This window comes from Sander vitreus, chromosome 23, assembly GCF_031162955.1.
Source record: "Sander vitreus isolate 19-12246 chromosome 23, sanVit1, whole genome shotgun sequence".
In the NCBI taxonomy this organism is placed as follows: Eukaryota; Metazoa; Chordata; class Actinopteri; order Perciformes; family Percidae; genus Sander; species Sander vitreus.
The window spans coordinates 5,175,712-5,464,069 of NC_135877.1; the positions used below are offsets into that span (position 1 = coordinate 5,175,712).

Below are 288,358 nucleotides of genomic sequence, written 5' to 3' on the forward strand. Positions count from 1 at the left end.
TGTTTAGCACCGCGTCATATTCATATTTACACACATTTTTATTATATAAGTACAGTATGTCTTTAATTTATTATGCATCTTTTGCTAAATTGCCTTGGAGAGTTATTTCTGCTGCTGTGTTTATAATTTGGTAGTTAATAACTTTAATGGCAATACACAACCAACAACCATTAATACACTGTTTAATTCACCTGTTAGGGACAAGCCACCTACTGGGTTTTTGCCTACATGGATTATCTAATCTGTCTGATTGTCCACATACATTAATTCGTTTTCTTTATGTTAAATATATATAATCATTGCATTCTGCATATTATCAGTTGGTGCTATTACTGAGAAGTACTTTTGTAAAGCTAAAATGTATTCTTACCGAGCGTATACAGGTTGTTACTTAAAGCTCTTATTGTGAAAGTGTAGTGCACGTGTTTCCGGTATGTAAGGAGCTAACAAATGGCTTGCAAGCTTGTGTTAGGTTGTTGAGACTTTTGAAAGTGATTCTACATTTTCTTAATCATGGAAACGACAGGCAGTTCCTATCAAGTGGAAAACACAGGTCCGTTTTATTGTGTTGTATTTCATGATGTTGGCGTAGCTAACATCCAACTAACGTTAGCTGTATGCATAGTGTCGTTATGTCGTAACCCCGGCTAATAGCAGTGATTGTAGCTAACAAACGTAATGTAAACACAGCAAATTATGAAATGATTTACTTTATGTACGAACTTGAGCATTGCTGTTGAGTAAACGAAGGTGTGGAGTTTACTTTGTGATTTCGACAAGCTGTAAACCAGTATCTTCTAAGCCAAATGTCCCACTGTTTTGGCTATGTGGCTAACTTAGCTAAATCCACTCAATGTTTCTAGGTTCAGTACATTATATATGACCTGGGCAGTTTTAAAGGCAACAGGAATAGGACAAAGTATTAAGTAAAGTAGGCTAAAATATAATGCACGGAGCTAGAAAACATGAGGCTAAAACATTGCTGTTGTATATCCTCACTCCAGTTTTCAACACACCAAAGCTACTGTGGCAGTATTCTAGTTTAATAGGCGTTTCTTTTATCTTGTCAGTTGTTTTAGATATTCAATACAACAACAGCTTTCGATACTATTTGTTGTGTAATTTGCATGTTTTTGCTGTAATACAGTTCCCTAATTTGCCAATACTCCAAATACATGCACTGTGGAGGTGTGTTGGGTTTACAGGAGGTTCCCCAATGACCAATTAATTAACTACGCATACTTTAAGCCCTTCGTCTTTTCAATATTTAAGCCATATTTAAACTAAGTGTTCAACCTAAATAGTCACACACCAGACCCTGTGTATAAGTATATATGTTTTATAAGCAAAGATGCACACATTACAGTCAGGTTCTACCACTTCCATGTCTAACAAGAAGACCCTTCATAAAGGTACAGTGGGGCAAAAAAGTATTTAGTCAGCCACCAACTGTGCAAGTTCTCCCACTTAAAAAGATGGGAGAGGCCTGTAATTTTCATCATATGAACTATCAACTATGAGAGACAAAATGAGAAAAAAAATCCAGAAAATCACATTGTAGGATTTTTAATGAATTTATTTGCAAATTCCTCGGGAAAATAAGTATTTGGTCACCTACAAACAAGCAAGATTTCTGGCTCTCACAGACCTGTAACTTCTTCTTTAAGAGGCTCCTCTGTCCTCCACTCGTTACCTGTATTAATGGCACCTGTTTGAACTTGTTATCAGTATAAAAGACACCTGTCCACAACCTCAAACAGTCACACTCCAAACTCCACTATGGCCAAGACCAAAGAGCTGTCAAAGGACACCAAAAACAAAATTGTGGGCTGGGAAGACTGAATCTGCAATAGGTAAGCAGCTTGGTGTGAAGAAATCAACTGTGGGAGAAATTATAAGAAAATGGAAGACATACAAGACCACTAATAATCTCCCTCGATACGGGGCTCCACGCAAGATCTCACCCCGTGGGGTCAAAATGATCACAAGAACGGTGAGCAAAAATCCCAGAACCACACGAGGGGACCTAGTGAATGACCTGCAGAGAGCTGGGACCATAGTAACAAAGGCTACCATCAGTAACACACTGCGCCGCCAGGGACTCAAATCCTGCAGTGCCAGACGTGTACCCCTGCTTAAGCCAGTACATGTCCAGGCCCGTCTGGAGTTTGCTAGAGAGCATTTGGATGATCCAGAAGAGGATTGGGAGAATGTCATATGGTCAGATGAAACCAAAATAGAACTTTTTGGTAAAAACTCAACTCGTCGTGTTTGGAAGGGAAAGAATGCTGAGTTGCATCCAAAGAACACCATACCTACTGTGAAGCATGGGGGGTGGAAACATCATGCTTTGGGGGCTGTTTTTTCTGCAAAGGGACCAGGGACGACTGATCCGTGTAAAGGAAAGAATGAATGGGGGCCATGTATCGTGAGATTTTGAGTGAAAACCTCCTTCCATCAGCAAGGGCATTGAAGATGAAACGTGGCTGGGTCTTTCAGCATGACAATGATCCCAAACACACCGCCCGGGCAACGAAGGAGTGGCTTCATAAGAAGCATTTCAAGGTCCTGGAGTGGCCTAGCCAGTCTCCAGATCTCAACCCCATAGAAAATCTTTGGAGGGAGCTGAAAGTCCGTGTTGCTCAGCGACAGCCCCAAAACATCACTGCTCTAGAGGAGATCTGCATGGAGGAATGGGCCAAAATACCAGCAACAGTGTGTGAAAACCTTGTGAAGACTTACAGAAAACGTTTGACCTCTGTCATTGCCAACAAAGGGTATATAACAAAGTATTAAGATGAACTTTTCTTATTGACCAAATACTTATTTTCCCGAGGAATTTGCAAATAAATTCATTAAAAATCCTACAGTGTGATTTTCTGGATTTTTTTTTCTCATTTTGTCTCTCATAGTTGAAGTGTACCTATGATGAAAATTACAGGCCTCTCTCATCTTTTTAAGTGGGAGAACTTGCACAATTGGTGGCTGACTAAATACTTTTTTGCCCCACTGTATATCATGACCAGTGGTGGAATGTAACTAAGTACGTTTACTTAAGTACTGTACTTAAGTACCAATTAGAGGTGCTTGTACTTTACTTGAGTCTTTTCGTGCCACTTTCTACTTCTACTCTGCTACATTTCAGAGAGAAATATTGTACTCTTTACTCCACTACATTAATCTGACAGGTTTAGTTACTAGTTACTTTACAAATTACGATTTTTGCACATAAACACACGTAGTTTATAAAATACGATGTTTTATTATAAATTAAACTACCCAACAACAAGTCCAGATGAAATGATTAGACGATTAAACACTTAGCTGATTAACAGGACTGTTGTTATCGTTTCCAGTTTCTAAAATGTGAGGATTTTTCTGCATTGAGTATTGTAACTTTTAATACTGTAAGTACATTTTCCTGATGATACTTGCATAATTTGACTTAAGTAACATTTTCAATTCAGGACTTTTTTTTGTAACAGTGTTTTTACAGTGTGGTATTAGTACTTTTACTTAAGTAAAGGATCTGAATACTTCTTCCACCACTGATCATGACCCTGTCCACCCCATGTTTATGTTTGCACAGATGTATTCCTGCCGTTGTCATCATTGAGGCTGCTGATACCTCCTCTGCGGCTGCTTTCTGCAGCGATGTGGGAAGTGGCTCAGCGGAGAGACGTTCTCGATTATGAAAATCTCGATGAGTTTGTGATGCTGGTCACCGCTACAGTGCCAGAGCTGCTCAACCCAAAGCAAAGAGGCACACTGCTTCTGCGACTGAGAGCCAAAGTGAGTCAGCGGGTTTCACATGTGATCAAGTTACAGAAATGTTGACACTCATACAATAATGTCATACTTCATGGATGCGGTTAACTCAATGTCTTGCTGAGGGGACACCTTTCAACATCTTTCTCCTCAGATTATTCTTGAGTTGTGCAGAAATGAGGAAACGGCCAACATTTTGTGCGTACAGCCTCACCTAGAACGAATCCGCCCTCCGGGATACACAGGAGTAAGTGAGAGTGTGACGGTGTTTTCACAGCTGCCTTATTACAATTCCAAAAAGTCTTTTCTAGGGCTGCAACCATCGATTATTTTCATTGTCGATTAAACTGTTGGTTATTTTCTCGATTAGTTGTTTGCTCTATAAAATGTCAGAAAATGGTGAAAAATGTCCATCAGTTTGGGCTGGGCAATATATTGATATTATATCGACATCGATATATGAGACTAGATATCGTCTGAAATTTTGGATATCGTCATATGACACAAGTGTTATCTTTTCCTGGTTTTAAAGGCTGCATTCCAGTAAAGTTGTGTAACTTTCTGAACTCTTTGCATTTACCCACTTAGTCATTGTGTCGACATTATTGGTGATTATTTATCAAAACTCATTGAGTAAATATTTTGTGAAAGCACCAATAGTCAACCCTACAACATCTCCGCACTATTTACATCTATGTATTTTGTCAAACATATCGTGATATTTGATTTTTTTCTCTCCATATCACCCAGCTCTAGGATCAGTGTTTCCCAAAGCCCAAGATGACGTCCTCAAATGTCTTGTTTTGTGAACTCAAAGATATTCAGTTTACTGTCACAGAGGACTTGAGCTTGTACTGGTCAGATGGAGCATTGATATGCTTATATTGTTTTGATAAATAACGGTGATTAATGTCTTTCAGAGTGGGGATGCAGAGGTGGATGCAGAGGAGGCCATTTTTGTGGAGCTCATCCAAACACTACTGAAAGACCCAGCAGAGAGGGAGCATTTCTACCAGGCAAGGCAGCTTCACATGTAGCCTCACATTGCCAGACCTTCCTCCACAGCGCTGCGGAGGAGGGTCTGGCTAGTCCACACACCATTCCGGGATGGAAGAATGCTCTGGTTTATTGGCATTTCTTTAAACCGATCACAATCGTCATGGGCGGTGCTAAGCACAGGACGAAACCCCGTTGCCTCTGCAAAATAGCCTCAGGAAGGAACTTGTTTTGGTGGAACGTGTGTACGTTCAAAAGTAGTTTTAGTCGTGCAACAGGAAACTCAGATTGGACAGATAGTCTAGCTAGCTGTCTGGATTTACCCTGCAGAGATCTGAGGAGCAGTTAACCATAGTCCTCACAAATCCACCGCAGTTTAGAACGCCAACACAAAGAAAGAGGAAGGTGACGGACATCCGGCTGAATTTCCGGTGGCACAGGAACAATCCCAGAAGTGGAACGTCGTGGATTTAGACTAACATGTAACCCAGCTGGCACCTGAAAGAGAATCTTTTTCTGCACCTGTTTGTTTTTTTTTTTACTTAATTTTGACTGAGCAACTGCTACCTTTGTACTCCCCAGGAGGTTTTTCCAACAGAGTATGGTCCCAGCTACGACACAGACATGCAGCTCCTCGTGTGGGAGTTTCTGTCTAAACTGGAGAAACTCCTGCCAGTACCAGACCTCAGTCAGGTAGAAAACCACATTACATTACCACATTCTCCACAATTTTAGGCGCCATTTTTATCCTGTATTTCCCTGTATTTGTAGTTTTGTTCTGTCTGTGAATATTGAATTGGTCACTCCGTACTTTAAATATACTTAGTATAATTCTATGTGTGTACAATAACTAATAATAATAACTAATAAGACTATCCAATATTATCGATACAAAGTGAAAATATCAATACATATCGTCATCTTTAGGATGTGCCTTTATTTTGAAATTCCCCCTTCATATTTATTCTTTTTATTAAAAAAGTTGTTTTTAATTTAAATGTCTGGAAGAGCTTAGTAATCAAATTGTCAAATCTTATTTTAGTTGCTTTTTGTAAATGCATATAAATGTAATTGATTGTGTTAAATGGGCTTATGGTAGCGTCTCGTATTGGTCGCAGGACGATACCCCACACACACACACACACACACACACACACACACACACACACATATATACTTATTGCAGTAGCTGCTACTTGAAACATACACTTGTCTTGCCCTAGAATGTCCCAACTTTTCTATTTCTGATTTTAAGTCTGGAATAAACGTTATAACATAAACATGACGATATAAGAACATTTCATTTTCACTTTGAGTGTTTAGCAAACAGGCTTTAATATATTTGATATAAAGTTAATTTCTTCTGTCATTATGAAAAATACTATTGATAACATAGTATATTTAGTTTGTCGTGTGTACATTAAAAAAAATAATAATTTTGGCCAATACTGTATATGGTTGTCAGTTTTGTCACATTTCACTCTGAACTGACTGTATGATCACCTTCTTGCTGACACGTTGGCTCTTGTCCATAAACAGACGGTGTCATGGCTGACCTCTGCCCCCTCTATACTGAAGGACTGCCTGCAAGCGCTCGCCAATCCCGACGACCTGAGGTCTCTCCTGCAGCACCACAAATGCCTCAAGCACCTTGGAACACAAGGTAAACCAGACACATCCGTTTATATACTGTATATACTTTATTTAATCAGGAAATCACATTGAGATCAAGATCTCATTTACAAGTGAGACGTGAGTACAAAGTGAAATATCAAACAGAAATACAACCAAATGAAAATAAGAAAGTAGAGCTATGATTGGGCTCAAAAACTCCGGCCCGACCCTACATGAACCCCCATAGTTTCTGTTTAAGGCCGAGCCGAGCCTGAACCACGGCAGCAGTTTTAGGCCTGAGCCCGATTAAAACCCTGAATGTCTTTTGCTTTTTTATCGATGCGTGTAAGTTAGATATATCTAGAACATTGTGGTTACACACAGCCCATACATTTATTATGACATTACACAGACTATGAGGTCTGCATTGAAAGAAAAAAATAACAGGGAAATGTGCGCGTACCCGACCCGATTCAAATACAGGGGAATTTTAAAAATGAGTGCCCGACCCCCCCCTCACTCGCTTTGTATAAAGCGGTGGTTGGCGTATTTTCTGGACATAGTTATGCTTGAGCTCTCTACAAAAAGGATTAACGAAGCCAAATCATCTACTATAGACCTATGGAAAAACACAGCAGCACAATGATCAGCCCTAATGACCTCAGCATCACAAGAATTAGAGGAGAGTGACTAGGCAAGGTGTGATTTCTGTTTGTTTGTTTGTTTGTTTATTTTCCTCGAGACCGCAGAGGTTGGGGGTGGGAGTTGGTTTTTGTTCTTGTTCAATTTGTGTTGATCTGTTCTGTGCACCATCTGATGCTACCTGTCACACATTGTGGAATTTCTTTTGTATGTCTGAAGGTGCTAATAAAAAGTTGATGACTGCCCGGCTCGTTCCAAACCTGGCGCGTCAGGTTTGGGTCCAATTGGGTTCGGGCAGATCAAAGCTGTAGTACTAAGTTTTATCTTCTGCTGCTTTTTATTCAGTAAGTAACTGCTATCAAATATAACTGTTGCATGTAAATAACATCCTGTACAAATAATAACAAGGCTTCAGACAAGGTGTCTACACTAAGCCAGCTCAGTTAAAAAACATAGCTTTCTTTCTGTTGTGGCCCTCTGTCACAAACTGTACCCTTTTTCAAAAACTTTCCCCAGAGCGGATGAATCTCAAAGCGTACCTCATGTTTTCGTGTGGACGGGGAAAACTGAGCTTTAGGAAAACGATGATGTAAGCTGACCAGACCGCCATTATCATTATCCTGTATTTATGTGTATTTGCGATCATAAAATAGTGATTAATTAACAGTGCATCGCAGCGTAGGAAAGAAACACTGCTAGTATTTTGCAATCAAGTCATTATTTTATACTCATTCAGTTGTCTGACAACTGAAAGATAAAAATATGTAAATAAAAACAACTAAATTGGTAGATGACTGAGCAGGACACTGAGCAGAGATTTAATAACCAGTAACCAGAGTAACCACACTGCTACAGGGTTCCCAACATGATCACAAAGCACAGAGGAGACACTCGCTCCGAAGCTAATCACGTCACTCTCTTACTCGCTCCACCACACACGCCGGCCCTGCTATTCCCTTAAAGAGATCAACGCACAAGTATAAAATTCAGGCCACTTACGTAGGCTACGGCGAAAACCAAAAATCACGCTTGAGTTGTTCTCCTGTTGTTGTTCAGGTATTTTTGTGTGGATGGAGATTAAATATGACGGTTGTGGACACATGTTTTAGCCAGCTCATTGTTGTCTATGGGAGAAGACGTCACATAGACGGCACATAACCGGGTATCTGAACCGGGCAATGTTGCAGCTGAAAGGGACTCAAAATATTTGTGCAACAACACAAAGAAAAAGTTTTATCGAAACATAAAACAACTACGTATATTTTCTGTGTTTTGCACAGGTACCACTTTGGAGATATCCACCCAGGTCTTTGCCTGCTCAGAGTGTCCGTTCTTCCACATGCAGGAGTCCTACCTGCTGCAGCACATTGAGCACAGTCACCCTGAGCAGTACAGCAAACTCCAGAGGTCTGCAGAGACTGCGGCTATCCCCAAGAAGAAGGCCCAGCGTCCTGAGTTCCCCAAGCCTTTCCCCATCCACGACAGGCCTGACCCTCACATGTGCCAGGAGTGTGGCAAAACGTTCACACGCGCCTCAGACGTGACGCGTCACCAACGGACACACACAGGCGAGCGCCCGTACACTTGCGAGGAGTGTAAGAAGGGCTTCAAGAACTCTTGGGATCTGACTAGACATCAGCGCATTCACACAGGGGAACGGCCCTTCCTCTGCTCCCAGTGCGGCAAACGCTTCACACAGATGGGCTTGCTCAAGCTGCATTTCGAACGAACGTCCTGCGGACAGACGTGCAACCCTCCCCTCGAGCTCACGACAGAGGTCATCGTAGCAGAGGAGGCATCAGAAAATGTGGACGGTCAGTACAAATGCCAGAAATGTGGCGAGAGCTTCGGTAGCATCCTGGAGCGGCTGAAGCACAGGCAGAGGCACGTAGTCAGGCGTCAGTACAAATGCTCCCTCTGCGAGAAGATATACAGCCGAGCATCGGACCTCAAGAGACACCAGATGAAGCACACCGGCGAGCGGCCGTTTGCCTGCGAGTGTGGGAAAAGCTTCACGCATGTGTGGCTGCTGAATAAGCACCAGCAGATCCACACCAGGGAGCGTCCGTACCCCTGCACAGAGTGCGGAAAGAGCTTCACACAGGTGCAGATCCTCAACAGGCACCTGCTGACTCACAACGGCCAGAGGCCTTTCCAGTGCTCCTACTGCGAGAAGAGCTTCGCCCAGCTGGCCAGCCTCACGCGCCATGAAAGAATCCACACGGGCGAGAGGCCGTACCTCTGCACCACCTGCCAGAAGACGTTCCTCACACACGGAGAGCTGGTGAGGCATCAGCGCAGCCACAGTAACTTCAGGCCGTTCAGTTGCCCACATTGCCTCAAGAGCTTCAAAACCAAGCGAGCTCAGAGCGAACACCTCAATACGCACACAGGAGAGCGGCCGTTTGCGTGCACCCGTTGCGGGAAGAGGTTCGCCAAGTCGACCTCGCTTGTCCGACACAACCTGACTCACACGGGGGAGCGGCCCCACCAGTGCTCCCAGTGCGGCAAGACCTTCCTCACCTCAGGCGAGCTCCTGCTCCACAAGCGGATCCACACAGGAGAGAGGCCCTACCCCTGCTCCTACTGCGAGAGGAGGTTCAGGTGCTCCTCGGACCTCAACATGCACATCCGGACACACACCGGAGAGAAGCCACACAGCTGTCTGCTCTGTAAGAAGAGTTTCTCTACTTCTACGAGGCTGAAGAGACACGTACGCACACACACGGAGAAGGGTGTAGTTGTGGAATCATTGAGTCTTTGAGCTGTTAGGAGCTAATGATGTATTTATTGGAAGAGGAAGATTGTTGCTTTGTCACAACAATAATAAACTGTCTTTAATCTCTAGGTTTTTTAATGTGATCTGTTACATAAGAACCTTCTTAGATGTATAGTACTTCACATGAAAAATGAAAACTTTGACAAATCTCAAATATTGTCTATTTTTGTGTGCTTTTCTTTCTGGAAAATTGTCTCGGGACACCTCAGACTTAATTTTCCGGCCCCAGGGAGAGGGCTCACTTTAAAATGAGCCAACTAAACAAGGACTGTAAAAAGGTACATGACAGACAGGGCAGACAACCCGTATAGCCTGTTGCCAACCAGTTGGTTTGGATAATTATTTTACACACTCTCTTTAAGTTTCTATGACTTACATGTGATCTGTCCAGGGGACTGGACAGATGGTAGATAACATGTAGGGTCAATGTAAGGACATTTCAAAAAGTCAATGATCAAAGAGAGGAGGTGGAGAATCTGGAGGGTAGAGTGTGGGAAAAGATATAAAGCCAAGCAAAGTCAAAGAGCAGGGAAGAAAGGACAATGGGAGCTCCGGAGAGAAACGGGACCAGAATGACGGCCAAACTGTCCAAAGAGGAAACAAAGAAAATGAAGATTCATGGAAGTGAAGCGAAGGCAGAGAAGGAAGTCTCTGGGCTAGGGGAGGATGAAGAAAGTCAAAATATGAACAAGGGAAGCAAAATACAAATGATTAGAAACAAAGCTCTGAAAAGGTGGAGCAGTGGTGAGGGGACACAACGATCTGTGAAAAAGGGAGAGAATGCCAAAGATTTTAAAGATGGTACCACAGATCAACAGGAGGAGGACTGCTCACATATCCAAGGTTAGTTTTGTTTATTGTGATTGTTAATAGCTCATTTATTGGTTTCTACATTCATCTTCATCTAGTGGTGGAAATAACGTATGTTGATATTAAAACAATAATGCAATTAGATGACCAGGTTTTGCATGCTTCTCCACTGTGTGACTGAATACAGGTTTCTATGTAAACAGATCAAAGTTTATCTCATGGGACATTTAAGAAAACAGGAATAAGGTACAAGAGCAGGATGTCTGAAATCCACTCAAGACTAATAGAACATGAAAGAACTGGCTCTACATCCATGGTGAATGCTCTGATCTTTTGTATAATCAAGTTAGGTTTTCTAATGATTGCTGATGGGCCAGTCATATACTGTAAACACCGGTTGTTACAGTAACAACATCTTGCTAATAAAAATCTCAAAAGCATTTAGACCCTTTTGAGCTGTGGACCAAGGAACTAGTATGTAGTACAAACAGGGACATATTTATATTTTAGAGGTAAGACATTGGTCAAAACAGACCATATTTGTATAAGCTACGTTTTATTCTTTTTATACACACATTGCATACGTCAATAAGTTGGGAGCAGTTCCACCAGTTTCCTTTATGAAATTAGTAGAAGCCTGAAGAAAATATGTCTTATATCTCAAGAAAAGAACAACAGTTGTGGTCATGAAAAGTCAGAAATTAAACTTGTTTTACTTTCCTGTTCTATTAATCATCTTGCGACTGCCGTGCATCACCCACTCAAAGGAGTGTCTATGATAAAGCGCTATATAAATGTAATTAATTATTATTAATATTGCTGTCTCATCTGTGTGACAGATCAGGATCGATATTCTGCATAAGGGATATCTATGGTCTAATTTCTCTCCATTTTGCCTTTCCCATTGTTTTTGAATGTCTTGGTTGATGATGGTTGTTAAAGTGTTTTACACTACAGTCTATGGTTTTACATAAAGTGTAACACAATAAAACGTGGCTCCATTCAAAGTTAAAATGTCCTGCCTCTTTAAAATAAATCTGCCTTTTTAAAGAAAAAAAACATCTCTAGATCACAGTAAACTGTTCAGTGATCATCACTGTTATCATAGGAAGGTTTGAATCATATTTGAATGTTAAAATTCCCTCAAGTTTCCCGCCGGACCGCTTATCTGCAGGAACTTCCGGTCCCACCCACATTCTCGTGTCGCTTCCGGGTGGCCACTCAAGATTCATCCAACGAGCCGTCGTTATCTTAACGCTGTAAACAAAAGTTACTAAACGGTTTAGCTTCCGCAACACGTTTAACGAGACATGCATATCAAAACAGGTAAGTTTGTACAACTTTCTGACATAGCTGACCGAAATTCCTCACTTCCAGAGGCTATTTTGTCGTCTTGCCGAAGGTGTTAGCAACTGTGCTAACGCTATCGATAGCCGCCTGCTCGTCGCTTTGAATGGGGGGTTATGAAACTTTGACTTCGGCTAACATGCTAGTTAGCTGTTCATTTCTTGAGGTGGTACAACACAAAGACAACGGATGGATGTTGAGACATCGTTGAACTTGATTGACCATGTTACAACGGCAGACGAATAAAACCGTCGAGTTTAAGTCGCCGCACCATGACGCTGCTAATTAAAGTTGGCTAACATTGGTGCTGGTTCCTAGCTCTTGCTGTCTTGTTAGCTGCCAGCACCGCACGCACGAATCCTAGCATGTTGATACGTATGTCTGAAGAGACGCTAATAAAGTAGCCATGTGCCTGTTTCAGTCAGAGACCGGAGAGTATGTATAGTTGGCTGGTTTCTAGAAATTTCTGTCGCGGTGCAGAGACTGTCTCCTTGGAATAGTAAACTAACGATACCTCTCTAACGTAAACGTTGGTTGATTTGAAATGTGGCGCTTTGAAGCGGGCACGCTATTCAGGCCGCCGGGTGTACCAATTTCTTAATCGTTGTGAGTGTTGTGACCCTACAAGTTATGTAGCTAACCATACACAGCACCTGTTGGGAGTTTAGCTCTTATTGTCACCGAGGACGTGTTTTCAGTTGGCATGCCTAAACAACGAGCTCTAATGTCTGTCGTGTGCCATGCGGACAGAAAATGGGTCGGCTTAAACTCATTAGTTAATCTACTCGGCAATGCTTAGTAAACCAATCATTCCTTTTTATCACGAAGAGCCATCACGTGTGGCTGAATGACACAGGTTGTTGTGTAACATCGGTACAGTAACGGTGAGATGTATGGCGACAGGTATTGGAAGCTGTAGGCTGCAGTCCTCACAGAGGTATTACAGCAATTCTATTTTCTTTAAATAAACTAAATGTATACTTGCCACTAACATAGTATTTTAGTTATTGATAAATCTGCCTTTTTTCATTCCTTTAATTAGTATATAAAATATCAAACAGTGAGTTAGGGGAGTGTTTCTCAAAGGACCACTTGACTACTAAAACTGACCACCTACCTCCCAAAATAATAGGCCTTTCACTTAACAGTAGAATCGAAATTACAGCCAAATGAAATAATAGTTTTTACAAATGGCTTACTCACTCATTGTCTCTATTGTCATCTTAATGACGAAGAAGCAATGTCTGTCTTCAACAACAGTGGTGAAAGAAGTATTCATATCCTTTACTTAAGTAAAAGTACTAACACCACGCTATAAAAATACTGTTACAAGTAAAAGTCCTGTATTGAAAAATGTTACTTAGGTAAAAGTATGTATCATCAGGAAAATGTACTTAAAGTATTAAAAGTACTCAATGCTGACAAATCCTCACATTTTAGAAACTGGAAACGATCCAAACAGTTGTGTTTAATGATCTGAACGTTTCAGCTGGACTTGTAGGCCCTTATATTGTTGGGTTAGTTTCATTTATAGTAAAACATTGGGTTTTATAAACTACATGTGTTTTGTATGCAAAACTCTTAGTAAAAAGTACAATATTTCTCTCTGAAATGTAGCTGAGTAGAAAGTGGCATGAAAAGAAGACTCAAGTAAAGTACAAGTACCTCAAATTTGTACACTTATTTATGTACATAGTTACACTGCACCACTGGTTGAGAGTAAGGTAAACTTTATTCCTCAATTTTTCCTTCAAATGTCACACTAAATATGTGACTTAAATTGGAGGCATTGTTGTGAAATGGTAAGCTTTGTTACTGAAATCCGACAACACACAAAAACAGCCAATTCAAATTATATTTGAATTGACATATGAGTTGATTTTATTTCAGACAAAAGTATCTATTTTAATCACTGTTAGGCTTTGTAGTTTCTGGCAGACAGTTTGAGAAACGCTGTTTTGAATTTTAAATGAAACATGATATTTTACCAAATCTACTCGCAGAACACTCTGAGAAATACTGAGTTAGAGAAGTTGGGAGATTCGATGCAAAGTTTACATGATGCTTATTTTGTCAACTTTTCAAAAAACTTTCATTTACAGAAATGTTAACAAGGGTTAAGATGCAAATCCTCATAGTTTTTGCTTTATACACGATTTGTATTTTTTTCTACTGTACGCAGGAGAAACTCCATATGAGCGGATTCTCCCCAGCTGTTCCGTCCTCTTAATTCGGTATCAGAAGGCTATTTAACAAAACCTAGATAGTGGATTAGCCTAAGCTGGGATTTCCCAGTTATCCTGGCTCAGTTTAGCCTTGACTCGGTTTCACGAAAGCAGAGCACCTACATTTCTGTTCACTCAGCAACTTATTGTTATTAGCTGGCATTAAAATACAGCACTGTTCAGTTACGCTCTGTATTTTAACATTGTGACCATTTCAAAAAAATAATTGTTCATGTGACATTGTTCATTGTTACCGTTCATATTGTTGTTAGAAGTTTGATGAATATATTACGGCAGTTTTTGAGATAATTAGAAAAGACTGATACAGTTTTAAATGAAGTCGGTGATGAAGGGCGGTATATAAAGTGCTATACTACATGTGTGTTTCTATAGTGGTTCTAACAATGGCAGATTGCTCAGAGAACAATACACCTTTTAATTATTTTAGTTGATTTGTTGGTTGTGATTTGGGAGTATTGTACAATTATAAAAACTTATCTTAATTGTACAATCCTCCCAAATTATAGTCTAGTTGACCGGACCAGTAACTATAGTGTAGGCTACTGTACATTCAGGAAACGGGGAGAGGACACCCCAATGCTTTTTGACCTTTTTGCTGGGGTGGAAATAACTGATAAATACACGCTGTTACAGTCATCGTGAAACGCACCAAGCCAGGATGAACAGATTAGACTAGGTCAAGCCTCGCTTTATCGGTTAGTCTGGATCTATAAATTCTGCTTTTGTGAAACAGCCCCCAGCTCCTCTTGTTCTTTTCTCCAGAACTTGGCAAATAGGCAGCAATACAGGCAACTGTTGTTGTGCCAAAACTCTGGCTCGTAGTCACGTGAAAATGTGTCATCCAGCCCTTTTGTTTGTTTATATCAAACAGCCAAGTGCAAAGATCCTTTTTATGGAGCAGAACCACTGCCAAGGGAACAATAGTTGGGTTCTTGCCTAACCAACATGGTGATGAGCAACTAACTCAAGACTGTTGTTAAATAAGAGCAGGACAATGTTTTTGTTTTTTTTACAGTGGAGTCGATATAAATGTGTAAAGATTACAACCGGTTGAGATAAAAAAATAAAAAAATAAAAATAATAAATGGCGTGGCAATTTTTTAAAGGCGTAGGGCGGATCTACTCTTGATTTTACTTCAACTTCCGACATCACTGCGTGTTTTTAGTTCATTTATTTCCAAGAGATTTGTTTTTCTTCAATTTAGTCATTTTGATGTTTTAACAAATCAAAAGTTTTTATTTCAGTTGCACTTTTGATAAGAGGACATTATATAAATAAATATTTTTCAGTCTGCAGCTCATTCTGTTAAGAAGAGAACGTGAAAAAAAATCATCATATTGAGAACTTCAAATTGTGAGTTGTGTTTTGGGGCTTGGTAAAAATAATACATTCTCAAATTAAAATCCATCTTTGTTTGAGTGATCAGATATCGATTAATAAACTCCCCAAATTGATCTTTCAATATATGCTTTTTCAATGACTGTCATGTTTATAAAAAAAAAAAAAAAACTTGAGTTAAAAGGACTTTAAACAAACTTTTTGGGAGCTAGTGTTATTGTAAACATTAACCTGGTGCATTATACAAATATATGTGGGGGGGCTGCTTCTTTCTTGTACAATTTAAAGCATAAGTTCTCTGAGAATCTGTTTTTATATCCAAGCTAAACTGGTATTGTTCAATTAAATTTCCCTTACCCAACTGATATCGAATCGGGACCTTGTCAATCGAATCGATTGAGTGCATCGTTACATCCCTAATTGAGTTTTTAAGGCTTTTTCCAAATGTTGATGTTCTCTAATTGTGATTGTTTCACATGGTAGCCTAAGCACCAATAACTGTAACTTGTTTGTGGTATGTGTGATATGAAGGTATTAGTATTTTTGACCACCATGTCAACATTTCTTTCAGGTACATGGGAAGCCAGCAACACAGTGTGTGAGTCCGATACCCTGTGCGATCCAGCCGTCCTCGTTGCAGCCACCAACTCAGAGCCACACATTCGCAACCGTCGCCTGTCTCCTGGCTCGGGCAACTGCGGAGGTGGTGGGGGTGGAGGCTGCATCTCTGGCAGTGACCAACAGCCCCGGCAGCTTTCACCTGAAGGCGACCTGATCGTCCCCGGCCACACGCACACCTTCAGCTACCGCAGGGACAGAGACCGCAAGGGCCACCAGCACAAAGGCCGCAGCCTTCGCAGGGAAAGTCAGAAGGCGGTCAGCCGAGCGAGCGAGCGGCCACAAAAGGTTCACCAAAAGGAGAGGTGGGTGGAGGACAGTCTGTCGCTGCTCAAGCCCCCGCCTGCCTTCCCAGTGCAGGACAGCCCCGCCAAGCTGCAGCCGGCCGTCAGCTACGCCTCCAAGGTGAAGGCGGGAGCAGCAAGCGGAGGGCTGGAGGAGGAGCGCCCTGCCATCGGCGTGCTGCTACAGAACCAGTGGGGTCTCAGCTTCATCAGCGAGGCGAGGCCCGCCACAGAGGGTCCTGGCCCTCGCCCCGCTGCCAACGCCCTCCCTCCTCAGCCTACAAATGCTCAACAGGCAGCAGAGCTACAGTTTGAGTCAGTTTTCACAGTTCAGCCTCCGGGGGAAACGCCTGTCCCAGTTGCTGCCTCCATTACCCCTGCCGCACGCCCAGAGGGGGACGAGAGCAACGGGAAGCTGCTGCTTAGTTGTCGCCATCTAGTGGAGGCTTTTAACTATCACAATAGAGGTGAGAGCTATGAGAAGCTTTGAAGACATTCTGTCAGATTTTTTGTTTTATTTGGAACATTGTCCTTTCACTGCCTTAATTCTAACAGTAAGTCTCCTTTTGTTTCCTCAGAGTGGAATGCCATCTGTAACAAACAGAAAAAAGGTACGTTGCCTCAAAGCGTAAAACCTGGTCAGTGCTGTGCTGCCCCATTCTCAAGAAAAAAAAACCACAGGCAAGATGTAAAAAAATTTATTTGTAAGAGACAAGTACAGAGAAACATTGACAGTTGCAGAAGTGGTGTCCAATGTACTGTACACTGAACACCAGTCCCTTGATGGACATTGATCTTTCGAGTAATCAATATTACATGGTAGTTTGAAATCCTAAGTCAGTAAATATAATAATCCTAAACAGGAACAACAAACATTCAAACAGACAACAATGAAGCAAACAAAACATTTAGAACTCGAGTTAGTGTCATGATTACAGTTCTGGTCAAGTTTGAACCAGGACATGCCTTTTGTACAAAATGTTTTTCTGAATCTGCTTTACATTTGGTTTTGAATAATAGGCTTCAGCTTCTTAGATATTTATGTCATGACAATACATAATGTAGATCTGTGAACAAGGAGGTGTACAATGTGGCACTATGTTATTGGTTTTTCCTCTCTTTTCCAAACATCTCCCTTTGACATTGTTTTGTTCTATTTTGCAGTTCCAAAAAAGGTTGTCTGGTACAAGGAGGCCCAGGAGCACCCAGCCTAGCAGTGTGAGAAACCCAAAGCATATATAAAACATACATACAACACACACACCTACATGCACATTAAAACACATAAAGATGGACAAATTTATGAGTCCCGCTCTCACACACTGCACTCAGGATGATGTCTTCACACAAAGCCACACTGAGACACTTTGGACTAACTCCTTTGAGATCTTACTGCAATGGACTTTTTTAACGCCTTACAGGAAGCCTGCCTTAATTAATCAGACCTGTTTTCATCGCCTCTCATTACCATTTTTATCTTGTATGTGTAGAGCTGGTCTTTTTAAAAACAATCAGGAGCTGTAATTTAATTTCCCCCCTTTTTTGAAAGCTACCGTTATCACCTTTTGTCCTCTGTAAAGCGAGTGGTCAAACAAGCACTTTGTTTAAAAATCTGTCGCGACCAATCCCTGTGTGCAAGAAACCCTCACCAGAGTGATTTATTTTCTCCTCCCCTCCCCCAGATTAAAAACAGAATGTCTTGTACCTGCTTGAGTTTTATGGTTCATGTATGCAGAGGACTTGTGTATCTGTCTTCAGTTTACAGAGGGGTGTAGGCAAAGGCACCCTTTACCCGTCAGATCTTAATGCTGTGTCCTTTTTGTTTTTATTTGGTTCCCTAATCGGGTGAATGTTACTCATGAATCCATAAGGAATCTCACCATGTTCAGTATGTTGATTTTTGAAAGAAAATGTATTGAATAAATAAAATTTACACTGGAGAAAGAGGAGAAATGTAAGTGAACAGTATTGCTTAATAAAATGAATAAACTTGACATGTTCCATCTTAATCTTTTTTTAATTTGAAGTTTTACTGCTGTACAGTTAAATCACATTTCCCTTCCTGACAGTTACAAAGTACAACAGTTAAACACCAAATTAAAGTGCCAGACATTTTTGTAGGGAAAATCTGCACTGGGTGTACATGTTAATGAAGTGTCAAAGTTGCATTGTAAACCTGACCTCCACTCAGCTTTGTTTCAGGTGAACAGTTACTATCAGGGAACTATGGTAGTCCACCACTTCAACAAAAAAAAACTCTAGAAAATTTGTCCCATCGTCATAACAGACCTGCTGCAACAACATGTAGCACCAAGATGTTGCTCCATCAGTCTCTCCACGTCACCTCCACTTCATCTGTTCTGTACCTACAACAGGAGAAATGTTAATGGTCAACATGGACTGTTAGCACAGCAGGTTAGCAATATCTAAGTTTCTCCCACATTTGGGAGTGCTTAGAATTTTTCTTTTTGTATTGGGACCAAATACATGTTTGTTGAATTTACTAAATATTTACCCTGGATGCTAAATGAGGTGAGAGTAAACAGAAAATCTACACTGCTGGTGTTTTAGCTGGGGGACCTTGGGATCCAAGCAACCAGTTTGTGTTTTTTTTTTTTTAACATTTTCCACAAAGGAGACAGATGCAGAGTGTAAAGACCTTTGTGTAATCCATGAGTCTTCCAGCTCCGTCACCTGACCGGACCTAAACATCTCCCAGCCGGCTTGAGCAATCATTGCTCCGTTGTCTATGCAGAACCTGTGGCACAAAGTGAACACTGTTATCTGGACTGAACCTGGAACACAATGTTCTGATAAAGGGCATGTGATGGAGAGAAAATACGACAACTTATTTCAAATAAGGGCTAGATACGGTCATTTTTGTATTGAAGCTGTGTTAAAATTTCTTTAAGGGCCATTCCAGTGTTTTTGCATGCCAATTTACTACCACTCTACGTTACTGCTGATTTACCAAGCATGTCATTATATTCACTCTACGTCTATGTTGAGTAGCAGTACATAGTATTTTGTTGTGAATGACATTAAAAAAGCATTTAGCATGATAATCTCATGAACTCATGATTGCGTTTTTTTCAAGCAGAATTTTACACCTGTACTGGACTGAGTGGAAGTAGACTGTAAAACGTTCTAACAGCATTTAAACCATGTTGGGTGTACTGTGTTTCTGTGTGAGACCTGACAGTTAGTGTATGTATACAAAGATGAGAACCATTCAAAGTTCAGTCTACGGGGAGTGTGGAGCGGCTGGTTTACCGTTCGTCTGTGGCAAACAGCTTGGCTCCTCTCTCCTTACACATCACCCCCATCATCTCCTGCAGACGCAGGTTACCTAGAGAGGAAACGAGGTCACATCGTGGTAGTGGTAAATAAATAATTTTCTGGCTTTTGTGATTCCTAATTGTGACTAAAGTCAAAAGTATAGTAATCTTTTTTTTTTTTTTATTACTTTTTGACATGCTGTACGATGTCTTTGCTAATATAGCATCGGTGCCAAAACAACCGTTATCTAAACACGGTTAAAATGCTGTCAGCTAATGTGTATTTCACTGTAGGGGATTCCAACAACGTAACAGTCTGCAGCTGCCGTATTTTTTCTGACATACCGACTTTTTTTTATCACATTTATCAACATACTATACTAGGACTTATTTCGACATACTATAACTTTTTTCTAGGGCTGTCAAAATAACGCGTTAATTTCGATTAATTAATCTGAGAAAATGTCACCAACTGTTGTTTAGTACCCTTTTTTTTTGCTTTTCTTTTTTTTTGGTTCAGGCACCGTTAATTATGTATGCAATTCATTTCGATTAATTAATCACAGAGTATGTAATTAATTAGATTACATTTTTTCGCATAAAGTAATAAAAAAAAAGTCATTGTATAGTATGTCAAAAAACATATAAAAAATGCCACAGTATAGTAAGAAATAGTAGGAAAAAAGTCATAGTCATATCTAAAGCCTCCTTCTTTCTGCCAAAATCAGACCCTCTCTCACACCCCCTCTGCTGAAAGACTCATTCACGCCTTCATCTCCTCCCGACTGGACTACTGCAACTCACTTCTCCTTGGCATCAACTCTACCCACATCAACCGACTCAAACTGGTCCAGAATGCAGCCGCCCGACTCATCATCTGCTCCAAATCCTGACACCACATCACTCCAGTCCTAAAACAACTCCACTGGCTTCCCACCTTCCACCGGATCACCTACAAAATCCTGGTCCTCACCTACAAAGCCCTCCACCATTTGACCTCTCCCCCTATCAGATCCACCTCAGCCGGTCTCCTCTGCATCCACAAGTCCAACCTCCGCAGCTTTGGGGACAGAGCCTTCTCCAGGGCAGCTCCCAGACTCCCAACTCCCTCACCCAAGAGATCTGCACCTCTGAGTCCCTCACCATCTTCCAGTCCCGCCTCAAGACCCATCTCTTCACCTCTGCCTATCCTTAGCCCCACGCCCCCCTCCCTTTTCATCTGTGCCTGAATCTTGTTTTGTCTTGTTCTGTTTTGCATTGATTTTGTTTTCTACCTGCCCTTTAAAGCGACTTTGAGTCTGTGAAAAGCGCTATATAAATTCAATTTATTATTATGTCGAAAAAAGTGATAAGAAAAGCCATAGTATAGTATGTTTAAAAAAGCCATGGTATAGTATGTCAAAATAAGTGATAAAAAAGCAATAGTATGTAGTATGTCGAAAACACTGATAAAAAAAAATCATAGTATAGTATGTCGAAAAAAGTGATAAAAGTCATAGTATAGTACCGGTATGTCAAAAAAAATCATAGTATAGTATGTCTAGTATATATTTTAAATATTTGTTCTTGTATTCTATCCTATTATTATTTCATGTAAATTGTATGTATGTATACTGTATCCTATTATTTCATGTATATTGTATCCTAGTATTTTATGTATATTCTGTGCTGTGTGACTGATGTTTTGCTGCTCTAACACTGTAATTTTTTTTTGTTCAACAAAAACTGATAAAAAAAATGTCGAAAAAAGTCATTGTATAGTATGTCAAAAAAAGGCTATAGTATAGTATGTCGAAAAAAAGTAATAAAAAGTCATAGTATAGTATGTCGAAAAAAGTCATAGTATAATATGTCGAAAAAAGAGGAAAAAAAAGCCATAGTATAGTCGAAAAAAACTGATTAAAAAAAAGCCATAGTATAGTATGTCTAGTATATATTTTAAATATTTGTTCTTGTATTCTATCCTATTATTATTTCATGTATATTGTATCCTAGTATTTTATGTATATTCTGTGCTGTGTGACTGATGTTTTGCTGCTCTAACACTGTAATTTCCCATTTTTGGGATCAATAAATATCTATCTATCTACTGTATCTATCTATCTATCTATCAATGTCGAAAAAAGCCATAGTATGTTGAAAAAAAGTCATAGTATAGTATGCCAAAAAAGTGATAAAAAAAAGCCATAGTATAGTATGTCGAAAAAAGCAATAGTACAGTATGTCGAAAAAAGAGAAAAAAAAGCAATAGTATAGTATGTCGAAAAAAGTGATAAAAGTCATAGTATAGTACCGGTATGTCAAAAAAGGTCATAGTATAGTATGTCGAAAAAAGTCATAGTATAATATGTCTAAAAAAAGAGAAAAAAAAGCCATAGTATAGTATGTCGAAAAAAGCAATAGTACAGTATGTCGAAAAAAGCCATAGTATACTATGTTGAAAAAAGTGATAGAAAAAAAAAGCAATAGTATAGTATGTCGAAAAAAGCCATAGTATAGTATGTCGAAAAAAGTGATAAAAAAAAGCCATAGTATAGTATGTCAAAAAAGTGATAAAAAAAAAAGCAATAGTATAGTATGTCGAAAAAAGCAATAGTACAGTATGTCGAAAAAAGCTATAGTATAGTATGTCGAAAAAAGTGATAAAAAAAAGTCATAGTATAGCATGTCAAAATAAGTGATAAAAAAGCCATGTATGTAGTATGTCGAAAAAAGTGATAAAAAAGCAATAGTATGTATGTCGAAAACAGTCATAGTATAGTATGTAAAAAAAAAGCAATAGTATAGTATGTCGAAAAAAGTGATAAAAGTCATAGTATAGTACCGGTATGTCAAAAAAGGTCATAGTATAGTATGTCGAAAAAAGTAATAAAAAGTCATAGTATAGTATGTCGAAAAAAGTGATTTAAAAAAAAATCATAGTATAGTATGTCTAGTATATATTTTAAATATTTGTTCTTGTATTCTATCCTATTATTATTTCATGTAAATTGTATCCTAGTATTTTATGTATATTCTGTGCTGTGTGACTGATGTTTTGCTGCTCTAACACTGTAATTTCCCATTTTTGGGATCAATAAATATCTATCTACTCTATCTATCTATCTATCTATAAATGTCGAAAAAACTGATAAAGAAGTCATAGTATAGTATGTGTGACTGATGTTTTGCTGCTCTAACACTGTAATTTCCCATTTTTGGGATCAATAAATATCTATCTATCTATCTATCTATCTATCTATCTATCTATAAATGTCGAAAAAAGCCATAGTATGTTGAAAAAAAGTCATAGTATAGTATGTCAAAAAAGTGATTAAAAAAAGCCATAGTATAGTATGTCAAAAAAGTGATAAAAAAAAAGCCATAGTATAGTATGTCGAAAAAAGCCATAGTATACTATGTTGAAAAAAGAGAAAAAAAAGCAATAGTATAGTATGTTGAAAAAAGCAATAGTACAGTATGTCGAAAAAAGCTATAGTATAGTATGTCGAAAAAGTCATTGTATAGTATGTCGAAAAAGGGCCATAGTATAGCATGTCGAAAAAAAGTGATAAAAAAATCATAGTATAGTATGTCTAGTATATTTTTGGGATCAATAAATATCTATCTATCTATCTACTGTTATGCGAAAAAAGCAATAAAAAAGTCATAGTATAGCATGTCTAAAAAAATTATAAAAAGTCATAGTATAGTATATCGAAAAAGTTATAGTATAGCATGTCGAAAAAAGCCATAGTATAGCATGTCGAAAAGAGTCATAGTATAGTATGTCGAAAGAAGTGATAAAAAAGTCATAGTATAGTATGTCGAAAAAAGTCATAGTATAGTATGCCGAAAAAGTTATTAAAAAAAAGTCATAGTACAGTATGTCGAAAGAAGTGATAAAAAAGCCATAGTATAGTATGTCGAAAAAAGCTATAGTATAGTATGTCGAAAAAAAGGCCATAGTATAGTATGTCGAAAAAAATGATAGAGTCATAGTATAGTATGTCGAAAAAACTGCTAAAAAAAAAAATCATAGTATAGTATGTCTAGTATATATTTTAAATATTTGTTCTTGTATTCTATCCTATTATTATTTCATGTAAATTGTATGTGTGTATATTGCATCCTATTATTTCATGTATATTGTATCCTAGTATTTTATGTATATTCTGTGCTGTGTGACTGATGTTTCGCTGCTCTAACACTGTAATTTCCCATATTTGGGATCAATAAATATCTATATATCTATCTATCTATAAATGTCGAAAAAAGCCATAGTATGTCGAAAAAAAGGTCATAGTATAGTATGTCAAAAAAGTCATAGTATCAAAGCGACTTTGAGTTCGTGAAAAGCGCTATATAAATTCAATTTATTATTATTATTATTATTATTATTATATAGTATGTCGAAAAAAGTGATAAAAAAGTTATAGTATGTCGAAAAAAGTGATAAAAAGCCATAGTATGTATGTTTCAAAAAGCCATGGTATAGAATGTTGAAAAAAGTGATAAAAAAGTCATAGTATAGTATGTCGAAAAAAGTGATAAAAAAAGCCATAGTGTAGTATGTCGAAAAAACTGATAAAGAAGCCATAGTATAGTATGTCGAAAAAAGTCATAGTATAGTATGTAAAAAAAAGTGATAAAAAAAAAAATCATAGTATAGTATGTCTAGTATATTTTTGGGATCAATAAATATCTATCTATCTATCTACTGTATCTATCTATCGATCTATCTATAAATGTCGAAAAAAGCCATAGTATGTTGAAAAAAGTCATAGTATAGTATGTCGAAAAAACTGATAAAATAGCCATAGTATAGTATGTCGAAAAAAGTCATAGTATAGTATGTCGAAAAAACTGATAAAAAAAAGCCATAGTATAGTATGTCTAGTATATATTTTAAATATTTGTTCTTGTATTCTATCCTATTATTATTTCATGTAAATTGTATGTGTGTATATTGTATCCTATTATTTCATGTATATTGTATCCTAGTATTTCATGTATATTCTGTGCTGTGTGACTGATGTTTTGCTGCTCTAACACTGTAATTTCCCATTTTTAGTATGTTGAAAAAAGTCATAGTATAGTATGTCAGAAAAGTGACAAAAAAGCCATAGTATAGTATGTTGAAAAAAAGCCATAGTATAGTATGTCGAAAAAACTGATAAAAAAAAGTCATAGTATAGTATGTTGAAAAAAGTCATAGTATAGTATGTCGAAAAAACTGATAAAAAAAAGCCATAGTATAGTATGTCGAAAAAAGTCATAGTATAGTATGTCGAAAAAACTGATAAAGAAGCCATAGTATAGTATGTGTGACTGATGTTTTGCTGCTCTAACACTGTAATTTCCCATTTTTCTATCTACTGTATCTATCTATCTATAAATGTCGAAAAAAGCCATAGTATAGTATGTCAAAAACGTTCTAAAAAAAAGCCATAGTATAGTATGTTGAAAAAAGTCATAGTATGTCGAAAGAATAAAAAAAAAGCCATAGCATATTATGTCGAAAAAAGTGATAAAAAAACCATAGTATAGTATGTTTAAAAAGCCATAGTATATTATGTCAAAAAAGGTCATAGTATAGTATGTTGAAAAAAGTGATAAAAAACCATAGTATAGTATGTTTAAAAAGTCATAGTATAGTATGTCGAAAAAGGTCATAGTATATTATGTCGAAAAAAGCCATATTAAAGCATGTCGAAAAAAGTTTTGTATGTTTAAAGAAGCCATGGTATAGTATGTCGAAAAAAGTGATAAAAAGTCATAGTATAGTATGTCGAAAACAGTCCTATGACTGTTTTCGACCTACTATACTATGACTGTTTTCGAAAAATAATAATAAAAAAATCCATAGTATAGTATGTCAAAAACTGATAAAAAAAAAGCCATAGTATAGTATGTCGAAAACGTCATTGTATAGTATGTCGAAAAAAGGCCTTAGTATAGTATGTCCAAAAAAGTGATAAAGAGTCATAGTATAGTATGTCGAAAGAAGTGCGAAAAAAGCCATAGCATGTTGAAAAAAGTCATAGAATAGTATGTCGAAAAAATTATAAAAAAAGCCATAGTTAGTATGTCGAAAAAGGTCATAGTATAGTATGTCAAAAAAGTCATAGTATCAAAGCGACTTTGAGTTCGTGAAAAGCGCTATATAAATTCAATTTATCCATCCATCCATCCATCTTCATCCGCTTATCCGGGTCGGGTCGCGGGGGTAGCAGCTCCAGCAGGGGACCCCAAACTTCCCTTTCCCGGGCCACATTAACCAGCTCCGACTGGGGGGATCCCGAGGCGTTCCCAGGCCAGGTTAGAGATATAATCCCTCCACCTAGTCCTGGGTCTCCCCGAGGCCTCCTCCCAGCTGGGACGTGCCTGGAACACCTCCCTAGGGAGGCGCCCAGGGGGCATCCTTACCAGATGCCCGAACCACCTCAACTGGCTCCTTTCGACGCAAAGGAGCAGCGGCTCTACTCCGAGCTCCTCACGGATAACTGAGCTTCTCACCCTATCTCTAAGGGAGACGCCAGCTACCCTCCTGAGGAAACCCATTTCGGCCGCTTGTACCCTGGATCTTGTTCTTTCGGTCATGACCCAGCCTTCATGACCATAGGTGAGGGTAGGAACAAAAACTGACCGGTAGATTGAGAGCTTTGCCTTCTGGCTCAGCTCTCTTTTCGATCTAACGGTGCGATAAATTGAATGTAATACCGCACCTGCTGTGCCGATTCTCCGACCAATCTCCCGCTCCATTGTCCCCTCACTCGCGAACAAGACCCCCAAGGTACTTGAACTCCTTCACTTGGGGGTAAGGACTCATTCCCTACCTGGAGAAGGCACTCCATCGGTTTCCTGCTGAGAACCATGGCCTCCGATTTAGAGGTGCTGATCCTCATCCCAGCCGCTTCACACTCGGCTGCGAACTGATCCAGTGAGTGCTGAAGGTCACAGGCCGATGATTCCATCAGGACCACATCATCTGCAAAAAGCAGCGATGAGATCCCCAGCCCACCGAACTGCAACCCCTCTCCACCCCGACTACGCCTCGATATCCTGTCCATAAATACTACAAACAGGATTGGTGACAAAGCGCAGCCCTGGCGGAGGCCAACTCTCACCTGAAACGAGTCCGACTTACTGCCGAGAACCCGGACACAGCTCTCGCTTTGGTCGTACAGAGATTGGATAGCCCTGAGAAGGGACACCCTCACCCCCGTATCTCGCAGCACCTCCCACAGTATCTCCCGGGGCACCCGGTCATACGCCTTCTCCAGATCCACAAAACACATGTAGACTGGTTGGGCATACTCCCAGGCTCCCTCCAGGATCCTTGCGAGAGTAAAGATCTGGTCCGTTGTTCCACGACCAGGACGGAATCCGCATTGTTCCTCTTCAACCTGAGATTCGACTATCGACCGAACCCTCCTTTCCAGCACCTTCGAGTAGACTTTACCGGGAGGCTGAGAAGTGTGATACCCCTGTTATTGGCACACACCCTCTGGTCCCCCTTTTTAAAAAGGGGAACCACCACCCCGGTCTGCCACTCCTTAGGCACCGTCCCCAGACTTCCACGCAATGTTGAAGAGGCGTGTCAACCAAGACAACCCCTCCACACCCAGAGCTTTAAGCATTTCTGGACGGATCTCATCAATTCCTGGGGCTTTGCCACTGTGGAGTTGTTTAACTACCTCAGCAACCTCCACCAGGGAAATTGATGCCAATCCCCCCTCATCCTCCAGCTCTGCCTCTACCATAGAGGGCGTATTAGTCGGATTTAGGAGTTCCTCAAAGTGCTCCTTCCACCGCCCTATTACCTCCTCAGTTGAGGTCAACAGCGTCCCCATCCTTACTGTACACAGCTTGGATGGTTCCCCGCTTCCCCTCCTGAGGTGGTGAACGGTTTTCCAGAAGCACCTTGGTGCCGACCGAAAGTCCTTCTCCATGTCTTCTCCGAACTTCTCCCCACACACGCTGCTTTGCCTCTTTCACGGCAGAGGCTGCAGCCCTTCGGGCCCTTCGGTACCTTGCAACTGCCTCCGAGTCGTCTGGGGATAACATATCCCGGAAAGACTCCTTCTTCAGTCGGACGGCTTCCCTGACCACCGGTGTCCACCACGGTGTTCGTGGGTTACCGCCCCTTGAGGCACCTAAGACCCTAAGACCACAGCTCCTCACCGCAGCTTCAGCAATGGAAACTTTGAACATTGTCCACTCGGGTTCAATGCCCCCAGCCTCCACAGGGATGCACGAAAGTTCCCAATTTACCCCGCACTACCCTGTTTGGGCTTACCAGGTCTGTCCAGAGTCTTCCCCACCCCTGACCCAACTCACCACCAGATGGTGATCGGTTGACAGCTCCACCCCTCTCTTCACCCGAGTGTCCAAAAACATATGGCCTCAGATCAGATGAAACGATTATAAAATCGATCATTGACCTTTGGCCTAGGGTGCTCTGGTACCAAGTACACTTATGAGCATCCCTATGTTCGAACATGGTGTTCGTTATAGACAATCCATGACTAGCACAGAAGTCCAACAACAAACAACCACTCTGGTTTAGATCAGGAGGCCGTTCCTCCCAATCACACCTCTCCATGTGTCTCCATCATTACCCACGTGCGCGTTGAAGTCCCCCCCCCCAGCAGAACTATGGAGTCCCCAACTGGAGCCCCATGCAGGACTCCACTCAAGGTCTCCAAGAAGGCCGAATACTCTGAACTCTTGTTTGGTGCATATGCACAAACAACAGTCAGAGTTTTTTCCCCCCACAACCCGCAGGCGTGGGGAGGCGACCCTCTCGTCCACCGGGTTAAACTCCAACGTAGCGGCGCTCAGCTGGGGGCTTGTGAGTATCCCCACACCCGCCCGGCGCCTCACACCCTGGGCAACTCCGGAGAAGAAAAGAGTCCAACCCCTATCCAGGAGTATGGTTCAAGAACCAAGACTGTGCGTAGAGGTAAGCCCCACCAGATTTCAGAATTCAATTTATTATTATTATTATTATATAGCATGTCGAAAAAAGTGATAAAAAAGTTATAGTATGTCGAAAAAAGTGATAAAAAAAGCCATAGTATGTATGTTTCAAAAAGCCATGTTATAGAATGTTGAAAAAAGTGATAAAAAATCATAGTATAGTATGTTTAAAAAGCCATAGTATATTATGTCAAAAAAGGTCATAGTATGTAAAAAAAAGTGATATAAAAAAAAATCATAGTATAGTATGTCTAGTATATTTTTGGGATCAATAAATATCTATCTACTGTATCTATCTAGTATGTCGAAAAAAGGTCATAGTATGTCGAAAAAAGCCATATTAAAGCATGTCGAAAAAAGTTTTGTATGTTTAAAGAAGCCATGGTATAGTATGTCGAAAAAAGTGATAAAAAAGTCATAGTATAGTAGGTCGAAAACAGTCCTATGACTGTTTTTTACCTACTATACTATGACTGTTTTCGAAAAAATAATAATATAATAATAATAATAATAAAAAAAGCCATAGTATAGTATGTCGAAAAAACTGATAAAAAAAAGCCATAGTATAGTATGTCGAAAAAGTCATTGTATAGTATGTCGAAAAAAGGCCTTAGTATAGTATGTCCAAAAAAGTGATAAAAGAGTCATAGTATAGTATGTCGAAAGAAGTGATAAAAAAGCCATTGTATAGTATGTTAAAAAAAGTCATAGTATAGTATGTCGAAAACCTGATTAAAAGCCATAGTATAGTATGTTAAAAAAAAGTCATAGTATAGTATGTCGAAAAAGTGAAAGAAAAGTCATAGTATAGTGTCGAAAAATTGATAAAAAAAAACCCATAGTATGTCGAAAAAAGTCATAGTATAGCATGTCGAAAAAAGCCATAGTATAGTATGTCGAAAAAGGTAAATAAATGAAAACTTGTAGAAGGCTACTGGTACTAGCGGTGGAATAGTTTGTCCCTGTATAACTGATAAACCTGACCGAAGAACTTGCAAATTGGCAGCTCTACAATGAAAACCTCACTGTTTCACATTTCATACTGATATTTAAGGTCACAGTGACATTGTAACTGTAGTATTGTAGCTACTGTAAATATCTGGCCATTGGGCACTGGTGAGATGAAAAATAGACTATACACAACATGACCCAGAAGCACAAAGAATAACATAAAGTGTTTTAAACCAGGTTCAAATATTTTAGAGTGGATTTTCTAATTTAAGCATACATATCTGAACTGTACTTACAGCCAACACCCCCAACGATAAGGACCTCTTTGGAGCCACAGTGAGCCATGGCCCTCTCTGTGATCTCCACCAGCATGGAGAACACAGTCTCCTGCAGGGAGAGAGGCATTATTGTTGGGCAATACTCAAATAGCTTCTACAAATGGTTCTATAGAGTTTTTTTTAACTAACTGAACTACACAGATCCACCACGTGGGGCAGAAGCATATTAACAGACTGATAGTGATAGTTCTTAGTACCTGCAGGGAGAAACATAGGTCCTCTGCTGCACACTGACCTGAGCTTAGCATCTTATGAGACGCTTCCTTCGGGAGAAAAAAAAGAACAAATGTTACAGGGTTTCTGTAGGTTTTACAGTCAAAGTCAAATTTAAGACTTGTTAAGACCATTATGAATTAAATTTAAGAGCTATATCATTACATTAAAAACAAAACAAAAAACGGCAGGTGTCAGAATCGGGAAACATCAGAAACAATTCTCTGATTTCCTCATTCACATTACAGGACACAGCCTCTCATTAATGACCTCATGCATGAACATCAACTAAAGCATTAGGTAAGGTGGGTACATCATGATGCTCAAGTTGTGTTCAAATCAGAATACATCAATTAATTCATGCATGAATTCATGATAATTCATGTACCCTTACCGTAAAGTGTTACCAGTGTTATTCTAACCAACAACACACACACACAAATGTAATCTCATTTGATAGAGCAGATAGCTTCCCTATTGGAAACATTCATTCTGTATACAGTATTTGTTAGAGTGAATTTGCTCAAGAATCAATGTGTTGGCTGAAAGCCTACTGTGAAATTGCGCACAGGTGTCAGCAAAATTGGCCCGTGTGACGAGTAGCGTCTTTAAGGTGGGAATGGTCATACGGTTCCTCTCGTCAGTCCATGTGTTGTTCATGAGTGAAAAGATCCGCTCAACGGGAGCATTTGTGCCTGGTAGACACATGGCGAACTGACAAAGGAGCCCTACATTTTTGAACGGAATCTCCCTGCTTTTGAAATGTACGAACATTTCCACCCAGTGCTCGTCCGCTGACTTCCCAGCGAACCTGGAGGGACGAGGTTAAAACGAGACAGATGAGAAGAGGCATTGCGACAATGTTTACAAATATACATTGTAACGCTGGCTGCACAGATTATGCAGACGCAGAGCGCTATGACTGACTGACACACACACATTGTTAAAATCATACTTTATTAGTCTTTCTACATGGGTTTAGTTAATGACCGGCTATAATAAGACCACGTCGGCTATGTAATCGCTGACAACCGGGACAATTTCATAGTGGTTGGTGTAAACCGGGACATTTTAGCGTCCCAACTGGCTTTTGTCAGGACTCGGGACACGCAACGCAGAATCGGGACTGTCTGGTCACTCTGCCCTTGGAGGACCCAGAGTAGGGTTGGACGTTGTTTGGGTTTTTTCTGATACCGGTCTATACCTAAACCAAATAAAATTATAAAATGGTGTTGGTGCCTTAACGGTGCCTGAATCGATACTTTAAAAATAAAGAAGAGCATGGCTTGTGTATTAATAAGGCAATATGGTCAAATCATTTATTTTTTTTTATAAAGAATGTAATTCGGTTCCTTGGCATAAACACTGTCTGTGGGAATAAGCCACTACCGTAGCGAGGCTAACAATAGCCACGTTAGCTCATGTTAGATCTAATACTTTGGGAACATCTGCAAGGATATTTTAAATTACTTAAAAGTTTGTCACTGAGCGTTGCCTAACGTTACCACGTTCACATGCCGTTAAACAGTGTGCCGGTGGAACACAACTGGCACAGGTCGGTGTAGTGAGCGGCCAGTGCCGCCAGGGGATCGGTTTATGCCGCTGTCAAAGTGGCTTATGCCATCAGCCACTGGCAAATGCCGCTGTAGTGAGCAGGATGTGCCGCCAGGGGACCACAGTGGCTGACCATCAACCACTTTTCAATCTCGGCGCTACTGCGAAAAAAACTACAAGGAATAAAAAAAATAATAATAAAAACATTCTTAAGCGCTGCGAGAGCATTTCAATGAGCATTAGAGGTAGCGTAACATGGACTTTTTAAGGCCTTAAATTTTGATTTTAAAATGTAATACTTTTTAAGGCCCTGCGGAAACCCTGTGTTAGGATCATGAACCAAAAGAATGATGTAGTTGGCATCAACCTGTAGCCTTGAGTATCACTTTCGGGATTTGCCTTATTAACATCTTCACCATGTCAAAAGACAACATAAAACCATTATGATAGCCCTTATTAGTTAGAAGTAGTTCAATGGACAAGCGAAACACTCACCTCAATATAGGATAAGATCCCAGAGAATGAGACATCCATTCCTTTTACTGTATATGGCAGCTCCACATACTGACTCCCTCTAACAGCATGGACAAAAAAGCAAAGTTAAGTAGTGTAAAAACAAACCACGAGCCAAGTGAAGCGACAGTGTCTCTCACTCACTTTTTGGCCATCTGCTCTATGTTGTAGCCTGGACTGGGGTCATTGGAAATCTGAGTGGAGAAACAGCCACACTAAGTATGAACACACATCTATCACATACAGTAAAAGGTAAATAGATTATGAAGACCATAATGGCGCAGACCTTTATAACTCTAGCGAACCTGTCCAGACAGTTGCCAACTGCAATGTCGATGGTCTCCCCAAATATTCTGTACCGCCGCTCTGAGTATGCAATAACCTGCACAGGAAGAAATTACATTTGTACCTAATTAACTTATGCCTAAGTGTATGTTATTGCTCAGAAAGTGCAAGTACAGTGCATTCTCTTTGTACCAAAGAGAAACAAAGAACAACCAAAACCCAAATACTTAGAATCATGCAGACTAGTAGTTTTTCCTTGGGAGAGAGGCTGGCACACAGAAACCAACCTGCGTGTTCCCTCCACTGACATAAAGCACGGTAGGGTTGTCAGCTTGTGTGATGAGTCGGCCCATCTCAATGTGTCCAATGCAGTGGTTGACGCCGAGGAGCGGCTTCCCCCAAAGCTGTGCGACTGTACGAGCCACGAGAGCCACCGTTACCAAAGGAGCACCCATACCAGGACCTGAGGAGAGAAAAGGGAGAAAAAGAGAGAATGAGAGAGAGGTGTTTGTCACGTTGGAGTGATATTACATCCTTGTTTAAGAGAAAACTAGGCCTGTAACAACTATTATATAATTGTCTAATCGCAATTATTTTACATAATTGCGGTTTCTATGTTTAACCGCAATTCATTTCTGATATTAAAGCTTTAGTGCATAACTTTTTTACAATAATGGACGTCCGTTACATTCAAGCCATTGCCAAATGAGTTGCTACAAAGCTAATTGAGATTATCAGCTTCACACAACTCTCTCTGTATTTCTCAGTATGGCTGTGTTCAGAAACTAGTGTCGTCCGGTGACTTTCGCACGTAGAAACTTGAGTGAAGATTCTGAAGAGTCCATCATGTTTTTTTAATCCTCTGTGTCCTCCTTGGCTACTAGCAACTGTATGGAGGAGGGGTGGGGGTGGTACTCGATCACGTAATGCTTGTATCATGTGGACGCGCCGACAGTGTTGTTGTCATTACTTTGAATTCCTCATGGGGGCGACAAAAACTACACACTATAGCTTTAACTAAGGTGCTAAGAGGTTTAATAATCATAATAATACATTATATATATATATAGCTGAAATTAGTGAGCAGAGCTATTTAAGAATTAAAGATTGATGACTGTGTTGGCTGGTTAATGACATGATAGCTTAGTATCTTAGTATACCTCCTCTCTCTAAATATACTTCAGATATAGTAATTGTATATGTATATGTATATATATTATATATATATATATGTGAATATTTAGGGTGAAGTGTTTAAGAATTACATGGGTTATATGATCCCCATTTAATCAAAACAGGTCTAGAGCCTCAAACTTTTAGCACGAATCCTAGTTAAAGTACAATGTACAGCAATCCTTGTTCTGACAAACATCTGGCAAGTACAAATCTTTTCCGACCGCAAGGGTGTCACGTTACCTTTTGTGTATGCCACACAGTCGATGTCTGCAGGCTTCAGCCCTGCTTGCTCCAGCGCCTCCTTCAGGACAGTCAGTATGACAGCACGGTGGTGCCTGGCGGTGTCACTCGGCATGAAGCCTGATGGGTAAAAGAACATGTTGTCAACTTCACATGCGAGAGACTGTTAGACTTTGACATATCACCGGTGAAGTTAAGGTGACATAATCTGACTTGCCTTGACCAGGGGGGGTAATGTAGGTCCGTCTCGGGTTGGAAAGCACTTCGCCATCCCTGATGATTCCGATGCTGATCTTATTGGCACTGCCCTCAAATCCAATTACTACAGTCATGGCACCTAAAAAAACATTTAAAGGAAAGAGAAAAAGCAATGTACAGTGAAGGCTAACAAATTAATAAACCAATCAACTCTATTTGTCATGTGAAATCATACAAGGTACAATTCCAGCGGGCAAAGCAAATGGTGCGATGGAAAAACACAAAAGTAGCTTAATTTGCGTATTTGCACTTCAAAAATATATATATATATATATATATATATATATATATATATATATGTGTATATATATATATATATATATATATGTGTATATCACAGTGGTGCTCATACATTTATGAACCCATGCTAAAGTTGACTAAAAAGAGGAATAAAAAAATCATCTTTTGGAAATTGATCTTAATGCCTTAATTAAAAAATGAGGAAAAATCCAACCTTCAAGGACACCAATTTTCTTTGTGAATGAATAATGTATCGTAAATAAATAAATGTAATAAGTAAGTACACCCCTATGTTAAATTCCCATAGAGGCAGGCAGATTTTTATTTTTAAAGGCCAGTTATTTCATGGATCCAGGATACTATGCATCCTGATAAAGTTCCCTTGGCCTTTGGAATTAAAATAGCCTCACATCATCACATACCCTTCACCATACCTAGAGATTGGCATGGGGTACTTTCCATAAAATCATCTCTCAATGCAAATCAAACCAGCTATTAGGCTAACTGAAATAAAACCATGCCAATCTCTAGGTATGGTGAAGGGTATGTGATGATGTTGGGCTATTTTAATTCCAAAGGCCAAGGGATCTTTTTTTATTTTTCCTGTCAGAAATAGGCTTGCACAGCAGAGCCAAGTGAAGCTTAAAATTAGATTTTTAATAAGTTAGTGCTTTAAGTTTAATTATGTATGTCGAGTGTATTCTAACTGGGCCCTGGTTAAGGTTTTGTGAAATGGTACTTTTAAATGTAAAACAATGCGACGTGTGAAGAGATACTAAATTAGCCAATACAGTTACCCAACCTACAAATTGCCACATTATACTGTACGTAACATACATAACGTTAGCCTATAGCATACTGTCACCCTGTGTGGCTGTGTAACGTTAGCTGCTATGATAGCAGTGACAGCATACTATCTTCGTAAAACTAGCTTAACGTTTTATTAACGCTGCATTGAATATCAAAATTGGTATACCTAACTTTTCGCTTTCCTTTGGTGGTTCACATTAATTCAAATTCGTGCCAGTTCGACTTTTAAACTTATAATTGTACAAACGTCAAGTAGCAATGTTGTGTACGCTAACATGCAGCAAACTTCTGCAGCTCATACTCTATTTGAGGCTCGGGGTCCCAAACACTGACAGCTGTAGAGATGGCCTCACCACAAAACTTTTATAAATAATGTTTAACTTCAGAATCAGCGAAATGTCAGTGTAATGCAATATGATTCATAGCAGCTAACGTCAGGGTATGTGTAGTGTGTATTTTCGTCCACTTAAAAAAAAAAGTTTTTTGTTGTCATTTTTATCAGGCATACATTTAGGCAGTTACTAAGCACAGCCACAGCAAGCACGTTGTAGCTGTGCTTTTGTGAAAGTGTTTTGGGTGCAGTGACTGACTGACTGTAAAGATCTGGTCTTTGCATCCTGTTGTGTGCAAGTGCAAGTAAGATTATTTGCATTTCCTTTTCCTAGAACGTGTAGCTGGTTGAAATGGAATAATTTAACTACATTTGCATTTGTGGATGAATCAAATAAGCGGTGTATGAAGCTAATAGTAACTGGCTGGCTATTCCCCATTCAATTCCAGTGCAGGAGGCCGTCCGCGCTGTGCTCTTTGTCACAGAGGAGAAGCTAGCGTTAGCATAGCTTGCGATATATAGCGTGAAAAACGGCTAAAAAGCTTCTTCGGTTGTTGGGTTTTATGTCTTCTGCATGCATGCTGGTAATTTTGCATCCAGCGGGTCGCAAATGTATTACTATTTTGTATTTAGTGTGGCTTAATTGCTCATCCACAGCAAACAGCAACGACTTGCATCAAAATAAACGTTCAGCGTGCTTCCCCTTTGTCTGAGAATGTACTTAAGCCTTTAAAACGCATTTAATCTTTGACAGGCAGGCACCATTTGTAAAACAAATGCATACATGTAAAACGGAGGCGTTTTGTAACATAAGAGTATTCAGAACTGAACTATTTCTTACAAGTAGGGAGGCATCGTTCTACCACGATACTGTTAGTACACATGGAAGTTTTCAGACTTGTCTATTGGCGATACCCAAGAGGGTCTTCATGAACTCGACACACAACTGGAGAAAAATTCCACCAGTACCACAATCAGCCACGTTAAAAATAAAAACAAACCGATATATCGGCCTATAATGGCTTTTTTTCCCCCAGAGAAGTATCGGTATTATTGTATATGTTGGTTGATAAATAACAACAAAGTACAGTACATAATGCCAAATAAATGTCTTATGTAATTTGTAATTTAGTATCTCCAGTAGGCTGCCTAGTTTGTCCAACAGAGAGCACTGACAAGTTTATCTCAAATATTCTGATCAATGCAGCAGTTTTCTCATTCTTGGATTGTTCTAAAATCTCAAAATGTTTTACTTTCCAATACAAAAGAATCCAGTTTTGGTCTGCCTTAATTAAGCAACATCAGTTATCGGTTCCAGTGCAAACCAACAAATATGTTGTATTGGAATTAATGCAACTACAAACTATTTTCATTATCAATGTGGCTATTTCTTTCTCAAACAATTGGTGAGATTGTAAAATGCAAACAAAATTGTAAAATAAAAAGCCCATCACAAATTCCCAGAACACAAGGTGACCGCTTCAAATTGCTCATTTTGTCTAGATAGATTTCTATCTATATCTATATTCATCCCCGCAGGGAAATTCGACTGTCTGACCAGCAGTTCTAACAGTATTAACTGACCATTGCTGGCCTTCATGGCACATTTAAAAACACCGTAAAAGTGTTGCATATTGTTGTAGTATTTGACACATCACGTCAATTCCTCTTCTGTTTTTCCAGCGGCGCGTGTGCTGTTGTGTGTGCGTGTTGTGTGTCTGCGAGGTGTGTTTGCAGTCAGAGCGAGTTCAAGTATGAAGAGAGGCAAGAAGGAAGAGGATGCAGCGGCAGACGGGGACACTGACACAGGCTCTGGTACTACAGCGTGCACTAATGCACAGTCACATACTGTTCTCTACATATTAAACAACTTTTCAATACATTTTCCTAACTAAAACATATGTGGCCTATCACTTTCATAACCCCAGATCTCTTTTTCATCTCACAGCTTCTGCAAAGAAAACAAAGAAGGCTAAGGAACCAGAGGCCCCGATAATGTACGATGATCCTCCCGACAAAATGACCAGCAAAGATGGACGTGAAGCCAACATGAAGATCACCTCCTGGAACGTCGACGGCCTGAGGGCCTGGGTGAAAAAGAAGGGCCTGGATGTGAGTTAGCAGTGAACAAAAGCAACAAGTGATCTGCCGAGTGAAGTTTTGAGACTGGTTTTAACGCTTGTGTTCTTCCTCCCAGTGGGTGCGTGAGGAGGCTCCAGATGTTTTGTGCCTGCAGGAGACAAAGTGTGCAGAGAAATCCCTCCCTGCTGACATCACCTCAATGCCAGAGTACCCTCACAAGTACTGGTCCGCGTCGGATGAAAAGGAGGGTTACAGTGGCGTGGCAATGCTCTGCAAGACTGAACCCCTAAAGGTCACCTATGGCATTGGTGAGTGGTGTCTTCTCATGTTATCATTTGAAACAAATTAACACTGGGCCTGTACAGCAGACCTCAAGCTGTAGAGGCACAGGTAGGCAGATTGTTACCTTTTAAGCGTCATTTATGCTTCTGCGTTAAATCTATGCCGCGGCACGTCGCTCGGCTGTGGCTCGGTAGCGTTGCATTTCCCCCCCAACTAATTTCCTGGTTCTCTTTCTCCATAAACATTAAATAAAGGAGAGGGTTGAATTGAACTGTTCCTGCTACACATTTACACCGTGGTCGGAAAGCACAGGACAGACACTTTGTTTCCCTCACTATGACTAGAGTTCTCGCTCCGAAGCTAATTCGCTGTCACTCTCTCAACCACACACTACCCACGCACACGCACACATGCCGGCTCTGCTGTTCTCTTAAAGAAATCGACGCAGTCTTTATGCTAAGCTAAGCGGCTGCTGGCCGTAGCTTCACATTTACTGTACAGATTACTCTGCGAGAAAACGAATGATCATATTTCCCAGACTGTCAGTTACATATTGTTGTACACTGCAAAGAAGAATGTGAAGCTGAAGTGCTGAGTCTTTATTACCCTTGATTTTCATTGTGAACACAAACCTACACAATACATTATTGTGTCTTAAATTCTGGTGAAGTAATTGCATTCAATTGTTAACCGAACCTCCTCCACAACCGCTCCAGGTAACGAAGAGCATGACAAGGAGGGCCGCGTCATCACCGCCGAGTTCCCCAACTTCTTCCTGGTGACCGCCTACGTGCCAAACTCCGGCAGAGGCCTCGTGCGCCTCGACTACCGCAAAACCTGGGACGTGGACTTCCGGGCGTATCTGAGCGAGCTGGACATGCAGAAGCCCCTGGTGCTGTGCGGGGACCTTAACGTCGCGCACCAGGAGATCGACCTGAAGAACCCAAAGGGGAACAAGAAGAACGCCGGCTTCACCCCCGAGGAGCGCGAGGGCTTCGGCCAGCTGCTGGAGTCCGGTTTCATCGACAGCTTCCGTGAGCTTTACCCCGAGCAGGCCAACGCCTACACCTTCTGGACCTACATGATGAACTCCCGCGGAAAGAACGTGGGCTGGAGGCTTGACTACTTTGTACTGTCGTCCAGTCTGCTGCCAGGCCTGTGCGATAGCAAGATCCGCAACAAGGCCCTGGGAAGCGACCACTGCCCCATCACTCTGCACATAGCTGTATAGGTCAGTGTCTGAGCACGGCTACTGATTTACATAGCCTTCGCTGTTTTCTTAGTACTTCCGTTCCTACTCGGCTGAAACTATCATGTATGCTAGTGTGCGTTAGAGCGAGGCCTATTTGTGCAGGGAAGTCTTACATTTGTTGGGAGTTTCTCACACTTTCCAAACTCACTCCTTCAGTCGGCTCAACGGTAGCTTAGGTTGTGTAATACTTTTTCAGTTTTCACATGAAACTTTAATAAAAATGACTCCACGGCACAATTCATAATGCCCATTTATCATATTTTTCATACAATTGAAGCTTGTCAGTAAACCCAGTGATGTACACCTCATTTTGGCTATTCTCTAAAAATGCAACACTGCCATTACTCGTAGATGTTTGAAGATGATTTTTAACAACCTGTGCCACAGGCTGTACTGCCGACCTGAGACCTCCATGCAACGTAGCCTGTAGTACGTTTTTGTGTTACCGTCTGAAATTGAGAACATTGCTGTTAAAAAAAACTAACTGTAAAAAGCCTCTTTTCCAAAGCTGTGTTTTTTTCTGTTGTAAAACATGCCCAAAATAAAGACTGGATTTATGTTTCTTCTTCTGTTCATTATTTGAAGACTTGAGTCCAGATGATTAGAAAGAAACAAGTCCCATCAGAATGCATATGAAAACATTCCTCTACTTTAATCACAACACAACCCAGAAATCAAATACATTCAGTAGAATGGAGAACATTCAACATGAACAAGTTCCCATACTAGATGCAGTTCACTGCAATTGCATAGGAGATAGGGTCACAATAATACATATACTGTTGCTTTTGTCCTCCCATTCTAAACTTAACTACAATACCATTAAAGGGTAATTTTGGTATTTTTCAACCTGTCCCCTAATTTCCGTGACTAATGGGAACAAAAATCAAGATCGTTGTAACTGGGAACCGGGCGGCAATGTGTCCTTTGGGGCAAATGTGCACCGTACATCTTACTAAAAAAACACTGACAGGCCCATATTGTTATTCCAAGTGTATGACAACATTATGTAAAAAAAAATATGAGAAGTAGCCGTTAACCTGCCATGCTTTCCTGTGTAACTTACTGTGCCAGATCAACACAGTAACTTTAGCTAATAGAATTAGCTTACCTCCGCTCTGTCTCTAGCCCTCCACTCTTGGAACGGCATTTTTCTTTAGGGAAAATGTTCTTTGGTATAGGAATTTAGTGGACGTACATTGACGGTGCACATTTGCCCTATATGATTACATTGCAGCCCTGTGTGTGGCTGCCGGTTACAGCATCCATGGTCAATACTGGACCACTTTCAAAGACTTTTGTTCACATTAGTCACTTAGACACAAATACATGGGATAGGATCCAGGTTAAAATACTGAAATTAAAATTAAATTTCTTGACTATTTTAGCTTCATGATATGTGTCCGTTGATGCATTTTGAGATTATATGACTGCCTGAATCCCTTCCCACATTCTACACAAAGGTGTGGTTTTTCCCCTGAATGCGTTTGCTGGTGTCTCTTCAGGCGGTTGGCACTGAGGAAGCTCTTGTCACACTCCGTGCAGGAGTACGGCCGGACTCCGGTGTGGTAGCGCAGGTGGATGGTCAGGTAGCAAGACTGGGTGAATTGCTTGCCGCAGTGGGGGCACTGGAAGGGCTTGTGGCCCGTGTGGAAACGCTCGTGCTTCAGAAGCTCGGCGTGGGAAAAGAAACCCTTCCCGCAGTCGGAGCAGAGGTACGGCCTCTCGCCGGAATGAGTCAGCTCGTGTCTGATCAGAGTCGCCTTGTAGACGAAACTCTTGTCGCACTGCGAGCAGCTGAAAACGTTCTCCCTGGTGTGGCAGCGCTCATGCTTCTTCATGTTGCGTTCCCTCTTGAAGCTCTTGCCGCAGAAGGAACACATGAAGGGCTTTTCCTCCGAGTGGATCTTCATGTGGCTCAGCAAGCCCCCCTTGTAGAGGAACCCCTTGCCACACTGTGTGCATATGTGCGGCCGCTCCTTTTGATGGATGCGCTTGTGCGCGCTGAGGGCTGCCCGGTAGGCGAAGCTCTTTCCGCAGTTGCACGAGTACACTCTTTCTTCCTGGTGGGTCTGCAGGTGCTTGTTGAGGTAGCTGGCACAGCTGAAGCCCAGGTCGCAGCGAGGGCATGTGTAAGAGCGCTCCACCTCGTCGTGGGTCTTCAGGTGCCTCACCAGTGCAGACTTCCAGGCAAACGCCCGGCCACACTCTGAACACACATATTCGCCATTCTTCATGTGGGTGCTCTTGTGCTCCCTCTGAGCCACCAGTGACTTGAAGAACTCCCCGCAGATCAGGCACTCGTACCTGCGCCCGGACTTGTGCGTCTGCTTGTGCCTCTCCAGAGACTGTTTGAAGGAGAACCGCCGTCCGCACTGAGAGCACAGGAAGGGCTGCTCGCCCGTGTGGATGCGCTGGTGGGCTTTTAGGAGGGATTGGAACTTGAAGCTCTTCTTGCAGTCTGGACAACTGAAACGTCCCTCCTTTTCACCTGCAAGGGGCTGCTCGTCGTCCTCAATCTTAACAGAGTGGACCCCGTCAATGTGCCGCTGCACCTGGGCTTCTTCGGAGTGCTGGAAGGAGCACTTAGGACAGGAGAAAGCTACAGAACCTAAGGGAAAAACATTATAAGAGCAACAAATTAACATTCTGCTAAGACATGGAAAAATGATGTGCTTTCATTTTGGACTTTTTTTGTTTGTAAGTGCCATCAAAGCATTTATTACCCCGTCATTTGTCCATAACTCAAATAACATTGCAAACAAATCAGTTAAAAAGAAGTTGGAAATGTTCCTTGGATTTTCCTTAAATAACTGCATATGCTGACCTGTATCCAATATAAAACAATAAAGCTGCCTTCCAGTTTCATAAAAAATATTGAGTGAATTCTTGTGATTACAGGTTATTTCAGCAAACATGACTATACTGTACATGATAGCAGTTACTTGTTTTGTGTCTGGAATCTTTGGTTTCATTTGTTTACATTAGGGCTGGGCGATATGACGTTAAATATCGTCAAAACGATAGAAGAAGAAATGTCTATTGTGTAAATTTTTCTATATCGTTCCAAATTAAGATGAGGCTTGACTTTCTGATCCTAACCCATTTTGATCATTTTCCACTAAAGTTCTTAATTAAAATCAGAAAGCACTCTACTTTTCATTCATGCAGTATTTAATTCAAACAGGAGTATACAAACATAGGTTTTACCATGTGGTTATTACATATAGACTATTGATTTACCAGAAAACATGCTATATTGTGATTTATTACACAACCTTTGTTGAATACTTGATTCTGATTGGTCAATCGCGGCATTCTACGGTCTGTTATTTCTTTAGAACACAGCGTTGCCATGGATTCTGATCATAGACTCTAAAAAAGGACCATTTTTAAATAAATAAAATTGTTTTTAAAATCACTATATGTGCTCATACGGAGCTCCTACCACTGATCAGCAGATCACAAAGGGAGAGAGAGGGTGGAGGAAATGGGGATCGCTTGAAATAAGTGAGATAGTGTAGAGCGAGACGGTCATTATTGGGAATTGAAGAAGTTAGGGTTGTAATTTGTTACATATATCCTTACTGAGAGATGAAAGGACCTGTATCAGGATAGAAGATTTTGGCCATATTGCCCACCCCTAGTTTATATTAGTTCACTTATATTTTTAGGAAAATGTCCATATTTTTTCAAGCAAATGTTTTATTATGGACAAATTACCGGGCGATCAGTTACTTTCTGGCCTGCCATTTTCAGCTGCTTTCATTTTTTTTAGCGCAATGTATTGTCCAAGTTCTGTTGTTATCTCTCCGGTTATGCAATTGTAGTGAAAAAGACCACAAAATTGTATTTCTAAAAGTGAACTCACTCTCAGCGCCGTCCTTTGATGAGACCACGGGCGACCCGTAAGAGTGCTCTGCACTGTTGAAGAGAAAGGAGAAATAAGCAAGAGGGGCTTTATCTGCCTCATGTCCCCCCACAGCTGCCATATATTCAACTGAACATGGCAGATCACATTCTATGTTTCTATGTACTAAACTATGTTATAATACCAGGATGACAAAAGCAAATGGAGGAAAACCATGTTTACCAATTGAAAGACACAGGCTTCAGCTCTGGAGGGTTGGCCTTGGTGATCTCCTTCCTTCTTTTAGTGCCCATGTGCTTCTGTAAATTTATCACCTGGATCTTCATGGTCGGTTTGCGTTTACGCCCACTTGTTCGGACCTTCGCCAGGGAAATGACTTCATTGTCGAGTTCGGGGAGCGTGCTTTCAGCCTCAGAGGTGGGACTCTCACTGCTCTGAACCTCTGCATTCTCCGGATCACAACCCCCATTATCGCCCGCCTGCAGCTGGCGGTCGGGGTCAGCGAGTACGACCGCGGCCTCGCTGACATTTCCGTCACCTATAACCACCTCTTGCTCATCCTTCTGTCTCTCTGTGGACCTGTTTGCATTGTGATCAGCAGTGTGAGTTTTTAGGTGTCGCGCGAGTGCCAGCTCCCAGTTAAATTGCCTGCTGCACTGATGACACGTGTAAACGCCGTCTTCCATGTGGGTTTGCTTGTGCTCCGTGCGGGCTGACAGGGAGTGGAAGGTCTCCCGGCAGATCACGCAGTTGTACTTGCGGCCGGTTTTGTGCGTGTGTCTGTGCCTGTCGAGGGACTGCCTGAAAGAGAAGCAGCGGCCGCAGTCGCTGCACCGGTGGGGGCGCTCTCCGGTGTGGATGACCCTGTGGGCGATTAGCGCAGAGGCAAACTTGAATTTCTTCTCGCAGTCTGGGCAGTCATGCGGTCCCATAGAGATCTTTTGTTGGGAGGACGCCGAGTCATCCTTCTTAACCTCTGGATGGATGACGTCTGCCAAACCACTTACAGCGTTTTCTTGCGTTGCTTCACCCACTTCTTCCTCCACGGTTGTCTCATCAGGAAGCACTACAGGCGACTCTTCAGCCACTGTGCCAGTGTCTGTTCCTTCTAAGCAGTTTTCTCCCATCACCGCCTCAATGTCGGTGCTTGTGTCCAATTCAACCTCTGCGTAATCGGTCACTGTGATTATTTCAACCGCTACGTCATCCACTATTGATACAGCGTGTGTGTCATCACTGAGGCCTTGCAGGGGATCGGATTGGTTGGGTTGTTCCGTAGGTTTTGCCACTTTGCTACGGGCAGCTGCAGAGAGGGAGGACAGGATGCTTTCGCCCATGCTAGAAGGTGGAACTGCACAGAGAAAAGGCCAAGAATCACACTTACGGTTATTGTCTTTAACAAGAAAAGTGATATACAGTAGAAGTGGTTATGGGAAGCGACTTACCATGTTGCTCTAAATGCCCAAGGTGTCTGTGGTGCTGGAGCAGATTCTTCAGGTCTGTAGGCTCGGAGACTGAATGCACACAATCCTCCAATACAGAGCATTCGGCTCCAAGCCAGGAAACGGTCTGTGAAATGCATGAAAACATCACACCAAATCCAATATAATAGAACGATTTCAACTTCATGAACAGCATACTAACATTAAACACCCGTAAAGCCTCTTTCACACATAGTTCCCAGTGAATTATCCCAATGAATTACTGGGATAACCTTTCAGGCACCGCTAGGGATTGTTACTATTCACACATGCAGTTAGGCTATTAGTTAGGCTAGTGCAGTTAGTATCTGCACTACTACGATTTCATTTCTAAGAGGTTTGATTTTTAACCTCAAACATGGTAGTGTAGATGTAGCCTCAGGAACATTTCCGCCATGCACCTTTTCACACTTGCCATGGCAGTGTGTCAGAATAGATGGGGGAAGGGACAGCCCAACAGTGCTTAACCCTGCAATGTTCCGGCTTTCATTCACACCACAGCCATACTAGCATTTTCTCTGGAATGTTCCTAGGTCCTGAGGTGGGAAACTGGCGGGACAGATTTCCCAGCATATCGATCCTTGCTCCCATTTACACATGACCCCATGCAGGAAATGTCCCTGCACATTTCAGGGAAAGACTGTATGTGTGAAAGGGGACACATTACTAGCCAATAATGTTCAATGACATTATGTCAGTTTCATTTTTTTATTATAGCGTAGATTAGATATTAGTGTAGCACTGCACCTCATTTAGATGGAACTCTAGCCTAAGCAATCTGAGCCTAATGGTTAAACGGTGTTTACTATGTAGCATATAGCCATTATTGCTTTATGGTATATATATATATATATATATATATATACACTGTCATCTAAACATCATTAACTGTGACACTAAGCACAGCTGGCGACTTATATTTTATTTACTTGAAGATAAGATCATTATCATTCAAGAACCCGCAAACTGAAATACATTTGTCACGTCTTGTCTTGGCCTGTGCACATTTAGTCCCTCCCTGTCTGAGCCAAAGAGACCTGTGCAGACTTCAGTTTGTACACAGAACACTGCAGCCAGATTTATCCACACCAATTTTAGCATTTTGGAATTTATTTCTAGGATGGTTGTTACAGTTTTGCTGCGCCTGGTCCCCTCTGACCTTTACTGACTGACAACTGAGGCTTTACACAGTAAACAACGCTTACTTACAGTAAGCTAATTTCATGCGTCACCGAACTGATGGCATATGTTGATTCTGTGTGGTACGTCACTGTCCGTTCCACTAGCTTACGACACATATAAATATAAATGGTACGTCACGGATTTTCCACTATCATTTCTTTTGACATATGCGAGAGAAAATTCAAACTTACTGTGAAAATTACTGTGTTACAGCAGCAGGTATAAGACACACAACATCCACACAGGATAACAGGAAATAATAAATTAAGTAAAAATACAAGAACGAAAAAATGGAAAAAAATGTGCAACACACACACACATATATAGGCTAAGTAAACATGAGTGTGCAATTTGAGGTCAGTGTAATAAATGAAGTAATGATGAGTAATTATCTCACACTCAGCGGTGAAATGTTGAAGAGTTTTTTGGCTTTTTCTGTAGCGGTCTGTGCGACACAGAAGCTGTTATGATATGCCGATGCTGTGTGCAACTCAAATATGGCTTATCACTCATTTCAGTGGCAAATACCAACGTCCACCGGCATACAGTTGGGTGTGCCACTTCTTCACGGCATGACACTTTAAATAGTGCTATGTTGCTGCTGCTCAACCAGCATACGGCACATGAAAACGGTAACCACAAGAACAAGAGTGGCAGACCGTCAGTCAACATTCAAATTAGCGCTTTTGTCTACCTTAAATGCGACGATTTGTTATTAAATTCCGCAGTATTAGTATAGAAGCATTATGGTAGTTTTAAGGTTATTTTTGAATGGTGAGATACTGTTAACTTTTTTTATATATATTTTTTTTATTATTAAAAGTGATAACAAACTGACACCTCTCACCTGCTCGAGGTCAGGAACTGGCAACAGCTGAGCCAGCCGACAGAGGAACTCTGAAAACAGCATCTGCAAATCACTGTCATACTGAGGGCCATACTCAGCAGGGAAGACCTCCTTTTAAAGACAAAAATCAACTAGTTTAATGCATGGCAAATACAAAACTAAAGTCAGGTGTTGAGACAATTAAGTGTACAGCAAACTTTGGAATTGTTACAGCTCTAAGCAGCACAACAACAACAACAACAATTGATTCAGAGCAACAACAAAGTGATGGACAGACGACTTTTGTTTAGCATTTAAGGTTCCCATAAAATGAAATCAAACAAAAAGTTAAAATGGACTCAATATAAGGTCTGTAGAATAAAACTAATTAAAAGAGGTTTAGTCTGCGCAGGAAATACAATCTCTGCAGGCCCTTTTTGCTGATTTTGGATACATTGAGGTCACTCTCGCTTTGCCAGACCTTCCTCCACAGCGCTGCGGAGGAGGGTCTGGCTGGTCCACGCAGCATCCTGGGATGGGAGAAAAACGTGCTCTGGTTTATTGGCATTTCTTTAAACCAATCACAATCGTCTTGGGCGGCACTAAGTGCCGAACGGAGCAACAACGCTTCTGCAAAATAGCCTCTGGAAGGAACTTGTTTTGGTGGACGTGTACGTTCAAAAGTTGTGTTAGTCGTGCAACAGAAAACTCAGATTGGACAGATAGTCTAGCTAGCTGTCTGGATTTACCCTGCAGAGATCTGAGGAGCAGTTAACCATAGTCCTTATAAATCCACCCCAGTTTAGAACGCCAACACAAAGAAAGAGGAAGGTGACGGACATCCGGCCGAAAGAATGACATCACTGGAACAATCGCGGAAGTGGAACGTCGTGGATATAGACTATCCAAATTATAACTTATAACAGCAAGTAACATTTACAGTTGGATATGGCTCAAAAGAAGTGAAAGTAATACCGCCTCACCAAGAAATAGTCTCGCCTCTCTTCGGGATCTTTGAGCAGAGTCTGGACCAACTCAAGAAAGTTAACCACTAGTTCCTCCTGTTCGGACTTCTTCATCTGCAACATGGGCATAACAATTCCACATATTACAAGTTTACAAATGGATAAATTCCTAAGTGGTGTTGATAAGTGTGTGGCCAAGCCTATAACATGTTTACAAAAAAAACACATTTTGATCCAAGAGGCAGAAATGTTACAAAAAATGGTTGGAATTTTAAAAGTGATGTGCGAAAGAAAATCCACTAATCTAGACTGTACTGTAGACACTTACATCTAGCAGGGTGGGGTGTCGCGGTCTGATGTGGTCTAGATGAGACAAGATGAAGTCCGGTTCCACAAGCTGTTCACTTCGGCACAGCTCAAGAATATACTGATGAGCAGAAGAAAAGAAAAAAAACATTGCACCAAAATGTTTGTGTTCACAATACAGTTCACACATAATTAGTTGTCTATAACTATCTATAATAGGTCTGCACAATACTTTGTTTTTTATCATCATCCCATTATCAACTGGCGCAATGAACACATCGCGAAAGGCTGCGACGTATGCCAAAGACACTCAGGGATTTTTTGTGTTGGTTGCTTCAACAAGCAGTTTGTTGCATTTAAGCAGAATACTGAAAGTAGCAGAAAGAACTGAGTACACTTTAATATCCGTTTATTTATCGCAAGTAATATCGTTATCGCCATATTCAACAACGTTATCGCATATTTTCCCTCATATAGTGCAGCATTAATCAATAATCTTAAAATGTATTACATTGGCAATGAATGCCTCGTGTCCTCCACTGGTACCTTACCCTGGCTCTTAATCCCAGGTTAAGTTGCATCCTGTGCTTGAACATTAGCAGCTCTGGGACCATGTCCATCACCAAAGAGACAAACTCTGCCACTTTCCAGTAGTTCAGGACATCTTGTTTCTTCAGAACCTGCCACATGGAGACGGCCATAAGCTGGAAAGGTGGGACCAGGAGGCGCAGCGACGCCAGAGGTAAGGGGTCACCTGAAAAAAAACAGAAAAGGACTCTGAAAGTATATCACCTTTATTTATTCAGGGAGGGCCAATAGAGAGCAAGCTCTCATTTCCAATGACGTCCTGATTACATGTCATATAGTCTAGCATTTCCAGACCTTCATCCACAGCATCGCGGAGGAGGGTCTGGCTAGTCCACACAGCATTCCAGAATGGGAGAAAAACGTGCTCTGGTTTATTGGCATTTCTTTAAACCAATCACAATCGTTTTGGGCAGCGCTAAGCGCAGGACGGAGAAACAGTGCCGCTGCAATATAGCCTCGGGAAGGAACTTGTTTTGGTGGAACATGTACGTTCAAAAGTTGTTTTAGTCGTGCAACAGAAAACTCAGATTGGACAGATAGTCTAGCTAGCTGTCTGGATTTACCCTGCAGAGATCTGAGGAGCAGTTAACCATAGTCCTCAGAAATCCACCGGAGGTTAGAACGCCAACACAAAGAAAGAGGAAGGTAACGGATATCCGGCCAAAAGAGTGACATCCGGCGGGATTTCCGGCGCCATCAAACAATCCCGGATAAGTGATACATAGTAATCTATAATATACAGTTGCAATACACAGTACACACATCAAACAATTACAGAATGTTGAACAACTCAAAGTGCACATGTACATTCAGAATACATGGATTTATAAAGAAGACATTGAAAGTGATTAAATGGAATCGGGCTGTTCAAATTCATTAGAATTTGCAGGTTAAAGTGAACGCAGATGGCCTATCTGTTCCATGTATCATAATTAAACACGCCTGATATGTAATCTGTCAATGTGTCATTATGTGAACACATTGGACTGTATGATGATGGGGAAGACTGGGGCTGTTAAGTCATTCTGGGAATCATTTGGTGAAATAGATGGTTTTAAATACACAATAAAGTGATGTTTAATGATTCACAAGGGATATGAGGGCATCAAATGTTAAGATAATAGCTATGTTGCTCGTTCAAGTTGAGAATCGTGCTTCTGTAACGTTATATTAGCTAGCTGTTATGAGAACAGCGATATTTTTTTAATGCAACCTTCCTAGAAACATTAAGTGCACGTTCAATAACAAGTGTTGCTCAAACCCGGTTAGCTTTACTTACATACGCCAAGTTTGTACAAGTCGGTACATACAGCAGCACTCATATCCATATGACAACAAGCACGCAAAAACAAAACCACCACGTGAACGTAACTTTATTATCTGAAGTCAATGTGCTAACCTGGTTTACGAAGTTAGCATGGATAGAGTAAAAGGACTGATAAAAGTCAACGTTAGCTGAACTACCACCCCTTTCCCACTTATTTGCTTTTAATTGTTCTTGGGTTCCCAGAAAACAAACCTTTAGACACGGCCGTGAAGACACTTGAGTCCATCTTCTCACACCGGTGTTGAAAATGTGACTAGGTGTGGTTAGCTGCTGTTTGCCAACAAAGCTAGCTAGGTACCCAGCCACAGTTGGCTAGCATTTGCGTTAGTAGTAACGTTAACGAGGTAGCTATCCCACTGAACCTACAAAAGTTATCCTCTAAATAAGAGTGTCACTCCAATTAAACGTATGCATATTCAAAACAAGTAGCTAGTTACAGCTTGTGATTTGTTTTCAGAAGCCTCTTCTTCTCCATTTTTATTTTACGGCAGGTGACATTTCTGTTGTTGTTGTTGTTGTTGTTGTTGTTACCGCCACCTGCTGGGGGTATTTTCCTGTAATCTCATGGATGTATACGTATGTAATTTCAAAAAACCTGGAAAAAAATGTGAAATCCAAACAAGCCTGGACTGTTTAAGAACTTGCACCTTTTGTTTCCTGACTAGACCGCTCGTATAATTTATCGTATTTTTATATTTGTTTTACTTTATGGTGTAGGCTATAAAATATTTAATTTAATTATTTGAAGTTATTTTGTATTTCTTTGTGCTTGTTTGTCAAATGTTCTATTTTTGTATATTCGCTCAGTCTTTTTGTACCACAGATAAGTGAATAGATTATATAAGCATGTATTGGTTGGTAGCCTACACAATAAAGTTGTAAAAAAAAAAAGAAAAAAGTTCTTCTTCTGTTGTCAGACTAGGCACTGATACGCCATTGCTGCCTCCCACTGGTGATAAGGTTATAAGGGCAATCTAGCCTATTCATTAGTGATGGGTAGTAATAAGTATTAATATGATAAGTATTGCTCTTTAAAGAGATCCGGAGAGATCTGTCCCATTGCTGTTTGTAGGGGGCGAGGGTTACTAGGTTTATCTATGGTATAAGTGTAGGATAGTGATAGGGTGAGATTTGGATCGGAGGCATCCCACCAATATAATTTCATTTCGCATATATGGACTAATTACTCATATTGCCAGACCTAATGCCAATGATCTGCATTGTAAACATTACACAAGGTGACGCATATCCATCTGCTTTGTCAGTGAATTTACCCTTTGTATAAAATGTGTAATATAAATAAATGTGCCTTGATTGCAATTCATGCAACCCTCATTTGAAAACGTATTGATCATTAAAACAAAACAAACAACAAAGCTGTTGAAAACAACGTAGCAGCACTACGAAATATCAAACATGACCTTTCAACAGATGTTTGAATATTAGTAATATTCTCCCAAAAGTAAATGGTTAAAGTTCCACTTGATTAAGTCAAGTTTTATTTTCCAAGACCGGAAAAACCAACAGCTACAGTGAGTTGTTCAAACCCTCTTTTTAGTAAACTCTGTGTACACAAACAATGTTCTCAATGCTGGAGTTCATGTGTAGAGCCCCTGGTGATACTTCGAGCAAAGTTTCATGCTGTGTCGAGCCTTCTTAGCGTTTTAAAAATAGTGATTTTCATGCTATCATAGAAGTGCTCCTAGCACTCCCATTCAGAAGGCCATTTGACCGAAAAACGAAAATACGGTAAATCTTAAAAGTGGCAATTCTGACTCGGGTACATTCACAAAAAGACCCTAGGTTGCATTTTGGCGAGAGTTACGCCGTTTGTAATACCCAACCCAGCTTGGAGCTGCTTTCCATCCAGTCGTGTTTCTTTTGTGCTCACTCAACATTCCCTGAATGAAAATAAAAATAGAAACATTGTAGTTAGTCTAGTCAGTGCATGGACTGCTGAAGTAAAAATCCAACACTTGGTGAAAACAGATTGCATTTTAATCCCCACTCCTCTCCCCCAACACACACACACACCTAGCCGCCCTTTTGAGGGCACACGTAGGACAAGATAACGTTAATCATATTTTTAATAATGGGAGATGGTGGGTGGAGGTCGTGTGGCAGTTGGTGGGCAAGAACCATCTCCCAGGCATCGATCAGATGAACGTTCAGTCCTTTGAACACGGCTCTGAGCACCTTGTTACACTGCAGCGAGTGCCAGTCGCTGTTGGTTAGCGACACACTGAGTGACAAAACTTTGGCGTTTCCTGTCCGGATGATGACCACTGTGCCTGGAGCCCTGTCCAGCAGCCGCACCACCGCCCTGCGGATGTTCTGCAGCCGCCGGATGTAGATCTCCATGGGGAAAGTTCCAAAGTGAGCCCAAATACCAAAAATTACGACAGTGTTCGTGCCTCCGACTAAGCCATCAATTTCATTGGCAATGTAACGAAGCTCGCTGGTTGAGACAGGGACAATACGGATAGGAGGACCATGGAAGCGTGACGTCAACAAGATGTTGTTTGCATAGTCCAAGGAGATGTACGGTCCAGCTTTCTTCGGGCTGTGCAGGTTAAACTCCTTAAGGTCTGAAAGTATTACAGAGGGAAAAGATTAAGCTGCAGTGTGAACAATTCTTGTCTTCATTTTTAAACCTTTAAGACTCGCGGGAATTAGTTGAGGGAGACCCTCATTTTTAATGCTGCAGAGCATGAACAAAGACATCAAACAATCAATAACAAACCAGTTGAAATAGAAATACAATCATACAAACAACAATATCAGTTCAAACTGTTACAAAAGGATAGTGGATGGTTATTAAGTAGAGTCCTAATGTGGCTTTAAGTATTCAATTTTAGGTCATGGAGAACCACCCAGCACCTGGAGCGAGTTAAAATTGGACCAGAAAAATCACCATCATATAATGGAACATTCAACATAGATGTAAGATATAAGGGTAATTTTCGGAGCAGGGCTTTAAAGATATACAGATAATAGTGATTACGTCTCTCTCGTATTAGAGAGGACCAACTAACCTTACCATAGAGGATTTGGTGTGTATTGTAGCTGTCACTGGTAATAAATCCCAGGGCTGAGTGGTATGTTCTTTAAACTAAAAAAAACCCTCATGAATTTTGTTTTGTTTGCCAGTTTAAATAAGTTTAATAAGAGCTTCTTGAAGAGCATTAAAAGAAAGTTGCAGGTTCTCTATGGCCAGTTGCACAGAATCAGCAACACAATATATAATAGTATCATCAGCATAAAAATGAGCTCAAAAATCAAACTGTTCAGTTACCTGGTAGTACTGTGTTGAGGTACTCAAAAAACTGCCTGACGGTAGAGTCTCCATACATGTAGACCCCCTTGCCTTTCAGACACTGAATGATGGCAGAGTTGCTAAATTGGTGAACTGTGGTGCCACCTAGTGCTCGCCACACACCCTGGTAGTAATAACCAGAGGGTCCAGACTTCACACTGCTGCTCTTCACCTCTGATTGACCTGAGAGGAAGTTAAAGGATAAGGGCAGGGTTATTTAAAAAAAAATCTTTTTCCCTTATTATGGACTATCCTTACTATCGATACTAAAATATATACAACTTCCTGTGGTGGCAGAAAATTAACACCCTGCTTTACCTTTCATTTTCGGCAACATGGTGACAATATTAGGTCCTGAAGCCCGAATGAAGACTTTCAAGTTGACACCCCTGAAGAAGAGCACGCAAAAAAGAAGGGCAAGCATTTGAAATAATTTCATTAAGTTTAAGCTACAAATTCAAGCACTAAAATGGAAGAAAACTCCCTGAAAGTTCATACATAATTACACAAAACATAGCCTCTAAAAATCCATTTTGTGGGCGCCCGGATAGCTCAGTTGGTAGAGTGGGTGCCCATATATAGAAGTTTACTACTTGACGCAGCGGGCCGGGGTTCGACTCCGTCCTGCGGCCCTTTGCTGCATGTCATTCCCCCCTCTCTCTCCCCTTTCATTTCTTCAGCTGTCCTGTCAATAAAGGCCCAAAAAATAATCTTTAAAAATCCATTTCATGACATAAAGCTGCACCAGTTAATATATTCATATAAGCAATGGGTCCAATGACAATGTGTCGCTCGCAGTGATGATGACAATGATCACCTGACCTCGCAGTTCCTCTCAGATCTACAGTGTTGGAGCATCCTAATCTAATGGTTTTGGTTAAAGTTCTCATGGCTCTCATCAACATTTTTTTGATAAGAAGCAGCAGGCAGCTGTTTTCATCGTTTCAAGCTCTGATTAAACTTTACAAATTAAAAGGTGATCATAGCTTGTTGTGCTGCCCCCAAAATCAATCACAGCAAACACTATTCAATGGTCTAATCAACTAGTATGTTTCTAATTGATTATTTTGATTTGTATTATCTAAACTTTTAACCTATTTAGAGTGAATCTTAACTGCCTTTTGTTACACACTTGTGAAACTTCCACCAAGGAAGTTAACACTAGATGTATGTGTTCATTAGAAGTCACACAAAATGTCAGTGCTGTCTCTCTGCTCCGTCACCTTTGAAAGAGCTTATCCTCGTTGGCCCTGAAGGTTTGTTTGTTTTTTCCCATTGCGTGGTTGATCCTGGCATCACAGCTCAGCTTCTTTGGCTTGTAGCAGAACCAAGGCTCGCCAGTACGGAGGTCAGTGTAGTTGCACAGCGGCTGGGTTGGACGTAGGCAGACGTTACAGATGCTAGTTTCAGATATTGAGCCAGAGCGGAAGAGGCTCTCAAAGTAAAGCCTGTCAGGCTGTTCGCTGTTTAGCCGGTTCAGCACTGGGATAGCCTCACTAGGGTGAACCAGCGTCACCTGATTGAGGAGAGAACCAAAGTTTTCACCAAGTCTAATAATTTTTAGTCATGTCAATAAAGACAAATAAATACTTCTTTGACACATGAAAAATTGTCCATTCACTAAACCCCTCCCCGAACATGGATTTTCTAATCATGGCTTAGCTAGTCTGGATCAACGGAAATACATTTTTAAGATAAAGCCTGACATCAGATGCAAGACTGTAGCTTAGCAGACGTACATTAAGTTAAGTAAGGAAGCAGGGGCGGACTGGGACAAAAATTCCGCTCTGTTGCCACACCAGCCCACATCACCACGCCCATGCAGCCCCACCCACGGACACGTGCATTCACTAATTACATGTGTGTACAGATGGTGAAATAATATAAGCAGTACCTTATGTAACAGATTTTTAAACATTTAATGTAAGTAACAAACAATGCTTACTACTTTTTAAAGAGCACACGTTTATAACAAATGTACACATACTGCCTGATTATGCCGTTTGTATGCTGTTACAGTCATTCTCTACAGTATGTTGTTCTTTGTTGTCACTGTCTGTTCGATTGTCCGTGTTTCTCTCTGTTGACACTGTACATATTGTCTGTCTGGTTCTCCATCTTTTCATCTGTTTTAACTCTCTAATTCTGCAATTTAAATATGTTTTTATAGCTGTGATTATACTTCAGGGTTTTTCCTTGCTCAGAATTGGCCTTTGAGGGAACACAAAGTTCTGAGGGTAAAGACTTCAATTCCTGCATTCCGATACATTTTTAGGCACCAATTTATGGTAAAAACGTCTATATTTATGGCAAGGAAATCACAAAATTCTGGTGGCAGGTAACAATTCAAAATATAATGGAATATTATTATATTCAGTAGTCCAGTAAGGGGGCTTTCACATCTGGGACATGGGCCGGATACGACAACACTTGACCCCAAGGTCCAGTTGTTTAAAATAGCATGAACAGGGCTTTATGGTAAATTTTTCCCCCAAGGAGCACGCTTTACTCCCAAGTTGAAAAATGTAGGATTGACTTACATAGGATACTGCTTTTACTGCTAAATTGTACAATAACACAATAATGTTATGGATACAAAACATTGTGAAGTGTAATGTTTTCTACATTCTATTGATCAAAAATGATCAGTAATGTTGAATATAGCCTACAGTGTAACGGATCACCACAGTTCATGCATACATGTGAACCGCGGATTAATTGCAGAGTTTAACCTGTAGTGTAAAACTAAACACTACGTGAATGGGGCACAGCAGAAAGACGGAGCAGAGCGACGCTGCTTGTTCAAGGTTTTCATGTGTACTCCCTATAGGCCTACACTTCGCATCAGGCGTTAAAACCAACTGTACCGAATTAGACTACTATTTAACGCGACAACGAGACGTTTTTAACCGGTAATGAAACTGTCTCAATTTAATACTGATGCCGTCAGACGGCCGCGCGGACAGACAGCAGTCAGAGCTCCGGCAGAGCTCTGCGCCCGTCAGCAGTGGCTTCTCACTGCGCAGCTGATCCCCCAGAGCAGCATGATCACCGGGAGGGTCCGGTACAGCCTGAACTCTGCAAACGGAGATCCCGTTTGAAGGTGACGTGCTTGATTTTGACTGAACCTCCCAATTTGAGTAACCTCTGGATGGTTCGGTCGGCCCATCTCGGGACCAGGCCGGCCATTGCCGACTGGCCAAATGCTTAATATTTATTATTATTATTATTATTATTATTATTGTTATTATTACCATAGTGAAATCGTGCAAGCGATAAAAACCTGTCCTATGCGCTGTCGGCCTGTAAAGACAATTTATTTGTAGGCTATATTTAAAAAAAAAAAATCTGACCGGCCCACATTTAAAAAAAATGGCCCGGCCCCTCTGGCATTTGCCAGAATTGCCAGATGGCCAATCCGCCCTTGTAGGAAAGGCAGCAGGTCTGTCAAGCTTTGGATCTCCACGTTGAAGTTTGGAGGGACTACAGTAATTGAGATACTCTGATTTAAAGTGTTTAAAGAGGGTTGTCTTCTTAGCCTTTCCGAAACCAAAAAACACAAGCACTAGCTACAGTAGTAACAGAGCAAAAAAAATGATCACGCTCACGACTAGCACATATTACCATGTGTAGGAGCCTCCTTGGTGCTACAGTACTATTATAGTACGTGCCCACTGTCAGCGTCATTTCCACGCTTCCCATTCATTTCTATGGAAGCAGCCGTGCAATGCATCACGGTAGCGTTGGGGGAACTTTGGAAGAGCAGGGCCGAGCCGAGCTGCTGCAAATGAGGAGAGTATGACTCGGCTAGAGGCCTCTCAAAAGCTCAAGAAAATCTTTTGAAATGTCTGAAATGAAATGATCTGAAATGAAGACAGATTCGGCAACTGCAGAGCCTAACACAAAAAACGAATCAAATGTTTTCAGAAACACGTTTCGCTGAACTATTTTCGTATTCCAAACGAGCACCATTATGGTCCATTTTGAAATCTGGGAGCAGACAGCCCCACGTGAATCAGGTGCAGCCATCGGGCTTGTATGAGGGTGTAGTTTATGAGTTTTCTCATGGAAAGGAGGGCGGGGCTTAGTTTGATTCTAACTGTTAGAAGAAAGATTAAACAACACCTACAATACATCCACATTTAACATGATAGTTTTTAGCATTACCTCAACCTGCGCGTCTCCTTCCCAGAGTAAAGAGAATACAGCAGAGTAGCTGCCATTCAGATGATCCACCACTTGCCCAACCACACCTGCACCAAGCTTTGGGTTGTGCAGTCGGGCGAGTAAGAAGTCCCCTCCAGACTTCTTGGGACGGCCCTTGAAATCAGACATATTGATCCTAACCTCCAACTGATCCCCTACGTGCCACTGTCCTCCCCCCCTCCCTGGAAGAATGGTGAAGGAGCTGTGAGCTGGATCACTGGTCTTCTCCAGGGAAAGAGGAGCTGGCAAAAGTGGAGTTCCAGGCCAAGCAATGGAGTCCAGTAGGAGGCGTTCCTCCAGAGCGTCGTTAGGGGACAGTGGCTGGAAGGTGCAGAAGCCGCGATGCACGTCAGGGACAGTGGAAACTCTCGGGATGATGATGGTGGCGAAGTTCATTTTATGCTTAATCTGGCAGGGGGTCGAGAGAGATGGTGACAACGATGCATCCATCAAATGCATTGAAAGCAAATTAACTAAATGAAGCAAAAGGGCCAAGAAGGATGATTTTTTTCGTCCCAAAGCACAAAATGATTATGGGGGGGGGTGGGGTAATAAGAACTGTTGATCTGCTAGTTGCAATAATTTCTGCATTTCCCAAACTTTCCCTGTGGCACTTCCCCTCTGTTAACATTGATGGACAAAATGCTAGGACAAAAACACAAATCTTGAATTCAAATTCAAAGGTTTGTATGTGTGCATTCTATATGAAGATTCATATATATATATATATATATATATATATATATATATATATATATATATATATATATATATATATATATATGAATCTTCACTGGTCTCACGATTCGATTACGATTAGCCTGTCAACGATTCAAATCCATATCACGATGCATCACGATGCGTCACCTCCTAAATATTATTATTTATTGCTAAACATGGTTTCATCAACAATTTCAGATATATATACCCCCCCCCCCCCTTTTTTATTGTATATACTTTTAAAAAGGACACATTCCTGAATTTAGCAAAGTCTGAACACAGCAGACAAAAGGCAAAAAAGGCAAAAACAGAAAGAAGCAGCGACCGGAAAATCAACAAGTAACATGAGTAGGCAATAATCGATTCAATAATTCAATAATCGATTATGGTCAGTCACTGCATCGACGCAGAATCGTCTAGGTCAGCATTCTGGGATTCATGTTTTGGGATATGTTACGTGGCCCAGAAGCACTATAGAGGCTGGTTCACACCTGATGGTTTGACATGACAGAGGAAGATTTTTTAATGGCTGAAAGACGCATTGTATTTTGTCACATACAAATTAGATTAAACCACACAGAGGCACAAAACATCAGTGACTCTCATAGTAAATGGACTGCATTTATATAGTGCTTATCTACCTTAGCGCTTTACAATTTACCTCTAATTCCCCCAGTTACACACACATTAACATGGAGCTGCCACGCGAGGCCTGCCCATCTCGAGCATAGTCATCCCTTCAGCGCCTAGCTGTTTTGGGGCATCTGTTGGTTATACATATGTGATTTGTTGAGATTTACTGTATGTCTTCAGTAAAAACGAACATTAACACATTTTGATGGTTTTGGTCAAAAGTATAGAATATACTGCCAGCCTTATTCTTTGACTAGAGGAGCTGCTGCTGTCAGCAAGTCAAGTTGCAGGATTGTAGGGGAAAATACTATTTAACTGCATTTATTTGCAATGAAACTGCTGCTGAGCCACATTGCATTTGAAAACAATATCCTGAAACCGGACTAATATTGAACATTTCAAATAGGGTCAACCCTTCGAACTAGGGATAGACCTGACTATCAGCTTGGCCGAATATCGGGCGTTTTTTTTTTTTTGGCAGTTTGCAGATTTTCTGAATCAGCGTTTTATTTGCCTGATAACTGATAACCGATTTGGCTCCGCTACAGCTCTGTGTCTGTCCCTCTGCTTCGGTTTCACTCACCACTGAGTCTGACTTAATGTAGGAGTATGTAACATTCTTTAAAGATTTTCATTTCCACTGTAAATGCATATCGGTTCCAATATCAGTCGGTTTTATTAACTCCTAATAATTGGTATCAGTCCTAAAAAAACAAAACAACACCGGTCGATCCCTACTTCAAACAGTCCCACTAAAACAAAGTTCTTACCCCCAGAATGTCCACTTCATGTAAGACAAAGATGGAGATAGCCACAGCCAGAAAGAAGAAGATGGCAATGTACTCCCTTCTGATACAAGCTCTGGTATTCATGGTGGTCTTCATCTATGGCTGCAGCATAGCACTGTGACTACTTCCTCTGGTACTGGATTAAAAAAATAAAAATAAAACACAAAAGGGTTAACTGATTTAAAAATATGACATGCTGAAACTCAATTGTGAAATCCAAAAAACAATAGTCTGACATGTCTGGCTTTTAAATATTAGGACTAAACTAAATCCAGTCACCCAGGAAATTCCCTTGACTGATCAACCATTAATCAAGGCCACAACCAAAGATAGCAGCCTCTCTCGCTCTAGCTTAACATGATTCTTTCCCAAGTGATCCCATAATGTACACTTTGCAACATCATGCAAATATTTACATACATTTGGATCCTGCAGTATTTTGCAACCCACACCAGACATAAGTTACACTCACAACAAGATGCAACTTCATTACAGAAGAGTAGCAAAATCCAGTACTTCACCTACGTCCACCTTGGGCATGGAGAAAATGAAAAAGTCTGAAAGGTACAGGTAAAGGTACACTGTGTAGTGTTTTAAGAATTGTATTAGCTAAAATCAATGTCTTCATTCATAAATGTCCTCATTGGTGTAAAATGACCTCTGCCAATGATCTGACTTAACCTCGTAAGCGAAGAATTTCTCATTTGTATTGACATTGGACGGGCATTTTGAAAAACTCTAATCGCTGAGAGGGTTTATCTGATAGTAAGTATGTAATGGGGACAAAATACAATATATCCCTCTGAAATGTAGTGGAGCAGAAGTAGGAAGTAGCATAAAATGGAAGCAGTAAAATGTAAAATACAAGTACCTCAAAGGTATACACACTACTCGTATTGTACAGATTAGAATGGTCATAGACAACATCTAGTTTACATGATAATATAAATATATCTTATTTAAGCGAATCATGTGTCTTACCTCAGATTAATTTGAAGAGAACACGGTGATCAAAATGATGAACCTGCACTTTATCTTGCTGGTTTGCAGGAAGTTTTGCTTGGCTTATAGATAATGACCCATCTGAGAGTTGTTCCCCCCCCCTCCTAGAAATATAATTTAAACCACGCTGTGTATTGTATATAATATATACTTCAAATAATTATGTAAGTGGTAAAACAATAAGGAAGCAAACGGTGCAAAAAATGCGTTTTAAGTTTAGAAACAGTTTAAGTCACCCCTCTGTTGCCTCACAGTGGTTTGGTCCAATGCTTGGCTTTCTCCCTTTATGTTAGCAGTACACAGACCCCTTCAATAATTGTTGAAATGTTATGTTTATTGTCCCTCCCATCTGTTTGATGACATTTACGCCCATGCTTTTTGAGTCTGTCACTCGCAAGTGTAAGTATAGAAGAAACGGAGTTCGTGTCCTGGGGAAAACACAAGACTTTCACCCAGGAAATACGTGTTGTATCCTGGGAGTACTACTTAAGGGGACCATTGTTTTAATCCAAACTACAATCATATTTTTTTATATTTAACTAGTCGTTTTGGTGCCTAAACTTACAATCACCTTTTGTCGGCTAATGTCAACTGCAGTGGCAGTACATGGCTCACAGTAACCTTTTCTTGGCTAAATTTAACTGTAAAGACCGCTAAACTTAACTCATCTGACCTGCCGGCCGTTGCCGTAATTTTGTAGGATATCGTACGAACCCGCTCATTAGAATGCATTGATTAGATATACTTGTACAATCTAATTCCAATTAAAGCCTCGCAATGAATTTTTTTACACTCTGGGTCAGGAACCCTTGGCGTCATTTTTCAACATGCAGGGTAAAACCACTGTTAGGGTTAGGGCAAGATCGTGGGTGGGGTTACAGAATATACTTTTAAGTGACAGCGGGACAAGAATGGGACACAAACCGTGGCCTCCTGGGTGAAAGTCCTGTGTTGTTTGACCCATGCAGCACCTCAACCTCCCTGTTTACACGGATTTTTGGTCTTTCATACTACTCGCTATCGTTGTCTCTCTTCATACTAGTCATCTTACAGCTCCGTGGTCGAGCTGCTGCTATGCCCGGTGCGTCCCATGCAGATGCTAAAGGGTGCCTTGTGCGTCGGTATCTGACGCTTATGACCACTAACCAGGCATCAGTTTTTGGCTTCCAGCTAATTAGGGTGTTCACTAGTCTAGGATTGCCAGACCTTCCTCCACAGCGTTGCAGAGGAGGTTCTGGATAGTCCACACAACATTCCAGGATGGGAGATAAATCTGCTCTGGTTTATTGGCATTTCTTTAAACCAATCACAATCGTCTTGGGCGGTGCTAAGCACCGGACGGAGCCACGGTGCCGCTGCAAAATAGCCTCTGGAAGGAACTTGTTTTGGTGGAAACTGTTTACGCTCAAAAGTAGTTTTAGTGGTCTGGATTTACCCTGCAGAGATCTGAGGAGCAGTTAACCATAGTCCTCAGAAATCCACCGGAGTTTAGAATGCCAACACAAAGAAAGTGGAAGGTGACGGACATCCGGCCAAAGTGAGGGACATCCGGTGGAATTTCCGGCGGCACCTGAACAATCCTGGAAATGAAACGTCATTGATAAAGACCAGGTATTCACTAAAACTCTCCCTCACACACTCCCCCTACAAAAACACCCAAATCACTGCATAGCATAGGACTTTTTTCAGCTGAGTCTGGTCTACATCCTGCTTGTAAATGTGGAACGGTATGAAAAGAACTCTGCAGTAGCTGAGTTATTACTCGACAGATCTGGGCTATTTCCCTTGAGCCAAAGGGCCTTCTTCAAATGAAGGCTCTCGGAGTACTGAGTAGTGTACTGCCAAGGCTGGAAAGCAGAGATACACTGTTTTTGGAGTCATAATATTAGCTTTTACTTGCATTTGGTTCCAATTCTGCACTTTACAATGTCGCCTTTTGTGGTAGACATCTCAGTAAGGAATCAGTAGGAAAATTAATTGGTGCAGCAGCTTCATTAGTTTGTATTTGGTAAAGAACTGATTTTTCCAAGCTTTGATCAAAGTCAAGTTTGATTTCGTACTTTTTATTGACTTTAAATTATGCCTTTATATTAAAAGAAGATTCTTTTTAATTTTGTGAATTTGTAGAAAGAGAGTTGTTTTTTTTCCGAAGCACCTTATGGTTTCTTGTGTCTTTGTGTCATTTAAAAAAATATGTACAATTTTTCATCTTTTTTTTCAGAGCTATGTTTTTTTCCACAGCTGGAATATTTATCATTGGGTCTGTTTTTTTCATCTTTTCATCAAGTGATTTTGCAGTCACTCATCTCAACATTTACTCTACACTATTGTCTCAAAGGCCTTAAGGAAGTCAAACAAAACAGGTATCACATCATGTAAAACAGGCCTGTAGCACCTGGATGCCAACAAAGTTTTCTTTTATTATACATAAACAATAATACAAAAATATAAACAAACATATATACACATACATCAACATACATGTTAAGTGTATATAATTTAAACACAATAAAAAAAAAGCTTTCTACCTCATTTCAGGTATCAAAAAATAAATACGATAATAATTCTTACTAATTCTTTTGTGTATTTCAATATATACATTTTGCCAAGAATTAAAATAATATGCAATAACATTCTCGGTCTTCTTGAAAACCCCAAATAATATTGCAAGGGGTTAAAGGTAACAGGATTGCCTGTTCAGCCAGCAAATCTGCCACCTGCTGCCAGAATGATAAAACAACAGGAGAATACCAAAATAAATGCATTATGTCCTTCCTGTAAACCAGCCGTCAGGACTTCCGTACAGTTGTGATGTCACAACTATACTATAAATAGGTACAAAGTGCTGCTACAGTGCAGTTACAGTCATTCCCCGGCTACAATGACGGTGCAGAGACTCCGAGAGCACAGATGGGGAAGACCCGGAAGCACTGACCAATCAGAGCAGACTGGGCTTTTTCAAGAGAGGCGCTAAAACGGAGCATTTCAGACAGAGGTTGAATACAGGTATATTCAGACAGTATGAGGAAAAAAAAGAATATGTTTTTTGAACATTAAAGCATGTAAACATGTTCTAGTAGAAACCCAATATACAAGTATGAGCCAAAAAATGAGCATAATATGGGAGACCTTTAAAAGCTTTTTTTCCCCCCTTGTGACTTTTTTCTTATGACTATACCACCATTTTTGCGGTAGCTTGTTTAAAGCTAGAGACACATTCGATTAGCATGCAAACATGTCCCAGAGAACAATCGACTCCGTACACATATGTTATTAACCCCTAGGTTCATTTTGCGCCGGAATTGTCCTTGTTGCAGAAAAATTCACCAGAATGCAGGAAATTAAGTGTTTGAGATCTCAACCCCAGCAATGTTGAACCCAAAGTTACGCCCTTGTCTGTCTCTACTGTCTTCTAGCGAACTTCCAGCTACTCATAACTACTTGGTGGCGTTTTCATTAAATTGATATTACAGTAATAATCCTTTTGGGACTTAAAAAGTCCCAATGGTACTTAACCTTATTTAATGACTTCTTTATCTTGGTACCACTTTGCCTATATTCCCACAGGAACTTAACACTGCGACCCTATGCAACCACGTGAAACGGCCACGCCTGCATTCGTGCGTAAAGACCGCAACATCAAAGCCGACACGAGCCGAGAGAGAGACGTGATGGAGCGGAGGAGGTGAGCTAGTGCGGGCAGCAGCATTTAAAAAAAAAACAACCAAAAAAAACAACAGCGCTTGAATTCAAGTGCAGTGGGTGGAGTTTAAGGATGCTTTAGGGGTGCAGGAGAAGTTGTTGCCTTCAGACGCCGAAGCCATGCGTAATGCGTGTGACTGAATGACCGCCGGCCGGTGAGGACGGAGGATGCTGGAGCATGAGGCAGGAGCAGACATACGACTGGTTCGTCAGATCAGCGCCGGGATGAAGATCCAGGCCGGGGGAGAGCACACAGGCTGCAGCAAGGTCGCGGACAATCCGGAGAACCAGGTCATCTGTTTGCAGTGTCAAGAGGAGCTGGTGCGGGTTTGTCCGGGGAGTCCGCGCAGTCCTCGCCGCGCCATCGCGCCGCGCTTCTCCTCCGGATCCGCAGGTAACGGCGGCCCCCTATGTAGCGTACAGTAACATTACTTCTTATATTATGTATCATCACTTGTGTGGTTGATATTGCATCATCAGTTTTTTCCAATTTCGCTGTTGAGTATGGGCTGACATGAGGGTGTGGTGCTCCAATATGCTCCAAATAACTGCTTGGGACAACCCAAGACTTATGTATTCTCATATAAAGAATTAATGGAGCACCTACCTTAATGAGTTATATGTATATGTGTATACAACATAAATAAACTAATAGTATGGCGGATGTTATCTAATTGGTTTATGGGGACCACAGGGTCCCTAAGCAAAATAGTTTAATTTAGTAATATTTAACTTATAGGCCGGAGTTAAAGCCCCTTGGACGGTCATGTTAGTTTTCATGAGCTATTTCAAATGGGTGCACTGGGAATTTGAGTTGTCCTTAATTTCCCATGACAACTTCTAATGCCACTATACGATAGAAGAGTCTGAAAAGACTTTGAAAAGTCTCACACCATCTCACATCTGAAGACAATCTGTCATAATGTCACTGAGTTTTTACTCACAGACTATATGATTTTACCACCAAGACTTACAACTTAAAAGGATAATATCAAACACGTTTGATTTTGTCGGAACGTCAAGACTGGAAAAGACTGACTTAAGACAGCTTGGACTGAGTTTTATGACCACCTTAGGCCGGCGACAGACTGGCTGCGTGGCGTGAGTGTGGCGTTTCTGTTGCGTGTCAGCTGCATGGCGGCTGCGTGGCGTTTTCTATGTCTTTGCACACCAGAAACGTGTCTGACGCGGCTGCTGCTGCTAGCCTTGTCTGTACACATGTATGTTTCCCATTGATAAACTGTATAGTATAGCACTGCAGTAGTATACTTCATGTTAAACATAAATATAGACTGATTTGATTACAGCAAAGACAACGTCGGCAGTATTGGCGGCAAAATAGGCTACAGTATTGACAGGTGCGACATTTGAAAATCAATAATAATTTTTTATTTTTATTTTACATTTATATCTGCATTTATGTCAAAATCTAGAGACTTTCAAACATCAAAATGCCATTTATTAATATGTATTTGTGTCAAAATGACATATAAACATAGTTTCCTATTCTATTCTCAAGATTTTCGGTTTGCAAGCTCTAACCTGTTAACATGGGAGCCAAAATAAAAACGGACACGCCACGCAGCTGACACGCGATGCATCCAGTCTGTGGCCGGCCTTACACCAAACGATTGAGATGATGGGAGCGCGCCCCAACAAAAGATGTTTGGGTGTAAGGTCGGCATAACTTGAAGGTTCTTTGGTCTGTGTTTGGGACACGCACAAACACACACACATATGCACAAGTGCTCTTTATTCTCAAATTACAACTGCCTATAGGTGAAAAGATGGAGAGGAACTGCTGCTGCATCATAGTATATTGCTTCTTACCTGCTGCTCACGATGAAACAGCAGTCTATCTATCAACCAGCGAAGTTGCTGCAGTCATTTAAGATTCTGAATGAACCTCATTGTGAATGAAATGACTTTGTACCGTCTATGCTTTGTACACAAAGCTTGAATGTTAACATTTTTTAAAGCGCCATCTGATTATAACACCACTGGAAGCTGCTCAGAGGCTGATATAGTTTGTAGAGTCTGTGTGCTGACTTCCCATAACTTTGGTTATTAATGATACAGATGCAGGTAAATCTCTAAACATGGAAGCAAATGTGCGAGCTTTCGCTGAAAAGCCTCCCAGTGAGTGATGAATGTCTACGCTCGGCTGCAGTTGCTCTTCTTTGACACGGCAGTAGGTGTTAGATTAGCGAATAAGGAAATGAGAGTTTTCTACAAAAGTTCTCTAAATTGTTAAGTGAGCAGAGGCATTTATATTAATTTCTGAGTCCAATGCAAAAGTGTTAGGCAGTACCTTGAAGAAGTGACTGCAGTGCCATAGAAAGTAATTTCCTCTGCTGAGGCTGATTAATCATTTAACCTCTATCTCCCTTGATAACCTGGCGTTCCAAATTAGGTCTTTAGTCTCTTGCAATCACTGGAACCTGATGGCAAGCAGAGTTTCTCATTAAGTCATTCAAATAATTCAACGCTGTTTATTTACTGTACATTGCTGTCGAGTAACTAAGTTTCCACGATGGCAATGAACATGGCACGCAAGTCTGTTTATATGCAGCTTGGTCTGACCTTATTTCAGATCTTAAAGCTGCACTTTTGAAAATGTCTATCTTAAAAATGGATATGTTTGTAATGTGAAAGGTGTCGCTTGTAACGTCAAACCCACAGAAAATGATCACCCAAATGTGCTTTTCCCCTCCGTTGGACTAATCATTTTAGTGTCTTTCAGCTCATTGTTTTGGTTTGACGGACTACAACATTAATGCTTTGGTTTGGTTTCACCGCTCTTTTCAACCCAGTCTCCGGTTGCAACAGCGAACATCTTCTAAAACACCCAAATGTACGCTACGCTACCTGCCCAACACCAAACAGCAAAGTAAACAACTAGCTGGTGAACATAGTGGAACATTTAGCAGCTAAAGAGCCACATATGCCTCCTAAAGCATGATTTATGCTTCTGCGTTAAATCTACGCCGTGGCTACGTACGTAGGTACGTGAAGACACGGACCCTACGCCGTAGCCTGACGTGCACCTCTCGAGAAATGTAACTACACGTCGCGGCGATGCACGTCCCTCAGTTGTGGCTTGGTAGCACTGCATTTCCCCCGACTCATTTCCTGGTTCTCCTTCTCCATAAACAACATGAAATCAAGGAGAGGGTTAACTTTTCCGGCTACAGATTTCTCATCGTGGTCAGAAAGAACAGGGGAGACACTTTGTTTCTCCCACTATGACTCTAGAGTCGCTACTCGCTCCGAAGCTAATCACTGTCACTGTCTCACTAGCTCTACCACGCACGCCACACGCACACACATATGTCGGCCCTGCTATTCCCTTAAAGAGATCGACGCACACACCAACGCACAAGTATAAACTTCAGGCCACTTACGTAGGCTACGGCGAAAGCTCTGCGTGGAGCCTCCGCAGAACCGTAAATCAAGCTTAAGGAGTTGATGGAGACCAACAAAAACCTACAAGGAAAGTGAATATTGGACTTTGATTCACCAGGCGGTCAGAAACACGACTCCAAATGAATCCAAATGTTGTTCCACGTCTGTTATCTAACAGGTATCAACGTTCAAAATCAATGAATGCAGCTTTAAAGTTAACTTAGCAGTGGCTATTAGTAAAAATGCAACGATTCATTGATTAGATGATCGTCAGAAAATCAATCGGCAACTATTGTGATAATCGATTAATCGTTTAAGCCATTTAAAAAAAAAGAAGCAAAACTGGCTAAAATTCTTTGGTAGCAGCTTCTTTAAATTGGAACCAGATCAGTAAGCGACAAACTAACTCTTGCAGGGTTTGAGGCATCATTCCGTTAAGACTGTCAGGGTTAGTGAAGGGTTTTCTTTCTGTAAGTCTTCCAGGGTTCCAGGCTCATTCTCATAACATTGCTAGTGTCATGAATTTTATTCAGTGGATGATTTCATTCCCATCATAAATTGGTAGATAATAGGTACTAAAGCTGCCAGACTTATGGATTTTATTCCCTTACCTCTACCAAGGTCAAGAGTTTTTTCCCCCTTGTGTAGCTTGATGTGTGGAGCAGGGCACTAACATTGCAGGATTAGAGGTTTCATTCCTGTAACACTGCAGGGTCATGGTTTTTCTTAAGCCCCCAGGAACAGCACTAGGCTTCGTGGACACATTTGGAACTGAAGAATACTCTGGGACCCAGAGGCAATGGCTGTAAAGGTTCATTTGTGTTGATGTCTATTTCAAATGATGTAACCGTTACACGATACATCGATCTGGATCGATATATCGGTTCAAACCTCAACAATCCAATATTATTGACAAAGTGAAAATATCAATACATATCGTGATTTTTAAGATGCGCCTTTAATTTCGAAGAAGAATCAATGTAATATTGTATCGTAATAAAATGTGTGATTTACACCCCTAGTACCCGTCTTCTGTGTGTCCTTTAGTTTGGCATGGATGTTAAGCAATACTCTACTCCACTAGAGGGCTCTAACAAATGGGTCTCACACGGACCTCCACTTTTCCTATGCTACTGTCCAACTTACATTTAATTCCTGTCCAATCTCCAGCTAGCTGTTCTGCTGTTTGTCCCTGTGCCCGGGCGAAGTAAGTATAGATGTTTAAAATTTCTGACCAACTCTCTATCTCCGCCATTTTTGTTTTATTTCTTTGCCGTGTGCTACGGTTGTGTCTCGCTTGAACTATTGGCTACACTGCCCCCACAATTTCTGGTGGTACTGCTCCGTTTCATTTGTATCCGTAAGCTTTCATAAAACGTGCACAAATATGGTCAGAATGAATGCAGAATACGAACTGAAGATTTCTTCTGTATGTTGAGCATAAATGAGCCTTAAAAGTTCTCAAACTATAGCGGCCACCTAAAAATCCATGTCTTTGTTGTAAGTTCTTTGGATAAAAGAGTCTACCTGATGCCATACTATACCTTACGTATTATCTCTCCACCTGTCATAGACCGTGAGCCCAGCAGTAGCAGCTACAATGCCTCTTCAGGAACCTTCTACAGCTGTGTCAGTCAGATCACCATTGGTAAGTGCACTTTGTTCAAGACTGACGGAGCGTTTTCTGTTCAAGAAGAAAATGCTTTGCATGTTTCGCTATTGTCTTATATGTGGACAGTATAAGTTTGTACCTAATACTTCAAAATGAAAGCCCTATATGATGACAACTTTCTTAATATGGTGTATTTATGTTAGTTTCATAATAATTGTAGCCAGTCATTTACTATTTTTACCATTGTAATTCAATGTGGGTTGCACATTATGTTTTCCTAGCAGAATACCTGGAAAGGTTAGGCAAGGATTTGGTCATTTCTTTCAGGGGCAGCAATTTAACTTTCCAAACCAAAAGTGGCCACACAACAGTGGGCATAGCTTCTCATTAAAATGACATATCACTTTCAAACAGATTTACATAACATCAGTGAACTTTGTTTGCCTGTCAGAGTACAGAAAAAGAGGCAAACATACCATTATCAGCTCAGTCAAACAGGAGTTTATTTCCAGTTCAGACAGTTTAGGCTGGTGCAGTGATAGAAGAGCCATTGACTAAAACATATACTGTTTGCAACACCATTGAAAGATTTGTTTAAAATGATAACTGCTGCTAGAATTTTAACAGGAAAATCTTATATTCTGGAGGTTTGGAGCAGGGGTGGAGCCAGACGTTGTAAACATTTGGGGCTCAGCCCATACCAAGGAGGGTCATGACCCCTAGGGGAGATTTTTTTCAACCATTCATTGCAGCTATTAGCATTTCTTTTCAAGCCATTTGATAATAAAATGCCTAAAAAACCTGTACAACACGATAGTTGCATAAAGATGGCGCGTCTGTAAAGGGAAGACTCGTGGATACCCACAGAAACCATTTTCATTCAGATATCTGGAGGTCAGAGGTCAACGGACCCCTTTGAAAATTGGACATGAAAGTTTTTTTCCCCCTCAACAAAAACTTGGCATACTTTGGAGCATTATTTAGCCCTCTTCCTAACAAGCTAGCATGACACGGTTGGAACCAAATGGATTGCTTATTTTCATATGATACCACTATCTTCTTTCTAGCTTTCAAAACGCAGGCCGCTACAGCCTCTGACTGATTTTGCAGGGGTTGTGACGCTCAACAAAATGTGTCCACTGATTTAGAGACGTCTCTTAAGTCTATGGGGAAAAGTATTTTTGGGCCAGAGGGCTTTGGAAAATGACGAGGTACATAAAACCCCCCAAAAAAACAACAACTGGCAGTTGATTGGATGACCCATCTTTCTCGTCATGGCCGCCATTGTTGTTTTGAACAGTTGCGGCTGTCACACCCACCTAAACCACGCTCGTAACTGCCAGTAGCTCCTCACAAGATGCTAATTGGTCCAGTTAGCTAGTAGTTCAGACACAAACGCATTACTTAAAGCTTGACAAGACGGATTTTCAGTTTCAGGGTCCTCGTATTGTTCATGTTGGCTCACTGTCATGACTTACTGGGACACTTAAACAGAACAGAGCCATCGTTGATATCATTAGTCACACCTGTGCTTTCCCTACGAGTCAAAATGTCCGCTGTGTGATATTATTTTACAGAACTTGCTGCAGTACAGTATGCTGCTGTATCAATTTCCGAGCTTACTGACAGCATACCAGGGGGACTTAAATGTTGAATGGGCTAAGCAGTAGGAAAATTAAAAATTTCCCCTGACATGTAACTTTGTTTGTACGTCAGGGGCTGTTGACAGGAAATAGTGCGTTGTTGAAGAAGCTGTCGCAAACATTTGACATTTCCCCGTCTGTCACAAAACTGCAACCTCCTGCTATTTGCAATGTTCAGACCTTGCCTTTTGACATTCTTTCGATGAATATTACAGCCTGGTTAGTGTGAGAGGCTGTAAGCTGAATGCTGTGACAGACTTTGGGTTCAGCTGAGGCTGTTGCTGCTGCATGCAGGTGTTCCTCTCTTCTCTCTGTGCTAAATAGAAAAAAGTTAGTGTGCTGCCTGTGATTTAACAGCCCTGGCCTTTGTTTGAAAGGGAAAATACCAGTCAGCATCATGGACTGTAGGTTCTTCAAAATCCCACCCTGTTTCATTGTTGCAGGAATTTACTGCAGTTGTGCAGCTGATAGACAGAGCTGATCTTCACCCCGAGGCAGAGTCAGTGAAGGATGACATGAAAAACAATCAAATGCACCATGTTGAAACTTTTACAATACGACCGATCGATGGAACTGTTTCTGTGTGTCAGTAGTCATGTTTCCATCAACGTATTTTCATGCGCATGTTGAAGTATCGCATTAGAAATGTTGATGGAAACGGCAAAATTGGAAAACACGTCCTCAAATTCGCAAAAAAAGTTTTTACGCTCGCTTGAGGTGGTTTTTGCCTTTTTCGAAAAAGAGTTAATGCGCAAAATGGGAGATGGAAACAGAAACAGCTTTGCCGAATAAGTTGTGATGTAGCGAACATGTAACTCACATGACTATAGTCCCGGTATCCATCGGATGGGGGAAGGATCGGGATACGGTGTCCCATCCAGTGCGGCGTACACTTGCGGCACAAGGTGTGTAGTGGAGTTGCGGTGTGCTATAACCTGTGCCTCAGTCATGTCGGGTAAATCAACATGGCGTCATGACTTTGCGTAAACATACATGACACTTTCCTAAAGCCAAATGGCGTGTTATCTGTATGCATTTTGAGCTATCCACGTGTATGTCTACGCTGTATACAGAGGATGTAAACATACATACCACGTGGCGTCGCCACATGGCGTGTTATCGCGAGAAAAAAAAAAAAGGTTGGGGTTAGGGAAATAACATTGGGGAAGGCTTTATTAAAAAAAACAACAAAAAAAAAACAGTTGATAAACGCCACACGCAGGACACAATCCCAGCTCTCCCGGGTGAAAGCGCTGTGTTTTACCCATCCGCCACCCGTCCTTTCGTACTACTTGCTACGGCGATAATTCACATGTAATGTAGATCAGTGGAGGCCCAACGGCGTTGCTAAACATGCTAAAAAACGATTATACGTCTTGATAATACGCAAAAATGGCATACGAATTGGCGTGTCATACATACACCACTTAGTGAGATCAGTCTGGGTAAATTGACGTATTGGTTCAACAGTTTGAATCGTATGGCCCTGCACACAGGTATACACAGTGGTGTACGGTTGTCTTACTGACACCAAATGTCTCATACCTGTATTCTGCACAGGTGGTCAACTTGTACAATGCTACCTCTCTCCATTTAGCCAAAGAACTTAGTTTTTAAACTCTTTGATTTAACAAGCCGGTTTGCAATCTACAACCATGCGTAACGTCAACTTGAAACGAAACTACGCTTTGCGTAGTCTAGTTTATTTGCTCTAAACCAGTTGATGGAAACGCTTCCAATTCCAATTCAGTTTTCTTTTTTATTCTTTTTTGCAACATTTTAAAAGTTCGCTTAAAATTCACTTGACAATTAGATTGAAACATGACTATCCGAAATGATGTCATGTCTCAGCCAGTAATTGTATTGTAGGAGTAGGTTTCTTAGGGGTTGTGCTGACTCTGCTTTTTGGTGATCAGGTTTATTCTGTTCAAAAGGATACCGGAGCTTCAGGTTGCATATGAAACAGAAGTTTATTGACGTATGTTAGATTTATTGTCAGCTAAAGCGTCTTGGTTTCTATATTCCAAAAACCACACACTTTAAATGATGGTTCCTGCACCGTTCTGTTTTTAAAATATGACTTTAAATTTACTACACACCTGCAGCTCACACTTGCAGTATTCCCTGACGCTTGCCTCGCCGCTGTCATGCTTTGGGTTTGACTTTGTCGTCAGGAGGGACTCGCATGGGAAGCTTGGAACCCGTCATAGTCTCGCATTGCCAGACCTTCCTCCACAGCGCTGTGGAAGAAGGTCTGGCTAGTCCACACAACATTCCTGGATGGGAGAAAAATGTGCTCTGGTTTATTGGCATTTCTTTAAACCAATCACAATCGTCTTGGGCCGGACGGAGCCTCGGCGCCTCTGTAAAATAGCCTCAGGAAGGAACTTGTTTTGGTGGAACGTGTACGTTCAAAACTCAGATTGGACAGATAGTCTAGCTAGCTGTCTGGATTTAACCTGCAGAGATCTGAGGAGCAGTTAACCATAGTCTTTACACACTTTATCAATACATATTGATTATCATTGATCTAAAATCTTCTGGTGAAAATATTTTGTGAAAGCACCAATTGTCAACCCTACAATATTGTGGCAATATCGACATCGAGGTATTTGGTCAAGAATATCGTGATGTTTGATTTTCTTTACATCGCCCAGGCCTAACTGCAACTCCTGCATCAGCTGACAGAAGCACATTTAGTGTTGAAACACACTCAGACACAATGGAAACTATAAAATACTCTAGATTTCTTTTTTCCCCATCACAACAGCCCTGCATCCACCTAAAGGTCTTCCACGACAAGTCTCTCTCTGATTATTGTAGACACTCAGCTGAAAACTTGCAGCGTGTGGCCCAGATACCTGCACCTGCATTTGTTGTCTTACCTCTAAAAGGTGTCAGGAAGTGGAAGTGCTACATATCTGGGCCTCGCTCTCCTCTGAGAGCAACGCAGGCACTTTTTTTCTGATGACTGCGACATACATATTGCTTAGAACACACTATGTCCGAAAAGGCTGCGTGCACCGTGAGTTTTGGAGGTTGTTCGGATACATGCCAGGTGTGGATTACCACCTCCGCCCCCCCACCCCCGCCATTTCAGGTGACTTTCATGGAATGTTAAGGACTGTTGGCTTAATGCAGTATTTAATGTTTTCTTTTGAATTGGGTTACACTATACGTACCTGGAACACGTTTCTGTACAGCCCATACATTTTAGTGTTCCAAAATCACTCCGTCAACAGTCTGTCAGCCATTTCTGAAAGTCTGAAATCCACGATCTTGTGTCTATGGTAGGTCTGAGATTAAATACCAATACAGCAATATATCGTTGTCCTTCTTCGTGCGATACGGGAATCGCCAAAAATCTATATTTTAATTAAAAAAATAAGGCACTCCCAGCGTCGGTACTTCACGGCTCCTTGAGGTGGCACTCAACACATGAATGAGGGAAACTTGAACAGAAGTTAACTAGCCGTAGAGGAAGAGGTTTTCAACGGGATGGCAGACAGCAGTTTGAGGAAAATAACAGATGCCCCAGCCACGTTTAAGTCCCAAGTCTGGACCTATAGTTGCTCTATAGTTGTGTAATTTTTACTAAATTTTTTTTAATTTACAGACTGAAAAACTTTTCTCAAACCAATCTGATATTAACACACAGAGTACTGAATGGTCCCTGCCAGACAAATTATCCACTGCGAAGGGCCCGGCAGACACCAAAAAAGAGTCCCTCTGATATGGCCTAGATTAAATGAAGGACGTACCACATGAAACCACCTTGAAATGAAAAAGCACATCCAGCAGAGGCAGGGATATGTAGAACAGAAAGGGGGAAATCCCATGCATTCCCCCCCGGCAAATCGCATCCTGATTATAGGATTGTATGCTGTATGCTGTATCGTGATATTATCGGTATCGTGAGCCATGTATTGTATCGGGAGGAACCCTGTGATTCCCACCCCTAGTCTCTATGGTGCTGGAGGGTGTGGACGAGGGGCCCAAAATGTTGTCCCCCTGTCCTAACAACGGGCCTGTTTGTATTTAAAGGCCCTGAAAACCTTTTTGTTTTTGTTTTTTTAAATCAGCTTCCAACTGTGAGTCATGGGCTCCTACCATAACACAACGTTTTCTACCATGCTGTTTCGAGTATTTCACGTGAGAGATTTCTGCGTTTCAGTTTTTGTCTGTGCCTTTCTCACTAGGTTTAAGTGGGGAAGGCTCATTTGGGAAATTGTGATGTCACGTATTTCCGTGCACCAATCAGGATTTGGCAACATTTGAATACAAACATAATGGCAGTTGTAGGGTTGTTTCTGTCAATGAAATCTGATCAATCCCACACAGCCCTCGGAGAGCAAATTAGCTCCATCAGGACTGCATCAGAGATTTTCATTGTTAAACTCTTTTTTCCCCCAACCTTTGACTTTGATCGCTCATTATGTCGTCATGAGAATTTAGGAATATAGAGAAATGCATGCATTTTAAAAGTTTTCAGGGGCTTTAAGGCTGGTATATCAACTTACAACAATAAAGCGAAAGACTTAAAATTACCCTGATTTGACTATTATCTGCGATGTTGTGTCCTTTGTTGACTTGCATCTTACGTTAAGTTGTACTACCATGATTTTTAGCCTTGTAACATGAACCAAAACAGCATTCTGAAGCCGGAGTTATGCTTCTCCGGGATGCACGTAGGCGAAGCCGCGAAGGTACAGTACACATTCTTTTATACTTTTAAGGATTAGGGGTATAATGTACATGTCCATTTGGAAGCAGTGTCGCAATTAGCAAATCACAATGTAAAGAAAATATAGAGGAAATTACAAGATGGAAATGAATATTACCTGGTGACAGTGTAAACAAACCAGAACTTTTGAATCACCCAATCAGCTTGCTTGATACTTGGGTCTGAACTACGTGTTGTTGAGATTTGGGAGGCCACCTACGGTTACCCATAACACTCTTCTATGCATAGGTTTGCAAATATATTTATGTGTATTTCCGCAAAAGCATAATTTCATCTACTGTAACATGTAATCCTAAAACAAGAACAAACTGGTACAACATTTTAAAAGGGGGAAAAAAAAAATCTCAAGCATATACTACATTGACAAAGTCTCACTTTGTCCAGGCTTTTTTCAGATGTTTATGTACACTGGTGTGCATCCTTAGCCTGGACAGTGAGGAGTATTGCATTTGCAATTTAAAGTAAGCTAAATATTACTGCATCATTTCCTGTACTCCTGTTCACTTTCACACACACCAAAAAATATCCTCTTTCCTATAATTTCCAAGCAGCAGTCAGATTCTCCTTGCCAAAAGTTGTTGTACTAGATAAATCCCCCTCAGGGACTGTGCTCTAGTTGTTGCAAGTGCTGACTTCAGCACAAACATTGTTTTTCGGGGACACCCGGCCTAATGTGGTCGACTCCATCGTGTGAAAAGCCCTTTATTCTTGTAGGGAAATTGAGACTGTAAAATAGCTGAGATGAGATGTATAGCCTACATTTGCTTCAGAATGTATCCTCCAGCTAAATGTGCCGTGTGTGCGGAGCCAACTGGGAGGCTCAGAGACTGCCAGGCCGTCCACTACTCTGCTATTGATCAGGCTGTGTTTGTTCGTTGCTGATGTTCCTTCCAAATGTGCTGGGCTTTGTGTTTTACAGGAAACCGGGGGGGGGGGGAGTGAGTGTGTTCCATAGTCCTACCTGACTCCGGTGTGTTACATAACGGCAGTGTGCAGAAAATCAGCAGAAGAAAAAAAATCACAGCATACTGTACTGTATGTGCAGATAATGGAAATGCAGGGAATAGTGATGGAGCTCTCCAGCCCTGGACCCGGACTTGGACTCGCGCACTGATGCTTGGACTCAAGGATTTATAAAATCGGACATGAGCATTTATGAAATAGGACTCGGGAGATGGATGAAGTTTCTTCTCACACTTCTATGTGTTATAGGTCATAAAGATGTTATATAAAATATTGATGTACAGTATATTTAGTCTGTAACTGTTTCATGCAGGGGGCCAGTGACGGAGTACTCAAGTCCTGGACTCAGACTCAGGTAATGGCGACTCGATTCGGACTTGACTAGAAGTCTTCTTTGGTGACTCGGACTTCGATTCAAACACGAACACTGGGGACTCAAGACTCGACTCAGACTCGAACTTAGGCAATGGTGGACTTGGGCTCTTCTTTGGTGACTCGGACTCAAACACTGGGGACTCGAGAGTTGTTGACTCGACTACAAAACTGCCAGGAAATCTAAGAGAGATCAGTGAGGAGAGAGCGTTAAGCAAATGAACCTCAAAACTTAATTGAAACTTTTAAGACAAGAGCCTGAAGTTTCCAAAGATGTATTCAGAAATACATCTACCAGCACCTTTGAAGTTCACTTATTAACACTCAAACTACATTTCCTTTGTTTAATCTATACACAAACACAAATGGACAGTAAAATGACAAGCTAGGCTAACTGCCAATCTTCTCATCTAACATCTAAATAAGCGGATTTCCCCAAAATCATTTCCCAAAAACTTAAAAACAATTTAAGGGAAAGATGAGAGTTCAAAGGGTTAAAAATGTAGGAGTGTACCCTGAAGTGAATGTACAGTTCCACTTTTCCCCTGATGCGTTTGGAAGAAGAAAAACTAAATGTACGGCCTTGTTTGACCATGTCAACCTGCCAGAGACTCTGACCTCAGACACCTGCCAGCCTGGAGCTAAACTAGGTCGCCAGTCTCGGAGGCCTCGTGAAACAGAGAGCCTTCTGAGGATCGAAGGTCGGAGGCAAGCCAAGCTGTATCAGCAGTCTGCAGGGTCCTCGTGAAGCAGAGACGGAAAGCTGCTCTTTGCTCTTCTTCTGTCAGAGGGATCCTGAGGACCTTTACGGCCTGTCATCTAATATCTGCTTTCCCAAGAGCAATTTTTGAAGGGGACACAAATAATGCGGCCAAAATTGTACCTGTATATGATATGTGTACGCAGAGGAAAGCCTCACTACTCTTATTAGTGTAGCATTTACTTGTTAAAGCTTTAGTGCGTAACGTTTTTTATAATAATGAACGTCCGTTACATTCAAGCCATTGCCAAATGAGTTGATACAAAGTAATAAAGACTATGGGCTCCACACAACTCTCTCTGTATTTCTCAGTATGACTATGTTCAGAAGATTATGTCGTTCAGCGATTTTTGTGCTCAGAAACTTGAAGAAACTGAAGATAATTACCTCTTCTGAAAAGTCCATCATGTTTTTTTTAATCCTGTTGCTACTAGCAACTGCGTGGAGGAGGGGAGGGGGTGGTGCGAGATCACGGAAGGCTTGTATCATGTGGACGTGCCAAGAGTTTTGTTGTCATTACTTAGAAATCCTCATGGGGGCGAAAGAGACTACGCACTATAGCTTTAAGGGGACTGTTGTTTTAATCCAAACCACAATCTTTTTACTAATCTTAACCCTCGTGTTGATCTCAGGTCAAATTTAGTACCTAAAGTATTTTATATTAGAAATATGGGGTTCTTTCAACCAAATTGCCCCAAAAAGAATGATTACTTCCACTGAATTTTGGGTGTTTTATTCAATTTTTATAGCATTTGAAAAAAAATTAAATGATGGTTTCAAAACAGCATCCTACTAAACGTTGACATAAATCATTCTGTGATTCACTCAACATCATCTGATCTTAACCATTAGTCAAAATATTTTTTTTAAACTAAAAAAAATTGGTATGTCATTTAAGTTAGGTTTATCGACCATGAATAAAAAAAAAAAATAGAAAACTTTGACAAAAGTGACAAAACGTTGGAAAAGGCGCCCAAAAAGTTCATTTTCAATTTTAACCCGGAAGGACAACAAGTTCGTGAGAAGACAACACAAGGATTAACTAGTCGTTTTGGTGCCTAAACTTAACTGTTGCATGACAGTCACCTTTTGTCAACTAAAACTGCAACGGCCGCTGAAGGTGACGTGAAAGGGGGAAAAGCAGCCAGTGGACCAAACGACTGAGGCCAAGGTGTTTTTAAACTTCAAATTAGAGCTTGGTCGATATGGAGAAAATCAAATATCACAATTTATTTTATTTTTTTATTATTAATATTTTTGACAGACAGTACAACCTATGTCACCATCACAACTAACAAGACATCTATATCATCCACTGTCCCTATATCACAATGTTTTTGACATAATACCTCGATATTGATATTACGGCAATATTGTAGGGTTGACTACTTCCAAAATGTTTACACAATGAGATTTTTGATAAATGATCATCAGTAACGTGGATACAATGACTAAGTGGGTAAAGGCAAATAATAGAACAGCTAGAACAGTCTGGTAAGTTCAGAAAATTACATCACGTTACTGTAATACAGCCTTTAAAACCAGGAAAAGACAACACGTGTCATATTACCATATCCAAAATTTAAGACGATATCTAGCCTCAAATAGATATTGTTATAATATTGATATATTGCCCAGCCGTACTTAAAATGTTGTTTTTTTTTTGTCCTGTTTGCATTGTGAATTATTTTACTACTTACAACTATTTTAAGTGTATATCATTATAGTATTTGCAATACACAGCGTGGTATTTAATGATATTTTTATGGGGGATCAACCCACAGATGGGGTAGGTCCTGACCCCTCCGACCCCCCCTGCGAGTCCTGCCTATGCAACCACATTCACCATCAAACCTCTGCCTAAAGAACTGACAATTGAAAAGCATAACTTGTTGTTGAAGGAGCATCTTTCAGACAACGTATTTGTTCCCTTTCTTGTCCTTTGGAATGTGTCTTGATCGACGAGCTTAAACATGACTCAGAATCCACTGATCTCTTAGACTGGGTAAACCCAGCCCGATCTGCCCGATCTTCTATCCTGCTTCTGTTACAAATTTGCGGGGACCAATCACAAACTGGCGTATCCACCTGGCGCGCTATTGGCGGGTTTAACACGATGACGATAGAGAAGCGACCAAGCAGCTTTTTGTTTATATTCAACATGGCTGCCACCGAAGCGCAGCAACCCGTTGATGTTGATGCCGCTGTCGCTGCCATGTCACCCGGATCGTTGGTCTGATTGGTTGAAGGACAATCAAATTGATCACGCCTCTTGTGCAGAGAAAGTACAGAGCAGACTTCCCAGACTAATGTTCAATCTTAAAAGATTGAGCTTGGTCTGGTGATAGCCAGACTACTGATTTCTTTCTTTTGGCACATTTTTCTCCCTTCTTTTATTATCATTCAGACTTCATATTGATACGTTTTCTTCTTTTCCATAAGCAAATAATGAACTGTCCTTACCAGATGGCGTACAAGGATTGACAGCATAGCAAAAAATAAGTCACTTAACTGTTCCAAGCGGGACTCGGCGGTCACAAAAACCGTATGGCTACAAACCAAAGGAAGCCAAACTGAATGACAGCTCAGCTCTTATACACCAGCTGATGCAATTACTGCCTCAATCAGCTGATTGTCAAAAGGCTGTGACGATACGCCACGTACCAAGATCAATTAACACAACTTTACAAGTTTATAATGAGTCTAGTTTACTCTCATTATCGATGCTTTTATGCACAATTAAAACACTTATTTTTGGGGCTTTTTCTGCCTTTATTTTGAAAGGACAGCTAGGTGAGAGAGAGGGGAAAGACATACAGGAAATTGTCACAGGTCGGATTTGAACCCTGGACCTCTGCGTCGAGGCATAAACCTCTCAGTACATGTGCGTCTGCGCTACCGCTGAACCAACCCGGCTGCACCTTTTAAGCACAGTTCATCAAAATAAAAGTTACTATCAAAATCAAAATGTTGGCTCCAACAGTTGTCCTTTAAGCCATTCTTGTGTTTTTCTGTGTTACTGGCTGCTTGTAGACTGGTTACAGTATGTTCGGTTACAAGGTAACTTTAGTTCTCTGAGTGAAGAGACTATCTCTCCACAGAGTTACATATTCCATATGTACGGGGGGACGGGACTGCCCCAGTGGGTCACTATATACAGTATATACATATGGAATATTTAACTCTGTGGAGAGTCTCGATGCAATAAAAAACACTGTTTTTGAACTGTGACCTGTGGCAGAGGAAAACATGATTTTAGTTAAGAATATCCTTTTTCTGTGTCAGTCTGTATATTTGGTCATTTTAACATTGAAATATGATCGTTATTACTTTGTAGAAGTTGTAAATATGAGTGACAGGACAGGTGCTGAGTTGTTGTCTGTAAACACATTTGCTTGCAGCTGAAACTCTCAGTAAAATACTGGGTAATGCCTGATGACAGTTGGATGTTTCAATGATGGTGTCAGCTTCTAACCACTAGAGGGCAACATAACTGAGGAGATTAACGGGATGCTTTGGACTGTTGTGGATCTACCAGCATTACAAAGAGCCATAGAAGAGGTCAGAGGTCCCTGATAGTCAGTGGTGGAAGAAGTATTCAGATCCTTTACTTAAGTAAAAAGAAGTAATACCACACTGTAAAAAATACTCTGTTACAAGTAAAAGTCCTGCAATGAAAATGTTACTTCAGTAAAAGTATTTAAGACGAGAAAATGGAAACGATCCAAACAGTTCTGTGTTTAATCATTTATATTATTATTATATTCACAGTTGGAGATTGGTGAAAGTGTATGTTGTGCATGATAACGACAGAATAAAACAAAGTTGAAACAAAGTAAAAGTTTAAAATCATTTTTTCCTAATCTGTCTTCTGATCGTTATCCTTTGCACAGGGTTTGATCTCGGGGGTCAAGTGGCCATCGGCTTCTCCCACTGGAAGAGCCCTTTCCCAGCGAACGGCCAGAATCTCCCCAGTCCGGACTGCGTTCACTCTGAGGCCTCCACCGTCCCGCCCATCAGCGAGTATCTGGAGCCGGTGTCCTGCCCGGCTTCGCTGTCCATCACCCCGCTGCCCACCTGCAGCGCCAGCCAGGAGACGCTCTGCGACAGCAGCACGAGTACGTAGACTGCAGTGCAGTACATGCTTTAAACTACCAGCCCTCAGTTTACTGGAGCAGCAAATAGACATTTAAATGACTAAAATACTTTTCAGATCAGCTCTGACCTGGTCGATATGATTGATGTTGTCAGGGGAGCTCTTGGCAGAGACAGTATAGACATAAGTGTTTAAACAGTTTGGGAGCTGCACCAAGCAATAGAAAGAAAATATGACAGGTTGCAGCATTTAAAAAAAAAATAATAATGATATTAATAAACTGTATTTATATATCACAATTCATGCATGAAATCATTCCTGCAAACTAGTTGCTTTTCGGCGAAAATCGTCGTGTTGAATGGCAAAATGTCATCCACGTGAATCGTGTAGATCCGAAGAGTCTTTCCCGTCAATTTCCCATAAACGGGAGTTTCAAAAACCTACTGCGTCTTTTCACAATAAAACATCTTTGGTGAGACGTCACTCGAGTCATTTGGCCAATCACAATCACTGTCACAATCAGCTGTATAAAATGTGTCACCTTTTTCAGCCCTTCTGAGTTTGCAGGTATGATAAAATGTAACACAAAGTGCTAAACAAAGAAAAAGATAATTACAGCATTTATGATAAGACAATAAAAACATCAAATTAAAACAGCAGAAGAATACAAGATAAAACAACCAGGTGAAGAAAATGGTAAAAAAAAGATGTGTCTTAAGACTTTGTTTGAAAGTTTCAACATATTTAAAGCTCCTAAGACTTTTAGGCAGACTGTTTAAGCGCGTACTAAATTATAGCTGCCTCTCCATGCCTTATTAGTTCTGACCTCAGGTACAATCAAGAGGTTGGAGTTAGAGAATCTCTGTGACCTAGCAGGCACATACTGTATGTCTCAACCATCTCAGACAAATAGGATGGGGGGAAAAGCCATTCCATGATTTAAAAACCAATAAAATAATTTTAAAATGAATTCTGTGACAGACACATTACCAATGTAAAGATTTTAAGATTGGAGAAATGTGGGCTCTCTGACACACACAGAGTGAAGAGAATTGGGCCTAAAATAGAGCCCTGCGGGACATCACAACAGGTCTGTTTTATCAGAGGAGTGGTCATGCATGGCCACATAGAATTTTTGACCTGAACCATTCAAGGACTCAGATAAACCAACCCAGTGTTCGAGTCTGTCCAGCAGAATATTATGATCTACGTATCGAACGCCGCACTGACGAGCACAGAGAGCTTTCTCATTCTGAGGTCATTTACAACTTTGACTAGAGCTGTTCCCGTACTGTGCTGGGCCCTGAAACCAGACTGGAATTCATATCTATGTTATTGTGTAAATTAAAGTCACCAATAATGATTATGTTGTCATAATTTAGGCTGATTGATAGATACAGTAAGAGCTCAGAGAAGTCAGACAAGATGCTTTGGTGGTCTATAGACAATAACTGCAAGAATAAGTACCTGACATATCAGTATGACAGCATGATACTCAAATGAACTAAAAACTACAGGAAGACTATACTTTTGCATGCTTAGGCCTTCTTTATTTCTCACGCATCTGCATTCAATCCTCACACACATGCTCACTCATTATTTCTTGCTGTCCCGTCCATGGTCGTCAATTATCTTATCAGCTGCTCTCATCAGCTGATCTCATCTATCCAATAGCTCACCTATTGGATACACCTACAGTACATCGCAGTCGATCATCCAGCTGCTTCTGTTTAAATATAATTCTCTCTCTGCCTAGTCTCACATTGCCAAACCTATCTCCACAGCGCTGTGGAGTAAGTTCTGGATACTCCACACATACATTCTGACATAGGAGAAAAAAACTGAGTTGTTTGAATTTCTTTAAACCAATCACAATCGTCTTGGGGCGGCGCTAATCTCTGGACGCAGCGACGGTGGCTCTGCAAAATGTCTCAGGAAGGAACTTGTTTTGGTGGAACATTTTGCACCCCGCAAAAGAAAACGCCACATACAATATTAAATGAACTGTTGACACAACACAATAGCGTCTCCATCTCCATCTTCCATCTTCTTCATCCGCTTATCCGAGGGTCGGGTCGCGGGGGTAGCAGCTCAGCAGGGGACCCCAAACTTCCCTTTCCCGGGCCACATTAACCAGCTCCGACTGGGGGGATCCGAGCGTTCCCAGGCCAGGTTAGAGATATAATCCCTCCACCTAGTCCTGGGTCTCCCCGAGGCCTCCTCCCAGCTGGGCGTGCCTGGAACACCTCCCTAGGGAGCGCCCAGGGGCATCCTTACCAGATGCCCGAACCACCTCAACTGGCTCCTTTCGGCGCAAAGGAGCAGCGGCTCTACTCCGAGCTCCTCACGGATAACTGAGCTTCTCACCCTATCTCTAAGGGAGACGCCAGCTACCCTCCTGAGGAAACCCATTTCGGCCGCTTGTACCCTGGATCTTGTTCTTTCGGTCATGACCCAGCCTTCATGACCATAGGTGAGGTAGGAACAAAAAACTGACCGGTAGATTGAGAGCTTTGCCTTCTGGCTCAGCTCTCTTTTACGTCTAACGGTGCGATAAATTGAATGTAATACCGCACCTGCTGTGCCGATTCTCCGACCAATCTCCCGCTCCATTGTCCCCTCACTCGCGAACAAGACCCCAAGGTACTTGAACTCCTTCACTTGGGGGTAAGGACTCATTCCCTACCTGGAGAAGGCACTCCATCGGTTTCCTGCTGAGAACCATGGCCTCCGATTTAGAGGTGCTGATCCTCATCCCAGCCGCTTCACACTCGGCTGCGAACCGATCCAGTGAGTGCTGAAGGTCACAGGCCGATGATGCCATCAGGACCACATCATCTGCAAAAAAGCAGCGATGAGATCCCCAGCCCACCGAACTGCAACCCCTCTCCACCCCGACTACGCCTCGATATCCTGTCCATAAATACTACAAACAGGATTGGTGACAAGCGCAGCCCTGGCGGAGGCCAACTCTCACCTGAAAGCTGAGTCCGACTTACTGCCGAGAACCCGGACACAGCTCTCGCTTTGGTCGTACAGAGATTGGATGGCCCTGAGAAGGGACCCCCTCACCCTGTACTCCCGCAGCACCTCCCACAGTATCTCCCGGGGCACCCGGTCATACGCCTTCTCCAGATCCACAAAACACATGTAGACTGGTTGGGCATACTCCCAGGCTCCCTCCAGGATCCTTGCGAGTAAAGATCTGGTCCGTTGTTCCACGACCAGGGACGGAATCCGCATTGTTCCTCTTCAACCTGAGATTCGACTATCGACCGAACCCTCCTTTCCAGCACCTTGGAGTAGACTTTACCGGGAGGCTGAGAAGTGTGATACCCCTGTAATTGGCACACACCCTCTGGTCCCCCCTTTTTTAAAAGGGAACCACCACCCAGTCTGCCACTCCTTAGGCACCGTCCCAGACTTCCACGCAATGTTGAAGAGGCGTGTCAACCAAGACAACCCCTCCACACCCAGAGCTTTAAGCATTTCTGGACGGATCTCATCAATTCCTGGGGCTTTGCCACTGTGGAGTTGTTTAACTACCTCAGCAACCTCCACCAGGGAAATTGATGCCAATCCCCCCCTCATCCTCCAGCTCTGCCTCTACCATAGAGGGCGTATTAGTCGGGTTAGGAGTTCCTCAAAGTGCTCCTTCCACCGCCCTATTACCTCCTCAGTTGAGGTCAACAGCGTCCCATCCTTACTGTACACAGCTTGGATGGTTCCCCTTCCCCCCCTCCTGAGGTGGCGACGGTTTTCAGAAGCACCTTGGTGCCGACCCGAAAGTCCTTCTCCATGTCTTCTCCGAACTTCTCCCACACACGCTGCTTTGCCTCTTTCACGGCAGAGGCTGCAGCCCTTCGAGGCCCTTCGGTACCTTGCAACTGCCTCCGGAGTCGTCTGGGATAACATATCCCGGAAAGACTCCTTCTTCAATCGGACGGCTTCCCTGACCACCGGTGTCCACCACGGTGTTCGTGGGTTACCGCCCCTTGAGGCACCTAAGACCCTAAGACCACAGCTCCTCACCGCAGCTTCAGCAATGGAAACTTTGAACATTGTCCACTCAGGTTCAATGCCCCCCAGCCTCCACAGGGATGCACGAAAAGCTCCGCCCGGAGGTGTGAGTTGAAAGTCTGTCGGACAGGGGGCCTCCTCAGACGTTCCCAATTTACCCGCACTACCCGTTTGGGCTTACCAGGTCTGTCAGAGTCTTCCCCCACCCCTGACCCAACTCACCACCAGATGGTGATCGGTTGACAGCTCCGCCCCTCTCTTCACCCGAGTGTCCAAAACATATGGCCTCAGATCAGATGAAACGATTATAAAATCGATCATTGACCTTTGGCCTAGGGTGCTCTGGTACCAAGTACACTTATGAGCATCCCTATGTTCGAACATGGTGTTCGTTATAGACAATCCATGACTAGCACAGAAGTCCAACAACAAACAACCACTCTGGTTTAGATCAGGGAGGCCGTTCCTCCCAATCACGCCTCTCCATGTGTCTCCATCATTACCCACGTGCGCGTTGAAGTCCCCCCAGCAGAACTATGGAGTCCCCGACTGGAGCCCCATGCAGGACTCCACTCAAGGTCTCCAAGAAGGCCGAATACTCTGAACTCTTGTTTGGTGCATATGCACAAACAACAGTCAAGTTTTTCCCCCCCCCCACAACCCGCAGGCGTAGGGGAGGCGACCCTCTCGTCCACCGGGTTAAAGCTCCAACGTAGCGGCGCTCAGCCGGGGGGCTTGTAGTATCCCCACACCCGCCCGGCGCCTCACACCCTGGGCAACTCCGGAGAAGAAAAGAGTCAACCCCTATCCAGGAGTATGGTTCCAGAACCAAGACTGTGCGTAGAGGTAAGCCCCACCAGATCTAACCGGTGGCGCTCCACCTCCCGCACAAGTTCCGGCTCCTTCCCCCACAGAGAGGTGACATTCCCACGTCCCCAGAGCCAGCCTCTGCTGCCCGGGTCTGGTCCGTCGAGGCCCCTGACCTTCACTGCCACCCATGTGGCAGCGCACCCGACCCCAGCGGTTCCTCCCACAGGTGGTGGGCCCATGGGATGGAGGGATGTCCGCCACGTAGCTTTTTCGGGCTGTGCCCGACCGGGCTCCGTGGCAAACCCCGGCCACCAGGCGGCTCGCTGGCCAGGCCCTCCATCTGGGCCTGGCTCCAGGCAGGGCCCCGGGCTTCCTCCGGGCAGGGTCACTTCATCCCTTCCTCGATTTTTTCATAGGATTTTTGAACCCAATAGCGTGAGCTATTTAAATTGGCTGGATACATGGTTAAACCTAATTTGCTCTTACCAGTGTATCACCGTGTGTATTTTGTCCATAGCAATCTCACTGACGCGTGCGGACGCATGCACGGGATGCGTGCGTGTGTGTGTGTGTGTGTGTGTGTCCTACCAAAGCAGAGAATTAGCTCCACACATAGTTCATTATAGGCTAAGTCTTAAATATATTTGGAATATCCATTGAAATATTCACATTTTACCTGAAAAAAGTTACTCTCAGATGTGTCCAGTTTGGGACATCGCTTAGCATTACTGTATGTGCTGGGGTACATTTTCACATAATGTATATAGAAGTGGACACCTGAGTATTACCCCCATATTGAAATACACCCAAAACATGCTTTTAGGGATATTGTAGTCAAATATAGTGATTGTAATATCATAATGCAGCAACAAAGTAATCTGTATTTTCTGTCTTTAAAAAAACTACTACTCGATTAAAGGTTAAGGCTGGTGACAGTCTGTATTTTTTAATCAATAAATCCCATTAAAGACCCAAACCACAGCCTGATGAATCTTCTTGAATGTTGTTAGGAAGTGATTAGCTAGTAGTACACAGGTCATACTGTACATACTACAGGTAGCTACAGTGCATGTAAATACGTAAGTCAAGGTGCATTCATTTACTACAAACTGTTTTAAGACTGACTTGAAAAATGTCAAATTGATTCGTTAACCCCCAGGCCGCCAACACACATCCTATACGCATGTTAAAGATTGACGTTTTCAGTAGAAATAAATGGGCTTAGGAATGTTGGAAAGTATTAAGAGACAGCTTTGGTCTTTTCATGTCATTTGTTGTCAACAAATGACAACAAATGTTATAATAAAATCTAACTGTTTGTGCAGAAATGTGTATGTGTGTGTGTGTGGGGGGGAAGTGCTCGAAGGGGGTCTCGGGTGTAATTCAAAATGTAGAACCGCCACTGATGGTGGCTGTCCCGCCGCCCCTCTTCCCTTGTCTAATGGTCTAGTAGAAGTAATCATTTCAATAAGAGCAGCAGATGAGTCTGTGTTTAGCCAGGTTTCAGTTAAAAATAGGCAGTCAAACTGGTGCTTTAAAATAAGATAATTAATCAAAAAAAGTTTTATTGACGAGGGACCGCTACAAAAGTTCCCCTTTTGTGTTTTGAGAGATTTGTGTAACATAGACGGCTGAAGCCTCGTATTAGCTTTGGCTGAACTAAGGAATGCAGTTTTCATTTTTCACAGGTCAGGTGGATTTAGTCCCCATCACTTATAATAAAATGAATTTACAAAATGGATCTCTTCAGGGCCAGCACAGACAGGAGGAATGATTACAGTGACCAATAAATAGTTCAACGTAGGGCTGCTTGATTATGTAAAAAAAATGACAATTATTTTGGTCAATATTGAAATCACAATTATTTAACACTCATTGGCTTTTGGAAAAGATGTTGCATTTATTGAACTTGTGAAATTTCCCCAAATACTTTTCCTGTTTGAACTTTTTGAATTCCCCCTCAGTACACAAGACAAAAAACGGGGTTTACTTGCAAAATGCAATGCGCAAAATAATCGTTTTTCTCAATCACATTAAAATTCAATTAATTGCACAGCCCTATTTTAACTTACACATGGCCATTTTTGTATTATTTTAGAGAAGACTTGAAAAAAGATGAAACTATCCTTTAATACCAACTTGTTAATAAGTGTGTGGTGCGGTGTGTGCCCTTGAGTCTCCATCAAAAGGTACAAACTGCGACTGTCATCGGTGCCAACTGTCAGTGTTTTGGGCTACAGCAACACTGACACAGCCAGCCCTTTTTTCTGATTGGCCGCTGACATAGCAGCTTAACCTCTGATTGGCTGCCAGGGAAGACAGATTAAGAATGCAGATGAACGGCACACGCACCTCCTCTCTCTCTCTCTCTCTCTCTCTCTCTCTCTCACTGTAAACATCCTGCTCATGCTTGTGTGTTTTTTCCTCCGGCTCTGGCCGTAGCATCTACACTATGACAGATCCGTCTGTGTGGGAGAATGTGTGTGTGTGTTTGCGTGAATAGTGATGTCAGATCGACCTATGCGGTGATGAGAAGGAAGGAGTAAAATAAAAGTGGGGATGCTGGTTTCCCTCGTGGGACGTCGTGTTTGTTTGCTTTCCTCAGCGAGGTCATTTGCATGCTGGGGCTGGCGAAGGGGAGGAGGGGTGACCGCTGTGTGTGTGTGTGTGCGTGTGCATGTGTGTGTATGTATGGGGGGGGAAAAAATCTTCTGGCTGCTTTGGCGTCTGCTGCGGCTCTGCTGGGAAGCCCCCCCTCTCTCCCTCTCTTCCCATCTGAGGGGTGAAGCTGCCTCTCTACCTCTCTCCACCTTCACACGGTGAGTGTTGTCAAGTTGTCTTGAAGCAAAGGCAGCTTCTTCACCAGAGTGGATGCTGCTCTTTTTTTGTTGCTGCAGTGCTCTCTCTCATGTGTTGCTGTGCACTACTCACACTCCTCTTCACGCTGCTTCATCTCTTTCCTGTGACCATGCAAGCATTTGACCTTCACACACACACACACACACTCATTTTCTCTCTGAGCTGTCCCCCGTTCTCTTTGGATCGTAAATGTAAATTTTTTCATACACCGTACTTTCTCATCTTCTGTGCTGCATCAGTTGTAAGACACAGAAATGGGTCATGCCTCTGTGAGGAGTGTGTGTCTGTGTGTGTGTGTGTGTGTGTGTGTGTGTGTGTGTGTGTGTGTGTGTGTGTGTGGGGCAGGTTGTCAGCCTGTGCAAATCTCCACTGCTTTCCGTCAGGGAGAACATACCCCCCCCACACACACACACACACACACACACACACACTCTCCCTGTCCACCGTAGGGCATGATGGGAGCATCCAGGTGGAATGAACCATTCCTCCTCACAAATGACTGACACCCGATCCCCTCTGCAACACATCACACATCCCCGCCACCTCCCATTCTTCTTCCCTTTTCCTCCTGCAATCTTTTATTCTCTTCACAGTGTGAGTCATTTCCCAGCTGGGTTGTATTATGCAAGTAACTATGTTGTGTGTATGTGTGTGTGTGTGTGTGTGTGTGTGTGTGTGTGTGTGTGTGTTTTTTGTCTAAAAGGGCAAAGATAACAATTAATGGGACTTAAAGGTCCCATATAATGCTAATTTTCAGCGTGATATATGTATTTTGGGTTTCTACTAGAACATGTTTTCATGCTTTAATGTCCAAAAAAACACTTTATTTTTCTCATACTGTCTGTCTGAATATCCTTGTATTCACCCTCGGTCTGAAACGCTCCGTTTATGCACCTGTCTCTTTAAGCCCCCCTCCTGAAAAAGCAAAGTCTGCTCTGATTGGTCAGTGTTTCCGGGTCTTCTACAGCAGTGCTCATTGAGTCTGCTCGATCATTGCAGCCGGGGAATGACTGTAACTGCACTGTTGCAGCACTTTCTACTTATACATAGTATAGTGATGACATCACAACTGTACGGAAGACCTGATTTAAAGGAACAGTTTCCGAATCATGCTCTGTGCATTTCTCTGTGGATTGACCGTTTTGATACTTTCATAGTATTTATAAAGTACCCCGACCTGCTTTACAATAAAAAAGACATGGAAATCTCATTTTTAACAACGTGGGACCTTTAAATAAGCAAATTAAGTAGTTGTTCATACAAGCCACTTTGGTGTGGCTATGGTCCCATATCTACTATAGATTTAAGACATAATGTCTAGACGCGCTTGGTCGGGACTATTTGCGTCACTTATTGGCGCTCTGGATTGGGACTATTGGCGTCATTTTGGTGCTCTGGATCGGGACTATTAACTGACATGCGGCACAAAACGGGACAGTTAGGTTTAGGAAAGGATCGTGGGTGGGGTAACTAAATGTACATTTCAGTGACGCGCGAGATGAGATGAGACGAGACGCGCGAGAAGCATGGGACACGAACCCCGGGTCTCCTGGGTGAAAGTCCTGTGTTGTTTGACCCATCCCAACCAACTTCCTTACGCTGACATTACTGTATCATTAACTATTTGTTAGCTGCCACTTCTAATTACACTTTGAAGCACTGTTCATATACAGCTTTTAAGTTGTGTATATTTCCTGAAATCGTAGAGACTAGCCATGGTTTTAATTTAGGAGAGTGAATGGGGAAAAAAAGGCAATGTCATATCAAAAAGCTAATGAAACACCTTAAGTGGTATTTACTATACCTGAGTTCTGAAGAGAAGTAAAACTGCTCTATGTGCTGTTAAAGCCTCAGTACCATGTGAGCTGAGTTGTGGCTCGGGTTACAGACGTACCATTGTTTGACCGGCCGCTGTCTTGGCACAGCAGCATGGCGTAGTTTGAGATGTGGTGTGTCAGTCCTTTGAGAGCCAATATTTATATTAAGCAATTCTCTCTCTTTTTAATGAGACCGCCGTTGGAGTGCTGTGTGTGCTGAGGAAACGTGTCGGTGAGCGTCCTGAATACAGGGAGATGAAGCTAACAAGTCAGGGCTGTTGATTCCCATAGTCATTAAATGTGTCATTCCATGAAACTGGTACAATTTGGACTTTGACATTTTTTGATTTTTTTCCCCAAAATGTATTAGTTTTCTGAACACCGTAAAACATTAGGGCATATTTATGGATATCATGAAACATGTTTCTTTTGTCAAGGTTGCTGATGTGTTTTCATCTTTTGTACTATATGTAAGTCTAACTTTTCTCTTTTTTTCCTTTTTGTTTTGAGCGGCGCTGCTCGGGAACACAAAATGAATTTCAGTGTTTTATCTGATAAAAAAGTTGTATGGTATCACATTGTGTCGTATATATAACTTCCAGAAAAACACATTTTCCCACCCCAGACATTAAATCCACATTATTATTTGTCATTATCTTATGATATGGGCACTATTTGTCTTCAACCCCATTATGGACACTAATGAAGCTCTCTGAATATGATTATAACATGTATTTGTAATGAAATCAACATTTTCCTATTAATCAGACGGCCCTCACACTAATTCAATAATTACAAATATAAAAATGACACACTTTTGCTTTATTCTAAAACTGAAATGGGCCCTGTATTTGTAACAGCGTCAAAGATGTGGTTTGACTGCAAGATTTTAACCAATATCCATATTCTTATATTTGCTCTGAACATTTCAGACAGATTCCAACAAAGATTAAATAACTTTTTTCTAAACTTAATTTTTTTAAATTTATTTATAAAAATGTAGGTGTAACAGGGTTGAGACTAGGGTAACGGGGTTGAAGATGGTAACGTATACAGGGTTTCCCCCAGAAAAGTTGTTTAGCCCGGTGGTAAGTGTCTTTTTTTTGACAAGGGCCCGGTTTGGGCCAGTCACAGAGCATTAATGTACAGCCCTATAGTTTCTGTGATAACAGAATCATGGAAGGAATCACGAAATTGAGAATTAAAAAAAAGCTGTAAGACAGATTTCATAGGTCCCTACATTAAAGGTGCAGTAAGTGATTCTGTGCAGAGATTGTTGATATTTGAACTCAACTGCAGAACAACTACAACCTCCCCCTTCAGAAGCTCCGCCCCCCCAGATTCAGGGACAGAAAACTACTGGCCAGTCGGCACAATTACATGCTGCCTCCCCTCCCTACCAGCAGCTGTCGCTGCCTGTTGCCGATTGGCTGGAATAGTGTATTGTGGCTCGTGCACTCCTTTGTGATTGTTTTCCATTTACACAGCCAGCTGTGTATTAACAATGGATTTTTTTCCAATGCACACAGAAAATAGAGGGCTAGGTGACCATGAGGAGATATTCACTGAATTTGACAAAAAAGTGGATTGTATTAACATCAATTACTATACCTTTAAGTCAGTGCTAAAAGCTAACTGGAAATTTGAAAATATGACTACGTCTAAGTTTCCCACTGCCCCACTGTAACTGTAGTTTTAAAAAATGTCTTAAAATACATAAAAAAATAATTCTCAGTGGCTTAGGCCTGGTGGGGGGCAATTTAGGCCTTAGGCCTTAGGGCCACCGGGCTTGCAATACACTGGGGTAAACCCTGGTATATGTATACTGTACATGTATGTGTAAGAAGTGTTCTATTAATACGTCTTTTAATTGCCAGGCTTTGTCTCATTAACATAGTACATTGCACCTTGAGGCTCTATTCAACTTCTGGCAACAAAAGAATTGCACTGGATGTGTTATCAACTTAATCTCTGGACTCATTCACCCTGTCTGACCACTGCAGCTCCTGTTTAGAGAGCTGAACCCCCAGTGCAGTGAAATGTTTACTACCACTATGAGAGAAGAAACAGGACGCTGAGCACTGATTTTTCACTGGTTATGAAATTGATCACATTTCTATTAGCCGCATCCACAGGCTCCAATGTTCTCTAAAGCATCAACGGCTGATTAAGAGCCGAGACGCTTCCCCAACCTTCTATCTCTGGGCCCGGTACTACGGCTCAGCAGAAAAATTAAGCTGAGTCACCTTTCATGTCACCCAACGAAAATTCAGCACGCAGTAGACCACTAAGACAGCCACCCACCTCTACTGAAGTCTTCCCGCTCCCCAGAGAACTGAGAAGTAAGAGATACAGACATATTTAGATAGATGATTTAGGCTGTTTTGCTAAGCTTTGAATAATTTCTCCCCCCCCCCCCCAAAGGAGACAGTATGGTTGACAGATAGACCCAATTAGCTTGTGTGTTCCTGTGGAGGGTGTCGTTTTTAAGTTCTTTCAAGGTTAGTCCTTATTAAGGAGATAAAAGTTACTGAGCTATCTTTTTTTTGTGGGTCTCCGATTTTTGACTTTCACACAGCTTTCCCTCTCACAATATCTGTCTTACAGGCTCTATTCCTTCTTCTTCATTTTTTCATTCCACCTTTTCTACTTTTGCTTTTACACTGCAGCAACAACCCAGGGAAACCTTTGGGGTAGTGTGAATGGTAGTCTCGCATTGCCAGACCTTCCTCCATGGCGCTGCGGAGGAGGGTCTGGCTAGTCCACACAACATCCCGGGACGGAAGAAAAACATGCTCTGGTTTATTGCCATTTCTTTAAACCAGTCACAATCGTCTTGAAAGAAATGGCGCCTCTGCAAAATAGCCTCTGGAAGGAACTTGTTTTGGTGGAATGTGTACGTTCAAAAGTTGTTTTAGTCGTGCAACAGAAAACTCAGATTGGACAGATAGTCTAGCTAGCTGTCTGGATTTACCCTGCAGAGATCTGAGGAGCAGTTAACCATAGTCCTCAGAAATCCACCGGAGGTTAGAACGCCAACACAAAGAAAGAGGAAGGTAACGGACATCCGGCCGAAATGAAAGACATCCTGGAGAATTACCGGCGGCATTGAAGCAATCCCAGAAGTGGAACGTCATGGATATAGAGTATGTGAATAGTTATTGGCTTTTATTGCTAAAATGGACTTTGACCCTAGCTAACAAAGAGTCAGACTTCTCCTGTCTGAGTTAATTTGTTGCACAAAGCTTTCTAGTTGTGTCCAGTGTTCAATGAAATTATTTTAGTAGGTGCTCTGGGCTAGCTGAACGAGACTGTAAATACAGAAAAAATTAGTTGCTTTCAGAGCTCACTGTGAGCTCTTTTTAAAAAAAAACTTTGTTCTCTTTCTATTCTGTACTTTTTTTGTGTCGTTACTATAAGAGCAAGAAATAGATCACAAAAGACAAGTAGTACCAGAGGGTTACTTGATTTAGAAAGGCTTCGAAACATGAAGAAACAAAGTGCCATGGAAAAGTTCTCTGTGTCCTCTAGGAGTGAGTTTGTCTCTACATGGGTCTGAGCCCCAGCGGCGGAGCCCCCACCGACGCAGAGTCCCGCTGCAGCCCTCAGCCTCAGGCTACCAGGCAGCGGACAGACCTCTCGCCTTCCCCTCCACTGGGAAGGCAGACATCATGGAGGAATCCTCGTCTCAAGCCGTGGACTCCAGCACTCAAGACGATGTGCCTCCTCTCGGTGAGACCCAGCACCGCTCTATAGGGCTTTCGCTTTCTGTACACGTACTATACCTTCATTTGTTTACATTTAACAATAGTGTATGAGTGAGAGAAGTACGAGTGACGAGTGGTACTGAAGCTTCTAGTTATACACGTGTGTGTGTGTGTGTGTGTGTGTGACAGGGCAGTGTGTGATGTGAGTGCACCGTTTTTAACAGCGGTGTTGTGCTGGATGTGGTTGCAGGCTACGCCGACAGCCATGATTACAATACATAAACTTGTTGAATATTTAGGTTAACATTACAAGTCTTTTTCCAATACAACTGGTATTATCATGCTAAATGTCTCTCTTTCCCTCCCTCTCTCACACGCACACGCACGCACACACGCATACACACACACACACACACACACACACACACACACACAGGCACTCTTCTCAGAAGTTTATCAAAGGAAAGGAAAATACTGTGTTCCACAGTCACATTGGATTAATCCTGATTCCTATATACCCTGCATAATGAAAAGACTTTTAACCCACATTGTCAAATGTCGTGCCACCAATGTGAATTTACGACATCACCGCTAATGTTACAGCTCCCAGGTACGTTAGCTGGTCATCTTCTTCTTAAAGGAAGTGATGCTTCCCTTGCTAATGATGAACACAAAGCAAAGCTACTAATAGCTCTCACTTGTTAAGAATCTATTCATCCTTATAAATGTGAAACACATTGTGTGTGACTCTCAAAACAATTCCATGATGTGCTTTGCATAGATACCTAGCATGAATGCTAGAACAACAGGCAACAATTAAGTGAGGCGGGGTCTTGGAGAACCACTCTGTCTACTATTTAATAGCTCTCTCCACCTTTTGTGAAGTGCTTTGTGTTTTTCTGTCCAAATGGTGCCTAAGGCTAGTCCACACATACATGGGTATGTTTTAAAATCTAGCTTTTTCTCTGTGTTTAAGCCTTTTCGTCCACACAAACTGCGTTTTAGGTCACTAAAAAGACTTTCAGACACTTTGTTTTCAGTGTTGTTGAGTTATGGGCTTGAAACATCAGAGTGTGTGACGTGAGCGTTTGTAAGGCGTCACATATGAGGCAACATTTCGTGCAATGGCGGACGTGGCCAAAATAGTGCTGGTTCTAAGCTTGATTGCCAACAGGACTTTTTACATGTTTACACATAAATGTACAGCTACTCTTTCACTACATTGTGGAACAGAGGCAACTGAATGACTGAGCCTGCCAGTAATAATACAAAAAAAAAAAGATTGCAGGCTTCTGATTGGCCAACATCTCCTTTTTTGCATGATTGGCCAACATGGCTTCAGGGTAAGGGTTTTTAGGGTAAGGGAGATATTTTTTTAAGTACTGCTTTTATGGACAGGGTTTTTCTTTAGACCGGAGAAGGGAAAACCCCAGTTTACAAGAATACCCGTGTACGTGTGGACTAGGCCTTAGTTTAATGAAGTAACCGTATCCACTGCCTTGAAGTAGCATGCTCAGAAACCAAGTTTTACTTTTATATCATAACATAACAACTACAATCCACATAAAACAGACACCAACAAAATGATGAAGCCTCCTTAAAATTTAAATTTAAAACGTTTATTAATATTTTTGGCTGGACCGTGGTCTGGCAGGGCCTGGGGCCAGCCCTACAACATCAAAAATTTGTCGCTCTGTTGCTGAGTCACTCTGTCACTGAGTGATGAAGTTCCACCATTGGTCAGAATGAGTGTGTTGGTTTTTCCCCATTGGCCATTGCCCTTTAAAATAGGACATAGCAGGCAGGACATAGGATTTTACCCCCTCATTAACTCAGGGGAAAGGCTGCAGCGTGATGATAAATATAACCCTGGAGCCTATTTAATACCTAGTTTCAGATCCCATCCCTTAATGAAATGAGATCCCTCTTTCATCAGGCAGTCTTTTGTGATGTGTTCATCACGGTCATATCGCGATGGCGATGAAAATATGATTCATCGGTCAGCACTACTACAGATTGTTTGTTTGTTTGTTTGTTCATTGGTTTGCACCCAGATGAACAGTACAGATGAACATTTAATATCTTTATTTACATTATCGACACCATCGCTGACTATCCCTGTAACAATTTGGCCACAATTAAGCATATTGACCATATACAGTCCTGCCATATACTAGGTTTTGACCTAGTCTTGTTATATGACCAATGGGTGAAATTACTATGTTTAATGTAAAAGGTATTACCCACAGAGACTCTTCAACCGACTGCTGTTCCCATTAGCTTGTACAAATTGTAAAAGATTGTATTAGTGACTTTTAGCTCATTTCTTTGGTCTTACCACCTGCACCTAAACTATTTTGTTTCTTTAGCCAGTTGACTAGCTGGTGAACAAAGTGGAGCATTAAGCAGCCAAAAAGACAGGTTTTTGTTCTAAGAAGTTGGTTGAGACCAAAACAGAGCTAAATGGAGAGTGAGTATTGGACTACTGGCCAGAAACATGACTTCAAATAGTTGCTAATGTTGCTCCGTGTCTGCTAGGTATGCAAATATTCATTCAGCAGACTGGTAACCGTACAGCATCATAACTTACACTCTGCTAATCTTTTCTCCAGCTGTGAAGGATGTCAATGTGCTGCTTGAGAGAGAAATGTCTGAGGGCATCAGCAGCCCATCGAGAGACAATGACTCCACCCTGCTGAACCTGGGAAACAACAGCAGCATCCTCGACGACAACACAAAGTCTGATTCTGGCCTCCCAGAGGTCAGTGGTGAAACTAAATCTCTGGGCTCCCTGAGGTCATTGCTGCTTTCATCCCAACTGAAGATATAAGCCAGTGTTGGACAGGAGTAGTTTATAGAGTGATGTGTGTAAAGGTAACACCCATTTATTCATCCATCCATGATAAACGATGGATGAGAAATGAGAAGTAATGTTAAAAAAAAGGTAGTAGACTCTAACCTCTCAATGGCCAGTTACTATTCATTCCTGATTCTCTCTCCGTTATCTGTCTGTCTGTTATCTGTCTGTCTGTCTGTCTGTCAGGGGAGGGGTAAGTCCAGCGGCCTGTGCTTCAGCGATGGAAAGAGTCGCATTGATTACATCCTGGTTTACAGAAAGTCCAGCTCGCAGTCCGAGAAGAGGGAGATATTTGAGCGGAACATACGTGCAGAGGGCTTACAGATGGAAAAGGAGGTAAAGAACATTTACATTCACCACCCCGTGCCCCCCTTCTAGCCTCGCCCCTGATGTGATGGAGATTAGTTCTGCTACTGGAGTTAAAACTCTTGTGTGGACAGAGATCGTTTTTGTCACAAAACACGGCTTAAAGATGAAAAAAGGGTCTTGCTCAAGGGCACCTCAGCGAGGCAGAAGTTATAATCAAGTGGGCTCTACCCGAAGATTTGTCTTTCTGATTAGGACAGGCCTCTATCACTGTGTTGAGCTACATTTATTTAGCTTTCACTGCTCATTAAAGGGTTTTTTTCATTTTCTGGCCAAATTGCTGAGCAAAAATAGCTACTGCTTTAAAAAAACAAACAAAAAAAAACTGATGACTGCAAATAAACACAAAGCTTGGTAGGTTCCTGTAGTGACAGCTTATAAGCTTTGCTGTGGTTACAGCTGCATTCATAGTGTGCAACATGAGCAACATCAATACCAATTTCTGTGAAGAAGCAATTTCATGCTCCTTCCTATAATGCATGTAATCTCAATGGCCAGATTGCTGAATTTTTAAATGCCTGGAGCCTTTGTGCCCAGTCGGACAGCAGAGGGCTCTTGTGGCGTTCAGCGGTGAGCCACCACTTACAGAGCCGAAACAAATGTGCTGATGACAATTTTCTCCTTCTTATTTAGCAGTTCTTATTTCAAGTGTCAAAATCTGGATGTTGTATTGTGTGTTTGTGTGTGTCTGTGTGTGTGTGTGTGTGTGTTAACTTGATGCAGTAGCATCAAGGTCACATCATTATCTAGAACATGCAGTTGGGGGGAAAATGGTTCTTGTCTCCTTCAACAGACCATGTGTGTGTGTTTTTTTTTTGCGTGAGTCATTTTGTTATTTTTAGGTCTCTTTCCAGTTAGCTCCTGATTTATTGTTTTTTTATTATATTTAGACTGACTCATACTCTATCAGGAAGTACAAACAGGTGAGGAAGAGCAGAACCTAGCAAACATATTGACGTTCAATAGATGTTGATGGAGCTGCCCGCACCGAGATGATATTTTGTAGTCCTCCCCTATTTTAGCGATCTTATCTTGCTTATCTTGCTTGAATTGCATGTCTGGTTTCTTCACAGGCCTCCATAACAAACAGCGACGTGCTTTTTCTGAAGATCCATGCGCCGTGGGATGTTCTCTGTCGCTACGCTGAGCTCATGAACATTCGCATGCCTTTTAGGTGAGACAACAAACCTAAAAGTGTCTTACAATGGGGGGAAAGAACTCAAAGGTAGTAAGAGTTTTCTTGGAAAGAAACAGTTATACAAAGTTACAGAAAGTTATTTTAAATTTACTGTGCCTCACAAAAGGTCTAAAAAAGCACAGCCTGATCTCAAAGAAATATGTGAAATGACCACAACCTCTTAATACCGTATTGCTTGTCTGTTCGTCTTTGTGGAAACAATGCCAATGTCAATTAGGATCCTTTGTTGTGGTGGACACGTGCAGGATTTGTGAAGAAAGCGGAAGGGGTGGGGTGAGGGGGGGGGGATGTTTTAATAAATCCCCCTTCCAATATTATAGATGGAGCCACTCAACCAGGCATGCCAAAACACTTTGTTTTGGGGTGTCAACATAAAATACAGCACTTTCAAGCCAGGGAGCAGAGTTCACTTCGCGGCGAAAACAAAATAATTTCACCCAGGAAACGCTCATTTGTTCCTCAGTGATGTTTTAATCCAAACCACGATCTCTTTCCCAAACTATAGTCGTTTTGGTGCCTAAACTTAACTGTCAGCGCTGCATGACGCTCACTTTTTCTGGCTTAACTCCACAACCACGGTCCCTGAAAGGGCCGTCATCTGGCGGTGCCTGTAGCCGGCTCACAGTCACCTGTTGGCGGCTAAACGACTGCCGCTGGTAGCCGGCGTCCCGGAGCTCTGCAGCGGCTAAATACAACCAGCAACTGCCGCTCGGATTTTATCGTTCTATCGCTCTATAGACTGTTCACGTTACAGCGCTTTACTTAGTTTAAAATACTTCTATTTTAGGTATACAATTAATATATGCTCTAGGCTATTGGTGAAGTAGATGATCACTTTGACGGGGGGGATGCATTTTGTCCCCACCCCAGATAAAAAATAATTCAGCAAAGGCAGGGATATGTATAGTAGAACAGAAAGGGGGGGAAATCCCACGTATCCCCCCTGGCAAATCGCACCCTGGACACGTGTGTTCCCTGGTTCAACACAACCCTGTCTCAAAGTCCGCGTAGGGAGGGAGGAGGTTGGGATGGGTGAGTCAAACAAACACAAGCTTTCACCCAGGAGACCGCCGTTTGTGTCCCGCGTGAAGTCAAAGTTGACTTTCTTTCACTTACGTACATACGTTAAATACGTAACTCAACTTACGCCACGTATCGTACTTAACTTGCGTAGGTAACATCATTTCTTTTTTTTAAACCCCAAACCATGATCTTTTCTTTAACCTAACCAAGTAGTTTTGTTGCCTCAACCTAAATCGTTTCCATGGTGCCGGCACGTAACTTTAACATATTACACGCCGCCAGTTCGCCACCACCACGGAAGGTTGTGGTCGTTTCACGTATTTCTGTGAGATCAGGTTGAAAAAACATGTTAAATACATTTCCATCCTCATAAAATACTTTGTGAATATTTAAAATCCTGCATTGTTTAGATGCAAGTTTGCTAGCTTGTGGTTTTCGTCTTCGTGGCCTTTGTCGGTGCATTGCTGCGCTTCTTTGCATGTTACAGTTTTCGCCATTGCACCGCAGCACTACTAGTAGTTGAAGAACTCCAGCGGCTACCTTAATGTTTGTATTATAAGAAGTATTAACATACTCATTATTAGCAGACAACAATAGTTATGGTAAAAAAAAATAAAACGTAGACGTAGAACTGATACTTATATTATCCTCTGAAGTGTACTAAGTACTAAGGTAATTGTTCCTACATATTCCAGGAGGAAAATCTTTTACATGCACCGACGGCACAAGTTCATGAGCAGGTGAGTGTTCAGTCAAAGAGGCAGCATGAGATCAGCTGACGAGGCAAAACTCGGCTCTGGCAGCTTTAACAGAAACTTCACTTGCAGGATGGAAAAGCGGATCAACAAGTTTCGTGGCTGGCTTCCCCGCAAGCCCATGAAGTTTGACAACGAAACTCTGCCTGACCTGGAGGAGAAAGAGAGCTTCACCGCCCCCTTCAGTCGATCAAGGATACATCAGTGAGTTTTGTACAGAAGAGCCCTTTAAAAACGAATTCCTGGGAATTAGCCTTGAACTTCATCTAACACACACACACACACACACACACACACACACACACAGAATACAACATCCACATTTTCAAAAAAGAATCCTTCACAGCGTACGGATTTGTAATAACTGGTTCGTTTCACTTTAGTTTCATCATCCACAACAAAGACTCTTTTTTCAACAACGCCACCAGAAGTCGCATCGTCCACCACATCCTTCAGCGGGTCAAATATGAGGAGGGGAAAAATAAGATGGGTGAGTTTTCCAACAGGCATTATGACTAGAAATACTGTATTTGAAATATGAGGGAAATGGTGGCAGGAGAGAGAGTGTATTCAGTGTGTGCAGACTATGAACACGGTGAGCTGTCGTCGTAAAAAGTACTATTTTTTATTTCAAAAAGGATATTTAAATGAGCAAATATTAAGAAGCTCTGTTTAAATCAGGTTATCTATATTGTATTTTCTTTGCCTTTCTGTGTCCCACTAAACAACTTCTTGCTGCTTTAGCTTTAAACGTTTCCCTAAAGAACTAATCTTTATTTCTAATCTTTTGGTTCAATAAAGGGCTTGCTAATAGTCGTTGCCTGTTGGATCTGTCACTTTGTAAAAAAAGTTTCAATTTGAAGATGTCATTTGTTCGAATTCATTCAAGCGCAACCCATGTAGCCTTATCTTAAACTACTTTGTAGAATTAACATTGTTCTGTTCATTCACATCCAATATCTCACTTTAGTGACAAGCTAACGTTACCGGGGACAGTTGCATTTTATAGCATTCACAAAGCAAACAGCTTTATAGTACTTTTATCCATGATGTTAACATCTAGAGTATTGATTTCAAAATGGTTCCTCACAATCATGATTATCTGTTCAGCACGGGTCGGTTGTTTTCTCCAATTTCCGTTAGCAAAGACAGCAAAAGCGTAGCTAACTGCTCAGGCAGAAGAACATACAGTACAATGGCTTTTTACAGACATTTACAAAGCAAACAGCTTTATAGTAGGCTACTTTTATAAATAATTTTAACATCTAGAGTGTTAAATTCCAAATGGTTCCTCCATTTTCTTGATTATCCGTTCAGCACGGTTCGGTCATTTTCTCCAATTTCCATTAGCAAATACAACAAAAGCATAGCTAACTGCTAAGGCAAAATAACATACAATGGGTCTGATGGATAATGCCTTTTACAGACATTTACAAAGCAAATAGCTTTATAGTACTGTTATAAATGATTTTAACATCTAGAGTGTTAAATTCGAAATGGTTTCTCACATTTTCATGATTATCTGTTCAGCACTGTTTGGTCGTTTTCTCCAGTTTCCGTTAGCGAAGAGAACAATAATATGGCTAACTGCTAAAGCAAAAGAACATACAATGGGTCAGATTTACAAAGCAAACAGCTTTATAAGTAGGCTACTTTTATGAATGATTTATGAGTGTTATATTTAAAATGGTTCCTCCCATTTTCTTGATTATCCGTTCAGCAAGGTTCGGTCATTTTCTCCAATTTCCGTTTGCAAATACAACTATAGCATAGCTAACTGCTAAGGCAAAACAACATACAATTTGTTCAGATGGACAGTGCTTTTTACAACCATCCAGTGCAGGAGTACAGGGCATGCTGTTGTGCTAATACACTGAGGATTTTAATTCAAAAAAGTTTGAACAGTAGTTTGAATTTTGAATAAAAAGTAATAGAAACTACTATCTACACTGCTTGACTGACGGCATCAGGCTCCTGTTTCTCTTCTTGTCTGTGTTTGATTCCAGGGCTCAATCGTCTTTTGAGCAATAGTTCATATGAGGCAGCCTTCCCTCTTCATGAGGTAATTAAAGGCTGATCTCCATAAAGCCATTCATTCATTCATTCATTCATTCAATTCTGTCACGTTTTTAAGTCAGAACTTCTTTCTGTGTCATGTATGGATGTCATGGATTACATGAACTGATATTACAGCAATGCCTACGTAGATTATGTTTCTCCATGTCTGTGTTTGTGTGTGTGTGTCTGGACTTTAACAGGGGAGCTACCACAGCAAAAACTCCATCAGAACACATGGAGCAGAGAACCATCGGCACCTGCTGTACGAATGTTGGGCCTGGTGGGGGGTTTGGTACAAGTACCAACCGCTGGACCTCATCAGGTAACTACATTCAGACACTTAGGGCCTGACCAAGGTTTAGGTTTTTGTTACATTGTATAAATTAGATCCGGTCAGTTTTGGTTTCACACTGCAGTTATGCAAGCGCACTAAAGAGCTATACATGACATAATTACGTCCTGTCGTCATCATATATGTGAGCAGTGTCGCCCAGTACTTGTAGTTGATTGGTTTGTAGAAGGGCTCCTCCGTCCTCTCGTATCCTCTCTCTGGTGTTAGAATTTTTGGTATTTTTTTCCAACTGACTGCTACCGCAGCTCTTTTTGTTTTGTTGTTGAGAGGCAAGAAACGGGAACTTTACTTGGGTTTTGAGTAGCATTTATTCAGCAACAACCTGTACATTTACTACCACTTAACAAGTAAACTGCTGATTTATTCTCTGCTCTGAAAGTCCGACAGCTGTCTGCTCTTTTCAATGGACCAAATTGTGTCTGTTTGATCCGGACCGTGGTCCGGGGGGGGAGGTTTCACACCTGTAATTTTATGTTCGGATCAAACTGAAAAGTCGGAAAGTCCGGACCAAACGAGGTAGTGTGAAAGCCCCATTAAAGAGGTTTGAATGACACATTTATAATGGAAACATCATGACAGGTAGTCGCACTAATACATTTTCTCTGAACTGTCTGAAGACATCAGGATATAAATCTGCTGTTTTACCGGATACAGTATATTTTTATATGAAATTTTCACGACACTCAAACCAAAGTTTTTTTATTGTTGTTTTAGGAGGTATTTTGGGGAGAAGATCGGTCTGTACTTTGCCTGGCTCGGCTGGTACACGGGGATGCTGTTTCCTGCAGCTCTGGTCGGTCTCTTGGTATTCCTGTATGGCCTCTTCACTCTGGAGCACTGCCAGGTCAGGTAAACACACCTCCTCTCTTTTCTGATAAATATAAGTGTCCCCAGAGCTCCTAGATGTATTGTATTTGAAGCATTTGAAGCAAGACTTTCTAGGGAAGAACAAGCCTCGGTTTATGCTGCAGAAGTACTCAATAAGTACAGATCAGATAGACAATGTATTTAGTGAAGAAGTCAGGTAACTTTTTTCTTAATGCAAAACTAATTTGGTATTACAGATAAGGCTACGGAGTGTGAAATTGTCCCTGGCAACTTGAAGTATTGGGTGCCTGTTAAATGAAATAAAGGAAATTAAACTTATTCAGGATTCTCTGGTTAAAGTAAATGCTTAAGATGTAAAGATGTAAATGCAAATGTGCTCTGTATCACTTTATAAGACTGAAGTCTGAAACACTGTGCAGTGCCGCAGAATGAGAATGCGTGGACACATTTTTTTTTCAGAAAAACATAACTTTAACAACTCAGATGAAACAGAACAGTTGCATCCGTTTGGGTTTTTTCTATGTTGCCCAAATGTTGCTGGACATTGTAATACCAACTTCAACAGAGTTTGATAGGCTACATGTTGTTCTCCAGTAAAGAAATCTGCCAGGCCACTGATGTCATCATGTGCCCCATCTGTGACCAGTACTGCCCCTACCTGAGACTGTCAGACAGCTGCATCTACGCCAAGGTACTGTCACCAGACACCTGCATTTTGTCATTGTACTCGTGGGAAATGTGCCAACTCATCAATATGTAACTTCTACTCCAGATGATTCAGCACACTTTCAGTTAAGGCCAACTCTGATCACAGGGAGAAAACAAGAATCCTGCTCGTCTGTTTGGTACTCTCGTATTTTGTGTGTGTGTCACAACTATTTGGGAATATCCCCAATCTGACTCGATATTTCAAAGCTGACAAGCCCCGAGGTCGAGACGACTGAAAACCCTCCAGCAGCACAGTGGCAGAGCCGGCAGGTTAAAAGACACCGACGTAATTACCACCTGCTTCCACAGAATATATAGCAGGCTCGTAGTAGCTAGTTTCGCATAGCCAGACCTATCTCCACACTGCGCTTTTAGCGCTACGCCAGCTCTGGAAAAGTAGTAGTACATGTAGTTGTCATAGTAGTTAACTAACTAACGGTATTATTTGGATATGAATCAATCTAATCAAGGACTTTGCCACACGTTATACCAGGAGAAAGATGTTTTAGAGGTAGGAACGGACTTTAATACCTGCAGTTGTTATTGATTGATTCATGCAATATTCTTATATTTGCACCACTTGTGAGTGGAAAGAAGGATGCATACACAAGCTTCACTTGTCAGTGTTGTATGAGTTTTGTTTTTGAAGATAATTTTCGGGGGCTTTTTTTCCCTTTATTTGATAGTGACAGTGGATAGACAGGAAATGTGGGAGGGAGATGGGGGATAACATGCAGCAAAGGGCCGCAAGTCGTATTCGAACCTGGGCCGCTGCAAAGGACTCAGCCCACACGGGGCGCACGCTCTTACTGGGTGAGCTAGAGGTCGCTCCAGGTTTTGATTTTATTGCGTACAGCCGGCCTGTACGCAATTTCACTGCCATTGTTTGGTATAGCCTATGTACAGTATGCTGCACTATGGGCTTATGATGATTATATGCCTTGTATTTGGTGCCATGCAGTCACACAATGCAACTGCAGTCATGAGTGATTGTCGATGCATTATTGTATGTAAATAAAGCTTGGCTGACGTCTGTGTAGGTTGGACGGGGGCGGTAGTTGAGACGTGATGGTGTCTGGGGGGAGGGCTTTGAAAAAGTGGTAGCCCCGGGTCCCATGGTTCTTTAATGCAGCATTGTTCATTCCGCATTCATATTAATTGTGATCTTCCTATCTTCTTCTCAGGTCACCCATCTCTTTGACAATGGTGCAACTGTTTTCTTTGCTGTATTCATGGCTGTTTGGGGTAAGTTGAAACACTTCACATTTCTGCACTACCTTTCAGGTGTTTCTCTTCCCAGAAATACACTTTAGATGTACTAATACTGTATTTTTGCCACTTGAGGACAGCACAACAAGCACAAAATGTAAAAAAAAATTGGCTAATCACACACCTAGCAAATACAAAGCAACTATAGCATTAATTTGCAGTTGTGATTTTGTGCACCTGTGACCTGGAAGTTCAGTATTCACTCTGCTTGTAGCTCTGTTTTGTTCTTTGCCAGCTGCCGAGGAAAAAGTTGCTCTCACCATGCAGTGTTTCGCTCAGGTTGAGGATGGGTCGCCCACTACTCCCGTTATTTGGGGAGTCAGGCGCAGTGCTCACTCCACATAAAACGCTACATCACATCATTTCCAGCAAACTTATCGGAGAACAACGAGGGCAAAACAGCATCACCGATCTGTTTTAAACATACAGTTTATGGGTTTAACCGAATATTCTTTAGCCCAGCTTTGCTAAAACACCCAATCCGTCAGCACGTTAGCATGTAGTTCACCATCGAGCCTGCCTGTACTCGACTCTCCTGCTTGGGGAAACACAATGGATGTTTGGCAAATTATTTTTGGCATTAAAAAAAATATATAGTGGGAAACACTGCTACGTTCACTAGCTAGTGGCTAACTTTGTCTGCTGTTTGGTGGTGGGTAGTGTAGCGCTCAGTGGGTTTATCAGAGTTACTGAAAATAGGTGTCCTATCTGCAACTGGAAGTGACACTGATGAGAGCAGTGAGACTGATCCAAAACATTAAAGTTGTAGGCTGTAAAACCAAAACAATGAGCTGAAAGACACTAAAAACGCGTAAAACTGAGGGGATTTTGCTGAATTAGGAAGTCATTATCTGTGGGTTCGTTACTATGATCAACATCTTCCACATTACACAGTCATTTGACCCATTTTCCATATAAAAAAATATTGATGTGTGCAGCTTTAACTTCAATTTTTTCTTTCATTTTTTTTATTGAAATGATGTAAACATTTCTAACATTTCTCCAAAAACTTGTATCGCTACTTTTAAAAAGTGACATATTATTGCATTGCATGTAGAGTGTACATTATTTTAAAGGGATGCATTCACTATACAGTACAGTATTCATCATGAATATTAAATGGCCACATTTTCATTTATTTTTGGTAAAAGCCAGGAGGATCAGGAGTCTGTCAGCGCTGAACAAGGTCCCAGGGTATGGAAGGTTGCAACAAAGAGTTTGTGTAGGGTTCATATTCCTCAACAGCTGCAGACACAGCAGGTGTCGAAGCAGCAGCACCATTATCGTCACATAGCTTATAGCTGGCCTGTTTGTAAATGTCTCGGTGGAAGGATGAGGGGGCTGAGGAATAGAAAAGAAAGGGGAAAAAATCACTCTGCTGAAGAAAACAGAAAATTCATTTCAACTTACCAAATAGACTGACAAAGGCACTTTCAATTGAACCATTGCAGGTGAGAAAGTTCTCCCCCAGGGAGAGACATCATTCACATTTCATGCTGTTTCTCTCACTTTATTCCATGCCATTTAAACAGTATTTAACCTGAATAATATGGGTACAGAATGTGCTACAAAATAGAGGCATGAAACATGTGATATGTATTTGTTCAAATTGGTTGAAGTTGCAGTTAACTTCTGCAGGAGAGTTTTAAGAATATAACAGAAATAAATTCTTAAGTCAGTTAGTGAGTTGTTTCTCAAAAACAACACCATATGTAAAGTGCCATTATTTGCATTTCTTTTTAAATATTGATGTTGAAACTTTGTTGATTTATAAAATGTGCATACCAACCTAAAACAAGAACAAGCAGCAGCCTGCAATAAATGCTCACCAATGAGTTTGTTAGCAGCCTCTGGGTGTTTGAGAGCCTCTCTTACTCTGTTGTCAAATCGCCAACATCTCAGCATGAAGAACAGAGCTAAACACAGCTGGAGGGCAAAGGTCAACACCGCCAGCACGATTATGGTGTTAACTGTTGAGGGTAAAGAGGACACAAGGGGTACAAGGATTTTAATGTGGTTTTGTACTTTAATGCAGAGACGTGACACAAACACCAATGCCAGGACATTTCCATTTCACTTTTTAAAGGAGACCTGTTATGCTTTTCTGGATTTCTGAATTTGGTTTTCATGTTAAACGTGGCCAAAGCTTCAACTAATGAGGTAAACGTATTTAAAAGAGCCAAAACCTCCGATTTCCAACTGTTCTGAACGCTCTGGTTTCAACATTTTTTTTTTTCTAGTCCCGGTATGATGTCATACCGAGCCAGGTTTCTATATATGGTCATCTTCTCCAGGCAGACACTTATGCAGTGTTAATGTTACATACACTGCTACATGTAGCCACATGCGTTAGCATGCCAGGGAAAGCTGTAATCTTGGTTGCAAATGTTAATTTCTCAAAAATTTCGGGTCACATTCCTGCTGGAACATGTCCTGTCGGATAGGATTTGGTTTAGAAGCCTTAATCTGCGTTTTTTGATGGTAGAAAGTGCTGCTATACTCCATTACAATCGACTGCTAACTACATGTAGATACATGCTAACTCCAGGGAAAGCTGTAAACTTGGCTGCGAATGTTAACTTCTCCCATATTTCGGGTCACATTCCTTCTGGAACATGTCCGGTTGTGTAGTATTTGATTTAAAAGCCTTTATTGGTGATTTTTGACAGTAGAAAGTGCTATATATATGTTAATGTGGCCCTGTATATATATATAGGCCCTGTACAGGGCCACATTTAGCCCCGACAAAAGGTAGCAGCACGTTTTTTTTTTAAACTGAAACGGGGGTGCGTTGAACACACTGTTGTGTGCGCAAGCAATCTGCTTTTTTATTACCACGAGTTTACAGACACGTCTCTGCTGATTGGTTATCACCTATGACACAGCCAATAAACGAGAGACACACCCACCAAACGAGAGAAAACACATCTCAGAGCCGTGGCACACCGTTCCACACCGTTCCGAGGAAACATATCATTCAACCAGGAAACCATAGCAAAACGGTGCACACCGTGTTGAGATTAAAACATGCCCCAGATGTGGAGAATCCGGAAATCAAGGAAGGGTAACCAATCAGAGCAGACTGTGCTTTTTCAGGGTGAATACAGGTGCAGCTGTATTGAAAAATAGCGTTGTTGTTTTTTAAACATTAAAACATGTATACATGTTATACTAGAAACACAAAATAAAAGTATGAACCTGAAAAAAGTATATAATAGGTCTCCTTTAAACTTGAATCCCAGCTGCCATCAGACACCACAAACCATATACGGGAGTTTAAATGTAATGTATCTATGAGATTAAACACATAATTCAAAAGTGAGGACACAAAGGTTAGTTGTTTAATTCATAGACAGGAAGTGCTGTGGCTCTCCCACTACAGTATACCTGCTAATGAAAGCAGCGCAGGCCCTGTTGCATAAATGTGTGTTAATAATTTAGACACTCAGACATATTTAGACAATGTCCTTATCACTGTGGAAACCCGGTTTCACAAGTATAAATGTTTAATGGCAAATGACAGATATAATGAGACTAGTCAAGCCAAGGTAGAGGAAGAAAACGTTGACACTTTGACAGAGTAGATCTCCTGTATTTTAAAGCTTTTACTAGTTCATTTCATTAGGAAATATTACAGTACCAGCTGAAGATAGGTGTGCTGTTGACTCCCAGTGGGTGATCTCTGGCTGAGTCAGGTTTTGGTTCTGGAGAAATTCCATTAGTCAGACCCCTCACTGCTCCAGGAGCGTCCCTGTGCAGCCGGCAGGGTGGGGAGCGGTTACTTACAAAAATGTACTCCGATACAATATCTAATGACCAAACAACCTTCTTACAGTGAGCAAATGAAAATGAATGTTTCATATTGTGTATATCAAATCAACCTACCTGGTCGATTGGATCATTTTTCTTGCATTTTATTACATCTGCTTCTGCTCATTCAAGTGCTCACGAATACGCTCACGGGTGAAAACGTAAAAATATTTTATCAGATGTGCCTTTCGTTTAGACGGCGACAGCGTTTTTGGGGCTTAAAAACACAAAAAAGTGAAACCACCCTCCAGAGTGGAAATCTTAAAAACGCTCCACAGTCGCGTTCCCATCTAAAGGGTAAAAACGCACTGTGAGTGTGTGTGTTTGTGCTGTGTGCCGCGTGTGTGTATGTGTGTGTGTGCACCGCATGTGTGTATGTGTGTGTGTGTGTGTGTGTGTGTGTGCGTGCCGCGTGTGTGTCTGTGTGTCTGTGTGTGCATTGTTTGGAGCAATAACTCCACCTCCTCGTCTGTCCAGACAAAATTGTCAGCTTTTGTTACAAGGGAGAGGAGAGGGAGAGAGGAGGAGGAGAGGGAGACAAGTAGAAGGAACGTTCTACGCAGACGCGCAGACTTAGTGGATCACATTTCACACACTTTTGAGTCACCTTAGGCACGCAGATTTCCCCCCCATAACGCTCGTCTAAACGCGGAATAAAAAGTGAGAACGCAACGCCACTTTTGCGTTTTCTCTTCAGATCGTTTCTGTCTAAACATAGTCTTAATTAAGATGTCTAGTTTAGACAGAGCCCTGCTTCACTTGTTTTAAACTTGTTGTGTTGAAATGTTTCCGCTCTGATATTGTGTGAAGGCTGGGACATCCATTTAACTGACAGACGTGAAAGAAATGATGCATTTGATATGTATGGCAAAATAAAAATATTCAGGTCAAATAAAAGATTTTAGTAAGATGTTATCTTAAAGACAATTTAATCACGTCCATGTGATACAAAATGCTTTTCTTACTGGAGTGGAAAGGCCAAATGCTAACTTTCCAATAATTATCTGAGTCTGCCTCTTATCTCGTCTACAAACTAACTTTAACAACCTTTAATAAGTTACAAACCTCTGCACACTCATATAAAGCCATGCAGCCTATGGAAATGTAAGAAAAAAAGGATCTATATTTGAATAAGTGTTGAATAGCATCATATTAAGTTTAAGTTGTCATTTGTCAGTCACTGTAAAAGACTATAGCAAACATCTGAAGGGAAAGTTAATCACAGACAAGGGTATAAAAAGGATCACACAGACAAAACAAAAACTGTATAACATTATAATAAAATGTAAACGACATAATACACACAGAGATCGTCACACAAACTAACAATGTGACTAAAAACATTATAAACATTTGTACAGGGAAGCAGGAAACCTATAAAGAAAGAAACTATAAAAAACTATGAAGAGCATAATGGACGATGAAGCTGTTTTCACAGCTGCACAGACATGCCACAGCCCAGTCTGCAAATACCTAAAGTATAGTTTAACTGTTTTTATCCAGTTTAAAAATAAAAAAAAAAGTCTAAAAGAAAGTGCACTAATGTACTGACCTTCCAGTAACTGTTTCTTGAAAGTTGCTGTTGCTGCTGTCCAAATGAATATGTTTTGGGGATCAACTGCAGCAGAGAAATCAGCTCAAATCCCTTCATTAATGTTCCTCAGAAGCGTGCTCCCCTGCTGGCTCCACATGGGAAGCGGTGCCCTTCTCACACAGCTGAGCCTTCACATTTAAAACATGTTTGCTCTGTGTTCAATGGAAACAAGCATTTGTTTCGAAAGGCTGAAATTAAAAAGCTTCAGTGTTCAGTGGAGAGGCAGGTATATGTGTGTGTGTGTGTGTGTGTGTGTGTGTGTGTGTGTGCAATAAGTAAGCTATCCAAAGGACTTTGTTCAGAAATATTACGGTATGTACCCTCCGTGCCTAAACACTGTGTCTCAGAGTGATCTCTCTGTGTGGCCTGTGACAGTTTAAACACTGTCTAATTGTCTTGGCATCAATCCAGCTGGTTATCACTAGTCAGTCAGCATTGTGTCTGTGTTGTTGACAAAAATACCCGATGAGGCAGAGATGGTCCAATATAAAGTCAAAATAAATATTTATTTCAAGAACAAAGACCTGAGTGAGCCTGCAGAGCAACTGAACTACACGCGCAAATTGTCTCGGGGCCAAGGCCAGTTATTGCAACACAATATTGGTCAGTTGTTATGGTAATCTACTGGACTAGACCTTTCAGTTGCTGTGTCCCAATCAAAGACTCTGTTTACTACATTCCAGCAGATACAGCCGATCATGTGGAAAACTATTAGGCTCATTCATAGACTGTAAAAATAATGGACGAAGCTTCAGGGTCTGTAAAGTGAAGCAAATGCGGAAGTGCTCTTTTCCAGCAGGGGGCGACTCCACTTGTTGCAAAAAAAAGTCTATGAGAAAATGTCCCTACTTCTCACTTGATTTATTACCTCAGTAAACATTTTCATAATGAGTTTATGGTCTCAATTGCTAGTTTCAAGTCTTCTTCAATACAGCATGATGTTCATTTTATAAATTATGGTCCCATTTCTTTTAAAATTGATGATAAAACAGGGGATGCTTTAGGGGCGTGGCTACAGGCCAACTTGTCAATCATAACAGAGGCTTAGCAATGACTAACCATGGCATTGTGTACATTAAAATAGACCTGAACTTGTTTTTGGGTGTTTTGGGTTTTTGGTCTCCTAGAACATGTCTTGTTCAGTGTTCGGTTTCAACCAAGCTAGCTAGCTACCACATGTGTGTGCCTGTAACTTTGTTGAAAGTTTGCTGATTTTCTGTACTGGCATACGTGCAGATGAATGGCGGCAAGTCCCCGCAGGAGAATTTACTTGCCGGGACTGTAAATCTCCACTGGATGACTCGCTTCCAAAGAGTTGAAAATCGGCAGCTTTCCCCCTTTAGCGTTTAGCTTGCACCATTGCAAGCATAAACACCACTGGCTTGGTCGCGTCATTCTCCTCAGCTCCACCCTCTCGTCCAAAAATCGCCACGTCCTGTTTAAAAAAAAAAACAAGATGGCGACGGCCATATTGCCAAACTCGAGGCTTCAAAAAGGCAGTCAACAAACCAATGGGTGATGTCACTGCTGCTACCTCCATTATTTTTACAGTCTATGGGCTCATTGCACAATGCTCAGAGTACAACAGTTTATGCAGAGGTTGTGTTTTAACTAGAACATATACACTAGGGATTTCTACCACAATTTAGCCAATCACATGCAATGAGAACATTTGTCCATGACTTCAGCTTTTTCTTCACATGATACAAGTTTACCAGTATTGGCAGCTTGCTCCAGTAGCATCTAACAAAGTATTTACCCTAACTTAAAATGCTAAACAATGTTGTTAACATTCTGCACGTTTCTCAACGATCCACAGTGCGACTTCAGTTACATATTCTCATCTTTTGTCCAGGGTGCAGCTATTGTGCCAGGTTAAAGCTGCACTAATCAATATTTTTGTATTAACAATATAGACAAAAAATAGATAAAACTACCCCAAATGCACACAACCAGGAGAATGCTAATCCCCTGTAAAAAGGGTTTAATCCAGTCCTTCCAGAAAAATGCCGAGTTTTTTGTGATTGTTGCGGGCAAAAATCCTTGATTATGCGGGAAGTTTTCTTAAAAAATGCGATGGAATATGCGGGATATTTATGCAATTTTATGCGAGGACATTGCGGGAACTTGCAAAAACTGCGGTCTCATCGTGGCTTCATCGCGGGGTTTGCAGCTTTTCGATGATGTTCACGTTGCGTAATTACTTCACTTCATAACGTTCCCATGGCAACAGGGGAAAATGGCTGCTCTTGTGTGAAGTAAACGCAACATTTTTCAACTTTCTGCTAAGAGATATGTGACTTTTTTGCAACGAAAATGCGGGGATTATAAAATCATGCAAGACCTGCATATTTTGCGCGGGAATCGGCAATTTATGCGGCGAAAGTGCGGCGTATTTCAAAAAAAGCGCCCCCCCCGCATAAATATGTAGACTTTGGCTGATTATGCATCACGTTTTTCTGGAGGGACTGTTAATCTAACACGGTTTGCTTCGTGTGTTTCAGCAACGGTCTTCCTGGAGTTCTGGAAAAGGCGCAGAGCTGTCCTCGCATACGACTGGGACCTCATCGACTGGGAGGAAGAGGAGGTGAAGTACTTCATGTGGTCATTGTATTTTGGTATCTGCAGCTAATCTGCTCCCTTTTAGTTTTAGGGCATCTTCACACCTATAGTTCGTTTGCTCTGGTCTGAATCAGTTGATGAGTTTGTGAACTTGGAACGTTTTCCCTTTGGTTCGGTTTCGTTTCACACGGCAAATGCATCACTACAAACTATACAAGAATGTTCCCTCCGCTTATTGGTCAGAGCTGTCTGCAAGAAAGTAAATACAGGAAGACGCTCCTGTGTTCTCAACTAGTGCATATTTCTCGTATCTACATGGTCAAACCAGACAAATCCAGACATTGTTTTTTTCGCTAGCAACGTTACTACACTACTACGTCTGCTCTGCGGGTGTTTGACTGTGAGAGAAACACTGCAAGCTGCTACAGTTTGCATGCTCTGCAGCATCGCAGATTGCAAAGCACAACTGACTACGGGAGCCGTTTAGCTTAAACCTGCGGAGTACACTGGTATTTGGGTTGGATTGAGGTCTGATCGCGTTCTCACCACAAACGAACCACACCGAAGCGCACCAGAGTTTGTTTGTAACCAGACGGGGTCCCGATTGTTTTAGTCCTCACCTGAGTGCGATTGCTGTGTTTACACGTGCTCAAACGAACCGCACCAAGGGGTTTAGCGCTTCAGGGTTCAATTCAACCGAACTAAACAAGGCTGGTGTGAAAACGATGCAGTGAGAATAAACCTAAAGAGTGAAAAACAAAGTCGCTGTCAATTTCTTTTTCTTTTTAGTAGGTCTTTAGTTCTTTCTCATAGTTTAATGTAGCCAACTTGTTACTCTTTGGCTTTGCCCTAAACGTTGACAATATGTCTGCCTTCACAGTAGCTCTGCCCTTGAGAAATGTTTGCTTACTCACACTTTTTTTTTGTCTATTCTAGCCTGCAGGCATGTATTTAAAAGGTGGGACTGTTGTACTAAGGAGCCTGCCCTAAGGGAGTCTTTCTTGAATCGTTTCATGATTCACTGAAAATGTACAAATTTAACACTTGTATGATGAATGCTCTTACAAACTCAGACCCCTACACAGTTGGCATACTGCCATTTGGTTTTGTCAGAACGTTTAGTGGGTTTAAACATTCATGCCTGTCTTATCGATCCACTTCCAACCCTCGTCTGTCAATCATACCCAAACTGGTAAACGGGTTCTTTGAAAGACTGCTGTTTTTGCGTGTGAAGTGACTCAGAGTCTTAGTCTGCTTTGTAGCCTACAGAAAAGAAGATAATACAGCGATAATAAACTCTAATGATTCTGGGTTTTGAACCAGAAATGAAGCTATAGCATGAGATCAGTAAGGAAGACTATCATTTTGCATCCTTAGGCCTGTAGTTTTATTTCTCATGCATTCCTGCCATTTACTCCTCCCATGCATATGCTCATTATTTCTTTGCTGTCCTGTCTGGTCCATAGACTGTAAAAATAATGGACGAAGCTTCCGGGTCTGAAAAGTGAAGCAAATGCGGAAGTGCCTTAAACCTGGATTCTATCTAACTAACAGCAGGGGGCGGCTCCACCGCTTGCAAAAAGAAGTCTGTTTCAATAGAAGTCTGTGGGAAAATTCCTCTACTTCTCACTTGATTTATTACTTCAGTAAACATTTTCATGAGTTTATGGTCTCAATTGCTAGTTTCAATACAACATGATGTTCATTTTGTAAATTATAGTCCCATTTTTTTTTTTTTAAATTGACGATAAAGCATGAGATGCTTTAGGGTGTGTCTACAAGCCGACCTGTCATGGCACTGTGTACATTAAAATAGCTGTTGACATTAAAATAGGTGTTCTGCATGTTTTCATCTTAAACGTTGACCCTCACTGTGTTTTTTCACTTCATCAAAGTTGATTGGAATGTTTTGGTTGCCTAAAAATGTCTTGGTCAGAGTTCTGCCAAACAAGCTAGCTAGCTACTGCTAGCATTAGCTGGTAACTTAAGGAGGAAATTTGGCCTATTTTCTGTTCTGCTGTACATGTAGATTTAATGACGCCAGTACCCGGAGGCCTGTGTTTACCCTCCGGTAAATCTCCACTGGATGACTCGCTTCAGAAGTGTTGAAAATCTACAACTTTCCCCCTTTAGCATTTAGCCTAGCGCAGCACCTTTGCGGACATAAATAACACTGGCTTGGTAACGTAATTCTCCCCAGCTCCAACCTCTTGTCCAAAAATCGTCACGTCTGGTTTCATAAAACCAAGATGGCAACGGCCATATTGCCAAACTTGAGGCTTCAAAACAGCAGTATCCACTATCAAGTCCACTCTTTTTACAGTCTATGGTCTGAGGCTGTCAATCATGATATCAGCTGTTCTTATCAGCTGATCTCATCTATCCATTAGCACAGTGACACACCTACATCGTTCGCCTATCACCCTGCTGCTGACTCTTAAAAAAAAATGATTCTCTCTCTTCCTTTAGTACATTCATGCCGTGTAATGCGCGCGGTACGTTCGCGGCTGTTCCGCTATTGAAATCTGTTCTCTCTGTTGCTGTCAGCTGTCGTTTCAGTGCGATTCGTTGCAAATGGCAAAGCGCACCTCCATCTCCCCGTCACCGCCAGTCTTCGCCGATTCATCAGATTCATCATCAGATTCATCAGATTCATCATCAGATTCATCAGCTCCATCAGCCTCTTCAGCCTATGAGCCTCATCAGAATCATCAGCCACCACCACCACCAGTGTCTGGACTCCATGGGGGGATTTATCGTGCTGCTGCTCAGGGCAGACGCCCCTCACTTACAAATTTCCCTGTAGAGTCTAAGCACCAAAGACTTTTCTGCCAAGACTTAAATATATCACATATCTCTTATAATAAACATTAATCTGTAATTCATTCACTTGACTCTCCTGATTGAACTAGCTGATAGCCTAATCAGAGTTTGTGAAGCCCTTTCCATTCCCTGCTCATGTGTGTCTTGTCCTTTTGTCTTTCAGGACGAAATACGCCCCCAGTTTGAAGCCAAATACTCCAAGAAGGAGAGGATGAACCCCATATCTGGAAAGCCTGAACCTTACCAGGATTTCACTGACAAATACAGTCGCCTCATCGTCTCAGCATCCGGGATCTTCTTCATGGTGAGTTTCTGGGCTAAATAAATGGCAAGTAGCAGGTGTGCCACTCTCATCTTTTTATTTATTCTGTCTTAGACACTTAATTACTGTATGTTAACCTTTACGTCTCACTAGGGACATTTGTGGCAGAGTTAATGCATGTGGTAAATATTTTGGCTAAGGTGTAAGTTTTTTTTTCTTCAAAATTTGGAAGTTCAACTTTAGCTCCTATAATAAGTCTATAATAAACAGTGTAGTCAAAATACAAAAATGTCACCATTGAAACTCATTAAAACCACAATTGTTGATCCCACGGCCATTACAGCATAAAATCATGCATTCTATTATATCAGGATTTCAGTCTAGAGCCCTGGCTTCAAAGTTGTAGTTTTTACTATTTTCCACCAGATTGAGCCATTTTCTAATGTTTGCCTTATGGGACAAATACATATTTTCCTGGTTTCCACTAGGGGCATTGCTGCTGTATTATGACCCACTCAGTGTTTGATGCAATGCATCAAATCAATGTTGTTAATCATTGACATATCCCAGACTGTGGGGAAAAACTCCACCTAGTTGATTTGGTGTCTAAACTTAACTGCCATCGCTGCATGACGGTCACCTTTTGTCGGCTAAACTCAACTGCAACAACGGCTGAAACAACCGACAGCTCACAGTGCTCTGTTTCCGGCTTTCAGTCACCTTTTATCGGCTAAATGTAACTGTCATGTGACCGGTCGTCACGTGACCAACTGCCGGTTGGGCAATTTCATAGGATATCATACAAATTGGTGTGCATAAGTTATCGTATGATATCATATGAACCCATTCAGGAAAATGAGTTGAGTATACACAAAATAATTCAATTTTGTGGCAGCGGCGTTATGTAAACAATCTGGCATTTAAAGGGTTACAATTCTGAAAAGGAATGAATATTTTTTAGTGATGATCAGGACTGAAGTTGGTTAAAAACTGTGAAAGTGGAAAACAATATGAATACATATGAATGCCATTAAACAATATGAATACATTGTTTAATGGCAGTTTTTTTAATGGCACTTTTTGGCAGGTTTTGTCCTCTCAGGGATGCACAAGCGTTGATGAAAAGTCATGTCACCACATTTCTTGATTGTAGATTTTGCAAATTGCCTCTCTTGCCTTTGTTAGCAATCCATCATGTCAAACATCCATTTGTTTGCATAGGAGCCAGTTTAACAAACTCTGTATAAACAAACCCATTACTAAATGTGTTAACCGTTTTAAACTTATTTTATTTTGTCTTATCTTCCATCATATTGATAGGTTGCTTTGATTGATTTGATGACAAATTGTTACAGTGCAAGTGCAATCTAGTGTTAATATTTATTGTTATTGTTTGTAGTGGTATTTTTGCATGTCACTATTGTCACTAGAGTGACAGTTTGGCTCTTGGCGTGTCTAGGGTGAGTTCATTCCCTAAAATAAAGTGTGCATTAGAAAGAAAAGGCTGGCTGGCAGGGAGTTGTGTGTGTGGGCTTATCTCCAGTCAGCAAAAGCTGCTAGCTACGAGCGGCTAGCCCAGACGGTTGACTGTTCTCAATTCAATCAAAATATACCAAACTCACACAGTAATGTAAAAAGTCATTCCCCAGTCTAGAATACAGTATGTTATTTCATTCTTTTTCTCCTCAACCATCTGGCAACCCCCAGAAATGATCTCTCGACCCGCAGGTTGAGAACCCCTGCGCAAGGCGAGCAACTCCATTGACATGAATAGGCGCCATTTTGGGATCCACGGTCCAGTCAATATAATACATCCATGCTACTAATATCAATACCAAAGCACACACCGCTCAACCTAACACTCTGATGTCACAGATATTGGTGGTGATCGCTGCTGTGTTCGGCATCGTCATTTACCGTGTGATCACCGTCAGCACCTTCGCCGCCTTTGGCTGGGCTCTGATCAGGAACAACTCTCAGGTGGCGACCACGGGAACGGCAGTCTGCATCAATTTCTGCATGATCATGCTCCTAAACGTGGTGAGTGTGTGCTGCCCGTCAGCAGCAGTGGTGCACTGGGGAAGCGCTACGTGACAATCAGAACACATCACAACCAAGACACAAAAATACAGGATGTTGTTTATCTACATGTAAAGACTACATTTATGTGCTTTCTATAGGCTGTTTTTAAAGAGCCCCTATTATGCTTTTTAGTGTGTTATGTAGTTTTTTGTGTATGTAATATATGTATAAAGTACAAAAAAAACCCAGACAGCACTTTTTCTCAACTGCCTAAAACGCCTCGCCCACATTCCTGTTTGAAATTCCTCAGAAGATGTCACTGATTGACAATGCCAACCCAGTTTTTCATATGTGCTGCCCATAGGTGCTGCTATCAGACTTTGACCTTGACAATAGTCGGTTACACTTTACTTGAAGGTATCTACATAAGAGTGACATGACACTGTCATGAACGTGTCATAACATTATGAACAAGTCATAAACGTTTATGATATAACGCTTCTTTTAGTAAGTGTCATTTGGTTTTTGTCATGACAAGTTATGGTTAGGGTTAGAGTTAGTGTTCGGTTAGAACGGTTAGTGTATGGTTAGAGTTAGGGTTAATGACAGTGTCATGTGTTCATGACAGTGTCATGTCACTCTTATGTAGATAACTTCAAGTAAAGTGTTACTCAATAGTCTCTGGGAATGAACGTCTTATTTAACTATCCTGAGGTGTGTATTGCTTGTGTTCCATTTGTCTGGGAACCTTATTTATTTATGTATTTATTCTATCATTGTTCTTACCTTGAACTGAAGTGTGTATACTCATTGCCCCGCCCTCGTGTGTTGTCTCTGACATTCTCCTGTCTACTTTTTATGTGTTTATGTGTAAATGTTTTTGGGTCTGTAGACTGTTATAACGGAATTGCTCTTCTGGGATAAAGTTGTTTGAACTTCAACTTGCCTGAGCAAGTCCAGCCCGCCCAGTGGCTTATTTGAATTTGGTTGACCAATCACAATTGAGTGGGGCAGCTGACCAATCCGAGCAGACTGGGCTTTATTGGGAAGGTGGGCCGAGAGGCGCTGTAGCAATACGCAGTATGAGAAACAGTGGTTTTTGAAAATCAGAACATGTAAACCTATTCTAGTAGACCCCCCAGTACAAATTGCAGCAAAATATCAGACACAGCAGCAAAATATCAGACACAGCACACATACAGAATATACAAGAAATAATAAATAGGATAGAATACAAGAACAAATAGTCAAAAAATAAAAATAAAAGAAGAATGTACAAACGCATATACAAGTTGGGAATAAAAATGTAGAACTACTTAAACAATATTTATAAAGTAATGTTAGTAAAATAAAATCAGTATAATGGGGGCCCTTTAATCAATGACACATTTACAATAAATATAATTTCCTCCCTCACTAATGGCCTCCAACATTGTATTTTGTTCCAGCTCTATGAAAAGGTTGCTCTTCTTCTCACTAATTTAGGTAAGTTGACTGCACCGGCAGATCTAAGGTGATTCAGATTTGATTACTGTACAGTGGTGTTGGCTCAGTACTGAACATTTCTCAGTTTATGTCACCGATCCTGCTTTCTGTCTGTGCCACCGCAGAACAGCCGAGGACAGAGTCAGAGTGGGAGAACAGCTTCACCCTCAAGATGTTCCTTTTTCAGTTCGTCAACCTCAACAGTTCAACTTTCTACATCGCCTTCTTCTTGGGAAGGTGAGAAAGTCCCAAAGAACTCACAAATACAGTACAACATGTAGGGTGACCAGACGCCCTGAAAAAATTTCGGACATTCCGGAATTACGAATCCTGTCCTGTTTTCCCCCCGTAACTCCCAAGTTTTCATTTGTTATAGCCTAATAAAACATTAAATATTGATCCTTGTAAAACATTAAGTTGGTGTTCGTAGCCTAGCCTAAAAGCAAAAACATTACTGCAAGTACACAGAGGAATGGGGAGGGAAATACCCATGATCATTGCTGCCTTTTGAGTTCCAAACAAAGCGTTTTGCAAAGTGGGGTTGGGTTAAGGGTGATGGAGGGTTAGGGGATGCAGACGACACTGTTACATACAACACAGTCATTATGTTTCTCTTTCTGATGATGAACAACAATACATTTTAGTTTTGAGTTTAGACTTTCAAGCGTTTTGCCGTTTGTTGACACTGAATGTAATGTACTGGAGCAGTAAGACTATGGGACATCATATAAGAACTCTGAAAAGCAATGTGTTTCCAAATTTAATTCCCTAAAAAAATTTACTGAAGTCTTTGGATGAAATACAAATGTAGATGTGTGTGTCATCTGTGTAACAAGACACTATATTTTTTAAATAGACAAATAGACACAGCCTTGAGGCACACCACAAGAAATACTGACTCTTCTCAGGACTCCCCGAGGGACACAAAGTATTCTCAGCTTTTACAGTTAACCAGTTATGTGTTCCAGAAAACTCCACCCGGGAGTATAACCTCTCAATACTGTGATTAGAAAATCTAGAGTCGATTGTTTTATGGCATCCAAGTCCAAGACATTTACAGCTTTAAGTCCATTCAATGTTAAACAAACCTGATTTGAGATATGTTTGGCACAAAAAGCCTGACGTGTGGCAAGTTTGTCCACTATTTGATTTTTTTTTTTTTTGTGACACTGTATCTCCATTGTTTTTAATTAATGATTAAAAAAAACTCAGAAAATATCAATATGTCACAGTAGATATTAAACACATTTCCATTGCAAGGTCTGCTGATGTTGCATGATATTTAAGCTGACATCTGACATAAGAAAAACAAGTTTATTTTTAAAAGTTACTGTTTTTTCCCCCGGGTTGACAGATTTACAGGCCGGCCCGGTGCATATCTACGCCTCATCAATCGCTGGAAACTGGAAGAAGTGAGTAATTACTTTGCGTTCCCGCAAGGGAATAACTGCAAAGCATTATGGATCTAAGTTTTTTCTAAATTGGACATTAAACTATTATTGCATGCCCAAGCACAGGCATTTAACCCCTCTCAGCAGTGAGCGTCGCACAAACATGCAGAGAAATAACACACTGAAGTGGTCTGAGGGGACAAAAGGCCTGAGCTGGTGCTTTTAGGTGCTGAGCTATGTGTCCCCACTTGTTGTTTCCATGGCTGCTGAAATAGAAATGGAAAAAAAGTCTCTGTAATGTGACATGTACTGTACAAGTGCAGCCTCAGTCAGCCTTCTGGGGCCATGCAGAAACACGATGGTGCTCGGAGAGATTAGTGGCTTTTATGAACATTTGTGAGGCTGATAAAAGCTGCATCGATATGTCTGAAAAGTGTTCTTGCTTACAACAAACCATTTAATTATAAAGTCATGTTGGTGTCGAAGACCTGCGCTTGCAATCTGCTTGCTTGCAAAAGTGCAGATAAAGTGCCAGTATACGGCTTTATAATAATGTTGGAAGGAAGAAAATTACAACATGTTAATTAGTTAAAAAAGGACCCTTAATCAGGATTATAAAACAATTCCATTTCAAGCTAGGATTCGAATACAAGACACACTTTAAAATCTACCAATGGAATATAGAAAGATGAAAATGACGACCAGTAGTTGCACAGAAGCACAGTGAGTTTTTACCAAACTAATTTGAAGCAGGTCTAGAGTTTGTAGTGCGCTCACATCAGAAAAACAACATAATGACAACAACATAAAAGCATATACTAGATACTAAAAAAACTTTCAACAACATCCTGTTGTTGATCAACACTATTCTCCCACAATGCAATGCAAAAAGGAAATGGAGAAGCTGCTCACAGCTGAAACATTAAAACAAATTCTATGCGTGTTCTGTACAATTTCATATGACATACAGTATTAATTGTATACAGTAGAGGACTGCATTGGGATTGGGATCCCGTGGGTCCCAGAGGGAGCGGGCATTTTAAACGTTACTGCAGGTGGGAGCGGGAGCGCTGCTCCTATTAGTGCTGTAACTCGCTGTTCATAGGTTCGCCTTGCTAGGTTTCATAAGAAAATCAGAAACGCATACGGAGCATCGCAATAGAGGAATATGGCAGCGCCTGTAGCGTGATTTATGCTTCTGCGTTAAATCTACGCCGTGGCTACGTACGTAGGTACGTGGAGACGCGGACCTACGCCTGACCCTACACCTGACCCTACGCCGTAGCCTGCCGTGCACCTCTCGAAAAATTTAACTACACGTCGCGGCGACGCACGTCCCTCGGCCGTGGCTTGGCAGCGTTGCATTTCCCCCGACTCATTTCCTGGTTCTCCTTCTCCATAAACAACATGAAATCAAGGAGAGGGTTAACTTTTCCTGCTACAGGTTTACCACTTTGGTCAGAAAGAACAGGGGAGACATTTTGTTTCTCCCATTATGACTCTAGAGTCGCTACTCGCTCCGAAGCTAATCACCGTCACTCTCTCACTAGCTCTACCACACACTCCACACGCACGCGCACACATGCCGGCCCCGCTATTCTCTTAAAGAGATCGACGCACACAACAACGCACAAGTATAAACTTCAGGCCACTTACGTAGGCTGAAGCCGTGCGTTTTAATTATTTCCCTTGCCAGTGATTATCTTAACTGCATATTACTCCAATGATGAAATAAAACCATGTCATAGCCATTTTAAGTTTTATGTCAAGTACTTAAGTAAAAGTACTGATTCGCCAAAGTTCAGTTCAAAAATCTTTAGAATAATATATAAATAATTGTTTTTTATTTATTTAATCGACTAATCGAAAAAAGAATTGTAATATTAATCAATGACAAAAATAATCGTTAGGGACAGCCCTAAAACAAACCACCGCCAACAACACGTTCTAAAATAATAAGTGAAATAAATTAATACAATGTCACTTTGCCCTTATTGCACTAGTAAGAATGTAATTGTGCACTGGAACATAATTTTGCTACTTATTACTGACAGGTATGCATATATTTATTAATACTACATAGTGAAATAACCTGTTTTCCCTGCAGGACAGGAGAAGACTCAAGAAAAATGTCCTAGTAATAGGGCTCTAGTACACAGTATGAACTAGGCCTATATACCAATCTCGTCAGTATACAGTTTGTGTACAAGAAATCAACATACCACTCTGTAATAACAGGAAATTATACAATATGTGTGCAGTTGGACGTCAATCAAAGTACATTTTTGGAATGTCTCTGCCAGTTAAAAATTCACAAAGAGAAAGCAGAATGTTTTTTACAAAAATGTATATACTTATTGTTTGGTTTTCTAAGATCTTTCTTGAGCTGTTTCACCATCGTTTGTAATGTATTGTAAGATTTTGCAGCTTTGAGTAGCACTGTGGGAGAATAGTGTATATCAAACGGCACACTAAATTCTTGAGTACACCTAATTTTGTCACTACTTTCTGTGTACCACACTACATACAAATTTGCGTCACAGTGAGCGATGCTTACAAAACCTGTCCGAAGAATGAGTTTTTCTACAGCAATGCAGAGTGCCATTGTTACCTAGGGCTACAGTTTGATTTGACTTTGAGTCTCTCTCTCTCTCTCTCTCTCTCTCTGTAGTGCCACCCCAGTGGCTGTCTCATTGACCTCTGTCTGCAGATGGGGATCATCATGGTGCTAAAACAGACCTGGAACAATTTCATGGAGCTCGGCTACCCGTGAGTTATTTAACAATTAAAAGAACTAAAGTAATATCCTCAGTCAGATATAGTGCCAGTCGACTGTTACCCTGACTCCGTAGTAATAGCAGATGAAATTAGATCCACTTGTTTCTGTTGTGGTTTGTTCTGTTGTTGTTTTGCTAGGCTGATCCAGAACTGGTGGACCCGGCGGAGGCTAAGGAGAGAGCACGGAGAGAAAGCCAAAGCCAGCTTCCCACAGTGGGAGAGGGATTACAACCTACAGCCAATGAATGCCTACGGACTCTTTGATGAATACTTAGAAATGAGTATGTTGCAGCTGAAGTGCAAGTCCTACATTTTCTTTACATGTTTAGCACACATAGTAAAAACTTTACCTATGTAAGTGCCCCAACCTTAGCTATCAGGTGTAAGGTTATTCCATGCACTCCACGGCTTAATCTAACGTACCTAAGTTTTTGGACAATAAAACTTTTTTGGTGACCCAGCAGCTGCAGTGCATGTTATGTAACCATGACACTGATTTGCTGTGGATTAAATTTAGGCTGGGAGTTTTTCCACATGCTCAAGGGCTGTACCGAATAGTCCGAAGCTTCATTCATGACGTTGACATTTGAACTCTAAATCAACATTCGAATGCTGCGCGGCTTTTATCTTTTTGCATGTCTATTCATTCTGTTTTAACCCGGTATTTCTGCAGAGTTGCATATACAAATTAGGCTACACTAATAGTATTAGTGTTAGACTATTTGTAGAGATTCCAGTGGTAGCTGCGTAGATTTCTTTCTGGTTTGTGTGATCCAAACATTTCTGATAACTCCAGTGTTGTAAAGTCCAAAATGTATTGATGTAAGACAGATGTTATCACGAAATATTCTGCATCAATCTATATTTGTTGGCTGTTGTAAGGTGCATTGTAGCTCAGAGGAATCATAAGGATGATAAAAACATCACGCCAGCAGGAAGGTTTGCTGGGAAAAATGGGTAGACACAGAAATCACAGAGGGAACTCCTCTGTACCCTGCTCAAACCGTTGTGGCGCTGCTCTTCCAGTCAGTTCTCTCTCACTCTACTCACACATAAAGGATGAGTGCCCGCCTCTCCAGTTCAAACTGGCCAATGAGGTCAGTACTCAGGCCAGTAATCAGTTGTTGTACATGTTGTTGTCAATGATTATCATTCAGCCAAACAAATCAACTCTTTGTCTTTGTTAATTGATATAGGAACTATACATAAAGAAAATATGGAAAACCTAGTGTAAGTAAATGTCTACCTTTATTAACAAAAAGGCTTAGCAAAGCCCAAATAGTTGGTGTTCAGTTTTTCAAAAACAACAACAAAAAACTCTCCTCTTGCCCCACACAAAGGGAGACAGCACCTGTATTAAAGGGGCAGCCTAGCAGCAATCTAACAGCACCATAACTACATTGATATAGCCAAATTGAGGATTTAGCAAAACGGCTCTCATAAACCGACATCAACAGATAGACAAAGTTAGCAATTAGCTATTTGCCATTTTACAGCAATTAGCAGAACCAGATATTCCCCTCAGGGATTTATGGAGAGAAAACAGAGCTAAAAGGAGAGGGAATATTGGACTTACATTTATCATTTGGCCAGAAACATAGACTCGCATTGCCAGACCTTCCTCCACAGCACTGGAGGGAGGAGGCTCTGGCTAGTCCACATATCATTCTGGGATGGGAGAAAAACATGCACTGGTTTATTGGCATTTCTTTAAACCAATCACAATCGTCATGGGCGGCGCTAAGTTCCGGACAGAACAATGGTGCCTCTGCAAAATAGCCTCCGGAAGGAACTTGTTTTGGTGGAACATGTGTACGTTCAAAAGTTGTTTTAGTCGTGCAACAGAAAACTCAGATTGGACAGATAGTCTAGCTAGCTGTCTGGATTTACCCTGCAGAGATCTGAGGAGCAGTTAACCATAGTCCTCAGAAATCAACCGGAGTTTAAAATGCCAACACAAAGAAAGAGGAAGGTGATGGATATCCGGCCGAAATGAGGGACATCCGGTGGAATTTCCGGCGGCAATGGAGCAATGCCGGAAATGTTTTTTGTGTTTGTTTCAGTTCTACAGTTTGGCTTCACCACCATCTTTGTGGCAGCATTCCCTCTGGCCCCTCTCTTAGCGCTGCTCAACAACGTCATCGAGATTCGTTTGGACGCCTACAAGTTTGTCACACAGTGGCGGCGACCTCTGCCCTCACAAGCCAAAGACATAGGTGAATTAACTGTGTTGTACTTGTTTAAAGTTCCCCTCCCTGTTTTATATGGTTCTTAGGTATAACGCCATGCCTAATTGTGTGCGTTTGTGGCAGGGATCTGGTATGGCATTCTGGAGGGCATCGGCATCTTGTCCGTCATCACCAACGCCTTTGTCATCGCCGTTACCTCAGACTTCATTCCTCGACTTGTTTACGCCTACAAGTATGGACCTTGTGCTGGTCAGGGTCGAGCAGGGGAGGGGTGAGTGATGATTTAACAGTCCATTTGTTTTAGTGTAGTTAATATTATTCAACAACTAAAAGGGCTCTCGGACAGCGCAGACCTTCGCCAAGGCCATGCCCCATATCGCAATCAGTGTTTCCCCCTAGTGTATTGCAAGCCTGGTGGCCCACTGGGCCTGAGTTGCCCCCCACCAGGTCTAAGCCACTTGGGAAATTGTTATGTATTTTAAGAAGTTATTGAAACGATTGGAAACTTGGACGTAGTCATATTTCCAAATCTCCACTTGGCTCTGACTTAATGTAGGGCCCTATGGAATATGTCTTATAGCTTTTTTTAATTCTTCATTTTGAAATTTCCGTCAATGATTCTGTTATCACAGAAACCAGCCGCTATCTTAATTATTCCATCAGTCTGGGACTGGCCCAATCCAGGTCCTCGTGAAAAAAAAAAGCCACCAGGCTAAACAACTTTTCTGGGGGAAACCCTGGCAATGTTCATTAAAATAAATAATGAGTGTATCCGTGTAACCATGATTTGGTTTCGCTCCGAAATATACCAGCTAATCAAGTTTGATGGAAATCGGGCCAATGTTTTTCCATAATCCTGCCGACGAACACACAGACAAACTGAACCGAAAATATAACCTCCAAGCTGAACTCTTGACTCTGGATATCATGTGTTTGGTCGTGTGTGTGTGTGTGTGTGTGTGTGTATGTGTGTGTGTGTGTGTGTGTGTGTGTGTGCGTGCGTGTATGTACGTTTGGGTATCTGTCTGTCCGCAGCTAATCTTGCATACTATTGGACCCAGCAGCCTAGAAGCCTGGCGGAAATCTGCACTCTACTGAGTGCACTTTTCTAGTTTTGTTCCTGTTTTAGATACTGCAAGTGTTGAATACAATGATTTCTTACATGTTTCTCAGGTGTATGCTGGGTTATGTCAACGCCAGTCTTTCAGTATTCCGGGTGTCTGACTTTGAGAGGAGATCACAGTACAGGACTAATGGCTCCGAGCTGTTTGGACAAGCTGTCAAATTTTGCAGGTAGGGTGTGTGTGTGTGTGTGTGTGTGTGTGTGTGTGTGTGTGTGTGTGTGTGTGTGTGTGTGTGTTCATTTATCACTTAAACCAACACACAGGCTCTTACTAAGCTCCACATAAAATCTAAATCACATTATACAGAAGACAACCTCAAGCTAAAAACATATTTTGTACACAAGTTATTTGGAAGCTTGATATTACATTTAACACTTGTTTTTGCTTGTATGCGTACAGATGGTGTCAGCACCCTGAGCTGAACTGATTGGTGAATTATGACATGAGTCAATATCATGAGTGCTACCAGAGACGGTGTAGAACCCCAATTCATAGTCATTTCCTGTATCGTTGTCGCGTGGGTTTCACCACGGCCACTCGCCAAACTCTCGTGAGATCTGGCAACATGGATAAGCTAACGTCAACTAACGTTCTAATATCTAATGTTAGAAAAAGAAAATATCAATAAATTATGCAACATATTATTCAAATAACACTTTCAAAAGATGCCACCGAATTCGATACTTTTTAGGCACCGACCGAATTGCCTTCTTAGTATGAAGTATCGAAAAATGCCTCGTCATTCAATACTACAGTTTAATACCTAAGAAATAAAACTCATCAGCGTCAGTGAGCCAGTCAGCATGCAGCATGCTTCTACCAAGATCTAAGAATGTTTGTGATTGGCTGTCTAACGTTACACGTCGTAGAGGCAGGCAGGAAAAACTCTACGTTACACAGAGATGGGCTCACGTAGTAGGAGCTGTGAATAAATAAAAAGATTTGTGCCGTAATGTGTAATGTTGTAATTTCATAATAGATTTTCATAAAATTGGTATTGAAAAAAGTATTGTTCAGGAACCGGTATCAAAGTCACAATATTGGTATCGGTATTGAACATTTTTTGGACGACATCCAGCCCTGTTTAGGAGACCGGAAGTGTGTACTGTTTTCATACCATTGGAACAGCGTGTAATGCCTTCAGTTATATAGAATCTTTGCTGTTGCTACTTTGGGATGACCTTTGAACTCATGTGTTGGACCCACCAGGTATCGTGACTACAGGGAGCCTCCAGACTCTGCCGAGCCCTACGCATACACTCTTCAGTTCTGGCATGTCCTAGCGGCCCGGCTTGCATTCATCATTGTGTTCGAGGTCAGTGATTTTAATCACTTTAAACCACATTAACTCAAGTTGACTCTCTTAGAAAATTGTTTCGAGATCTCGTCTCTCCAGTTACACATTTTCGTTGCCGTCTTTGTGTAAATGACCCATCTTCATCACCCTTGGATGTTTGTTTTCTTCCGGCATTACACAGACATTTTGTACTAGGGAGCTGGCAGGGTAAAGTCTGTTTAATGTCCGGACCAACTGATTCAGACATTTTCGTTCTCAAAAACAGCTCTTCCGGGTAATGTCCAATTCATTTTAGGGTTGCAGTACATGTGTGAAAGGTTTAAATCCATGTCTGTCAGTGAGGACACAGATTATTATTATTATTAGAGCTGCAAAGATTCATTTTCAACTACTAAATTAATCGCCAACTATTTTCATCATCGAATAATCGGTTTGAGTCCATTTTCTTGGAATAAAAAGTAAAAGAATTCTCTGATTCCAGCTTCTTGAATGTGAATATTGTTCTAGTTGCTTCTCTCCTCTGTGACAGTAAACTGAATATCTTTGAGTTGTGGACAAAACAAGACATTTGAGGATGTCATCTTGGGCTTTGGGAAACACTGATCAACATTTGTCTCAATTTTCTGCATATTAATTGAGAAAATATTAGACAGATTAATCAACAATGACAATAATCTTTTGTTACAGCCCTACAGATCATTTAGATTATGAATACCAGTTGGTAGTTACCAGCAAGACAAATATTTCGACAGGAGCAACTTGTTTCATTTCAACTCATCAAAATGTCAACATAAATCTTTTTGGTGAGATCAGTTCTTGAGACTAGGGAGTTTCTCATGTACAAAGAAAATGCAGTAGACCCCACTTCGCCATGTGCTGTTCACTTTAAAGTGCCCATATTATGCTCATTTTCAGGTTCATAATTGTATTTTAAGGTTGTACCAGAGTAGGTTTACATGGTTTAATTTTCAAAAAACACTATATTTTTGTTGTACTGCACAGCTCTCTCTCACTGCTGCAGATCCTCTTTTCACCTGGTCTCTGTTTTAGCTACAGAGTGAGACCTCTTTTCTTCTTCTTCTTCTGTACTATCTTTGATTACACTCGCACATGTGCAGTAGCTCAGATGTAGATCATGTCAGCTAGCTAGCTCCATAGACAGTAAAAGAAAGGCCGTTTCTCCAACTTCAGTCAGTTACAAGGCAGGATTAGCTGGGAGACTTCTAAATGAGACCGCACATGGAAGTAGTTCTTTTGTAGATTATGGTGAACTTGTGTGTGTTGTAGCAGTGCTTTGCTATTGAGAATGAGGTAGCATGCTAGCGCTAATGCTACGAGCTAACAGTTGTGGTTAGCCAGCTCGTTTCGGCTTGTGACATCACAAGCCGTGCCAATTTTGAACAGCTCACCCAGAGACTGAAGGCAGGACACATTCAGAAACCGTATCTCACTCAAAACAGCATGGAGGGATTTTTTACAAAGTTTGTATGCGTGTGGAAGCACCAGAGACACAGAAGAACACCCCAAATCCCAGAAAAAGTGTTTTTTTCATAATATGGGCACTTTAAGGTTTTTGATATTATGTTTGTGAACATTTATGCCTCCCCTGTTTTGTCTGTTTTTCCCCTGATTGCACCAAACTACATTATATCTGTGGCCTGCTTCAGCTTTAATCAGCAGCCTTAGTTCAGTGCCGTGTGCACACACTGCTACTAAAGAGCAGCTACACAGTGGTTCAAATTAACCTTGTTAAGCCAAGTCCACAAAGTTACTCATTCCCATTTAAAATATGTTTCTGAAAGCCACTTTTTAAAAACAATTAAACCTGCACTTAAATAACCATGTGTAATGTTGAGTGACGAACCCACAGGAAATCTCTACATAGTGTTTTAGCATCTGATAGCTCATTGCTTCGGTTTTAAAGCCTGCAACTTTACTGTTTTGGTTTAGGGTTAGCATTGTACTAATTACATCACCTAGTGTCATCCTTAAGGTAATTTTAAAGCATAACATAGATATAGATGCATTGCTTCATTATAGCGCTACTAACAACTTGCTTCAACTTTACTGTCATATACTGTCATATGAGCCAAAGGACTACAAAAAACTGTTTTGTTGGGCATAAAATGATAAATATGAAACAGTACACTTGGTTAAACACAGGAACAGAAAAGAGGCATTTGCCATTTCATCAAACATTTGAAAAAATAGTCCTTATCCTGCATTTTTTTAATTGCACAATAGATGGAAGTAGGCTTGGGTTTCAAAAAGTGTCCGGTGCCTAAATCGATACTTTAAAAAAAAAGAAGAAGAGCACAATACAACATTAAAGAACGGCTTGTTTATTGCTATGGTCAAATTTCAATTATTTATTTAAAATGTAATAATAATTTATCTCAACAGTCAATTGCTGTTAAACAACCAAAAGAACCATTAGATGGCAGAAGGGTACTTTAAAAACAACAGCTGGAGTTTCTCAAAGTGCACTTTAATACACCATGAGCTTATGAGGTGCAATTGAATGCACCATTAAGTCCCGTCAGCGACAGTGGCCACGGTACCAGCTAGTCTATTCTGTGTCGTTAGCTACAGACTGTTGTATGTCCTAGTGTTGAGTGAAATACAGCCAGACGTTAGACTGCAATAGACTGTTGCTGTCAGCATTTTAACTGCGTTTAAGCCAGCTACTAGCTAACGGCAGGCTAACGTTACCTGCTGCCAAGTGTAATGTTAGCTAGCGTCACGTGCAGTGATGTATCTGCTGCTTGTAAAGTCTGTTTCGGAGCACCAGCGAGCAGCGCAGGCATTTAGGTGCCACCGAAATCTGTGTTGTCAATCAGTACGGTAGATACCAATCGCTTAGGAACGGTTTCGGTGCTCAACCCAAGATGGAAGCTCAAACTATGTTCATATACTTTGTAAACCAATCAAACTCCCTTTCAAAGCTAGTTGATTACTAACCATTGTTCTGCATTCATTGATTCATTGATCACCACCACTGTCTACATCTCACAGTGAGTGATTCAATTTGTATTGTTCATTGTTTCCCCCCTTATCACTTTAGTATTTGTTTTGTTTTTATTGTGGAGGTATGGCTCTGGCATTTGTAATAACGTACTACTACTGTTTTTCCAGCATATGGTCTTTACTATCAAAACCCTGATCGCGTACCTGATCCCCGACCTCCCCAAGGACCTGCGGGATAGAATGCGCCGAGAGAAATACCTGATCCAGGAGATGATGTATGAGGCCGAGTTGGAGAGACTGCAGAAGGAGAAAAACGAGAAGAAGAACAAAGACAGGGTCCAAAACAAGGAATGGCCCTGAATACACCAACTGGTACAGCCGAAGATTCAGAAACAGTTTGTACAGGAGATTATTCAGCTCTGTTCATGACTTGTGTGGGGTTTGAGCTGCAGGATTTGCCCACTGTGCGGAACTCGGTCCTGGAAGCTATCAGAGTTTAGGCTAACGTTAGCAGCTCTGTCCTGAACCTTATTGGATTTGGGGAAGCTACACTCCAGAAACCCCAGCCGCTGTTACCAAAGATAGCGTTGAATTTTAACACCTCAATTAGTGCTAACCCAAAGCCTTTTCTCTTGTAAAATTAAAAATTAAAACATAGTATTTAAAGATATGAATATGTTAAGCTCCTAGGACTATTGGGACTAATTAGCTTCACAGTACAATTCAAGAACAATTTAGTACAATTGACACAGGCTTATGACTTAATGACCTAATTTTTTCCTGGGACATGCAGATTTAGCCTCAGTATGTTAGTTCAGTGTCACATACAGTGCATATTTAAGACCTCTTTTACATAATGAATGATGATAAAAGTCAGCTGGAAAAGATAAAAAAAGTTTATCAGAGACAGGGTTTTCATCTGAATTTGTGGTGACGACGTTAGCTTAATTTGCTAACTAGCTATAGCAAATCAAATCCAAGAGCGACAGCTGACATTCCAGCTGACAAAATCGACGACTGGTGGCTAGAATTGAGAAGTCTGCTTTTGTCTACCTCTGTCTGAAATCAAGGAGCCCTTTTTTTCAAAAACATTACTAAGAATTGTGCGTTTTAAATCTGCCACTTTTATCATTATTTGTATGTGCCATGCAGGAGCAGAAAGCTTGAGGTATAGCAACGAAAGCTAACGGTCAAGACTGAATGAGTATGTTTTAAGATCAGGTTGTTAGGTTCATTAAAGAGAAGTTTTGCATTCTGTTTTGGAACTCTTTTCAGCTTGAGTCCACAAATAATTAACATTTTAAACATTAAATCGAGGTATTTTACCTTGTAAAACATATCAAAGCTACTGAATTCATGCTAGAATAGTTTAAAACAATTTAAAATAGATTTTAAGATGCCGAAATCAAGTTAGAACATAGGAAAGCAAAAAAAAATGTGTTTAAAGGAAAATGTATATAGTTGTGCCTTTCAGAGTTGTTGCATCCTAAGACCTCAGCTGTGTAAAAATTCAAATGAAAACATTTCAAGTGTAACGCTGTATGTTTCCCAGTGTTAACAGGCCTTACCATATAGTTTCTCTTATTCCCAGGTTATCAGCTGGTGTTTGGTTTTCACTGCACAGTGGAGGAAGGAGAGGAGCGCTGGGTTTCCTGCATGATACTGGACCCTCATACCTTCCTCCTGCCATGTCAGACCAGCACCTCCTAGTGGACAGTAGATGAACTGCACCCAGCAGGGCCACACAGTGTACACAGGGCCCATTGTGTCTGCATTCATAACGGATGTCCTCTTGAACATTTGACAGTGGGTTTTGCTACGTTTTTTTTCTTTCTTTTTCTTTCCAGATAATTTCTACCACTTTGGACTCTCAACAGCGTATGTCTTCAGATCCTGAATGTAGATTTCAAGCAAGACTAAAGTTTTACGGATTTCTGGTTTTAGACGAGAGAAATAACTCTAACCGAGCTTACTGAATGACAAACCCTGTTTACATTTCTCCTCGTTTGAGGAGTTCACATATTGCTTTATTGTAAATAAAGATATTTAAATGAATGTCAGGCCATCTGCTCTGCTATAGTATAGTGTAATAAAAAAGCTAGGGAATGCAATTTCTGGAGAGATTGCGGTGGGATTGCTGGCTGCTGAAAACCTGACTGATGGACAGTCAGAAGCTAATCTGCATTGCTTGAAAAGCTGGGCTGTGTTGCTTCATGTATAGCAGGTAGCTGAACAGCATCGCTTAAAAAAATGGCTGGGAGCTAAACTGCATCGCTGGCTTAACTTTGTATAAAAGCAGCAGCTGAAGGAGTATGAAGAGTTGGAATAATAGAAAAGGGCAAAATAAAAAAGTAAGCAATGAAATGTATTGAAATGAGAGATATAGTGTGAAGACGTGTATGATCTTAAATGTACGGTATGCAAGATTAAAAAAAATGTATAGACTAATACAAAAATAATCCCTCAATCATGAGCAGGGCCACATGGAATCTGTGGACGCAGAATTCTGCAGATGTACAAATATTTAAACAGTGACAAGGCAATTAAGTCTGAATTTGTTTGAGGTAAATAGCTCAATAAAATGTTTTTAAATTAGCCTTTGTGTGTGTGTGTGTGTGTGTGTGTTCTTGTTTAACAGCTTTGTGGGGCCAAAATGCTGGACCCCACAACTTTAAAGGGCTGTTTGAGGGTTAAGACTTGGTTGTAGGATTAGGGTTATAATTAGGTTATGGTTAGGGCTAGGGTAAGGGTTAAGGTTAGGCATTTAGTTGTAATGATTAAGGTTAGGGTAAGGGGCTAGTGAATGCATTATGTCAATGACGGGTCCCCACAAAGATAGTGAGACGCACTATGTGTGTGTGTGTGTGTGTGTGTGTGTGTGTGTGTGTGTGTGTGTGTGTGTGTGTGTGTTTGTGCGTGTTTCTCACCTCAGTTAAGAATCCAGCATGCAGCCTCCATAGAGGTCAGAGAAGCAGTCTAATTAGCAAATCTCAATCAGCTGTGTGTCACCACCTGCAATTAAAAGGTTGCCAAGGTAACGGTACACCTGCTGAGTGACTCATGGGTCTGACATTCTGTCTGGCCTTTAATTAAGATTACTCACAGACTGTAATTCCTAATCTTCTAAATGTGTATATTGGGAGAGATAAGGAACATCTGCCGAACACTTTGCCATAAAATATGTTTATGGTGTTAAAAACTGGGAAATCGAGCACTTTAAAAAAAAAAAAAAAGTGCTCGTAAAATTTCTCATCTCAGTTAACGTTGGAGTCAATGGGGCAGTTCGGTGGCACTCTCTCACTTTGAGTGAAAATTGTGGGGTTCAGGAGAAGCTAAAGTAAAATTGTTCAGAATAGTTTAACAGCTTAACGCTACGTGTGTATGTCACCCACTAACTTTGAACATTCCGTCCATTCATTCCAATGGGGGTGAAATCCAAGAAAAACTTGGAATATTTCATAAAGTATTAAAGATACAAACGCTAAAAGTAATTCCGATAATGTCCGCAATGAGCTTGACATTTTGAAGTTTGAATGATTTGGAACAGTGTGAAGAAGAATAAGGATTATAAAAGGAAACAGAGAGGAACATAGATGGGATTGCAGCTGTTGCTCAGCAATCCCACCAAATAAAAAGAAACTGAGAACAGTTACTTAGAGATCTATTCTATAAAAGCTGTGGCAGTGTCCACAGTTGGCTTTAAATGGGAAATGCTTTCCATTTGAATATAGAGTCATAACTGCAGTAATAAACATTATTTATTGTAAAGAAATTGGACTGTGTGTGTCTTTCTTCAGCATTGTCATTGTGGTTTATGGAGTGAAGTGGAGTTTGTACTTTGAGACAATCCTGCCAACCATTCCTGCCTCCCTACACTGTAAACGTTTGATGTAAATTTACAGCTAAAATCTCACAGTATTTGACATTTTTGTTTTAATGTTCTACAGGATCATACTGTAAGTGGCAATGCATTCTGGGAGAAAATAATAATTTTACAGCACTATCTGCGATATTACAGATCACAGGTGTTTACTGTTAATACCAATGCTGCGTTCCAGGCAACCCGTAACTCGTGTTTTCACAACCTTTACCTGTGAAAGTGCCCTGGAACGGCAGTCAAACCCGTAACTTACTACTCATGAACTCATACCAGATCGTAGTACTCCCAGTTACAGTTTTTGACATCACACATACATAAACAACAATGGCGACCCCGGTGATTAACATTATAAACGTTATAAATAGAAATAAATATACATAAATAGGCAACGTAAAGTAATTCCGTACATTGTAATCAAAACAATACACATACGATTGTGTACTACTACAGGTTATGTTTATTAAATGAAGCCCAAAATATGTCGCCGACTAGAAATCGCTAGCTAGCGCTAGCTAACGTCAGCGTTGGGTAGCCGCTAGCTAACGCTAGCTTGAAGGGTTTGTGGTGACTCATGAGTCCTGATTTGAAGTTGTAACTTACGGGCTAAAAATTGTGTCTGGAACGCAGCATAACACTGCAGCCAGTATATTACTGTAAATTCAAATAATACGGTTAGAAACTGTATGTCTATTTACGGTAAAATACCGTAACATTTTAAAACAGTATGCTTACTGTAAATAACCAGTAGTTTATTGGCAAAGCTGCTGCCAGTATATTACTGTAAATTAACGGTGAAAAGTTTTACAGTGTACAGATATTCAGTAGTCTGGTCATTTGGTCAAAAACACCTAACAAAGCTAAAAGAAAGAATAGAAGATCATCTACATGAAACTCTGTATTTAACGGGTTTAATATTTATTTATTTTCCCCTGAGAGTAAAAGCATTTTGTACTGATACATGGCAAATTTATTTTTTAATTACATTTAATTACAATTTTATTTCCCAACAAAAAGTTCAAAGCCTTCTCTGCTTTGTTAGATAAAAAATATTCTGGGGAGAAAATGCTTAAGCCTTAATGCTTAAGTTTCCTGTTTTGTGACATAAAAGAAGTCATTTTACTGTTAAGCATAGTGGAATCAGCTTATGCCCACCAAGTGGAGGTTAGCAGTTATTGAGTGTAAAACCCAAATTTACAGTTTACAACATGTTTAATTCATATCAATGTTCAATATGTTTGCTTATCTATGCAGTAGTCTCATATTGCCAGACCTTCCTCCACAGCGCTGCGGAGGAGGGTCTGGTCTAGTCCACACAGCATTCCGGGATGGGAGATAAATGTGCTTTGGTTTATTGGCATTTCTTTAAACCAATCACAATCGTCTTGGGTGGTGCTAAGCGCCGGAGGGAACCACAGTGCCGCTGCAAAATAGCCTCGGGAAGGAACTTGTTTTGGTGGAAAATGTGTACGTTCAAAAGTAGTTTTAGTCGTGCAACAGAAAACTCCGATTGGACAGATAGTCTAGCTAGCTGTCTGGATTTACCCTGCAGAGATCTGAGGAGCAGTTAACCATAGTCCTCAGAAATCCACCGGAGTTTAGAATGCCAAGACAAAGGAAGCGGAAAGGGATGGACAGCCAGCCGAAAATGAGGGACATCCGACGGAATTTCCGGCGGAACCTGATCAATCCCAGAAATGAAAGCGTCGTCGATATAGACTATGTATGCACCAACCACCAAGGCAAATTCCTCGTTAGTGTAACTTACTTTGGCAATAAACCTTTTTCTGATTTCTGATGAAAACGATGAAGACTCTGGGTAAAAGACTAGGGGTGAAGAGCCAAACCAGTAATTCTCTTTTGCGCCACCAGAGGGCGTCAGCGTGCTTGGTTACACTTCAGCACACCTTCACTTGGATTTTAATCCACCCTCAGTGCAGATCTTTTTTTTTTTTTTTTTTTTACAATCATCCTTATTGACGTACTTTACGATTAAGCACAACACTGCCTTCACAATATCACAACAACGTCATTTCATGAGCTCCTCCACTAGAAAACAAATAAAATCAATGATGCTTCTAAAGCTTTTGCTTCACCTTATTTTATTTTGTCCAACAGAAAATAACCCCTGGGATTTGCACTGAGTTCCCTGCAGATGCATTTTTAATACCCAAACACATCTGTATCATTTTTAACATACAAATAATCATAGATTAGAGAGCAGGGGCTTGTCCTCCAGCATGGATTACTCCGGTGTGGGGGCCTTCGCGCAAACTCCATTTTGATTATTAAAAGCAGGGGACAGTGGAGGCAAACTGTTTTTGTTTCCTATTAAGGCAACTCTTCTCCTCTGTAAGCGGATTATCCCTGCTACACGCTTACGAGTTACGTAAGGCTGTCAGAGGATAACATCTGACATTTCCTCATATCCCGCATTTTGGCAGTGTAGATGAGCTAAGGTGTGGTAGAGCAGAGAGGGAGAGGGCATATGTGGACACATACATGGGGACTCACTTTGTCACCACTGGAAACTGATGGTGTCTTTTCTATGTAGAATGGACAAACCTCTCACCCAGTGGTGGAATGTAACTAAGTACATTTACTCCAGTACTGTACTTAAGTACTAATTTGAGGTACTTGTACTGTACTTTGAGTCTTTTCTTTTCATGCCACTTTCTACTTCTACTCCGCTACATTTCAGAGAGAAATACTGTACTCTTTACTCCACTACATTCATCTGACAGCTTTAGGTACTAGTTACTCTACATAGTCTCACATTGCCAGACCTTCCTCAACAGTGCTGCGGAGGAGGGTCTGGCTTGTCCACACAGTATTCCAGCGCTGTACAAAGAAATGGTGCCTCTTCAAAAGGAACTTGTTTAGGTGGAACATGTGTACGTTCAAAAGTTGTTGTTGTTAACATGAATTTCAAAACTCTGCACCAAAATGATTTATTATTTTTATTAATCATTACATTGTCATGTAAACCCGAAAATAGAAATAAAAAAACCCCATTAAAATCATGAACTCAAGTGTCATTATGAAACAAATAAAAAAAACACAAAGTGTTGGTCTGTACAGTTCTGCTGTTAGTTATATGTAGTTTGCTGCGAGCATGCAGCCTGACATTTGACCCCCGCCCCGTGTAAAATACCAAACTCCTACATACATTGCAAAACGCTTTGTTTGCATCAAGTAAAACTGCAGTAATTTTTTGGGACGTCTGGTCACCCTAATACAGGCCTACAAGTCCAGCTGAAATGATCAGCTGTTTAACGCTTAGTTGATTGACAGAACTGTTTTGATAGTTTCCAGTTTGTAAAATGTGAGGATTTTTCCGTATTGAGTACTTTTTCTTTTAATACTTGAAGTACATTTTCCTGATGATACTTACATACTTTTACTTGAGTAACATTTTTACTGCAGGATTTTTACCTTTTAATCTGCAGCACGAGTTTAAATACACCTTCAGGTAGACTGGAACTTCAGAAGTTGGGATGGCACAACACTGTACTGTCTAATCCTAAATTCTCCTCGCTCGAGATTTCATTAAATGCTTCTGTGTAAATCCCCAAAGTCTTCCGAACCTTCTTCACATACAGTATGTGAATATGACTTGTGCTGCTCGTGAGTTTTCGTCGGAGGGTTCGTCGGCCTTCATTTTGGCCGACCTGACTTGCTGGGTCGGAGGGCGGGCAGTCGGACTGTTTTCGTAAAATACGAGACCGTATTTCGAACAAGCCGCCATTACCGGTCAGCTGGAGAAGCCAGACCCACGTGACGCGTTCGTCATTTCATTTTTTGTATTACGTCTCGCACACACGCGCAGAACATACGCTCAAGTCGGCGTCGCTTCGGTGTGTTCTGAGGCACTTTTTGGACCTCGGGGAGCCGATCGAACTGATCAGTCCGACTGCCTTTTCTGCCGATGGTCAGCCGTCGGGTTGGTGTGTCAGGGCCTTAAAGAGCTAGCGCAAGACTTGATGGAGACCAAAACAGAGCTAAAAGGAGAGTGAAATCAATGTGGTTAAAGCAATGTCCAAGCATGACCCAGTTCAAAAAGCAGTACAAAAATATAGTTTTCCCAAGGTACAGGGAGGAAGAAGGGTTTGGACCAGGTGTTCGCACAGATTAATTATTTGTTTATTTACATTATTCATTTTTTATGGTGAACATACAAATGTGTAAATATGTATGTTTTCTTTTTTTGTGGTTTTCATGTGTAAATATACATATGTAGGAAATTGTAAAGAATGTGTTAAAGATATACAGTATGATATAAATTTGAAGCCAATTATGATGAGTATGATTATTATATAGTAGAGACTACTCTGTCGCAGACAGCTCAACTGGTTGGAACAGACTTCATTTCATTCGTCCATCAATGTGGCACATCCCCAGGCTCTGAGTGACTAGCTCAATCAGCACTGTGCTGCCGTTGGAATCTTTTTTTTATAGACAATAGTATTTTACTTTAGGCAGCTGCTGGACTTGCATAAAGGGAAGAAGGAAAGGCAGCTATACCTTTGTGTGAAGTACTTAATCTTGTGCTTTGAAATGTATTTAAATCTTTACTTACACTTAGATTTTATTTTATTTCTTTAGTTGTCTGTTAAATTCCAGGGTTTCCCCCCAAGCCCGGTTGGCCGACCAGGCCTAGGTTGCCCCCCACCAGGCCTAAGCCACTGGGAATTAGCGTATTAATGTATTTTTAAGGGTTTTTTTAAACTACAGTTACACACAACTGCAGTTGGAAACTTAGAGGTAGTCATATTTTATTTAAATTTTGATTTAACTTTTATCACTGACTTAATGTAGGGCCATATGAAATCTGTCATAATTCTGAGAAGAAGATTTTTTTTACTTTTTCATGTGTCCCTAATCCTCTTTCCGTCGAATTCCCTATATAGTTTTATTTGATGTTTTTAGTTATTGTATTTCTGTCTCATCTCATGATGCATTCACCTTTGTTTTTTTGAAGGAAATATATGAAGTCATTAAAAAATAGAAAACTACTATTAAATAAATAAATTATAATCATTTAGAGACTGAGCTTTAAGTCAAACACAGTGTAATTCCCTCTCTCAGGTACTGGTTCCTTCACAAATCCCTTTTTGATATGAAATATTTGCATCCATCTAAGGCTTAAACAGACAGAAAGCTTTGACATGTATTCTTCCCCTCGTAACCTACATGCCATCCAGATGAATCGCCCGCTTGCCAGGAGCCTGCCTCCTTTAAATATCATGTCTCCAGCTGCCTGGCCCCAAATCTCAGATAATGAGCGCTGCTTGTAAGCTGCCTGGCAGATTGTTTGCACTCGCAGACATTAGAGATCAAGGCCCCGATGTCACATCCTGGATCATCAGTGCACGTGCCAGGGGAAAAAGACAAAACATGAAAATAAAACATTCCTGCTGTTTCCTGGCTGCGGTTGCCAGGGCGACGCAACTGCCAAGTCCATCTCTGTCTCTCTCTCTCTCTCTCAGACGGACTGTGTCTATTTCCCTTTCAGGCTGTCTCTCCTCTGCTATTCTTTTACACACACACATACTGATACACAGTTAGGATACATTCAACACATAGCCTACTGATTACTACACTTGCAGTCTGTCACTTGTTGCATTCATCCCATGAGGCAAAACACTCTCCTTCCTGTGGACTACCATGGGACCTTATTTCAGGAAAAACATGTACTGTACAGTACTGAACAGGGCGAGACAAATTCTTTTTTTGATCCTGTTTGAATTGAGCCATGAATTACACATACAGTCCTTCATGAGGTGGTCTCGGTACGTTTTCAAATAACTCTTGAGCGATTCATTTGTGGTGAGAATGTGATCTGACCTTGAACCGTGCCAACTATATGCACTCCACAAGTCTGAGCTAATGTCGCCTGTGGTCAGCTGTGCTTAGCGGTCTGTGATGAGGCAGAGCAGCAAACTGTAGCAGCTTGCAGTATTTCTCTCACAGAAATAGACAGCGGTCAAGCTCGCCGTCCATCACCTGCATCTCTGTGATCAAACCAGCCGCCGCTAAAGTTGGAGACAGACACCGGCAGAGCAGAGCGAAGTCTCGCTGAGCGGAGCTGTAAAATTGCTCGCAAAGCAATGTTTGATTATTTAAATGAAATGAGCTAGTTGACCATGGAAATGTCCAAACAGGACCTTCTTCCTGTATATTTACTTCCTTGCTCCCGTCCCAGACACACCCGACCAATAAGAGGAGTGAACGTTCTTGCGTGATTTGTAATGACGCATTTTTGGTACGCTTGGATTTTTCCAGGTGTGAAACCAAACCGAACCAAGGGGAACTCGCTCCAAGTTTACCAACTAATCAACTGATTCAGACCAAAGCAAACGAACTATAGGTGTGAAAACGCCATAACATACAAATAGTCATGTGATCCACTGTTAAATAATCACTACCATCACCACAATATACATAAACTAGAATTTGATCTTTGTCTTAACCTTTGACTCAGATCCTCACCTTAAACTATCCTTAATCTTATTCCAACTGTAAAGTGCTCACTTTGGATAGAAACAGCGGCGAAGTCCTTCAAATTAAGTACTTAATCTCATTTACTCTATGAGGTCATTTTCTGGTCATTTTGGTATTACAGGCACATACCCATTCCCAGTGTGCAAAAGTGGACAGATAACAAGGCCTAATGACATGTTGAAGATATGAGTAGCAGTTTACATCCTGCCCAGACTGTGACCCTACATCTGCACGGAATTATTTCATCAGGACATTTTTAAGGGCAAAGCTGTCACCTCCTGCCTCAGAGACAGAGGATATTACCTTGGAGATAAGATGCTCCTTTCACCTTCTTTCCTGTGGAATCTGGGTCAGCTTCAGCTGCCGTATATATCTGTGGCCGGCACATTTCTTCCATTTGTCCCTTCAGTATTAAGGTTTCACATCTCCTACTGTCTCATCACAGTGAAGGAAGAGGGTGTTGGATGCTGCACTTTACACCAGGCTGTCTTAGACCAGCTGTAATTGTCTCCTGAAGGCCAATATGGCTTTCTTCCATACATAAGAATGTGTAGTCTACACAGCAGGAAGCATTTACTGTAAAAAATAAAAAATGAATGGTGGTTTAAAAACAATAATGGTTAAATAGAAGATAAATGCTGATCAACAGCATTTGGTCCATTGAAAGTACAATCACCTTAATGCCACTTAAAGTCGAAATGAAATTAAAAATGTCTTTTTAACCCTTTTAGATCAAGTCCCCGATCATATTGTGTACCTATTTAACAATATATGGCAAATCAATTTCTTTGTATTTTGTATAGCCTTGATAGTGTTTGACTAACATTTTGACACAATCTGTCCATTGACAAACATCGGCATGCAATCTCCAGCAACAATCCTACTGTACCTTCCTGGACTGGGTAAAGTATGGGGGGGGGGAAGAGAGGTAACTGCTATGGTTATAACCAGAAACCTGACGTGAAATGAGGTTAGATTATTCGTGTCCTTGCCAGCTTCCCGTGCCTAATCTGCAGAGTTCCTTTGCACTTCATTACGCTGCCATCATTAGCGTTTGATTGCAAATGATCTCGCTATCTTACTGGCAGTCATTAGCCCCAGTACATAATCTTCTCTTTTTTCCCCATCAAGAGGAAATTATCTGGTATTGTCACATTACCTTGATCATTGGAAAAACACACACCTCATACAACCTGGGTTTAGATCTGCGTGACATCCTTAAATCATCAATGAAGCATCAGCTTTAAAGGGGACATATTATGCTTTTTTTTATTTTCTGTCATATCTACAATGTTATAATGTTGGATTTTCATGTTAAACTTACAATAAATATGTAAGCAAATAATGAGGTAAATTCTCCCCAATTCCTGGTCAGATTACTCTTAAACATTCCCAGTTATGTAGTATTTGGTTAAAAGCCTTTATCTGCGATTATTGACTGTAGAAAGTGCTACTGTACTCTATTAGTGTCCACTGCTAACTATAGTAGCTACATGCTAACGGCAGTAAACGTAGTCATCTTGGCTGCCAATTTGTTAGATTCTCCCCAATTTTGGGTCACATTCCTGCTGAAACGTGTCTAATTGGGTAGTGTTTGGTTCAGAAGACTGTATCTGCGATTTTTGACGGTAGAAAGTGCTGCTTCGTTCCCCTAAAATCTAACGTTAGCCTAGTGCTAAATATAAAGTAGCTGAATGCTAAATTGAGATAGCTGTAATCTTGGCGGCCAATGCTGGTCATTTCTCCCCAATTTCGGGATCGAATTACTAATGGGACATGTCCAGTTGTGTAGTATTTGGTTAAGAAGCCTTTATTGCTCAGATTCCAGCAACACTCTGGCCATTCAGAGCAGACTGGGCTTTGACGGGAGGGGGATTAAAGAGAGAGGTGCAGCAGCCATGGGCAGTATGAGAAAAATAAAGTTAAAGTTACATTAAAGCATGTAACCATTTTCTAGTACAAATACAAAATACAAGTATTATCCTGAAAATGCTATATAATAGTTGCCCTTTGAAAAATCAATTTGCAGTCTTTTTTTCAGTGGAAGGAGACAAAACAGCCACTTTTAAATGCCGTCATTTTTAGCATCGAGGCTTCCAAATGTGGCAGGGTTGGTGCACAGAGGTTTGTACTTTCAAGTCATTTTCGGAAGAGATTTCACTGGTAATTTCACAGGTAATGTCCTGTGTATCCTGTGAATCCTTGTCCATTCCCCCAACACTGCCTGCAGCACACGGCTTAAAACATATACATTTTAATGAGGTGCGATATGAGCTCATAAACATGAGCCACCTCGTCCCAACTCCTTTCTTTTGTGGCTTTGAAAAGAGGTCATCCTACTGTACGCATCTACAACATCATCCTCATCATCATCATCAGGATAGTCTGGCTCTAATCAGTCATAACATTACCATTCCTCCCTATCTATCTTATTGTGGGCTGAACACTCACCAAATAGCTCACATCACTCGCTGAGCACTGAATCACATTCCCTCCTCTGTCTGCCTCCTCCACTCTCGCTGATATGCCCCTTAAACTAAAGCATGTTAGTTGATGAAACAGCCATTCTCTCTCCTGAGCTCTTACTGTTCCAGTCTCAAGCACATTATCATTCTAAGCTTGCAAAATGATGCTCGAGGAGGTGTTCAATTAGGACCTTTGCACTCAAAGCGCCAAAACGTCACTTACAGAATTTGAACTTTTTCAGTTGCATATCCATCTCTCTCTCTCTCTCTCTCTCTCTCTCTCTATATATATATATATATATATATATATATATATATATATATATATATATATATATATATATATACCAGCCTGATGCAGTCATATTACAATTTAATGGACAATGTAGCTCTGGGATTTAAATGTGTTTAACCCTTAGATATGTCATTGAGTACCTTTACATGCACACTAATATTCCACTATTATTCAGAATATGACAATTTTCTGAATTTGATACGGGTCATGTCAACAGCATTTTCTGTTTGGATATTCAGAAAAAGGCCTTTTTCCTTAATTTAGAATTTTTCTATCAAGACCTGGGATATGCCAGTATTATTCGGGTTTTAGAGGCATTCTTTGGACGTATACAGCACATTCGGAATATGCATTCCAATTGGGGTTTTTACCGCAGTTAGGGACAGTTTACAGCCTCTTGCCTGTTTACAGTTCAGCGTCAGCTCTGTGCGTTGCTATGGTTGTTGTACAAAAAACAACCAGCCAGACAGCAGAGCTGCGGTAGAGATGCATGCCCAAAAGATAAGTCCACATCTCTGGTCTGAGGAAGAAACACACCTACTTTATGAACATTATGAAAGATGAGTGGTGATGCTAGTGACAACTGGAGTGTGGTTCACAGTAAATATTATATGTACCTGATATAAATAACTGATAAGGATGAAAGGATGAAATATGGTTATGGGTCGTTTTTTTTTACCCACTTCTACTGTAGGACGTGAAGTACAAAATCTTTATTTTCTGAAACACTAAATAAGATAAATAAAAAATGTTCAATGCAACATGCAAACACATTCTTGAGGAATACGTGGAATATGACATGCTAAAATGTTTTGTTTTCCTGGTTGTTGTTTTTTTATTTATGAGGAAAAAGTGAGATATCATAAAGAAAGTCCATATTGAATGCATGACAAAACCCTACCTACAGGATGTAATAAACTCTCCCATTGCAATCCTGAAACATGTTCCCCAGCTTACTGATGCAGCCAGTGAATCGTCAAGCAGAAGCTTTTCACAGCTATTACAGAACTCATATGTGCTGTGCTAGATCTATTATGTTTTCATCCTGCAGGTAATGGGATTTGAGTCTGTTATCCATTTTTTCCTCTGCAATATAATATGGCAGTTTTAAGTTTTGCAGAGCATGACGTTCATAAGAAACTGTAAGCATGCCTTACATTTTTACCTCCCATTAACCTTAACCTTACATTTTTTATAGTCAATAATATTTCTTCACTTCGATTTTTTCTTGTTATAATTTAAAAGGAATTTAAAGTATTTATGAACAAAGAAAGAAATGCATTTTTATAGAAATAGTTGTGTGCATGTCAGCAGCTTTACTCTCTAGAGCATGTATAAGGTGTACACTGTAGGATCAACTCCCACTGGGATTGCACAAGCTCCAAATGTATTTATGGTATGTGTCCGCAGGCAAGCGTCATTTCCCCACTTCCCATTCATTTTCTATGTGAGCAGCAAGGCAATGCATTCTGGTAGCGTCTCGGCGACTTTCGAGAAGCGGGGCGTCGAGTTTCCTGCTCCTTATTTGCATTATGTCAAATCCAGGCTACTTTATGCAAATGCAATGATTAAAAGGTATTAGTTACCATAAGTAACCTTTGCTTATGAAGCAGTAGGTCTGCAGGAGGGGCAGGATCAGCAGTGTTTTGAAAAAAATAAATAAAAATCACAGTTATACCTCTCTGTCTTCTCACGGAACATGGTGGATGGACCGTACAGTTGAGAGGCCAACATCAGTAAAAATCGTCTTCATTTAACCATTTTATAAATAGTCCCATTGTGTGGAACGTGTTCATATTAATGTTCCTATTTCAGCTGCAACCAATACATCCATTACACTCCTCAAGCATTTGAATTATGGATAGTCAAGAAATGACTACATTTATATTGGGAACAGAGGAGCTGAAACGCCTCTGTGGTGTCGCACTGTATTTGTATTTGTATTTGTCTTTATTATCAAAATCCTGCAGGTATCAGGAGAATTTTGTGACTAATTAAATGATTGTGTATAAACTGCTATCATTACAGCTAATAGTGCTACAACCACTATTACCAGTACTACAGTATATTGCTACTAAATTACAAAAATACTGCAAAAATATGTAAAACACAGAACAAAAATACAGTGCAAAAAAAGATTATGAATACATCATTAATTATGATATATCTTTAAGAAAAATATATCTTTTATCAATCTTCACAGAACTTTTTCACTTTTTATGTGAACTGAGTGCAACTATATAAAGTGTCTGAAAAAAGTGCTCTGTTATTCCTGTATTTTTACAGGCCGTTTTTCATTTACTATTTGTACTTGTACCTACGAACAGTAATGCGCAATTACATTTGTATATAAACCACAATCGTGAGACAGGACAGACAGGGCTGAAGTCCGGTGACACAATATAAAGAGCGACAAAGTCCGCAACAGGGAGGAGGTCGAGGTGGGTTCGATGGGTCAAACAAACCGGACTTTCTCCCAGAACGCCGCTATCGTGTCACGTGTTAAAGCTATAAACTTACTTTTACGTAACGTGACAAACGTACGCATTTTAACCCAGATCACGATATTTTCCTAAACCTAACCAAGTAGTTTTGTTGCCTGAACAGGTTCTGCACTGCAGGGGCTTGCGCAGGCACACTGATCGCTCGTGTTGCTGCAAAAAACTTTTTCGACTTTTATGATCAGTTGTATGAGCATATGTTGATTTTAATGATATCAGGTCACCCCTAAGCCTATTTTTCTCCATTGAGTACTTTTCCTTTTATAATTTAAGTACATTTTCCTTGTGATACTTACATACTTTTACTTAAAGTGACTATATGTAACTTTTAAATGTTTCTGAAACTGTGTCATTTTTCATCTGATGATCAAAAAATGACATGTAACAGCAAACAAGACTAACAGTGAAAAGAACACTATTTTTATATAGTTTGTAGTAATGCCTTTGCTCGGGTCTGATTTTTCCCGCGCAGTCACAGAATGATTTTCGGCAGGTAGAGGGCGACACAGTAACAATCTGACGGGTCACAGATTTCTGTGTAACACCGGAAAAGCCTGTGTTAGCGTATCCAGCCAGTTGAGCCAGGTAAAAAGAAGCAGGAGATTTCTTTATATGGGTCTAATTGTATTTTAATGTTATTTTAGAAGTTATCTGCTATAGGTATGGCTGATGCTGGGGCAGGGCCATCACAGGAAAGAAGGAAATTAAATGGACAACTGAAAGCTAAAAGGGAAAGTGAAAGACGACGGGCGAAACTGAGTCAATCTCGGACAGGCTTTCAACAGATGGAGACAATTACTGGATTGTAAATTATTCAAAAACGTCCCCAAATTGGCCCTCAGGTATGGAATATGTCTATTTCATTCATTAAATTACTTTACAATGCGCAATGTGGATGTACACCAGTAGCTGACATTAAATGACGTCGCCCTTCCAAACGTTTTATTCCTTTCAGTTATCAGATATGACCTCCCATTAACACTAACTCAGTAATCTACAGTGGGCAATACAGCAACGTAAAGAAAACCCCTTTACAACAGCTGGTGAGGTAAAAACACTACCGCTAGAATCAACACAAACTGAAAGTTACATATAGCCACTTTAAGTAATATTTTTAATGCAGGACTTTTACTTGTACAAGAGTATTTTTACAGTGTGTTATTAGTCATTTTAACTGAAAACTTCTTGCACCACTGCAAATCGTATGATATCCTACGCAATTACTGTGACAGCTGGCCGGTCACATGACGACAGGTCTACAGTTCATATTGTCTGCTGCTGCAGTTGAGTTTAGCTGTCAAAAGGTGTCCTACGCTGTAGACAGTTACGTTTAGTCACCAAAACCACCAGTTAAGGTAAGGAAAAAGATTGTGGTTTGGGTCAAAACACCAGTCCCCTTAAGTAGTACTCCTGGGACATAAACACCTGTTTCCTGGGTGAAAGTCTTCTGTTTTTACCTTTACTTCTTCTGCGACACAAACTCCCCTCACCCGCTTGAAAGCCCTGTGTTTTGGGACCCATCCGTCCACCCCGACCTCCTCCCTAAACAGATCTTAGCGCTCTTACACAGCGGCAGTCAATGTTGTGCATACAGTAATAAATATGTGGAATACACACAAATTACAGTGCATTACTTTTGGTAGCTATATGTACAAATGGTTCATGAGAACAGCCTGTATTTACGCCCACCCGAAGATAATTCATGACATCATCAGGGTTATTTGTGTAATATCGCTGGAGTGTACCTTTTTAAGCCAATAAATAAATAAAGGCAATACATGAAATGAGGGTTCGGGTTGCATTGAAATGATGTGTCATTTCTACAACAAATTCTATATATTGTTGCAGTCTTTATCATCAGTCAAATTGTAATATTCAGTTGAGTGAACATTTCCCTCCTAGCTGCTAACTGGTAAGGAGACACAAGCAGCTAGTTTTCTCTACTTGACTGACAATACCAGCAGCACTCCAATTGTCACTTTCTTGACCTGTGAAAAGCACCTTGTCAGGAAGAGAGGCGAGGGACGGTTAAATTAGTCCCAGTGGGATCCATACTGACGTCGTTATTCACCACCTGCCATTGGCCTGCTGCCTCTGAAAGCATGACGCTGTTGTAACAGCCTAATCATGTCTCACTGCCATCACAACACTGTGAAATTAGTGTACATTCATATCAAATGTCTTTTCAGTCTGAGAAGTCCTGATCAACTAGTACACATGAAATAGGGTTTTAGCCATTAGCATGGGCGTAAATTTCCCACAATTACAGTTGCGGGGGACAATAAATAGAAAATTTCTATAGAGCAATTTTTTAAGGAGACACAAATAATACAGCCAAATTGTACTTGTAGAGGATATGTGTAGTTGTGGAACTCCAGGAAGTAAGCTTTTTTATTCAGTTCAAGCATTGGATGAAGTGACTCTTTTCTCTAATACATATAATGTTGTACTGAGAACTGAGCCCCTAGAAGACAAGCTAGCTAGCTTACTAATAGCCAGCCACTAAATTAGTCAAATTTAACAACTTAATATTTCATTCACATGCTCTTGTCACAGCATAGAAAAGCACAGTGCTCTCGCCAGATGAGTGACAACTTAGTTTGGCTCATTTTCTATAGCCAGTGAAAGCATGTTGGGTGGAATTAGCAACTAGCTATCCAACAAGCTACCAAACAAGCTATGTAACGTTATAATCATAGCGAACTCATGACAAATTTATTAATGACTCAGCATCATCAGTATTACAGAAAAGGACCCCCCCCGTGTGCGTTTTCCGCCTATGGCCATTAGCCACTAGCCATTGAAAAGGCTTGTAAGAGGATTTTTGAAAATGCTACTTGCTGACTCACTAAGAGGTTATCTGTCATCCTAAAATCCTTCTGATGTAACACTACTTTTTTCATTTCATTTTTCATCCAAACTGCCTTTTTTTCATTTGAGCTTAAGAGTAATACCAACAAAAAAATGAACAGATTCTGCAGAGAGGAGTAAAATAGATACTGCACAAGTCAAATAACATTTTGTGTAGGCATAAAAGAACACACTCGTCCTCCAAATTGAAACATTTTATTTCATACCTGCAAATATCAGTCATTGTAGTTTTAAGTAATTAAATTGAAGTTTATATTCAGACAGTGCGAGCATGGTCATAGGAAACTTTAACAAGACTCTTGGCCCCTTGGAAATGATTCCACCCACCTATAAAACAATCAAACAAAGGGAGAACAGAGGAATGTGGGTCACGGTGGGCTCGGAGCAAACTAGCAACAGTCCTTCTGATTTCTGTGACACTAATCTTGGCTGACTGGAGCCTCATCGCTGAGCCCAACACCCCCCTACTGCCTGAACTCATAAGGATCAATTCCATTGTGAATCTGCGGTTTGTAAAGCTGTGGGTCGGTGAAACAAGTAGGTGAGCAGAGACGAACAAGGATCAGGTTCACAAGTGTCCAGCTGGCTCAAGTGTCAATCCTCACACTGTGGACTGAATTGTCAACAAGTACTACTTTTTTTATAAATATATTTGCTTCCTTCCCAATAAAATGAAGGTACATGGAATGTACATGTAACATGGAATGTTGTATGTGGTCTCACAGCATTGAAAAATAACATTTTAAAAAGTAAAACGCAACATGTGTCCCTGTTACCCTACAGTAGGTCAGTGTTTCCAGAATTGTAGTATTGTACCCCTTCAGCCTTTTATTGTCCAGCTACGTACCCCCCACCCCTGCACTCTTATATAAATTATTTTATTCACATACCCCCTATGTCACTTTGCGTACCCCTGGGGGTACACATACTCCAGTTTGGGGACCAATGCCCTTGTTTTTAAATAGGGGTTTGCGTACCCCTAGGGGTACTTTGGATTACTGCACAGGGTATGTGAGATTTAAAAAAAATGTTTTTAACTCTGCTGTTTGTCTGTTATTTGGTGCTAAGCAGACAGCGTTCACTGAGTTTATTAGTGCTTTTCGCTGAAAATAGCTGCATTCTGTGGCTTAAGCAGGGTTGATGAAAGTGTCGGGACTGAGACAAAACATAAAATTTGTGGGCCATTAATCCAAAAAACGACGTTAAAATGCTTTTGAGCAGTGTTTCCTCTATATTGATTTTGTAGTGGCGGCCCACCATGGCAAAATTTCTGCCACCACGGTATCAGAAATAGGGCTAAACAAAAAATGTAGTCGCGGTTGCCTTTTAAATGATCCTGCCGACATAATGCACCCCCAGATTGGCTGCAGCTCACATTGCAATTTAACAAGTAGAATTATTCAGAGGTTATTGGGCCCGTCCAGTTTAACTTTACATACTGTTGTGTTGATGTAGTTTACTGTCAAAATGTTTGCTTTCTTCCGAGTCGACTATTAAACGAACAGCTCCACTAAAAACGTCACCGCGGTGGGTCCGTTCTAAGTGTAGACCTGTTGTAGATGTTAAGTGCCCTAAAGTTCCTCAAAAAATACAGTTTAATCACACCTGAAAATGTGTAAATTTTGAGTGACCCCCTTTCACATTACATGTAGTTTGATTTATTGTTAGCAAAAAAAATGTATTAATGCAGCTTCAAATGTAATTCTTAGTGTTATGAGCAACACACACAAAATCCCATTCAACTCCATTGTATTGATGTGGAGACAGAAATCTCAAGAGATTGATAATCCCAAAACCCTAAGCAAATAAAACTCTGCGTGGCTTGATAATTATGGGTAAGGGAAGGATATTTTTGTAACTTGAGTGTATGACCCCTTAAAGAGAATTACACCACTTTGGAGTTAATTAAATGTATTTTTGTCCGACTAAACACAAGTCTGCTTTTCTTATGGCAAAACTAACATTTTGTAAGTTTCCACCTCAAAGCAACACAGCAGGCTACTCCGTCTGTTCTCACTTCATAGTGTTTCTTTGCTTTTGATAAAGGAACTTTCACAAGATTATAATTGATTTACATAATTCGAAGATGGTGTGTAGCAGACAGCATGATCTGCAAAACATCAAAGTTCAGATAATTTCACACATATTACCGACATGTTTAAAAAAATATCCACAGTACGAGACAGGTGGTTGAAAATTACAAAGGGTCACTGTGATGGCAGTATTCACAAAACATATAGAGTATAATGACCATCAATGCCTCTAGCAGCTTATCAAATCAGGTGTGCTTATTCCTCTCAGCCCAATTTAAAACACCACCCCCATTTATATGATCTTTGTGATCCCTGCAATAACAATTTCCTGCGGTAACAGTGAGATTTTCATATGAACTCTTAATGTAAAAAACAGACACCACTTACATTCGAGACATATTTGAAATTCTGCTCTACAAAAGGACTGAATTTTCTGCTTCAGACCAAACACCAGAACCCTACAATGCATAACTACTTCACAAGAATCCAAGAACACTACTTCACATGAAATGGATTTTCTCATCATGTACTGAAACAAGACAGTGAAAACAAAACACTTGGATCAGACTGTCAGAATACAGGAATGTGCAAAAGGTTGTTTTCTTGCTATGCCATGTGAGCAGGGTCTGAAAGGGTCAGTCCCACTGTCCTACTTCCATTCTTGAGAATTCCCTCAGTGGTAACATGACCCAAATGCATTGCTGGCATTTTTGGACTACCAATATCAGAGTCCTCTGCCTGAGGCTCTAAGAAAGCCACCCTTTTTCCATTTGACCGCAGTTGTCCTGACTCTACCTCTCTGGGGTCTGAACAGAGGATGAATGCTCGTCCGCCGCACCCTCTCGATCCCCGGTTTTCCCGGCATCGACAGGGAGTGAGGTACAGGTAGAGCAGCACCAGTATGATGCTGACCACACAGGAAGCCAGGGTGGTGAATGCTGTGTTGAAATGCTCGGCACCGCTTCTGTCTGCCAAGCCGCTGGTGGAGGCCTTGCTTAAGTTTCCGACCACCACACTGACTTCTGGAGACTCGTTGGGGTCATAGTGGCGCCCACGGGCAGCTACGCACCCATACATACCAGAATCTTCCATCAGGGCTCCTTGGATTTCAAGGGTGCCATTGGGTAAAACTGTTAGGTGGGCACTTGGATCATTGGTTGATGAATTCAACACAGTCTTGGGGGTAATCCAGAACCAATCCAACCCCTCCTGGGCTGGAGAGGCAAACCCTGGGCATGGCACTCTTAGCCATTTACCAGGCTCTACTTGGTAAGTCTGTGCCTCAAGGGGCATATCTGAAACAACCTCCTGGCTACATTCAGACCATGGTTCTGAATTGTCTCTACATGGATATTCACCTCTGAATTCCACCAGGGGACGATACTGTTTCCACATCCAGTACTCCTGCAAGGCGAGTAAAGCACAGTCGCAGACCAAAGGGTTTTCCTGCAAATAAATTCCACCTTGCTGGGTGAGAGATAGCAGGCTCTGGACGGGCACCTTGGAGAGCCTGTTGTAGGACAGATCGAGAAAGGTCAGATTACGAGGCCCTCCAGGTTCCCAATAAAGCCCCAGGGGGAAAGCCGTCAGTCTGTTCCCAGAGAGGTAAAGCCTCTGCAGGCTGTAAAGATCGCTGAAAGCCCCTGGGTTCATCTGGATGATCTGGTTTCCAAACAGCAGCAGCTCTTTCAGTTCCTTCAACCCAGTAAAGATGGATGAGTTCAGCACTGTTAGTCGGTTGGAAGAAAGGTCCAGGTGGAGGAGATGCGGCGTCACATTGAAGGCATTAACCTCAATTTGGCTTATTGAGTTTCGGCTGAGAACCAGTGTAGCAAGCCGGTCGAACGGTCGGGAAATCCAGTCCATGGCCAGGTCAGTAAGGACATTGTGGCTTAGGTCCAACCGTGTGGCATAGCTTGGGAGATCAGAGGGCAACGCAGACAGATTGCACCCGCTGCAGGAAATTATATCACTGGCACAAAGGCAGCAGGGCGGGCAAGTGGCCACAGAGGGAGGGACGCCAAGACACAGGGAGAGCAACAAAGCTGCAAAAGCAGGGTTCCAACGGCTGCCTCCAACACTGGTCCTGCCTAAAAGCTGTGAGGCAATGGGACGCATCCTGGTGTTCCCTCAGAATGAGGTCTCAGGTTACTGTCTCACTGGGTGTACACATGTCAGGTTAACAAGCCTCTGATAGTGAACTGAAGAGAGACACAGAGAGAGGAAACAAGAAAGAGGGAACATGGAAATGAATCTTTTAGAATTTGGTCAATACTTGATTCTGATTGGTCAATTATGGCAGACTGGAGGACCATTTTTAAGTCAATAAAATCAGTTTTAAATCAATATTTGGCTTTGCGTCAGGGTCCTGCATCACCCTGTCGGGGTTCAATTCGCAATAATGACCCGCTCGCTCTCCTTTACTTAAACTAGTTTTAGAAATAATCTTGCACTGCTGGCACTAAACATAGTTCTTACCTGTGAAGGCTCATGCATGCCTCAAATTTCTTGTAGACAGGTGCGTAGGAGGAAATGTCCAACGGCATGAGTGGAGAGAATTCCTGCATACTGTAGTTTTGCTTGCAATAAACTTCATTGCAAAATATGTTTCGGTCCGCCTACCTTCATCAGGTAAAGCAATATATAACAATACTGTCGTTACGGAAGAGATGATTTTAGATATGGTTTTATCTTTAACTGTGTTGTTCAATGTTTGCATATAAATGCATGTGGTTGCTGTCCATTATAGATTGTGGAATGTCCACCTTTGTTGGTGGGAAGTGCCTTCTAGTAGACTAAATCAGAGATCTTCAACAAGGGGTCCATGACCCTAAGGGGGTCCCTTAGAGTTAGTGCAAGGGGGGCCGCCAAATTATGTTAAAAAAAAACATTTTCAAAAGTTACAATGTCTGAAAATATACATTAATGTGAATACAACATATTCATAGCAAAGATAAATTGGCCTATCTGTGAAAAAAAAACATTTAATTTACACATTGAAGATAAGCTTACTATAGGTAAGGTAGCCATACAGTTAACCTTAAGGATTCACTGTGCCTTCCACATGTATGTTTAACATTAAAACATTATGTATAAATAACATTTTGATATCCATTCATTTTCATCCATCTGGCCCAGTTTACTATGCAATATATTATATATTACGGTATATACAATATATTTAGTAGGGGGTCCCTACGTCATCTCTCTTTCAGCTTAGGGGTCCTTGGCCTAAAAAACATTAGAAGACCCCTGGACTAAATGTACATAGACTGTGGTCCCTGATTGGCCTCACCTGAAGAGGTGATAACTATATCTGTCTAGAATGTTCTTTGTTCCTCTGCTTTTACCTGATGAAGGACCAAAACGTATTTCTGAATAGAGTATATACATACCTATTAGTTTCTTCTGTAATAATATGATACTGTAAAGTAGGATAAGCATTATAGGATAGGAGTGTGGTTCGATTAAATGTTCAAACGGCTTGCCATATTCTTCTGCCTCACACTCTTCTTCTCAAACTCATCCTTTTTTTTTGTTCTTTGATGGCATCTGATTAATTTATCTATTTGTTTGTGTGTTTTTTTGCTTATGTATGTTGAATGTTCGAGATGCATTTAGAAAAAAAAACAAAAAAAGTGTGCAGGAATTCTCTCTTCTCTTGACTAAACAAAGAAAAATGAAAAATAAAAAATGAGCTTTTAACAGTCACATAAAGTCAAATTAAACAAAATAAACATTATCATGAACAACAACAAAAAAAGGCAGCAAGATAAACAGTAAGGGCACACAGAAGGAATATATGAGAGCATAGTAATACAGGTAAGGGAACGCTAAACATAAATTGTAACCCACATTAAATAATCATCTGCACACAGTAACAGTTTGTATGTCTATCTATCACCTGTGTTGCTCCTGCAATATTTATAGTATAATTCAATTACACAACTCTATTATTTAAAATCTCCATATGCAGCTGTTTTCCCTGTCAAACTGTTCTCATAATAATCATTTAAAAAGGTGCTGCCATAAGCCCAGCAAATTAGTAGTAACAAGCCAGGTCTAGCTGCAACTATTAATAAACAGAACAGAACATCAACCGGCAACCGTTTTACATAATTGATTAATCATTTCAGTCATTTTTAATTATACCAATCCTAATACCAATCGTTCTGGGGTTGCGGCATCTTTAGATGTGAGGACTTTTTGAAGAGGTCACCTTGGGCTTTAGAATAATTTTGATGAGCATTTTTCACAATGTTCTGACTCTCTAGTAGCTCAAACGATCAATTAATTAATCAAGAAAATAATTAGCAAATGAATCCACTGAAAATAATTGTTAGTTACAACCCTACGTGACTGTGTAACAAGAGTGAGAACATAAAACAAAACAAAAATAGCAGAAATAGAAGCTAAAAGATAAAAGACTGTTACAGACTGAGTGAGAAATGTAGGAAAGTGGTTGTGGATGAAAGATGAACTCTTCTACAATATTAGTATTAGCCCACTCTGTCCTTCTCTGTCCTATTCCCACACAGAATCTGGCTCAGAAAGGGCGAGAACAACCCGTATTTGACGACTATTGCGGAACCAAAACAAACAGTACTTAAACGCAGCCGACGGCTCACCTTTACGCCCACACTGCTGCCTATTCAAATCATCTTCTCGTCTGCCTTCATATCCGCACGCGCTCTCCGGACGCGATGCAGGACCGCGTCCCGTACGCGAATCCTAAAAAAAAACTAAAAACATAAACAAAAATCCTAAAGGCAACTTCACCCTCCCCCTCCGCAAACGATCCAGCCAGAGTGCGCGGAGAAAGTGTTCACCTGCAGGTCGGGTTGCATGCTGCTGTGCACCGCTGTGGGAGGGGTCACCCTGCCTGAGAGTAAAAACGGAACACATCACCGGGCAATACACCAATAACATGAGAGGGGGGGGGAGATATAGGGCAAATATAGTGTGTAGAGTATTTTTGTGAAACCACTTTTAAAATACTTCATTTAGTCATCCTTACAACAGTTTGTTCTGTGAACATTTTTACATATAGCTTCGGTATAAAAGTTACTGAACTATTGAAACCAGACGGCAAGGTCATAGAAAGGTGTTCATTGCACTTTCACACCTATTAAATATGAAAATCTATTGAAATGCAATAGAAACATCTGTTATATATACTTGAATGTGAATAAATGCACACTGTATATCTGCAAATTGACAACAAAAAAAAGTATTTACCAGATAGCAGATTAAAGCTGCACTAATCCCTATTTTGATATCAACAATGGATCGTATGACTACATGTAATGTGAAAGTGGTCACTCGCTTGCAGTGACACAACCCGAAAAAAGTATCACCTGACTCGTGGCGGCGACATCTGGTGGCTGCAGTAATTATTACTGGAGGAAGTCAGCTGATGTAGTATGAAGAACCCCAATGTTCGCACAAACGTACATACGTACGTAAGTTAAGTTATGTAAGTAACGTAGTAACGTGACTTAGTAACGTGACTTAGTAACGTGACGTAGTAATGTGACGTAGTAACGTAACATAAGCTAGTAACATGACATAAGCTAGTAACATGACATGAGGTAGTAACGTAATGTAAGGTAGTAACGTAATGTAAGGTAGTAACGTCACGCAGTAACGTCACGCAGTAACGTCACGCAGTAACGTCACGCAGTAACGTCACATAATGTAAGGTAGTAACGTAAGGTAGTAACATCACGCTCTATGTCACGTACATAACTACATCACGCACGTACTTACGTATAAAAGTTAAGTTAAATAACAAACGTACTAATTTTAACCCAAATCGCAATTTTTTCCTTCAAAAAACACTGACTTTCACCCAGGAGACCGCTGGTCGTGTCCAGTGTGAAACCAAAAGTCAACGTTGACTTATTTTAACTTAGGTACATGCAAGTTAACTTGTAAGTTATGTACATAGCATAGTAACATCACGTTCTATGTCACATTCTTACGTAAGTTAAGTTACGCAACCTTTTAACCCAAACTACGATCTTTTCCTAATCCTAACCAAGTAGTTTTGGGGCCTAAACCTAACCAAACTGCGGCCGTTTCACAAGGTTACGTCCAGGTATGAGGACGTGTTGACCTGCTGCCACGAGTAGGGCCGCTAACTTAGGAAACACACAGAAATTAACCAGGAATACATTCTCAAAACACTCCCCCTGAATTCAAATCATATTAGCTTTAAATCCAGCAGATCCTCAGTGGTGTTTGGGTCATCTCCTATATTGTTTGACACTCTCAAACCCCTTTAATTGGCCCTGGAATTCTTACATGTTAGAGAAACATCTGTTCATTCGTGTATACGTTCCATGTCAATTAAAAGGTTAAGATATTCTTTTTGTAACCCCTGCAGAGATTGCCAAATAGAGGTAATGTGGCATGAGGCAAAGGACAATTTGGTTTAATTAGACATAACGCATTGTAATTAAACATCTGCGACCTTAAACATGTCGTTCTCATTTTCTCTAACAGAGCAACTGCTTCAGCGCTGCTGGGTTGCACTGCGCTGTTAAAGGTCTTTACAAGACTATGTGCCAGAAAAAAAAAGGACTGAGTTGTAGAAATAAGTAAACAAACACTGTTGAGCTTACAAACCTGTTTTTACTGTAAAGGAAGAGCAACATTTAAGGATTTGCTTGTTGAGGCAGAATATTTCAGATGGCGCAAAACTGTGCAAAGGGTTTACATAATCCCCCTCATTTTTCAACATGGTGTTTATCCGTGTAGTGTTGGAATACAGAACTTAGTCTGCTGCCTTATTTATTACCTTAATGTGGCGACATTTGGGCCTAAGTGTTCCTTATTACTATGACATGAAGCTTTATTTTCAACATGTTTTACTACATGTGCTTCAGGAGCTGTTTACCACTGTGTGTGGGTTTGTGTGTCAGTTTGCAACTAGCAAATGGTGTCTTTCATACCAGATGAAAGTATTCTTCAACCTAATCAGTTTGTCAAGGTTGTAAGCTGCGAGCTTGAAGCTCCGTTTGAAGCTGTTTTCTCTGCCGATATTGTGGATCCTCGCATACACGGGCAGTTCAATACCTGACATAAACAAAGAGAAAGAAATCAATTGAATTCTCATTTCAAAAGATGAGTCAATTCCATTAGCTGAAAGATAAGTGAGTATAAGGCCTTGATGTTTTATAATCCAGACTTCAGTCTAATCACAATGCAGTCGTAATTATGAGCTTTGTGACAATCAAGTGGCTGTACGTTTCCATGGTGCCGATCATCAGAAGGGAAGTCTTCCTTGGGATTTTGCCAGTGTCCATCTTCGCTCCAGGATCAAACAGTCGTACTTTCTATAAATACATTTCCGTCCTTCACCTTGCTAGATTCAGATGGCCTGTAGCTTTTATATTCCTCAGCAACTCAGCATCCACCTGTGCCTGCTGGTCTTACCTGGCAGTTAGATGCATGTAATTTCCTCCATTTCCCATCCCAGGTGTAAAATAGTCACTGATTACACGGTTAAAAAAACGAAAGCCAGCAGGGTTCTGAGTGCTGTCTGAGGACAAGGGTTGTAGAGCACTGGTCTGGATGGTTATTAGTTGAGCTGGATTTCAACAACCCATCTATCTGTCCATCCGCTGGCTCTAACCACTTATTAGTTTTCAGAGTGATGAGGAGACCATCCTATCATCCCAGCATGCATTGAGCAAAAGTCACGAGAAACATCCTGAACTGTAGAGAGTAGGTTTACAGTTTCAGAGGTATTGACAGGCAGTGAAATAAAAACTGAAATTGCAGTTCTTTCAAGTATTTTGCAATTTTAAGAAGAAAGTGTTTTGGGAAATGCGGTTATTTGCTTTCTTGCCAAGAATCTGCCTTGCATCAAATATGCATCAACAGCCAGAAGATGATTAGCTTAGTCTAGCACAAAGAATGGAAACATTGGGAAACAGCTAGCTTGGCTCCGTCCAAAACATAACAATGTCTGCTTTAACTACCAATACATCTTCCGCTCAAAAAATAGAAGGGTAAATAAATATATATATATATATATATATATATATATATATATATATATATATATACAGTATATACTTTATTTAATCAGGAAATCAAATTTAGATCAATATCTGATTTGCAAGTGAGACTACACAAGTGAGAGTACAGAGTGAAATATCAAACAGAAATACAATCAAATGAAAATAAGAAAATATTTAAATATCAAGACAAGTAGACAGCAGTATGCAGGCATCATGGAAAACATGTATAACATTATTTCATACAAATAAAAAATCTTATTAAAAAACCCATTCATAAAAACAGTAGAAAAGTGAGAAGTGCATTCTAAAATGACATTGATGCCAATACAAAGGTGCATGACTATGCTATGTAAAACAGTCACAGTTCAGATTAATGAGGTCTCTAATCAAAATTTTGAATCAACCCATTGGTATCAGTGCATCCATTTTATTTTTTAGATTACTCTGTAAATTATTCCAGAGAAATGGGGCAAAATATCTATATCTTTATACCAGTGGAGACTCCAGGAAGCCACTGCACCCAGACAATAGCCAGGCACATAACCCCACATAAACTGCAACTTGTTGTTTTTACACTCTGCACTGGATGACTCGCTTCAGAAGGGTTGAAAATCGGCAATTTTCCCTCTTTAGCGTTTAGCTTAGCGCAGCGCCATTGCAAACCATATGCAACCATATGCAACCATATGCAACACTGGCTTGGCCCCCGTCATCCTCCCTGGATCCACCCTCTCGTCCAAAAATTGCCAAACTTGAGGCTTCAAAATGGCAGTCCACAAACCAATGGGTGACTTCACTGCCACTGCTATGGTCTGGATACAGATGCAAGACCAGGTCAAGCAGATAAGATCTGCTTGTTGCTTGGGTCAGTGTAGGATTTAGAGGGAACTTAAAGGTAAGTTAGGTCAGGGTTAGAGAATGGTCTCGCCTGTCATAGGGCCTAGTAGATTTATAATGGCATAGGCCACCAAAGGGCCAAGTGGTAGGTCAAAACATCCTTTAACATTAATACTGGGCTTCCATAGGAATGCTCACCCAACCTTTGGCACATTTAACCATATAGGGATTAGTAGCAGAAAGGTGTGACCATTAAAAACGACTTTTTTACGATTGGGGTTTAACAAATGAACAGATTAAATTATGTGGATCTGAAAGCTGTGGTAGGCAGATTATTGTTTGCGTCAATTCTACAATAATCTCTCAGCATGTTGTAATTCAAGTGGTCTGAGAGACTTCTGAACCTCCTCTTGAATCTGTTCCTATTGGCAGCACGTATAGAGTAAAAATCCAATTAATTTTCTCCATTAGGATTTTTATTATTATATCTTTTAACTATGCAGGGTTGACTGACCACGAACTACGAACCACAAGTCTGTATGAAATCAACCTGTTTTTTAAGAGAAACATGTTTTATTTGCAATGTCATGGAGAAGTATTACACTACCCACAATCCTAAGTGTAACAGCGACGTCTCTGAATGGTGGAGCTCGCTGTTACCATGGAAATGTTTACCGCGCCAGCGAACCCGCTAAGCCGGGAACAGCTAGAGTGAACTGCTACTGTTGAAGTCTATGATCGTTTAGGTACACAGTCTTGTACCTTTGCCTTTTTTGCCGTTTCCAAAATGTTCTTTTGAGCCGAATCCAATGTTTTATGATCACTATTCATTTTGTAACTGGTTGGCTTGGTTCCAGGCTAAAAAATCTGTATATAAGCATTTAATGAAACCTCAATGGAGCAATTGAATGGTGAAAATCACTTCCGGAACCAGAGATAGAGAGGGGAGAGGATAAGATGCAGAAATTCAAATTCAAACTTCAAATTCTAGAGGTTTTTATTTATTTTTTTGGCTTTCTACCCACTGCAGCTTTAAGCAGATATGTATGGTTAAAAATGAGAAGTTTCAACTTCAAATGAGAAAAACAAATCTCTTGTGAATTCTTATCAATATGACTTTTTTCTTCGGGAACCATCACCTTATCGTGGTGGAGAGGTTTGTGTGTCCCTATGAACCTGAGGGCTGTGTTGTCTGGAGCTTTGTGCTCCTGGTAGGGTCTCCCAAGGCAAAGTGGTCTCAGGTGAGGGGCCAGACAAAGAATGGTTCAAAAATCCTATGAAAAATCGAGGAAGGGATGAAGTGACCCTGCCCGGAGGAAGCCCGGGGCCCCCGTCTGGAGCCAGGCCCAGATGGAGGGCTCGTCAGCGAGCGTCTGGTGGCCGGGTTTGCCACGGAGCCCGGCCGGGCACAGGCCGAAAAAGCTACGTGGCGGACATCCCTCCATCCCATGGGCCCACCACCTGTGGGAGGAACCGCTGGGGTCGGGTGCGCTGCCACATGGGTGGCAGTGAAGGTCAGGGGCCTCGACGGACCAGACCCGGGCAGCAGAGGCTGGCTCTGGGGGACGTGGAATGTCACCTCTCTGTGGGGGAAGGAGCCGGAACTTGTGCGGGAGGTGGAGCGCTACCGGTTAGATCTGGTGGGGCTTACCTCTACGCACAGTCTTGGTTCTGGAACCATACTCCTGGATAGGGGTTGGACTCTTTTCTTCTCCGGAGTTGCCCAGGGTGTGAGGCGCCGGGCGGGTGTGGGGATACTCACAAGCCCCCGGCTGAGCGCCGCTACGTTGGAGTTTAACCCGGTGGACGAGAGGGTCGCCTCCCTACGCCTGCGGGTTGTGGGGGGGAAAACTCTGACTGTTGTTTGTGCATATGCACCAAACAAGAGTTCAGAGTATTCGGCCTTCTTGGAGACCTTGAGTGGAGTCCTGCATGGGGCTCCAGTCGGGGACTCCATAGTTCTGCTGGGGGGGACTTCAACGCGCACGTGGGTAATGATGGAGACACATGGAGAGGCGTGATTGGGAGGAACGGCCTCCCTGATCTAAACCAGAGTGGTTGTTTGTTGTTGGACTTCTGTGCTAGTCATGGATTGTCTATAACGAACACCATGTTTGAACATAGGGATGCTCATAAGTGTACTTGGTACCAGAGCACCCTAGGCCAAAGGTCAATGATCGATTTTATAATCGTTTCATCTGATCTGAGGACATATGTTTTGGACACTCGGGTGAAGAGAGGGGCGGAGCTGTCAACCGATCACCATCTGGTGGTGAGTTGGGTCAGGGGGTGGGGGAAGACTCTGGACAGACCTGGTAAGCCCAAACGGGTAGTGCGGGTAAATTGGGAACATCTGGAGGAGGCCCCTGTCCGACAGACTTTCAACTCACACCTTTGGCGGAGCTTTTCGTGCATCCCTGTGGAGGCTGGGGGCATTGAACCCGAGTGGACAATGTTCAAAGTTTCCATTGCTGAAGCTGCGGTGAGGAGCTGTGGTCTTAGGGTCTTAGGTGCCTCAAGGGGCGGTAACCCACGAACACCGTGGTGGACACCGGTGGTCAGGGAAGCCGTCCGACTGAAGAAGGAGTCTTTCTGGGATATGTTTTCCCAGACGACTCCGGAGGCAGTTGCAAGGTACCGAAGGGCCCGAAGGGCTGCAGCCTCTGCCGTGAAAGAGGTAAAGCAGCGTGTGTGGGAGAAGTTCGGAGAAGCCATGGAGAAGGACTTTCGGTCGGCACCAAGGTACTTCTGGAAAACCGTTCGCCACCTCAGGAGGGGGAAGCGGGGAACCATCCAAGCTGTGTACAGTAAGGATGGGACGCTGTTGACCTCAACTGAGGAGGTAATAGGGCGGTGGAAGGAGCACTTTGAGGAACTCCTAAATCCGACTAATACGCCCTCTATGGTAGAGGCAGAGCTGGAGGATGAGGGGGGATTGGCATCAATTTCCCTGGTGGAGGTTGCTGAGGTAGTTAAACAACTCCACAGTGGCAAAGCCCCAGGAATTGATGAGATCCGTCCAGAAATGCTTAAAGCTCTGGGTGTGGAGGGGTTGTCTTGGTTGACACGCCTCTTCAACATTGCGTGGAAGTCTGGGGACGGTGCCTAAGGAGTGGTAGACCGGGGTGGTGGTTCCCCTTTTTAAAAAGGGGGGACCAGAGGGTGTGTGCCAATTACAGGGGTATCACACTTCTCAGCCTCCCGGTAAAGTCTACTCCAAGGTGCTGGAAAGGAGGGTTCGGTCGATAGTCGAATCTCAGGTTGAAGAGGAACAATGCGGATTCCGTCCTGGTCGTGGAACAACGGACCAGATCTTTACTCGCAAGGATCCTGGAGGGAGCCTGGGAGTATGCCCAACCAGTCTACATGTGTTTTGTGGATCTGGAGAAGGCGTATGACTGGGTGCCCCGGGAGATACTGTGGGAGGTGCTGCAGGAGTACGGGGTGAGGGGGTCCCTTCTCAGGGCCATCCAATCTCTGTACGACCAAAGCGAGAGCTGTGTCGGGTTTTTCGGCAGTAAGTCAGACTCGTTTCAGGTGAGAGTTGGCCTCCGCCAGGGCTGCGCTTTGTCACCAATCCTGTTTGTAGTATTTATGGACAGGATATCGAGGCGTAGTCGAGGGTGGAGAGGGGTTGCAGTTCGGTGGGCTGGGGATCTGCTTTTTGCAGATGATGTGGTCCTGATGGCATCATCGGCCTGTGACCTTCAGCACTCACTGGATCGGTTCGCAGCCAAGTGTGAAGCGGCTGGGATGAGGATCAGCACCTCTAAATCGGAGGCCATGGTTCTCAGCAGGAAACCGATGGAGTGCCTTCTCCAGGTAGGGAATGAGTCCTTACCCCCAAGTGAAGGAGTTCAAGTACCTTGGGGTCTTGTTTGCGAGTGAGGGGACAATGGAGCGGGAGATTGGTCGGAGAATCGGCACAGCAGGTGCGGTATTACATTCAATTTATCGCACCGTTAGATGTAAAAAGAGAGCTGAGCCAGAAGGCAAAGCTCTCAATCTACCGGTCAGTTTTTGTTCCTACCCTCACCTATGGTCATGAAGGCTGGGTCATGACCGAAAGAACAAGATCCAGGGTACAAGCGGCCGAAATGGGTTTCCTCAGGAGGGTAGCTGGCGTCTCCCTTAGAGATAGGGTGAGAAGCTCAGTTATCCGTGAGGAGCTCGGAGTAGAGCCGCTGCTCCTTTGCGTCGAAAGGAGCCAGTTGAGGTGGTTCGGGCATCTGGTAAGGATGCCCCCTGGGCGCCTCCCTAGGGAGGTGTTCCAGGCACGTCCAGCTGGGAGGAGGCCTCGGGGGAGACCTAGGACTAGGTGGAGGGATTATATCTCTAACCTGGCCTGGGAACGCCTCGGGATCCCCCAGTCGGAGCTGGTTAATGTGGCCCGGGAAAGGGAAGTTTGGGGTCCCCTGCTGGAGCTGCTACCCCCGCGACCCGACCCCGGATAAGCGGATGAAGATGGATGGATGGATGGATGACTTTTTTACACCTGTTAGCCAGCTGCTGCACCACCATGCATGATGTAACACCCCTTGCATGTTTCAACTCTTTGTTCACTTTAGCACTCCCAGCTGCAGTGCCTATAGAGACCCTCTATGTTATGCCTGTGTTCATACACCAAACGTTCCTGTTTTGCACTAGAAACACTGGTGTTGACCTCCACACATTCTCCCCTGTTCAAAAGCTGCCTACCGTGTGTGTGTGTGTGTGTGTGTGTGAGTGAGTGAGTGAGACAATGTGTGGGTTTACAAAAAATGCACATAGCGCCTTAGCGTCCAAAACAAGTGTTCAAACCCACATTTTCACTGTGAATGATAATAAAAAAGACATCAATTGCATGCAGCAGTGATGTTTTTGTTTTATCAGTAGTAGTACTATGATTTATTCATCCTAACCCTGACAATCATTAACCACACAAACCGCAGTGGCATGGAAACCACTACAGCAAGATGGTTTTCATGAGACCTTGGACCCTTTTTTTAGGTACAAGGGGAAGTAGCCTATCATTTGAGTGTAACCTAAAACCAGTGTGTTCAAAATTCAACCCACCCGCAGTGTTGTTTACGGTATTTTCAGTCTCACCCTGTCTCGGTCTCGGTCTTGACTTGGTCTCAACCCCTCAAAGTCTCGGTCTTGACTTGGTCTCAACCCCTCAAAGTCTCGGTCTTGACTCTGTCTCAACCACTCAAAGTCTCGGTCTTGTCTCGGTCTCAACCCCTCAAAGTCTCGGTCTTGTCTCGGTCTCAACCCCTCAAAGTCTTGGTCTTGACTCTGTCTCAACCCCTCAAAGTCTCGTTCTTGACTCGGTCTCAACCACTCAAAGTCTCGTTCTTGACTCTGTCTCAACCCCTCAAAGTCTCGGTCTTGACTCTGTCTCAACCCCTCAAAGTCTCGTTCTTGACTCAGTCTCAACCACTCAAAGTCTCGGCCTTGTCTCGGTCTCAACCCCTCAAAGTCTCGGTCTTGTCTCGGTCTCAACCCCTCAAAGTCTCGGTCTTGTCTAGGTCTCAACCCCTCAAAGTCTCGGTCTTGTCTCGATCTCGATACACTCTGGTCTTGGTGATGACTTGGTCTCGGTTTAGGTGGTCTTGACTACAACACTGCAAGCTGGCATTACCATCACTTTAGCTAGTGTTTTTAAATTGCAAATTGTCCCAAATAGCAAGCAAAATGTTTCCCCAAGGTTTTATTAGTTTAAAAAACGGAACAAAGAGCGCCTACTTCAGAAACTATTCCTCAACAGAACACCGAGGAGAAACAGCTGACAGCACCACCCGCGGTGTTTGATTGACAGGTGCCCTCTGGAATATTCAGTGCAGACACAGCAGATAGTAACAAAGATAAAACTAAATCAAGTGAACAAGAATCCTGTAGATCAGGGGTGTCAAACTCAACTTCACTAAGGGCCACACTGGAAAAGGAGAATCGCATCAAGGGCCAGACATATAGAGTTTATTTTCATGCTTTTATTTAGAAAAAGTCAAATATCTTTGACTGTATTATTCCATGTCTCATATAGTCTTCTTACTTACAGTTTGGTCCACATAAAGCCCTAAACTCACAGCAACCAGTTTCCCAGCTTTAATTTCGAAAACTCTCTGCTTCTGTGGAAATTTCTGGAAGTCCCAAAGTCGGCAAATCTACCAAATTCTGCCCTAAAGTGTTGTGTAGTTGCCGTTTGAAAAACTGTTTCCTGTCTTTTTGTTTTGGTGCACAACTAGGCGGGCCAACATTTATTGTGAACCTAAATTGACATGCGGGCCGGATCAAAACCTGCCAGGGGCCGGATTCGGCCCCCGGGCCTTGAGTTTGACACATGTGCTGTAGATTATGCTTCACATGTTCAGTTTACATTCTCACTCTGAGTGATACTTGGATACTGAAATAATATAAAATGTCCACATCACCAGAGTACTGCAATGAAAATAACAACGACTCCTCTGACTCATTAGGCTAATGAAGCGTAAGGAAAGAAATTGGAAGAAGAACCGCTGCTGCTGCAGTATGTTAATGCATGTGACAGATTTAGCTCGTTGTGATTGCAGCCAACAATGTCGGCTTTTACTCTCTGTTTGATGTGAGAATGATTTCCTCAGAGAATAATGTCCAGCTCTGATCCCCTAGCCCGGCACCAATTCGAAAAATATTTCATCCTGACCCATTTGTTTTTTCATTTCAAAAAACTATTTTTCATTCAGCAGCTAAAAAAACTATAGGAGCTGCAATCAGCTCAGGATTGGAAATCCTTTCCAATCTGACTGGATACATATTTATTTCTAAATATACAGAAGAGAGAAACATCCTTTAATTGGACTGAACCCATTGAAAGTCCCAAAACATACACATCTTCAAATAGTGTGGATTATTTAACTGTTTAACTATACTGATAGAATTTGCAATCAATCTTCTTCTTTTTTTGTCTTAAGAAGTTAAGATCCGACCTGTAAGACAAGTGGCCATACCGCCACTGAACTTATTGTAGAGAAACAGCGCTCTCAGGTGGACACATGTGGTATTTCTACTCACTCACTGCTCATTTCAGTGTGTGTACTGGACAAACTGGGCAGACATATCTTCATGTTTGGTGTCTTTTACTTGGAAAAAGTACACATTTTTGGTAGGCTACTTGCACTTTCCAATTCACGCTCTCCACTCACACAATTTTTCATCTACCTTCCTTTCCAGTGAAAAGCATGTATCTCCAAATTTGGTTACTTTGAATTTGAATGTTTGTGATAAACATAAGACGTGTTCCTTTATGTGTTGAGAAAACTCGCCTACTTCTTAAGCTAAATAAAATGTTGAAAAATCCTCTTGGATCAGCTGGAAAATGCAGCGCCACAAAGCTGAAAACAGGGAACCATGAAAAGTGGACTTTTTATATGGTTCTCACAGGAAAGTGACACAACTAAGACTAAGAAAGTGGATCACATCCCTCCAGTTCTGAGGTCTTTACTGTCCAGATTTTACACCGCACCCTCAACAATCGCTGGTGGTTCAGATATTTCATAATGCCTGAAGCTTTACAGTATTACCATAACTTGCATAAGTCACTTGGTTAAGTGTTTTATCCCCAAAAAATGTATGGAACTGTAGATTTTATTGCAAGTCTATTGCTTTTGGATGAATTATATAACTATAAATCGAGGAACCTCTGTGTGTGTGTGTGTGTGTGTGTGTGTGTGTGTGTGTGTGTGTGTGTGTGTGTGTCTCCCCGTTGTCTTTCCAATATCTCAGGAATCATTCATCTGTACTACTTCACACTTGGCTTCCTGGGTACCCAATGAACTTGGCATTTGGAATTTGGAGCAGTTTGGACAGCGTTGGATATTGTATATTGATAAACTGTGAATAAAACTAAACGGCCGCACAATAAAGGTTGAGGGGGGAAAAAAACGCTGCCATAACGCTGACGTTTTTTTTTGCAGACTACATATTAAACATAAGCCAGACACTATATATCATATTGAGTTGCAGACAGGTTGCATATTAAGTGCTTTGGGACCTTTTGTAAGTGCTTTTGGGGTCCAATGGTTCTGGAGTAAGCCAAGCAGCAATACAGGAGGCCAAGCAATCGGCCCATTCCAAACTATTACTGCTAGTAATGTACAAACTCCAAAAGGCAGCAAATGCTGGAAATCAGTTGAAGCTCCAAAAACCAGAAATGCTGTAATATGCAAACAACATGTATTGCAACAAGTCTAAGTGCTGTTGTGCCAAGTGTTATCCTCGTACTTTGTGCTTGTTTGCCCTTTTCAGCATGGCCAAGAATGTGTATGTGATCATCAATTAGATTAGAAGTACTGTCTGACACATAAGACAGAAATCCTTGAATACTTATCTGACAGCACAATGGTGCATTTTATGGAGTAGCAGCTCCACCCTTTCATATATGATCTTTATGACAAATGACAGTGTCCACACATTGTTTGACTACAGTAGGTGACGTGATGACAGACATGACACGGAGATAAGCCCTTGAAAAGATGCCAAGTCAATCATCAGACTATATGGAACTTATAGTACACTCACTGTTGAGATAGCTTTATATCAGAGTTTTTCAATGCTACATATCTTCATGACATCTTCAAGTGCATGTTTATTACAAGTGTTTTTGACCATTTCATGTAAGACTGGTCGGGAGCTAACCAGAGAAATACAATAAGGTCTCTTAAAACGACAAGACGGATTAGTCTCGTTATAATCATATTTCCAATCACAGAATCAGATTACAGCAGCTCTGCTACATCACCCAGGAGGCGGCAAACACTTGAGATTAAAAGCCATTTGTGTGGAAGTCAATGGAAAAAACAAAGTCCCTTTACAGGTTGCTGATCTCAGTGATTTCTTCATAAGACTTTGAATGAGGAAAGCTTGACATTTAACTCTTTTAAGTTAGTGTCAAGCATATGCATTGTCATATACAAATGTTTAAATCCACAGATGTTTTTTTTCTTTTTCTCCTTTTTCATTATGTTTGTGTAGCGGTATGTTCTGTATGTATAGGTGTGTGTGTGTGTGTGTGTGTGTGTGTGTGTGTGTGTGTGTGTGTGTGTGTGTGTTTTGAGCCTGCTTGTCAAGATGTGTGTGTCTTTTTTGCTTTGCCGACATGTTGACACACGTGTGCTTGCAGTGACAACTGTGGGAGGTGCAAGTCATACATCATGCTATCATCACTGTATGAATAAGCTCAACACACACACACACACACTCCCCTCTTTCAGCCTTTACCCAGCAGCCATTGCAGAGGAAAGGTGTAGCTTGGTGGAGGAACATTATGCTTTCTAACCAGTCATGGAAGAAGTATTCAGATCCTTTACTGAAGTAAAAGTACTAATATCGCCCTGTAAGAACACTCTGAAAGTCCTGCATTGAAAATGTTATTTAAGTAAAAGTATGTAAGTATCATCAGGAAAATGTACTTAAAGTATTAAAAGTACTCATTTAAGAAAAATCCTTACATATTTAGAAACTGGAAACAAAAAAAGTGTTAAAAGCCTAAAAACAAAGCCTAAAAAAGGGTTGAAAGTGTCAAAAATGTGTTTAATTGTCAAATCATTTCAGCTAGACCTGTATGCCGTTGGGCAGTTTAATTTATAATAAAACACTGTATGTTATAAACGTTTTTGTGTGCAAAAATCTCAACTTGTAAAGTAACTAGTAACTAGTAACTGAAATGTATTGGAGTACAAGTAGAAAGTGGCCTGAAAAGAAGAGACTCAAGTAAAGTCAAAGTACCTGAAATGTGTACTCAAGGACAGTGCTGGAGTAAATGTACTTGTAGTTACATTCCACCAGTTTCCAACATGCAAAACTGCTCCTTTTTTGAGCTGCTGAGAAATATATATATATATATATATATATATATATATATATATATATATATATATATATATATATATATTTATTTCTCAGCAGCTCAAAAAATATATATATATATTTATATATATATATTTATTTATTTATTTTTTTAACGCCAATTTCCTGCTAAGTCACCCCCACTTTTGGCAGGTCAGAGGGTCAAATCCAAAAATATATTGTTGACAGGAAGGTGGCAGGGCCCATGCAGGTGGCAGGCATTCAAACAAAGCGTTGACCTCGCGCTCAACAGATCCTCCCTCGGCCGTTTAGAACCGTGTCATCTGCAGCCCCGGAAACAATAAGATTCTCCCACAGGGACTGAACCCCCCTTCAACCTTCCAGACAAAAGCCCAAGGAGAAGAAGGGGGAAGAAAAATTCCCTTTGATACGGCATGGCCGCTTAAAAACTCCCTGAGGCCCTTTTCATTTGTTCAGCTGTCCGAAAAGTTCAGGGCTTGGGCCCGCCCGCCAACCAACCCACACGCTTGGGTGGTAGCATCTCATGCTCCTGAGCTGTAGCTCTGTGTGTGGAATTAGAGCAACTCAATTTGGGAAAACAACTGGCGCATGACGTTCCGTCAGACAAATCCCTGTTTGTGCGAACATCCTCACGAGGGACAGCGTCTCATCATGAGTGGGGACACAGCAGGGAAAAAACAAGACAGGGAAGGACACTGGCATTTGCTGAGGTGCTCTGAGACATTAAAAGGTCTATGTAAATATCTTTCCTCGATCACCTGTTCCCTTTGAGCTAAGGGATCAGACATGAACACACAACTTTCTGCCAAAAACAGTTTGGGTTATTTCACAGAGATGTCTGAATTTGTGTTTTCGCTGTGGTCTTGCCACTGGTTTAAAATGGAATTCGTAAAGAATGTGATGTCCCATTTTTTTGTCACTTTGAAGACTGAACTCCGATCAAACTGTAAAACTAAGCAGCCCCGAGGTATTTTCTTTCTGGCGTGGTGGAAACTTGCAGTTCAGTAGGTCTGCTGAACCTTTTAATTCGTTGTGGTTTTATAGCCAGCAGCTTTACGGTTTTGGTTCAGTCTCACCGCTCTCCTACAAAACGTCCGGCCTAAAACTCCAATGTAAACTACCTGCTTTGCACCACATGGCAAAGTAAGCAACTATCTGGTGAATGTAGTTGAGAATGTACAGCTAAAGAGCCATATATTTCCCTCAGGAGTCAGTAGAGACCAAAGTGAAGCAAAAAGGATAGTAAATATTAAGACCCTGTATGATATGTAAATAGGCAAATGTTTGCCAGCAAGTCAACCACTCTTAGATAAGGCTAACAGCCCTATTTGATTTGACAGCACTCCACTGAGTTTCTCCTGACGTTGGCTGTATTGTGACAGCATATGTAGAGCCACTATGGCCTTGAATGCCCACTCCCAAAAGAGATTTGATGCATTTTTGTATCTCCATTCAAAGCATTCACCACAGACTGCAAAATATTAGAGTTGATATTGCCAAAACTCAGTTTAGATGGAATAATGTTACATAACATATCCTTCTCCATTTTCCTGCTGAAGTGTCTTTGAGCAAGACATTCCCCTCTGGCTGCAGGAGGGCAGTAGACACTAAAGGGACAAATATGATGAATGTAACCAGCGAAGGTAAATAACCTTTGACGGTCACATGGGGAGAAAGATAGCTGATGATGGCTATTTTGGGGTTTCAAAGAGAGAGGTCTGCTTGTTGGGCTTTGTCAGAGGGTTATATTGCAAGGTTTGAGTGCCTCCACATAGAATTCATTTTTATATAGTAGGCTAAGGGTTATTTTTAGATAACAGATGGTGAACTCTAATGGTTATGTTATGCACATTAGTGGCTAAAAGATAGAAAGGGTTATGTGTACAGTAGGTATTTGAGACTGGAAGTATGATACTAATTCACAGATGGTTTGGATTTTACAGTAGGCTATAGTTTTAAGTTAGAGTATAAAGTTTAGGATGGTCACTGAGATGTTAGCTACATGATACAAGTTACTTCTGAGGCTCTTCCCCCAGCTGCACTGACATCTAAAGAAAATGGAAGAAATGACACATTATCACCTGGAAAAAGAGGCCAAACTGACCCCAGTCATCAGGATTAGGAAAAGCTCTACAATAGCTTTCATGGCTCACAAATGTACTGTTTTGATTAGTCTCTCATTTACAGGAGCAGCAGGTAGCCGTTTTCAGCAAAAAAGTGACGATAAATTGACTGTATGCTACATGCCCCCAGCAACAGACAGATAGAAGGAGCATTTAGCTGCTAAAAGAAACAGATAGTTGGTGGAGAGCAAAGCACAGCTAAAAAGAGAGTACATTAGCTCATTGCTTTGACTTTATGGCTCACACATTTACTGTTTTGTTTAGTCTTGTTTCCAGCAGCAGCAGGTAGCTGTTTTCAGCAAAAGAAATAGGATTTTTCACGTTTGCTACGTGCGGGGCACCAAACATTAAACTTGCAGACTTTTTAGCTTATCTAGATAATGTTAGCTAAAGACTTGTGTTAGCTGAAGAAGATCTAGCTAATGTTACCTAGTAACTAATGTAGGGTGACCAGACGTCCCCTGTTTCCGGGGACAGTCCCTGGTTAAATGTCCCCGGCTTTCACTGTGACTGACAGACCTGAAATTGGAATTAAATATTTGTGCACCCTACATGCACAGGCTCAAGACAGCCAGAGCAAGCCTCAGAGCTCAGAGATGTTCTAGAATGCCCATTTTACGATGCTAAAATTACTGTTTATTTACATGGAGTCTGGTGAGTTTAGCGAACGCAATTTCGCGGACTTTATTTTTTTTAAAAAAAAGGATCTTACCCTTTAACAGAAAGGTCGACCTCCTTAGAAATCCTTTCCATAATGTTGTCAGACACTTAGAATATTAATCTGAGCCTGTCAGTGGCAAAACGAGCACTTTATGAACGTAAAAACAAGCTGTACAATTGACGTCCTATTAACTTACATTGTAGCTTGTTTTGCCGTTGCCAACTGCAGCGATCTCGTTTAATACTGGACCAATGTTAAAGGAAAATATTTCCTCAATAGTTTTAATTGTATCTGATACGCAATAAGCTGTTGCAGAAACAAGCCCAGCGTGAAGCAATAAAGCAGAAGCTGTGTATTGTAGTGCAGTAACCATTACAACATTTCCCTTTGAGGTGTAGTGGAGTACAAGTATGAAGTAGCAGCAGGGGCGATTCTAGGATCAGACCTTCAGGGGGGCTCAGCCCCTAATGAGAATGTGACACAGATATAGTGTATGTAAAAGTGTTAATCTGCAACATGAAATTACCAACTTCTTCACAACCGCACTCCTGCTCTCCCTCTGACAGATAGAGACTCAGCCAAAGGGCCAAAATTATAATGTATTCTCATGTAAACTATTTATGTCAGCACAGACATTTTTGTTAATTGCTTAGCCAGTGTATCCCACCATAATGGTTATTATATTGCCAGATTCCAGACAATCCTACTTACTTATATATACCCCACTTACAAATATGAATATATATTTCTACTGGTGTGCTTCCTAGTGACATTAATGCAAAAATATGAAGAAAAAACTATTCCACCTGTGTGTGCATGGTTATAATTCTGAAGTGCAAAATAGTTAAGGCTACAGCACAAATACAGTATTTCCATCCATAGATAAGAATAATGAAGTCTAACCTCTGCATTTCTATTCAAAGTGCACCAGATTGATGCATTTAAACATTAAAATAGACAACATTTTCTTACAGGGGAGTATGCCCATGGATCCCCCTAGGGTGCAGCTCTAGTTCTAGTGACGCCCCTGGGGCAGTGTCCCCGTTTTAAGTTTTACAAAGATAAAAACATTACCTTTTTTGGAGGTATTTACGCTTCTGAGCTGAAAATGTCCCCGGATTTTGTATCAGAAATCTGGTCACCTTAAACTAATGTACTTCAGCTAACTAGTTGAAGAAGAAGTAGCTAATGACCCAGCTATTTTCTCAGGAGTTGTTGGAGGCCAAACAGGGCTAAAAGAGAGATGGAATATTGTACTTAGGTGGCTAGAAACAATATTTGAAATGAATGCTAATGATGCTCTGTTTGCTAACAGGTTTGTTGTGTTTAGCTAGTTTTGCCAAATAGCCAAAATTGAATGAACTAATGTGAGTTTAAAATGACTAAACAACTTTATGTTACAACTAATAAATTCAACTTTATTAAAGGATTTCATGAATGCATCAAACAAATACAAATACAGACAAGTATGTCCTTCCATTTATCTTTTGGATTACTGAGGATAACCCAAGCTGTGCAGTAATTGACAAACAGCACGTGCAGCCCTGTTTTCCCCAAACCTTTTTGGGACATGTGTGCGTCGTGGCGGTGGTCCCTCCAACCCAGCCGACCGTTTGGCCTGTTTGGGTTTGTTTCGGCTGGACCCTGACAGCAGGAGACAAGCCTTTCATGAATGTGCATGTGAATGTCAACAGCAGTCCTCAGCCACCCAAAAAACCTGCCCCCAGACCCATTAGCGAGCAGGGGCCAGAAAAATAGACGTCGGAAAAACACATTGCATAAGACCTTATGCAACACGCCACAGAAATTAATAGCTGAAGCAGAGAAGCGGAAGAATCGGGAAATTATGGATAGGCCTTGAACTATTGTGTTGTCGTCTTGGCATGAGGGGCACACAGGAGTTCTCAGAGGATTCACAAACAGGAACGATATGACTGCTTGTCATGGCTATAGTCACTGAGAGGGACAGTTTAAAATGCTGCAACAAGTGTTACCTTTTTGTATTTTGTATTTGTTTATTTCAAGCATGTACAATTCAACATAAAAAGACAACAGCAGTTGTTGAAAACATATCTAACAAACTAGAAAAAAAAGATGAAAAGAGAAATAGATAATGTAATTCATTTCATTAGCGATTTCCTTGATTTACATGCGCGAAAAGGAGTAGGAAGAAATATGAACTTATTTAATCCTACCCCTTAATAATGAAATCATCATTTACCAACACTTAATATAAGTATAGAGTTTGACATACAGTGGGGAGAACAAGTATTTGATACACTGCCGATTTTGCAGGTTTTCCTACTTACAAAGCATGTAGAGGTCTGTAATTTTTATCATAGGTACACTTCAACTGTGAGAGAATCCAGAAAAATCCAGAAAATCACATTGTATGATTTTTAAATAATTAATTTGCATTTTATTGCATGACATAAGTATTTGATCACCTACCAACCAGTAAGAATTCTGGCTCTCACAGACCTGTTAGTTTTTCTTTAAGAAGCCCTCCTGTTCTCCACTCATTACCTGTATTAACTGCACCTGTTTGAACTCGTTACCTGTATAAAAGACACCTGTCCACACACTCAAACAGACTCCAACCTATCCACAATGGCCAAGACCAGAGAGCTGTGTAAGGACATCAAGGATACAATTGTAGACCTGCACAAGGCGGGGATGGGCTACAGGACAATAGGCAAGCAGCTTGGTGAGAAGGCAACAACTGTTCAATTATTATATAATATATTATTATATATTATAATTATTAGTATGCGCAATTATTAGAAAATGGAAGAAGTTCAAGATGACGGTCAATCTCCTTCGGTCTGGGGCTCCATGCAAGATCTCACCTTGTGGGGCATCAATGATCATGAGGAAGGTGAGGGATCAGCCCAGAACTACACGACAGGACCTGGTCAATGACCTTAAGAGCGCTGGGACCACAGTCTCAAAGAAAACCATTAGTAACACACTACGCCGTCATGGATTAAAATCCTGCAGCGCACGCAAGGTCCCCCTGCTCAAGCCAGCACATGTCCAGGCCCGTCTGAAGTTTGCCAATGACCATCTGGATGATCCAGAGGAGGAAAGGGAGAAGGTCATGTGGTCTGATGAGACAAAATTAGAGCTTTTTGGTCTCAACTCCACTCGCCGTGTTTGGAGGAAGAAGAAGGATGAGTACAACCCCAAGAACACCATCCCAACCGTGAAGCATGGAGGTGGAAACATCATTTTTTGGGCATGCTTTTCTGCAAAGGGGACAGGATGACTGCACCATATTGAGGGGAGGATGAATGGGGCCATGTATCGCGAGATCTTGGCCAACAACCTCCTTCCCTCAGTAAGAGCATTGAAGATGGGTCGTGGCTGGGTCTTCCAGCATGACAACGACCCGAATCACACAACCAGGGCAACTAAGGAGTGACTCCGTAAGAAGCATCTCAAGGTCCTGGAGTGGCCTAGCCAGTCTCCAGACCTGAACCCAATGGAAAATCTTTGGAGGGAGCTGAAAGTCCATATTGCCAGCGACAGCCCCAAAACCTGAAGGATCTGGAGAAGGTCTGTATGGAGGAGTGGGCCAAAATCCTTGCTGCAGTGTGTGCAAACCTGGTCAAGAACTACAGGAAACGTATGGTCTCTGTAATTGCAAACAAAGGTTTCTGTACCAAATATTAAGTTCTGCTTTTCTGATGTATCAAATACTTATGTCATGCAATAAAATGCAAATTAATTACTTAAAAATCATACAATGTGATTTTCTGGATTTTTGTTATAGATTCCGTCACTCACAGCTGAAGAGTACCTATGATAGACTTCTACATGCTTTGTAAGTGGGAAAACCTGCAAAATCGGCAGTGTATCAAATACTTGTTCTCCCCACTGTACATGGCACTTACCACACCCATAGTTACTAATTACAATTAAATACAGTACATAGTTCTTGAAATGCAAACACAATGTACTTTTAACTTCCTCTAAAGTCTAAATTGTCACTTTTTTAGGTAAAGGGGTTAAGATAACAGCAACATTTACTTTCACATCTGCAATCGTTTGTGTACATTGGTTACAATCTGATTCTGGAAATAAAGTAAAGAAGTGACTCAGACAAAACATATTAAACATATATATGAAATAAAATATAAATACTTCTACAGAAACAAATATATACAAAATAGCTGTCTAACAGATCCATTAAGAAAACTTTTTTCCTGTAATTCTCTAAACTGTCACTCTTGTGGCAACCACTCCCCCCCATTTGAGCTGTATCTGGTGCAAAATATGTCATAATCTGTGTATAGTATTTGCAAACATTCTTGAACCCGAGTTAAGATAAGAAGGGACCTGTCAGTTTCCTCCTCCTGGTTTTTTACTGTGTGAAAGGGAAAACATTTCTGCAGTGAGATCTCAGTGCTGATAACAAAGCTGCAGGTTCAGTTCCATGTGATGCAACACATGTATGCTCATGTGAAATAAGTTGCAATATTATTTTTGACTCCTTATGTCAACTCCTGGAAGTAAGGCTGCTGCCGGGGCAAACAAAAAAAGGGAATGCTAACACAAGGATTTCAATTAAAAGCTATAGAAAATCCTTTTTTTCTTCTTCTTTATTTTCATAAAATTCCTTGTTTTCCTTCCTTTGATGATCACAATCAAAGAGTTTGGACGGGGCAGATTGGTAAGAAACAGAAAAGTTAAACAGGGTATCAGGGTCATACAGTAATGAGCTGACAAACTGCGGACCCACCTGCTAGTAAATAAAAGTTTGGAACTTCGAGCAACTTATATGAATCTCAGCTTATTCCGTAAGTTAAGTAGAGTATGTATTGGAAGAGCAAGATGGTATCTTTGTAAAATGGTGACTCTGCTTGTTTTGAGTCAGAATCAGTTTGAAACATTTCAGAGCAAAGTTACTGACATGAAACAGACATAAGAAGCAACTGTTTTTTTTAGATTCAACTTTATTGTCATTTAGCAGAGTACAGGTACAGAGCCAATGAAATGCAGTTGACATCCAACCAGAAGTGCAAAAGAAGCATTAAATACCAAAGCGCAGGTTGAGTACAGTATTCTGTGCAGTTATGTAGACGACAGAGATTAATTATGTACAACAGTGTATAGTTTTCCAGATTACATGTCTACAGTGACAGATAAGGAGTATAAAGGGTTATGTACAGAGAGTATAAATAGACATTCTATTCTATATAGACATAATATATATATATATATATATTTATAAATATATATATATATATATATATATATATATATATTTATAAATATATATATATATTAGGGCTGTCAAACGATTAAGTTTTTTTTAATCACGTTTAATTGCTGAATTTCTATAGTTAATCGCGATTAATCGCATGTTTTATCACATTATTCTATTATTTTGCATTTCAGAACAGTTTTTAAGTACATAATAACAATGGAAAGCAATTCTTACCAGTGTATCTTGACTGGGAATCAAATGAATGCAAAGAAAGTGACTTTATGAACTTGTATTTGTTTATTATTTATTTACTGTAAAATAAAGAAAAATGTGTGAATCTAGTCAAACATTTGAATCTAGAGTCAATATAGTGTGCAGTAACTCCTAAATCATTTTGATTACTGACTGACATCCAGTGATCACCTTGCATCACTTTGCAGCAGTTCCAGTTTGGCTGCTTTCTCCGTGTCATACAGGCTGTGTATGGTGAAACTATTATCCCCCACGACGGCAATGTATAAGACGGGTCAGAACATGCCAACCGTAGCACTTCTTTAAGACCCGAGTCCTCTACGATGCTGACAGGTCTGCAGTTAGTTGCCACCCATTTTGCAAGAGCGGTAATAATTTTTTGGATTTGGTTTCATGCACAGGTCGGCAAGTAGCACTCTCCAAAATACTGCTTTGCCTGAGCCTGCTAGCATCAACCTGAGTCACGTTAACTGTACTACTATGCTTAGCTCGTAGGTGGTAGCTCAAGCTTGACGTGCTTCGGTGATATTTTAATTTACATAATGTACATATGGCTTTCGACCCGTCCGGGAGTTTTGGAAAATAAAAAGCTCCATTCAGAATTGTGTTGCTGCTATCTTTCTCCATCATGCCTGCAGCCTGCAGCAGCAGGATGTGTTGTTGCGAGGAAGTATGGCAAAGTGCGGCAAAGGGTCAAAATAGTAGCAGGTTAGGCACAAAGAGTGAAGTGAAAATAAATTAATAAATGGTGGCAAGCAATTAATGTACGTGTTACGCTCGGCCCTTAATCGCATTGCGATTAACGCGTTAATGCTCACAGCCCTAATATATATACACATACACGTATATATATATATATATATATATGCACATACATATACATTATATATATACACATACATATACATTATATATATACACATACATATACATATATATATATATATGTATGTATATATATGTGTATGTGTGTGTGTATATACATATATATATATGTGTATGTGTGTGTGTATGTATATATATATATATATATATATATATATATACATATTCATACATACATATATATATACACACACATATACACATATATATACACACATACACATACATATATACACACATATATATACACACATACACATATATATACACACATATATACACATACACATATATACACATATACATATATACATATATATATATATATATACACACACACACACACACACACACACACACACACACGTGATATACATATATTAAATACATGTGATATACATATATTAATCCCCTGGTATTATTAAAGTATTTCTGATTCTGATTCTGATATGTATATTGCACAGGTTTATGGGGAGGTTATGGAATAAAATAAATAAATAAATATATTGTGCAGTTTTGGGTGTTAGCAGTGCAAGGGCATTGATGAAACAGTGCAGGAGTAAATGCAAGCTTGTAATGAAGGTCAGACTCTCAGCTGACCCACAAGTTTGAGCCGATAGGTTTGATGCTCGTCGTAACTCAGGGTACTCTTCCATTAGTCTTGCATATTACTTTCTCCACAGCGCTGATGTATGGCCTGACTGCACTGCCGTATCATTCTGGGATAGGGTGAGGGGGGAACGCTCTGGGTGTTTTGTATTTCTTTAAACCAATCACAATCGTCCCCGATGCAGTTGAGGGTTCGGTGCCTTGCTCAAGGGCACCTCGTGGAGTGCCCAGGAGCAAACTGGCACCTCTCCAGCGACCATTCTATGGGGACTTGAACCGGTGGTGGCATCACATTTCTTTCACAACGCAAATTTTTACCACTTTGAGGGTATATTCAGTCAACTGAGTTTTGGGTGGCTGGAATCATTAGCCAGAACTGTGTATGTACTGAGAAACGTAATGATTGTACCTGTGTGAGGGGTGGTGTTATCGGAAAGGAGTATTTAATGCTCGACAAACCCACTGTGGTTAGATAAAAGTTGAAAGAAAGGCAGCTTACTGTTCAACAGACTAACATACAGTGGAAGCTCTTATTAGCTATTCATGATTAATGACATTATTTATGAGCAGCACAGTCTCCTCTAGATCACCGTTAAGGAGTCAGCAATGCATGCTGGGAAATCGGTGACTCTTTTGACTCCATGTCCACTCTTATAAATTGACTTTTGTTGTTGCGACATGTTGGTTTTATTAACGTTCTTATTGAAAGGCTTCACCCTTTCCAGTTCAGTTATTAGTGTTGGAGACTTGAGGCTATTCTTAGACTTAGTCTTTGCTCTCATGGTCAAAATAACACCCATCTGGATAAACATCCACTTGTAAGAGGTTAAGGGGCCTGTGCTCTCTCTCTCTCTTCAACAGATGAGCATTTTTTATTTTTTTTAACAACACTAGGTCAAGCAGACAGATGTTGGATTTAACCAAAACACATACATGTACACTGGATCTGAGTGTTCACCCTCCAGGGCTGTTTGTCCGTCAGATTTTCAACCACAGCACAAACACAGATGGGGTTGTTATCAGTGGTGGAATGTAACTAAGTACATTTACTAAAGTACTGTGCTTAGTACAAAGCCACTTTCTGCTTCTACTCCGCTACATTTCAGAGAGAAATATTGTGCTTTTTACTCCACTACATTCACCTGACAGCTTTAGTTACTAGTTACTCTACAGGTTAGGATTTGTGCATATAAAACACATGTAGTTTATCAAATAAGTTGTTTTACTATAAATTAAACTAACCCATCAATACAACCTTCCTACAAGTCCAGCTGAAATGATTAGACCATTAAACACAGAATTTGTTTTTTTTTTACACTTTCTTTGACGCTTTTAATGCTTTTTGGGACACATTTAGCATTTTTATTTGTTTCCAGTTTCTAAACTGTGAGGATTTTTCAGCATTGAGTACTTTTATTTTCAATACTTTAAGTACATTTCCTTGATGATACTTACATACTGTTACTTGAAAGGGGCGCTATGCAGTTTTGGCCATTTCTTCGCTGTTTCTTTCGCTTTTTGTCAGGTAGGTTTCTCTATAGAGCTCCGCCTACAGTTTCAGAATAGATATTTGGCAGCTCCTATGTTTACTTGTGTCTGACTCGTCGCTCGGTCAGTCTGCCGTTTCCTCTTTCTCTGTCCCTCCGACAATGCTTTCCTAGCTTTCTGCTTCTTTTTTGCCGGCTCAGCCATGACGATAGTGTGAAAAACTCCATCGCTACCTTGTTAGCCGGTTCCTGAATGGGCGTATGTGTCCAGTGTTGTGAAGCAATTAGTTACATCGCGAGACCTGATATCACGCAATCCTTCATGACGCTGAGGCTGACGGCTCGCTGGCCGAAAGTTGCAAGGGTGGTTTTTCCGCTCACAGGTGCTAGAGGGAAGCGAGACGACCACCATTCAACTCGAGAAAAGTAATATAACCATTCCAATGACTCCGAAGCTGTTCAGTTAAGGTAAGTTAAGCTAAAAAAAACTGCACAGTTCCCCTTTAAGTATCATTTTCAATGCTGGGCTTTTACTTGTGACAGAGTGTTTTTTTACAGTGTGGTATTAGTACTTTTACTCAAGTAAAGGATCTGAATACTTCTTCCACCGCGGTTTATTATCGAGGAAACAGCGGGGGATTGCACCATGCGTTTCTCTCTGACCATGAGCAAGGCACTGCCACGCTGAGAGCTTCAATTTTCCTACATTTCAGTTTAGTCAGAGTTCTCCCAGAGATCGTTCAAACAAGAGTGGACATTTGCTCAGCACATTTGTGTCATTCCTGACCCGGTTACATAACGAGAGCTTTTGTTTGACTGGTTTGCTCAATGGGAGTTTCCCCACAGTAACAGGCTGTGTTCCAGTCTGGAGTTTATGTAAGCTCTATTTGTCACTGTTATGCTCAAGTCCAAACCATCAAGTTCAACAGTGTTTGATCAGAGTGGACAGGACGGCTGATGTGGGGTCAGACGCATGTCAGTGACCAAATTTAATCTGGGGACACACCAGCAGCTACTGGGCAGAGTTATGCTTTTGGACAGCTGAAGACAGGTAAGGGGAGGGAAGAAAGTTGGGAACGACAAAGGGCAGCAAAGGGCCGCAGGTCGGAATCGAACCCTGGGCCGCTGCGGTAAGTACTGAGCCTCAGTACATGGGGTACACATTCTACCCAGGGTTTCTACAGGTTTCACCGAGTCAAATGTAAAGTGCTCATATTATGCTTTTTGGCTTTTTCCCTTTCCTTTATTGTTATATATCTTTTTTGTTCACGTTATAGGTTTACAAAGTGAAAAAGCCCAAAGTCCACCCCAAAGGGACTTACCATCGCCAACAGAAAACAATGTTCACAAACTGCTCCAAACAGCTCTATTGTAGTCCAGCCTTTACTTCAGAGACAAACGTGCATCACTTTGTAACACACGTTATAATGCTCACCTAGCTGCTAGCGTAGCACGCCCTCATACTCTGCAACTGACAAGCTAGCAGTACTTACCTCCAACTCCCAACAAAGATGGAACAGAAGTGAGATGTCTCTCTCACTCTGTAGCTAAAACAGAGAGCTCAACACACAGGGTGAAAAGAGGAGCTGCAGCAATGTGCAGCACAACAAAAAATATGGTGTTTTTTGAAAATTAAACCATGTAAACCTATTCTGGTACAACCTCTAAATGCAATTATGAACCTAAAAATGTGTCAGGAATCCTGCTTCCTAGGTTCACTTTCTGCCTCAGTTTCTGTTTTCACCTGTGAGTCTGTGTTTTTCTGAGTTCCTGAACGCATCCTGTCTAGTTGCCTGGCGACGAAGCAAGGCGGGAGAATCTGCAATCACACTCACCTGTATCTCATCTGCAATCTGCACACCTGGTCCTGATCATCACCTCTCCACCATTTAAGCCGTGAACTGACATCCATTCCCTGCCGGATCGTTATCCTCACCAGTATGTTTGCTAGATTGCCAGTTAGTAAGTTTGAGAAGTTTGTTCTGCTCTTTTGTGACGTTTTACCGTTGCTAATCTGCTTGTTCCTCTGTCTTCAGTTTTGGGACCTGGAAGATTCTCTCCATCACCGTCTGGTCGTCTGCATCACCTTTATTACTGAGTCTGCACTAATCCGTCAGCCGACTCAATTCCACCCACTGCCTCACCAGCTGGATTCCCCTGCTTCCACGTACCAAAACCAAATAAATACTTACCTTTTTCCACTCTACTTACCTTGTCCTAGTCTGCTTTTGGGTTCCTGTCCTAGTTTAGCGTGACCGAACGATCCGGCCAAGATGAACCCAGCGGACCTGGACTCTGTTCGCCATGCCATTACCCAACAGGAAAGGATGTTGGGGCAGCACAGCATAGTGCTTAAGGATATGGAGTCATCTGTGAGTAACCTGTCTGCCTCTCTGATGGAAATGAAGGCTCAGCTCGGGGTTTCTGCAGATAATCCACCACCTGTTTCTCTATCCACGCCTGCTATTCCTGGAGCTGTTTTGTTCTGTGAGCCCAAAATACCAACGCCCGATAAGTACGAAGGAGATTTGGGAAAATGTTGTTCATTCCTCATGCAGCGTGGACTGGTTTTTGACTTGCAGCCCAATTCCTACGCCACAGACAAGGCTAAGCTAGCCTTTGTGCTTGAATTGCTGCGTGGGAAGGCTCTGGAGTGGGCTTCTGCCGTTTGGGAGGGACAAGATCCCTGCATGTTTTCGTACCAGAGATTCACGGCTGAGATGAGGAAGCTTTTTGACCACCCCGTCCGAGGTAAGGACGCGTCTAAAAGACTGTGTTCACTCCGCCAGGGACCCCGCAGCGTAGCTGAGTTTGTTATTGAATTCAGGACAATAACAGCTGGACAAAATTAATCAAAGCTGTGTTGTGAAAATTAATTCCATTTATTGAAAGCTTACAAGCCTTTGAAAAGTAAATAAAGTGCAGTATTGTAATTAACAATGGAGAGTTAAAAAGTGCAGCAAGTGGCCTGAACAGTTTCTTTGACAGCTTTTTTAGCTTGACACTGAACATATGAGGTAGCCAGTCTAGCCACCAGGTAAGTAAACTTAGTACCATGGCTTCTCCTCAGAACACACCGACGAAACGCCGACTTGAGCATACGCTCTGCGCCTGCGCGAAACGTAATACGTCTCCATAGCAGCAGGCGGCGCTGCTCTGTATTGTTTCCATTAACAGTCTGCTTGTTTCCCAGAAAATGAAAACCCGCAGCTGATTGGACAAACGCATCACGTGGTTCTTTTTTCTCCGGAAATTCACAGCCAGACTGTCATGGCGGCTTGTTCAGAATACGATCTCATATTGTACTAAAATAGTTCACCGAAACGTGTTTCTGAAAACATTTTAAGTGAGAAATAGGGAGAAACGGGGGTAAACACGGGGGATTTGAATGGGACTTATGTATCGATACTCGCGGCTTAAAAATCAATACTTTCTTGGGGAAAAAAAATATCGATTTATATCGCAGAATCGATAAAATTGCTCAGCCTTACTTCAGACTGACATACAGTCAGGTCCATAAATATTGGGACATCAACAATTCTAATCTTTTTGGCTCTATACACCACCACAATGGAGTTGAAATGAAACGAACAAGATGTGCTTTAACTGCAGACTTTCAGCTTTAATTTGAGGGTATTTACATCCAAATCAGGTGAACGGTATAGGAATTACAACAGTTTGTATATGTGCCTCCCACTTTTTAAGGGACCAAAAGTAATGGGACAATTGGCTGCTCAGCTGTTCCATGGCCAGGTGTGTGTTATTCCCTCATTATCCCATTTACAAGGAGCAGATAAAAGGTCCAGAGATCATTTCAAGTGTGCTATTTGCATTTGGAATCTGTTGCTGTCAACTCTCAATGAGATCCAAAGAGCTGTCACTATCAGTGAAGCAAGCCATCATTAGGCTGAAAAATCTAAACAAACCCCTCAGAGAGATAGCAAAAACATTAGGTGTGGCCAAATCAAGAAAACAAATTTAAGAAAACATTCTTAAAGAACGCACCGGTGAGCTCAGCAACACCAAAAGACCCGGAAGACCACGGAAAACAACTGTGGTGGATGACCGAAGAATACTTTCCCTGGTGAAGAAAACACCCTTCACAACAGTTGGCCAGATCAAGAACACTCTCCAGGAGGTAGGTGTATGTGTGTCAAAGTCAACAATCAAGAGAAGACTTCACCAGAGTGAATACAGAGGGTTCACTACAAGATGTAAACCATTGGTGAGCCTCAAAAACAGGAAGGCCAGATTAGAGTTTGCCAAACAACATCTAAAAAAGCCTTCACATTTCTGGAACAACATCCTATGGACAGATGAGACAAATATCAACTTGTACCAGAGTGATGGGAAGAGAAGAGTATGGAGAAGGAAAGGAACTGCTCATGATCCAAAGCATACCACCTCATCAGTGAAGTATGGTGGTGGTAGTGTCATGAGCGTGGGCATGTATGGCTTCCAATGGAACTGGTTCTCTTGTATTTATTGATGATGTGACTGCTGACAAAAAGCAGCAGGATGAATTCTGAAGTGTTTCGGGCAATATTATCTGCTCATATTCAGCCAAATGCTTCAGAACTCATTGACACGCTTCACAGTGCAGATGGACAATGACCCGAAGCATACTGCGAAAGCAACCAAAGAGTTTTTTAAGGGAAAGAAGTGGAATGTTATGCAATGGCCAAGTCAATCACCTGACCTGAATCCGATTGAGCATGCATTTCACTTGCTGAAGACAAAACTGAAGGGAAAATGCCCCAAGAACAAGCAGGAACTGAAGACAGTTGCAGTAGAGGCCTGGCAGAGCATCACCAGGGATGAAACCCAGCGTCTGGTGATGTCTATGCGTTCCAGACTTCAGGCTGTAATTGATTTCAAAGGATTTGCAACCAAGTATTAAAGTGAAAGTTTGATTTGATTGTTAATCTGTCCCATTACTTTTGGTCCCTTAAAAAGTGGGTGGCACATATACAAACTGTTGTAATTCCTACACCGTTCACCTGATTTGGATGTAAATACCCTCAAATTAAAGCTGAAAGTCTGCAGTTAAAGCATATATTGTTCGTTTCATTTCAACTCCATTGTGGTGGTGTATAGAGCCAAAAAGATTAGAATTGTGTCGATGTCCCAATATTTATGGACCTGACTGTATGTTACTGTCCAGGTCGAGAAGTTTCCAACGATGTCTTTGCTATAGTCCAACAACAACGTTTTAATTTTTACTATATTATGGAGACCACTTTGCAGGTGATACTTTGTCCCCAGAGGGATATCTGCCTTGAGTTCAAATGCTTCACACATAACACTTGACATATTGTTTTATCATACAGCTGACATATAATTACAATAAAAAACAAAGTGATATGCAGCCAGACTGAAGCACATTATCAGCCACAATCTATTGCTCATCTTTCACAAACAGTGACAAGACCTACACACAACCATATGCATTATATCATGAAGCTATTCCACAACCAGCCTTAAGCAACATTATTTAAAATTTTAATTGAGGTAGGTCCAAATAAGGCCTATACTTTAGAAATATTTAGTTTACATTGGGGTGCCAGCAGAGGATAAGAGCTACTTGGCATGGAGAATAAAGATCAGACCATATTCTCTGTGCTTGCCTAGAGAGACTGGTTTCTATTCCTCTCCACAACCTTCATGACAGTCACCTGACAACCAAACTTTAAATTAGATGTTTTTAGATATTGTCATGCTTTCTGACATATGAATATGCTCTGTAATGCAGCCTTGTAGAACATAAACCCTCTGATTCACCGTGAGTGTCTGCTCTAAATGATAACACACACTTTGAATACGGGCCTTCCAGCCAAAGGCGTTATCCACATGAACACCAAGGTGCCTGTAGGATTTGAGCCGATTATTGGTTCATCATTTATGACCCCTGATACCCTCTGACCCACGTCACAACCAACTGCTCAGTTTGTGAAAAAAATGCCAAAACACATGTTGTATATGTACACAAAGCTACATCTCTGTAAACAAAAACCTCAGCAACAATCTGCTTATCCTTTTAATTTCCTGAAATGCTTCCTAAAACTCATCCCTTCTTAATTTTGAAGGCTATATGGCTACAAGCTGTAACCACGGTGATTGATATGAGGATCATCTTCTGAATCTAATAATTAATGTTAGGCCTACCATAAATTGATATTTCAAAAAGTCAGTTATTTGCTCATTTTGTGTTCCTCTGTTCTGTGCACCATCCAATATTACCAGGTTCATATTGTGGAATCTGTTCTGTATGTCTGAATGATAAATGGTGCTAATAAAAAATTGAACTAAAAAAAAAAAAGTCATTTATTTAAAACAACTAATAATGCAGTGTGATGTTAAATCAAAGTAAGTCCCACACATACATATGCTCATGTTTTTTTCTCCTTTAGTCTTCGTTCACAACATTCATCAACCACAAAATTAGAAAATTGCGTTTTTAAATAACGATGCATGGAAAATAAAATAAAAAATGCTTCTCTTTGTAAGTAGTTAATTTTTTAACAACAGAACAAGTCAAAACAAATGCTAATAAGTCAAACATAAGCATAAAACACTATTTTTTAATTATTGGTATATTAATTGTACAAATTCTCATGTAGGCTACAACGTCCAGCAAGCTTTCACAGACGCCGTGCGGTAATTACTACGTCACTTCCGGAGTCTTCAGCTGATTTGATTTGTTGTCACAATACATGAGAAATACATGAAACTGTATTATTATTTTTATTAATATCTTCATTGTTTACATCCTCACATACGTTAGATAAAAACATGAATATTACAAATATTATGTATTTTTTATCTTATCCGCCGAGCGGCACGTACCACGTCACTTCCGGAGTATTGCGCGGATTTTTTTAAACGTTATTACGATGCATAACTTACTGGAACAAAGCTGAGCAACGTGTTGTTGCTGGTGACTAAACCACTGATTGTATATATATGTACATTGAAGCGATACTGGCGTTAAAAAACCCGCTGATCACTGTCTGATTCTGTGAATGAATGCCTGCATTGCATTGTGGGATATCGGCTTTGAATGCGTGTCAGTAGCTCGGATCATATCGTAATGTTCTGTATTACAGCATACTGTAATATTTCACCGGTAATAAGACCGAAATAATATTCTTAAAATAAAGAAATGTATACTATGATAACATCTAAATATATGTTGGTAGATGTAGCGTTATAGTTTTAAAAATATAAATAAACAACAAAGCAATCCAGCTTCCCTGGCCGAAATAGACCGAAATAATAACATTAAAAGAAATACATATAAACCATGATACGATCTGGTGAATAAATGTTGATTAAAACAGCTGTTATTGGGCTAAAAATACCAATAATAGCAAAGCTATACAGCTTCTCTGCCGCAGCCCGACTGGCAGAAAGAAACGTGCTGTGATTAGGGAATCCGTGCGTAGACCCGTCACGGAATTTTCGGCGATTCCGTGAAACTGTCACAGATTTTGAGTTAAGGGCCCGTGTTCATTTCACGGAATTCTGTGAGATCAGGTTGGATGAATCGTTTATCAACATAGTTGTAGGCGATTCAATAAAAAGTTAAAAACTAATCCATTAATATTTGCAGCTTTACCAGTTTAATCATTTTTACACTCAAAAATACTGAGTAGATTACAAAGCTTAGAAATCAAGTAAAACAAACCATTAATAATGAGTACATTTAAGTTATATTTTCAATTATGTTTCGAAAGAATTGATTTAGTAGAATTACCAAATAGAATTAAGTAAATGTAATTGAAAGACTGTGTAAACCATATAAAAAGACATGAGCAGAAGGCACAGAAGAAAGTGAGTATATAACTAAATACTTGCCTTTAATTTATTTTGAAAACAATGTGTTGTACCAACTCAATTTTTTTTTAATCAAAATAGTTGACAATTATTTTAATAGTTGACAACTAATCGACTTATCTTTGTGGCTCTAATGTATTTCACCATCGCAAGGCTGGAAGCACATTGATTGCTTCTTTTCTCATGTAGGTGAAATGTAATTTCAGTAAAGAGCTCATGTGTGTTTACTAACCATTATCTTTAGAGGGTAAAGGGCTAAAGTGGAGCGACTGACTCTGGAAGAAGTTCACGTTCATGCACGTGAGGACTTCTCAGGTTAATATCTTACTGTCTTTAGGTCATTTCAGAATGAACACAAACAGTAAAACACATGGCTCCATTCAATATGTTTACATGCACACTAGACTCGCATTCCTCCACAGCGCTGCGGAGGAAGGTCTGGCTAGTCCATACAGAATTCCGGGATGGGAGAAAAACGTGCTCTGGTTTATTGGCATTTCTTTAAACCAATCACAATCGTCTTGGACGGCACTAAGCCCCGGACGGAGCAACGGTGCTTCTCCAAAATTAGCCTCGGGAAGGAACTTGTTTTGGTGGAACGTGTACGTTCAAAAGTTGTTTTAGTCGTCCGAGAGAAAACTCAGATTGGACAGATAGTCTAGCTAGCTGTCTGGATTTACCCTGCAGAGATCTGAGGAGCAGTTAACCATAGTCCTCAGAAATCCACCGGAGTTTAAAATTACAACACAAAGAAAGAGGAAGGTAACGGATATCCGGCCGAAAAGATTGACATCTGGCGGAATTTTCAATGGCGCCGGAGCAATCGCGAAAGTGGAACGTCGTGGATACAGACTACATGCAAACTAATATTCCACTATTATTCTGAATATGACAATATTCAGAATTTGATACAGGTCATGTAAACAGCATACCATCCGTTTGGATATTCCGATTAAGGCCTTTTTACGAATATAACATTTTCCAAATAAGACATGGGTTATGCCGGTATTAATCGTGTTTTAGAGCATTCTTTGGACATGTATACAGCGCATTTGGAATATGCGTCTCAATCTGGGTTTTTACCACAGTTTACGACCTGTTTACGGCTTAGGGTCAGCTCTGTGCGTTGTTATGGTTGTTTTATAGTGTACAAACCAACAGTTTGCAGGGCTGCGGTAGAGATGCATTCCCAAAAGAAAACAAGGAGAAACACACAGATGTTTAAAGATTATGAAAAGACTTGGATATCAACAGATTTCTGCTTATGTGCAAACATCGCAAAGCTGACGTTTTCAAGAAGGTGGTTGAAGGAATGAAAACAGCAATAAGCAGCTTAGTCTGTATATTGTCTTCTTTTCAGAAAAATAAGGGCAAAAAACTGAATATTGTGTGCATGTTGACATGCTATGATCGTTAACGTTATTAGATACACATGGGATTTTGCTGCCCCTTAATTAACACCAAGACTTTTTTTTCACATTAGACATTTTGACACGACATAGTAGGAAAAGCACAGGTGTAAAAAATGAAACCAACGATGGCTGGATTCCATTTAGCTGCTTCGATTTAAGGGTCCAGAGGTACAGTGCATGCTGGCTCACTGCCACTCTCTCAGAGCATTCGTTAGTGTGATTAGTAACACCTGTGCTGTTCCTTCTATGGCAAGTCCACATTTCTGCTGTGCTTTAGCTCTGCAATGCAAAAAAAAATAAAACTTCTCACTGAGAAACACTTTTTTCACATTCAAATCAATTCCTTTGGTATTTGGCTATAAGGTTCAACCATGGATGTATTTTATTAACTGCATCCCGGATCCCAAAATGGCGCCTATTCAGTTCAATGGTATTACTCGCCTGGCGCATACACCAAAAAAAGTTTTTACTGCAGCGATATGCGACCCACTGAATATGTGCAGTAGTGTTTCTCCTGCCGGCCGCTGATTCAGATATTCACTCACATTCGTACATGTCGCACATCATTCCATTTTTATTTTTTTTATCCGATATTGAGGTCCACTACTATCAAATTCATTGAATGGGTCACTAAAGCCATGAAATTCCTTGCCAGCCTTTAGGTCACAGTTAAAGATGTTTCTCATCTCATCTTAAACCTTATGGCAGGATATTTCTTTTGGTTTAATTATTGACTAACTATGGTTTGTTTTTCTGTTTGCCTTGTCTTTTTGCTTGCTTTATTGTTTGATATGTATATATTTATATAAGTGTTATACATTTTGCTGTTTGCTTGTTGTATTTCTTTGTAGAGTAATTACTTTATATTTGTATTAAAGGAGGACTCTGAATAAGCCTTATAGACTTCTTTCCATTCCTGCACTGAAATTCCTTTTTTTGGTTTTAAATCTAGTGTATGTACTTACACTAAAGAAACTAAAAAAAAACTAAAAGGAAACTAAACTTAGGAGAGAGGGTTGCATTGTGAGGTTCCACCATGTCATCACCAGCTTTAAGTTTCTCACCTCACATCAAGTGAATGGCATTTTCTATTTCGGCTAACTGGGTCACTCGGCTTTGTGAGCCAGGATTCGCACGCTTTGGACATGCAGTTCAGTATCTGAGCCTGCAAAAAATCCTCAGTCTCAGGTACAGTATGTAGCTGCTGGATCAGCAGCTATCATGGAATTAGTGCAACTGTAGTAATGAGTGACAGACAGACAGACACTTTTTCTGGTGAACTTAAATGCTCTCGAGTCTCTTTCGTCCCTGGAACTAAACCTGACGTCTCACAGTATTTAATCATTATCAGCTGAAGGACGCCTGCTCTCATGTGAGATGATTTACTGAGTTTTTTTGTACTGTGATTAAGAACATGAGACAACTCATGTCACAAATTCTAGCAGTGCCAGCGCAGTGAGAATCCCCCCCGACACAGGCATGGGTGTATTGTAAAGACTCATCAAAGGGTGATAATGGGGCATTTTGGTGCTGCAACTGAGGGCGTTTTCACACCTGTAGTTTGTTTGCTTTGGTCCGAGAGGCGAGTTTGTAATCTTGGAGCGATTTGCCCTTGGTCAACCGAACTAAAGGCTGTCGGTGTGAAAACGCCTTAGGTGGCAGCTTTTCATGTTTCTATGTTCAGGCATATTCTTTTGTCTTTCCAATGAGTGTTAGGACCCTGGCTCAAGGGACGCTACAGGAAGGATGAAATTAAGATGCATAAAAAATGTTCTAAGCTTATTAATAAATGAACGAGAACAATGAGTGACCAAAGTGCTGTTGAGAGACTCAGCTCCGGCAGTCTGCTGGATGTGAGAGTGAGCGCGAGGGAGGAAGGGCCTTTTGTAGATGGACCAGGTGCCACTGATTGGACAAGAGGAGTTGGTTAATTAGGAGCTTAGACCTTTTTCACGGCAGACATGTTGACACGTCATAGTAGGAAAAGCACAGGTGTATTCCAAACCATTACTGATGGCTGCATTCCACTTAGGAGAGGCCCTGGTATTGTGCTGCTGACTCACTGAAATAGCTTACTGGGAACACTTGATGGAATTGAGCCATCGTTAAGGTTATCAATTTCAGCTGTGCTTTTCCTACTATGACAAGTCAAAATGTCTGCTGTGAAAAAGGTCCCAGTACACACAGAACACTACATTGGTCGTCATGACAATCAGGAAATATCATCCAGCGATCTTAAGAACCGCACAGTTGATGATTGTCTTTGCATCCCTGCATGCTTTATGTGCACTTAAACTTTGGTGAACACGTCTTAAAATGTTAAGGTAGAAGGTAAAAAAAAAAATAATCATAGCAGTCTACAGTTGTCAGGATGGCCGAGTGGTCTAAGGCGCCAGGCTCTGACTAACACTGAGTTAAGGGCCTTCAGGTCTCCAAATGGAGGTGTGGGTGCAAATCCCACTCCTGACACAGCTTTACTGCATCTCATTTTCTGAGTACTTGTACTCGGTATAAATGATGACAATAAAGTTGAATCTGATACAGCAAGATCATTTTGCTCCAGTGCAGCTGCTTGAATGTAATGTATCCCTAACCATGTCAATGTATCCCTAACCATCTCATGTTGGCTTCATCTACTGTAATTCAAAAGGACACATAGATAATCATACCACTGACAGCTCACTAAACCCCGCCCCCAAACAGTGATTGTCCAATCATAGCTTAGTAACCGTAACTAGGCACAGCAGGCCTGTAAAGCTTTCAATTTCTCCACATGCCCAGACATGTATGTCTGACGTGCTAACATTTGCTGCTTACATTAGAGCATATTATCACTGTTTATTCTATCCTTACACTTTTGTTTTTGTGCTTTAATTTCTGAATTCTTGCATTGTTTGGGCATGTGCCTATTTATACAGAGTACAAGTACTAACAAAATTGAAATACTGTACTGTCAGGAGTGGGATTTGAACCCACGCCTCCATTTGGAGACCAGAAGTCCCTTAACTCAGGAAGGAGTCAAACCTTGAGTCTGGCGCCTTAGACCACTCGGCCATCCTAACAACTGGTATGGTTAGTTGACTGCTATAAAAAAAATTTGTAACCTTCTATGTTAATATTTAAGTAGTATTTACCACGGTTTCAGTACACATAAAGCATGCAGGGACGCAAACACAGTCATCATCTGTGATCATTATGTCATCATCATTGAACAGTTGGACAACAAAATGCAGTAAAGTAGTGTCAGGAGTGGGATTTGAACCCACGCCTCCATTTGGAGACCAGAAGTCCCTTAACTCAGGAAGGAGACAAACCTTGAGTCTGGCGCCTTAGACCGCTCGGCCATCCTGACCGCTGATGTAATAGGATAGACTGCTATGATTTTCTTTTACCTTCTATGTTAATATTTAAGAAGTATTTACCACCGTTTCAGTGCACATAAAGCATGCAGGGATGCAAACACAGTCATCATCTGTGTGGTTCTAAAGATGGCTGGATGATATTTCCTGATTGTTAGGACCAGTTTAGTAAAATCTGCACTGAGGCTAATGCTACATTGAACAGTTGGACAACAAAATGCAGTAAAGTAGTGTCAGGAGTGGGATTTGAACCCACACCTCCATTTGGAAACCAGAAGTCCCTTAACTCAGGAAGGAGACAAACCTTGAGTCTGGCGCCTTAGACCGCTCGGCCATCCTAACAACTGGTATGGTTAGTTGACTGCTATAAAAAAAAATGTTAACCTTCTATGTTAATATTTAAGTAGTATTTACCACGGTTTCAGTACACATAAAGCATGCAGGGACGCAAACACAGTCATCATCTGTGATCATTATGTCATCATCATTGAACAGTTGGACAACAAAATGCAGTAAAGTAGTGTCAGGAGTGGGATTTGAACCCACGCCTCCATTTGGAAACCAGAAGTCCCTTAACTCAGGAAGGAGACAAACCTTGAGTCTGGCGCCTTAGACCCGCTCGGCCATCCTGACCACTGATGTAATAGGATAGACTGCTATGATTTTCTTTTTACCTTCTATGTTAATATTTAAGTAGTATTTACCACGGTTTCAGTGCACATAAAGCATGCAGGGATGCAAAACAGTCATCATCTGGGTGGTTCTAAAAGATGGCTGATGATATTTCTGATTGATAGGACCAGTTTAGTAAAATCTGCACTGAGGCTAATGCTACATTGAACAGTTGGACAACAAAATGCAGTAAAGTAGTGTCAGGAGTGGGATTTGAACCCACGCCTCCATTTGGAGACCAGAAGTCCCTTAACTCAGGAAGGAGACAAACCTTGAGTCTGGCGCCTTAGACCGCTCGGCCATCCTGACCGCTGATGTAATAGGATAGACTGCTATGATTTTCTTTTACCTTCTATGTTAATATTTAAGAAGTATTTACCACGGTTTCAGTGCACATAAAGCATGCAGAGATGCAAAAACAGTCATCATCTGTGTGGTTCTAAAGATGGCTGGATGATATTTCCTGATTGTTAGGACCAGTTTAGTAAAATCTGCACTGAGGCTAATGCTACATTGAACAGTGGGACAACAAAAATGCAGTAAAGTAGTGTCAGGAGTGGGATTTGAACCCACGCCTCCATTTGGAGACCAGAAGTCCCTTAACTCAGGAAGGAGACAAACCTTGAGTCTGGCGCCTTAGACCGCTCGGCCATCCTGACCGCTGATGTAATAGGATAGACTGCTATGATTTTCTTTTACCTTCTATGTTAATATTTAAGAAGTATTTACCACGGTTTCAGTGCACATAAAGCATGCAGAGATGCAAAAACAGTCATCATCTGTGTGGTTCTAAAGATGGCTGGATGATATTTCCTGATTGTTAGGACCAGTTTAGTAAAATCTGCACTGAGGCTAATGCTACATTGAACAGTGGGACAACAAAATGCAGTAAAGTAGTGTCAGGAGCGGGATTTGAACCCACGCCTCCATTTGGAGACCAGAAGTCCCTTAACTCAGGAAGGAGTCAAACCTTGAGTCTGGCGCCTTAGACCGCTCGGCCATCCTAACAACTGGTATGGTTAGTTGACTGCTATAAAAAAAAATGTTAACCTTCTATGTTAATATTTAAGTAGTATTTACCACGGTTTCAGTACACATAAAGCATGCAGGGACGCAAACACAGTCATCATCTGTGATCATTATGTCATCATCATTGAACAGTTGGACAACAAAATGCAGTAAAGTAGTGTCAGGAGTGGGATTTGAACCCACGCCTCCATTTGGAGACCAGAAGTCCCTTAACTCAGGAAGGAGTCAAACCTTGAGTCTGGCGCCTTAGACCGCTCGGCCATCCTAACAACTGGTATGGTTAGTTGACTGCTATAAAAAATTTTTTTAACCTTCTATGTTAATATTTAAGTAGTATTTACCACGGTTTCAGTTCACATAAAGCATGCAGGGACGCAAACACAGTCATCATCTGTGATCATTATGTCATCATCATTGAACAGTTGGACAACAAAATGCAGTAAAGTAGTGTCAGGAGAGGGATTTGAACCCACGCCTCCATTTGGAGACCAGAAGTCCCTTAACTCAGGAAGGAGACAAACCTTGAGTCTGGCGCCTTAGACCGCTCGGCCATCCTGACCACTGATGTAACAGGATAGACTGCTATGATTTTCTTTTACCTTCTATGTTAATATTTAAGAAGTATTTACCACGGTTTCAGTGCACATAAAGCATGCAGAGATGCAAAAACAGTCATCATCTGTGTGGTTCTAAAGATGGCTGGATGATATTTCCTGATTGTTAGGACCAGTTTAGTAAAATCTGCACTGAGGCTAATGCTACATTGAACAGTGGGACAACAAAATGCAGTAAAGTAGTGTCAGGAGTGGGATTTGAACCCACGCCTCCATTTGGAGACCAGAAGTCCCTTAACTCAGGAAGGAGTCAAACCTTGAGTCTGGCGCCTTAGACCGCTCGGCCATCCTAACAACTGGTATGGTTAGTTGACTGCTATAAAAAAAATTTTTAACCTTCTATGTTAATATTTAAGTAGTATTTACCACGGTTTCAGTACACATAAAGCATGCAGGGACGCAAACACAGTCATCATCTGTGATCATTATGTCATCATCATTGAACAGTTGGACAACAAAATGCAGTAAAGTAGTGTCAGGAGTGGGATTTGAACCCACGCCTCCATTTGGAGACCAGAAGTCCCTTAACTCAGGAAGGAGACAAACCTTGAGTCTGGCGCCTTAGACCGCTCGGCCATCCTGACCGCTGATGTAATAGGATAGACTGCTATGATTTTCTTTTACCTTCTACCTTCTATGTTAATATTTAAGAAGTATTTACCACGGTTTCAGTGCACATAAAGCATGCAGGGATGCAAAAACAGTCATCATCTGTGTGGTTCTAAAGAAGGCTGGATGATATTTCCTGATTGTTAGGACCAGTTTAGTAAAATCTGCACTGAGGCTAATGCTACATTGAACAGTGGGACAACAAAATGCAGTAAAGTAGTGTCAGGAGTGGGATTTGTATCCTGATTGGGATTGATCCTGTACAGTCGCTCCTTCATTCTGCATCATAACAAAAGCTAAAGTAAAGAGTAGTGATCAAATTGATCAATCATGTTGACTGTGGCTGTTTACAGTTTGGAACGTTACAAATATGATCAATTCGGCACGCATCTTTCCTTCAGTCCACAAACTGATCCAAACACGTACTTTTATCATGTGTTCTGTCACAGTTAGTCGAGCTGTAACCATAAGACACTTTATTTTCATGTAGCACTTAGGTCGTAGAACCAGCTGTGTGTCAAATGAAAACTTACCGGTGGCATACACAGCTGTCTCCCCCTCTCTGTGTGGGCAGTGACTTTAACCAGTTACTGACAGTGATTCACTTGTTTTGTGATATTATATTATTGTTTGGCTCAGCAGGGAAAAGTTTCCTCTGAGTCTCCAGCTGCTGCTCCAAAACACATCTGGTCAATGTTTGTGGTTATGCGACTGAGATTCATGTAGCCCACTTGGTCAAATCATGCGAATCAGACACCTAATCTCAGACAACACCATCAGAACTTATTAATTTTCAATATAAATATAATATAAATAAAAGTATATAAAGTTTCAATATTTGAAATGCAGGGGTGAGGCAAAGATATTACAGCGTTCAAGCCCCTCAGAAACAACAAGTGGCTGGATGCTGGTGCTGAATCAGTGACCTTCTTTTAAATCACTTCTTAAAACACATTTTTGTAGACTTGCTTTTGTGCGATTCCGTCATTTTATCGTCTTTCTCATTACGGTATCTTTTTTCCCCCACTATCCCACCCGTTAGTTGTTGAATCGTGATTTATTTTTCGGTCCTTTATAGCTGCCACATCTTTCTTTTTTCACTCTTACAATGATGTGTATATATTAGATTAGATTCAACTTTATTGTCATTGTGCAGTGTACAAGTACAAAGACAGCGAAATGCAGTTTGCGTCCAACCAGAAGTGCAAAAAAAGCAGAAAAGTGCAATGCGATATACAAGTATAGACAGGTGGTGCATAGGCAGGACAAGAAATATATTGCAGTGTTATAAGAGCAGAATAAAAATGGCTTAGTTGGTTAAATTGTATATATGGGCATGCGTATTGATTTAATGGGCTTTCATTTCCTCTGTCAAAGCCCTTTTTAAACTATTACTATACAAATACAGTTATTATTACTGGCCTGGTATTTTACAGGTGGTGGTGGTACAGTGGATATGACACACGCCTTTAGTGTGGGAGACCTGGGTTCAATTCCCTCTGTAATACAAAAACATATGTGTCCCTAAATAATTTCTATTATTATATCAATGTACAGTAGAGCTCCTTGTGTGCAGGGGGGCCAGATACCAAGATTTTTCATAAAATGATCATTTTTGGTTATGGAAAATGGATTTGTGCAAGTTTGTAATAATGTAACACAAATCCATTTGAAATTCAATTCATACCAACATTTGCAGCGAACATATAATGTGTCTGCTCCGAATTGCATCTTCTCCGTCAAAAGCGGCACTCACAGGGAGCAGACTGGATTAAAACTTCTGCACACATCGCATTCCTGTCGCTTTCCACACCACTCTTTACCTTTTTTTGCTCATATCTGATTTCTTCATGACAGTTTAAACAGCCCAAGTCACATGGCATCCGATCTTTTTCCAGGTTTTATTAACTACTACTAATCGTTATCGGTATCGTACCTGAAAAAACAGTGTCGGTCAACCCCTACCCAATACTTTAAGTTACATGAAAGATTTGAGTTTTTTTTAAACACTGATGATGCACAGATACTGAGTTGTCTTTCCACATATGAAACATCCGAGGCCATGTTTTGACCTGGTTTTAACATCTGTCCTGAGTGAGTGAGTGAAAAGTATTAGCACTATATTTCCACTTAGTGCTAATCAGGGCAATCCGGTGCAATCAGGGCAGGACAACACAGTGTAGAGTAAAAAGGTCGCCGGTGCAACACAGATGTCTTCTTAATTTATAGTTTTTTTTTATTTTTTAGTGCATAACAGTGACTAACGTTTCGATGTAAGGTTACAGCTTCATCAGAGTCCTTGAATTGTTTCTGTGTTGTGTTGTATTGTAGCCATGGAGTACAGTAAGCAGCGCTCTAAAGTGTGGCTGAAAAAGCCAGCTAAAACTGTAAATCACCATTGAATCAAAATAGTATCTGTAAAATAAGCATGTGACCTGTTTCAACTCCACCCTTCAAAGAATCAGAATCGAGAATCAATAAGAACCGGAATCAAAAGGAAGATGGGGAATTACAGCTCTATACAATAATACAGTAGTATTAATACAGTAATAATACCAAAGTGGGTGGTTTTGCTGCTTTAAATATCTGAATTTTTCTTCCACCACTGACTATAAAACTCACCTCTTTGAACTTGCTTTTTTCCTGTTAACAGACTTTCCCAGTTTTTTCCCTCCTTTTCATCGCCCACCTCTCTTGCTTGCCTCTGCTTGTCCATGGACCTATGTGTTTTCTTTTGTCTGTTATGTAACCTTGTCTATGTACCTTGTCTGTTTGTTGTATCTATGTAACCAAAACTGTAAAGCGTCTTTGAGTGTCTAGAAAAGCGCTATAAAAAATAAATGTATTATTACAGAGACAAATACCTTAAGTAGGCTACAATACTTGAGTAGGCTACTTGATCATAACATGATAGTCATGTTTTGACTCCTTTCCTTTCCTACTTTCCCTTGAACGCATCTGAGCAGTGAGTGCAGCGACAACGTGGCCGGGCGGAATGTAAACAAAGGATCCCAGTCAGTAAACGGGCCCAATCATTAAATAAACCTTCTCTTTTCATTTAATCTGAAACGTTGCACAAACACCCTTTAGCTGTAGGCCTATACACATGCGTACTGATTATTCTATCTTAAGATAACGCATTTGAGATTAAATAAATGCAACAATTAGACCGAATGAATCCACTTAGAATGTCATTTTAAGTCAATACAAGCTGTTTCCCCAGCTTAGGTTTATTGTCCAACGAGTATAGCCTACCTGGAAGGAAAGGGGGTGATTGAGAGAATAAGGAGCCCCCAGCAATGATTGGCGGTGTAACACGACGCTTCGGGAGTCCTGCATCATCACATGGCAGATGGAAATTTCCACTCAGTCTTCTCGCTTCGTTAAATGTAAAGGGTCTCCAACTCTTGTCTCCACTAGTCCGCCTGCTAGCTGCTGCAGCTGTCCGCCACTTCGAAACATTAGGTAAGCCCCTCCAACATTTACACATCTATTACACTTTGGCCTACGTTTATGACATTTTTATAAATCTAACCGCGAATGTGATTTGCTGCCTTATTTTGATGTTTGACGGCGGGTTGCTTTGATTCTTATGGTTGCTTTGATGTCAAATGGAATCGAGAGGTTTTTAACAGGCTAATGTAGAAAACGTAGGGAAATAAAAAAAGAAGGCTTGTGCGTGAGTTTTCCAAAGACTCGTTTCTCTTTTTTTCTCCTTGACTCTTTTTCTCAGATGCATTCATAGTTGCAAACTAACACGCGAAAGAGAACGAGCAACAGCAGCTGTTTGTGGAGCGCTTCCTCTGGGTGTTGCCTTAAGTCAAGAAAGCAGGGTAACGCGCCAAACACGCGTCTGTATTTCTACAAGAGAAACAGGCTTTGTGGTCTGGTGTACGGGAATCATTTAGTGTCGTATTACACTCATAAATAGGCTACACGTTTGCGCTGAAGGCACCAGTTGATACTATGGTTTGAAACTCCAATTTGCATGTTGTGTTGTGTTCACACTGTGCTGCCAGATTTCCACCTTTACTGACACAAAGGCGACTATTATTATTGTTTTCCAGTTTGCATCATGTAGGCTAAACTGCTTTTGTGTCTGCTCCCAGTGTGTGTGCAAGTCACAAATCATAGAGTTTAAGTTATTTGGAAGGGATAACAGAAGAGGAATATGAATAACGGTATAATATATGGGGCATGTCTTTATGTAACAGCCAACAGACAGCAGCATGCTGAGTGTGGCATGCTGCAGGGCCCACTGAGGGCTAATAAATATGTTGTGACTGTAATCACAGGCTTACGGAAGAGGATTAGGGCCACATCCGAAAAACGTATGCGAGTTCTGAGTTGGAAGTCAGAATTCTGAGGGGGAAAAAAGTCAGGATTCTGAGTTTAAAGTCAGTTTTAGGGGCCGGAATTAATGTGGATTCTGAGTTTGAAGTCAGATTTCTGAGAAGAAATTCAGAAATCTGAGTTTAAACTTCTGACATTAAACTCAGAATTATGAATTTTTTTTCAGAAATTGGAGTTTAAAGTCAGAATTCTGGGTTTAAAGTTAGCTTTCCGAGAAGAAATTCAAAATTCTGACTTTAAACTACTGACTTTTTTCTTAGAATTCTGACTTTAAACTCAGAACTCAAATACATTTTTCATATTGGCCCTAATCCTCTTCCGTACAGGCTCAAACTGCTGCCATGCTCTGGTTGGAAATATTGTGCTAAATTGTTGAATTCTTTTTAACTTAACTCCAAAAACTTGATGATGGGCTACCCTCAGTATCACCACAGAAACTCGATTTTTCTTTCTTTTACGTCATCCCTTTCTCATCAAATTTACTGTTGTTGAATGTAGTCTTCCTCTGTTTGATTCTGTAAGTACTGGCAATAACAGGGGTCAGCAGTGTTTCCAAATGTCTCTGTTTTAGGGGCTCGGAAAACGTCGGAATAATGTGGACGCGAAGCGTAAACATAGCAAAAGAGATGCGTTTTTAAACTAAACGGATTAGTGTGGCTGTAGTAGTAGTAGAGCTGCAAAGATTAATCGATTAATCGAGTTATTTTTTTATGAAAAAAAAGCAAATATTCTGTGATTCCAGCTTCTTAATTGTGTATGTTCTAGTTCCTTCTCTCCTCTGTGACAGTAAACTGAGTATCTTTTGAGTTGACATTTGAGGACGTCATCTTGGCCTTTGGGAAACACTTTCAGACGTTTTTCACCATTTTCTGACATTTTATAGACCAAACAACCAATCAATCAACCAATCAATTATTCGAGAAAATAACGGTTACGTTGCCGCCCTAAGCCTAAAACAGAGGGGTATCCTTTTGTTCTTCGTGGGGATTTCCAAAATGTGCCTTTGCTTGGCTACTTTCCATGCACATGCTCAGTTGTTGGCACTTTCTTTACTGTAATACTTTATGTTCATCCTCTTAAGCCACTATTAAGTTAAGCATTTGAAGCGACAGCCCATGATCGCAGCCACATACAGCAGAGCAACTGCTCATAGGCTGAAAACAAAGACTAGACTCAGCCAAGAGAATATCTTGGCTTTGGTACAGTTAAGTGGTGTGTTCAGTTTCTATCATTGCTCTTCTGACTGCTAAAAATACTCTGTTGCCATACAGTGACTGTGCATTTGTCCACTTTCAAACCCGCTCTGTTCTCTGTGCACCTTACTTACGTAACAGTTAGAACGGATCTGGCAATGTCTTCTCTTAGCGAAGCTCCACCTATGTCTTTGTCAGACAGCTTTTTAAGTTTCAACACCATAGACAGTAACAGGGCTGCAACTAACGACTATTTTCATTGCCGATTAATGTGTTGATTATTTTCTCCTTTAATCGACTAGTTGTTTGGTCTATAAAATGTCAGAAACTGATGACAAATGACGATGAGTGTTTCCTAAAGCCCAAGAGGACGTCCTCAAATGTCTTGTTTTGTCCACAACTCAAAGATATTCAGTTTACTGTCACAGAGGAGAGAAGAAACTAGAACAATATTCACATTCAGGAAGCAGAGAACCGATGAATCGATTAATCTTTGCAGCTCTATACAATAACAGTATCATTAATACAGTAATAATACCCAAGTGGGTGTGTTTTATGGTTATGTTAAACCTTTAGTGCGTAACTTTTGGATATTAATGATTGCCGTTACATTCAAGCCATTGCCAAATGAGTTGATACAAAGCTAATAAGGACTATCAGCTTCACACAACTCTCTCTGTATTTCAGAAGATTATGTCGTCCACCGACTTTCGCGGCAGAAACTTGAGTGAAGACCTCTTCTGAAGAGTCTATCATGTTTTTTTTTATCCTCTGTGTCCTTCTCGGCTACTAGCAACTGCGTGTTGGAGGGGTGGGGGTGGTGCGCGACCACTGAAGGCTTGTATCATGTGGACGTGCCGACAGTGTTGTTGTCATTACTTAGAATTTCTCATGGGGGCGACAGAAACTACGCACTATAGCTGTAAAGCTTTGAGGTGCGAACTCATGGCGCTTTAGTAAAGGCTGCATGCATGCTCACACACAGAACAGTTCTCCCCCATTATTCTTTTCAAAACACTGTCAACTCATTAAAACAGAACAGTTTTCTTTAAAGAAATGTGCCTAAATAGGGATAAAAAAAACAGGAAATGACAAAGATGAAGGATTTCACGCACACAAAGACACAGTGACTACGTTTACATGCACATAATATTCCGGTTTTCGCCCTTATTCCGAAAAGATGATATTCCAACTACACTGTTTATATGGCTAATGGAAGTGAATATTCCACTAATAATGTCACCGTGCAAAACAGGATTTTTTTTTTTGTTGAAAAGGTTGCCGTAGCGATATGTTCACATATCCAAAACCCTGTTGATATCCAAGTCTTTGAAAATGTTTAAAAGTAGCTGTGTTTCTCCTCCTTAACGGGTCTCCAGCCTTGCAAACTGTTGGCTGGTTGGTTTGTGTACAGAAACCATAGCAACGCACAGAGCTGATCATGCGGTAAAAACCCTGATTGAGACACATATTCCGAATGCGCTGTATACATGTCCAAACAATGCCTCTTAAACCTGAAAAATACCTGAATATCCCACGTCTTAATCGGAAAATGCCTCATTCGGAATATCCAACCGGAATATATTGCATAAGTCAATGACGTGGAAGCTGCATTGAGTACACTTGTAATGGTCACAAAGCAACCATGTGCATCAGAGCTTCTTTTTTTTCCAAATGTGAACCAGGGCTGCTCGATAATGGAAGAAAAAGCAAGGACACTAGTGGTGCGTCTCAGCATAGCCATCTAGCGGTAGGGGGTTTAAACACAACATAAACGTGAACCACGGTCTTACATGAATATTTTTGCACATAAACTAAAATAAAAATAAAAAATCAATATAGTATTGCTAAATAAAATATCGCGATACTCAAGTGTATCGATTTTTTCTTACACCGCTAGTGATTTCTATTAACTACAGGGTGTATGTGCTTCTATCATAGTGTGCGTCCAGTAAAGGTAAAAACCAGTTGCAAAAACAGGCAACGTATAACTTGCACACTTTATATGTATACTTTTTCTTCACGTTAACCAAAAAAAAAGAAGCACAAAACGGTCAATTTATTGATCACATCATGTTAAAAAAAACGTAAAACTTAGAGGCAATAAAAAGAGAAAAACAGACAGGCTCCTTAGCAACATATAAACAACAAATAAGCAACTCAAATAACATTGTTCATGTTCAAAACGGGTAGGAAGAAGTTGAAAACTTTTCTGGCCCTATACCCTATATAGATATCTTCATTTTTTTATACATTATTCATAATAGGAATTCAATTTGCATCTAGTGTCCATGTTCAACTCGGCCGGCTGGAACAAATCAAACCTTTTTGGACGATAACAAGAACAAAGACAACAGGAACATCTGCCAAGAATGTGAACCAGAATCCAACACGCATCAGTATTGATTAGTTAGAATTGCGATCAATAAAATCTTAGCGATCGGTGACGTCATCACAGTGTCTAGTTGTCACTCGGTGAAGTGTTTCAAAAACTAACAGGTCTCTGAATAATAGAGCAGGACAGGTGCAGGGTCGCTGATGCAACGGGACATGAGTAAGAGTCCCAACACTGTCTCGTCTAAACGGACACACAGAGGATAATGAGTTCATTCAGTGCATTCTTATGACCCATTTTGTATAATTAAATTGACCTAATTTATGTATTTATACTTGCATAATGTTAAAAAATGTTATTCAGCTTCTGCTGCACTTAATTTGACCGGCTACAGATTGTAGAAAGGCTCCTGGCAGTAGGGCTGCTCGATTATGGGAAAGAAAAAATAAAAATAAATCATAATCAAGATTATTTTGGTCAATATTGTAATCACGATTATTTAACACGATTCCTCATTGACTTTTGGAAAGATGTTGCATTTAGTGAACCTCAAAAAACAGAGAAACAGTTAAACAAATCCACACTGAAAACACCTTGAACTGTGAAATTTCCACTTCATACTTTTTGAATTCCCCTTTAAAATAAAAAAAATATATAATATATCAAATGTTTAAATAGTATTAATAATAAACACATCTTTTGAAAACAAGTCAAATAAATTAGAAAATACAAAACAAACAACAAAAATTTGTGTAAATAAGAGTTAACTCGCAAAACGCAATGTGCAAAACAATCATTTTTCTCGTTTACATTGTTTTATGTGATCGTTAGGAGCCCAAATCACGATCAAAAGTTGATTAATTGCACAGCCCTATTTGGCAGTTGAATTGCTGAGTTGCGAGTTTAAAGTTTTCTTAACCACAAAATATCTTATTTAAAGGCAGACTCAAAATACATTACTGCATGCTTTCTTTAGAGGATATAAAAATGTCAACCCTTGTTAAATAAGCAGTCAGATTCGTTTGGTGTACAATATAACTCCCAGCTGCACTTCACTAACAAACTTGGAAATGTACAATGTTCTGTACAGAGTGTTTGTCCTGGTCTGTGTTGGCCAGTGTTCATCATGCTGCAAACAAGAAAATGATTCTGTAAATGCGGTGTTCTGTTTAAGGAGCCGTCTGTCCCAAATGCTCGGTGGCCAATGACGTCTTGGTACAGGTGACTCAGATATTTAGACAAAAGCAGCGGCTGGGTGCTCTCAAATTACACTGATGTGATGTTTTTGTGGTGGACACGTTGTGAAAAAGAGCTGAACTTTCTTTTAGTCAAACAGAAACTGAAGTCATTTAAATCTGTGTTTTTTTTTTTAAACCAAAATCCTCTTAATGCCATTTTCCTGTGTTCTCTAGGGCTGCACAATTATCATCAACAGGCGCAAAAAACACATCGGGAAAAGCTGCGACACATCGCGAAGGACACTATTTTTTTGTGTTAGTTAATGGAACATGTCAGTAGAAAACTGCACTTTAAAATGTAACTATCGTTCTTTTTGTAGGGCTGCCTTTTATATTCAATGTTCAATTTGTTTAATAAAAGAATGTTGGAAATGATTTCCTTTCGTTTGTTTAAAAATCAACAAGCAATCTGTTGTATTTTAGCAGAATACTGAAAGTAGCAGAGATGCAGAACTGAGTACACTTTAATATCTGTTTATTTATCACAAGTAATATCGCTATTAAGGCTGGGGACGATATGCTTTTGTCCCGGTCACGATACATGGGTGCCGGTTCCATTTGTATTGCGATTTTCATTTATTGCGATTCTAGAAGTATTGCGATTCAATAGTATTGAGTGTTCGATAGTACTTTTCCTTCTTTAACAAAAAAAAGTTGAATAATAAACTTCTAGAGACAATATATCATGAGACATTTCTAAAAATGTATTGTTTTCTGTAGTCTGACATTTATTTGTAATGAAGTACATAACATGGATTTTCTGCATTTTCTGCTTTCGCTTTGTTTGGCTGGAAAAGGATATGATGTAGTCGCCGTCAGCGGTACCGTATGAACAGAATATATTTAGGCGAATTATTGGTAAAAAACAAAAATCGATTCTAGGGAAAAGAATCGGTTTTAAGTATTAAGTATTGATGGAATCGATACAGCATAGTATCGCAATATTATCTGTGGCAATACTGTATCGATACACAAATGTCAAGTATCAATCTTTTATTATATAAATTGCACTTGAGAATGTACCTTTTTGGTACTAGAATAATATAATCAATTGCTTTTTTTCAGTCCACTGGATGGACTCATTGAAGTGAGATGAACAAAGAGAAATATATCCTTTTAGGTAAAACAGATGTTGACAAAGTTTGCCTTTGGGGACACAATGTGAAGTTCGAAAAAAGGTAATAAACTGCAATATATCGCAGGATACCGCAATATGTTAGGTTTGTGTGGCAAAAAATATTGTATCGTGACATAAGTATCGTGATAATATCGTATCGTGGGGCTTCTGTGATTCCCCACCACTATCATGCAGCCCTAGTGTCCTCCTCCTTCTACTAAAGTCAAGGTTGAAACCTTGAGCTTGAAAAGAATGACATATTGTATTGTTACAAAGCAAGATGCTGGCGTCATCAGGAGCAGGCAGATCAATACTAACTGATAAGATCAGAGCGAGGGTCCGCAAACGACGGCTTCACAAACAAGGTTAGGACATACCAGGTTTCTGTTCAAAAGGCCAACATGTTGTGTACTGAAGTCAGAGTTTCTGTCAATGTGGTTGTTTTTTTTTGCTTTGGCTCGAACTGCAGTGTGATATAATATACTAGATCCTTCACAGCAATGTCCGTTTGCCTTTTGAATTATCCTGGAATTTCAGTGTCCTCTAGAGCGGCAACTAATGATTATTTTCATGGTCGATTAATGTGTGGATTATTTGTCTCGATTAATCGATTAGTTGTTTGGCTTATAAAAAGTCAGGAAATGGGGAAAAATGTTGATCAGCGTTTCCCAAAGCCCAAGATGACGTCCTCAAATGTCTTGTTTTGTCCACGACTCAAAGATATTCAGTTTACTGTCACAGAGGAGTCAAGAAACTAGAACAATATTCACATTTAAGAAAAAAATAACTCCAACCGGTTAATCAGTTATCAAAGTAGTTGTGTTCTATATTAGTGTTTTTTGTTTGGGGTTTTTAGTGTGCTTTCCAAGAATTTTTCTAAAGCATAGAAAATAGCATAGCATAGCTTTTGTACTGTACTTTTGTCATTTTTTTATGCTTACTTTATTGAATTTCAATGAAACAGCCTGCACTGCTGCTTCCATGGATTTATGGCCCTTTGTTATAAATATTCCACGTGTCCATTTTGATTCCAGGCCAGATAAAATACACAAGGTCCTGAGCTTAAAATGACAAACCACCACTCTGAAATCTATCTGGAAATACTGGGCTAGTGCAAGCTTACTAAAGATGTTGTCAGACAACAGAAATGTGGTGAGAGAAGAGTGAAACATTCGTTAGTCCCGCTCAGTGATTTCTCTAGGGAGTTCTGCAGTCTTATTATTTCGGCTCATGTATCGTACATCCATAAATTGGAGCCGTCCAAGCTCAGCCAGAAGGCATGTGCTAGGGCTCCTTTTTATGTGTTACATAAATAAACACTTTACATCAGCTCAGCTTTTGAGACATTGGCTCGTATGATCTGACTTGTGGGTTTTTAGCCATGCTAAAAGCATGTGGCTCAAAGGAATGGCAACTTTGGTCCAGGCTGAAATATCTCAACAACTGTTGGATAGATTGAAAACTTGAATTTGGTACAGTCATGGTCATGGTCCCCAGAGGATGAATCCTATTGATTTTGCTTACTGTAGTTTTGTACCAAAGAGCAAATGTTAGCATGCTAACATGCTAAACTAAGGCTTTACACTACAAAGTTTTGGTTTAAAAACAAATATCTTTTGTTACGCCATGGGGTTTCCGAGCCCCTAAAACAGAGACATTTGGAACATTGCTGACCCCGTTTCGGTTTGAAAACTACGGGGTTGCTTTGTAGTCCGGACGGGCACAAACGGAGACTTTGGAAAACGACGACCGCGTCAGTTAGTCTTTTCGGTTAGGTATAGGCTTACATACCTTTTAGTAACAGTTCTCCACCTTGTCGTCGGTCCAAGCTAATACATCCCTGGTCATACTTTTGGCCATTGTTGTTCTTTCTCCAAAGTATTGTTCTGTATTTTCAACTTCCATCCAATATCCATGATTTTGAACCGCAGAGTAACGTTAGGCAATCTGCTTACTGTTTACACTGGCACGTGCATGCGATATGCCTTGTCAGATGTGTTAATATAAATGGGGATTAGTTCTGCCACTGGAGCTAAAACTCTTGTGTGGACAGAAGTTGTTTTTTGTCTCAAAACGCACCTTAAAAGAAAGCTTAATAGTGTGGATGTAGCCTAACTGGCGAACGAGGTAAATATATTGTAAGAATGATGATGTTAGCATTTATGTTGTTCTGGGAGACCATGAGACAGACGTGTCTTGTACAGTGCTCAGTAATTCATTACAAACATACATAAGCCTACATGATGAACAACATGATGTATTACTGTAGGTGTTGGTTTGAAACACACCTACTGTACCTGTGAGATGATAAATGACAGCCCTGACTGAAACACTTGTACGTGTGCATACTTTGGAGGCAAGTCTGTTCAGCCTGAGATTCAGAAATATGCAGCTGAATATGAGCCAACACTAAACCTCAGCATTGTCAGGCCTTGGTTCTTTATGACCATGGTCATTTCCTTAAAATATCAAGCGGCTGCTAATGTATCAGATTTTAGGAATTCTTGGATGGGAGGATTTCTAGGTTAAATGTAGTGTAAAAGACAGTGATTTAAAATGGAAATCTACAAGATGTTTTTATTTCAACTTTAACCTGTGACAACCCGGTTCATGGGCTTCAACAAAGATGGGAGACCAGACGAAGTATATGCTTAAGTATATGCTCCCCCCTCCCCCCATCTCCACTCTGCGACCCAGCAACTCTGCTGAGAAGCATTTAAGAGTGACAAGACAGAAGTCTAGAGAGATTACACAGTGGTACAGCCAACATTTAAGAGCCAGGTGCTCTTGACAGAGTATCTGTCCGGATGGGTAAAAGCAGTCCATGGCATCAACCTGTGGTTTGGGCCATGCAAAGAGTTCAACCAAAGTTATTGGATTGTGGACCAGAGGAACACTACCCAAGCCTTTGAAGAGACTTCAAAATGTTGCCAACATTTGCTCTTCAAAGACGTCATTTTAACTTTAGCAACCCCTAACCTTTCACCCAGTATCGCCTCAGCCACCTTGGATCCCAGGAGCAAGTTAAGAGGGAGAATAAAACAGGAAGAGCAGGAGGATAAGCCAAAGAAAGCATCTTGGGAACAGTGATATCTTTTACCGAATCCGTGAGATCTTTTTGGTCAGTATGTATACCCAGCGTTACACTTTCTGACCCAAAATACTCTTAATGTTTAACACAACTAATACCAGTGTTCAGGTGTCCAACCAAGTGATCTGCAGCTACACAAAAACATTAACCTTCAAACTGCCTTGCCTTTTTTAGAATTACAGCAAACCAAAGCTCACTGAACTGGAAGTGCACACGCTCAACCAAACATAGCAGCTTGAAGGTCTTTCTCCAAACAAAAAGGCTCACTAGCCAACCACGCACAATACAACGGGGACCAAAGCTACAACAAAACTAACCCAGCCAAGGCATGAGAACCAGAACTGCTACTTAAAGCTTGTCAAGTACTTTAAAGTTTTTCACTTTACAACAAAATTGGGCACCCAATCACTCTAAGGTGTTCCAGACTCATTTGATAGCAAACCATGTTCAAGAAACTCACTTCTTTAACTGTGTGCTAGTGCTCCACTAGCCATGATTTACGGAAACAAGGGCATTAACTTATCTGCCAAAACTGATGCGAACAGAATGTAAACCACCGTTAACACTAACAAACTACCTGCCAGAGCTCAACACTCCAATACACAGCCGTAGCGTCACTGCAGCCCCTTCCCTCTAACTGTCTAACCAGAAACTAGCTAACCTCCATGCCATTTTATTGGCTACCAGCCAAAGTTCATTTAAGTGTGAACTAATTGCGACAGGTGTGTTGCACACATCGAGGTTGAAAGTTTTTTGAGTATGGTTTTTGGTAAGTGGAAACGCAGTAAGGTGGAAAGTAGAACTGTGGAAACCGTAGAACGTTATATGGTGTTTGAGTTATTTTGTTTGATTAGTTTTGTTATCATGTAAAACTAAACGGATTGACATATACAACTTAAAGTTGCAGATTTCAGAAGCACACCACGGGTACACTACAGACCAAAAAACAAATGTGCGTCAACAGTATTTAACGAACTCCAAAGATAATTCACTCTTAAGCCTACAGGGACAGCAGCAATTTACTAGCCGTATACAGACACACAAACTGCACCACAAAATCACCTTCAAACAGTGCGGCAACACAAATCACTCCGTGGAACAAATCAGAGACTTCTTAAACAGTACAACTGCAACCCAAACAGCCTACTTACCACACTCGACAAATGTCTCCCAAACAAACCAGATACTAAAGCAAAAGCACAGACCAAAGTAGAGCACACATCATCTAAAACCTAAATACAACAAAGATATCTTGGAACCAAACGTTAATAATAGACAATGGCATGGTCTAATAGTCCACATGCTTCGGAAATGTGTGAATAAAAAATTCCGCAAAAGGAAAGAGGGAGTTGTCTCAACATGCCTCATATAATAAATTCTTCCCAAGTGGAAGCACTGATGCTGGATCATCTGGAGGAGGGTGTGTGTGTGTGTGTGTGTGTGTGTGTGTGTGTGTGTGTGTGTGTGTGTGTGTGTGTGTGTGCGCGTAGTTTAACACAGATGTGTGTGGCTCTCAGTTCTGTATGATGTGGTTGTGTTTTCTGTAGCTCCACCATCGGTCGGCCAAGGACTCAAGTGTTACATATTATAACTTGAGCACAGTAGCTTCCTGAGTTACAACACTTCACATAACCAGCAGCTGTAAATCTCTCCCACTGTACATGAGATGCTTCAGCAGTAGCTATTATTGGTTGGGTATGGTTGAACCAGCCTCCCACACTGTGAGTATTGCAACCTTTTTGCAGTTTATTGTGATTGCATTTCTGGTACCATTAATGTTACAGAGATGACAATGAGACAGTAGTGATTTAGTCTGAGGTGCTAGTGTGCTTTATCAATTAAAGGAATGGTCCGGCATTTGGGGAACTGTGCTTTTTCGCTTTCTTGTCGAGAATTAGATGAGAAGATCGATACCACTCATATCTGTATGCTAAATAGGAATCTACCCATTACTTTAGCTTAGCATACAGACTGGAAGCAGAGGGAGACAGCCAGTCTGACTGTCCAAAGGGGGGGGGGGGACCTGCCACGTTCTTTGTTTGTTTCCTTTAGTATACACAGGTTGCCTGGCAACTTCACGGTGACTCCTGGAACTCACTGCTCAGAAAATAGGAATGTTTTCACATTATTTTATGGATTAAACTAACAAGATATAACATGCTATTTAGTGAGCTGCAGAGGTGCTGGTATGCAGGTTGTGTTATCTTTGGACATACTGTAGATAAGAAGCTATTTCCAGTTATTATGCTAAGCTAAGCTAATCCGTTGCTGGCTGTAGCTTTATATTTAGCGTACAGATTTGAATGGTATCAATCTTCTCATTGAACTCTCTGCAAGGAAGTGCACAAGGGTCTTTCCAAGAATTTCAAACTATGCCTTTAACTCATGTCACCTCAGAGAGGGGTGCATGTATTTATGGTTCAGCATATGTCCTAAACATCACAGAGAAAGTGGGTGATTTGTAGCAGGACATAGCACATTGTAGTAATTCTGACTGAGTTTAGTTTGCTAGTGATACTTATGCAGCTTGGAAGTCGCCACAACTTATTTGTAATAATTTATTTTGACAAATGAGCGGTTAGATAGGCAGGTTGGTTATGTCAAGAATGAATAACCCAAACATCCAACAATAACTTAACTTGTTGAATTTTCTACATCCACTTCATTGCATTTGCTTTGTGGCTTCCAGTGGAGGATTGTGATTGCAATTTCCAGCTCCCATGACTTGTGTGAATTAGTTTAACTGAGTCAAGTTTGTTCTTAAATGACCTACCTAGCTTCAATACAGTTAAAAGATGTAATGAAATTGTTCTTGTCTTAATGCAAAATGTCCTGAGGAGGAAAAACAAGCGTTGGTCACATTTCTATAAATAATAAGTGTCATGTGATGTATGTTACATTATATAGCCGTCGCCTACTTGCAAACAAGTACACAGTGCTGATAGATTTTTGCACGCAGGGGCCAGAAATATCTGTTGCCTTGGACCTGTGAAATTCTTAGAGGCCGTCTTACTTTTAAAGACTCAAAGAGATTTAGAATATTATTATAACATATATACATATTTAACACGTTTTATCTTTCACCATGTCTTTTTTAGATAGTCCAAGATCTGTTTTATTTGATATTTGAGCAGATATTGGATGTCATCTGGCCAAAGAATTCCCAGCAGACTGTGTATGTGTGTGTGTGTGTGTGTGTGTGTGTGTGTGTGTGTGTGTGTGTGTGTGTGTGTCGGATTCATCCATTCAAACAACCAAAGGTACTAAGTTATAGTACATGGTGTCACATTAGAGATGTTTTGTTTAGAAAGTGGAGGTTAATAACCCCTTGATCCATGATGGACCTATGTTGTTCAGCTGATGTCAACACTGATGTTATTCTCCTGCAACAGAAATTAACACATTAACACGTCCACGTCAGGAAATCTAGTTAAATGTTTATAAGCCAAAGAGGAGACCAATTTAAAGGGCTGCGGCTATTGATAATTTTTTTATTGTCGATTAATCTGACGATTATTTTCTTAATTAATCAATTAGTTGTTTGGTCTATAAAATGTCAGAAAATGGTGAAAAATGTTCATAGGTGTTTCCCAAAGCCCAATGTGACATCCACAAATGCCTTGTTTTGTCCACAACTCAAAGATATTCAGTGAAGGAGTGAAGAAGCTATAAAATATTCACATTTAAGAAGCTGACATCAGAGAACTTTTACTTGTTGATGACTCAAACTGATTAATCGATTATCAAAATAGTTGGTGATTAATTGAATAGTTGGCAACTAATCGATTAATTGATCAATCTTTGCAGCTCATTTTTTTTAACAGTGTTTTTCAACGTCAGGGTTTTCAACAGGTCTTATGTTCTCAAGTTAAAACAAACGCACACAGAGGTGATAAAAAAAAAGATCAGCAGCTGCACACTGAATTAGAAAGAAATAAGCTCATAGTATTACCTCATCTCCTATTTGAGCAATCACTTCACCAAATCCTGTGTCAAAACTAAACTAGACACTTCCTCGCCAATATTAAAACTATATTTTGGAAAATTAGGCTAAGCGTCAAGTGAACTTCACAAAACAGTCAAAATGTGTTGGCAAGCTCAGCAGTAGGTGGACACTGTCAGTAAGATGACTCAGTTGTGCCAATATACTTATTACAAGAAGTAAGTGAACATTGATCAACATTTACTGGAAAGAGTCAAAAGAAAACTGAAAAAGTAGAAGACCATACAAATGTGTCCAAGTTGGACCAGCCGGTTCAAATGTTGGCAGTCTATGTTCTGTTAAAGAGAGACCCTTTTCATACAACATACATATTTACCTGCATGATACAGCTGCATTAAGGTGGACACTTGACAATTCATCATGTACCAAATCAAGCGAACTAAACCTGTTTATTTCAAAGAGTCAAAAACTAACCATAGCCTACAGAGTGCCATATTGACACTGTATCACACTTCTAAGAAACAAACATAATAATAAAATACTCACTTATACTTATAAACTATACTTAAAGGTCCAGTGTGTAACGTGTTTAGTTGTTCATGATCAAAATCTGTGTTGCCCGTTCACAAACTTGTCCTTTTTCATGAATATTTACCACCACCATCAATTCCAAGTATTCCTTTTGGCTTGAAATTTTACATTTGCATTCGCATGAACTGGGGTAGACGCTCCATATTCATGCGCCATCTTGAAATACGTTAGCCGGTAAGGGACATACAGGACATACTGCTCCGCCTTTTGCGTTTTCGCTGTCACATGATAAACTCACAGGTGCTGCTAATGCTGCTAATGGGTATCGTCGCTAGTTTGAAGAAGGAAACATGGAGGACCACACGTATTCAAAATCCAAATTTCAGGAACAGGAGTCTTCTTCTTCGCCCAGAAAACGAATAGTGAAAAGAGCAAGAGACCAGTTTTTTGAAGCGTGAAGGCTACCGTAGCTGTAATACGTACTTTAAACTGCATGGTGCGAGAGAGTTGATTGCGATATATGACCTCAACGCTAGATGGGAGAAATTCCTACACATTGGACCTTTAAACTACAATTCTTGTCATAAATATGCAGCTAACGATTATTTTCGACATGGATTAATTTGCCAATTCTTTTCTCAAATAATCATTTGCTTTATAAAATGTTAGAAAATGGTTAAAACTATTTCTCAGAGCCCATGCAAACATCTTTAAATTTCAGACCAACAGTCCAAAAACCAAAGATATTCAGTTTTACTGTCACGAGACGAGAAAAAAGCATATCTCCAAGTTATTGTTGGGGTATTTTTGTGACCTTAACAGATAATCGATTATCTAATAGTTACCTATTTATTTTCTGTGGATTTACTAATCGATTAATAGTGCACATGCTAACTGAACCAATGTTCATATTGCCGATGAGTGTTTTCAATTTTCTATTCTGAGAGAATATATTTAAAATTTGCTATTCTTTTACACCTAATAAATTATTCATTAATCGTTATTACTCTGAATTCGTTATTATCTAGGGAAATACACTTATACAAAATATACACACAAAATATAGTAAGTCCCAAACAGCCATCCAGTGTCCAGGTGTTCCTCACTGGTAAATGTCCCAACTTTCAAACTCTAGGTCCCCACTTTGTATCAAAGACTTGAAAAAGATGTGAAAAGTTTGAAGTCTCAAGCCCTAACACAAGATGACATCATCAGGGTTATTTTGTCAGGCTTTGCTAAGCTTCCTACACAACAACAGCAGACTTTATACAACCGTTGTCTGAACAGTACTTCTTGTGATGATTAAACTGATCTTCATGTGTACAATTGGTGGCGTGTCCCTTTAAGTTTTTGCACTACAGATAAAAGAAATCTCTGCCATTGTAACAAACCATTACACCTCTTCGTGTAATTGCATTCCTGCCTCAACAGCTTCTGGCATTATGCCACAGAGATATCAGTTACACATGGTTCTTTGCCTCAACAGGACACTTGAAATCGTTTTTTCATGTGTATGTGATATCTTTGAGTTCAGTCATATAGCTGGCTGCTGCTCCACTCTGAGGTTTATGACCCCCAACCCCCGAAGCTAACTCTTATCTCTGTTTGGTAAATCACGGCATTGGCTCAGGGACAACTTTCTAGTCACAGGTGATTGGCTAAGCATGTGAAGTCCAAAAAACACTTGAAGGACTGCAATGCCATTTAAGGAATGTCCCTGCAACTACAGAAAGGATTGTGGTGACGAGTTCGCGGTTTGTGGGAATTTGACTTTCACTGCTATTCACTTAGTTGTTTTCTGTAGGGATTCCTGTATATACAACTTGTCAGCTGTCTTGTGGCTTTGCTTTTTCTCCTAAATGACCAATACCCACATTACTTGACTCTAAGAAAAGTTGCATTTGTTATTTGGGGGATGGGCGTTTAGTCAGTTGAAAACCAGCAACTTAAACAGACGTATTCATTTTTGTTGTAACGTGCTCTACTAGCAGTTATGTTTGCATATTTGCTAACGAATTAGGCCTCCGTTGTTTTGATTATTAATTTCCTGGATTTAAAGCAAGACTTTGGTCTTACAAATGAAAATTCACAAGCAAAAACAAGACACCTTTTCTCAGCTCAATACACATTAGTTTTGCAGCTACAGCCCTACTTGGTCTGGTAACTTATGGTAGCCTTCATTTATGTTAGCAAACTTCAGGCAAAATACAGCTTCTTCTTCTTTTTCTTTGTGCTACTGTTACAGTAGGTTTTAGCATTTAGTATTATCCAATACTTTTTCACAGTGGCTCCTGTTCAGTAAAAGTTATATTACAGTCAATCTTCTGAATTGAATTTGGTCCATAATCTGAAGAGGCTTTCATCCAAACGGTACCAGTAATCACGCCTTGATGTCGAAGGTATGCAGTCAAAAATATTTAGTTAGTCAACCATCAACGAGGTTTCATTTCCGGGATTGTTCAGGTGCCGCCAATTCCGCCGGATGTCCCTTATTTCGGCCGGATGTCCGTCACCTTCCTCTTTCTTTGTGTTGGCGTTCTAAACTCCGGTGGATTTCTGAGGACTATGGTTAACTGCTCCTCAGATCTCTGCAGGGTAAATCCAGACAGCTAGCTAGACTATCTGTCCAACCTAGTTTTAATTTCGTCAGACAAGACAAGAGTAAATACGTTCGTCAACGACCTTTTTTTCCGTGACTAAGATGAGACAATGACGAGACTGCACCAATGTCCAAAAACGCTGACTAAGACTAAATTAGCACGCATTATTGTTGACGAAAAAAGACAAGACTAAAATGTTTTTGCATAAAATAAAAACTAAGATAAAATCTCTCTTCATTTTCGTCTACAATTGTCTCTCCATTTTCATCATGAGATAGAACTAGTGCAGTGCCCGTTTGGAGCGCGTGCCTGTTTCAAACAGGCCAACTGCTTGGTTCCCAGTATTTTTTCCCCCACATCTTTATATAACTAAGCGCGGTTCAATCAGGAGCGGCTCGGCTGCGGCTCATCTAGAGATTGGGCGTGTCCCCTTTTTTTTTTCGTCTAGCCATCACACATCCAGGTAGCGATGTGGCCCGGGCGCGGGAGGAAGGAAGCCCGGTTCAGCCTGCTGCAGAAGCCGCTACAGCGTGCAGCAATGTGCCCCGGCCCCGAGCAAGGGAAGGAGACAGGTTTAGCTTGCTGGTGAAGCCGCTCTTAAACAGCTTGCAGAACAAAACGTGTTGTAGAGCCCGGGAGCCCCGGCGCTTATCTAACGTGTCTGTGTACGATTGTATTTGCATGAAGGAAGAGGCTCGATATAATACCAGACGCGTTTAACAAAGCTGCATTCAACAGAAATCATTCAACAAGTGTAATGAAGGAACTTGTTTTGGTGGAACATGTGTACATTCAAAAGTTGTTTTAGTTGTGCAACGGAAAAGTCAGATTGGACTAGAGTTAATTTGGTCACCTATTTTTAATTTAGTCTTAGTCTTAGTCTTGTGCCAAATGTCCTTGTTAGTTTTAGTCATATTTAGTCATTCACATATCTTTTTTTTGTTAATCAGACTAAAAGCCCAGAGGCTTCCCGTTGTTCTACGTCCGTCCAAGACGATTGTGATTGGTTTAAAGAAATGCCAATAAACCAGAGCACGTTTTTCTCCCATCCCAGAATGATATGTGGACTAGCCATGCGAGACTAACCATCAACCAACTTAAAACAATCCTACTTGTCGTGATTGAAAGTTAGAACGCTTAAGTGTTGCTGTTGTCGACAGGAAGTCTCATTTGCAGCCTGTCACAGGCACACTCGAAAGATACGGATTCTTTTAATCTAACCACATGGATGGGGCTTCCATGTTTTGAACCCACTTGAACGATTTTGTCTTTTGCCAATAGAAAGTTTTTCCTCAACAGATTTTAAAAAGTTTCCAAGTTGCTGTGTTGCAGTTTGTCCCTCACATGCTGCACTCGTGTGTGTGTGTGTGTGTGTGTGTGTGTGTGTGTGTGTGTGTGTGTGTGTTCCTCATTTGGGACAGCATTACAACGTGAACAGAGATAAAAAAAACTCATTCCTGACATGAACAGGACCTTGGGCATGGTGACATCCCCAACGCTGTGCTCTGATTGGTCGGTCGGCGGCACAGCCTACTCCAAAACCGCTGCCAGTTGCCCGCAGCACTCTTGGGCATCTGTGTGTGTGCAGCTGCATGTGCAAACATTTGTGTGTGTCTTTGTCGGTACAGAAGAGACGGCACAGTGACGGCAGTCAGTTGTTTCAAGCTTGTGTGTGTGTGTGTGTGTGTGCAGCATATTTAACAGCAAACGCTCTGGCCATGTAAAAATTAAAATTTCTAGATTACATTTTCTCTTCGTTAATTTTTTCTCACTTTTATGTAATTTCTGTTAAGGCAGAAGTGTGTGCATGTGTTAGTGTGTGTAGTGGGGGAGTTATGAGGGTGCTCAAAGAGGGAGGGGCCCTTGTCTTCCCTCATTGGTTAACAGAGGCCCTCCCTGCTCCCTTTTAAAAAGCCTGCTCTCTCACCTGAGACACAAAACAGCTACGGCCGCTCACCCATTCACCTGTCCCTCATCTGTTTTAAGAATACATTTATTCCTAAAGAAAATAAAGGAACAATCCGGGGACCATTTTAAGGATTTTTTTATTTATGAAGTAAGTATGCCTGCTTTGCTTAAAAAAGTTTTGCTCATAACGTGCATGAAAAAAAGGTTACAAACCCTGGAATGATGGAAATTCTCCAAGCAGTTTTTTGGAGCAAAAGTCTTTTCTTGACTCTACTTTTCGAGCTGCAGTAGGGTGTGTTTAACCCTTGTGTTGTCTTCCCTTCGACTTTTTCCAACGTTTTTGTTGCATTATTCAACACTTTTTTTTTTTTTATTCATGGTCAATAAACCTAATTTATATGACTTATATTATATATATAATATATATTATACCTAACTTTGAGTTTTTAAAAAAAGGTAAAAAAAATATGATTATTTTGACTAATAGTTAAGATCAGAGGATGTTGAGTGGATCACATACTGGGTTAGGTCAACATTAAGTCAGGATACTGTTTTGAAACCATGTCTCACATGCTATAAAATTGAATAAAACACCCACAATTCAATGGAAGTAGACAAATGTGACCCGAGGATAACATGAGGGTTAAGGAAAACACACTGGCTTTCACTGTTACAAGTGAAGTAGACCAGAGTCTCAGCAGTGTGCATCGCTGGAAGGAATTTTGCTTTCAGGTGGCTGATGCAAGAGTTTGTTTGGGTGGAAGGAATATCAGATAGGAGAGTTTTTCAGAGGGAAGACAGGAGGTTTTATACTGATTTGTTGCAAGAACTGATCTACTAGTTCAAAGTGTTCTTTTAATTTGAAACTATGCAAAAGTTTGGAGAAAATTACTTTTTTTTCAGCTTTTCGATTGTCAGTGAATCTTTGATCTTACCATCTGTATACATAGTGACAACAAGACATTCTGTAAATCGAATGAAGCTATGAACATAACTGATATTGCTTGATCTGATCTTTCAAATTCAATGCGTGCAGTTTTTTGGCCCTACTAACTAACCTAACTTGTTGACTTAGAACAAAGTTCAGTTGTTTCTGCATGATGTCCTTTAATGCTTTGGGTTACTCTGTGAACAGGAACAGGAAGTGTGATCACTGATAAGTTTGGTTGATTTGCTCGTCTTTTCCTGTTTTCTATTTTCACAAGTCACCACGCAGGTTTGCTTCTGCTTTCAAAATTAGTGACAGCATGTTGGACCAACTGAAATTCTTTTTAATGCTGGTCATCATATCTAAGACAGTTTTAGACATCTAAGACAAAAGATGGAATATATTGTTTAATCAAGAAAAAGCTATAAGCTTAGTTGTGTGTGTGTTGGCCAGTGTTTGGCCTGGCCCAGTATTAAAACCAACAGCTGTAAACACAAGTGTGAAGGCATCCCAGAAAACAATGGGAAGTCCACGCAGTGGAACATAGGGAAACCAGCAGACGAGCGCTAGGCGAAGACGTTTGCCCATTTAAAGACAAGGGGTGTAGGTGTACGCCGTCAGTTCGCCATGTGTTTATCTGGCACGAATGCTCCTTTAGAGCAGATCTTTTCCATGATGAATAACTCCTGGGTGGAGGAGAGGAACCGTATGGGACTGACAACTCTGAAAGCACCACTCATTACATCTCCTAGAGAAGATCCACCCCTCAGAAAGTGTTCTTCCTAAAAGGTATCTTTAATTAAAGGTTCGTCCTCGGTTTTTGTTATTAACGAGGTCGCATAAGCTGACTTTGTCCACGGCATCTGACATTTTCGAGAAGCCCAAGAGATACATTACGAGTGCATCAAACATCTTGGGCAATTTGGTTTTCCTGGAACATGCAAAGGAATAGACCCAGTATGCATTGTTTTTATTTCTTTTTCTTTAATTGGGCAGCAGACTGGGCATGGGAAGTGCATTGTTGCCTCCGGCCAGTTAAAAATCACAGTGCATTGTTGTCACTGAAATGGTTACTCAAGATGCATGCATCCGCCGGTTAAAAACCACAATGCACTGTTGTCTCTGAAGTGGTCACTCCAGATGCATGTGGATACGCATTCTAATGCCAGGTGTGAACTGGCGTACTTAGAGCTGTCCACTTGTAATCGCATCACCCAAGACACATGTTAATGCCAGGTCTGAACAGGGCCTATTGTAATCGTAGGTGTGGACTGCAGTCAGTTTCACCTTTGCAAAACTGATACTGCGTCAGAGCTGGGCCTCTGAAGCAGGTTACCAAACGTGTGCTTCCATAGTATTATGGTTGTCGCAACAGCAGCATTGAATTCCCAGAATGCGTGAAGTTAACCAAATGAGACAGATTAATCCTCTTGGCAATGAAAAGTGAAAACTGCCTTCTCGCCACACAGCAGAGAGCGACAGTGAGAGATTAGGTGTACTGGCCTGTGTGATGTGGTTGTTAACGGTAATATAGCCGCTTAATCTCTGTTGGCTCAAAGATATTAGAGGTTTAAAGATCACAGGGAAAACAACTGCCTACCAATGACTGAAACTTTTTGTTTTACCTTGTAGAACTGCATGGGGTCACCTGTTTGCAGGTTGACTGTACACATTGCGATGTAAACATCCCGTTGCTAAACCACTTTTCAGTAGAAGCTGTTATTAAAAGCTAAGTTCCCAATACAAGACTTCATAGTCGCCGGTTCGCTGTACTATTCACATTACACAACTTGCTGTCTTGTTGTTATCTTTTCACACTACCTGACTGACAACAACTTTGGTCCGTGTTGCAAATGCAACACACACAGTCAAGGGTGTAACTTTGGTTTGAGAAGTGGGGGGGGGGGGGGGGGGACGCAAAACAGGGGGTCCTATACCAGAAAAATGTTTTTGATTTAAATCCCAAATCCTGCATTCTACATACATTTAGGGACTATGATGATACAAAATCCAGGAAATAATTAAATTGATCATAATGATAAATTCTGCCAGACAGAATAGTACTAAACTATGTATAAGAAAAAGAAATTCTTACTTTCTTTATTGTTTATTATAGGGGCGATCGCCAAGACTTGACAGAATCATTTTATAGAGTCAATAATGTTCTCAATTTGAAAGTGGGGAGGACACAAACAGGGTTTTTTGAAAAGTGTGGAAATTACACCCTAGCACACACTAAAGTAACAGGCGACACCTCCCCCTTGTTTCCCCTCAGCCCGCAATTTTGCTCCCCAACGCAAATTTGCATTTCCTAGGATGGCGAAGTAAGTAAGTAATATCAGTAGTGAAATGAGTGTATGGGTGAGTGTAACATGAGGTGTGTGTTAAGGCCCGGACACACAGAGCCGATAATCGGCCGTTGGACAGTCTGGCGAGGTCAGTGACTCGAGTCTGTTCGGTGTGTTCCGTGCCGTCGTCCGTCTTAGGGGCCGTCGTCCTTTATTTTGGCCGATTTGACATATGTAATCGGCGGGGCGGGCACTGCCGGCAGTCAGACTCAAATGACCCATCTGATTGGTAGAGTGCTAACCCGGAAACGGGGAGCGGAATGAGCGTGACTAGAGTCTCTCAAAATCTGACGAAAATCTTTTAAACTGACCTTTGTCGATCTGAAATGAAGACAGATTCAGCAACTGCATGGCCTATTTCTCGCTTAAAATGTTTTCAGCAACACGTTTCAGTGAACTTCGGTGTACAATATGAGATCGTATTCTGAACAAGCCGCCATGACAGTCTGTCTTTGAATTTCAGGAGAAACAAGACAATACAGATTAGCGTTGCCTGCTGTTATGGAGACGTATTGCGTCTCGTCTCTTCGGTGTGTTCTGAGGCATTTTTTTGACCAACTTGGGGAGACTGATCAGTCCAACTGGCTTTTCTGCCGACGGTTGGCCATCTGGTTGGTGTGTAAGCATCTTAAGGGAAAAGTCAAAATATAGTGGCTAAATGAAGAGCCTGAGTGTACCCGGGGTGGTGCATGGTGGTGAGACAAAAGAGACCAGTGCATAGTTGTCAGCCGTCTTAAATACATGTTTGTCAGGCCGAACAGGTATGCCACATCTCCTCCTGACGATCCTGGCCTAGTTGTCATACGTCGCTACATTTCTGAGGGGAATATTTTACTTTTTACTCATCAACATTCATTTCACACTTACATTGCATATCGAGATTTTACAAACACTTGGCTAGCTACAATATTACATTATGTTTACATGTTCTATAACAATAATGTAATAGTACAGTTCAATATATACTATGCTTTTACTTTTGTTGCATCTTTTTTTGTTTAGTTTTTCCACCCATCAACCTTACTGTTTTGGTTCACTCTCACCACTTTCATAGTGTCATTTTCGGCTGCAGCAGCTGTTTTGAACGAGATAACCGACTCTTCTAGGCACCAAATGGCAGACAGAAACGTTAGCGATTAGCTGGTGAACACAGTGGAGCATTTAGCCGATACAGAGCCAGATATTTGCACAAATACTTTTGCTCTGGCATTCCATTGGAATTGGCGTCACCCAATTGCTGCTGTAAATACTTGGAGCTACATTTTTCTCGTGTGACCCCTCTGTTGCTGTGGCAGTGTACGTGTTGCTATGTTATGTGTTTCGCTTCAAAGAGCTCAAAGAGCTCACTATGTAAGTGACAAACAGCCCTGTAAATAATTTGGCTGTAAGTAGCTATTTATAATCACATAGGCTTTGTTAACTGTCTTTTGCACTCCTTAAACAACTTAATGATGAGTACTACTGATGGAAAATGTGCGTTCCCCTGTGCAGCACTGTTGGCTTTTTTTTCTTTAATGGTAGTGGGTGAGGCTGAGTAAACCATAAACAAGCAGCCTGTTATTGGTGGCATTCAGGCAATCTCTTGAACTCATTGCATCTTTGACCTGGTTTCAGGGTTTGTTGACTCAACTCCGCCCAGGAATTTCTATGTACCTCGAACATTGTAATATCTTCCTAAAGATAGATTAGACCCAAGTGAGACATCAATTAGTATTTGTATTATATATAGCATTTTACTAATAGCCATTATACAACAACAAAATATAGTTGTTAGCGCCATAAATCAAGCTGGTGTGAAATGGAAATAGCAATAAAGCTAACAGGACGGCAGCCCTGCTAGTGTTGGTGGCGCTGTGTGAGGCGCCAAGGTTGCATCATGTCCCAGCTTTCCTCTTCAAGGTAACATAACAAACAATCCCTCAGTTCCAGGAAATGAGATGGACTGATTTGCAGGGTAGAGAGCCCCATTTTTCCCAAAGTGTTCTTCATCCAAGGCCAAAAGGCCCCGTTGAGGCCGAAAAAGCCAGAAAATACATCCGTCTGCAGGCTTGTAATCAGCTGAAAATGGGCATTCCTGTGGTGATCTTGAATGTCAGTGAAGTATAGCCACTGTTGTTGGAGATGTGAACCCAACATCTTCAAAACTGTCTTAGTAATTTCCTCTGTTTCTCTTTTTTTATAGGTCTTTTGTAACAACTTCTAGCAGAGGTTGAGTAAGAAGCACATCACCGCCTTGTGAATATCAAACCCTGAAATACTGAAAACTGAACTTCTCCGCCTCTTGCCCTGCCGTGCACCACTATGCCGGGAGCCGTGGATCGTATGGAGCTAAGTAAAGTCTCCACAGAGGCTGATGATGACAGCAACGACAGCCTTGATGACCGCTTCACAGAGCCCATCGACTCTGAGAAGGCCACCATTGACAGGTCAGCAACCATGATGTCAAGATTTCCTGCCCCCATATTAGCAGGCACCACCAGTCATTTGACATTTAGATTGAGGCAGTTATTACAGCAGTGGGACTTTGGGGGCTGCTCAGAATGATCTAACATTGTTGATTGACAAGGAGGCGGCGACTGGTGTGTGGTGGCAAGGTTTTAATTTTCACACACTCTAAGTGAATTAAAGGGTACTTTTTTTCAACATGGACCCCATTTTCCCATGCTTGGTGTCTAAGTGACTCATGTGAACAAAAATCGTTGAAATTGGACCAGTATTGAGCAACAGTGCTGTAACCGGCAGTCCCGAACCAGGGTGCAATGTAATCATATAGGGCAATTGTACACCGTCAATTTCCATCCACTAAAAGTGCTGTTTTTGCCACTGCCACTGTTGTTATTTTAAATGTCTGACAACATTATGAAAAGGATAGACCTTAAAGAATAAAATCTTTTTTGTTTAACCAGAAACAGCACAGAGAGCGCTATCGCTGACCTCTCCACACTCCAGTCAAATAAACAATCATTTTAGCGTGTATAGAGCCAACATATTTCCACATGTAAATGGGTGAATTACGGATTTATTGCAACCAAACTAGAGTGGTGATTGTTGGAACAGTGGAAAGACGAACGACAACAGCTTTTGATTTTATTTTGTTTCTGTCGACTTTGAACCCAACACCCTACTTAGGTCAAGTGATCTGTTTGCTCTCACAACACAAAGGAAACAGTTGATGGCGAGATGCCAGGATTTTTACATTTTGCGTCATGAAATGTAACCTAAAAGTTGACATAATATAAAGTGAACTGTCCACAGTGTATGCATGTGTTCATTTATGCTTCTTTTTTTTTGCCCCTGCAGTCAGTTTATGGATGACAATGAGGACGGAGAAAGCCAGAAGTTCCTGTCAAATGGTTTGATGAAGAAGAAGAAATATGACGAATACCATGAAGAATATGTAAGTAGTTTGCTTCCTGCAATTACAGTCTGTTTAATCAAAGTAAGCCTTGCCACATTAGTCACTGTGAGAGCAGCCATAAAGGGTGTTAGAAGCTGGTATAACAGTATGTTAGCAAACCAAAAATATGAGCTCTGCAACGAATCACATAACACTGCAGCAAATGTATTTTTAAACATTAACTTTTCCAGTACAAACCCAACACTTTGGATTTTATTTAGAGTGTACTGGACTAAAAAGGCATTCTGGGAAATGTTTGCACTTACGTGTTGAAGTAGAAGTTGAGTGTGAATGGGTCAATTCAATAAAACTGAACTGTATCCAACAGTTTAGGAGAATGTGATGGTGTATACAGTATTTCCTTGAATTACAGCTTGTTGGTGACAAAATATTTACTATTGGCATTAAAGTCTTGTGTGGTTTGCTGCTTCATGTACCTGTGCATGCACATGCCAAATGTTTGATATCTTTCTTATTGCAACGTCTACACTACCGATGAATTGTCAGTTTTGTCAAATATCTGAGACCGATTTTTATTTCAAAGGCAGACTTTTCAGCAATGTTCATCTGTTTTCCTCATTACATATCCCTCTTCCTTCTTTGTTTTCTCTCTGAGCAGCATCCCGGCCACACCTCCTTCGGGATGTCTGTGTTCAACTTGAGCAACGCTATCATGGGCAGTGGCATCCTGGGCCTGTCCTACGCCATGGCAAACACCGGCATTGTGCTCTTTACGTAAGTACTACTGCGGCAGAGTAGATGTTGATATTATTTCTCTAAAACCTTCCATTTTCTGTGTATCGCCTATCTATTCTGGGATAGGGGGGAAAAAAAACACTCTGGCTTGTTTGTATTTCTTTAAACCAATCACAACTGTCCTGGGCGGCGCTAAGCTCCGATAGCGAGAAGGGAGGGACGCTAGGCTTTATCCCACCAATGTGCGTCCATTTAGCCATTAGCACTATATTTTAAGTATATATGTTGTTATTGTGTACTGTACATTTTGCTGTTATCAGTACAATGTAGTTTTGTAAATCAAAGTCAAAGTTTTGATAACATTTAAAGATGTAAAGAAACAAGAAAGAAGAGTCTACAGCCATGCTAGCAGCTCTGTAAAGCTGTGCTAAGACACAGGTGCTTTGAGCTAAATACTATTGTCAGCATGCTAACACGCTCACAATGACAATGCTAACACGCTGACGTTTTAGTGGGTACAGTATAGGCCTAATCATAACCGTCTTAGTTTTTTAGCGTATTAGTGTGTTAGCATGCTAACATTTGCTGATTAGCACCAAGGGGGTAAGCTTCTCCTCGGAACGCGTAGCTCCTATGGCGCCATTTTGATGCTAACAAGCCATCACCTCCCGTTAGCATTCCATTGACTGCCATTCGTTTTGGCGCCACTTTGACAGCAAATAACTTTACATCTGAAGCGTTTAAAGACTTTTAAGAGCAACGGAATCTGTTGGTCCATTTTATATATGTCAGTGATTAGCACCAAATACACAGCACAGCTGAGGCTGATGGGAATGTCATTAGTTTTACAGATATTTGGTCATAAACCAAATTATTAAACAAATAAAAAATCTGACCTGATGATGGCACTAGATGAAGAGTCATGGCTTTATTACAATTTATCCTGAAGGGGGACATGAATGCGTTTGAATTTAATAAAGTAGTTTTCGAGGCATTTCACCGAAAACCACCACTGCTGGTGGCGCTAGTGTTCAGTATACATGGGATACATGGCTATGTGTTGGCTGGCCAGCGGGACAGAATTAACTCTTGCAAAAATATAAATGATAATCACATTACCACCTGGAATATAGAGCAGCTCTGCCACACAGACATGTTTGAACTCCCTGTGGCCGCAATTCCTCTGCCATATTTCTCCCAGCTCTGTCTGCTCCCATGCATTATCAGCATTCATGGGTGGCTTTAAACATCTGACACCCTGCTGTCACCGTACACCTCCTGTCCACTATCCATGCCCCTGCTGCATGGCCACCTCATGACCTGGTGGTGCTTTAAGGAACAAGAGAGCACTCCTCTGAAGCTCAGTGTCAATGGAGTAGAGGAATATCACAATAGCTATTTAAATTATAGCAGAAAAGGGAATAATAATGAACTATCTTCTGCCACACATTTCCTCAGACACCACCAGCACAAAACCCTTCTCCATACTGTTGACTTTTCTCTTCTTCCTTTTCCCCTGCATCGTTTCAGTCTCTTTCCCTAGTCTCTAGATTGAAAGGATTCAAATTACCAAAGCTGACTTCATTCACACAGGGGTTGTTTTCATGTCTCATTTTTGGACTGATCGCTGACTTTTGCTTTCCCTTTCTGTGCAGAATCCTCCTCGTCGCTGTGGCCAGCCTCTCCTTATATTCTGTACATCTTCTCCTTATGACAGCTAAAGAAGGAGGTTGGTGTTTTAAGTTAATTTCAGTTCCGATTACTTTGTGGAATCCCAACTAGAGGCTGACAACTATTTACAAATGATGTTCAAATTTGGGTTGGGTTTGACCTACTTGACATGGTGCTTCGAGCAATTTTTTGTCTAAATACAGTGTAAAAATAACTAAAAATGATGGATCTGCTGTCTGTGTTGGGCTATTCTTGTTCAGTGCTGGGGTTTGCTACGTGAACGTTCCACATCGGCTATTTCAGGCGGAAAATATTCATGTAACACAAACTCTGTGCTTCAGCCGGTTCTGACAGAAAAAAACAGAATGCCTGTCGGGTTCAGGTTGGGCTCAGTTACTACTCTCACTTGCTCAGGTTCGGACAGAATAATGCAGCCCGAGTCACATTCTAGTCCCAACCTGGGGTCGCAAGATAAATCTAAGGGGTTGCGTGCTGATCACCTGAGTAGTAAACAAATTCTGCTGCACAAATGTTGCATGTTTGTTTTTTTACACTTTTTATCCAATCTTTGCTTCCTTTTTTGTGTGAAATACTGTTAACAATCAATACTTTTACCTCTTCAGGCCTGTCTTTGAACTGCTTACAACTAATAAACATGCAACCTATGACTAGGGGTCACAAGTACATATTGCTTAGTATTAAGGGGTCAATAGACCAAAAAAAATAAAAGGTTGGAAACTTGTGCTCTAAAACACTATTGGAAAAAGTATCTTTTTGTACTGATCCACCCCCTTGTGGTCATAAAAAGAAGTTGTGCTTGAGATGGAATATACTTCAAATTAACCTGATGCTTTTTGTCGCTGTTCTTGTTGTGATGCCTGAAATAATTTTTTTCCACGGCTAATGTGAACTTGTCTGTTCTGGCAGGATCCCTCATCTATGAGAAGCTGGGAGAGAGAGCATTTGGTTGGCCCGGGAAAATGGCAGCATTTGGATCCATAATTATGCAAAATATTGGAGGTAGGCTGTGAATTTGTGTGTGTGTGTGTGTGTGTGTGTGTGTGTGTGTGTGTGTGTGTCAGCTTGATTTGAAAAAAACTGCAGTTTAAAGGTCCCAAATCATGCTCATTTTTAGGTTCATACTTGTATTTTGGGTTTCTACTAGAAAATGTTTACATGTTTTAATGTTAAAAAAAACCCACTTAATTCTTTATTCTGTACCTGAGTTCACCCTCTGTCTGAAATGCTACGTTTTAGCGCCTGTCTCTTTAAGCCCCCATTCCCGAAAAAGCAAAGTCTGCTCTGATTGGTCAGCGTTTTCCACATGTGCGCTCTCTGAGTCTCTGCACCGTCATTGCAGCCAGGGAATGACTGTAACAGCCCTGTGGTAGCACTTTCTACATATATATATATATATATATATACTGCATATATATATATATAGTAACGTTGTGACATCACAACCGTAAGGAAGTCCTGGCGGCTTGTTTAAAGGCACAGTTTCTGAATACAGGCTGTGTGCATTTCTCTGTGTATTGACCGTTTTGATACTTGATACTTTCACATCATTTAAATAGCACCTCAACCTGCTTTATATTTACAAAAGACATGGATATCTCACTTTTTACAAAATGGGACCTGTAATACAATTGCTAATACTATGTGTGCATGTAATGTAGCTTCTCTGTCTGACTGAAGTTTCTCTGTCATGTCCTGCAGCCATGTCCAGCTACCTCTTTATCGTGAAGTATGAGCTACCTGAAGTGATAAGAGCCTTCTTGGGTTTAGATGAAATCTCTGGGTGAGTGTGTGTGTGTGTGTGTGTGTGTGTGAGTGTGTGTGTGCGTTAGAAGATAACTATTGTGTGTGTGTGTGTACAGTAACAGTAAAGGCTTTAACCCCTGTGATGTGTTTGCAGTGAATGGTACCTGAACGGGAACTACCTGGTGGTGTTTGTGTCCATTGGAATCATTCTGCCTTTATCGATCCTTAAAAATCTGGGTAGGAACTCACTTTACACCAGCCATTGTGAATAGAGAGGCGAAGTCCCTCCCCTTCCGGTGGATCAACATGGGACCGGACCTTAATTCGGAGGCGAGAAATGTACGGTAGTGAACGGGGAGAGACTAATTATTTTTTGAGTGCTGTGGAACCAAGCTAGGCTAGCTGGCTAGCTAGCAAGCAAGGTGATGTAAATTGTGTGAGACGAGATATTTACTTCACTGAGCGGTTTCACACAAAACTAAGCGGTAATACGACAAACCTACGACAAACTGAGACTTTCTTCAGTTCACCTTTTTTTCAATTGACCAACATCATATCACAATTCAACGGGATGAAAAAAATAATAAGTCTCTCCCCGTTTACTGCCATACCATTTTTTTTTCTCTCAAAATCAGGTCCCATGGTGGTCCTCCGGAAGGGGAGGGACTTTGCCTCTCTTTTGTATATTGTTCAACTATTTTACCACATGCTCTGTAATTCAGTATTCAGACACTAATTCAGAAGCAGGATCCTGCCGTTGGGAGCAATTTCTTTGCAAGTTCTTGCAGCTGTCTGTATGCAACTTGGCCAAACCAGAAGTAATGTAACACTAGTGAAGCCCTTAGTCAGCTCTGGCAATTAGGAGTTACTGTAAGGGAACACTGCTATTAAGCGTGCAGTCAGCTCCAACACTCAGATGTAATTTATGAGTGCAGATCCAACTCAGCTTGCTGAGCTACAGAAAGGCTACACACTGAGCCCGCTGCACAGATTATGTGATTAAACCAGTTAGACGTGAAGAAGCAAAGAAGATCAAAGCCTCAATTTCATTGAATAAATGACAACAGCATTTCTGATTTTGGTGTTTCAGGCATTAGCTTTGTATTCATGGGTATTATGTTTAATCTCTGTTCCATCCAGACCTTATTAAAAGTTTGAGTCCCACTGCAGGTCAAATCTAAACTGCCACTCATATAAAATGTATGTTTTGTTGATGTAACGATGCATCGTGAATCGGTTAAAAGTGATATAATGTGTAAAGATTATAACCGTTTGACATAAAAAATTAATTGCAATGCAATTTTTAAAACACCTAGGGCAGATCTACTTTTGATTTCACTTGTTTGGCTTCAGACGTCACTATGGGTTCTTAGTTCCTTTACTTGAAGATATTTTTTATAATATATTTAGTTATTTTAATGTTCTCTCCTCTTCAGGCTATCTGGGCTACACCAGCGGCTTTTCCCTTTCCTGCATGGTCTTCTTCCTGGGTGTGGTAAGTTCAGCTCTCTAAAAACTTTTCTTTTTAAATCATGATCAAAATGTTGGATTCAGACACAGTTAGTAGATTTGGGAGAGGGTTGTTCAGGTTTACATTTATTCTTGAAATGTCTTATGCTGTGTTCACACCGCCCGCGTTTCGCGCAAATTGCTTGGCGGGATTACATACAAAGTCATTGCAAAGACGCGAATAGACGCAAATTTGCGGCGGGCAAAGCGAATGACAAGAACACGCTAACTTTGCGTCATTCTTTTATCAACGTGTGTTGAAAATATTTCAGTAGTAACGTGGCGCAAAGCGAATTTACACAGCCAGTGTGAACACAACATTAGACCACAGGAATAGCATGTATGCATTTTTAAAATGGGCGTAGTTCCCCTTTAAGAATGTATCCAAACACTGTGTGTATGTGAAAGGGGTCGCTGTCAGTGTTGTGTTCACAGCTTGTTTCTACTGCCCTCAAGCTCAGGCAGTTTCAACAACATAGCAGAACCAGATTGTTAACTAGCTTCCGCTTGACCCCGTCCTCCCTACTGAGAGTTAAGGACCTCCAACATGGCCGCCACACGGTGTATTACATTGTTTAGAGACCCATGAATGCAGTTCAACATTAAGAAAATAACATTATGTAGAAAATGTGGAACTAGTACCAGTCTATTGGAAAACAGTCTGTATAGACGACGTTTCATTTCTGGGATTGCTCCAGCGCCGCCGAAAATTCCGCCGGATGTCCCTCATTTCGGCCGGATGTCCGTTACCTTCCACTTTCTTTGTGTTGGCATTCTAAACTCCGGTGGATTTCTGAGGACTATGGTTAACTGCTCCTCAGATCTTTGCAGGGTAAATCCAGACAGCTAGCTAGACTATCTGTCCAATCGGAGTTTTCTGTTGTTTTCTGACTAAAACAACTTTTGAACGTACACGTTCCACACAAACAAGTTCCTTCCGGAGGCTATTTTGCAGAGGCACCGTGGCTCCGTCCAGCACTTAGCACCGCCCAAGACGATTGTAATTGGTTTAAAGAAATGCCAATAAACCAGAGCACGTTTTTCTCCCATCCCAGAATGATATGTGGACTAGCCAGACCTTCTTCCACAGTGCTGTGGAGACTAGTTGGAAAATAAATAAACTCTTGTTGCAAGCAGGAAGTTTTTGTAGTGAATTTCCTTTATTTGTTGTTCTCTCGTTTCATTCGGAAGAACGGAACGTGACTCCATATTGTTCTTTTCCAGGTGATCTACAAGAAGACCCAGCTGCCCTGCCCTCTTCCTTTCTTTTACCACCACTCGGCCAACCTCAGCATGAACGCCACAGACATACATGGGTTGTACCCGCTAAACAACTCGGCGCACATAGATTTCTCCCGGTCCGACGTTTCCCCGGCGGTGCTCGGCACCCACGACGGCCACCACTCCACCGGCGTCCACGTCGAGCCTCACCCCGACGACGAGGAGATGTGCACGCCCAAATACTTTGTCTTCAACTCACAGGTACGATGGGGTTGGTGCTAGCCTACAGGATAGGATAAGATAAGATAAGGACAAGTTTTATGTTGGTCACGAGTGACAGAAATTTGTTTTTGACAGGGCAGGCTCAAACGACATAAAATACATATATAAGAAACATAACAGATACAAATAGAAACAGTGTTGGGAAGGTTACTTTGGAAATGTAATAGGTTACCAATTTCCAGTTTACCCTATTTAAAATGTAGTAGTAACTATTTAAATGACTTTATCAGACTAATGTAACTTATTATATTTAATTACATTTTGATTACTTTTCTAAATTTCTAATGAATGTTTTCAACTGTTAACCATTTCCAAATGTTTAAACCTGGTAGTGCTAACGCTAACAGATGGGTGGCGCTGCAAATTCAAACAAGAGAACCAATCGAAAGCATCAGAATGCATCAAACTTTGCCAAAAGAAGACATTGTGCACATGGTAAACACACAAAGCAACAACATTTATATTATTCAACATATAGCCTAGCTTTTTACAGAAAATATTCAGATGCCACCCCCAATGTAATCATGAACATTTTCATAGGTAACTGCCGCGGGGCCTTCTTATACACAGTGTCAGCGTGCTGCGAGACGGTATTTAAAAGCTTAAAAGCTTGTTAAGTTAGATTGTAATGCTGTTACGGATACCTTTGTTTAGTTTTCAACTCTTGCTGACGCCAAACATTTGTCCAACTTCATTGTCATGTCATGTGTATACATAAATAAGTCTCTTGGCGAAGGTTTAGGGGTGGGGCTTTTGAAATGCAGCCCCAGTGGTTTCGATCAAGGTGTGTCATTTACTCACAGGCACAATGGGTCCTCAGCAATGAGGAATCGTGTTAAATAATCGGAATTTCAATATTGACCAAAAATGAAGTAGCCCTAGATAAAGTATATCATGTCTAAGGTAAACTATTAAATGAAGAGAAAACATAGACACACTATCCATCCACGTGAATGCTCTACATTTATAAAAAAAACAACAAATGTAAGATGGTTGGGCTCACACACAGGAATGCATCTTACAGCCTACAAATCCAACAGAAGCTGATTGCCTGGTAGAAGTATTCGCCTGGACACGTTAGCTAAAGGTGGGGTTTTTAAGGGTGTGTTTTGACGTGTGTGTGTGTGTGTGTGTGTGTGTGTGTGTGTGTGTGTGTGTGTGTGTGTGTGTGTGTTGTTACTTGGCCCTGATCACAAATCAGGATAAGAATATGACACAGCATTATGTTCCCATGTTCATCCAACCAAGGTTGTGATCTTCACATTGTTGAAGAAGTGGAGGCAGTCATTTCACCTTCTTTGACGAGATGACTACGTGTTTCTTTTGTGCTATAATGGGCGTTTAAATCACATGCCAGTTTCAGTTCGAGGAATAAAGGCACAGGGTGAAAGGTTTGATCAAGAATGCTTAACACTTTTGTAAGAAAAAATGGCGGAGGAGAAAAATAAATAGAATGTTGAAATCAACATGTTAGTTTAGCATGTTTTTGGTAAACATGAGAGTAGTGGTGGAAGAAGTATTCAGATCCTTTACTTAAGTAAAAGTACTAATACCACACTGTAAAAATACTCCGTTACAAGTAAAGGTCCTGCTTTGAAAATGTTACTTAAGTAAAAGTATGTCATTATCATTAAGAAAATGTACTCGATGCAACAACAAAAAATCCTCACATTTTAGAAACTGTAAACGATCAAAACAGTTCTGTCAATAGGCCTACCACTTGTAGGCCTGTATATTGCTGGGTAGTTTTATTCATAATAAAACATCATATTTTATGAAGTACATGTGTTTTGTGTGCAAAAATCTTAACTTTTAAAGTAACTAGTAACTGAAGCTGTCAGATTAATGTAGTGGAGTAAAAAGTACAATATTTCTCTCTGAAATGTAGCGGAGTAGATGTAGAAAGTGGCATGAAAAGAAGAGACTCAAGTAAAGTACAAGTACCTGAAATGTGTACTTAAGTAGAGCACTTGAGTAAATGTACTTAGTTACATTCCACCAGTGCATGAGAGTCAGAAAGCATGCTAACAGTGGCAGCCAAAGGCAACTGCGGGCCACAATGCGCCACCATGTTTCATCAACTTGGTGTGTTGAGGGCCTTAAATGCTTCTTTTTTCCCTTAGCCTTGGAAACACAGCACTATCCCTTGTAAGAAGGAGACCTTTCTGTTCTCCATTGTTGTTTTTGGACTGTCTGAAGCTGAATTTCTGTGTCTTTCTGTGCATCGTTTGTCACCAGACGGCGTACACTGTGCCCATCCTGGCCTTCGCCTTTGTCTGCCATCCGGAAGTGCTGCCTATCTACAGTGAGCTGAAAGAGTAAGTGCGGTTCTTCCCTCTACATCAAGCTGCGGAACGCCATCACCATCTCCTAAAATAAACTTTAATGGGGGCTGTACCATAGACTGTATATAAAGATGGACGACGTGTTTCCACTTCCTCCAAATTTTTACAAAAGTGAAGCCAAAATCTCCTGGATACAGGCACTGCCATCTTGTAAATTTAAAGCCAGAGTTTGCACAGCAGTGATGGAGCCGTGGTATCCAAATCCCGCCCATACACCTGCCCTGACCAATCACGAGTCAGTCGCAGCTGTCAATCATGACGTTTCACACTGTTTTTATAGCATCAAATAACAAATAAAACACTTAAACAAGCATCAGCGTAAATAAACATTACCTAAAATGACAGAAACTACCTTTAGGGAAAAATTATTTGCAAGTATTTTCATTTTTATTAGTCCGGCCGATGTCCCATCAGCCAAAATGGAGGGGGTGGGATTTACGGCACGGCCCAAGTGGGGGTGACGCTGTGGGCTGTGACAAAGCGTCAGTATTTGATGAGTGGGGAACGGTCTGGGAGAGCAGTATAGGACCTTTTCTTTTTTCTCAACTACAGCACCTTTTAAGGGTCAGTTAACTCAAATGAAACCCGTTTTCTCACTTTCGAGCCATGCAGATAGTCTTTTATTTGGATGATGAGAAGTATATCAATCTGCATATATTTATCTATCTTTACTGCAAGTCTTGAGTGCGGCTTCAAACCTTCTGAAAAGTGACGTGACCTCTCTAAATGTGTGTCTTGTTTCTACAGTCGCAGCCGGAAAAAGATGCAGAACGTCTCCAACCTGTCCATCCTGACTATGCTCATCATGTACATGCTGTCAGCACTGTTTGGCTACCTCACCTTCTATGGTAAGAACATCCATACACAAGAGTGGTAATAATGAACTCTAATCATAGACAAAAAAAGGCCTCAAACAGATAGATAGTTAAGTGATATCAGTCCCTTATTCAAGACAAAGCCAATAAGAGAACACATTCTGCTTACTTTAGTTGGAAAGGGAACAGTGATTTGCTTTGAAATCCCAGAAAAAACACTAATCAACGCCATTTTCATTTTATAATCTAAGTAGGCATGCTAATTTAGTTTTTTTTCTGGCCGATAGCCGACCCTCGTTAACCGATCAATAGTCTATATCCACGTCGTTTCACTTCTGGGATTGCTCCGTTGCCACTGGAAATTCCGCCGGATGTCCATCACCTTCCACTTTCTTTGTGTTGGCATTTTAAACAGTATATCGTATACGTTACATCACTGCAAAACCTTCCCAATCTTGCAAATGAATTCCTGCACATTGTATGAACACAGTCTACGGTTTAATGTTGTGGATTATTAAGCAACTAGTCTTTATCCACGACGTTCCACTTCCGGGATTGCTCCGTTGCCGACGGAAATTACGCCGGATTTCACTCATTAAGGCCGGATATTCGTTGCCTTGGGCTTCCTTTGTGTTGGCATTCTAAACTGCAGTGGATTTCTGAGGACTATGGTTAACTGCTCCTCAGATCTCTGCAGGGTAAATCCAGACAGCTAGCTAGACTATCTGTCCAATCTGAGTTTTCTGTTGCACGACTAAAACTACTTTTGAACGTACACATGTTCCACCAAAACAAGTTCCTTCCAGAGGCTATTTTGCAGAGGCACTGTGGCTCCGTCCAGCACTTAGCGCCGCCCAAGACGATTGTGATTGGTTTAAAGAAATGCCAATAAACCAGAGCACGTTTTTCTCCCATCCCGGAATCCTGTGTGGACTAGCCAGACCCTCCTCCGCAGCGCTGTGGAGGAAGGTCTGGCAATGCGAGACGGACCAATCATTAACTGTTAACCGACAGAGTTCCAGTTCCAGCTTCTTGTTTCCATTCAACATAGCGGTCACCGAAGCGCAGCAACCCGTTGATGCCGCTGTCGCTGCTACGTCACCTGGATCGTTGGTCTGATTGGTTGAACGACTATCCAGTTGCGTACAGAGTCATTTGAACTATGCCCGTTGATCACGCCTCCCGTGCAGTAGAAAATACAGAGCAGACTCCCCAGACTAATGTTCAATCTTAAAAGATTGAGCTTGGTCTGGTGATAGCCAGACTAGATGTCCCCTACAAATCCTGCAAATTGGATTTTGACACTAGTAATTAGTACATTTTGCTTTAGCGTCTGTCACCTTTCGTAAACAAATTGTTCCATTTTTTTCCTTTTGTTTCTCCTCCAACACAGACAACGTAGAGGACGAGTTGCTCCACACTTTCACTAAAGTGTATAAGTTTGACACATTGTTGCTGCTGGTGCGTTTGGCTGTTCTCACTGCCGTCACTCTGACTGTCCCCATCGTGCTGTTCCCTGTGAGTACATCGCACATAAACACCTTTGTTTTCTCTTAATAAAGCCTAATATGTTTGTTTGGCCAGTCTTCTCTGAGGAAAAACAGGCGGCAGACAGTGGTGGAATGTAACTTAGTACATGTAATAAGTACTGTACTGTACTAAGTACAAATGTCGAGGTACTTTACTGACTTTTTGTGCCACTTTCTACTTCTAGTCCACTACATTTCACAGAGAAATATTGTACTTTTTACTCCACTACATTCATCTGACAGCTTTAGGTACTTTACAGATTAAGATTTTTGCACACAATACACATGTAGTTTATAAAATACGATGTGTTATTATAAATTAAACTACCCAACAATATATAAACCTACAAGTCCAACGCTTAAAAACAGAACTGTTTTGATGGTTTCCAGTTTCTTATTTGTTTGAGTAATTTTACTTTTAATACTTTAAGTACATTTTCCTGACGCTACTCTCAATTCAGGACTTTTACTTGCAACAAAGTGTGAGATTTTTTACAGTGTAGTATTAGTACTTTGACTTAAGTAAATGATCTGAATATTTCTTTCACCACTGGCGGCACATATATTGATAGTTAGGTTTGGAAAGCAGAAAATATATCCTCATTGTAAAATATCATGTGATGGGCTCATTTCTAGGGCTTTTACACTGATGTTCATTACAGCATTGCCCTCTTTTTTGTCTTTCATTGAGCCTGTTTAAGCACTGATATAATTTGATTTGCGTCAGAGTGCACGCAAACATACACCACCCTTGTAATTAGACATATCTGGCCGCCGTGTTCCGCCCGACGCCGACCAGCGACTTGTAAAAGCATTCATTCAGTGGAGCGTTACTGCCACTTTGAGTCATTCTGCTCACAGACAGCGTTTTGTGTCTGCTGCCGAGTCAGTCTTTATTTGTCGTTTTCTGGACACAGCTTGTTTTTTTTCTCCTGGAAGTTAGGTAAGAAAGAAGAACACGCTGTTCGGTTTGGCACTCTGTGTCGTCATCTCAAATCCCAGAGGTCATAAACGGCCACACCTCTTAATTACGCCGACACACACACACACACACACATGCCTACACACACTTTTAAGATCCTAACTGTAAAGCCTCTCTTACTTTGTGCTTCTGTTTCCCCATTCTCCCACAAGCTGGGGTCAAAGGTTAACCGTTTGCATGTGATGTCCAGCTACTAAACTTATCATCTCAGTCACATTCGTTCACACACACACTCCTCTTTCTTCCCATATATGTTCATGGGCTAATTTTAGTGTGGCCCCTGTCTGACATGGGGGGGAACAAAAACGGCTGCTGGCCAGAGGAAGTTTCGTGACCCGTTTTAACTTCCATGCATGCACACACACAGTACAGTAAAGCCAAGCAGCTGCTAATTTGTGACTCATTTCTGAAGTGGCTGCAGGGACTGAAAGCAGCCACCAGGGGGAGGCAAATGTGAGGATATTCAGTCACAGGAAAGCAGACAGAATGATGCAGCAATGACTGCACGTTAAGGCTTGACACACTGCGCACACACACTCTCTCTCACACACACACACACACACACACACACACATTTACATAGTTACAGAATATAAACATGCTCCTATATATCCACTGTCTGATATTCATGCGTCACCACATTCTGTTACATTTTAGCTGTTAAGCTGATGCTTGCGTTCTTACACTGGATGTGGATGTTCCCGTTCTCCCTCTGACTCTAAAACACACACACACACACACACACACACACACACACACACACACTAAGCCCTCCCCCCCAACGGCAAGGGGAATGTGAGATAGGATCCCCCTCTCTCTGCAGTGGAAGTTTACAGGCAGTGGACAGTGGAAAAACCCTCACCCTGACTGCTACCTTCAGGGAGATAGGGAGGCGGAGCCAATGAGTCAGGGCGGGGGACGGGAGGGTGGTGGCTGACACGGGAGGGCAGGGGAGGGAGACAGAAACACAAACCATCGCCAGAGCACAATCCTCTAAATGCTCTGTGATAGAATTGTTGGAAATCTGCATCAAAGATAGTGAGGAACACTATGGATTATCTGATGGTGGCTGTGGAAGAATACCATAAGCCCATCTCTGGCAAATTTAGGAATTTGCCCAAGGTTGAATTGTACATAATGGGAAAGGAAGTCAGATTCCACTGAGATGTGACCCTTTAATTTAGTTAGATTTGGCTTCAATGTTGCTGCAGTGCCATCTATAAGTGGAAATCTATCAATTTTGTACAGTTTACATGTCACATGTGTGTACATTTGGTACACTTTCAGTGTGTTCAAGAGTTATGACCCTACCTCTAAGAATGTATAAGCAATATGGTATGAAATATTAAAAAATAACTTTGGGGGCACATTCAGATATACCTTAAACCAAATTGCAAAACGGAATACTAATATCTGTAAAGGAAAGCAATTTGGATTTTTCTTTCAGATGATAATTCCTCAGAAAATCTAAATGACAACCTCATAGTTAGCCTGGTTAACTGAAGACATGCAATCATATGCACGTTTTCCTTCTCCTTCTTTCCTTCTTTGGCACAACTTATTCATGTGTGAGAACGTGGAAGCTTGATATGCAACCATTTTATTTGACACTAACTCTCAATTTGAATCTTACTCACAATGATTGTAAATGTAATTGAAATATAGAAGAGAAATGCTGAGAGAGTGAGAGGGAGGAGGACTAAGATAACAGACGAGATAAAATTTTGATAAGTACGGAGAAACACAAGACTGAAATGGGATGCCTCGAAGCAGCTGTGGTGAATTGTAGCTTAGTGAAAAGAAAAATACAGAAACGTAGCAAGGGTTTGGAGTTCCTATCCCACTGTTAAAGCAGAAACCTGTGTGCTCGTGGGCCTTAAATCAGCTATGACGCTTTTAAAAAAAGTCAATCAAATTAGTTGTGTTGAAAAATGTTTTTTGCTTGTCTTTACCTGCATGGAATTCCTATCAAAAGATGTGAGTCATAGCCTGGTTTACATTAGTCAGTGTTGGTTTTAAGCTCTAGTTGTTGGGAGACAGCAATGTGAACAAAATGGCCGACCTTAGCCATTACTGTTTGTGCATGAATTTCTGATTAGGAATGTGCGTTTGTGCGAAGTTGGGAATGTTTAATTAACTGACCATCACAATTCTTGTAGTAAATGAATCGCTGTTGCTGTATCATGGTCAAAAGATTGGCTTGGATGCATGCGAGGCATCAGATCAAAAGAACTACTCGGTCGCATCATTGCTCTGCCAAGTTTCCGTTTGACATTTGAGAATCTCGCCTTGAATCCTCCTGACCTTCATTTTGCATGGAAACTGCTACCGGCCTTCAGCGAGAGATTAACATTAGCTTTGTCTGCCACTGTCCTTGGCTCCAGTGGGGAAGTTCTATATGAGAGAGGAGAGAATGTGTGTGTGGGAGTGTGCGTTTGGAGATATGTGTTGGGGCATGAAAGTGTATAGTGTGAGTGTATGGGTGTGCGGTCACGTGAAGGATAGACGCTAACAGAGGCCAGCTCACACAGGGCTTTGCCAGGATCCAGTACATAATGAAAGGGCTTTATGTGGAGTCAAACATGCTTCAGTTCTCAGGCTCCAGCTGGAAAGTAAAGCCATGGGAGACGACTGCAAACAAGCTGATTTACAGCACCATCGTCTATGTCTTACCATCATGTAGTAAAATATCAGTCTTAATCAACACAGTCAAGCTAACGCTTGAGTAGCGCTAGCTTGAGTACTTGTCTCCAAAGCCTTGTATGCTAGCAGTTGGTTTATTTGTTTTTTAGTCTTGAATATTTGCAGTTAGCTAGTGATTTTATTTTTCTTAAATAAACAAAGAAAAGTGGAACTATCTTACTACTATCTGGTTTTCTTTCACATAACAATAACCTCATAGTTACATCAACATTTCAAACACTGCGATTGAAGTTTAGCTAGCGAATTAGCGAGTAAGAATTAGCTTGCGTGCTATAGGCAGCGTTATTCAACCCAACGAACACTGCGTTTGTCATATCTCTTCATTAGCGTAAACATCTGCAGTTATCTTAAACTTGTGACTGACATTTGGAGTTGAAAAGTTGTATCAGTGTGCATGCACATCTTTCTTTGCCAAAAACTGTAACTGTTATTTGTCTTCCAAAGACACTGTTAAACACTCCTTTTGATATTTCAGTCCCTCTTTCTAGTAAAGCACCGTTTTATAAAGGGTTTGTAGGTTTTAACTCTGCTCTATAAAAAACATTTACTAATGCTTTACAGGTCAGTTATAATCATTAGCTATTAATAATGGAACCATGAGAGCAAGAAATGTCTACCAGTTTATAGCCATTGTTAAGAAAACATTTTGGGGTTGCCAGGTGGTGAAAAATTAGTTTTTTACTGTTGTTTCTCCTCCTTATCAGCGTCTGCAGTTATGAATGTTAATACATTGTTATTAATTAATTTTGGTTCAGATGCACTGCAGCTTTTTCAGGTCAGAGTTCAAACAGGCCATTGGGTGATTCTCCGATTCATGTCATGAGTCATGCTGGAGGAGGATTTACACCAGAACGAGATATTTCCAAACCTGGCTGCCCAAAAATTGTTCTAATTAATGTACAGAGGGAGGTTTTATAGGTGTCACCACTAGAGAGCTTGTGTCTACATTCATAGCATCATGGTTGAGATCTGTCTTGCTCTTGAGTGTGTTTTGGCTGCAGTGAAGCACAGTTTTTTTTCAGCCTAATTTGTCTAGTTTCAAGTAGTGTCGATGTGGTCAAAAAAACTTGAGATTTTTACTTGAAAGGGACTTTTCTCTTACTGTGTGTAGTTTCAGTTCACAACCAGGATCTGTTGTAGCAGCTGTCACAGAGTGTCTTCTACTCGGTCTCCCGCTTTGAATATACTTGCACTCGCAAATGTGCACAAAGAGAGGAAACACAATCATAGTTTGCAGTGTAAGTGCAAATGGTTTGTTTTCAGCTACTTCTTTTGCAAAACTAGCTTACATAGCTCAGACCTCCGCCCCTGGTTTGTTGCTAACTGGCTGAACCCAGATGTGGATGGGTGAATCCGGCTGTCTACAACTCATCCATCAACTTCCTCTGTGTGTGTACGTGTGTGTGCAGACCTCTGACAGGTAAAGAGTAGGGAGCAAAAAGTGTGCAAACATCACACTGTGAACTCCAAAGGGTTTGCGCCAGGTAACAGTCGGGTGCTGAATAGTTTGGAGCTTTGGAGAGAAATTCCGCGTCCAGGCTCTAGTTTTCCAAGCCGGGACTAATTATGCCACAGCTGGTTGGGAGGGGGAGACAGCAGAGGGGGCACGCTTGAAGAACTTTAGGAAAGATGCAGTTAATTTATTGTCAATATCTCCCACAAGAAATGAGTTTTGGCTTAAAGTGGGGAAACTTTTTTGGCAGTGGACAGTGAAGCAGACCTCATGACAGTCATGATGGAGGTCACTTGGTTCAATCTGACAGTGCAGAAAATCCAGTTAATGTGATTTTTTTTCCCATGCTAACTGGACATAAATCTTGTGCTTAAGTCTAACTTGAAAGGATACAAAGACGGCATGTGGTGTTCTGCCAGCAGTGGCTCTTAAAAAAAAAAAAAAGGAAAAGATTGCACATGTTTTGTCCTTTTCAGGTAAACTAAATCAAGAAGTTACTTTCCCTAAAACCATTTGCATCTCATATTTCATTCTCCACACACACAGTGTCTGCCAGAGCTGTAATTAAATGTGTTCTCATGGCGACTGGTGGCCCTCATTTGTCTTTTAATGTGGGGCTGGAGGAAGGAAGGAAGACAGGCTAAAAAAAAAGGAAAAGCCAACGGTGAGTGACAATAGATGCTTCTCGTAAAGACACACCCCCAACCCCCCTGCAGGCAAGCCCGCCCTCCTGTCAACCCCGGCTGATGCAATCCCATGCTTGTATTACGCTGTGGGAGATAATCCTGCCCTGCCTTTTTGAATGGCCACCGTAAGCAACGCCCCTTGTAACCTTTCCCTTTGAGGCCTGCGGGTGCTTTAGGTTTCACCTGACACCCGCAACCTTTCACCCACTGGAGGCTTGAACAGGCTGCCTGAGGCTGAGCAGCAGCAGGCGTCTTAGCTGGGATCTCCTGGTTCTCTCTGTTTCACACACACAACCACAACCACAACCACACACACACACACACAGTCTCACAAGTATACACACTAGCCCCGTAGCACTTGACACACTTCAGTCAGTGGCCAAGTTTGGGACTCAGACTCGGGCACAGGCCTGCAGACATACAGACTGTTGTTGTTTATGGTTTGTTTCTTTGCCAGAGACAGACTGTATACGCAGAAGACTAACAATGCTGGATTTAGTGGATTTAGTGCTGAAATTTAATACATTATTTGTATTCTATCAAACCAAACTGATACCTTCTGAAGTCACAAGCAAAAGATTGCTGTGATTGTTACACATTCCTCCATTCTCATCTCAGTCAGATGATGGTGAACTTTATACAACTTTGTTGTAAAATAAATTAACGGATTTGTCTGAATTTGTATGATCAAGCAAAAAGACTTGAATGTCAATACTATGTGTTTTTCTCCCCCCAGATCCGCACCTCCATCAACACACTGCTGTTCAGCAATCGAGACTTCAGCTGGACTCGCCACATGCTTATTGCCGCCGGCATCCTGGCCTTCAACAACATGTTGGTCATCTTCGTCCCCACCATCAGGGACATCTTCGGCTTCATCGGTGAGTCCCGCCTCCAAACACTTTGACGCCTTCAATTCAGGGGTCGTTTTATTAAGTAATGACGTTGGAAGTACAAAAGCTTAAAGTGTTGGGTCGAGTCAGCTGTGCAGTCGCGTGAGCCATTTGTGATCACTGGATCTAAAACGCTCAGGTTCTCGCTGCCAACACACACAAACAAATATGTAGACATGTCTCCCTGACACTAAGCTGCAGCATCTTTGCACGTACATCTCTAATGGCTAATGGCTTTTCGCCTACCATGAAAATTAGAAGTGTCCTACTCCCTCCCTACACCTGGTGAAACCAGGGTCCAGAGTGTTCTAAACTGTTAAGGCTCATTCATGCTCCCTTAACGTACGAAAATAGATACGTCTATTTCAGGCGATGCCCACATACTTCCATCCGTCTTTTATGTTGGCATGGACTTTTCCCTTGCTACCGTCCAACTCACATTTAATTTCCGTCCAACCTCCCGATCTCGTATCTATTGGCTACACTGCCTACACTGTTCCCATGATTTGCGGTGCTCTTTTTTGTCCGTAAGCTTTCAGAAAACGTGCACAATCACGGACAAAATTAACGCAGAGTACGGACTCTGCTGAAAATATATCTAATATTTCAAATAGCAGCTGTCTGAAAACTCTATTCTACAAGTCTTCTTGCAGGTTCCTCTGCAGCCACTATGCTCATCTTTATTCTACCTGCTGCCTTTTACATCCGCCTGGTCAAATCAGTGCCGTTCCGCTCCCCGCAGAAAATCGGGGTAAGTGTGCAGAAACACGCACACACACACTCCCATCAACGTCTTTCTCACTGTATCATTTTTCTCACTCCATCCCCTGAGGGGTGGATAACATTTTCAAAATGTGACTCGTCAGAAGTTTCCAACGGACCCCCACTGTGCATCATCGCACATTGAACTCCATTTAATCTCTCATGTGTCTCTCTCTCTCTTCAGGCTGCCGTCTTCCTAGTCGTGGGAATCATCTTCATGATTGGCAGCTTGTCACTCATCGTCCTCGACTGGGTCCACAACCCCCCAGGCTCCAGCGGCGGTCACTAAGCTCCCTCCTCAGATTCACATTTGACAGTGCAGCAAACCAACCACAACCCCCACCCCCACCTCCATCAAATAACAACCATCAATTATAAAACCCTCAACATATGGACATAATATGCTGCATAGAATATCACTGGAGGGAGACTTTTTTGGCTCGGTTTCAATTTTGTTGTTGCTGTAAAAGTTCACAACACAAATGAGAGAATCAAAAAACCCAGAGAGGGATCCGGTTTTCCACAAAGACAGCCTGAAATCATTGCCATCTTCCTTATTGTTTCCAGCTATGAAGAGACGGAACATACACATACTGTGCAGCCCTCACCTGAAGCAGATCTGTGAACTGCGATTTACAGGGCTGGAAAGACAATGCAAGTCCCTCAGTCCTCGAAGGAGACATTTGGAGGTGGAGTGTGTCGTCTTCTATGAAACAAGGAGCACTTCTAGCATTATGTTTCACTTTGTGTAGCGCTTACACACACACACACACACACACATATAGACATAGAAAAACACAGCTACACCTCTGTTTTTAAGCAGCTATCCATGAAAAATCTCTGAAATTAACCAAACAACGTAGACTGGGTAAACCCAGCCCGATCTGCCCACGATTTGATTTCGCCCTGCAGCTCAGGCTGGAAACCTGTACATTTTTCTATCCTGCTTCTGTTACAACTCTGCAGGGACCAATCACAAACTGGCTTAACCACCTGTCACACTATTGGCGGGTTTAACACGATGACGATAGAGAAGCGACGGCAAGCAGCTTTTTGTTTACATTCAACATGGCAGGCACCGAAGCGCAGCAACCCGTTGATGCCGCTGTCGCTGCTACGCCACCTGGATCGTTGGTCTGATTGGTTGAAGGACTATCCAATTGTGTACAGAGTCATTTGAACTATGCACGTTGATCACGCCTCTTAATATACAGAGCAGACTCCCCAGACTAATGTTCAATCTTAAAAGATTGAGCTTGGTCTGGTGATAGCCAGACTACAAACAACGGTTAATCAGTAACTGAATTCAATCATTTAAAACTTTTTTTTTTCCAGGAAAGTTTGTTTTATTTTGCTGCTATGCTACATTCACAATCAGAAGCTTCGCCAAAGTCAACATACAGTTTAAGTCGATCAGGTTCATGCTAGAGCTCTGAGTCTCACGGATCTTCCTCGCTGGCTGTTTTAATCTTGGCTGTGTACACGAAACAAGGAGATGCTTTCAGTATTCCTATCACAGAGGGATCTGAACATGCAAGGTATCAATGTACATAGTTAAGTGTGTCTACTGAAAAAAAGATTGTTGTACAAAATTTACAGTCTTTTCTATTCAGGTCGTATGAAGCTAAGTGATCATTTCCAACACGCAGTCTGTATACCTGCTGGAATAATTTATTAGCCACTTCACATTGGGCTGGACAACTAGGTATAACCATAGGTTATTATTTTTTTTTAAATAATTGGCAAAAAAAATGTGTGAAGAACTATTTAAAATACGCAGTTCATAAATAAAATAGTTGATTTAAAATCTGTAATTTAAAGATGCCAAGATCGCAGTAAAATATTTTCAACACGTGCCATATTATCCTCCTCACTGTCGAAGGAAAACCCTTACTCTTCCCAAAATTTTATTTCAGAAAGGCCATATCTTTTATTTTTAACATGGATTACGTGTTATTCAGCTTAAAGGAATAGTTCGATTTTTGGTAAAATGTGCGAGTTAAATGAGAAGGTTGATACCACTCTCATGTCTGTACGCTAAATGTGAAGCTAACGTTACAGCCAGCAGGCAATTAGCTTGGCATAAAGACTGGAAACATAGGAAAACAGCTAGCTACCTCCCCGTTTTTACATTTTGGTTTTCATACAAAGTCAACTCATGACATATAATGTTTGAATGGTTAGGCTTTGGAGGCGCTGGTGATAGATTTTCACTGTAGACTGAGCTAGTTGTTTTCTCACGCTTTCATTTTTTATGCTAGGCTTAGCTAACTGTCTTAAGGTGCTAGCTTAATCTTTAGCACACAGACATAAACGTTGTATTAGTCTCTGCAACAAATTGAATACACTTCTTTTTTCTCAAAAATGTAAAAAGTATGTCTCTTAGGAGTGGTGATTTGGAACAAGGTGGATGATAATATCACACACATCATGAGAGAGCTAGATTAAGTATTGGTACATACTCTTAAAAAAATCAGATACAAAAAGTAACAGGATTAATATTTTAAACTGTGCCTTTGGATTTTTTATTTATTTTTATAATTGGCTTCTAATACTGGTGCCTTTGGTAGAGTCATTGACGACAACACTAAAACCTCGTTTCACCTTTTCTCTGATGCCGTTACATGTCACCGACATATCCAGCCAAAGTGGACAACATTTATAGATCCTTTGCAGATCTACGTACATGAAACAAATTGATATTTTAAATGAAATAGTGTATTATGTGCATGTTTTTGGATTACAAATATGGTCTTTTTGGACAATTGTATATGCTCTGTAAATAATCTTTATTTTATGGTACACTTACACTCATTGTCTGTGAGTGGGTTGTTGGGGGATTCTGCCTTTCAAAGTCTTCTGCAATCCAGTCTGTTTTAGTATATAAAAGTATACATAACGTATATTAGAACTTTTTTTTTTCTCTTACTGTATGACAGTACATTTTTTTTCTTTGTTTCAAGCTTGTATATTTGTAGAAAACTTGGTCTCTATATATCCATTTTCATGTTTAAATGTTAACTCGTCGTATCAGGTTTAATTAATCATTGGCCTGCATTATAACACGGTTTAATCCCAGAAGTCTCAGAACCGAGGCAACACATTTCTGCAGCTTATTGGTTCCTGCTGACCAACACTGGGTTAAAATTAAAGCCACAATTTAAGCGGTATTGATGTTGAAATCTTTTTTTTCGAAAAAAAAAAAAAGTGCTGTAACACGAAACAGAAGTATTTTGTGACCACACTACAGGAAGGTTCTTACAGGACAGAACACCTTAATCATTTGTTAAAAGAGCTCATGGCTTTTCTGCTATTTATTGCATGGCATAGCACGTATGCTAACGTGTAGCCATACAATATATGCTAACGTATAGCCATATACCTAGGCTAATGTGTAGCCGTACACCTATGCTAACAAGAACCCTCTGTGTTTGCCCATTCTGAAGATCTGGACAATCGTACACAATAGTTGATACCTTACTGTGGCTATAACTGCCATCATAAAAAAACTTTTCAAATCCACGTGAGGTTTTATTTCCATGACGTTACTTGAACTGAAGCTTTCCACAGCCTGATAAAGTCTGCAAGCTTTATGACCGAAGGGTCCATGCAGCCTCTTTGGTACCTGCAATGAATGTTCAATAATGGATTGTTCTCAGTCTGAAAATCTGGCTCTTCATTTCTTCATGAATGTTTAGCTGTAACTTCCTTAGCCTCTTGCCTTCAGTGGCTTATACTGGTCATCGGTAGTCAACAGCTTTGTCTCTTCCTCAGGTTGGGTTTTGTCTTTTTAAATTGGTCCTTTTTACAAAGGTTTTTAATGGAATGCTCCCAACACAACACCTCTATTTCCTTTAGTATCTCAGGTATTCGGTCTGTATGAATATTTCTATCTCACTTTTAGACAACTTCAAATATCTTCACCTCTTTTGCATGATTGAGCCAAGCTGTACAATGTGGTTGTTTATGTGCTGGCCTTGACAAGAAATTGTCTTGTGAATCTGTAAAAGCAGACAAGTCCCCAGCAAATTTTGACAGTGTTTAGAAAGTAAGGAGTTGTACAGATCCACCTGCCTTATTTTTCTATGGACCTCTAGCCGTGGAGAAGCACTGGCTCAATGTGTCTGTTGTTCACAGTGTCTCTGCTTCCTGTGGATCAGGCCGAACGTTCAGATTTGTAATTTTACACCCACACAAAGGGGATGTTTTTTGTATCCGTGATGCTGTTTCATTATGATGAACAATAAAAATGTGAAATGAAAAAAGTTTGTGTTTTTGTACATTCTTTCACCTACCTTTTTTAAAATAAATAGGTTGCACTTTACATAAAACCCAGGATTGATTTCAAGCAAGTAGTATAAATGCACTGATGGTATTGGCGTAATATTATATAAGTCCCATTTTGAATGTGTGTATGACTTTCTATATTTAAACACTGGCAAAAAAATGTTTGTCACACCAGGGCTTACATAACATGTCTCTGTCCCAGACTGGCGTATCGGCATTAACAACCAAAGCCCTATTTCTGGCAGATCAGATATTAGGCCTCTAAAAATGAAATAAATGCACATGTACTTGTCTAGGTAGCATCTACTGCTGACATGTAACACCATCTTGTAATGCTCCCAGACGGTGAGGGAAATGAGTAACCTTTTTCTTTCTTGATACAAAACCTAGACTCCAAAATGAAAACCAGGGTCCGTTTCAGAAAGCAGGTTTAGTGAAAACTCTGAGTTTGTTAACCCTGAGATGAGAGAAACTCTGGGTTTTCTGTTTCAGAAAGAGAGGTAAATCAAACCTGAGAAAGAGGGGTTACTCCAGCCTGTTTCAGAAAGAGAGGTAACTTAACCTCAGAGTCAGTTACTATGGTAACTGAGCCTGTGAACCTAACCTGGTCGGAAGCAGCTTTTCTTCAATAAACCTCGAGTTTCTCTCAGTCTCCTCCCTCTGACACAGCACTCTTTCATTTCCTCATTCATTCATTCAGTCTGTACCTGCAGGATTGCACCTTAATGAAATAGATTATAGGTTCAATACCATTTCACCAGTAATATTATACTTATGATTAAACATGATATTAATACACTATTGGAACTTACGCATTTACTCTAGCAGCAATTTTCTCCACGCAAATTCTCTCTCTTTTGCAGCAGCCGCTGTCTTGCTTTTTTAACGAAATGTTCAAACTCGCTGTATGTGCGCATGAGTATTTCCGCCGACCAGTTTGTTTGTGGTTGTTACCATGGTGAATTGTAGTATCATGGCTCCATTCATGCTGCCTTTTTATAGTGGTGGTGCACGCGCTTAACTCTGAGTGAACTTTCTCTGAGTTGATTGAACCAACTCAAATCAGCTGTTCTGGACCCAAAAACTCAGAGTTTCCCATCTCAACTCAGAGTTCAGGGTTAAACTCAGAGTTTGTTAAACCTCCTTCCTGAAACAGGCCCCTGGTCAAAATGAACTGAGGGCCCAGAGAGCCTTAAACGTTCAAAAAATTATTTTCATTTTAAATACTATTTATATAAATAGGTTATGTTTGTGTATTGGCCCTGAAACTACTTGGTTAAGGTGAGCAGGTTGTTTCCAGACGTGTAAAGTTTAAGACGTTTAAGTACTGTACTTAAAGGTGCTGTAGGTAGGATTGTGAAGATCCAGGACTTAGCCAAAACATTTGAACATCGACAACTTCTCAGTCCCTCCTACCCTTTCTGCTAAAGCCCAAAACGGTCTCCTAAGCCCCTCCCCCCACAAGGGAGAATGAATGCGTGTGCATGAGCAGTGATGACATGCAGTTAGACACCCCCCCCCCAGCCGGTCCTGATTGGTGCATCTGAACAGGGAGCTGTGGATTTTTGCAAATCGAGCTACAGACTGTAGGTGGTGCCAGAGGAGCTGGATTTGTTTTTAAATGACCTGCTTCATGTAGTTCTACTGGAACATAGGGTCAGTTTCAGCAAATATGACAGAAAGTTAGTTTTATAAGGCTTACCTACTGCACCTTTAAGAACAATATCAAGCATAAGTTTTAGTACTTTACTTGAGTATTTCTTTATGTAGATGTCATAATTTTCAGAAGTAAATTCGGCATTAAATATAGCATACTAGTTTGGTTGTATTTGTAGACTGGGATTTGAAGTTGAAAACGTGATTGTGAAATGTGATATGCGGTTGAGCATGTGTAATAAACCTAACACCTTTTTGATTTCTGTTCATAAATGAAAGACACGTGGTGTGCCAACTGCTATGGTCATACTCAACGAGGTTAATGACCTTTACTTGGAATAACTGGTTTTTTTTGGGGAGGCGCAGACATGCTGCTCACCTGGGTCTCAATTTTCTGGAAACCAGCGACTCAAAGTTTTCATTAAGATAGATGAGAAAGTATGTTGTGTAACAAAGATTTCATAGACATGTTTATATGGCTGAGGCTGCAGATTTGAATTTGCAACATCACCAGAATCAGCATGGTCACATTCCACCACACGGGTTTGTTGTGAATCTGTTTACACAACACCCTTTCACTCTGACCTCTGGATGATAACCTGCTGTATCCTCGCTTCACCTCTCTGTGCCGTCAGTGCTACACTTAGGACATCTTCCCTCTGCCAGCGGTGGGACGTTAGTACATTTACTCCAGTGCTGTACCTAAGTGCTAATTTGAGGTAATTGGACTTTACTTGAGTCTCTTCTTTTCATGCCACTTTCTACTTCTACTCTGTTACATTTCAGAGAGAAATATTGTACTTTTTACTCCTCTACATTCATCTGACAGCTTTAGGTACTAGTTACTTTACAGGTTAAGATTTTTGCATATAAAAACACATGTAGTTTAACAAATACGATGTTTTATTGCAAATTAAACTACCCAACAATATAACAGCCTATAAGTCCAGCTGAAATGATTAGACGATTCAAAGCGGAATGCTTTTGATGCTTTTTTTTTTTTATGCTTTCAACCCTTTTTTCATTTCCAGTTTCTAAAATGTGAGAATTTTTCTGCATTGAGTACTTCTATTTTTAATACTTTACATTTTCCTGATGATACTTAACATACTTTTACTTAAAGTGCTCATATAATGCTCATTTTCAGGTTCATAATTGTATTTAGAGGTTATATCAGAATAGGTTGACATGGTTTAATTTTCAAAAAACACCATATTTTTGTTGTGCTGCACATTGTTGCAGCTCCTCTTTTCACCCTGTGTGTTGAGCTCTCTGTTTTAGCTACAGAGTGAGGCATCTCACTTCTGTTCCATCTTTGTTGGGAGTCGCACATGTGCAGTTCCTAGGTAAGGACTACTAGCCAGTCAGAAGCAGAGTATGAGGGAGTGCCACGCTAGCAGCTAGGCGAGCATTATAACGTGTGTTACAAAGTGACCACGTTTGTCTCTGAAGTAAAGGCTGGACTACAACAGAGCTGTTTGGAGCAGTTTGTGAACAGTGTTTTCTGCTGGAGATGGTAAGTCCCTTTGGGGTGGACTTTGGGCTTTTTCACTTTTTAAACCTATAACATGCACAAAAAGATATATATAACACGATAAAGGAAAGGGAAAAAGCCAAAAAGCATAATATGAGCACTTTAAGGAACATTTTCAATGCCAGACTTTTACTTGTAACAGAGTATTTTTACAGTCGGTATTAGTACTTTTACCTGAGTAAAGGATCTGAATACTTCTTCCACCACTGCTCTCTGCTGTCCGTCTATCTTGTCTTGATGCATAAATCAGTAAGTCTATGATCCAATTGATCTCCAGTATGCATGGCTGTAGTTAGTGTACTGCGAAGTTCAATTAAATGCTTTTATTTCCCAGGAGTCCACGCGTTGTTAGTGTTTGATTTATCCTGTTTGCAGTAGCTAGATGGGAGAGTTTGATGCATGACCGTTTCATTTGAAAAGTATATTCATCTGCCAAATAGACATACCAAGCAAACCATAACACCGGATGCAGAAGTGTTCCACCCAAGTGTTACTCATTGTACACAAACCAGACGCTTATCATGCAATCATGATATACGCAATCATTGTAGCTGCAAAGAAATTCAGATGCAGAACGTAATTCAATTATTTAATAAATTATAAAAACCCACAACACATTGAATCATGACTCATCACCTTTCCATGAAAATCATCTAAACCAACCTGCTTCTTAGGGGTGGGGGAAAAAATTATCATGATTATCAAAAAATAATAATAATAATAATAATATATATATATATATATATATATATATATACATACATGCAATGTTTTCTGTTTATACGGTACCGCTGACAGCAGAAAATGCAGAAAATCCATGTTATGTACTTCTTTACATATGAAATAAGCGTCAGACTGACTGACTGACCTGTGATGTGCATTATTCTTAGAAAACAATTAGTTTTTAGAAATGTCTCATGATATATTGTCTCTAGGGGCTCTATCTTGCACCCGGCACAGCGCAGCGCAAAGCCCGACGCAAGTGTCTTTCTTAGTTTAAGACTGATGTAGTTGTCAATTTCCCGTCCAGCGCCCGAGTCGTTTAAATAGCAAATGCACCTGCGCCCATCTTTGCGCCCATGGGCATGCTGGTCTTACAGGGAGGTGTGTTCAGGTGAATTCTTGGCATATTGCTATCTTGAGGTAAAGTGATTGCGCCATTGACCAACAAAAACCTGGTCTAAAGTCAATAGTGCAGCATTTCATTGTCATTTTAACTATGCTTGTTACACACACACACACACACACACACACACACACACACAGGGAAGCGCAGCAGCACACAAACATGCATAAGATTACAAATAAAAATATTACGGTGCAAATCCGCCATAATAGCAATGCGCCAAGGTCCAAACGTGCTTGGCTTTTAAAGGGAATGGGAGATCACTCTGGTTGGTTTATTGCATGTTACTCTCAAAACACACTTATGAATTAATGAAGACACTAATTACAACCCTTTTTGAACCATGCGCCTGGCACACGGACCCTTTTTTCCACCGTCAAACTAGCAGAAGTGGATTTGGACACGCCCTAAACGCACCTGCGCCAGGCACTTCACGCCATGCGCTTAGATCATTAAAATAGGGCCCCAGAAGTGTATTATTCAACTTTTAGTTTTTGTTAAAGAAGGAAAAGAAAATTGCAATACTCAACACTATCGAATCGCAATACTTCTAGAATCGCAGTAAATGAAAATCGCAATACATATCATATTGGCACCCATGTATCGTGAAAGAATGGAATCGGGACAAAAGCATATCGTCCCCAGCCCTAGTGCTTGTCGTGTATGCGTTTGGTTGAATGAAATCACACTTTACTACACACTCCTGCACTCATCTTCTTTTCTGTGTTTCAAGTTGATTCCCCCGGTTTCTCTGCTTATTCTTCTACCATCTTTCTCCCTTCACTTAATTCCTTCCTTCCTTCCTTCCTTCCTCCCTCCTCATCCCTCTTTACCTCGGCAACTGTTCAACACACTCCCCCCTTTCCCTTCTCTCCCTTCATTTCCCCTCTCTATCTTCCTTTTATGAGGATTAGCTGTACTGTTCCGTACAGTGGGGTGAATTCCAGAGAATACGCTCACCGTTAATAACTTACTATCTGTGTGGGAAAAAGGCTTCAGCAGCAGAAATCTGCAGGGATTTTGAGTCGAGCCAGCCAGCTCTGGGTAGCATCACTGAAAAAGTCTTTGAGAGAGTGGTGGGGTCAACGACGAGAGAACCAAACACTGAAAAGCACTTAGCAATTTGGCAATTATGGAGAAAAAAAAAACCTGAAAGCCTGTAATAAAAAATTCTCATTGCACCAGGGCAACAATTGTCGGGCACCCTGTAAAACCAGATTGTGACGTCTTTACACTTTTTGTACAGAATGTAATAATATCCCAAGATCAATACAGTGTGTAGACGTGTTTAGAAGCAGAGAAAGGCGCCGTTTTAAAGAGGTCTTCCATGTGATTTAAGGCCTTCCAGCCTAAAACTATAGTGTCTTTGTACAATAAATCAAATTATGAATTATGAATCCATAACTCAAGTTACGTAATGTTCCATTTCCCCGCATCGCTCCATGCTAGCGTCATTCAGATTATTTACTGTGTTAGCTATAATCTGGGCCTTTCCAAAGAGTTCCTGTGTGATCCTAGGCCTTCCAGAAACTTTGTAATCCAGCCTGGAAATACAGAGACTTTACACAATAATTCCAAAATTGATAAATCCACTGAACGGTTATTTCGGCCATCTTGACTCCCAGAATGTTATCAGGTGAGTGTGTCGACCAATCAAGGGTTGTCCTTATGAATATCTTCTTCTTCTTTGGTGTTTTCATCCGCAATGTTGCAGATGCTGCCTCTTTCCTGACTGTGTCACTTTGCTGCTACATATACTAAGGGCTGTGTGTGTGTGTGTGTGTGTGTGTGTGTGTGTGTGTGTGTGTGTGTGTGTGTGTGTTATGCTAAGTTAAGATAAGCTAACCAGCTGTTGGCTGTAGCGTCATATCTGCCGTATAGACATAAGTGGTATTAATCTTCTCGTCTAACTCTTGTATTTCCTGAAATAATTTTCTAAAATGTCAAACTATTCCTTTAACATAATAGACAAAACTATTGCCCTCTGTATTCTGACTAAGATGACACAAATCTGGCAAAGAGATGCATCATTTGATTTTTGTTTTGTTTTTTGTTTTTAGACTACTATGGATTAACTATGGATGAAAATCACTGCAGCAAAAATGCCAAATAAATAATCAACTCTGGAAAGGACATCCTTGGTCCCCAGCACCCTCCACTGTGAAGGGTGAAGGACTCTGGTAAATGTGCTGTTATGTAACACAGATTCAATTTCCATAACAGCTGAGTGGAGTCAAAAAGAGCATATGTGTGTGTGTGTGTGTGTGTGTGTGTGTGTGTGTGTGTGTGTGTGTGTGTGTGTGTGTGTGTGTGTGTCTTTGGGATGTGTCTGGTTCAGGCTGCTGGTTAAAAACAAGGGCTCCTCTGAGAGCAGCATCCTTCATTCGTCAAAGGGTCACGTGTGGCAGATGTAACACACACATGAATTTAAATGTTTTGGTCATGTAGGCAGGCATTTGTACAGTTTTTGCAGGCTCTGCTGACAAGTTATTCTTCTTGGAATTTATTTATGTCATTGACAAAAATTTAGATCCAGTTGTCTACTGTATGTTGTCTGTATATCATGCTAGAACCAGATTGTCCTCCCCCAAAAAAACATTCTTATTGGTCGTTTTTAGCTTATTACGACCCATATTTACATTTATTGTTAAGCGGCGACCTATAGCGGCTATAGTAATTATTACGGGAGCGAAAGAGGAAGTCAGGTGACGTGGTATAAAGATAAGGCGGAGGACAGGGTGGATGGATGGATGGATGGATGAGTCAAACAAACACAGGACTTTCATTCAGGAGATGGAGATTTGTGTCCCGTGTGAAACCAAAAGTCAACTGTCACTTTGACATTAATGGAATTTTACGGACCTTAGTCTGTGATGCAATGACGTCCGTGACGTCACATCATGTCCTGATTTTAGTAGTTTTACGTGACTTATTTTAAGCCAATCCCTGATGTTTTACTAACCTTAACTATTTTTATTGCCCAAACAAGTTTCATTTCACAAAGTTTACTAAGTGTTTAAAACGGCGACCGTTTAACGGTCACACGATTGCAGTCACATGATTAAACCTCCACCGCACGGCAGTAAATAGAACGGTCAAATCTGACGTTTTGGAAATCGACCTATAATGCCATTTAGGTCTGAAGATGTGTTGTGGCTAGAATATAAACATCTAGTCTGTTTATGCTGGTTTGTATGGGAAATCTTGCAGCAATACCCCATTTCTTTTTTTACTATTTTACACAATTTTTGGAGAATACAAAAGAGGCTCTTTTTTTTAAGAACTTTTCTACAATTTTCATGTTTTGTGTATTTTTGTATGATCTTTTTGGAAGAAAGAGCTTTTTTTATTTGCTGATGAAGATGAAGACTGTGGGATGCGGTCGAAAGCTTCCAAACAAATGTGTGGAACTTGAGTTGAGATTGTTTTGTTAACTGCTGTTTCCATGTTTGAGAATGAACTGTGGATGATATATACAAATATATTGATAGAATTTATATCGGTTGGTTTGGTGTATTTTACTGTCTATTACAGTGTACAGTGTTTCCCACAGTCTGTACACTTTTACAGAAATTCTTGCGTGGGCTATTTTTACCAACTCGAATGACATATCTGCTTTGGTATACAATACATTCAGTATGGCGTGGGATTCAGGTCACCTTCTCTCAGGTACATGGCAACTCCTCAGACTCTGAGTGTCAGAGATCTGAGCCGGCTGTGTGATTTAGCGCGACTTACTGGAAGGTGCTGTGTGACACAACCGCAGTGGCAAAGATGGGGACATGGTGAGAGAAACTACGCTCTGGTGTGAAAGGGCGGCCATGCCAGCCGAGGACTCACATCCCATCACACACACACATACACACACACACACACACACACACACACACACACACAAAGAGGGTGGTCTTGATTCTGACCTCTCAGGACTGTTTGAGACAACTCAGTAGATAATCTTAAGAGTGTAACAGTGCAGCAGGTCATGGGTGTGTCAAAACAGCAAAACTACAAATCTCCCAACGTTCCTCAACAATAACACATCTGTCTTAGTAAATGGAAAAGTCCTCTAATCCTGACTAAAGGAGAAGCAAAAAAGATGGATTTAAACAGGAGGAGAAGATAAACAAAAAGAAGGGAAGGACAGGAAGAGAACAGGGGAAGGGGACAGAAAATTGTATTGTTTACCTTTTTAAAAGGCAAACTGTGTTAAAAAAATAAAAAATATATAATGTGTGCTAACATTACATTATTGTGCACTATAAAAGTTTTTTATTACAATTATAATTGTGCAGAGATGATGATGCATTAAAGTCCATCAGCCTGTGGAAATACTGCTGCAGACAAGCTGGTCTTGGATCAAATTCAACCTCTGGACCTTCCCTGATTTCCTCAGTTCCATGGTCCTCTCCTACTGTGTTGGAAAATAAATCTATTTCATTAGCACAGAGGGGAAAAGACAGAGAGAATTACCTGAGAAGGAGCTTTTGTGTGCACCATGTACTTTTTTTGGTGTGTGGTATTTTGGTAAGTATTAAACTGAATGGTCAAAGACTCATCTATTTATTTCTCACCAGCGGGCAAAGTTGTTTAAACCCTTTCCTCTCACCTCACTGCTCCAGTTGTTTTGTTTCCCCCCTCTGAGCTTATCACACCGCTTCCAAGCAAATGCAGAATGTTTGCTAAGTTTGCAAACTCAGAGCTCCAACCCTGCAGTTTCATCATGTCCTTGTGAAACATACGGAACTTATGTAAAGTATGATCCTGATCCTAAGCACATAAACAACTGGCATCCACTTTAACATTTTCCGCACAATGATGTTCAGAGCCTTCAGCCATTCTGCCCCTTATTATTACTCTTGATTGTCTTGAAGATAAAAATTACAAATCATGTGCCTGTAAAACTTGAGTGGATTAAAACCTTTCTCTGACAGGCAATTCTATTGTAGAACTGTGCATAGCTTAAGTTTTTCATCAACAAAATGTGTGGTGTACCTCAAGGGTAAATTTTGGGCCCTCTTCCTTCCATTTCTTGTTAGAAGACCATAGTTTCTATTCGTTTCTAAGCAGATGATACACAATTATACCTTCCTGTTAACCCAACTCATACTAGTAGTTTGGTTGCCCAAAAAGATTAAAAGCTTGCTTTGAGAATATGAAATGTTGGATGTCTTGTAAATTGCTGCAGTTTAATGAAAATCTGTCGATCCACCACTTTAGTCTAGACTAAAATCTTTCTACACTTATTAGATGGATTTCCGTGGAATTTTGTACGGATTTTCATGGTGAGTTTTACTCTAGTGTCACTATGAAGTTCACATTTGTGTTTTTTAGTGAAATGTCTCAACGACTATTGGATGCATTTCCATGGAATGTGGTACAGACATTCATTTTAGTGCCACCATCAGGTCAACATTTTAATTTGTCCAGAACGTTGGTTTATGATCAAAAATCTGCAAAAAGAAAAAGTGACATTCCCATCAGCATAAACATTATACTTGCTAAACATCAGCATGTAAGCATTGTCATTGTGCACATGTTAGCATACTTACATTAGCATTTAGCTCAAAGCACCGCTGAGTACAGCTGCACAGAGCTGCTCGCATAGATGTAGACTCTTTATCGTGTGACATACTAAACCTATACATACAATGGCGCACAGTTATGTCTGCATGAAATGTTTTTCTTGCAGTTCCTATGTCTACATTTACGTTTTCAATTTCAACTTTACATTTGCTTTTATGGTACCTTTCAATTCATTTAAACGTCAGCTAAAAACACCCCATTGAAACTGGATTTTATTTATTATTTCATTTTATATATATGGTAATGACAATGGCAATGGTTAGTACACTGTGACATCACTGGTGGGTGTGGTTACAGGTGCAACAGAGCACACTTCTGACTACATCCAAACTAGTCTCGCATTGCCAGACCTCTCTCTACAGCGCTGTGTAAGCACTAGAGTACGGTATGTTCTGGCTACACTGCTTATCTTTTCTGGGATAAGGGGGAAAATCTCTCTGGCTTGTTTGTGTTTTTTTTTAAACCAATCACACCTGTCCTGGGTGGTGCTGAGTCCTGGATGCAGCAATGGTGCCCTTGCAAAACAGATGGTGTAGATCGCAGAACGGGAGCATCCATCCCCCATTATATTCGCAAGGGCACCATCAGCAATGTAGCAATGCACTTCCATTGAGCCCAACTACAACCATAACACTTAAAAATTGAAACTGAAAAGTTTATTCTTGACGCTTTTCTGGAGTTTGCTTTTATATTCATGTAGTAATCTAAATTAGACATGTGCTCTTTTTGTCAATTTCACTTAAGACGTAGATGCTCCATCTTCAAGAATTACATGACTTTATATGGTTTTATGAAGCTCCTTCAGACATTGTTGGATTACTTAAAAATGTGTGGCAGCAAGAGAACAGAAACGGTATTAAATACCTTTGCGGCAAAACAATATCTTTTAGAATTCCAAAAGAGAGGGAGATTTGGTAGAATGTACAGTTGCATTTAAAAAGGCTTAGTCATGTTATTTTCATGAAAGAGACAGTCCCAGCCAGAAGGAAATATGTAAGTTATTGTACAAGCTGGGTCAAGAGACTCAGACAGGGTTAGTATAGAATTCATAATGTAAATCCACAGAGCGACCCGGCCTCTGATGGTACTTTATTAAAACAAAAAAGGATCCCTAGCACCACAAAAAGGTATGACTCAATAATACAGTACAGTATTCTTTTGGCTTAGCTAGAGTTGCCGATTTCCTTCAGGGGATTCAATTCTCTAATAACGTTGCATGACTCGGCACAATTCCCTGAGCTGATATGAGTGAACGTGCTAGAAAAGATAACTGAGGGTGGAGCCTGGAGAAAAATGGGCACTATTGTGTTTTTTTTGTGTTTTGACATCAAGTGCTTTTATTTTGGTGCAAAGTGTTCTTTGCTGTAGTGTTTCTGCACAATGTTGCAGCACCTTACAGAAGAAGGTAACAAAGACACTAAATAAGCAGCATGAAGGCTTTTCTGCATCTTCACATGCACCCTTCGGTATGCCATAATCCATTGTGTGTATGTACAAATAGTACAAATAGTTCATGAAAACAGCCTGCGAGAGATCACTGGTTATGAGAACATTTTAAAAAACAACTGTAATTCGGGAGAATCCCTCGAAATATATTTCAGAATGCAGTTAAGGTTCATGCAAACGTAACTTCTTAAGGGAGACAGGGTGCTTTGAATGTCATTAGATGTTTGTTGCAGACTTGAGTTAAAAACCTTGTCGGGATTCATTAAATGTAATGCCTTTATATAATTATATACCCTGCCTATTTTGATCACGACTGGCAGTAAATGAAAAAATTAAAAAAAAATTGCAGGTTCCCATTGAGCGTTCTGTGTGACTGGCTTCAGTAATGTATTTTTCGTGCCAACAATAGGAACACTTTCTTGACTGTTGTCGTTAATGGTATTAGGAGCATTCTCTATTCCACAAACAGTACCTAACAGTATGTATTCAGTACACACTTTATTAATGACATCAGGTGGTCAGAAGGGTTAAAAACGCAGGGTCAAAAAGTTAATCTTTCATTAAAATACCATTCTCTTGAATCTGACTTAGTCTGTAAATGCTGTTATGTATACAGAAGGAATGCCTAAACCCAATGAGCCTCTGCGAATGTATATTTTTTTTACCTCAAGGTCTGTTTAGGTGCAAACTAAGGCACTCCTTACACTTTGCGTGTCAATATTATTATTTGCAAGATGATCAAGTAATTCAAATGATGAAGCATGGAGATAAGCAGGAATGTGACACCAACAAGAGCAGATGAGATAAGGAACCAAAAACTTTAAACAGGGTCTTTAAACTATAGGTTAGTGTTATGCAACAGCAAGGTAGTCGAAGAAATGCAACACAGATGAAGATAATAGAAATGTTTGGAACTGAATCACGCCTTCTGAGGTATCAGCAGCCCTGATGAAACACATATAAGTTTAAGACAAGAAAAGTAAAACAAGTAAATGGTCATTTGGCTCTATCAATAAATACAGCTGCCAATCAATGGGGGACAGATTTGTCTCACGTTACGTCTCACTGTATGACTGAAGATTGCATAAAAAGATATGGCCCAGATGGCTTGACTGTTACAGCCATGTGACTGTGCTTTAAGGTTTTTGTCTACATACTGAGGTTAAAGTCAGCAAAACCACAAATCAAGTTCTCGGAAGACAAGCTGTAGAAAGTTGCATATTTGAAACAAACAGTGCCTGCACTTGATTCCCAGACAGTGCTGACTTATAAAATGTAGTGATTAGTACATCAAACTAGTGTTTCAGTCCCTGCAGCCCTTCATTAGAGCTCTATACTTCAAATTAGCACCTCCCACACACAGCTGAATCCATTGATTCAGATGTCGCAGTGTGCAGCTGCAGGCAATGATTGCATCGACAAGCGTTAGAAACTATTCAAGATCAGAATGAAAATGAAAAAACTGCATCAAATATATTAAATAAAGCAACAACATTCACTTACACTGCAATGTCAGCATAAAAAACTTGACACAACAGATATTTAAGATGTATCCCATTTAAAATGGAAATCACCAACTCTAACCAAAAAAAATTAATTTATGATACTTAGATCACATTTTAGATTACATTTATGATACTTTACTCTATTACAATTAATATGACTTGAAGGACAACCCAAGGGGATGTTAAAGTATTAAAAAGCATGCAACTTGCACACTGTTTACTTCATATTTAATATTATACATATTTTATTTAGTTATGTATACTATGTATATATGTTGTAAATTTCATTCTACACGTGTACATTCTTTTCATTCCTCTGAGTATAGTTTTTCAGTAGTTGTTCTGGCACTTTGATCTTTTGTTATCTTATTTATTATTTCTAGTATATTTTCTAGTGTTTTCTATATGTGTGTGACTGATTATGTGTGTATATCCCTGTAACTTGCCGCTGTATCAGAGTCATTTCCCAGTTTGGGATTAATAAAGTCCATCCATCCATCCATCCATCTTCGTCCGCTTATCTGGTATCGGGTCGCGGGGGTAGCAGCTCCAGCAGGGGACCCCAAACTTCCCTTTCCCGAGCCACATTAACCAGCTCCGACTGGGGGATCCCGAGGCGTTCCCAGGCCTGGTTGGAGATATAATCCCTCCACCTAGTCCTGGGTCTTCCCCGAGGCCTCCTCCCAGCTGGACGTGCCTGGAACACCTCCCTAGGGAGGCGCTCAGGGGGCATCCTTACCAGATGCCCGAACCACCTCAACTGGCTCCTTTCGACGCAAAGGAGCAGTGGCTCAACTCCGAGCTCCTCACGGATAACTGAGCTTCTCACCCTATCTCTAAGGGAGACGCCAGCTACCCTCCTGAGGAAACCCATTTCGGCCGCTTGTACCCTGGATCTTGTTCTTTCGGTCATGACCCAGCCTTCATGACCATAGGTGAGGGTAGGAACAAAAACTGACCGGTAGATTGAGAGCTTTGCCTTCTGGCTCAGCTCTCTTTTCGTCACAACGGTGCGATAAATTGAATGTAATACCGCACCCGCTGCGCCGATTCTCCGACCAATCTCCCGCTCCATTGTCCCCTCACTCGCGAACAAGACCCCAAGGTACTTGAACTCCTTCACTTGGGGTAAGGACTCATTTCCTACCTGGAGAAGGCACTCCATCGGTTTCCTGCTGAGAACCATGGCCTCCGATTTAGAGGTGCTGATCCTCATCCCAGCCGCTTCACACTTGGCTGCGAACCGATCCAGTGAGTGCTGAAGGTCACAGGCCGATGATGCCATCAGGACCACATCATCTGCAAAAAGCAGCGATGAGATCCCCAGCCCACCAAAATGCAACCCCTCTCCACCCCGACTACGCCTCGATATCTTGTCCATAAATACTACAAACAGGATTGGTGACAAAGCGCAGAGCCCCGTGCCCCGTCCCCAGTGCCCCGGGAGATTAATAAAGTCCATCTATCTAAAACAAATGCAGTCACACAGGATACAATTATTTCCATTTTCTTTTTTTGTTCAGTTCTCTAATAATTTTACAGTCTACAAACAATTAGTTTATGGGGCACAAAGACTAAGCTGTTTTTTTCACCCACAGGTTGACAGGTGTGGATGGATGGAGGGATGGAGGAAATGCGTAGATCCAGGTTTTGATGACTTTGTGTCAGATTCCCCTCACTTGGCCCTCCTGTAGCGTATATTACATAACTGTGCCACAGACTGCAGAGCTCCTCAGCACCTGGAAACCCACCTCTACTTTCTTACTTCCCGGAGGCTCAAATCAACACTTTGGCCCACTGCTTAAAATCCAGTAAAAGGTAATATGGCATACAACCATAGCAAAACCAAGCAACAGTATGAAGTAGTCTGGAACAGATCATCATTTTGTACAACAGGGATCCAAAAGTTATAGAGCTAAACAGTGTTGTTCCAGAAGTGAAAACCCCACTCATGTTCATATTGTTATTCTCACCTTCCTCTTTCCTTGTGTTGGCGTTCTAAACTCCGGTGGATTTCTGAGGACTATGGTTAACTGCTCCTCAGATCTCTGCAGGGTAAATCCAGACAGCTAGCTAGACTATCTGTCCAATCTGAGTTTTCTGTTGCACGACTAAAACAACCTTTGAACGTACACGTTCCACCAAAACAAGTTCCTTCCAGAGGCTATTTTGCAGAGCAAATGTTTCTCCGTCCTGCGCTTAGCGCCGCCCAAGACGATTGTGATTGGTTTAAAGAAATGCCAATAAACCAGAGCACGTTTTTCTCCCATCCAGGAATGCTGTGTGGACTAGCCAGACCCTCCTCCGCAGCGCTGTGGAGGAAGGTCTGGCAATGCGAGACTAGTATAAAATCAACCTTGTTTTATTCGTGATGTCATGGAGAAGTACCCACAATCCTAAGCGTTACAGCAACAACTCTGATTGGTGGAGCTCGCTGTTACCATGGAAATGTTTACCACACCCGCAAACCCGCAGAAGGCTAGTGAGCTGCTACATAGACGGTTTAGAACCAAGACGCCCCAACTCTCACGGATGTATTATAAGAGCTGGATACAGTGAAGCTCCGTTCATTCCTATGAGAGTTTCTCAGTGGCGCATGAAGCCATCATGGATTTTCTAGACTTTTCAAATGGACGGAATGAATCGAATTCTGATACGTTGGTCATTTTGCAGGGGTTGTAACGCTCAAAGAAATGGATCCACTCAATTACAGACGTGCCTTTCGCCATGTAAGTCCATGTGAAAAAGTATTTTTGGGCAAGAGGTTATCACATGAAGGCCCAGGAGTTTCAATTCCACTGTTTGGCCACTATGTTCAATTTGCTTCAAAGCCTGGTACACTTCCTATGGGCCTTCCCAACTCAGAGTCATTTCCTGTATCTGTGTCGCGTGGGTTTCACCACTGCGACGCCTCTTTCGGAGACTAGCAGCAGGTCCTGAGTGTATTGCTTCCGATGAATGGAAGAAGTGAACGTGATCACAGATTATGACCGATTCTTTTGCCCCACGGTCACTAGAATAAATATTTGACCCATTTTTCAAAAGCCACATGTGTCCTGAACATTTTGACAATGGATTTGTGTTTTTCAGACGGACACATCAGGAGAACGTTAACTTTGTTCGAGACTTTTTTCTGTCTCAGCAACAAACTTCTGCAAGATCTGGCAACATGGATAAGCGTCAACTAAGGTTTGTGAACACACCAGATAACTTATTTTCATAATGCTAGATATATCTTTTAGCTGTGTAAATATCCAATGGTGGCAAAAGGAAATCTAAAAAAACATTATGCATGTATAACTTTTCATCCATGCATGACATTTGCTACACTTACAAATGAGGCCACGCTGAGGAGACATGTAGTATACTGTTTAATACCATTACGATCGTTATGTACACAGTCTTGACGTGTTGTCTTGTCTTGATCATGTATTTCAATGATCATGTGAATCAAATGTTTTATGGCCATGATTCATCCCATAGTTGGTTAGTGGTTGGCTTGCTTCCAGGCTTAAGTTTTTACATGAACATATCCTGAAACGTCAATCACTTGCATAACCACAGCCGTTCAAAAAGTGGCCAGTCACGGTTATGCTCTATTGTCTGTAATGCTATGTGGGCTAACCTGGCATGCAGGTGGTGTGAGATCTGTAGCAGATATTTACACTTCTTTTTTTTCCATTGCAATATAACTGCAGGCGGACATGTTGTCACAGCTGGATAGAAATCTGCTCTGTGCTACACAGATCAATGCTATCTAGCATTTGTTTATGGTTTGAGACAGTATTCATGGTGGACATTATTTACAGTGTTTCTCAGACAGGCATGATTTGGTAAAATGTGATATAAGCTACAGCCGCACAGTTAAGGCTCCCATCCATCTGGCATGTGAGTCGGCATAATTAAGTAAACTAGTATGTGCTTAGTCACTGTTGGTTACAAAATCATAAAAAGCGGAACAAAACATGAACATTTTGGTTATTTGACACAACTTTCCTAAACATTCATCAGCAACTTCAATAATTATTTTTATGAATGAACAAGAAGAAGACTGTACTTGACAGTTTATGAAGCAATTAATCCTGTCTCCTTCAGGATCTTTCTTAATGTTTAAATACTGTTTACACATTAAAGGCTCTGTTAGCTACCCACTAGTTAATGGTCAAGTGTGGGTTTAAACCCTGGGTCAACCCAAATCACATTTAATAAGAAAAGATACACAAAAATGTTTTTTATTGTTGATGTTTTCACATATTTAGCATGTAATAATTAAAACAGTGGCCCAGGATTAGAACTTGGAAATTTGATTTTTAATTTCATTGTGTCTTAAATAATTTTTTTCAAAAGCAAAAGGCTAAAAGGCACCAACATTGGGTTTTCCACTCAAAGCTCCCCTAAGCACAGTCATACGAGTTCCATTACTTTTATAAGAGTAGCTATCTTTGTTTGATATCTCATTCTATGAAGAAATGCATCATGCGTTCTTATCAATTAATACATCTATAGTTAAGTTTGATTTGCTGAAAAAAAAGTGGGTTATTGTCTCAGTTCGGTTTAGAGGGGTCTAATCAGTAACACGGATGTAAGACCGGCTATCTTAGAGATCACCCATCTAAAACAGTACTGTTACATAATCATCCTTGCATTTCCTTCTCGTCAGACTACACCAGTTCTTCCTCTCTTTAGGCTGTGTCGGTTTGTGGCTTTCTTCTTTACAGCTAGCAAGATGAATGAAAACATTGACGGCAACTTTAAAGTCATTGTTTAGCTGTGTATGAGCACCAGAGCTTGTAATTGCAGGTTTGAACAGCTAGCATTACTCTCTCTGTATGCCAACGGATTTCAAAATAATCCATGCTGAGAATCAGAATTTGAAGTGTTTTAAGAAGCATGTGATCTGATAATATGATATGATACCTGGGCGGCCATTTTCATTTGATGTGTCTTAATGAACTGTGCTTTGGAAAAACACTCCCAACCTCCCACTTTGAATCTTGGTGTGGGGAATTTTAACTTAACACAGAGTGCATAATGGAAGACATTACATAACATAATTGCAGTGTCCCTTTAGACTACTGTAACATGTCTCAAGTCAGTCAACATAACAGTCCTGTAGATGGAGGAGTGAAGGTAAGCGTACACGCTACAAATCCGTCGCTGTGTCACAATTCTCTGACAAATACATGCACTCATAGTACGTGCACAACAACCTGTGGTGAGCCACTTTCCAAGAATAGGTCATCTGAACTGAAATGATTCCACGCATTCAGAGATCTTGGCCTTCTAAACCAAAACAAGTGGTTGCACATCTCATGACATCAGAGTATTGCTTTTTTAAACTGAAACACTTTTCATGTTTGCTTTTTGCTCATGTAGATTCTTTTGTTTTTTGTGTTGTATGAAGCTGTAGTGTGTATGTAGTGTGTATGTGAAGCTAGAGCTAGGAAACTTAACGTTTCACTTCTGTTGAAATACCTTCCTGTTTTTACCTTAAAATACAGTGATAACAGGCTACTCATACAGCCCCTGTCCTTTTTAAACCCCAAAATAATGTGTTTTATACCAGCTGTCCTGATGTTACCAAGTGAAAGAGCATCTTAAAAATACAAATTTTAGACGGTAGTAGTCGAAAAACTTAAAGCTCATTTTAGATTTGGTGGATGCCATTTTAAATCCCACGTTGGGCTAATTATGGGCTGCAGAATCATTTTAAAGAGAACAAAACTGTCACCATTAACATTAAACAATGCTTCTGGACACAACCAGAGCATTGTCTCACTGTATGCAACACTTGGCTTCACAGCACCCCCTTTCCCAGCATCAGCACACTGTTTGTTTCCTCTTCACCTTCAGCTGTAGACAGGAAACTGTCAGAGTGAAGGCATTTTATTACCCTTCCTGTGTTAAAGTAATATTACCACACTGAGACAAACACAGACACAAGGACCAGACAGGAACTCAGAGGTTATCATGTGCTGACCGGACTTTGTTTCTCACTCAGCAGCTATTTGAAAAATGTATTTACTACATTTTTGTTTTAGAGGAGGAAATAACACATTGGACATTTTAGAAACTTGAAATCAGTTATTTTGTAAAAGCAGGCGGCCCTTTTTTTAATCAGTTTTCATATTTAGCTCTAATCTACACTGATCTGCTTGAATAGGCATTTTTCAAAGTCGTATGTCAAAATCTAAGCCATGATAAATATAACGATAATATTTCACATTCACGACATAACACAAACACATATAGACCTAACATATTTCAAAAAATACAAGTAAAAACGTTTTTTTGTGGCAGGGCACCTTTAACATATGTTCTAGGGACTGTAAGAAAATTACTTGAGTGAGGTATTTGCATTCCATGGTGTATTTTCTTTGAATCCTTTGAATCAGAATATTGCAAAACCCTCCTAAAATAATATAACAGTACAGAAACCGAAACTTTTGCATCGAATCATGGACATGTGTGGTGTCATGTGTTAATTGGAAAAAAAAAGGGATCGATATGCTGGAAAATCTGTCCTACCAATTCCCTACCTCAGGACTTGGTGACATTCCAGAGAAAATGGAACATTGCAGGGTTAAGCACTGTTGGTTTGTCCCTTCCCCCATCTATTCTGGCATTGTTATGGTATGTGTGAAAAGGTGCAATGTGGCTGCATGTGTCAGTACTGAAAACCACAAGCAGTGCCCATTCCAGTAATTTACCAGGAACTATGTGTGAAAGAGGCTTGCATGTGTGTCTATTTAACACTATTGGCAGAGATGTGGGTGAGCAGTCAGCTAAAATATCAGAAATGAGAAAGCCTGCAGACTAAGGGGCCATCCACACGGAAACGCTTTTTGGTGTAAACGCACATGTTTTGCATCGCTTTGGCCGATCATCCAAACAAATCCTGTAAACGCACTGCCTGAAGACGCACTTTTTTGAAACCTGGTCCCAGGGAGAAAATTTTTTCATTTTGATATTAGACGAACCAACTAACACTGTCTCTTGGCTGTCTAATCAACTTACAGGCTTTTTCCATCCGGGCCACTGTGCACAATGTTCTAACTCACCCAACACCAAATACTTTTAACACAGTTGAACCTTTTTGGCCTGAATAAGGAACTGAAGTTGTCATGTTTCCTCTAATTTGTTACACTTGATGAATGCAGTACTTGTACTTTTTGTATTGCTATCTTTGTTACGTTAAGGCTACATCTACACTACTATGTTTTCATTATTTTAAGGGGCGTTGTGAGCCAAAAATGATCTCCGTCCATACAAGAGTTTTAGCTCCAGTAGCACAACTAATCTCCATCCACATGAACACATCTGACAACACATATCACATAACCATTCGCATACACTGGGCATGCGCGTCCCGGTGTAAATCATGGATGTATAAGTTGAAAATACAGAAAAAACTTTGAAGAAAGAACAACAATGGCGAAAAGTAAGACTTACTAGGGATTTATTACTTAGGATTTATATACCGACGATGAGGTGGAGAACTGTTACCGAAAGGTGTGTAAGCCTACCTAACTTATAAGACTGACTGACGTGTGTCGTCGTTTCCAAAGGTCTCCGTTTGTGCCTGTCCAGACTACAAAGCAACACCGTAGTTTTCCAAACCGAAACGGGGACAGTAGTGTTTCCAAATGTTTCTGTTTTAGGGGCTCGGAAACGCCGCAGTAGTGTGGATACGAGGCGTAAACGTAGCAGAAGATATTTGTTTTTAAACCAAAACATAGCAGTGTAGATATATATATATATATATATATATATATATATATATATATATATATATATATATATGTTCTTTTGTTTCTGATGTGACTATAGTGCCACTAGATTTGAAATCCTCTTCAACCAACGCGTGTGTGTGTGTGTGTGTGTGTGTGTGTGTGTGTGTGTGTGTGTGTGTGTGTGTGTGTGTGTGTGTGTGTGTGTGTGTGTGTGTGTGTGTGTGTGTGTGTGTGTGTGTGTGTGTGTGTGTGTGTGTGTGTGTGTGTGTGTATGTGTGTGTGTGTGTGCGTGTGTGTGTGTTTGTGTGTGTCCTCCTAATCCTCTCAGTTGCTATAGCTCCACTAATTCCTTGTGCCACATTGGTGCCCTAACTTTACCCTGCACTGTAAACCAAATTACCTCTATCTGCCCTTTTTTTAAACCTTTTTTCTCCCCGCTGGTTGTGTGAGACGTTCAGGCTCGATTCATGTTTTAAGAGCTACACTATCACGCACAAATACACAAACAAACTTGTACTGCCCCACAAAGCCAAACAGCTGGAACTGTGTGAGGAGTGAAACTGAGATAAGTAACTTCACACAATAGCCAGGGGTCAGTTATAATCTAAACACATAACTGAAGCAGTACCTCTTTAAGTTAATTTAACAGAATTCATTTTTTTTTTTTTATTTCAAAGCTGTAATAAATAGTCAGTTTTCTGTGTTGGTGCCTTAAAATCCCAGTTTTTTTTCCAATTGACAGTCAAACACACACCTCCTTCTTATGACTCTGCCCTGCTAGCTACCACGGAGCACAAGCTAACGGCCAAGTGTGGTGTTATAAGATGGTCCAGTTTAGCTAGTGCCCCAAAATCACATTAGATTGTATAAATGTATGTATACGACTCCAAGCTTAAATAAGTTGTGTAAAAATATTTTGCTGTTTTACAGGATGAGGGGGAAAAAAGCATTGTCTGTGTTATGGAATGAAATTTAAACCCAGTTGCAACCTATGGCCTCTAAAAACAGAAAACAAATACTCAGTTTTGTCTAATGATAAACTGCTTGTGAAATACTATCATTTGTTAGAAAGTTATATTTTTATGTCAGCAAAGTTGTGAAAATTCTCCAAATTGCATTTTGTTTTGTTTTTTACTGCCAATTAAAGAAATATGTTTGACGGTCTGCATTGTTGTGGGGTAACCTCTTACACATTTCTAATTTCTCTTCCATCTATCTGTCTGAGTTTCATTCTTTGAGGCGCACATCCCACGGCAGCGCAGCGGAGGCGAACAGGGAGTCAGCGGGTTCACAGGACCGACCAAGGTCCATCCTGGATGGAAAGTTTTTAGAGAGCGAGACGAGCTGCCTCCCCTTCCCTCCCCTCCGGGGCCCCTAAGGCTAACGTGATCCCCCCATTTGTGCTCCTGTCATAAAGAATGCGCCCGCTAAACCACTTTCCCACCACTAAGAGGATTACTAAGGTAATGCTCCTGAATTAAGAGATGCTCTGCCACATCTAGAGATTGGGAAGCAGAATTTAATAACTTCTGTTGAAAGCTGGAGTGAGATTCCCCCCCCCCGTGGGTCAAACTAGGTGCCTTACCCAAGACATATGGCTTGAAGATGCTTGCTAGCTACCTAGTCTTCTAGGCAGGTTTTGAATCAAACGAGAGGGAAACATCTAAATTGGTAGTGATTCCTGTCTTGGAATGTTCAGAATGCCTGGAATTCAGTTGTGCTCTTTGTCTCTGCTTACTCTATTGTTGTCAGGGGGGGGAAGGCATAGACAGCCATGTGCTATCTCTGATACACATGGAGTCACCAGCCATTTCTTTTCACCTGGTAGTAAGGATGCTTTCCACAAGATTTTGCCCTTGTAAGCAACCAGCAAGAGTCACAAGTGCAGTAACCAGGACATGATCCCTCACTGGCTTCCCAATTGTGAACACCGCCAATTGTGTTTCCGCTGGAATGCACAACCAAAGCGGGGTTAGTGCTGCCGCGAATTATCCCTGGGTCTCTCCGGTGTGAGGCAAGTGTTTTGCAGCTGTCTTTTTCTTCATTTTTTGTTTTTGGGTCAGTTACTTTTATATTTTTTTGTCAACATTTGAGCATTTTTCCGCTTTTTTATTTCTCTTTTCACGTGTTGGATTGCTTTGATTAAACCAAAACACTAGTGTTTTCAGACGATCCAGGAACTATCGAGGAGGAGTTTGCAGCAGGGTTATGATAGTGAACTTAAAACTAAAACTAAAATAAGCAGTGGAGATGATTTTTAGTAAACTGAAACTAAATAAAAACTAAACTAAAACTAAACTGAAACTATATTGCCGTGTTAAAAACCAATAAAAACTAAAGGAAAAAGAAGACAGCAGGAATTTCCGTCAACTCTCTTGACATTGAACCACAGAAAGTGAACGGACTTGACGTGAGATGGCGCTGTGTCGTAATTGCTTCACAACGGACACTAAAGTGGCGCAAAGATTAAACATTAAACATCATGTCCATTCTCCAGCCCTGTATTATTTATGTATATGTAACTGCATACTTCTGAGACATTATACCTGGCCCCTAACAAAAACAAACTAAAACTACTGTAAAATTAAATATAGAAAAACTAAACTAAAACTAACAAACACACTCTAAAAAAAACTAACTAAAACTAAACTGAGATGAAATCCAAAAGTCAAAACATTCTATTCTAATTCTAGCATTCTAGGCTAGCATTTACGGTTCTTCAGATGATGTAAACATTAATATAGGAATGCATAAAAGGGACTTTGAGTTTCTGATTTATGAAAAAAAAAAATGAGTTTCTGGTTTGGTAGGATATTAAAAATACTAATGGCTGGCACCAGTTTTATTAAACTGTAGTTTCTGACAAGAGATGATGATGGAAATGTTAGCACAGTGCACAATAAAGAAACGGGACTGGCATGGGAATCTGTCCGGCATGGGAATCTGTCATTTAAGGCAAATCTGCGGGAGCTCAGTCCAAACTGTGCAGAGAATCCAGTGATGCTTGGTAGAACTTGTTAGTTTTCCCACTGTGTTGGGGAGGTCGTGTTTAGCTAAGGTGTGTTTACGTAGCGACCCTGATCCTGTCGCAGGCCTCACGTCCGATCAGGATCAACTCTGCCTCTGTGTGTGTGAGCACCATGACAAGGTTAGAAAGATAACTCACTTCCTCTTTGGCGACTTGTTTGTTTTTCAGTCTGATGGCCACCAGCCTGCTTTGTGTCGACCGCATCAAATGGCGGTTGCATTCATGCACCCGATGCCCATCAAAAAGGGACACACACACACACACACACACACAGGGCCGCTGACAGTGGGGGGAGGGTGACACACCGGGGGAGGGGGACACCGGGACAGTTGTCCTGGGCCCTGGGTCAAGGGAAGACCCAAAAGGACCCTCTAAACGTTAAATAATTTGCTGCGGGGGGCATTTGGAAATCATTTGGTCCTGGGCACGAGTAAGACACTAAAATGGCAGCCCTGCACACACACACCCACAAAACACGGAATGTAAGATGCAAATACAAATGTCTTTCTTCTAATCTTAGTAAAATTACGTTTGAAAGGGACCAAAATGCTCCTAATTGTTGGCTCCACAGGAACAAAGGTAAGTCTTTATTTCTTTAACACCAATGTCTTCATCTCCGCTTATCTCTTCTCTCGTAGTGGAAATAACCCAGTTACCCCATACACGTTTGACCCCTACAGATCTTCGCATTAACTCTTTGTTCACACCTAGAGCCAGTGGAGAAAAACCCAACGACCTTTGTTTTCCTTATAAAGCGAGACCGATCATGAGATCTCCTCCTTCTTGGAAAAAAATAAGTTGTTTGTCTATATTGTAATAAAGATCCTCCTTAGAGGTTGACTGTTCCAAGAACACTCACAGTGGGGATGGGGTGAGTGAGGTTGAGGAGCAAGAAAATCCCCACTCTAAAGTCAGAGAAAATGAAAAGTTAATTAGTATAGGCTGGGGGAAGAGGGGCAGCTGGTGTTAGCGATCTGCTTTGGACGCAGGAGGGGGGCTCAGTGGGAGACTGGCACAGTTAAATATGATGCACTGAAAGGTATTTATATCGGAAGTGGGCGATGGATTTACATTAGAAAAATCATGGCTGCCAAGGAGGTAATTAACGTGTTGATGGCTGTCTGTATTTTATTTTTAAAATGTATTTTATGTTCTTTTAAACTGTATGTATTGTATGTCTGATGTATTTTATTTCCTAGCCCTCCTTCCCTTGCCCTAGCTTTGTCACTTGTTAGGCCGCCATTGTAAAAAGGAACCTGTTCTTAATGACTTGCCTGTAAAAAATAAAGGTGAAAAAAAATGTACTTTGGGGTCAGGGTGATCAGGTACAATGATTTTAGGGGAATATTACTTCCAATAAGACAGAAGATTGAAACTTCTAGGGCTAACATGTTCGCAATCAATTGCCTATTTACACATCCAACAGACACAGGGCAACAATAGCATTCAATTAGAGTTGTTTTTCTGGCCACCTGATGAATGATAAAATTTACTCTCCTTTTAGCTAAAGGTGTGTTCACCTCAGGGTGGATCTATGCTGGGAATCACCACCAAACTCCATGCAATGGAACCATTTAAAACAAGGAAGTAATCACGCCTTTACAGGTGACTAACAGCTGCTAATGGAAATATTGGGTATTTTAGTTGATTTAAAATGTGTTTTTAAGAAAATAAATTGCACTGCATACCGTTTGTATAGTGTGTGTGTATATGTATACAGTTCTTGGGTATGAAATGTGCAGAGGTAGGTGTGCAATGATTGTAAGGTGAAGAAAATAAACCAGACCCAACCAAGTACTACAACAAACCAGTAACATCAAACAAGTTCAACTAGTCTGAGGTCTCAATGAAAATGTTGTCAACAAGCCATGCATCAATAGTGTGCTTGTTAAAAGAATAGTTTGACATTTTGGAAAAAATGCTTGCATTCTTGCCGAGACATAGATGAAAAGATGGATACAATGCACTCGCCAGCGCCAGCAGACAATTAGCTACTAAAGCCAGTCGTAGATAAGAGACAAAAATATCTTGACAAAACGCAATACATCAATAATTTGCTTTTTAAATGAATAGTTTGACTTTTTGGAAGATTTACTTGCATTCTTGCCGAGAGAAAGATGAAGAGATTGATACAATGCACTCTCTTGTCTGTACGCTAGCTAAATATGAACAGAGCCAGCAGAAAATTAGCTACTAAAGCAGTACAGAAGAGAGGAAAATATCGCCATGCATCAATCATTTGCTTTTCATAGATGCTTGCATTTTTGCCGGGAAATAGTTGAAAAGATTACTACCACGCAATCTCCTGTATGTACGCTAGCTTAATATGAAGCAAGAGCCAGCAGATGATTAAGTTAGCATAAAGACTAGAAGCAGGGGGAAACAGCTAGCTAAAAACAATCTGCCTCCAAGCTACTCTAAAGCTCAATGATTAACATTTTCTTATTAGTTTAATCAGTACACAAAACAGAAGTTGTGTCTTTTAAAAGTTTAAAAGTTGTGGTTTTACAGGGAGTTAGCTAGCTGTTTCCTGGTTCCAGTCTGTTATGTGAGGCTAAGCTAATTGTCTCCCATCTCTCACACCATTCATTTAACAGACATTGTAGTCAGCAATCTTCTACCCTAATTCTTGCCAAGGAAGTAAATTTCCCAATATGTGAAACTCTTTTGTCACAAGCACTCACAAATAACCTATTGTGTAGTCAGGGTTGGATAACCTAAAGTCTTTCCAAAAAATGTAACGTTGACCCATTTCTGTCAGTTATTGTATGAGAGCATCATTTCCATTTGCACTCAGCTCTCCAAGTATGAGGAACCATTGGTAATTACATATCTGTCTCCTCATAATGACCAATATGTTGTGATTGGTGTCGTTTCCAAGAATGGTGACGTTTTCACTGCACAAACAAACTTAGACTTGTATTTTCAGATTGGATTTTTTTGGTGCAGACACACACCAGGGTTTAAACGTTATCACCTGACCATCAACTCCAAAGTTTAAATGACAAACATGGATCAGAACTTATGTCTTACTTATAAGGATATTTCCATAGAAGCAAAAGATGAAGCCTTCTCTTTTAATTTCTGTGATCATAATCTTTTAATTTCTTAGGAAACCTCTGTGGTTAAGTAACAGGATGTGTCTTATTTGCCACAAATTAAACTAAAAAAGCCTGGATCCCATTCTACTTTTGGAGATTCTAGGAACCACAAGTAACTCTGAATTGGGGGAGCATAGTGTTCTAGTGGGGTGATAGGGTATTATGAGCTATTTAAGATATGATGGCGCCTGACTACTAAGAGCTTTTCACCTTCTATTTACTTTTTTCCACCTTTGGACACACCCTTGTTGACTTTTCTGACCCCGCCATCTCTCACCTGAATGTGTGTGTGTGTGTGTGTGTGTGTGTGTGTGTGTGTGTGTGTGTGTGTGTGTATGTGTGTGGATGGGGCAACAGGGCACCGGTGTTCAGATCACGTCCCCTCCCGCACCCCTTGCCCCTGCTCCAGTTTCCTGATCCGTCTGAGATCGGCTGGGTAGATCTAAAGCCCCAAACAAAGGCTTGTACACAGAGAGAGCCCCACACAAACGTACTCATGTGTGACTGAGGGCAGAGGAATGCACAGTGTGTGTGTGTGTGTGTGTGTGTGTGTGTGTGTGTGTGTGTGTGTGTGTGTGTGTGTGTGTGTGTGTGTGTGTGTGAGTGTGAGAGAGTGTGAGTGAGATTATGAGGAATAGTGAGAGAGAGAGTCAACAGAAGTGTCCTTTCACCCATGAATGTGTCGCCTTTTGTATTATCTATTTCTTGATGCCACGTGTGTAGCTATGTGTGTGTTTACGCGTGTGTGTTGTGTTTATCGTTCCCTCTTCCCTTGCAGGTCAGGTGCCATGAGACAATAACACCTGCATTCATCTGCACACTGTTTTGGAGAGTTTGGGAATGCAATGAAATGCATGTGAGGCAATCTTCCATTTGGGCCAACACATTCCCACTCCCAACTAATGCCCTGGGTGGCCCTTTCTGTTATTTTGTCAACGTGCAGGGTTTGGTTAGGTTTAGGCAACAGAACTACTTGGTTAGGTTTAGTAGAATATTGTGGTTTGGGTTAGAATAAGTACTTTTGTTAACTTATGTGCGTGATGTTAGTTAAGTATGTAATGTAAGCAAGTTAGCTTACAGTACATACGTAAGTTAAAATAAGTCAATGATGACTTTTGGTTTCACACGAGACATGGAACAGCGGTCCAACTGCACCAACTGAATGCCATGACTTTTGTTTTAATCAAAAAGCTTTTTATATTATTATTTTAGGTGACTGAAATCTTGCCTAATTGGAACAAACTATGTAATGCAATGAAATTCGTGTGCACCTTTAAAGAACATGTGCACAGCTCTGTGCACAACACCTGAGGGCTACAATAAAAACAAAACATTGTTTATTCTCTACCAACAATAGAAACCAGACAATATGACACAGTGCATCTATGTGAGACTGTTTATATTCCCAAACGTCCCTCTTCATCATGTAAAGCTGTAATTTGAACTGGTGCCGCAAGATCACAAAGCCAAAATGACATTTTGTGAAGCAGTTCAGGGTGTAAAGGCAGAAGAATGATGTTGCATGATGCGTTAGAAAAGAAAGATCTCTTTGTTGTCAGCTGCTGACATTTCACCTCCAGCTAAGGCAGATTCATAACACGGATCTCGCACACTCAACTGTGTGTTATTTATTCTTAAATACGCATTAACTCTTCATTTGGAGTCATTCTTCACTTAATGACTGGACTCAGGTGAGTCAGGTTGAATCATGCACCCTGCTGGAGTGTCCATGAGCTGAATCTGACCCGTAGAAGGGCGGCACCAAAAAGATTTGAACAATACCCAGCCCTACTCGAGTCCGACCCGCGGCTCTTTGCTACATGTTGTCCCCCCTTTCTCTCCCCCCTTTCGTGTACAAAAAAAGCACAAAAATCTTAAAAAAAAGAGTAGTAGAAGTTAGTAAAAGTAGTAGTAATTATTTTCTTCTAATTCTAATTATCCAGCAGTCTAGTAGCAACAACGGTAGTATAGTAGTAGTAGTGGTGATAAGACAGGGTTGTAGTGATGTATTACTATCAGAATAAGGAGCAGTGGCGGTAAAATGTTGTAGTATTAGCAGCAGTTGCATCAGTAGGGAGTGTTATATTTATGCGATCTGAGTCAAAGATCAGACTGATGTTAACTGACTTTACAGTTCTTAGTCATCCAATACATCATACTAGACTGTAAACCATAGTTGGGCAAGATTACACTCCTTCACACACACACATACACACCTGACCGGTGAGGAGAGCCAGCAGTGTGAAGGCAGATCAGGATGGCCTCTATCACATGAGAGCGTTTATCTGTAATCTCCTTCTGACAGGGAGGTCCGCTTTGAAGCTCCACTCCCAAACTGATCTGGAGCGACAGACTTCCAGGAACTTTTGAGTCCACTTTACCTTCAAAAAGTCTCCAGAGGTTCGACAGCAAGGGATTGCTGACCTTATTCTGCTTTCCAAAAGAGAGCAATGTCCTATGATAAATGATATATAGGCTATGGAAACAGATCTGTACGTCAATGTACAAGTGATTTAAAGAATACTTCTGCAGTAACAAAAATCACTTTGTGAAATGATTCATAGGGTTAAATGAAATCAAATTTAAAATCAATGGCAATGAACATGAAGGGGTATTTGAGTTCATCTGACAGGACTACAGTCCACATTATTCCAGGGTTTATCCTTTAGTAGGGATGTAAGGATGCATCGCGAATCGGTTAAAAATCAATATAAATGTGTAAAGATGACAATAAGTTGAGATAAAAAAAAAAGAATGTCGATGCAATTTTTAAATGGCCTAGGGTGTAATCTACTTTTCACTTGATTGACTTCAGACATCGCTACCTGTTCTTAGTTCATTCATTTCAAGAGATTGTTTTTGAGGTATTTTGATGTGGGATTTGTTTTAACAATTGAATCACTTATACATATAATATAATTATCAATTATATATAATATCATTATCAGTTGCACTTTAGATAAGAGGACACATGGCGTTTTGCACAGTTTATATGAATAAAGGAATATTTCCCAGTTGTCTGCAGCTCATTCTGTTAAAAAAATTGTAAGAAAAATTGTGTCGTGAGTTGTTTCCTTCCTATCCTTTAATTATCATAAGGTGGCTTTTGATGTTCCTATAATAATAAACAACTATTTTGTATACATTTGTCTCTGTTTCAGTATTTATTGTTTATTCTTATTCATGTTTAATATGTTTCTTGGTTTGTATGTACGCACCCAATCACCAAGGCAAATTCCACGTATAGTTCCACTACTGTGGCAATAAACTGCTTTCTAATCCTGATGATCACAGAATTATTTGGAACATTTTAATAGGGCCTGCTGTAGAACACTTTAATAGTACTAGTGTAGTATTTACTGTATATGGCATTCATGGATACCACCTATTGTAAAACTATAGCCTCCTAGAGGCTTCCTGTGGTTTTCCACGGGAAAGTCTCTCGGTCATTGCTCTGTTTGTACACAAACGCACGTCACTGCTGTGCGTAAAACGTCTCCACCTTCTAAATCCAAACGACTCAGGCCACTCCTCCTCCCCCTGCCAGACTACTCTTCCCCCCCTTTTCCGTGTAGGTCTAGGCTGATGCAATGTTCATCTTTATAAAAGGGTGAGTCCCTCCTTCACCAGATCAGGCTTTTCTCTCCGAGCCTAACGCATCTCTGGAAAAAAAATTTTTTTTATAAATCAAACGAAAATCAAATTTCTTTTGATTTTTTACTTTATTCAAAGTGTCTTTTGTGATGACTTCACTTCAAGTGTTTCAGCTCGTGTTTTGAATCAGATCTTGTCTAATAGGCCTATCCATTCATTTTTCAATTCATTCTCACTCAGCCTAAATACGCTCAAGGATCCGTTTGAGTAAAAGAAGGAATCGTCCGGACATTTGCTGTTTCTTTTTTTCTTTTTGTACTTACTGAAAGGATTTTACAGGCATCCTGCCACATCTTTACAAGGTAAGAATGCCGGTGTTGTGTCTCATCATTTACCCACTGTCTGTCAGAAAATTTCCCGATGGAGGCGGCCCAGTGTTTTCGGAGATCATTCTAAGATTTTATGTGGTACACTTTTCGGTTTTCTACTTAAATAATAACCCCAATATATGTCTTTTGTTTGTATTTTGAATATCATCTAATGAAAAGTGGATGCGTCGCCATCTCTTTTGGGCTAATTAGTCAGTATTAAACCGACTTCCTGTCATAATAGCTGTGTAGATCTGTTTCCAAAAGAGCCAGACATGTCCTTTCTGAGGGGCCTGATGCGTTTATTTTTGTATCAGGTCAGCCCTAGTCCAAAAATAAATAAATAAAAAATTGATCAGTGTGACAGACAGTGATGCTGCAGTACTGGACTCATGTCTGGAGGTGGCCCAGTGTTGCCACACAGGTAACATTGCAACACAAGCTGAGTGAAAAGGAAATCATGTAAACCTGTCCCTGTGTGTCATCAGCAAAGGCTCTAATCGTAAACCGAGGAGGAATTAGAACGCGAGCCCTCTGCGCAAAATGGAGAGCCTTGCCCATAAAGGGGACAACACGTGCCATTGTTTCCATCGGAGCCGGCCATGGGAATGATGTTATTAAATGGATCTGCATGGGGTTACGCCTTTTTGCGCTCTCTGTGTGGATCCACATGTGCACACTCAAGAGATACATATAACTATTAGCCTATTATTATTAAATTAGAATGTCAGATTTTAGAATATGTTTTGTCTTAGTGACACCCTTATTCTGCTTTAGAAATGTCTAAGGAGTGTGTCTGTGTGAGGGTAAAGACGCTGACACACCCTGTTTTCATTCCACTTTTCAAATGATTTCGGAGGGAAATGTGCGCAAAGTCAGCGGCGCGTACTGCGGCTTTTTGTCATTCAGCGTCTCTACATCACATCGGGGCTGCTGAGGTGATGCCGGTCTGGTATTTTTCCACTGCTGGTGCGTCACTCGCCCCCCTCCCCTTCTCTCCCTCCTCCCCCCTCCCCCCTCCCTTCCAAAGAAAAGTCACATGGTCTGAGATTCATGAGAAGAGCTGCGGCGCGCGCCTGCATGCTCACTATAATATTGATGATTCTAAAGGGAGCGTGAACGCGCACAGCTAGAAAAAAAAAAAAAAAAGGCTGTGGTCTTTTTATGGCATGACGCAGGGAGCAGAAATGCAGAAAAAATATATATATCATTTAATATATAATAATTAATCAAAATGGTCTCTTTTTTTCTTTTCTACTCTGAAGCATGAAACAGCCCACTGAGATGAGCCATCTCAACATCTCTCCCGAAGAAGACACCAGCAGCTCCAACAGCAACGAGTACACCACATACCCGGACTGTCCTAGGAAGGTCCCACTGGGCGGGTGAGACTGGCTTTAAATATATGTCCATAACATACATATATATATATCTATATATAGATATAGATATAGATATATTTAAATAACCCCTTATTTTGAAGTAGTAACTGAACATCCTGTGTACACACATTGTTTTCTCTAAATTCTCTTTTGTTCTCTTTTAAAGCCAATTCTCTGACATGGATGGAGAGAGTCAAAACTTCCTCCCCGAACACAACCTGGGCAAGAAGAAGTATGAGACTGAATATGTAAGATGATCCTTATACAATGATAATCTGATCCTTCAACACAGTTCATCTTCAATGATCACGCCAGTGTGTCCTCATTTCCTAACTGTGAGCCTGTTATTGTTTTCCCACAGCACCAGGGCAATGCTTCCTTTGGCATGTCCGTCTTCAACCTGGGCAACGCCATCATGGGCAGCGGCATCCTGGGTCTGTCCTACGCCATGGCCAACACTGGCATCGCCCTATTTGTGTAAGTTTCTATATATATTAATTAGGTTATTTTCCCCAACAGCCTTTATCTGTTCTAAATGTACTTTAAAAAGGGAAATTTTTTAAGTTTTTAATGTTCAAGTGGTATTTGAGACTCAACGTACTCCGGTGTTAACTCAGTTCACGTGGACTGTGCATACAAATAACTTTAGTCTTGTGGAGAGAACCATCTGGAAGGGCTTTGAATCTTAACTTGCCATTCAAAAGACCCTTTTCTTTAACCATTTCTGCTCAATAGCCATCAACAACGCTACTGCTGCACCGCTTCCTGTTTTCCCAAACTATGGAGTGGCCCAAGGCCCAAAATCACACAAGGCACTTGCGTTAATCCGGCCTCAAAACAACTAGGGTTAAAAGGAACTTTGCATTAACTTGTTATTATCGGGTTCATTTTGACAACCCTACTTTCTTCACGTTGAAACTGAGAGTAAAAGAAAAGGTGATCTGGTGGTACTGCCAAGGTAAATACAACTGCAAAGCACCGATAGGCATCAGAGAAAGGCAGAACTTGAGGTACCAAAACAGTCACAGGAGGATAAGGTTTAAAGTAAATGGAAAACCACCACTCAACGCGTGCACGGCTTTTTTTTCATAGTCTGGATCTAGCTGAGGCGAACAGGAGCAGGTGTGGTTTTGTCTGTTGCATCAAGGTTGCAGGTCATGATGTGTACTAAGTATCTGCTTGGCTTTTTTCCCCACCAGCAGTGTGTGTGTGTGTGTGTGTGTGTGTGTGTGTTCAATCTGCAGCCGCTTGACCCTGAGCAGCAGATTACACCAGGGTCGAAAGCTTACAAATGCTCATTCGGGCAGTTTTTAAGTACTCGCTATCATGTTTGCAGTAGATACAACTGTGGAGAGAGTATTATTTTCAGTGGGAAAAAAAGAGGAAAGGTAAGTTCTCTTCAAGGCAAATGATGGGTTTTTTATTAGAGCTACCCCTATTGGTTATCCAGAGCATTTGTGATCAAAATGCCTACAGTGTCTATCACCTTTGCAGCATATGTGAATCACGTTAAGACGTTTTTACATCAGTTGTCATTTTGTTTTAGTGTTTGCGTTTCTGAGCCCAATTTCCTGCAAAGGAACTACCACTTATAACAGCATTTTTCTTTGAATCACACTTTATAACTACTGTCTAAAAGGCCCTCAGAAGCACTCAGGAGGTAAAAACCAGTTAAGTGTCTTTTTTATGTAACACGTGTCCAAATACGGATACATGTACTCATAGCAGGATACTAGCTTTCTTTGGGTGTCACCAAATGGCAGTATGTACGTTTCCAACACAGGGAGTGGCAGCAGAAGCAGCTTAGCCGAGCTAATCCGACTGCATTTGGGTCAGGGTTATGTAACGTACTCTCGCAGGAGATCATGAATGGGGCGCGTCATGGTACACTGTGAGCCAGCAGGTGACCAATCGGAGCCCTACATGGGCCAGAAGTTGGGGATTACAGAAACCCTGAATGGGAGATAGCATGTCTGTTTGCGTTTCGAAACACTATCTGGTGCTCGTCTCATCAGGATTTTGAGTTACGTAAACGGTTCCAGAACAAACCTATTCTCCATAAAAGGTCATCCAAAGCATATATTTGTTGAGTCCGATGATGTAAAGCGATAAAACAATTTAACATTTGGATGTCAGAGGCAGACAGACAGACAGACAGTCGACAGGAGGGCGAGTGGCCAGCGAGTGGCCAGCCAGAGGCTCAAAGCAGCTCAGTGCTTACATGCACGGAGGAAACACTGCGCCTATCCACCCAGGTCCTCTAATGGCCTGGAGATTCATTTTCACCTTGACTATTAATACCCGGGCACATACTGTTGGCTCTGCAGCATCCCAAGAGTGTTAAGACGATGTCGTACAGGGAAACCTTTCGTCCTTTGTAACCCTGCTGATACAGCAGGGACGGAGCCAGAAGTTGTAAACATTGGGGACTCATCCCGAAGTTAGGGCGGTCCAGGGGCATGCTCCCCCAGGACTGATTTTTTTCTCTCCCATTTACAGCAGCTATATGCACTATATCTTGAGCTATTTGAGATAATAGAACGCTTAAAAATCTGCACACCGTTTAGGAAAAACACGATAGTTGCCAAGGAGAAAAGACCTACATCCTTTTTGTGTTTCTGAAAGCAGAACACAACAATTGTTGAGGATGACTTATTGTCACTCCTGCCACCTAAAAAGAGGCAAACATTGTCTGTTATTATTTTTAAGTTACATAACATAGGGTAGGGTAGGAATTTGGCGTAAACAGCATTACTAATCTGGGAAACGATTTTTTTTTTGTTATACTATGCTGGAGTAGAGTTCATAGACTGAATGTTGACAATGACACATCTGCTACATTCGAATCAGTCCCATAATAAACTGGACTGCTCTAATTGTAAATCAAGCATTCCCAAAAGAACATTTAAACAATTATATTAGATTTCTTCAGGGAACAGCATAATAGTAGATTAGTCTTAAGAAAACATTCTGGGCTGCAAGTTTAGGTTTCGGAATTGGTGTCAGGAAGGAAATAATGTTATTGGAATATCTCTAGTCAAAATTCTCTCATTGTGGACATTCTTTCCAGATATATATACACTTTTTTTTTATTTGGATAATCATTCACTGGCCTCCCTTTGAGGTACGTTCTTGAAATGAATATCAGTATTTTAGTAGAAATGCATGAAATTCCCTTATCCTGCTGGCAGATTCTTCCAAAAGACATAAGATTTGAGTCATGACGAGGGTACATTGGTGTAAGAAACATATTCTGCACGTCCAGCAGAGGAAAGCCCAACCTTCCCGCTAACTAAATGTCAATGTGTTTGTTTACCGCAGCCAAGGTAACACATTTGTCATTGGATTGGCCTTTAAAATCGCATGTTCAACACAAGTGTTCGCCCTAGAGATTAGCATCTGTAACAGCGAAACATTTCAACATATGTCAGGACCAGTTTGTCATTGATTTTGCCGGTTTTCCCTTGTAATTTCCGTCTTGGTTGCTAGTCAACATTCAGCTAAAGACCCCTCTCGTCTGTTTACAGGATTCTCCTAATGGCCGTTGCCATCTTCTCCTTGTATTCTGTCCACTTGCTGCTGAAGACGGCCAACGAAGGAGGTGCGTCTGTCAGATAGTCCTGTGTCCAGACTTCCCACTGGCTTCTTGGACGTATTTTCGGAATGCTAAATCTTCCCGTCTTTGTGTATTTCTTCTTTAAAAGGTGCACTGGTGTATGAGCAGCTGGGTTACAAAGCCTTCGGGATGCCGGGGAAACTCGCCGCTTCCATCTCCATCACCATGCAGAACATCGGAGGTGAGAGACTGTGGCATTTTAACAGCAAACAATTATTACGTCATTGTCTAATCGCAGTTATTTTTACGTAATCGCCGTTCCTTTGTTTAACATTAGCTAAGGTCCTAAGGGGTAGGACTCTTGATGGTAATTGTTGATTTTGTTTAGATATGCCAAAATTGCAATTATATAAGTGGTTATTACTTTTTTTTGGAGAAGTTTTATGTAACTATAAATTACTTTTCTTCATTTATCCACCCTGTGTTTATTCCACAAGCTACAACACTGTCCCTCTGTGTCTAAACTGACTGCATGGAGGGGAAAACCAGTGTGTGTTTTTGGAACGTAGAGCAGTTTTTCCAGCTCCCATCATGGGACATGACTTGGCTCATTTCACATGGCAATATACTGACTGCAGTTTTTGTCTTCACAGCCATGTCAAGCTACCTCTACATCGTTAAATATGAGCTGCCCATCGTCATTGAATCCTTTATGGGAGTCAGCACTGGGTGAGTGACCAAATATTTCATTAGCTTCCAAACTTCCAAACTCGAAAAGTTGAAAAAAAATGTGTCTTCACAGTGATGTGGCTGATTTGTTGTGAAGTTATGTTTACAAAAATAAGAGAGATCCACTCATAAAAACATTGCTCAATAGCGCTAGTAGTGGTCAAAAAGTCTGAAGGGGTTGCTTTAACTTTCAGCATCCTAATAGGACTAATCACTTACAGACGTTACTTTGGTTTTCATATTTCAAATTGATTCATTTTAGAAGCATAAAAATATGAAAACTTTGCTGCATCTAGAGCAGAAAATACATGGGTAAATAAAAACTTTTTTTCTTTAACATTTTCGATCGAATTTTTGAAATTAATTCAAATTTAGTTTGATAGAAATTCAGGAGATTTTTTTTCTTTTATATTGGTAAGAAATTTAGGTTTATGAGCCGCTAATGGAGGTTCTGAACCCTCCAACAACTCTCTGATTAGATTTCCAAGAAATCGGTGAGCGGATCAGCCTGCGGCCAAGGAACAGATGAATAGGTTTTGTTTTGCTGATATAACTGTTAACCAAATGTCAATACACACATCCCAGAAGGGGCTGTTTGCAGGGTCAGGACTTTGAATAATTGGTTAGAGAACTGATGTGTTGGAAAGCTGTGTGTTCGAGCACAAAAACAACAACATTCCCCATCAGAACAAAGATTTTTAAATGAGGTGTTAGGGTAAGGGTTAGGGTTAGGATTAACCCTATAGAGAGCAGGAACTCCTGGCTGAGG

At 40.9% G+C, this 288,358-nt stretch overlaps 10 protein-coding genes, 1 long non-coding RNA gene and 12 other non-coding genes across 27 annotated transcripts in view; 8 read left to right on the forward strand and 15 right to left on the reverse strand.

Moving 5' to 3' along the window:
- Positions 1-402: 402 nt before the first annotated feature.
- LOC144537697 (uncharacterized) lies at positions 403-9,867 on the forward strand. Of its 2 annotated transcripts, XM_078281520.1 has the most exons (7): positions 403-553; positions 3,590-3,792; positions 3,923-4,015; positions 4,689-4,784; positions 5,347-5,457; positions 6,304-6,427; positions 8,301-9,867. In XM_078281520.1, the coding sequence occupies exons 1-7, from the start codon at positions 514-516 to the stop codon at positions 9,782-9,784; spliced, it is 2,151 nt and encodes a 716-aa protein (XP_078137646.1). In that variant the 5' UTR covers positions 403-513; the 3' UTR covers positions 9,785-9,867. The 2 variants fall into 2 exon arrangements, with proteins under 2 accessions (XP_078137646.1, XP_078137647.1); XM_078281521.1 differs by lacking the exon at positions 3,923-4,015.
- Positions 9,868-9,966: 99 nt separating this feature from the next.
- Positions 9,967-18,437, forward strand: LOC144537698 (uncharacterized). 2 transcript variants are annotated; one of them, XM_078281522.1, is made up of 4 exons: positions 9,967-10,642; positions 16,113-16,910; positions 17,022-17,054; positions 17,608-18,437. In XM_078281522.1, the coding sequence occupies exons 1-4, from the start codon at positions 10,342-10,344 to the stop codon at positions 17,655-17,657; spliced, it is 1,182 nt and encodes a 393-aa protein (XP_078137648.1). In that variant the 5' UTR covers positions 9,967-10,341; the 3' UTR covers positions 17,658-18,437. The 2 variants fall into 2 exon arrangements, with proteins under 2 accessions (XP_078137648.1, XP_078137649.1); XM_078281523.1 differs by lacking the exon at positions 9,967-10,642 and adding an exon at positions 11,805-11,935.
- osgep (O-sialoglycoprotein endopeptidase) lies at positions 17,126-35,569 on the reverse strand. Its single transcript, XM_078281524.1, has 12 exons — positions 35,430-35,569; positions 34,173-34,292; positions 33,956-34,075; positions 32,827-33,002; positions 32,541-32,636; positions 32,399-32,448; positions 32,237-32,315; positions 30,172-30,237; positions 29,933-30,023; positions 19,717-19,792; positions 19,103-19,201; positions 17,126-18,809 (listed from the first exon to the last, which is right to left on the reverse strand). The coding sequence occupies exons 2-12, from the start codon at positions 34,285-34,287 to the stop codon at positions 18,770-18,772; spliced, it is 1,008 nt and encodes a 335-aa protein (XP_078137650.1). The 5' UTR covers positions 34,288-34,292; positions 35,430-35,569; the 3' UTR covers positions 17,126-18,769.
- Positions 35,570-35,786: 217 nt separating this feature from the next.
- Positions 35,787-39,703, forward strand: apex1 (APEX nuclease (multifunctional DNA repair enzyme) 1). 2 transcript variants are annotated; one of them, XM_078281528.1, is made up of 5 exons: positions 35,787-35,893; positions 37,278-37,409; positions 37,543-37,706; positions 37,792-37,984; positions 38,675-39,703. In XM_078281528.1, the coding sequence occupies exons 2-5, from the start codon at positions 37,349-37,351 to the stop codon at positions 39,187-39,189; spliced, it is 933 nt and encodes a 310-aa protein (XP_078137654.1). In that variant the 5' UTR covers positions 35,787-35,893; positions 37,278-37,348; the 3' UTR covers positions 39,190-39,703. The 2 variants fall into 2 exon arrangements, with proteins under 2 accessions (XP_078137654.1, XP_078137653.1); XM_078281527.1 differs by having other exon boundaries at positions 35,788-35,899.
- A 524-nt stretch (positions 39,704-40,227) lies between these two features.
- LOC144537701 (uncharacterized) lies at positions 40,228-50,293 on the reverse strand. Its single transcript, XM_078281525.1, has 9 exons — positions 49,949-50,293; positions 48,393-48,595; positions 47,864-47,962; positions 47,554-47,649; positions 46,592-46,702; positions 44,527-44,650; positions 43,304-44,432; positions 43,082-43,134; positions 40,228-41,821 (listed from the first exon to the last, which is right to left on the reverse strand). The coding sequence occupies exons 1-9, from the start codon at positions 49,980-49,982 to the stop codon at positions 40,590-40,592; spliced, it is 3,081 nt and encodes a 1,026-aa protein (XP_078137651.1). The 5' UTR covers positions 49,983-50,293; the 3' UTR covers positions 40,228-40,589.
- A 1,484-nt stretch (positions 50,294-51,777) lies between these two features.
- LOC144512141 (NXPE family member 3-like) lies at positions 51,778-59,549 on the reverse strand. Its single transcript, XM_078242720.1, has 6 exons — positions 59,402-59,549; positions 57,240-57,686; positions 54,296-54,588; positions 53,391-53,461; positions 53,052-53,255; positions 51,778-52,344 (listed from the first exon to the last, which is right to left on the reverse strand). The coding sequence occupies exons 1-6, from the start codon at positions 59,513-59,515 to the stop codon at positions 51,791-51,793; spliced, it is 1,683 nt and encodes a 560-aa protein (XP_078098846.1). The 5' UTR covers positions 59,516-59,549; the 3' UTR covers positions 51,778-51,790.
- Positions 59,550-64,291: 4,742 nt separating this feature from the next.
- On the forward strand, positions 64,292-135,244 carry LOC144512436 (anoctamin-4-like). Its single transcript, XM_078243198.1, has 29 exons — positions 64,292-64,517; positions 69,102-69,176; positions 81,516-81,740; positions 94,756-94,956; positions 97,544-97,692; positions 97,975-98,124; positions 99,228-99,328; positions 101,071-101,115; positions 101,203-101,334; positions 101,514-101,620; positions 103,137-103,192; positions 103,389-103,510; positions 104,255-104,389; positions 104,963-105,059; positions 106,261-106,321; positions 114,254-114,336; positions 117,298-117,438; positions 119,272-119,436; positions 120,867-120,903; positions 121,029-121,140; positions 122,258-122,315; positions 124,966-125,063; positions 125,211-125,353; positions 127,136-127,288; positions 127,385-127,532; positions 128,435-128,554; positions 129,595-129,700; positions 132,818-133,021; positions 134,241-135,244. The coding sequence occupies exons 1-28, from the start codon at positions 64,292-64,294 to the stop codon at positions 133,007-133,009; spliced, it is 3,438 nt and encodes a 1,145-aa protein (XP_078099324.1). The 3' UTR covers positions 133,010-133,021; positions 134,241-135,244.
- Positions 135,245-151,629: 16,385 nt separating this feature from the next.
- On the reverse strand, positions 151,630-158,032 carry LOC144512058 (amphoterin-induced protein 2-like). The gene is made up of 2 exons (XM_078242610.1): positions 157,824-158,032; positions 151,630-155,396 (listed from the first exon to the last, which is right to left on the reverse strand). Exon 2 carries the CDS (start codon positions 155,311-155,313, stop codon positions 153,802-153,804), a length of 1,512 nt encoding a protein of 503 aa, XP_078098736.1. The 5' UTR covers positions 155,314-155,396; positions 157,824-158,032; the 3' UTR covers positions 151,630-153,801.
- Positions 158,033-194,750: 36,718 nt separating this feature from the next.
- Positions 194,751-194,854, forward strand: trnaq-cug (transfer RNA glutamine (anticodon CUG)). The gene is made up of 2 exons: positions 194,751-194,788; positions 194,817-194,854. It is a non-coding gene; the product is annotated as a tRNA-Gln (tRNA).
- A 482-nt stretch (positions 194,855-195,336) lies between these two features.
- Positions 195,337-195,447, reverse strand: trnal-caa (transfer RNA leucine (anticodon CAA)). The gene is made up of 2 exons: positions 195,410-195,447; positions 195,337-195,382 (listed from the first exon to the last, which is right to left on the reverse strand). It is a non-coding gene; the product is annotated as a tRNA-Leu (tRNA).
- Positions 195,448-195,626: 179 nt separating this feature from the next.
- Positions 195,627-195,737, reverse strand: trnal-caa (transfer RNA leucine (anticodon CAA)). Its single transcript has 2 exons — positions 195,700-195,737; positions 195,627-195,672 (listed from the first exon to the last, which is right to left on the reverse strand). It is a non-coding gene; the product is annotated as a tRNA-Leu (tRNA).
- Positions 195,738-195,975: 238 nt separating this feature from the next.
- trnal-caa (transfer RNA leucine (anticodon CAA)) lies at positions 195,976-196,086 on the reverse strand. The gene is made up of 2 exons: positions 196,049-196,086; positions 195,976-196,021 (listed from the first exon to the last, which is right to left on the reverse strand). It is a non-coding gene; the product is annotated as a tRNA-Leu (tRNA).
- A 179-nt stretch (positions 196,087-196,265) lies between these two features.
- On the reverse strand, positions 196,266-196,377 carry trnal-caa (transfer RNA leucine (anticodon CAA)). Its single transcript has 2 exons — positions 196,339-196,377; positions 196,266-196,311 (listed from the first exon to the last, which is right to left on the reverse strand). It is a non-coding gene; the product is annotated as a tRNA-Leu (tRNA).
- A 237-nt stretch (positions 196,378-196,614) lies between these two features.
- On the reverse strand, positions 196,615-196,725 carry trnal-caa (transfer RNA leucine (anticodon CAA)). Its single transcript has 2 exons — positions 196,688-196,725; positions 196,615-196,660 (listed from the first exon to the last, which is right to left on the reverse strand). It is a non-coding gene; the product is annotated as a tRNA-Leu (tRNA).
- Positions 196,726-196,964: 239 nt separating this feature from the next.
- Positions 196,965-197,075, reverse strand: trnal-caa (transfer RNA leucine (anticodon CAA)). Its single transcript has 2 exons — positions 197,038-197,075; positions 196,965-197,010 (listed from the first exon to the last, which is right to left on the reverse strand). It is a non-coding gene; the product is annotated as a tRNA-Leu (tRNA).
- A 238-nt stretch (positions 197,076-197,313) lies between these two features.
- trnal-caa (transfer RNA leucine (anticodon CAA)) lies at positions 197,314-197,424 on the reverse strand. The gene is made up of 2 exons: positions 197,387-197,424; positions 197,314-197,359 (listed from the first exon to the last, which is right to left on the reverse strand). It is a non-coding gene; the product is annotated as a tRNA-Leu (tRNA).
- A 179-nt stretch (positions 197,425-197,603) lies between these two features.
- Positions 197,604-197,714, reverse strand: trnal-caa (transfer RNA leucine (anticodon CAA)). The gene is made up of 2 exons: positions 197,677-197,714; positions 197,604-197,649 (listed from the first exon to the last, which is right to left on the reverse strand). It is a non-coding gene; the product is annotated as a tRNA-Leu (tRNA).
- A 179-nt stretch (positions 197,715-197,893) lies between these two features.
- trnal-caa (transfer RNA leucine (anticodon CAA)) lies at positions 197,894-198,004 on the reverse strand. Its single transcript has 2 exons — positions 197,967-198,004; positions 197,894-197,939 (listed from the first exon to the last, which is right to left on the reverse strand). It is a non-coding gene; the product is annotated as a tRNA-Leu (tRNA).
- Positions 198,005-198,242: 238 nt separating this feature from the next.
- On the reverse strand, positions 198,243-198,353 carry trnal-caa (transfer RNA leucine (anticodon CAA)). Its single transcript has 2 exons — positions 198,316-198,353; positions 198,243-198,288 (listed from the first exon to the last, which is right to left on the reverse strand). It is a non-coding gene; the product is annotated as a tRNA-Leu (tRNA).
- Positions 198,354-198,532: 179 nt separating this feature from the next.
- On the reverse strand, positions 198,533-198,643 carry trnal-caa (transfer RNA leucine (anticodon CAA)). The gene is made up of 2 exons: positions 198,606-198,643; positions 198,533-198,578 (listed from the first exon to the last, which is right to left on the reverse strand). It is a non-coding gene; the product is annotated as a tRNA-Leu (tRNA).
- A 3,384-nt stretch (positions 198,644-202,027) lies between these two features.
- slc38a4 (solute carrier family 38 member 4) lies at positions 202,028-250,203 on the forward strand. Of its 2 annotated transcripts, none has more exons than XM_078242482.1 (16): positions 202,028-202,133; positions 226,436-226,679; positions 227,554-227,650; positions 228,270-228,385; positions 230,002-230,075; positions 230,945-231,037; positions 231,737-231,818; positions 231,936-232,018; positions 233,218-233,276; positions 234,515-234,772; positions 237,032-237,111; positions 237,886-237,986; positions 239,347-239,471; positions 246,043-246,187; positions 246,853-246,950; positions 247,146-250,203. In XM_078242482.1, exons 2-16 carry the CDS (start codon positions 226,555-226,557, stop codon positions 247,248-247,250), a joined length of 1,641 nt encoding a protein of 546 aa, XP_078098608.1. In that variant the 5' UTR covers positions 202,028-202,133; positions 226,436-226,554; the 3' UTR covers positions 247,251-250,203. The 2 variants fall into 2 exon arrangements, with proteins under 2 accessions (XP_078098608.1, XP_078098607.1); XM_078242481.1 differs by lacking the exon at positions 202,028-202,133 and adding an exon at positions 221,001-221,125.
- Positions 250,204-265,716: 15,513 nt separating this feature from the next.
- On the forward strand, positions 265,717-280,991 carry LOC144511976 (uncharacterized). Its single transcript, XR_013500937.1, has 3 exons — positions 265,717-265,916; positions 267,189-267,287; positions 280,266-280,991. It is a non-coding gene; the product is annotated as an uncharacterized LOC144511976 (long non-coding RNA).
- Positions 280,992-281,576: 585 nt separating this feature from the next.
- The window catches only part of slc38a2 (solute carrier family 38 member 2), a 14,136-nt gene continuing 7,354 nt past the window's right edge, over positions 281,577-288,358 (forward strand). The window contains exons 1-7 of the mRNA XM_078242483.1: positions 281,577-281,916; positions 283,188-283,307; positions 283,471-283,552; positions 283,666-283,781; positions 286,832-286,905; positions 287,009-287,101; positions 287,514-287,589. Of these exons, the coding sequence (XP_078098609.1) occupies positions 283,189-283,307; positions 283,471-283,552; positions 283,666-283,781; positions 286,832-286,905; positions 287,009-287,101; positions 287,514-287,589 (560 nt within the window). The 5' untranslated portion in view covers positions 281,577-281,916; position 283,188. The remainder of the gene's footprint in view (positions 281,917-283,187; positions 283,308-283,470; positions 283,553-283,665; positions 283,782-286,831; positions 286,906-287,008; positions 287,102-287,513; positions 287,590-288,358) is intronic.

Bases quoted from the DNA above. Each gene is read 5' to 3' on its own strand.
- LOC144537697 (XM_078281520.1), top strand. From the start codon at position 514: ATGGAAACGACAGGCAGTTCCTATCAAGTGGAAAACACAG. The intron at 4,785-5,346 runs GCAAGGCAGCTT...TGTACTCCCCAG, and splicing joins AGAGGGAGCATTTCTACCAG to GAGGTTTTTCCAACAGAGTA. The intron at 6,428-8,300 runs GTAAACCAGACA...TGTTTTGCACAG, and splicing joins CAAGCACCTTGGAACACAAG to GTACCACTTTGGAGATATCC.
- LOC144537698 (XM_078281522.1), top strand. From the start codon at position 10,342: ATGGGAGCTCCGGAGAGAAACGGGACCAGAATGACGGCCAAACTGTCC. The intron at 10,643-16,112 runs GTTAGTTTTGTT...CATTTCTTTCAG, and splicing joins GGACTGCTCACATATCCAAG to GTACATGGGAAGCCAGCAAC. The intron at 17,055-17,607 runs GTACGTTGCCTC...TCTATTTTGCAG, and splicing joins CTGTAACAAACAGAAAAAAG to TTCCAAAAAAGGTTGTCTGG.
- osgep (XM_078281524.1), bottom strand. From the start codon at position 34,287: ATGACTGTAGTAATTGGATTTGAGGGCAGTGCCAATAAGATCAGCATC. The intron at 19,793-29,932 runs GTAAGTACAGTT...TTTCCTCTCTAG, and splicing joins TATCGTTGGGGGTGTTGGCT to GTAACCTGCGTCTGCAGGAG. The intron at 18,810-19,102 runs GTCTTTACACTC...CTCCTGTTGTAG, and splicing joins GACTCATGGATTACACAAAG to GTACAGAACAGATGAAGTGG.
- apex1 (XM_078281528.1), top strand. From the start codon at position 37,349: ATGAAGAGAGGCAAGAAGGAAGAGGATGCAGCGGCAGACGGGGACACT. The intron at 37,410-37,542 runs GTACTACAGCGT...TTCATCTCACAG, and splicing joins GGACACTGACACAGGCTCTG to CTTCTGCAAAGAAAACAAAG. The intron at 37,707-37,791 runs GTGAGTTAGCAG...TCTTCCTCCCAG, and splicing joins TGAAAAAGAAGGGCCTGGAT to TGGGTGCGTGAGGAGGCTCC.
- LOC144537701 (XM_078281525.1), bottom strand. From the start codon at position 49,982: ATGGACTCAAGTGTCTTCACGGCCGTGTCTAAAG. The intron at 46,703-47,553 runs GTGAGGCGGTAT...TGTCTTTAAAAG, and splicing joins AGAGGCGAGACTATTTCTTG to GAGGTCTTCCCTGCTGAGTA. The intron at 41,822-43,081 runs GTGAGTTCACTT...TTTTTCCCTTAG, and splicing joins ATCAAAGGACGGCGCTGAGA to GTTCTGTAGCTTTCTCCTGT.
- LOC144512141 (XM_078242720.1), bottom strand. From the start codon at position 59,515: ATGAAGACCACCATGAATACCAGAGCTTGTATCAGAAGGGAGTACATT. The intron at 57,687-59,401 runs GTAAGAACTTTG...ACCCCCTGCCAG, and splicing joins ATGAAGTGGACATTCTGGGG to ATTAAGCATAAAATGAACTT. The intron at 52,345-53,051 runs GTAACTGAACAG...TAATACTTTCAG, and splicing joins CCTCAACACAGTACTACCAG to ACCTTAAGGAGTTTAACCTG.
- LOC144512436 (XM_078243198.1), top strand. From the start codon at position 64,292: ATGCTGGAGCATGAGGCAGGAGCAGACATACGACTGGTTCGTCAGATC. The intron at 64,518-69,101 runs GTAACGGCGGCC...CACCTGTCATAG, and splicing joins CTTCTCCTCCGGATCCGCAG to ACCGTGAGCCCAGCAGTAGC. The intron at 103,511-104,254 runs GTAACTACATTC...TTGTTGTTTTAG, and splicing joins CAACCGCTGGACCTCATCAG to GAGGTATTTTGGGGAGAAGA.
- LOC144512058 (XM_078242610.1), bottom strand. From the start codon at position 155,313: ATGCGTCCCATTGCCTCACAGCTTTTAGGCAGGACCAGTGTTGGAGGC.
- slc38a4 (XM_078242482.1), top strand. From the start codon at position 226,555: ATGCCGGGAGCCGTGGATCGTATGGAGCTAAGTAAAGTCTCCACAGAG. The intron at 230,076-230,944 runs GTTGGTGTTTTA...CTGTTCTGGCAG, and splicing joins TATGACAGCTAAAGAAGGAG to GATCCCTCATCTATGAGAAG. The intron at 239,472-246,042 runs GTGAGTACATCG...TTCTCCCCCCAG, and splicing joins TCCCCATCGTGCTGTTCCCT to ATCCGCACCTCCATCAACAC.